A 288358-nucleotide genomic window follows, 5' to 3' on the forward strand; every position below is an offset into this window, starting at 1 on the left:
AGGTTGCAAGCAATAGAAACAAGCATGGAACTGCTGGTTCTTTGGGAACTTGTAGAGAGATCAATGAAGCCATCATTGAAAAACCAGAGCCAAGAGATGGTGACAGAATGAAGGCATGATGAAGGCATCATTGGATTTAGCAGTACCTGACCCCTTGAATTTCCAAATGTATCAACTGATAGATTCCCTTTTTGGTTGCAACTAGTTTGAGTTGCCTTTTGGTCAGTCACCAACAACTGATAGAGTTCTGACTAATTCAGTGAAAACAAAACAAGTTGGTATTTTTATTAGTGACATTAGTGCTTTTTGTTCCTTTGTGGCTTTGTCTTATGCTTTCACTTCTTCATACGTGTTTTGCATCCATGTAATTTGTCTTAGATGGTTAATCAGAAACCAAGTAAGTAAGTATCTTTTTGACTTATTTTTCCCAAGTTCAATGTCATGTAATTGGCCCCAGTTCATATTTGAGCTGAGCTCATGCCTGGGATTCTTCCAGGAATGATGATGATTTTACACAGATTTGTCCACACGCCCACAGCCTACCTGTTGGTCTCTTGAGCTAACTTGTGGGAGGGTGAATGCATTGGGATCTGAAAATGGGCCTTGGGGTCTCAAAGCTCCTGAGCCTATAGAGTCAGGGCTACAGAATTGAATCTGGATGAGCTTTGTGCCCAGATCTGGGTAGACGAGGCCTTTATTTTCTCTTTGGATAGCACTTTCTCCCTCCTTAGGGGGCTGGAGAATCAAAAGGAGTTGCAGGCTATTTGGACTGCATGGTTGGTGGACACTGGTCTCTAAGTGCTGTGGTGACTCCACCCCTGGGGCTTTTTGTCCTGTGGATGAAAGGATAGAAACATCTCTCTTTCCTAGAAGCCCTTGATGAAGCGCCAATGAAGATCCCTGTGGTGATTGTTTACCATAACCAATAAACTCATCAATTGCTTTTTATTCCTGACTCGTGGAAGGCATATTAGTAATTAAAGCAAGGAGACAGAGATTCAGTCCTAGCTTTTTGCCAAAACAAATTCTTGGAAACTAGATCATTGAGTGCATCACTGTATAATGGACAATACTTTCCATTTAAACGTGTTATATTTGGGAGTTGTGTTCCTGAACAAGGCCACAGCTTCAAATATATCAGAGATGACCTTTCATTCTCATCAAATTCAAGATACAAACTGCAAATCTTAAGATAATGAGATTAGGATCTAATTCCTATTAAATTGAAAAAATATAAAATTATAAGTTTTAAATGAAACATATGTTCCTAACCCATTGTTTAAGTGCCTCAATTATACGTGAAGTATTCAAATATCACATAAAAATCTATTTGACTATTACAGTGTAAACAGAAGGGCAATGTGCTAATTATAAAAAGCATTCTTACTTTAGAATTTAATTTTGCTTATCTTTTTAGAATCTTGAAGGGTTTTTAGGAGGATGTCGTGGATGATTTAGATTTCTAAATCACTGCCCAAATCACCTTTGAACTGGCCTTTTCTTTTATATTTCCCTGCAGTAAGCATGGATGTGCTAGTCTATTGTGTAACCAACTGTGTTAGAAAATTCTTGTTTATGATGATGGTGATCATAGTGGTAGTGGTGGTGTTACACTTCCTGAATCTGGTAAAGACATGGAGAAGTGGCACGCAAATTGTTACCTACATATAGCAAAATTTCAATTAACAAAAGGTATAAAAGTATCCATTAGGTGAAATCCATTTTTGCTGTGAACCATATTTATAATTAAGAGGCAAAATCTGCTTCCTCTCCTTGTGAGGCTGAAGTAGGCAAAGTTTAGGGCTCACTTCCATGTGGGACATAGCAAGGTCCTTTTGCTGTCTCTTCTCATCGTGAGTGTTGCTTCCTCTGCTCTTTTGTCCTATGATGTCCTAATGATAAGATTTGGGTTTAGGCTGATGGGCAGGGAGAGGACCCAGAAGTCCTGAGCTGTGACCCTATCAGAGAGCTCTACCTAAGAGCTTAGGACACAAGCACAACTGACAATAAGGTATTATTTTTTTCTTTTGTCAGAGTTTCTTATGCGTATGACTTCCCAAGAAATTATCTATGGATCTAGGTCACTAGATCTCTAGGACAAAATCATCTCCATTCCATCAATATCCTATATTGATTCCTAACAGAACCAAAAGAGAAAAAAGTTTTCTGCCTAGACCCCAGTTAACCCGAAAATTCAATTAACTGGCCTCCTTCAAACATTACAGTTCATTGAAGTTTAACTATGCATGTTCTTGGAAAGGCCAAACTAGATGAAACTGACATTTTGAGAGCTGTATTTTTCATTGAAATACAAATTGAAATAGAAATGTATTTTTGCTTGCGTGTTTTGATAGCATTTTACTGATAGGAAGTTTGGGGAGAATGGTTTGAGAGGGCAAATATCTAGCTTTTGGTTTATTGTCAGTGAACATTTTCCTCAATCTGTACCCTGTTGATTTATTTACAAATGATGCTTAACAAAATTATATTTTTGCTTTAGAATTTCATTGCTGCTTCCCGTCTTGCTTACCTAGAAGATCTTTGGATATTTAAGGGTTACAGCCGCTGAGATTAGTGTTGACTTCTGCGTTGGAGGGTTTTTCTTTAAGTTTATCCCAGAATTAATGAGCACAACTAATAGCTGTGTCGATAAACCCATTCTGCTTGGCGACACACTCTTGCCAGAGCAATTGTCAGATGGTCTGTCTTGCAGAGGATTGGAGTGGAATGGAGAAAATGCTGGTAGGGAGTGGGTCCTACTTATTTGAAGCCAGGTTCCTCCATTTTTCTCCTAGTATTTAGCATCTTGCCTCAAAATTTTTTCCCCCACTCTAATTAGGTGGGCAGCCTCTCTCTACCATTTATATATTTCCACTTGGTTCTACTTCTGTTTCAATTCCAACATTTTTATTCCGGGCCCTGAAAACTTTGCCCAAACTACTCTTGGGTGAGTGTCTGGGGATGTAATTCCATAAGAAGTCTACAGCTTGATTCAATCTCCTGATAAAATTGCAACTGGAAAACAGCAAAGTGAATAAAAGGAGACAAGAGGCGCTAACTGAGTGACAAAGACAATCTTGTCACAGTAGCATTATCCAAAGCGATGTTAGCCTGGATGCCGAGCACGTGCCTGTTCTGAGATGTGTGTAGTGCTGTTTTGTCTTTCATTTTTATTACCATGCCTTGAATGAAATTACCTGTTGCATACCTTATGTTCCTTTTGGTACATGTTGACTTATGATCTAGACCTTGGAGTGTAAGAAACCTATTTGTGAGTGTCTGGAAATCCAGGTATTGTTTTTTGTTTGTTTGTTTTAAAATGGCCTTTAAGGAAAGGGAAGGAAGCCTCTGTTTGCTTCTAAGAAAAAATAATCCCTTTCCCCAAATGCCTGTTGGAGAGCTAACAGCCCTAGAAACAGCTGTGGGCATGTCTATGTATATTCATTTATCTCAGCTCAAAATTTTGTCCTTGAGCTGCTTGGTATCTTCTGTTGCAAGTTCTTTCACGGACATTAATTATCAATCACTCTTTTTTAAGTTATGGGTGGTTTACCCACTCCTAAGACAGACTTTCTTTTATGTTTTTCCAGCTTTATTGAGGTATAATTGACAAATAAAATTATACATATTTAAAGTGTACAATGTGATGGTTTGATATGTGTATACATTATGAAATGATTACCAATCAAGTTAATTAACACATCCATCACCCCACATAGTTACCTTTTTTTGTGTGTGTGGTGAGAGCACTTAAGATCTACTCTCTTAGCAAATTTCAAGTATCCAATACAGCGTTATTAACTATAGTCACCATGCTATACATTAGATCCCCAGGACTCACTCATCTCATAACTGAAAGTTTGTACCCTTTGACCAATATCTCCCCATTTCCCCAACTGCCCCAGCCCCTGGCAACCACCATTCTACTCTCTGGTTCTATAAATTTGACTTCTTTAGATTCCCCATATAAATGAGATCATATTTGTCTTTCTGTGTCTGGCTTATTTCACTTAGCATAATATACTCCAGGTTTATCCATGTTGTCACAAATGGCAGGATTTCCTCCCTTTTTATGGTAGAATAATATTCCATTGTATGCATATCTATCTATCTATCTATCTATCTATCTATCTATCTATCTATCTATCTATCATCTATCATCTATATCACATTTTCTTAGTCCATTCACCTGTTGACAGTTGTTTCCATATCTTGGCTATTGTAAATAATACTGCGATGAACATGGGAGTGCAGATATCTCTTCAAGATATTGATTTTATTTCCTTTGGATATATATTCAGAATGGGATTGCTGGATCAAGAGAGACTTATTCTGTAGAAATTGTTTTTGATGGTCTCCAAGATGAAAAATGACTCAAATCAAAAGGTTCTGAGACAGTGAAGCCACTTTGTAACTGTTCTTGAAATTCTGACACCGTAATGAAAATGTGTACTTGCTAGTAGTGCAGCAAGCCCTAAGGGGGATTATCAGGGTTGCCTTATACCCCATGGACACTAGCATGACATGACATTGAAGGTCCCTTCTAGTTCTGATATTATCTGGGAGTGTGGGAGTTCCTTCTTCTACACCTTCCCTTCAAGGTGGACATCCAGCTTTTGCTTGAGTGTCTTCCATGAGAGGGAACTCACTACTTTAGCAAGGCATTATTTGGGGTTTCTGTAATTGTGAAGATTATCTCCCCACCCCTGTAACTCCCACAGAGCCTCTCTTCTGCAGCAAAAAGGGCCCATCGAATGCCTCTTGACATGACAGATCTTCAGTGTTGTCATATCTTCTCTAAGTTGTTCTTTCTTGGGCTAAACATTTCTAGGGTGTTAACTGCTGTCCAGATGTTTTATCATCTTGACCACTCTTAACTCCAACTAGTTAGGGTCTATATTAGAAAATAACATGAAGAACTGACAGTGTTCAGGTGAATAGAATTGTAATATCCACATTGAAGGTGGTATGGTATCCCAAATGTGGCCTAATCAGTGCAGTGCAGGCCAGGGCTAAGGTATCCCTTTCCGGAAACTTCTCATGTTCTTGTTTATAGGAGAAACATCTGCCTCTAAATACGAAAGTAATCCAGGCTCATAGACAGTGCCTAAGATTTGATATTTCTATTTGGATATCCAAAGAATCACATAAAATCAAATTTATTCAAAATCCAAACCATGATCTCTAAACTGACACCATGTCAGTTCCTCCACTTGACTTTGCTATTTGTGAGAATGAGACCCAAATTCTTCCACACATCTCTGACTCCTCCTTTTTCTCCACCATCTTCTTCCAAATGGTTATCATTCCTCCTCCATGGGGCATCCTGTTCTTCCTGGCCTCAGTTCCTTTCCCAATGCCAAGCCACCTTTCAGGCAATACTGGGAGTATGCAAAATGTAGGGCATTCCTATAATACTTTGTACAATCAGACCTTCTTCAGAGCTCACACTGAGGAAAGCGTGGCTACAAAACAACTGACTCTTTGGCAGTGCTGCTCTGCATTTTCCTAAAATATATATGCAAGAAGGAAAAAGTGCATGTGACAAGAAGATGGAGAATGAAGTTATCCATCTTCTTAAAGAGGCTAATGTTGAAAGAGCCACAAGAGGAACACATTCTCAAACTGTGTAATCATCTACAAATAGTTAAAATAAAAGTTCCTCCAGCCGTGGCTGCACCCAAAGGAGTGGGGCAGAGGTTCTGATTGAGAACTTTGATTTCCCACAGATTGTTTGAGTCTTAAATGAAATTTGGAAAGGTTCCCTGACATCAAAGGCTGTTCCTTTTGGCTAATCGATTGGGTATGTTGTGTCTGTCCTCCGCCGAGCCCCCCCACGACCGGGAACATATGTCAGATTCTCCCTTTGCCAGTAATTTGAAGGCTCAAGATAATAAAACATCCTTTTTCTAAGAAAAAGAAAGGGAGGTCCTGGAGAATGTTAAGGCAGTAGAGAATAGCAACGATTTACTCTTCCCTGAAAAAATTATACAAAGCCTGATCAATCCATATCTGAATATCATCTGCATATTTGCAAATAACACATTGAAGGGAATAGGCCCAACCTCACTATCCTGTTCACATTTACATCTGGAACTGCTGCCAGGGCCACTCGGAGTTGATTTTGTTCAATTCTGCAGGGCTGACTTGAAACCCAGGCATAAAATGAAAGCGAGCAAATTTACCTCGGGCATTCAAAGAAATGCTTTTGGTCAAAGTGAGTATTTCTGACCATGACTCATTTTCAAAAGAAGCATTGAATTCGCTTTGTCATCTTTGCCTGGATCGGGCTCAGTCGGCCCTTTTATGATTTTTAAAATATCCTATATAGCCGGGATGGCATTTATGAGGCTTCAGCTATTCAATATTGCATTTCAATATATAAAAGTCACTGTTCAATTGAATATGGAGTTTTCTAAGGAAGTAAACGTACAGAAAAGAAATTTGCAAGAATCTAAAATAAATGAGTTTGAGGAAGATCAAACTGCCCTTTTGGCTGTTTCAAAGATCAAAAGATCTCTCTTTTATAGAAATCAGGAGCAGTCTGAATAGCCTCTTTCCTCTACTGCAAAGCCCAGTTTTTTTTCACCATCATTGATAGCTTGGGACTGCACCATAATGGTATGAAAGGCCCTGGGTAGGAGGGAAGATGGTTTCATTCCCAAAAAGCACCCAGGACTTTTGCATCTGAAATAACAGGTTTTTCATTTAATTTAGTCTCAAGCCCAGTAGAGTGAGAAAATGAAAATCTGTCCTCAGCTCCTTCAGGAGGAGGGATGGACTTGAAGGGCCCGAGAGGGTCTCCTGATATTTTTAAAGCCTGCTGACTATTTTTGACTTTACCTCTCAGGGAGGCTGGATTATATGTAAGGAGGTCATCTTTGGGTTCACGCTACTCTGCATTCTGTGTCACCTTAGGAAGTTACGTCATCTCTCTAGGACTCTATTGCTTCATGTGTAAAGTAGGGAAAATAATATGTACCTCATGGGCTGAAGCTCTTTACAACTTCAGGGACTTTGCTTGTGCTGTTCCTTCAACATGGCTAACTTGTGCTCAGCCCCAGGATTCAGCTGGAATGGCTTTTCTTCTGGGAAGCATTCTACGAACTCCCAGATCAAGTTATGCCAACGCCCCCTCCCCCATTAGACAGTGTGCTATGGTTTTCCCTGAAGCACTTGCCTCCATCATAATTGAGAACGTTTTGTGTGAGCCCTGGTGTCATGTCTGGCTTGCTCTATAGGGGATTAGGAAACCTAGCTTATTCATTCATGTCTACGATTAATACAAAAACACAAACAAAATGTTTGTTGAGTGAATAAAATTAATGGAGATAAAGGCTATCACACAGTAAGTGACCAAGAAATGGCAACTCCTATTATTCCCTTGTACTGTGAGCTCCTGGAGGCCAGAGCAAGCCTCACCTCTCCTCAAGTGTCAGTGTGGAGCCTCGACAGCCTAGCTGATCCAGGAACATCTGTGGATGTGCACATGGACATCATCAATCATCTCTCCACCCAATTGCCTTCTTCACCTGCCTGTTTCTTTGTCTTCTCTCTGAGAATATGTTATCGACTTTCAGGAAGATTCTGGAACCCTTGTTCATCCCCTTATGATACCAGTTTTCTCTTTCCTGGAAGGTCCTGATTTCACAGAGAGCTACATAGGAGAGGTCTGCAGTGAAAGGTGAAAAACTGGGTTATGACCATGGTGCTTTTAGCCCTGGGTAGATGGTTGAGTGGGGGTAGGGGAGTTGGAGATGTCAGTCCAGTGAGCCTTACAAGTTAGATCAGCTCTCTCATGCTTTTAAACATCACCACCACCATTATCATCACCGTCATTATTAACAATTAACAACAACTTCTTAAAAACTTTTGTCTCGGGGTGGGCCCCATGGCGCAGGCGGTTAAGTGCGTGGGCTCCGCTGTGGCGGCCTGGGGTTCGCCGGTTCAGATCCCGGGCATGCACCGACGCACTGCTTGGCAAGCCATGCTGTGGCGGCGTCCTGTATGAAGTGGAGGAAAATGGGCACAGATGTTAGCCCAGGGCCAGTCTTCCTCAGCAAAAAAAGAGGAGGATTGGCAGATGTTAGCATAGGGCTGATCTCCTCACAAAAAACAAAACAAAACAAAACAACTTTTGTCTCTCCATCTAGGAAAAAAAAAAATTCCCATCAACATTGTAAGCCATTCATGGTTGGAAATTCATCATTAGAATCTTTTTGCTTGGGTTAAGGCAAGTACCCATAAGAAGTTACTTTATTAGTTATTAACTACTTGTTGTGAATTAGTTTGTCAACTCATTTCATCTGAGAAGACAAGGGGCCAAGCATTAATGCACTTGGTTGCTTATTTAGGAAGGAAGGGTCTCTGTCAGAGTTTAGTAGTAGATAACAAAATTCAAGTCTAGTTATTTTTAGCAGAAATGGATTTCATACAAGGAATAAGGAGCTTACAAAAATCCCTAGAAGACCTGAAGGAGAAGGCTTTTGGCAGAACTTCCAGGAATCATAGGACATCCCAGAATGATACCTCAGAACTGGCCCACCAAGGCAGCTGCTGCCTCTGCCATGATTAAGTTGGTGAAGAAAGAGGTCACCTTTGCAACTGTTGGCTCTTGCGCCTCACCACATCTATCCCAACCTGCATCAACAAAACAGATGCCCTTGACTTGCCTCTCAATAGCCACAGTGCTGGGGTCTTGGACCCTGGGGCATCTGTTAGAGTTCCCACAGGTCTCCACACTATGATGGCTAGCAGAAATAGTACAGTGCAGCCTCCATCTTGATGTTTACTTCCATTTCTGAATCACCTGGGGGAGTGTCTGCTTGGGTGAAGCTAGGTCTCACGTGGAAACTAAGTTGAGGGTGCTCTGGGGAATGAGACCATTTAGCTTGTCAGCCTCTGCAGGGCCATACAGTGGCTATGGAGAGGTTGGGGTGGACTAGGGTGAACCAGCCTGCAGATTCTACCACAGGGGAAAGAAAGGGGCTTAAGACAACCTTGATTGACCTCACAACTTTGCCTAGAGCTGGTCCTGTTTATTAAGATGAGGCATTTTAGGAATGCTGCATCAGGGAAACATTATAATTTTCTTTGGGTAGGGGGTTTTGAGGTCTGCATATAAACTTTCTTGAGTAAATAGCCTCCTTCTCCTATACCTCTGACATTTATGGGGGGGCGTGTTTTGTTGGTTCACAAACTGGCCCCCGCACATGGAGAGCAAGGAGAGACTGAAGAAAGAGGCAGATCACTCCAGATTGGTAGGTGGCAGGTTTAATAAGCAAAGGAACTTACATACAAGGCTTGTCTTGGGCAGCCACAAGATGAGTAGATCTTTGCACCCACTTGCCAGAATCTTAAAAGTTTATACAGAGGCCTTAACTGGTTTCAGTCACGTATACCGTCCAGATGGTCTCAATAACACATTGCGCTCTCAGGACTGCATCCTTGAAAATGGCGCCGACTGTTGGAATGGTGGGGAGAACGGACATTCCAAGGACAGGGGAGAGGGTGAGGAGCCTTCGATTGCTGAGGTCCAGTTTGAGGGTCAACTGGTGGTCACGTCCTCTTGATTACCTCCTCCAACATATTTTAGTTCCCTCCTCATCAGAGGAGGAATGGTGTTCAGACTCACCTATAACCGGGTGGCCTTTCTTCAGGCCAGGGCCCATTTGGCTTAGAAAATGCTCTCATGACAGTGGCTGAAAAGAGAAGCTTTAGATGCTACCCACAAACATGTGGTACTTTTACCTATCAGGTAAATCACTATTTCCCTGATGAGGAGACCCCAAATGAGGGCTCAAAGTTGCTCATTTTGGATGGATCATGAAACCCCTCTGGGTTTTGTAAGCAGACAGTCAGTGGCGCCATCCTGCCATCTTCTTTTTAACATTCAATCCAGCAAACACCTTAAGCTTTAATAAACATCTTTTCCTTTAATAGTGTTGACTCCAAGCTAATAAGGCAACCAGCAAATCAAGTGAAGGTAAATTTCTCATTAACAATTTATTTAACTTTGTTGAACGGAGCAATTCCAACTTCTGCTAATTGAGTTTGTAACAAAAAGATGGGTCCATTTTACCACCACCCTCAGGACCTTAATCAAACTCTGGGAAAGGTAAAGTAACTCTCATTAGCAGACTAAGAGGTAAAATCCAGAATGGAATGGAAGGTACCAGAACACTGTTAAATTCCAAAAACTTCAACAGGATTATAAAGCAGAGGCACAGACTGGCATTTCACAGTGTTTTGAATTTTATTTGCTGGAGGAAATAAAAGCCCTTTGGCTTGAAGCTAAAGCCATGTGTAAGACTTTGAAGATGCTGGCTTTAGGATGTGGGTGATGTGTTCAATTTCTCCCCCTTTATTTAAGATCTCTCTGTGCAATGTGGAAAAGCTTGCTGGGTAGACCTGTAAGAGGACTTACCCTTTTCAACGGATCCAAAGCCTTTCCCTCTGGCTCCAGGAGGTGGCTGTAATTTAGGAGTTTCATAATGAAGGGCTGAGCGAGACTGCCTAAAGTGAGAGCCCCGTGGGCAGAGGGACATGTGGCTTGTCTGTGATCGGCCAGTGATTGAATTTGAAGGGATTTAATAATTCTTCTTGAAATTCTCGGCTTTTTCCTCAGACTTTCCTCTGGAAGCCTGATTAAATGCGTATTATTTCTTCTTAAGTGATTTTACAGGTCGTTTATTTTGGATTTATGAGCATCAACACATTTTAAAAGGTATTAGCGAGCTGTACTGCTGGATACTTGCTCTCTAAATCATTAACTTTACTGTCTATCAGCATCAGATAGTAAGAAATCTTTTAAACATTACTTTGTTTTTTCTTCTTATATATTCATTCAGGCAACAAACATTTTTTAAACACCTTCCGTGTGTTAAGTTCTAGAAACACTCCAATGAACAAGACAGGCATGGTCTTGCTCTCACTACATTGTAGAAATTTAAAAAATTGTTTAGTAAAGTCTATATTATAGTGAAATCATGGGGAATGAATTTGAATTTGAATTAGTCTTTTTTTCCCATTCAACACTCCATCCAATGAATCAAAATCTATATGGAGAGGCACGGACAGGATATTGGTCCTCTGTGTTTCAATGTATGCTCGTGTGTGGTAACATTTAAAGTAGGAAGGTGGGGTGAGTGGGGGAAAAACTACCCCTTCTCCCAAGGTACTTGTTCCATAGAATTTGAAATTGTCCAATTGTTCTAAGTCTGCACCTCTAAAAGAGAAAATGTCCTCAGTACTGGCAGAAAACCTTACACTGTGTGTTTGGGGAGGCATACCTCAGCTCCTACACCCACATATAACACCTTCTCGTTGTCTGTGTTGCATTGGGCTGGGGTATAAGGTGCTGGGACCCAGGTGGAGTGGGTAAAGGGAGTGTGATTAAGTGAATCATTTGAATCATGATGGAGAAGAGAATCAAAAGGCCCAAATCACATAACTGGAGCTACCTATGACGTGGGAGAGGTGAGGCAAACAACAGCAAAAATGTTAGTGACGAGCTCAGACACAAGGTGGCTCAAAGTGAGGGTTCAGAATGGAGGCCATGAGAAATGATGAGCTGGAGGGTGTTGTTTCTTTGTATTTATCTGAAGCCATGTTTTTAAGTGCCATGGCTAAGGCTTTGTCAGACTAAAAGCTCTTTTTGGGGCTGCGTACATGAAGCCCACCGAAAGTGGTCAGCTGTGCAGCAGCTGGAAGTCTCCCCTCAGAACAGCCTGTTCACTTCACCCATGGCTTTAGGGAAACCTGGATGAAGAAGGATGTGGGAGAAGAGCCAACGATGCCACCATTTTCTCAGGAGAAAACAGTAGTTAACTCAAAGCAGAGGAGAATTGAGCAGTGTCCATGAGGCTTAAGACTTTACAAAGTACTTTCCCATTCATCTCATTTGTCCTTCCCAATGGCCCCAGATGCAGATGGGTAGCTAGAGGCAGGATGCTTCTCCTGATCTGACATGATGAAACCGAAACCAGTGAGAGCAAGTGAGTTTAAGATCATATAACTGTATGGGGTCAGACTTAAGGCTTGAGCCCAAATCTCATTGTAGCTGCAATTCTCTTTCCAGTAAAATTTTTATAGTATTCGGATGATATGTAAAAATAAACATTACAAACGTATTGACCCATTGAAATGCAAGTGTGAGATTGTAGCCAACTCTACAATCTTGTGATTCCTTTGGAGGCTTTGGCAACTCCCCCTGGCCATCTCCTTTTTCATCTTTTTGGTCCTGATTGGCACTGGTAGAAATGTGTCTCTGAGCATTTAGCACACCTGCTCCCCCTAACACACAGACTGCCATTCTATCCATGGCCACAGTCCTCAGGGTAGTAAAGATCATGGAGTACCAGGAAACATTTTATTCAGTATGATTCCACTCATTTGCTTATTAGGTTGCTGGGTTATCTTCCAGGAGTAAATAAGAAGGTTTTACCATTCTATTTGCTTGCTTTTGTTGGGAAATATGAGAGAAATGAGTCTAACTCACTCTTCACATCTCTAATTAAAACTTTTTACATTTCAAGCTTTTTGACAGGAAAAAAAAGACAAGAAACATTGTGTGAAAGTCAGCTTTGAGAAGACACAATCCATGTGTGATTGCTTGAGCAAGAAGGGTTAAAAAAAGCAACAACAAAAAAACCTGCCTGCTTTTGCTTGCTTGAAAAAAAAAAAAAAACTCAAACCATCTCCAAATGTAGCTTAATCCATTTTCAGACTCTATACATTATGCATCAAGATTTTGTACAAAAGGAATTTGAGAGGAGCGTTTGCATGAAACCACTTCAGTGGATTAAATTTGCAGTTCAGCATATTAGACTCAAAAAGTTGCAAGACATTTTGAGAGCCTTGCCTCCTTCCTGAATGTGCCAAGTTCCTGCTTCAGGTAAATATCTTTTTAAGAATGGGTGAATTTCAGCAGCCGTCTTTAAAAAAAATTAAGAAAGGATTTGGTCTCCCTTCCACTTAGCTTAGCCATGACAATGAAAGCTTGAATAATAGAAAGCATAGTTGAGAAGGTTGCTCTAAGCAGTCTGAGGTTCTTTCAGGCAAAGCCACCCTATCCAAGGTGGAAAAGCTAGTGTGAAATGACATTCCCAATCAAAGGAGCTCACATGGGTTAGCTCCTTAACAACTGCAAACCCCACCCAGCTTCAGTTCAAAGATGAGTTGCCAATATGGTTAAACATCTGGATAGAAAGCTCAGAATCATCCAGATGTCTTCATCTAATGGATGCCAAACATCATTGAGACCACATCTGGATGTTTGGAGGGCCAGCGGCATTTTTATTTCCTGTTGTTTAAGTAATGAATTGTTGAGGTCTTGGAAACACAGTATCTATTTCCTCTTACCCCGGAGACCATGCACCGCTGGAGGAACACACTTTATGGCAATCACGTAAGGATCTGGAGCATCCCCAAAGCAACTAATTTCCGGGCTGTTATCGATGAGAAGTCTTAAATTGACAGGGGGAGTCTGACCTTGGGCATCATTACTGGTATGAACCATGGACTTTCCAAACAATCTAAAGAGCATCTGAAAGTTTCTATAGTAACTTTTATTTTTTTAAATGTTGAAAAGTTTCTAGTGGCGTGGCTGGTTGCCTGGGCTACAGAGTTGTGTTGACAGCTCTGGTCCTTTTCCTGGCAACTGAAGATCAGGACAGTGACCAATAAGAGGGCAGCATTCTCCTCTGAACTTTCCATTAGTCTGGTGATTCATTTTGAGACCCACATTTTATGAATGCTGTGAATTCAATGCAATGTAGCTGTTGAGGTGTCTACATTCAAATTGGATTCCATTAACTTTATGGTGTGATTAAATGTCTGAATCGTAAGGACTCAGGGTTGAATTTATGTGCCTTCTGAAAGCACTTTTGAAGACTGGAAGCTGCGATGAGCGTGATTTGATGTATGGAATAGGGAGAATGAGCCTAAAGAGATATCAATTCAAATATAATAAGGACCTGAGAACCCAAATTTGAGGGTTGAGGTGAGTGTTCACTCTCAGGTGTACAGAGTGGAGGTGCTATTCAGCATGCATATTTTTTTCTTTCGAAATACTCAATTTTTGGCATTAGAAGGGACTTGGTGGTCTGCAATTACAGTGGTTTTCAGACGTCAAAATACTTAAGCATTAATGGGGGTGCTTGTTAAAAATGCCAATTTCCAGGTTCTGCCTTCTGATTCTGAAGGGCTGGAGTGGGGTGCAGCAATTTTAGACCTCCATGGGAGAAATATTGATTCAACTAGTTTACATTTGGAGAAGTGACACGCCTCATCCATGGCCTGGCTCACCGCTAGTGGTACCCAGAGCTAGCTCTCTTTATGTTTTCCTCAGGGATCTTTCATCATCTACTTAGTTCATGCTCATCCAGATCGATATTTATGACATGGAAATTGTCAGGTGTGAAAGCCACATGTGCCACATTAGAAAAGTAGAGAAGAACATATGGTGGCAGAGAGAGTGAGTGAGTGGCATATTGCAATTTAACAAAAATGAGTTTTAATATCTCATTTAAAAATTGAAAATATTCCTTAACACATCAGGGGTAAATGGGAACTGCACAATGTTTCACATATTTGAGTCACTTTTAGGCAATTCTTGACACAGTGGTGTGTGAAATACTTCCATTTCTGCATTTCCCTTTATGAGTTTCTTTGGCTTTAAATACACCAAATATATAGGATTTGGAAATTCTAGAATTGATGAAATTAAACACTTTTTCATTATTGGTGACAATTTGTACTTATTCTTTAATTCCCTAATTTGTGAATTAGTTGTTCATATTCTCTGTAATTTTTCTATTGAGTTGTTAGCATTTTTTGTATTGATTTTAAAGAGCTGTTTATATATTAAAGTTATTAACTCCATATCTGTCATACATCTTGCTGAAAGTATTTTTCTCAGTTTTTGTTTTCCTTTCTTTTTATTTATGGTGAATTTTCTTTTACGTGGAGCAATTCAATTTTTTTTCTGTAGTTAAAATTATTCTTTTTGCCTGTTCTTTGTGATGTTGTTTCATTACTTTTATTTGTTAAAGCCTTCCCCATCACAAGATCAGGAAAAGAATCACCCATCCTTTCTTCTAGCTACTTTGTAGTTTTAGTATTTATATTTAATGCTTTAATTTGTTGGTATACTCTGTAAAATGTAACATATAAAACATAAATATATAAGATATAAACATTTTTCCTCAAATAATTAATTGTCCTATCATCATTCTTATAGATTTCTTTACTTTCCCATTGCTTTGTAAAGTGTAGGATAACTATCATTTATTGTATACTTAGGTACTGTGATAAATATTTTAAATAAATTTTTAATGAATATACATTTCATTTGGTCCTTACAACAACATTCTAGCAAAGTGATTTTTATCCCCATTTTATAGATGAGTAAACTGAGGATTTAATTGCTTTCTGCAAGGGGCAGATCTAAGAGCAGATCTTAGGATTGAGTGATTCCAAATTCACAGACTCAGCCACCCAAATAAATTTCAACATAAAACAAATTCTTAGTATTAAGGCCATTTTTGGGTTCTCTATTCTGTTTCACTAACTTGGTGGCTATTTTTGCACTATTATCATGCTTTTAAGTACTTTTAACTTTGTAATGTTTTTGAATCAGAAAGCCCTCACCCTTTATCACTCTTTCAATATTCATGTTGACCTCAGACTAACATTAGCAAATACAAATCCTGAGATTTTTCAATGGAATTACACTTAAAATGACATCTTTACTATATTTAAATTTTGCATCTAGCAAAATGCCCTTTAGGACAGTTTTATATTATTCTTCAGACAGGTCTTTTACATTTCCTATTTAAGTATTTTCTGTTTGTTACTATTGTAAAAGAAATTTTCCATGATATTTTCTACTAGTAATTTACAGAAAATCTATTCTTAATATTTCTTTTTTATCTGACTCCTTATTGATTTTTTTAGAATTGTTTTTTTCATGGGTTTTCAATGTAGATAATCTTATAAGCTAAAAATAATGATGATTTTAGCTTTGTGTTAAGTTATACTTTTAATTTCTGTATGTTGTCTTATTGCAGTGGTAGGAAAAGCTTAATACTAGTGGTGAAAACAGCCAGCCAGCCAGTGTGTCTGCTTGCTTTCTGCTCTTCTTTCTAGAATATTCATGAAGTACCTGCTCTGTGCCAGGTACTGTGCTGGACCTTGGAGGCAGAGCACTGAACAGGACAGAAACAGGCCCCACCCTCCAAACACTAGAGCCTGGGCTGGGAGACAGACATTAAACAGGGATTTATATAATTACTTCATTAATTACAACCCTTATCTCACTCTTGACTTTAATGGGAATGCATCTGGTGTTTCAATTTTAAGCCAATTTGAGATATTCTTTAAGATGCTGTGTTCCTTTACGGCTAGTTTCATTCAAGGAAGGTCCCTAGAGTTTTAGGAAAAGGCTTCTCAGTGTTGCCTCCTTTTACCTATTTTCAACCCACTGATTTTATGAAAAATAAACCTGAGGCTCTGTGGGGTAATGTGACATGCCCAACATCACGCAGTTTGCTATGACAGAATCCTCTCTGGAATCCAGCTCTAGAAGTCATCTCGGTACTCTAAGGGCAGTGTGGCTATTTACCCAATGCTGTGGGCCTGCCAGTGTATCCAACTTAGATTGGAAGCTCCTTCAGAACAGGAGCCGTTTCTGGGAAGCCCCTTGAGCTTCCTTGGGTCTGAACAGGACCTGCTGTATTCTAATGGTTGCTGCTGTAAAGACTCCCTGCTTGCCCCAGAGAGGGCAGGGAAGATGCCCAAGCTTCCAGTGAGTTGGTCCAGAAGCTGGCAGCAGGACAATGACACTGAAGGCTAGGGTGTTGCATAAACCTATCACAAGCAGTGTTTATTTCTTACTAGTTAAAAAAACTTAATATAGGTCGTATGGAAAATACAGAAAAAATTTTAAAAAATCACCTGTAATCTCACTGTCAAAAGATAATCCCCATTTTGTTCAAATACTTTTTCTTTGCCTGTCATTTTTCCCCACAAAACACGTATCACATTAAATGATAGATTTTCCTTTTTTTTCATTTAATATTATATCGTGAACAATTTCCCAAGTCTGCAACTGCCTCGTCTTTTGTTTGTTTTGTTTCCTAGTTTAGCCCGGCCCATGAGTTTTGCTTTGCAGTGCTCTGGTGATTCGTCTGGTTATTCATTTAGAAATAGTTCTAAGAAATAAAGGAGCCTATGAGGACACCTTGAATAAAGACACTTAACGGAACGTGAAATGGCCACACTTGGTTGAATGAATGATGACCACGCCATCAAAATTTCAGCAGAAAGGAAATGGTAATAATAATTCAATATGAGTCCAGCACCTTAAGAGCTGAAAAGGTTTGGTTTCAAAAATTTCTACCTATTTTTCATAGATATGTTGGAATACAGTAGCTTCTTCTATGGCAAACATTTAAAAAATCACACCCACATAGAGATAATAATCAGTACCAGTATCATAATCTTTGAGAAAGAAGAAAAGACCTATCACCTATCTATCTATATCTATCATCTATCTACCTACCTATCTATCTATTATCTATCTATCTATCTATCTATCTATCTATCTATCTATCTATCTATCTATATCTATCTATCTATCTATATCTATCTATCATCTATCTTTCTTTCTATCAATCTGTCATCTATCTATCTAAATTTGGAATTGAAGAATGCTGAGAATGCTACAGAGGAAAGATCGCTGGGGGGAGTAGAAACTGGCAGCCATTCCATCTTTTTTTTCTCTCTGACAGAATCTCAGTTTTGTTCAGCTATTGGTTGACTATGTTTTCCTGGCCAACTCCCCAGCCCCAGTTGGTGAATCCTGACTCACCTGTCAACCATGATAGTTCTACTTCCCTTACCAGTATTTGGTTTAGGATTGGCCATGTGACACACTTCTGGCCAAAGGGACACAAGAGAAACTCTCCTGGCAGGCTTTGGGATAAGTTTTTTTTTTTTCTTGCTCTTAAAAAGAAATGTAAGAGAATAAAAAACTTTTCTTTGAGCTTTTGGTCTTTTGCAAGGATATAGCTGACATCTTCAGACCATGAGGGGACAGCTCCGAGGACAAAAGCCAAGATGCTGAAGAGAGCACCACAGACAGAAATAATCTGGGTTGTCAATGATGTCATTGAGGCTCCCTGCCTCTGAACTTCCTTTTGTGTTAGATAATATAGTACATTTTTGTTATTAGTTCAGCAATTTCGAGTTTAGGATTTTACTTAATTGTAGCCAAAGGCATTCTAACAGATTCAGGTGGTCACCAACAAGTGAACAACTAGTGACTGAGTGTATTTGAGGAAGGGAAAAACTAAGTTCTGTTTCTATTTCCAACTCTATCTATGATCTGACTGTGCCTTTCATTTCAACCTGCGGAACTATCTACTACCCAAATCAGAATACTTCAGAAATGCATATTAGTCTTTAGAACTGATATAGTTAATATCAACAGCAGCCAAAATATCAATATTTGCTCTAATAAGGGCCTTAGCCAGGTTCCTTGGTGTAGGTATTTAGTAAATAATTTTTAGTGAATTACAGAATATTTCAGCTGAGGAAATAACCTTGGCCTAAGGGAAAAACTATTAGCAAATTAATAATTTAGAGTCTTGTTTATACTTTTCTTATTATATTAGAGAAATCCCAAGCTAACCATAGACATTTAAAAAATTACTGGCCTCACTTAAAGTAGAAAGCATTTAAGGTGTGGCCTCTCGTGGGAAATTCATGAGTATGCAATTCATCATACTTGTGAGGCTCAGTCAATTATTTCATAGAATGTCAGGTTAGGAGGGCTGTGGGCTTATACAAACTGAGGCAATTACCTTATACAATAAAACTATAAGCAAGTCCCTAGTTAATGAATTTGCTAGTTGGTTTCCCAGTTTATAGACATCGACCCACGTGAGACATACTACATATGCATCAGCACAGAGAGACATATTCATGGAGTTAATTAGGGCAGGCTAACTTGTGGTAACAGATAGACCCAAGAATGAAGTCACTCTAAGAAATAAGTTTATTTCTCCCTCTTCAGACAGTCTGGATGTGTGATCCAGGTTGGTAAGTGACTCCTGCCGTGTGGTCATTCAGGAACCCAGGCAGACAGTTGCTCTATTAGTTTCAAATTGTCACTCTCCTCACTGCCATCTAGCCAGCAGAAAGGAAGAAGAGAGAATACGGAGCACGTTGTCTGGTTCTGAGCAATACCCTTCAAGTAGCACATTGCACTCCTGCTTACATTCCGCTGGCTGGAACTTAGTCACACGGTCACACCTAACTGCAAAGGGATCTGGGAAGTGGAGTCCACTCATTCTGGGAGAATGGATTTTGGTGGACAGCTTCTGACACATATGCGGTGTAACAGAAAGAGCACCAGGCTGGAAAAGTCTCCTACCTGGAGTGACCACATCCTCCCTGGTATCTTCTCCATTCTCCCCACTGCAATTAGAGTCACCTTCGCATAGTGCCAATGTGCTTGTCCTTCACCAACCACCTTCAAATATCTGTTTAAAACCTTTCAATAACTTTTCATTGTATTTAGGACAAAGTCAAAACTCTTTATCCTGACATACAAGGCTCTGCATAATCTAATATCCACTTACCTATTCATTTTCAATTTTGGAAAATACTCCTCACTTTCAAGGCTCCAGCCACACAGACCCCCTTTCACATCCTCTACTTTCTATCTTCTCTTTCCACAGGGATTTTGCACCTGCTGTTCCCTTTGCCTGAAAACTCTTTTCTCCCCTCTCTTGCCTAATTAGTGCCTATTCATCCTTTAAGCGTGACTCTTCCAGTGGTACCTTCCTTGATTTGGTCAAATCCTTCTAAATAAGCTCTCATTGCAGAGTATACCTTTTTTTCATAGCACCCATTACAGTTATTCTTTTATAATTTTTTGTATGATTGATTAGAATCCATCTCTCCCAATAGACTATAAGCTCCATGAGGTCAGCGCTTGTGTCTGTTTTTGCTTGTGGATGCTCACATAGCTTCTGGCCCACAGAAGATACTCAATGAACATTTGTTGAACATAGGTATGTTTAAATGAATGAATGAATGAATGAATGAAGATCTAGATTCTAGTTTGGGCCCTACCACAAACTAGCCGTGTGATCAAAGTCTTCACTTTTCTTCAGTTTCTTCATCATGAAAGGATTGAACTAGATAGTGTTTAAGATTTTCAGCACTATGGTCCCACGGTCCTACTATCTTAAAATTGAATCCTGTGGGTCATTACATTTGTTCAATCACCCAGTTATGTTTCCTAAGCAGATGTAACAACTTCTGGATCTTGCAAGGTAGAGTGAGAACACTTTTTATTCTTTCATTTTGAATTTTTGATGATTTCAAAATCAGTGTAAACTCTAACTTTATCCTAATCCATAAAGTCCAGTAACAATGGAAAAGGGTATTGAATAGGGTTAATGAAAAATAATAGCATCAATTATTATACAAAAAATGATAAGGAAGTAAAATCCACAAACGTTTTGTTGGTCATTGTAAGGGATTAACTCCTGTTTGGGGCTGGAAGATGAGGACTATGTTACTTTTATTCTGGTTGAATTTGGGCCTTGGTTTTACGAAGGCCATGTATTGACAATGCAGTAATATAAAATTTCATTGGTATAAGAACAGGGGCTATTTTTTCTTCCTTTTGACTTTGAGATTGATATTCAAGGAGAAAGAATTAATATCCAGGCTATTTTAACCCTTTTTGGGTGATAGGATGGCAGGTGATCATTACCAAGCCTGATATCAAGTTGCTGGATAGCACTTTATCTATCATCTATTTTTTTATCATCTATCAATCTATCTATCTATCTGTCTATCTATCTATCTATATCTATCTATCTATCTATCTATCTATCATCTATCAATTGTCTATCTATATCTATCTATCTATCTATCTATCTATCTATCTATCTATCTATCTATCGATCATCTATCTATAAACAGAGCTTTCCATGTTATATAAGGCAATAAATACTCATTTAGAGAAGTCTTAGTAGGATCCAGGGAAGACTTCCCTTGTTCAGAGCATCTTGAGAGACTGGGACCATTCTATACGCAGCTGATCTCTTTATTTAAGGTCCCCATATTCTATTATATTGTAGAGAATTAGGTACTGAAAGAAACAAATCTACTCTGCTTTTATGAAGTATGGATGTTTTTAGAAAGTTTCAAATTCTACCATGGAACTCTACTTTGACCAAGATTCTTTTAAATTCATAGACTATTTTTAGAACATTTAGTTTACAGAAAAATAAGTAGATAGTATGGAGCGTTCCCATTTACTACCCCTCCCCCCCCACAGTTTCCCCTATTATTACTAATTATTACTAATCTTATATTAGTATGGTACATTTGGTACAATGGATGAACGAATACTGATACATTTTTACTAACTAAAGTTCATAGTTTATTCACATTTCTTTAGATTTCCTTTTTCTGTTCCAGAATTGCATCCAGGATTCCACATTACATTAGTTGTCATGGCTCCTTAAGCTCCTTTTGGCTGTGACATTTTCTCATACTTTCCTTGTTTTTGATGACCTTGACAATTTTGAGGAGTACTGATCAGGTATATTGTAGGATGTTTCTCTATTGGAATTTCCTTATGTTTTTCTCATCATTAAACTGGGATTTTGGGTTTTAGGGAGGAAGACCACGGAGGTAAAGTACTATTTTCATCATCTCATATCAAGCGTATATGCCATCAATATGATTTATGACTATTGATGTTGATGTTGATCATACGGAGGAAGTAGTGTTTATTAACTGTAAAAGTACTCTTTCTCCCTCCTTTCTATCCTGTATTCTTTGGAAAGAAGTCACTATGCACAGCCCACATATTATGAGTAGGAGTCATAAGTCCTCTTTTGGAGTGGAGTATCTACATAATTTATTTGAAATTCTTCTGCAGGAGAGGTTTGGACCAAGATTCTTTTAAGTAGGTGGGCTTATTTGGGTTTGGAGGTTATCCTGATAAGCATTTTGTGGCTATAATTCTGCATAATTTTTTTGAGAAAAATAGGGCAATTTGACCATGCCAATGTGATGGAGTGGAAAAAACACTAGATTAGTAATGTGAGGGTCTGAGGTTGCAAACCAGCCTGGTTACTTCCCAGGAGTGAGACTCTAGGTACGCCCCTGTCCTGAGAGCTGCTTTTGGGCTGCCAAGTGTTCTACTTGGCAATGTCACTTTACTTGATATCTTCACTGCCTGGAACAGATGTTCCATGGTTGTTTCCTTCTCCTATTCTGTTCTCAGCTCAAAAGTCACCCCTTCCAAGAAGAGTTCCCAGAGCACCCCAAGTAAAGTAGCTCTCCCATATCCCAGTACCTTCTATCCCATGGCTTTGGATTAATCATTGACATCATTTATTGTTATCTAAGATCACCCTATTTATTCACTTGTTTATCATCTACCTCTAAATTATAAACTTGATCAATTCTATGAACTCCAGGAAGTCAAAGACCTTATCTGTCTTATTTCATCTCAGTACTCAGAAAGGGCCCTGAATAAATTACAGGCGAGACTAAAAAGAAGAAACAAACACCAAAATGACCATTGGAGACATCTGCACTGAACAGTCTCTGAAGCTAAAAATTAAATAAAATAACACAAAACTCTTTGGCCGTTCTGACCAGAAAACCATAAGCCAATCTGTTGGCACTTCCATGAAAAAGGGAGGAATCCTAAAAGCAAAAGAGAGTTTTAGTATTTCTTTGTTTTAAAATTTGAATTCCAAGAAGATGGTATTATTTTGATCTAGATTCCTTTTTTGCTCAGGAAACTTGAATTAATAGGTATTTTGGCCGCCACGAAGGGATTCTGACTTCTTTTATTTAACAAATCAATGTCCAGGAAAAAAAGAAGACTTTGATGTCCAGAAGAGGGATGTCTTCCTGAGACTCTCTGAAATTTGAGATGTCAGAAGTACTTCTCCTCTACGATTGTTGGGAAAAGAAGCACGTTTATTCTCCAGGGGAACTGAAGCATAATGAAATGCAATCTAAGAACATGCAAACTTATTATCTACCAGGATGGTTGAATGGTTCCAATCAAAAGGAGGATAGAAATAGGGGCTTTATATTCGGATTTTGGAAAAATGACTCCATAGCTATATTTAGGCACAATATTTGCAGTGTCTGCAAATACCTGAAATCGTGGCAGTCTGTGGCTTGCTCATAACATAATGAATATATTTTCTGTTTGAAACTTATAGGGGTGAGGAAAAAAGTGCCATGAATTATTCCTGCAAATACAAGAGAGATATCTTACTGTGGATGATAAGAGAAAGGTTGCTCCTTGTCTAAGAGATAGGTTGGTATTGTTTTTTAATTGGCTCTTCAGAGGGCTGCCTTTGTGCCAAAGACTGCTTAGAGTAGGTGGACCCTGTGACTTTAAAAAAGTCAAAAATTTTTTTTATTTCTCCTACTCTTCAAAATTGCTAAGAAGTGGAGCTATAGCATCATTAGCAGTAGGAATTCTTTTATGAAAATATTCTCTTTTCCGTGTCTCCATGGATAGAAGTCCTGGCACCAGGGAGGTGACCTTTTTAAAACTACTAATCTGATGTCAATTGCTACTTAAAACTTATCAACAAGTTCTCATTGCTTTTAGGTTAAAAATAAAATTCTGTAATGTGGTCTACGGGACCCTGTGAGAGCTCTGGCTGTGGCCAATTGTTCAGCCTCACCTTGTATCCCAGAGATTTTGCACATGCTTCTCTCTCTGCCTGAAATCCATCTTCCTTCATTTTCTTCTGTCTAGTTAAATTCAACGTATTCCTCAGATCCCAGGCCAAGTGTCAAAACCTGTGGGAAGCTTCCTTGACCTCCCAGACTAGATCAAGTTCCTTTGTTCAATGCTCTCATAATTCCCTGAAGCTTGTGTTTATCACAGTTAGTATTAAATATCTCCTCCCACTAGATTATTAGGGCTGAGAACATGTCTGTTCAGCTCACTACCAAATGCCCTGCCACATAGTAGGTACTCAAGGAATATATAATGTATAAATGAATGAACGAATGAATGGAGCTGGGTTATACATTCCTTCCTTGCATAAATTTTCTAAATACTTATTATGCTAACAACACAAACAAGTTTGTCCCCTTAATATAACTAACAACAAAAAAGAAAAGTCAGTTTTTACTTTGTTTCATATTGATTATGAGATAGCCAGATGAAGATCAAGGTTAAGTATGTGGGTTTTGTAATCACACAGGCCTAAATTCAAAGCCTGGTGCTCCCACTTACTGGCTGTGTGATCATGGAAAAACTACTTAAAATTTCTCTGAGTTCCAGTTTCCTCATCTGTAAAATAGGTCAGACTTGGGTTTGAAGCCCTGATCCATCAGTTATTAATCATGCAACTTGATTCAAGTTAATAATCTCTCTAAGCTTAAGGCTCCATAACTATAAAATATGGCTAATAATATCTGTCAGTTTATCTCTTAGGGTTATGAGGAGGATTAAGTTCATATATATACATTTGTATTTGCTTATAAACATATGAAAGGTGCTCAGTCCATGTGGAGTAACAATAAAGCCAAATTAAAACAATAGTGTGGCATTATTTTCTACCTATCAGAGTACCAAAGATAAACAACTGGCCAATGCATGCTGTTGCTAATAATATTGTTGTTGAAATATTGTAGAAAAATATTGTTCGTGAAATATCTTTGGAAGGCACTTTGATAATATCTACCAAAATTGGAAATGCACATAAAATTTGACCTAGAAGTTTCCCCTCTAGGAATTCATCCTACAGGTACAATCAAACATGTTCCCAAAGATGGCAATGCAGCATTGTGATAGCAAAGTACTAGAACCAATAAAAAGGTCATCAATAGAACTAGTTTAAAAAGTTATGGAATTGATAAAATGAAATACTAGAATTCATTAAAATGTACTGATGGATAATTATCTCCAAGATATATAATTTGATGAAAAAAGCAATGTAAGAACAATGCAAATTACGTAAAAAAAAAAAAAAGCCACTCTATACAAGCATCCAATTGTTTAAATGGGTAAAAAATACTTTTCTAAGGATTTACTAAAAGTTGCGGTTGCCTCATGGGGAGAGGAATGGGGGTACCTAGCTTAGGTGAAATTTATTTTTCATTGTCTACACTTTGTTGTTGTTTTTAACTGAGTGCATATATTCCTTTATCAATTTAAAATTAATTTAAAAGAGCAGGGACTGTGAATTAAAATTTGTAGCTACTGCTACTGTGATTGCTCTTCTCATATATATATATATATATATATATATATATATATATATATATAATAAATATTAGATGTTAAAGTTAGGCTGCTACAGAGATCCCTGGGCTGCTCCCACATGATAGATGTAGCAGAGTGGCAAAGTGGTTACCATGGCGGGGCACACTGATCCACAGGTGCCAGTAGAGAGACAGAGAAGGCTGAGAATTCTGGCAAAGAGGCTGATCAAACAACTGGGGAGAGAGTATTAGGGATGGGCAGTGGCTTTTTGGGTATCCTAAGAGGTAAACAGAAATCAAACCTTACAACAAATGTCCTTTAATATGAACTTATTAAATCCCCATAACTACCTTGAAAATAAGTATTATCCCCATTTAACAGATGAGCAAATAGAGGTTGAGTAGCCTGTTCAAAGTCACATACTAGGCAACGGTGAAGCCAGTGTCAGGCCCTGGGAGTCTTACTCCAAGAGCATGCTTTAGGCATGCTTGTAGTATATTGTCCTTGTGTAGTTTTTAGGGATCCTACTGCTATTTTTTATTCAGTTTTAGACTCCTGGTACCCTTGCTGAAAATAAGCACTTTTTATTAGAAATGCAGGTCCACTCTATGCCAGTGATTGTGCTTGCAGCTGTTTGGTGATTTCTAGAAGTTCCTTTATTCCCTGTTTGTGGTTTCTCTAGTTTCACCTTTGTTTTCCCTGGAGAAAAGACTGCTTGACGGAATCAAGACGTGTGAGCCCTCCTAGTGATCTCCTATGGCCATCAACATTTGCAGTTAGGAAGGACAGCTCACGGAAGAAACACATCTCAGCACATCTCCAGGCCCTCCAGACTTGGAACTGTATGAAGAATACACATGGTTTCTTCTTAAGTGCAACTCTTACTTTGCTGGTCAGTGTAGTTAGAAAATTACCAAGTGCTGTCAGATCTGTCTCTACCCCAGATGAATACATTTTGGGCAATCCCTTTGATATTGATGGAGAAGGTAAGGTTATAGCCCAAGGTTAGAGCACAGACAGAATATATTCAACCAAGTGCCACCCAGATGCAAGTACATCTGGTTCCAGTATAAACTGGAAACTTCTTAGAGGAACTGTACCCCTCTTAGTAATGCTCTCCATTCTAGAATACTCTGAAGTCTAAGAAATTTGGAAAGGGCCTAGGTAGTAATTAATTTAATTTGTCCAACTAGGGACAATCAGTTGGCAAATGGATATTTTTCTTTTAAAATTATATTTTAATAAAGGTATTTAAAGGTTTGAGTTGTTTTTAATCATTCTACTGCAATATAATGGTTAATTTTAAGAGCTCTGTGAGTTTGATTTGTATTTAAGATTTTTACAATCTATATATAGGTTGGTCTTTAATAACCATTTATACATTTCTTCTTTTTATATAGGTCATGTATTCTCTTGGGAGAGTAACAAGATTAGAAATAACAAATACAGTACAGAATAAATTAAAGTGCTTCAAACTGCATTATACAATTCCAGAAAATTGGTTTCACACTGAAATGTTTAAATAAGAAAACCAAATGATTTAAGGAAAAAAAAAATCTTATATGCATTTGAATTGCCGTAGTTTAGCAAGTTTTATCATCAGCAGTGTGGTAGTGGTATCTGTTCAGAGGGCTCCAGTAATGGGGCAGTTCATTTGGGTCAATATGTATAAAATTATTATTATTTTTCTTTATTTAAAAAAGTTGGCTTCATTCTCCTTGAAGATGAATAGCATTTATTAGTCAAAATGTCAAAGGAGTATCGTAAAAGTAATTGTATTTTTATATATAATTCTCCAAACTCTTGTATACAAAATGTTCTTATTACACTCAGTGCAATAAATGCAGAGGCTGTTACGGGACAGGAGATAGCAAAATTGGGGCCAATACTTTTCTAATTACTTAGGATAATAAAAAGTGGGGCTTGCTTATCCTCTCCCAACTACATGAAAGAGATACGATGCTCTAGAGTCTATTATTCCGGCTGGTTTTGTTTGTTTCTGTGAAGTTTAGCATCACCCTCCTTGTACCTAGTCCTCAGGCCTTTTTCAATTTTTCTATTCGTGCATTAAAGGCCTCTTCCTGTATTTGCAGCTTTTCGTTTATCTCGGTCTGTGAAGACAATCATAAAAAAGTGGTTATGATGGAGCTATCTTTTGCTGCACATTGTCTTTGTGGTTTTGACATACTATAGTGCCTAAAGACAGACATTATCCCTCACACACCTTCCTGTTTTGCAGACATAGCCGTGTTCCAGCCTGTAGTGATGTGATAACACTTTATCATATTTCTCTGCACAGTCCCAATGTATAGCATGTCTGCTGTGAACAGGAAGTGGTATTTGGACAGCCATTTTTCACAGAGCCTTGTGTTGGAAGATAGGCTAATTTATCTGTATTTTCAGACAGACTTTACCAATAAGCACCGAATCAGAATAACTGCTCTGGGCTCAGTTATTGCGGTGTTGTTGGTGCCCCCCTTTGCAATGGATGTTTTGTCTCCTGTGTAATACATTCTAAATGGGATCACAGAAAGTTTCTGTTGTGAAATAACAACACAAATAATCTCACAATTAGAACAATTCTCATAATTAAGAGCATTCATCATACGTTATAACTCTTGGAATTATGCCACTTTGTGGTACAGTTTTGGTAGAAAAAAGTAAGCAATTGCTGACAGGTTTTCTTGTTTGCTGCGGCTGTGATAGCATTTAGCCTCTGGCAGTGATATTCTGTGGACTAACATTGCTACCTGCACAATTCCAAAAATACTTTCACATTATCTGAACATTAGTAGCCCTGAAAATGTCTTCCCTTTTTCATGATGAATAATAAAAGTATGTATAGAGAAACCAGTGGCAGGCAATGTGGTAAAATAGGTGTTTTTGTTTAGGTGATTTAAAAAAGTCTACAAGTGCATGAGTAGTAGTTTATACAGACAAGTATAATAATTTGAATAATTAATAAATAATTCAAAGTTTAGAATGTTAATATTTGTAACATGATTTGTGGTCTTCAGGGTAACTGTATTTTGAGAAATTTCTATTATTTTAATTTATATAGATGAAATTAAAAAATCAACTACTGATTTTGGTCCACGCATAACTTTTCATTTTTATTTATTTATGAGTGTATTATAATAAATAGTTTTGAAATGTCCACTTGGTTGCCTTATTTGATGAAATTTTGTTTTACCTTCACAGTAAGAGTCGACACGCATTTCTGAAAAGATCACGTTGGTGTCAACGATTCTGGATTCTCAAGTGAGTATCAGTCTTTTTTGGCTCAAGTTTTATCAAGACCTGTCGTCTAGCTGTGGCCTCTGGTTTCTCATCTTTTCCTTTCTTGTGATTGGGGAGAGGAGGCAATGAACATGGTCCTCCAGGTTACAAAGGAACTCTGTCATTTTGTAGGAATCACTGACCCCTCAGGTGTGATTTGGTAGAGCTGAAAGAGCACTGGTTTAGGAGTGTGGGGAGCTAGGGATTAGTTTAGCTTTGTAGCCTTGGGCAAGTCACTTAACTACCTTGGGTGTTAGTTCTTATCTGTAAAATTAAATAGTTGAAAATTAAGTATGTTAACATTACACGCTAGCTTTTAAATTCATAATTCCATCCTAATTTTGTGATATATTCACCAATGTTATACTTCATTGTTATGATGTCATGAAATATTTTTAAAATATGTTACTCTTGTTTCTTTATGTCATGCAACACATTAGACCATATAGGAACTGAAGTAGTTTGCAGAAATAATCTTGTCACAATTACAAAGGATTGGGAAGCACTGCTCTAACTAAATGATCGATTCTTCCCACTTGCAATTAATTTGCTCTATGTCCACCAATAATCTCATTTCTTTTCAACTAAGGACGGATGTACTATTATCTACCAGCTTCTGTTTCACTATCTCACCGTGGTTTTCATGTTAACCTTTTTGGTATTTCACTGAAATAGAATTCATCAACATAAATGTGGGCTTTGGGGAAAAGGTCCACGAAGGTCAGGTGCACCCCTAATAGAGTGGTGTACTGAAAGAGGGGAGTTCCCTCTCAGATCTCTAGACAGTAGTGATCAGTACTTCAGTTCAGGCACAACTAGGAGAGTCTGGATGAAAAGACTCCTTGTCTGGTCAAGAACAGGTTGTCATTAGTCTACCCACATTATTCCTCAGAACACTGCTCAATAGACAATTTATCCCACAACGACTAGGATAAGGGATGGTTCTATTTTGTTTTAAGAAAGAATGGAAAACTCATGACCTGGGTTCAGTAGCCTCTCAGGGATCACTACCTTGAGGTGATCTCCCACTTAGCTTTTCTAATCTGGGAATTCAAGTTGACCCCAAAATACTTATGGTCCCAAGACGGCAAACTTCTTTCAGGATTTTCACATTATTTTACCCTATTGCTTGAACAGGGCCAACAGCCAACATTTAATGCCAAAATTTAGTGTTAGCATTCATATTTCTCTGAAATGTAATTCTTTAAATATATTAAAGTTTGCTCCATTGGGTATAATTTTTATTATGCAACTAAGGGCCAAAATAATTTCATTTCGAATGTATCTTTAAAATTAAAATACCTAAACTATATAAGTTTAAAATGTTTGCTCTGTTCAGTATAATTTTAATTAACATCTCAGGGCCAAGACAACTTCATTATTAATAAATCTCTAAAACTATAAAGTGAGTCAATAGGCAAGTAAGTGGATTAACATAAAAATTTAAGGATTTGCACTACATTTTCAGAAATTTCAGAATTATAGAAAGTGATGTGCCTGTAACCACATTGGAGAAGGAGCTCTGAAAAAATTGTACTTAAAACATCAATTCTTTACTGCCTTTTCCTCCAAAAATTATAACAACAGTATGAGTTCAAATAAAGAAGGAGAAAAAATTATTGGAAAATTTAAGACATCGTACAAATAATTCATTAAATGTTCCTACAGTGGGTCAGTGTATTCAGAAGGCTTATACACACTGACCACTGACATGTGGCTACCTTTGAACAGGAATGCGGCAGTTTTAGGGGCCAGGAACATTGGAAGGCAGGCTTTAGAAGTGGAAAATACCTTACCCCTCTAAAACCGGGGAGAAATTTGGGTAAGCAGAGAGTAATTACCCAACTTGGAATTTGTCCAAGACACAAGGGTAAACACTGAAAAAGTGCCACACCATGGGAGTATTAACATCCAAAGTAGTCTGGTCATGATGTTAGCGGTTATGTGGTTTTTGTGGATAACACTGAAATTAGAATTAGAACCCAGTTCACAGCTCCCATTCAGGGCCTTTCATCAATTTCCAACCCTGGAAACTCTGGACAAATGACTTAGTCCTTCTGTCTCTCTCATCTGTCAATTTCTTTATCAGGGAAGTGCCTGCCTAATTTGCATGGAGTTTACTAGGATTATTGAGAGAAAATATATAAAGGAGTTTGCTGTCTTGAGACATTATATAAATCCACATCACCATGCCATTTTATTGAAAAATTGGCAATAATTTGGCCCAGGCTAGTGTCCATGAATCTACTTAATATGGAAATGATCATGACACCTAAAGGATCTGCATCCCTCACCTCTGGTCTAAGCTCTTTCTATGCCTAATTACATTTAGATGAGGCAGCTAACAAACTTCTAGGCCCAGTAAGGATGGCTGCAGGCCAATGGGACAATAACACACACATATTGCAATCATATTCTTTCTGTTATAGAGTAGTGGTATAAATGCTGCAGACTCTAATATTAAAAAAAAATTCAATGAATAGTTAAAAACATATTGCTCACTACATGGAACATGGCCTTGGTAAAGATGTTTTCAATTTTTTGGGCCTGCAAACAATTCTATTACTGTCTAGTAAGTTCCTCGGCAATAATTTCAGAGCCGCAGGATTGCAAAGGAGCCCAGGGCCATGATTATACACAAACTATATTTAGATGAAATGTTATCAAATCTAAAAAGGAGATATGTTCTGAACTCAGCTTAATTCAACTGCACTCTGCCCTTCTACACAGTAACCAGTTATTACATTCATGGGGTTGTTAACAATAAAGCTTTGTGTAAAACGTGTTCTTCCACTATTTCTGGTAAACACTAAACACTCCTTATTAAACCAAGGACTCTGGCTGATTCTGTTGGCATCAAATCATTAAATGTTCACATAAATAGTGCATTAACATTTGATGATTAAACAAGTACTAAGGTATTCTTATGCCAACCTAATCTTTTGCTCTTTCTAAATTAGTTGTTAATACAGTGTGCTTTTTATATATAGTCTCATTTCAGATAACAACTAAATCTTTTCCTGAGTTGCATTAATATTGTAAACATGCAGTATATTGTCCTATTGATGCATGATCATTTCCGCAAGAAATTATAAATCCTCTCAAAATGTGTAATTCACTTATGTAATCATTTTGCGTAGGAAATGATGCAAGTCTTTGTGTTGAGGTAGAAATGAGTTTATTTTGGACAGGAAAAAAAATTAAGCCTAAAGCTAAGCTGACTGATACATCATTGGCAGTTGCTACTGAGATGGCCGTTGCCATGACCATTTTCATGCAGCCACTGATGTAAATTGCTTAGCTGTTAGTGCTTTGTGAAAAGGAACAAACTCTCTGAGAGGGAGTTCAAAGATTTGAAAGCCTCTCCTTAGAAATTTAGTGAGAAGATGTAGGTAAGAATTATGGTTTGATCTTCAGTGTTTACTGTTTAGAAATGTGCTCTAATTACTCTTGCACGAGCAATCCTTACAGTGTGACAAGGGACAAAGTCTTTATCGTGTTATTTTTTGAGTTTCAATGCCAAATGATTTTAGAAACTGATAACACACACCATACTATGTGCAGTTGGCGAATCTGTTTTGTGATCTTATTGAGTCTCAGATGACTCAACTGAGAATTATGTGGAGATGTTAAATTGAACTCCTCTATCACAAGCGTCACTCTTGCTGGCAAAGTGTGGGTAGTGTTTACAGACCTTAAGGTTGAGGTTGGCGAATTAATCAGTAATGAAGAAAGTGAGTACACTATCAAGGCTGAGTACCTGGATGCCGATTAAAATGTCATCTGTGACTTGATCCAGCACTGATTTTATATCTTCAATGGTGAAACCAACTAAAGGATCTGTGTCTGAAGTGTCGTCTTCCGGCTGGGACGCCTCAGGGCCTGGTTCTTGATCCAGCCCCTGGAATATTGAAAGTAAACAACACTCAAGTGATTTCTGGAGCGTTCAGTGATTTATATGTAACCTCAAACTTCTCTTAGGTACTTTCTTGCTAGGAGTAATGTCAATCTAGAGGGACATTTTGATTTGACATTACCCTGCATTTTCATTATTCATGAGCGTCATGTCGAATCGAGTCACGATGCTAAGTAGTGTCTACTTTTGGGACAGTGAAGGTGGAGATTGGGGAGGATGGAGCGGAAGAGATTAAAATCGCTGAGCTACCCTCAGCTAGCCCGCCTGTGAATCGATGCTAAAAGAAATATTTATATTTAGCTGAGAAAAGTCAGAGGGAAAGGAAATGGAAGAGCATTTGATTCCTTTCCTCCTGCCCTTAGAGAATGTAATGCTGAGAGAAGGGGAACCAAGAGACAAAAGGAAACACACCTTCATTTCTGTATCCAATGTCGGGGGTGGCTCTATGAATGCTGAGTAAATGTCAAATGAGATTCCTTCTTCTAGTGGATCAGGGAAAAGGCAACCCGAAGGCTTGACAATCTCTATCACTTGCTGGGAGGGAAGAAAAGAGCTGTGTTATGACAAAGGCTTCGGTGAGTAAGCACAATTTCAGCCAATTCCTACATATATAAATACAAATATATTTATATCAACTTCCAAGTCTATTTTTTTAAAGTCATTCATCTCCTCTGATTTCTTGACACCATTGGCCTCTTAGTTTTCTAGTGCTTTTTGTCCTCCATCTCTGATAATTAGCATTTTATTTTTCCCGCTGTCTTATTCTCTTTCTATACTATGTGGTTTAGGACTTCATTTTGTATTACCTTGGTTTTTGTTCCATGCGTCAACGTCCCTGTCCTCCAGCCTACAAGCTTTCTGTAGATAGAGACCACGTTTTAGATCCTCTGTATACCTCCTCCAGTTCCGGCAGAGGATTAGGTGCTTAAAACAGTCAATAACGGTCTGATGTTGATCGATATTACTCAGCAGAATGTAGCTGTCCTTGGGGGCAAAAGTGAAGTGGCCATGGAGAACTTGATGATGAGGATAATAAAGGCTCTAAGGATTAATGTATAAAGCCAGCACACAGCAAATCAGAGAGGAGATTTGCAAAATCGACCAAAAACACAGAGGGCAGGGCAAGAATTCACTGTGAGCATTTAACAATTCTGTAGCAAGAGTGTGCCAACCAGAGGGAGGGTGATGGCTGGCAACAATGGAAATGAAGCAACAGGAGTCAAAGAAGTCAACTTAAGCAATGTCCATCCCACCATGACTTGGGGGAGAGAAAGAGATGAGGGTACTGATGGCATTAAACATCTGAATCATTTTATTAGTTCCTCTTGTTCTGATTCCGTGCTTAACAAGCAACATTTTGATCAAACATTTGACTTCCCATCTCAATTGATCTATAAAGACATGCCCACTCGAGTGCTCTGATTTTCATGCCCATGACATTCCTTACTGTAAATCAATAAATTGATGTTCTAGTTTATATAGTAAGCTCTCAGGAGCTTGCTTTTGTGGTCCTGAGATGAAACCACCCACTCTGTGCTGACAAAGTCAGACTGTGACTTCAAACTACAAGTTTGAAGACAAAATTCTGGAAATGCATAAATTCACCGAATAATTATCATCCCATGAGGCCTGGAAAAACTCTGAAATCAGCATACATTCATTTCTAACTTCTTCACAATATTTCAAATGAACTCACATGTTATAATATTTCATTTAAATATTAACATTTTTTATTTAGAAGGTTTTGGAATATAATAGAGGCTAAGTTATTGCTTGATCATACCTATGTATTTTGCATTGAATTCATATTATTAATTTTAATTTGATTTTGTAGGAAGTTGATGCTCAGTATAAATATATAGAAAAACTGAAGTATCCTAACTTTATAGTCAAGGAAATTTGGAAACCAAGCTTAAGGTCAAATAATTACTTAGTGATGAGGCTGGGAATTAAACCCTGGTATGCCAACTTTTGGCCTGTGCAGTTTTCAGTAAAGTGTAATAGGTCATGTTGCCATACTTGGAAATTACTAATATTATTAATCACTTAATCTCTATTCTGTTAGGTGACATCATTCCAGATTGTTTATCTTAAACTGACTAAATGTTAATCAAAGTAGAATATCTAGAAAACGTATCGGAATGATTCGTTTCTCTCATCACATTCATAAGCCATTGTTTTTTTTTTTTTTCCCCTAAACGGGACATACAAGCATTTTCGTCTTCCCACAAAAGTAATTGTACCTTTTTTCACCATGCTTGTTACTCATCCTCCCACACCTTATATTGCTTTTTATTTTACCACTCTAGGAAAATGAAACAGCTAAACAAATTTTAGTGTCCTCTGAAACATTGTAGGTAAAACAAGTGAGGATGATGAGGTATTTATTTAGTGGTATAGACTTGAATATAGGGTGAGAAATAGAAATTTTGAGGAAGTGGTTGTGAGTGAGACATTGAAAAAAGAAGAGAGAAAGGAATTGAATGGAGTTTACTGAGTTCATTACAGGCATTAAGAAGGTTAGCATGAGATAATCTGCAAGGTAAACATTTTCTTTTAATGAATCAGAACTCTATCTTGCTGCGGTTGCCATATTTGTCTTGCTGCTATGCTTTTCCATACACAGTTAGGCCTTTCTGCTAATTTTCTCTCACCCCTTGGGGGAAGTTCTCCATAGCTTGCCTCTCGATCCTGGTCGCAGCAGAGTCTACCGTCTGCCCACCTGTGCCCTTTCTTCCATCAGATTATGCACTTAAATGCAAGCAGATATTTGTGCTCAAGTCTCTCATTTTATCCCCACATCCCCGTGGTCTGAATAGCTTCATAAGGCTAATCTGAACTACTTGCCAATTACCCAGTTTTTCTGGTCTTTGGCACTGGTGTGTGTGTGTGTGTGCACACACGCTCGCATGTGTGTGTGTACTGGGCACACACTCGGAAACTTGGAACTTCTCAGCTCCACATCATCATTGTTTTGGTGGAGTGAAGCTCCCATTTATCCCAAGAACCTGAGAGTCTGACTGAGAGTTGGGCTTTTCTTTTTCTTGATATTTATGAGTGAGGCTCATAAAGCTATTCATTTAATTTAATTCATGCACAAAAACTGGGGGTGAGAATTTCTTTTCTTCAGGGTGTTTGGCATACTATCAATGAACCAAACCATAGCTATGTTTTTCTCCTTTATGAAGAGAAAATGGCTATGTTAGTAAGATACTGTAAGAGAAAGAAATATCCCAATTTCAGATGAGGGTAAATATAAAGTCATTTCATTAATGCAAAGAAGGTACACTGTCAAATATATAGTTTGAAATAAACATAGTACCCAGAAGCATCACAGTAATTTTTTCCCCCCTTAAGTAGCTTTTTAAAAAAACAAGTTTAAGGAAAATTAGAATCAATAATTGTGGTGAGAGCACAGAGCCAGCAAATATGTTTAAATGAAACCGTCTGATGCAATACTTTCTTTAAAAAAATACAATTAGGCCTTTGTATTTTTTTTAACAAAACCTCATGTTTTACAACATCACTGGTTCTGTAATAAAATCTATTTAAAACAGAGAGACATGGTCAGCTTTATTAAGTTAGATTTTCTGAAAGAACGTTATAATTTCCTCAAGTCTATGAATAGTTGAAACAAATTAAATAAAGCTAGTTTTATAACTATTTTTATACATTCCTGTAGAATTCTAATTGTCTCGTATTTTTTTCCCTCAAAGTCTAATATGTTACCTCTTAAATCTAGAAAAATAAAAACAGAAAAAGGATCAAGTATGTTTATTAAAAAAACACTCCTATTTGGTACCCTGATTTAGCAAGCTCCCTCTCTTCTATAAGAGAATAGCACCGATAATCTTCAGATCAAGAAACAGAGGAAAAGACTTTTAAGTGACTTGCCTGAGGCCTAATGTTGAGATTAAAAATCAGGAGTTTCTGATTATTCACATACATCCATTTGGCCAAATGATTGGTTTTGCTTGACTTTCAAATACCCCCTAAATATTACTTTGAATGTAAAGCAATAAATGTGTTTTCTTGCCATTTTTGAATGCTTGCACACAAATGGATATAATAAAAACAATCATGTTGTTCCATGTGAATGCCATTTATATTTTTTCTGATAATGAGCAGACCATTTGAACCAAGGTGAGTACATTAAAAGCTCTAATAAAGAAGAGAATAGATTTCTAAACAGAATAATGGACTGTTAAGTGAACATACAATAAATAACATCTACAGATGTGGTTGCTAGAAAATTAGTTTTGCATAACTTACCAATATATATTTCCCCCAGATGTTATCTGTTACATGAAAATTAACTTAAGTTAGTTATATTGTTCATTACGTGCACATTGCATTAGTGTTATTTAAGATGGTTTACAATCTGAGCTTTAGTTGAATCATGCTATCGTATTTAAAGAACATCGAGTAAATGGCTTTTTGGCATAATTTAATACTCATAAGAACAAAATTTCATCATTGAACATTATGCAGCTTAAAAAAAATTCAAGACCTTTACTTACAAGCCAAATGAAATCATAGAAATCTTTTAAGAATTTACATACATATAGTATGAAATGGACATCTATCATAGGAATAAATGATAGGAAACTTGAACTCTCCTGGAACCAAGTATAGGGTCAGTTTAGATCTAAAAACATAGGAATTAGAATCTGCTTCCAGATCTTATTGTGTCTGAGAAGAACTATAAAGGTTTTCTCTGAAAATTTTGTTACTTCATGCTTTCCTTTTATACTTGATGTGTTAATATTGTTGATAGTATTAACTCTGGTTTATCATTTTTGTTTATTTGTTTTTGCTGTTATTGTTTTGTTGTTATTGCTTGTTTTTGTTTATTGTTATTTATTCTGTTTATTGTTTTCTTTGAAGAAAGTGTAGGTGATTTGTGGGTAGTGTTGGTACCACTGGAATCTATGATTAAGGTGGCAATTATTAAATTATTCAAGATATTAAAAATGCTATTGAGATGACAACTTTCCACTGTTTTGAATGGCAGAAAGCAAGGCAAACCTGTTAGCCCTTTTTTGAGCTACAGGTACACATACAAAATACTGGTATGCTTTAAAAAGACATTTGTTTGGAATTATCAGGTGATGGCTTTATATGTAAATCAGAACTTACTAAAAAATGTCAAAGTTTCAAAAAGAAAACTTTATTGCAAACTTTCCTCAACTCTAACTAAGAAAAAAAGGCATAAAAATTCCTATAATGTTTTAACTATTTTCTCCCCTTGAAGAAAGGCATTACTCATTTGCAAGTCTAATTAAGAAGTGCCTGTGTGGTTCTGGAAATTTTTAACGAAAAATTGTACCCCACTGCCCACAATGTACTACACATAAAGTAACAACATATGAATGGCACCTGCAAAATGCAATAAACTCTGCTAATGTCATACTGAGGCCATAAACTTAAAATCAAAAGAGAGGAAATTCAAAAGCTAAGATTATCAGAGAAACTTTAATTAATCCATTTCTAAAGGGTTTTCCTTTTGTGTTCAGACCATTACAAACTTCTTACTATATCCTGTAAATGTAGAATATCAATTCTGCTACAAGAGTCCTCCTCCCCCTTTGCGTTTTGACTTGGAAATAAATTCGCAAATGCAGCACATTAATTTTCTTTCCTATGCTTAATATGCAGTATTTACATTTTGAAAAGGTTCAAAATGTTGCCAGGCTTCTGCAGGGTATGAATAGACATCTAATAGCAACTTCTATTTTTATCCACAGCATATTGGTAGTTTGAACATTTATAACTTAATAGAGCTTTGAGACCATCAGATCCACGTGCTAATCACCTCAACAGTGAGCGGTAACATGGTACAACAAGTTAGGACAGGAAATGAAGACTACTCATTCCAGCTGAAGCTGCAAGGAGGAATTTAAGTTGGCAGGTGACAGTAAACCAATTTGCAATCTGGTTGGGACATTCCAGTTAACACCTTGTGCTCATTTTTATTTATAACTCTTGATTTGATCTTGTTTAACTTGTGCTTGAAAAAATAAAGTTAGATAATTAAAGAAACTGATTCCAGAGTATTTTAGATATCTTTAGTATTTCTAAGTGTCCTTCTGCTTAAGGCCAATACTACAATTTGAAAAGAAATCTGAGTACTCCTATCTTAATGACCTCAGACAACAAAACCCTCTCTAATGAATTTGAAAAAGAATACCTTCTTGTAGCGTAAATGCAGTTTAAATGGAAAAGATGTTTTGATCTGGCTCTGGTGCAAACATTTCCTGAAGGACAGAACGTTTCTTCAGATACACAGATATTTTCTAAAGATGGCAATAAGCTAGAATATAGACCACTGAATTATAGGCTGTAGACGTGGCTCTATTCCTAATTGTGTGATGCTAAGAAAATCCCTAGGCCTCAATTTATTTACCTGTAAAAGGAGGATAATGCTAATTGTGACCTGGTTACTTCATCGAACTGTTTCAAGTACAAATTAGATAATGTGGATGAAAATGCTGGGAGTTCTTCAAAAGGAAAGTATTATTAAACCCAAAGGTATATTATTATTATTATTTATAATTACTGTTATTATTGAAAGGATCATCTTTCTAATGCCAGCATTGGAAGACAGACTAGAGCAGCCATATTGAGGACAGTGGTCCATGCTATTTCTATATGTCATTGTTCATATTGCCCAAGCAGTCCAATTAACTCAGAAGAATTTGTTATTGAGGACATGCCATCACCCTGTTTCCATATAGTCATAGTCTTTAAAATGCTAAACCTGTATCCAATGCCATCTTATTTGAAGAATTCCTTGGACCTGAACAACTTCTCTTTTGAGATAGAGGTGGCATGACAATAATTAGGTAGTTAGGAGGGATGGTCAGGATGAGGCAAATCACCTATTTAGAAAAGGAGAGTGTTTACATCTAACTTTCAAAATTAGAAAATCTGACTCTTTCCCTCCCCCGCCCAATCTATCATTCTTTTTATCTTTTGTTTTTCAGCATCCAATGTGGCCTGTGGTTGCCCAGATTGAGTTCACTTCAAAAAGATTTCTTTTAACAAATTTTGTCAAAAGTAAAGAGGGCATACAGGGCAAACTTTCAACATGTCTTTCTTGTGAAAACTGAAATACCAGAGCTCTTGAAACTACTAAATTCAACATTGTACTTTTGATTCTTAGATTAACCTTATCTTGCAACTTCCTCAGGATGAGAGACGGAAAGTATGGTTCCATTATAAATAGTTAGAAAGTAACTAATGCTTTTCAAAAACATTTTTTAGAAACCACTCAGAGTATATTTGTGTAGCTTACTAAATTATACTCTAAAAGGCATATTCTTGAACTCAGTGTAAAGTATTTCAAACAGTTCTAAGAATGGATGAATTTTTGTTTGGTTTCATCTAGGGTGTTCTATTTGAATTTGAGGCTTTTAATATTTAAAATTGAGGCAACGCTCTAACAAACTCTGGTTTTAAGGACTGGAAATTAAATATCAGTATTTTCAATTAGTTAGAATAATTAAGATGAGTTATGCAATTATCTTTGTGGAAAGCCTGTTTTGAAGTATCAAATATAAATTAAAAAATTTGATTTTATATATGTTGCATTTTAATTATATCCTCTGAAAGCTTATATGAAGATGAAGCTATTTCATGGCCTTTATATTTGGGAATACTCTTTTTGAACAAGAACTTATAATTTGCAGAAATCATATGAGACAATAAATCACAATGGTTAGAAGAGAAGATACAGTGGAAGAACCCTAAGTTCTTGGTTCTAATCTTTCTCTTTTCACGGGCTTCCTGTTATTTTCACAGTTTAAACTACCTAAGTGAGAGGAGGCTGAAACTTTTTGGATAAAGCTCTACATGTAATTTATTTAATTGCCAAGCACACTAATTGAACTGCACTTGAGTCTTGAAGTCATCAGTTGGAAGCAAAGAAAAGCTCCAAAAAACAAAACTTCTTAAAACTATATTGAAACTAATTTCAGTTAGAAATATAAAGCTTTTTTGGGCTAAACTAAAATGTTTGTAAAGTGCTATGAAATCTTTAGAGAAGTCAACATAATATTATTATTCCTGACCTCTTAGACTCAAGATGTCTATTTTAAGCAATCTGACATTAAAAATGTGCTGACAAATATAGATTAAAAAACAACACAGGAAGTTGTAAATCAGTTGGTAAACCTTAGCATCAAGGAAATAAGAGACCATGAAAAAATAGTCATTTACTTTAGTCAACCTCATCCTTAATTTTTAACTAGAGAAAATTTGCAGAAGGCATGATGTTTACATTTTGGATATTTTATTCATAGTTTGTGTGTTTCCTTTTTCTCCAGTGAGTTCATAAATTATTACAAGGAAACATGTTGTCACAGTTATAAATATTTCCCTCTCTGCATAGCTCCTTCCACCATCCCTCCCCCTCCTTTTAAAAATCTCCACTAACTGATTCTTTAACTGTATTAGGCACTCTTCTTCAGTCAGCAGGACAAGATTTTCTTGCTTGGGCGAGGAAACTGCTGTTAATTATCTCATGTGCCTGGCATTCTAGAAACAGGGCTCTTTCAGGAAGCACTCAAGCCCTTCCTTCTGTGTAGGGCAAACCCTTATATACATGGGGGTGTCATTATTTCAATGACCTAAAAAGAGCCATGTCTTCCCTTGCCAGGAACAGCTCTAGGTACTCGAAGGTTCCGAGGCTTTCCATGGAATCTGAATTCTTGGAAATTAACCACAAAAATGATTTTGTGGACAATGGTGTATACAGCAAGAGATTTTCTCAAAAAAGACCCTTGACTTATAATCTGTAAATCAGGCTAGTTTAGTTAAAAAAAAAACAAACTGAAATAACAGCAACTCTAAAAAATTTAGGAAGTATCTTTATTCCAGCTTTGAATGTTTTAGAAATCTGGATTTTTTTTTCCTTAAATGTGCAGTCAGAGTCCTGGATTGGCTCTGCCACTCAGTAGAGAGTATGTCTAAGACATGATTTCTTTATTTGTAAAATTAGGGGGTTGGACTAGGTCATCTCTAGTCCAGTTACAGATATTATATCCTATGTTACTAAGTTTCCAGTGGCTTTTTCTATATTTATACAAGACTCAAAGTCGCCAGCTTATGCAGATCCTCAGATTCCGTATTTTTCTGTCATGATGTGGAAGAATATTTGGATTAAACATGCAGTGCTTCCTGGAATCTTAGACAGGCTGCAGCTTGTTCATTTATTTCTACTTAATTATCTTCTCCAAACCTGCTCCTCCTTCATCTTCTTTCTCTCTCAATGGCATCACCAGCTTCTCGGTTACCTGGCTCAAAACTTTCAGATTGTCTTCAGTTGTTCTCCCTTGTCCTTAACATTAAATCAACCACAAAACATGTCTGGGGGAACCTCCCTGCTGTCAGTCACATCTGCCCCCTTCTTTTTCATGACAACGCCTATCATGTAGCCTTCAGATCCAAGTTCTTGCCTTCAGAGATCTTGAGTTCCAGCCAGACTGGACTCCTCGCTTGTTCCCAATATGCACAGTGCCTGGGATGTAGTGGGTGCTTAATAAATACTTGTTATGTGGAAACAAAAAAAAAAAGCATGGAGGGAGGTGCTTTCCCAGCCCTGAGACTTGCCTGTGCTGCTCCCTCTGCTGGGAAGGCGTTTCTCCCTCATCCCTGCCAGTCAATATTCCTTTGGGCCTTCCAGGCCAGCTCATTCACCTCAGTGAAGTTTTTCTTGATCTCCCTTGTGCTTCAGGGTATTTTGCTTGTTCCTCTTGCATAGTACTTGTTACACTGTACCTTGAGTTATAGCCATGTATGAGTGATCTCCTGCCACTTTGTGGAACCAACTTGAAGGCAAAGATCTTATTCATCTTGAGGGTCCCTAGCTCAGGTCTTTATACATAGGATGCATTCATTAGGTGTTGAGTATTCCATTAGGGTAACCATTCATTTAAAAATTTTCAGGGCCGTCTGTTTGTTTGATCAGCGACGATTCAGTTTAAAAAGCTTATCATGAAAAATGATACCACTTGGAGAAGCAAACCTAACGGTTTACTGTTGCATCAGTGCCATATCTGCATTTGTCAGTTATCGATGGAATCCTAGAGTATGTGTTTGATTAGCTTAATGCCAAGCAACTGAACAGCTTCTCCCTGATTTGACTGCATTGCTTAAACTGACTAATAGTTGTTTTATAGACATAGTGTAGTTAAAAATGCTACAGAATTTCCCAGAGATACTACTCCCTCTACATAGTTCCTGATGGAAGTAACATCAGAAAATCTCTAGATTTCCTGAGTTGCCTGAGACCAGGGGCCATGATTCACATTGTTTTCCATGGGCCTCCCCACCTGCAGCCCCCATCCCCCAACAGTGTGAATGGTATCCATTGGAGTTGTGGAAGCACTGGCCACCGTCCTGGAAGATGAACATTGATGATGAAAAAAAGCAGCTCTCATTTACTGAGAACTTATTCTAAGCCTGGCATTGGGCTAGTTAGAAAGCACGTTACAAATATTGGGTCCTTCAGTTCATACTACATTGTGAGGAGAGGTTTTATTCACCTGATTTTTTGAATGAAGAATCTAAAGCTCAAAGGGGTTAAGTAACTCGGTCAAGGTCACACAACTAGAGAATGGCAAATTCCTTCAGGACTTGACCCCACATCTATTCCACTCCAAAGCCCATGCGCCTAAACCTTGGGGGCAAGTGGAACCCCACTGGTTCTTTATAAATCCCCAAAAATCTTTCTCTCCAGTTTATAGGTGAGGAAATAGAGGTTCAGAAAAGTAAAACAATATATGTACATTACGGATCCGAAAGCGTAAGTTCTCAGGTCATTTCAGAAAGAGGCTTTGCTCACTGGCTCTTCTCAGCACTACAGTGCATTGTTCCAAAATAAGTCAACAAAAGTAAGGCATGGAGGATTGAATTTTTTTTTTTGAATTTTTTTTTTTAAAGATGGCAAGATATAAAAACTATTTGGTTTATAAAGAAATCTGAGAACATGCTTAATTCATTTGTTTAAACAAGAAAGTACGGGAGCGTTAGTTTGCTTTTGGTGACTAAAACTGCATGTTCCTGCTCAAATAGCAATTTGTCCTATTTGTTGTAATTGTAATTACTGTTTTCATTGGAATCACAGTTTTTTCTAGGAACAGGCACGCAGAAAAACAACCAATAACATAGACAGTTAAAAAACACATTGAGAAATGGGTATGGTTTTGCGAACAAATCTCTTGTGATTATTCTTCCACTGTGTGCAGTAATGTGCTTTAAATCCATTTCCATATTTTTAATTAATGCTTAGTTCCAAAAAACTTTCTGGAGGCCATTTAAATCACAAATGGGGGAAAAAACAAATTTACTTTATCAGAAAATTGACTATAGACTATTTTGGTGGCTTTTATTATTTTTACATTTTAATAATTAAAATTAAATATAGCCTGATTACTCACGACCGAAGAGAGTGAAATAATGTTCATGGCTGATATAATTTTAAAGTCAAACCTGGGTGAATAAGATATTAGTTCTGCTATGGACAAGTTTCATTGTCCGTCCTCCAGCTCTAATTCCCGATCAGTTCCATCCATTTCAGAAACGGAATTAAACAGCTGCCCCAAGTTACTCTTCTAGCAGAGACTCAGTGCTGCTTTGGCTTTATCTCCACAGCTGTCCTATAGGGACTAGAGTGTTGCTTCTGTCCTATGGATTTCTCAAACCTATTTTCATAGTTGGAAGCATTCATTTCTTTGAGTGGGAAACAGAGAACGCACAAATATTATCTTAAAATTCTTTTTAAAATATAACCAAAAAAGTTACATCATCTGCTATATTGAAACACTGCCATTGTAACAAGTAAAAGGCATAACTGCAGCTCTCTGAAGATGATTATCCATCATAGACGCACAGCAAGGGCCACTGTTTCCTTATCTAGAAAATGGGGATAACGACAGTTACCCACCGATGGGTTTTTAGGAGGATTAAATGAATGTGTGTAAGGCACTCACACAGTGCCTGACAAGTAGGAAGAGCTTAAAGTGTGAAGTTTTTGTTTTTTCTGTCAGATTTTCATGCCACAAATTTATGTTTACAACAATGCTAAACAAAGCTCTCAGAAGATAAGGACTTGGTCTGTTTTGTTCCCCACTTTGCTGCCTGGCAAGTGGCTGATAAATACTGGGAAAGTAATAAATATTTATTGAATAATTAAATGCAGGAAATCATTATGGTCTCATATGGTCAATAGATCATCTATCACTATTTTCCCCCTGATATAGAGTCTATTGACATACAGGGTGCCAGATTTTAAGATTTTTTTTTCATATCCCCTCCCCCTCACTTCTTACCCCCAATCTCTACTACGACCTTAAACCCAGGCTGCTCCTCTTCTGCGTGTCTGGCCAGGCTCCTCCTACCCTGCTGTTTGTTAGATTCTTCCAAAGGGTGTCCATGCTAGACGGAGTTATGCAAAAGAGATAGATTGTGGCAGTAAGACTGGAATATTAGGATAAGTGTAGCCTGTTCCTTGATGAGGAAATTATTCAGGCCAGGAAAACCCTTGAAGGATCGTTCTGCTTTGCACACTTGTATGAACACAGCCTTGGTATGAGGGGTTGCTAATGAAGCCAGAGAGTCTGGCCCAGCATGTTAATTTACTCAATTCAGGGAACTTCCTGGTATTTATAAATGAACTCCATACATTAGGCAGCTGATATTTAGATAAGAAAATCCAAAAACAGCACATGCTGTAATATAGCGCTTCAACACATTGTAATATCAATTGATTCTAGCAAAGCTAACATCATTTAAGTAATCAAAAACAAGCAAGGACAATGAGCTACTGTTTCGACATTCTTCTGATAGAAATAAGAAACCAGGACTAAAACCATTCAAATAGTAAAAGCACATTGCAAAACTAAGCCATAGTATTAATTGGGTTAATCTAATTATACAATCTACAATCAAGCCTTAACCGATTTCGAATTGGAGTATCATTGGAAACATCAGGCATCTGATTATCATCATTGCCCTAGGAGAAGATGAAGGTTTTACTTTTGAGGGATCTGGTGTTCAAGGCATGTCTTGAAGAACAGATAGAGTATCAAAATGTTATGAAAAGACACATTCTATTTTTTTAGCTTCTGTTCGTATTTGAAATATTTTATTCTTGTTTAGCTCAGCAATGATGAGAATCCTTAGAAATGACTGGGAAGATAATGTTTTACAGTAATTCTTTATTCTAAAATATACCATTTTCTTTGCAGCTTATTTTGTTATAATTAGTTTATTTGCTTATTGGTAAATACTTTTATTTTGGTTTTAGACACAGAAATACAGCTGATTTATTCTTTTATCAGATTGATTTTTCTATGGTAGATCATAAGACATTTTATTATTTTAGCAAGAATGTTTTTAAAGCGTTTGCTGTTACATCTCTGAACTTCACCATCTCACTAGCATCTGTCGGATTTAATCACCTACAGAACTACCTTATAAAGATTACCTTATCAGAGAAAGTGTCATCTTGTGAGCTTAGGTGTGAGAATTGCAAAATAAAGCTGAGCTACACTAACAACTGCTGTGCTAATTTATTGTAAATTATGTTTTTTTGTTTGCAGAGATAAGACATGAGAAGTGTTTCTATTTAAATTCATTTCCTATTATTTCAACATAAATACCAAACAGCTTGACAAAAAAAGTGAGAACATAGAATATTCCTTAAATAGGTTCTAGTGACAGTGAAATTTATTTTCTAAGCTATCAGTACCAGTCATGTCACGCTGTTCTAGGTGCAGAATCAGACAGCACAATTAAGACAAAACATGGATGCTTAGAATGCTAGATGGAAATTGCTGATTGCCATGTGAAGACTGATGATTTATAGGATATGAACTGGAAATAATTGCATAGCAAGCTGGTCTACAACAAAGCTTTAATTCACTGGGCTGACACTGTAAACTCATAATGTGTCGACCTGGCACCAGCCATGATAGATTACGGCTGTTCAGAACACATAAGCGTGTCCCCTTCATGAGCATTCTGGGAACCGTAGTTCAAATGACCCCAGTAAAAACCACGGCACTGGTTTTAACCAAGCTGGTTCTCTAAGAAATGTAAAAATCATGATGAGTCATTATATTATTCAAGTTCAGAACTAGGTGGCAATGAATCACATGAAGCTATCATCTTTAAATCATCAGAGTATAAAATGCGTCCTAGCAAGTACCATGAGTCTCAATGCATTTTTAACAAAATGAACCTCTTATATAAACAAGATTTTATTATCATATTTATTGTTATTATTATTAAAACTAGAGTGAGATTTAGTGCTCATAAAAGTGAAGGGCTAATGTTGCTAGCTTGAGCCAGAAAGAGTATAGGCCTGTATTTGTAGACTGCTTTATGTAGCTCTGCCAATAAATTCTGACCTATTCTTGTTCTTATGACTCAATGCCAAACATGGGAATTTGTACGATTCTTAAAAAATGCATTAGTGGATGGGGCGTGTGGTAAGAGGCCCTCAAAGCTATTTTGTTTTTTAACCTAAACTGGAATTTGAACTCTAGTCTTGAGAACCAGTTGTGGGTCAACCCTGTTTTATGCCCCTCTCCCTTTTTTTTTTAAATACATTGGATCTTTTAAAGAAAACAGAGTGGAAATACCATTTAAGAAAAAAGTAAAAAACCACTTTGCTGGCTTTGCTATGACTTTCTGCTAGTAAAGTTTATGCTGTACCAGATCACCTATTTAAAAGAAGAGTTTTGCTTCTAGTGTAAGATTTAGATTTCAGTTCAATTCAGTTGATCTGGGTACATTCCATCCAGGCAGACACTTCACAGGCAGGATATCTGCCCTCACAGGGGTTACAGTCCGGGGGTGGAATTAGAAGGCAGGGGATATAAATATCTGTACAATCAATTATACCAATATGTGAAAATGCCTAGGGATAGAATAGGGGACTACTGAGTTAGCTACACTTTATGTAGTTGTCGACTGAATGAATGGGAAGGGCATGGTAGGGTATGTGTCAGCTAGCTGCTCTTCATTAATAATTACCCATAGCCAGAGGAATAAGGGGAATTTGAATATGAAAACATGTTAAAATAAACTCAGATCTTGAAAAAGTTGAGCACAATTGTTAATTGCTGATAAATATCACTTTGATTATAAAGAAGAACAGAAGAAATACTATTGTTGGTTAATGGTTATTTTTACTTAAAATGTTTATAGTTGGAGGAACACAAATAGACCTCTGGTCATAGATTATGGAAAACACATTTGATAGCTAAATATAAAAAAATCCAAATATTAATAACTACTGACATTTATGTAGTCCTTCCCTCCCAAAGCTCTTGACAAACATTGCTGATTATATACCCACAGGAATAGCACTGAAATGCTGCTACTATTTCAAAAGACTAGACATTAATCCAAGAAAAAAATAACAAATGGCTAATCTACGTAAATATAGGTCTGCAGAATATAGGTGTGTATTTAGAAACGAAAACTCACACCACAGCACCTCCCTCCCAAAGTGTTTGTCATATTTTATTCTAACTTGATTGAATTACTGGTCTTACGTAACTCCATTCTCTTACTAAGACACCTACAGTGCATTTTTTTCTTTGATGGAGACTGAGCTGGTTTATGATGGCTATGGGGCAGGGAATATGTACCATGCTGATGGCGGCTCCTTTCTGAGGACATCAGCTCTGGCTCTTTAGCGCCTCCTAGTGTGAGGAGGGCTGATATACCCTCCTCACACAGGAGACACAGGAGTGCCTCCTACTGAAGGACTACTGTTGTTTCATCATGAACCAAGAGTGTTCTTAGTTATAAGAGAAAAACCATCTGACTCAAAGAAGTTTCATTTATGAAATATTAGACCAAATGACTTGTTGCTGGGCTGCTTGGTGACACTGCTTAAAAAGACGCCATGTTTGTTGTACTCACTTGAACAAAGTGTAAATTACATAGCAATAATCATTTTTTTTTTTTTTGTGAGGAAGATCAGCCCTGAGCTAACATCTGCCAATCCTCCTCTTTTTTTACTGAGGAAGACTGGCCCTGAGCTAACATCCGTGCCCATCTTCCTCCACTTTATATGGGACGCTGCCGCAGCATGGCTTGACAAGCGGTGCGTCGTGCGCGCCTGGGGATCTGAACTGGCAAACCCGGGCCACCGCAGCGGAGTGTGCGCACTTAACCACTTGTGCCACCGGGCCGGCCCGAGCAATAATCATTTTTAAAGGCCAGAAAACATATAATGTTTAATGTACACTCTTAGGGATCTAATTGTAAAATATTAATTATTTTATTGCGTTCTCAAAATATGACTGACAAGGACAGAAATATAATTTGTTTCTTTACATTTCCTGTAATGATACTATATTTTGAAAATTTTCAATTCTGGACTTATTACAAATCACTTGCTTTAAATTTTAACATTCCTTCCTCCTCTATAAATCCTATATATCTTCAAAACTTCAGCTAAACTCCCAGCTCCTTCTTAAAGCTTTCACAATTTTTTTCCAAAAACAAGGCACTCTATGTTTTTAAAACTCTCATTTATACAATTGTTTTCAGCGTGCCTTTACTCAGCATGCACTACAAGCCAAGCACTGTCTGGGCCCTGGGGATTCAGGGACGACCAACACACATTCCCTGACTTTCAAGGAGGTCACAATCTAGAGTGTGGGTGGGGGACTTGGTAGGGATGACATACAAGGTAATTTGCAGAGTGAAATAATTATTAGAAATGTATAAGGTGTCCTAGAAATATAGAGGAAAGACAGCCACTTCATGCTGGTGGGAGGGAAAAGAGGAAGGGATTTAGGGAAGGCATAAAAGGGAGATGGCGCCTGAGTTAAATCTTGAAGGATAAACAGGGGTTAGCAGCACATCGAGTTGGATAGAGAGAGACAATCCCAGACAGAAAGACAGACTTGGGAAGTGGCATGGACAAAAGTGTAAAGACATAAGCAGAGCATTCCAGGACAAGAGATGCACATGGTGTTGGTGAAGAGCTGGGGTCAGACAGGCCTGGGTTTGGTCTCAGCTCTGGTATTTAATAACTATACAACCTTTGTTTAAGTCATTTAATTTCCTATAAGCGTTAGGTTTTCCACCTGTCAAATGGGGCAATTAACTTGCTGACTGACAATCATCCAATTGGTAGAGCCTATTTTCTTGGGGATTTTGTGGGAACACATATTAAAAATTTAAAAATCACTGGTGTTGGCCTGGTGGCCTAGTGGTTAAGTTTGGCATGCTCTGCTTGGGTGGCCCAGGGTTGGTTCCCAGGCGCAGACCTACACCATTTGCCAGGCACGCTGTGGCAGCGACCCACATACAAAATAAAGGAAGATTGGCCACAGATGTTAGCTCAGGGCGAATCTTCCTCTGCCAAAAAAAAAAAAAGAAAAAAGAATTAAAAAATCAGAACAATGGAAATAAAAATTATGGTGTTAAAGTCTAACAACAATAAAATGAGATTTTGTTAGAGGAGTGCTAAGGTTTTAAATATTTAAATGTTGCAAATGTTAAATTTAAAATGTGATTTATAGTCTTTTAGAGTAAGTCATGTCTAGAAGTAAGTGTATGTTTGTCTTTTGCTATAGCTACATTGAAACAACGGGGAAAAAAATGAAAAAGACATCAAGCGATTTATTTTCCATATGTCCAATTAATATCCAGCAATTTTAAAAACAAGTTTAGCAAAAGTTAGAACAATGTATGTTCCTCATCAGTTGCAGAGAGGAAGCCCACTTGATTAATGTAATTAAAAAGTTGCTTGTAACTCAAGACTCAATTAAAAAAATAAATTTGGCCTTATTACTTTACTTCCAACTGGTGGTTTTCCTAGTGTGATTTTTGAGCTAAAATCTGTGGCTGCTTTGTTCATGACACATGAATTGTTTTAGCACATCCTTTCCCCTGCTGTGCATATGATTAAGAAAGCAGAGGTTAAATAGTGCAGTAAAGAATTGGGTAAATTCATTCTATTTTTGCTCACAGCGCCTTTTAGTCCCCCTCCCCCTTTTCAGGACTGGAAGAGTGCAGAAACCTATTATCTTCTCCTGAAATTATTTAAAATATGTTCTTATGCCAAAAATGTAACCTCTCTCAAACAGTTTTTAGTGCACTGATTTTGTGATGTCTGTGCTACAGATATTATCTGTATTGGCATGAAAATCAAATGCAAGTCCATCCTACCATTTATTGAATGGCTCATGTATGCCAGGCACCATGATAAGCATTTTGCATACATTGTCTTATTTTTACTCTGTGATAATCCTACGAGGTAAGGATAATCATTCTCATTTTTAGATGAGGAATAAGAGGCTCTGAGAGCTTATGTTATTGTTCCAAGACCCCACAATTAGCAAGCGAACTAAGAACTAAGGTGCTCACTCTGGTCTATTTTATTCTAAGCCTGGGTTCTTAACCATTGGCGTTTTTTTGTAGGTAGAGTTTGAGTCAAAGGATTTGAATCTAGTTCTGGTAGAGCATCTTGAATAGAGTTGGTGCAACACATATTAAATTCAACAGAATGGAAATTTTATACTCGTGAGGGCAAAGGGCAGTCAGTTGCCCTCTTTGAGTTTATAGTCTAATGTTGGTGTGACTATAATATAAGGCAGGATATGATAAGCAGCATAGAAGGCAGTGTAGCATAGTAGGGAAATCATGACAAACTCAACATGGCCAAAGGAACTCTTTGTTTCTTTCCTTAAACCTGTTCCTTCCCCAGTCTTCCAGGTAATGGTGCTAATATCCACCCAGCTGTTCGAACGAGAATCCTGGGGGCATCCTTGATTCCCCCTTTTCCCTCACCCTCTACACCCAATTCTTCAGCAATTCCTGTCAGATCGCCTCTGAAATATATCTGATATCCACCTCTCTCTACCTTCCCTGCCACCATTCTTTCCAAGCCACCCAGACCACAGCCATCACCTTCTAAGTGGTTTACCTGCTTCCTCTATCCAGTCAGAACCATGTACAAAGAGCAGTCAGAGTAGGTTTTGTGTAGCCTGAAGCTAAATTATGATACAAAATTACATACAGAAGTTAATATATAGAAATTGCAAAAGTGAATATATAGAATGATAAAAGAATTAACAACAAATTACATGTGTTAAAAAGCTGACAAATTCCACAAATATCACAAAATTAAAAAAAATTAACTGCTTGATCTATATCTATAGTACGTTTTACTCTACTTTTTGGGCTTCATACTCTAATCAGCTCTTCAGAGGACAACAATTTTGTAATATTATTTTCCACAGAAAGAATAGAAAGAATATTTAGTCTTTCTTCTAGCTTGCTTAATAGAAATTGTTGTTATTATTGATATAGTTTAGGAAAATTTCAGCCTCATAACTCATCATTGGTAATATCACGTACATTTTAAGATTGATATCAAATTTCAGCAAACGTATAGCAAGTTTCTTTCATATATGAACTGCAAGATTTAAGGCTCTTTTCAGGTTCTTTTATGCAGTGAACAATTTAAAATAATCTTTATTCCTTGAAGGGATGGCACTTATTAACTAATTTGTGTTGATATCTTCATTGTAGTGGCATATTATACATTTGGTGTTATCTTCATTGTATTTTTTGTAAAAATGCAAGAAATTTAAATCTTTTTACAATGTGTTCATATGATTCACTCCTCTTCACTAATTGGACTATCAAGCACTCTAGAAGCCTATTCATTGCTTCTATTTAAAATGTATTTCTTCCTCTTATTGGATCACTACTTTTGTTATGATCTGAACTATTTGGAATTAAAATTTATTCATTGATGTCAGAATAGCTTCTATTGATTTAATTGCTCATCTGTATTGCTCGTTTCATATTCCACTATATTTTGAATTTTTCTCAGTTCTTTAATAAATCAATTTAAAGATGACAAAAGAAGGTACTCTAAATATAAGTCCAAATCAGCAGTTGTAATTTCTCACTTGTTGAACTAAAACATTCCAAAAGTCTGCCCGAATTGCAGTTAAAATGGTATATTCAAAATTTATTGAATAAAATGTTTGCATTTCATTTGCACTTAGGTTTTTATTCCAAGTCTTCAAAAATATATTTCAGAGTTCTTAAAATGTCATTTAACTCCTATTGCAAGACTTGAGTAACTTTTTACACAGCTGATGAGTATTAGAATTTTCCGTAGACTAGCTTCTAGCTTCATACATTTCAAACCTGGTTTCTCCTCCACTACTTACACATGTCCAGGGTCTGGCCCTAAAGGACACACTCACATCACAATATGACCTTGGACCTTGCACCTTTGTATCATGATGTCATAGCAGGTGGCAGAAGCCATATCTGCACAAAGATGGCTAGATATAGATTATTATACGAGAGTTCCCTCACCCAATTCAATCAATGACTTTTCTATACTTATCCAGCCCTATATTTTCAACTGTCTCTAGGAAGTTTACATTTGGCATTCCAGTATCACATTAAAAAATTTAATGTATTTAACACTAAAGTCATAATCACAACCCTTACTATCATTATGAAATTGTCTTTTCTAATTATGTCAATGGCACAATTACTTTTAGCTCCTCTTGCTCAAATATGTGCAAGTTTTGATTCATCTTAACTTCTTAGTTTTCACACCCAAATGGTCATCAACTTGTTTGTTAAATTTTCTTTGTAAAATTTCTTACATACGTCCATTCCTTTCCATTTCCATTGCTGTATCTTAGTCCTATTTTTTATATTTTCTCAATTTCCTAATTCCCTAATTTATTTTTCTGTCCCTAATCACTTTTCATTTCAAAACTTTGTATGTAACATTGTCAAGTTAGTTTTCTCAAAATACTGCTTTTCTCTTATCAGTCTCATGCTTAAAACCTGCAGTCTAGATTTGCCTTTTATAACATTTAGATGAGTTCTTAACAAAGATGGAATTAAAAAAATGAACTAAAATTTCTGAAAATTAAAGTTACTTTTATATCTACCAAATATTATTAATTTGGATGAATTAGGTGGAAAGCCAGTCTTAATTTGACAGCAGTCTGAATTATAGAATATTTTCTAAATAGAACTTTACTTTCAAGTGGTAGTAATTCTCAGCCTCTCAACCAGGATTCCCAGAGAATTTGGCCCTCATGCCCAAGGCATCCACTGTTTATTATAAATTAACTTCTCTCCTATGCATCTAGAATCTAACTAGCTATGTGTTATCCTTGAAAAAATTAAGAAAATAGTCACCTAAATAATTTTCTGCAGGACTTAGTTCTCTTGCAGAATGCCTGTTAAAGAGACTGGTATAGTAACTACTAATAAATGTTACATGTAGAGATTCTGCATCTACCTTAACGACTTAGGAAAAAACCCACTTCATTTATAATTAGCAATGTCCATTTGCATATAAACAGCGAATGCTGCCAAATTCAAACCCTGTCCTACTTAAGAGAGCAAGAGGCTGTTTATAAACAGCCTCCATGTAATATTGTCTACGTTATGTTTCTCTGTTCTTTTATAGACTGAAGTTTTACTATTAGTGCAGATCAGATTGATACGTCTGAAATTCTAAGTTTTTGGGGTTTGAATTAATGAGGTTTTTACTATTTATAATTCCCAAGAAGATTCAAACTGCTACAACATATATTGTCCAATGTAATTGTTAACACATAACATATACTACCATGATTTTTATGTTAGAATGATATGAAAAATACAAATATTTTGAGATGATAAACTGAGGTAATATTTTGATTCTGGAGGTATCACTAAAAATGTTTTCAACTTAATTTTGAAAACTAAAAGTAGATAATATTTGTTTGTTAGCAATATAAAGTAGCGAGAGTGGTGTATTTGGATACCATTTAACTGTTAAAGTGAGAGAAAACCCAAAATTCAGTAGCTTTAACAAGATAATATTTTATCTTGCCTTCTCATAAAAGTCCAGAAGTAAGTAAGAGAAGGCTGTTATTTTGGCTCTGCTTTTTACAAAGTCTTTTGGGGTCTAGGCTTCTTCTATCTTGGTGGTCCTTCTATGCTGTCCTCCATTCCCAAGATGACCTCATGGTCCAAAATCGTTGCTCCACCTGAAACCACCCCTTTCATAGTCTAGCCATAAAAATGGCAGAAAGGTGAAAAGAAGAGTATGCTCCTTCCCTTTAAGGACACTTCCCATTAAGTTCCACACTTTACTTCTGCTTACAACCCATCAGTCAAAACTGTTTTGGCTAAGTTTACTTACGTACTTACTAAAAAGGAAATTGGGAATGAAGTCTATTCCAGTCAACTATTTGCCTAACTAAAAATCTTCTATTAAGGGAAAAGGGGGAGAATGGAGGCTGGGAGACAATTTGGAGACTCCACCACAGATCACACTGTCCTAATTCTGATGTGTATCCCAACTATCTAACAATAAACCATACATACTTAATTCTTATCTCCTTGGGGGGGGGAGATGGTAGGACCTATGCCAGCAAATTACATCCAGTTGTAGCAGGCCAAGTTTAATCTGCCGGTTTTCAGCCATGCTTGTACCTCAAAATCACCACGGAGCTTTTACGAATTAGAGATGCTAAGCCCTAACCTAGACCTATTGAACTACCATGATGGTGCGGAAGGTCAAGGGTTTATTTTTAAAAGCATGACAGGCGATTCAGGTTCATGGTCAGGTTTAGATAGCAGCACAGGGATCCCTTAGTGGGACCTCTGAACAACATTATCTCAGAACTGGTAAGGGAAGGGACTATAGGTAAGATTGAGTCAGAATTGTTAGAATCTCTTCAAAAGTCCCTTTCTTCCCTCATTTATCTGACTTGATTACCCATTCTTCTCTTCCCCACCTTTCATCAAGCCTTCAGAGCAGTTTTGCCACAGCTCACATGACAGAGAAAGGAAAGAAGGAAAAAGAAATTTAGGAATAAAAAAAAAGTTTCCTGCAAGGAACTCAGGTGATAGATAATGACATTCACAGCTATAAAGTGAATTACTTGAAGGTAAGGCCTTCATCTTTTTCAAGAAGACTCCAGGGCCTGTGGCATGGTAGAAGCTCAAGGAATGTCCGTGTGGAGAATAACTAAACTGTAGTGGTACCAGGCTGATTTAACTCTGTGTCTAAGTCTGGCTGCTCTGGGGGCTTTTGGGGGCAAACTAAGACTGAAGACTTAAGGATTACCATTACCTAGTGTTAGATGATTTCACCTCTCTGATTTTATCTGGTTTTATTGACAGAAAACTGCTGTCAGGCCTGCCTGGAATCTAGAAAGAGAGATCAAATTCCTTCTGATGCTGAATAAGCCTTCTGAGGAGGTTGTGTCCTGAGCCCCACATGTTCCCTTTTGACTATGGACCATGTGATACTTACTTTGTAAATGGTTTTTGGGGTTTATCCTGGATCCCTTTGTGGGGCATTTTCTGGCTGGGCCCCAATTTTATTCCATTGATTTTACCGTTCTATAAAGATACCTTAGATTTCACCGTTGCTTGTCAATGGGACTCCTTATATTCCTGGCCTTAGAAAGTCCTATTCTTCTTCTGGATTCTCTTTAGAACATAGAAGAACAAGCGTGCTCAGTACTAAGCATGCTTCATCTAAAATTTTAAGGTTACTTTTAGGTTAGGTCGAGTTTCTCAACGATGGTTCTGATCTCACTAATTAAGCTATTTTTACTAAAGGAAGCTAACACCATCCTCCACTTTGTTCCACGTTATCTCATCCTTTTTTTGTTTTTATTTTAAGATTTTGTCCACTTCTAGTTTGGATGAGCTTACTCATAATTTCTTTGATCATGGCTACCATTTCAGAAAGAGCTCCACTTCTCTAGTTATGAACATTGCCAGTTACCTGTCTGTAATTACAGACGTTTAAACTTGGAAAAACCAATGTTTTTCCCTTCCCATTTGCAGCAGACAGATTTAAAGAGATTTATGTGAAGAGACAAAAATCCATTGTATTTGTTGTTGGCATAAAATGCTGCAGATAGCTTTCTGGTTTTTGTCTCAACACTTTTTCGTGTTTTTTTCCTCCTACTTCCTTAAGAACATCTTAATTAGGTTCTGGCGGTTCTTAACACCTGTTTAATCTCCCGTTTAAGAAGGAAGGTGGGCTTTAGCTTTTGAGTAGTTAGCAGGCATCTTTAGCATTAGCAGATGGAAAAGGTTGGTTAGTAAAGCAGTGGGCTACTGGAGGAAGACTAAATACAACAGGAAATATCAGACCCCTAAATCCACCAATCTGAGAATTTTGTACACATTGAACTTGATTATAATGTGCATCAAGAGTAAAAAGGTCTTGGGATACACATGAGTGTGCATGTGTGCACGAATGTGTGTGTGTGCCAGTGTGCATGCCACATATGGTAATTAATTTCACATTTCCACACCCCTGAAACTAAGAGTAAAAGAAGGTTAAGCGCTGAGAGGAAAAACAAATAAACCAAATGATTTGGAAATAAATACCTAATATGTAACATTAATTTATCCTCAGAAAAAAGTTTAAATTTTGAACTGAGAAAAAAGCTTGACTTTGGAAAAAAGTCACCTTTTGCATATTTTTTTCACAAATATAAATGAGTGTATATTCTGAACTAAACTTTTGTTGTTATTTTTTCTTTTGTAATTTAAAAATATTGTAAGTCTTTATGCTTCTAACAATAAAACTCTGTTTTCATTACATAAGCTAAAAATGTCTTAGCTGAAGAATTTATCTTTCTAGTTAAGGATTTGATTATGCTTTTTCCTCTTTATTATTTAATTATTTAAGAAAAAATCAAGGAAAAAAATCCATTTCAATTAAATAATGAAGAAATGTAGATAAAAAGCCGACATGCCACAATTTGTATTTTGAACTGCAAATCTTCTGAACTGTGAATGCTTTTGTATTTTAAAAGTGATTTAACATCTAGTTACCAATGAAACAAATGACCAAACTATATCAAACTTCAATAATTTGAACATAATGTCTTTTGTCACTTAGTTGGAAAATTATTCTCATGGGCAGAAAAATGAAGTTTTAGTCAAACCTCCACAGGAGGGCACTATAGTGTGACTCTGGTACAAGTTGCAACTACAGCAACTCATTCTGTCGTTATCTGGCCCTTGATTAAAAGTCTAAAATAGTGAGTCCTCCTCAATTAGAAAAATTCTACTTTCCAAAACTCAAGATCGGTAGATTTCACGTGTGGTAAGTATTTTTTCTTAGGTAAAAAAGAAGTATAGATAATTTAATCTTTTTTTGTGGCATATATTCAAGGTAAAATCTTATGTCAGAACATAGCACAATTGGTAAGATGCCTGGTCTGGATGAAGCAAAACCAAAATAGGTTAAAATTATATAATATTTTAACAAATAACAGAATATTTTAGAACTATCAGGCTAAGCAACCAATACCAAAAGACAGTACAACAGATAAATGCATTTATTACCTGTAAGTGGTATGTATTTATAAATAGTATATGTAAATGGTATATATAATGGTATTACTAACAAATGGTATATATTACTTATAATGGTATGTTTAGCTAACTAGACAGCAGCTAGGTAAATTTGTTTTAGTGAATGCAGAAATAGAATCAATACATAAATACCAAAGCATTTCCAAACTGGTGCACTTATCCCAATAAGGCTCTAAAAACATTCACTATAATGATAAAGATGGAGATTCAGTCCAAATTAAGATTTTTAAAATGCCCCTGGTTCTAACTTTCAATTTCACTAGTGTATTTTCAAGTTGTTCTTCAGGAGATAAAATATTTTAATATCTTACTAGAGTTAAATCAATATAATAGTAATTGTAATCTTGGCAGTTGTCATGTGTCTTTGCAGGCCTTGCCTTATTATTTTGAGGACAGAACAGCAGGCCATACAAGTCCAAGAAAGCTACATTAAATAGACAGTTTCATTAAATTTAAGAGAGTAACAAGAGCAGTGTATAGATATAGATGACATAGTTCTATAACTTTACATAACAAATCTGTTTACATTAAGAAAATTACTCTTTTCCTTATAGTTTTGCCAAAAAAAATCACATTTAGGCAAATCCTAATAATGGAGGGAAAGACTGGGAGAAAGTTAAAATGGTGACAATCCCCATACCAACAGGGCTTAACTTTTGGGTGGCACACATCCCTCTTTACAGTCTAAGATTGATAGATTTGATTGATACAGTCTAAGATTTAAGGTTCTGACAGTTTATAGTTGAAGCAAAATAATGTAACCACTGTATAAATCTCAGCTTTCTGAATCTGCATTCTATATTGGAAATTGATGGCATCAGATTTTCATACAAATGAAAAGCACTTACTTAAAACAGAGGAGCTCTTTAAACTTTTGATGATTCACACCTGGGTTGAATAATTAAATTTGTTGGTAATTAAAATCCTAGTTCATCACTCTCCTGGGGATTCAAGGCAGACTGTTTTAATTTAAATATCTTTTCTTTTAGCTCATACTTACAGATTCTTTAGCTAATAAAGAATTCAAAAAATAGATTTAAAAATAATAAAATATAAGAAAGTAAGACTTGGATAATCTGCTTGCACATAATAAAAATTACTTTTAAATATTATTCTTATGTAAAATTGGCAAATTATATAGTCAGATACTTAAATAACGGAATCATACACAACCAAGGTTTTCCTCTGCTTTTTAAATCTGGAATCTAGCTAACCAGAACATTCAATTTACTAGATTTTTTATTTTTTAGAACTTCTATTTTTAATTTTTTTCAGCTTTATTGAGGTATACTTTTATATACACAAAAATTGCACATATTTAATGTATAGATTTTGATGAGTTTGGACATATGCATATACTGGTGATACCATCACTACAATCAAGGTAATAAACATATCCATCACCTCCAAAAGATTTCTTGTGTCCCCTTGCTTCTGTTATTTATTTATTTTCGTGGTGAGATCTACCCTTTTAACAAGTTTTTAATATATATAACAAGCATAACACTGTATAGTTAACTATAGGCACTTTGTTGTACAGCAGATCTCTAGAACTTACTCATCTTGCAGACTTCAAACTTTACACCCATTGAACAACTCCCCATCTCCCCCTCCCTCCGTCCCTTGGCAACTACCATTCTATTCTCTGCTTCTATGAGTTTGACTATTTTTCATACCTCATATAAGTGGAATCATGCAGTATTTGTCATTCTGACACTGGCTTAATTCACTTAGCATAATGTCTTCCAGGTCCTTCCATATGTTGTTGCAAATTGTAGGACTTCCTTGTTTTTTTAAAGCTGAATAATATTCCATTATATGTATATACATATTTTCTTTATCCATTCATTTGTTGATGGACTTTTGGGTTGTTTCCATTTAATGGCTATTGTGAATAATGCTGCAATAAATGTGGGTGTGCAGATATCTCTTTGAGGTCCTGATTTCAATTCTTTTGGCTATTATACCCAGAAGTGGGATTGCTGGATCATATGGTATTTCTAGTCTTAATTTTTTTGAGGAATCTCCTTATTATTTTCCATAGTGGCTGGACCATTGTACATTCCCACCAATAGTGTACAAGAGTTCTAATTTTTCCACATCCTCACCAACATTTATCTTTTTTTTTTATAATAACCATCTTAACAGGTGTGAGGTGATATCTCATTGTGGTTTTGATTTGCACTTCAATGATTAGTGATGTTGAGCACTTTTCATATAACTGTTGTCCATTTGTATGTCTTCGGAGAAATGTCTGTTCAAGTCCTTTGCCCATTTTTAAATCAGGTTTTTTTTTGCTACTGAATTATAGGAGTTCTTTAAATATTTTGGAAATTAACCCTTTATCAGATATATGATTTGGTTTTTCACTCTGTTTTACTTTCTTTGCTGCACAGAAGATTTTTAATTTGATGTAGACTCATCTGTCTGTTTTTGCTTTTGTTGCTTGTGCTTTTGGTGTCATAGCCATGAAATAATTGCCAAGATCAATGTCAGGAAGCTTTTCCTCTATGTTTTGTTCTAGGAGTTTTATAGTTTCAGGTATTACATTTAAGTCTTTAATCCATTTTGAGTTGATTTTTGTGTATTGTAAGATAAGGGTTCAATTTCATCCTTTCTCATGCAGATATCCAGTTTTCCCAACATATTTGCTGAAGAGACTATCCTTTCCCCATTGTGTATTCTTGGCACTCTTGTTGAAGATGAGTTGCCTGTATATATATGGGATTATTTCAGTCGTAGTCAAATGACTTGATGTCAGTAACTCAAAAAAATGTAACTTCTAGGATCTATATTAGGGATGAGCCAAGTTTCCACAGAATTTTATATCACTCTGGGATACTAAAAAGTCTCCCTCCAAAAAAAAGTTTTATTAAGAAAACTACCTTCCTTCCCTTCTTCCTTCCTCCCTTCCTTCTTTCCTTCCTTCCTTCCTTCCTTCTCTCTCTCTCTTTCTCCTTCCTTCCTTCCTTTTTTATTTTTTATTTTTACCAAAGTCAGAAAGAGGTACCAATAGATTTTTCACAAAATCTAACATGTCAAAATAAAAGCAAATTTTGGTTAACCAAAATGCTCCATTTCTTAAGCACTAATCAAAATTTTGTTGCAAAAATCTATTAAATTTCCAAGTTTGACTCCACTAAAAAAAATTCTGTATTTTGAGAGGTGACTGTTTCTATCTTAAAACAAGAAAAATCAGAAGATGAAATACGACATTAGGTGAGTACTAGAGACTTCCACAATACAACAGGGAAAAGAGGAAGATAATGGGAAGTTTACAACCCAGGATTTTATATAGGCTTCATCTTTAGGGGAGTGAAATGACACACTGCCTCCTTGGGCAAGATTATGTAATAAAATCCAATAGGAACAGGAGCCAGACATGTGGAAGCAGCTTCTCCTAATGGTCCACATGAGCATTCCCAGCGTTCCCATGATTCAGACCTTAAGATTTTTAAAATATTACTAGAATTTTGGTCAAAATTGGTTTTTGTTTGTTTTACTTTTTTCTTTTGAAATAACTTCAAATTTACACGTAAGTTATAGAAATAATACATAGAATTCGTGTATAACCATGCAGACTAATGCTGCATTTTTTATCACACTTCAGTGTGCATTTAAGTACAATGACACTTTTCTATATAACCACAGAACAGCTATTAAAATTAACTTTGATCTAGTATTGCCAAATAATTCCCAGACTCCAATAGAGTTTTGCCAATTATCCTAATAATGTCATTTATAGGTCCAGGATCCAACAGAAACATGTTTTGTATTTAAATGTTTCTTTAGTCTCTTTCACTTTATAATAGTTCTTCAGTCTTTCCTCATTTTTCTTGACCTTGACATTTTTGAAGAGCCTAAAACACTTACTTTTAGAATATTCCTCTTTAGGGGTTTATCTGATGCGCCTCATGATTTATGTATTTTTTTTTTGTTTATTGCAGTAACATTGGTTTATAACATTGTTTAAATTTCAGGTGTACATCATTATACTTCTATTTCTGCATAGATTACATCCTGTTCACCACCCAAATACTAATTACAACCCATCACCACACACATGTACCGAATTATCCCTTTTGCCCTCCTCCCTACCCTCTCTTCCCCTCTGGTAACCACCAATCCAATCTCTGTCTCTCTGTGTTTGTCTGTTGTTGTTTTTATCTTCTACTTAGGAGTGAGATCATACAGTATTTGACCTTCTCCCTTTGACTTATTTCACTTTGCATCATACCCTCAATGTCCATCCATGTTGTCACAAATGCCTGGATTTCATTGTTTCTTATGGCTGAGTAGTATTCCATTGTGTGTATATACCACATCTTCTTTATCCATTCGTCCCTTGATGGGCACTTAGGTTGCTTCCAAGTCTTGGCTATTGTGAATAATGCTGCAATGAACACAGGGGTGCATGTATCTTTACGCATTGGTGTTTTCAAGTTCTTTGGATAAATACCCAGCAGTGGAATAGCTGGATCATATGGTAGTTCTATGCATTTATGTATTTTTAACAGGAGTCTCCCAGAAGTGATGTTATATTCTTCCTATTGCAGCATATCAGTAGGCAACAACATTAATTTGCATCATTTGTCATAATATTAATGTCTGTTACTTGGGTAAGATGGTATCGGCCAAGTTTCTCTGCTGTGAAATTAATTATTCAATAATGTTTTACTTATTATTTGATAAACAATAAAAATTTTTATGGGAAGGTACATTGAGACTACGTAAAATCAGTTCCTTATCAAACCTACACCTTCAGTTTTAGCATTCTTTGATCATTCACACCTAAATCAATGATTATTGTGATGGTTACCAAATGGTAATATTCTGATTTCATTATTCTTCTGGGATTTATTAGTTGTCATTCTACTGATGCATCCAATTTCCCCTCATATATCTATTTTTTTAATTCACGTATTTATAACAGTAATGCTTCATGGATACGTATTTTATTCAAATAGTTACAGTCCATTACTATCATAATTTATTTTGATGTTCAGATTGGCTAGTAGGAGACCCTTCAAGCTGGATCCTGTGTCCTTTGGACAAGATACCATCACTCTTTGTATACTTCTTTACTTTCTAGTATAATAACATATTCCAGACCCATCTGATTTTTTCCTTCCCCAAACCTAAAGTCAGCCATTTCCTTATGGAGCCCTACTTTCTCTTATTGGACAACGGTATTTAGAAACCAAGAGATGGGTGCTTAGTGTGTTCATTGTTACCAAGGTATCATTACTCTGGGCCCTCTCAGCAGACAAAATTAGAAAAAAAAATTACATTACATTACATTACACTCTATCTATCTATCTATCTATCTATCTATCTATCTATCTATCTATCTTAAATTCATTAGTTCACACTAACTCCAACACCATGTGGTTTATTGTAGTCTTCTCCCTTACTACATATATAACTCCCTTCTCCTATAGTGATAAAGCCCATTGTGTTTGATATATTTACTTATTTGCTCAGTTCCCGCCCACCATATGTAACCAAACTTCAAAGCTGTGCCAGTCAAAAGTTCAACCCTAGACACAGGCGGCCCTCCCTCTCTCCCTATTGCCCCCAGCCAGCTCCAAGGAAGGGAATGGGAAGTGAATGAAGAAAGGAGGAAGGAGGAAAGGCTTAAAAATCTTGGCTGTGGCCACATCAGTCCCCTATACTGTTGATGGTTGTGCTGACGGAAAGCTGGACCCTGGATGGATACACTTTATGTCTCCAGCCCCTTGCTGGGCATGTCGGTAGAAGCTTAGCTTAGTCAAAAGTTTTTAATATCCAAATTCTGAAGTAATCTTTTGGAGTTTAGTCAATATTAATTAAAACAATTAGGTTAGCTATATAAGCATATAAAAGAAACTAATATTGTTATATTCCTTTTCCCTTGTAATCTCAAGGTTCAATATATTTTTCACCTTTGAAGGAAGATATAAAATGCATAGAAATATTATAGATTATTCTTTCTTTTTAACTGACAAGGGGATATCTAATGGATTTACTTATGAGGCCAGCTCCCCACTGATATGTATTTGCCCAGAGATCTGCAATCACCTGGTGACATTTGGTGCTGCTTTGTAAACAGCTAACTGCAGTACTGGCAGATCTGTCTCATACCTCCATATTTCAAGAAAGATAGTTTTATTGCCAAACATCTGAGAATTGATATGCCAAGTGTTACAGGCCTTGTATGTAAACACAAGAACTAACTTTGTATATTTAAAAGAAAAACAAACAACAAAAATAGGCAGAAAAACCAACAACATAAAAGATTTACAGAACTAAAAGGATCTAAAGAAATTAGATAGAAAGATATAATATCCGTATCTTCAGGTGCACTCAAAAGCACGTTGAAACAAAGGATGGTTGAAAAAACGGTTTTAGTTCTATGACATATAGTCTAAAAATACTGAATGTGTGTGACCCACAGATTTTAAGGCTCTAGAAATAAAATTTAAAACCAATTCTGTAACAGATGCTAATGTAAATGATGCTTACAGGCATTGATAAAACACTTTGCCTTCCTTCTACTAACATATTCCATAATTATACTGTGATTTAAATAGTTTATATATAGAGAGATGAATGTGGAACAGGAGAAAAGTATTCATAAATTAGCATTCAGAGTAAGTAACTCAAATATCTAATTGTTCCAGCTCAAGGAATATTTAAAAATATTATGTTAGGTGTTCAAAATTATTTTGGTTTATCTTTTTATTGAGTCATGCTGATCATTTACAAAATTAGAAAATGTTCTTCATCATCATAGATGCACATTACAGAAAATAGAGAAAAAGAACAGAAAGACAGACAATTATCAAGAAAATATTTTTGCTTTTCTTTTATCCCAGATACATTCAAAAATCATTTTTTTAAATGGACCTTGTACTATTTGAAGAATTATGGATGAAAACAGATATTTCTAGTCATTTTTTTACTGGAGAGAAATGCTGTGTGTAAAGGGTTTGACTGTACATTCTTTGAACTCTAGAGCTCTTTTAGGCACATTTTAATTAACTTGAAACAGTTTAAATCTCTTTCTTCAATATTCTGAGAACACCAGGGAAAATTTAACTATTGTAAAAATTATTCTTAAGATTTATGCAATGGCCAATTTATAAATCTTTCCCTAACTAGAATGGTTTGAAATTTTCAGACCTTTGAAAATTCCAGTTTTATTAGTACAGGTATAAAGATTATAATATTTTTTAATGGTTGCAGAAGTTCAATTGATTCAACTCAATAAATGTTTACTGAGCACTTTCCTATGTTAAGATCTGTAGGAGAGTCAATTAAATAAGAAATAGTCCTAACATTAAGAAGTTTATAATCTAATAGAAGGTGATAACTTGAAAATCACATTTTGTCTTTTATTATTATAATTTATACAAGTGTGGAAATGATGTGGGAGTTCAAAGGAAGTCATCCAATTCTGGGCAATCACATATGATTCCATGAATAATAGTATTTTCTAACTATTATAAATGAGTAATATATCTCCTATCATAGTATTTTCCCCACCAACGAAAATGATTTTATTGATTTTTGATCATAAAAATAAGCAGAATCACTGTAAAAGAGGTCAAGCAATACAAAATAGTAAAAATATAAAAGAAAAAACTAAAAATTACCCAAATCCCATAAACTATCAACACTTAGATAAACACTTTCCCAAATAATTGTGTATATTTAATTATTTTAAGAAATCAGATGATATGATACAGGTATTTTGTAATCTTTTGTCAATCTCATGTGAAAATTTATGAGCTCATCATTTTCAATGTAGTCTTAAATTGGATGGATGTACAAATATCTGCTTAATCAATTTCTTATTGAGGAAGACTATTTTCCAAATTTTCATGGTTCTAAAAAGCAACACTAGGATGAAAATCCTCATAGACATATCTCTGCACAAATTGAATTATCTTCTTGGAATAAAGCCTTAAAATTAGAATTGTGAGGTCAAAGTGTATGCCTTTCTAAACTTTTGATACATTTTAACAAATTGCACTCTAGCAGAGTACCAGTTTAAATTTCCACAAACAACATAGGAGAGCTTCTCACACATAGACTAACACTCAGCATTGCCAATCTAATAAAAGGAGAATGGTATCACACTACCTTCTTTGTATTGTTTGATTACTAGTCAGCCTGAATATCTTTTTCATTTATTTAGTGGCCATTTTGTTTCTTCTTTTATGAAATGCTATTCACGTTGTTTATTTTACTGTTAGAGTGTTCTTCTTATTGATTTATAAGATGCTAGGAATATTAATCCTTTGTTTAACATGTGTTACAAGTACTATTTCTCTTCTAAAAATTTTTTTAAACTAATTTTTGGTGCCTTTTTCTACCAAAAATGTAATTTTGATGTTTTACAATTATCAATCTTTTCCTTTATGGTTTATGTGACATGTTCAGAAAGGCCCTTCCCATCCAAAATTATAAACAAATTAGAAATAAATTAACTCATATTTTCATCTAGTTTTAGTATGGTTTAATTTTTTAACTTTACATATTTTATCTGGCATTTTCTTTGATGTAAGGAGTGAGGTGGAAATGAGCATTTTCCCATATTTCAATCATTGATCTGAATACCTTCTTTATCATGTATTAAGATCCTATATGTACTCAGCTATTTCTAAACTCTTTATTGTGCTATATTGATCTGTTGGTCTTTTCCAAATCCTATGTCATTGTATCTAGTAGGATAAGTTTCTCTTCATTACATCATATTTTTATTCTTCCAGGTGGAAAAATAATTTTGTTATATTCTCTCTTCTCAGTCTACAAACCCCACAATGAGAGTACCCCAGCCTCAAATTTTAATAGGATTTTGAGTGGCACTGCATTGGATTTAAACATTAAGAACTTAAATTTTCACAATATTGAGTATTTCTATTAAAGAAAGTATGCTGCTTCTTTTTTCAAGCTTTCCTTTATTTTCTTCCATAAAGTTTATAGTTTATTTGGGTTTAGAATATTCTTTTGACTTTTTGATAACTATCTAATGCTTTTCTTACTTTTGTTAATGGAGTTTTTATTGCAATATGTTTTCTAATTATATTGTTTAAATGTAAAAATGCTATTGACTTTTACATTTTAATTTTTAATAGCCACCATACTGAATGCTACTTTTTTCTAGAAGTTTTCAATTGATTCTCTTGGATTTTTCAGATAGTTACACAATTTGAAAGTAATCACAGTTTTGTCTCCTCCTTTCCAATATTAATATTTCTTTGACTGAATTGTGCCCCCTCTCTCCCCCCTACTAAATTCTTATGTTGAAGGCCTAAACCCCAAGGTGACTGTGTTTGGAATAAGAAAGTAATTAAGGCTAAATAAGGTCATAAGGGTGGGGCCCTATTCCAATAAGATTAGTGTTCTTATAAGAGATGCCACAGAGCTCACTCTCTTTCTCTGTCATGTGAGGATGCAGAGAGAAGGTGGCTGTCTGTAAGCCAGGAAGAGAGCTCTCGTCAGAAACTGACCATGCTGGCACTCTGATCTCAGACTTCCAGCCTCCAGAACAGGAGAAAACAAATTTCTGTTTAAGCCATCCAGTCTGTGGTAGTTTGTTATGGCAGCCCAAGCAGACTAATATACTTCTTATTTAATTCTCTTATTACATTGGCTTTAAGTCATAAAAATGTTAAATAATAGCAGGAAGCCTTGTCACTATTTTTAAGGCGAATGCTTGTAGTATTTCATATTTTAACTTTGGTTGGGAAATTCATACTTTTAAAATGTCAAGTATCCTTTTATTCCTATTTTAATAAGAGTTCCTATCAGCAATGTGTGTGAATATTAAAATTTATCAAATGCTTTTTAATATTTGTCAAGAAGATAACGTAATTTTTTCTTCTTGTCTATTAAGGGATGATTTATGTCAATGGACCATCCCTGCATTCCTGCAACAACTCTACTTGATCACAGTGTGTTATTCTTTTAAAGTATCACTGAATTCTACTTGGTGAAATTTTATTCAGGTCATTTGCACCAATGTTCATGAGTGAATTCCTTTGTAGTTTTCTCTTGTAGATTACTTTTGACAAGACTTGAAATCATTGTTTTGGCTTCATAAAAAATATGAAGTGGGGCCGGCCTGGTGGCATAGTGGTTAAGTTCACGCGCAACGCTTTGGTGGCTGGAGGTTCGCAGGTTCCGATCCTGGGCGAGGACCGACGTACTGCTTGTCAAGCCATGCTGTGGCGGCATCCCATATAAAGTGGAGGAAGATGGGCATGGATGTTAGCCCAGGGCCAGTCTTCCTCAGCAAAAGGAGGAGGATTGGCAGATGTTAGCTCAGGGCTGATCTTCCTCACACACACACAAATATGAGCAGCCTTTCTTCTTTCTGCAGCCTTGGAAGAGTTTAAATACATGTCAACTGTCTGTCACTTCAAGGTTAAAAAAAATTCACCCCTGAAGACTTGTTTTTAGTTTTCACCCTAGAGCTATTGGTTGACTTTGGCTTTCAATATCATCTTGTGTCTATTTTGATAATATTTTTCTTCCCTTTCATCCACATTTCTCTGCAGTGATCTATGGCCATTTCTGCTTTCTAATTCATATTTACTTTTATATCAGTGCTTTTCCTTTATGTTTTTAAAATTTAGGCTAGCTATTATTTTACCTAATATATTTTCTTTTTAAAGAGGCAATTACCAAATTTATTTATTAATTCTACTGCTCTTCTTTTTAAAAATTCATTAATTTCTGCTTTCATCTTATTTAATGATTTTCTTCTGATTTCTTTGCCGTTACTGTCATTTATTTCCTAAACTCTTGAGTAGAATACCTTATTAATTTATTTTTATTTTTACTGTTTCATGTTAAAACAACTTTAAGATCCTGTGTAGAGCTTTGGTTGGGTCCCACAGGTTTGGCAATTAGTGTTCAGATTGTTATTTTTCTAGTAGTTTTGGTTTAGATTTACTCTTTGCCTAGAGTCATTGCAGAGGATTTTAATATTTGCAAGCACCTATTGAATTGTTTTTTTATATATTTGTTTTTCATTCCTAATTTTAATGAATTATTGTCAGACAGTGTATTATATACTATTTCTAGCATAGAAATTTGTTGAGGCTTTCTTTGGGGACTAAAATATTACACTTAAAATTTTTCAATGACTGCTTAGAATAATGTCTTCTTTGTAGACAACAGATGAAATATAAATATGGTTTGTGTGTATGGTATATGTAAAACATGTTAATGCCCACCAGAGGCCATCTACCATGGAAGAACTAAACAACGAAGTAGACAAAATGACCCAGCCCGTTGACATCAACTAGCTCTCACCATCAACCTTCTCAGTGCTGGCATCATGGGCACATGGGTGGCCATTTGAGCCCTAGGTGGGATGGGTAATTCTCACTCCAGAGCTCTCTGATGGGTTGGCTGGGGTTTTGTAGCTCATTGTCTGCATTGTTGTTCAATGTCTTTCTCTGTCCGATCCTGCTTCCTCCCCCGTCCTTTTACAGGTGTTTATCCCTAGTAAAGATTTTGCACCCAAACGCCATCTTAGCATCTGATAATAGGAAAACCAACTTGTGATACTTTATTCTATAGAATGCATCATTCCTTAGTCCTCTGCTTTCAGTTAGATTTGGCCAAATGGAGCCCCAAGCAGGATGTAAGAGAGAGGTCAGGAGGAAAGAAAAGTCAGGGTATTTATTGCCCCATTCCCTATTGCTTTGTTATAGTGCTGGCCTACACTGTGCTTCTTTGTGACTACAGTTCCAGCTTTGTGGCTCCTCTTCTATGATTCCATCTCATATTAGACTCTAGTGACTCCTTGCCCTGCTCTTTCCTCTTCAGGCTTAGGGGTAGTTATACTAGTGAGAAAAGGCTAGATTTGCTGTTGTAAAATATTACTGCCAAACCTCAGTGACTTAGAACTGCAAAGATTGTTGTTCATTGGTTGTGGTGCTGGCTTTCTGATGTCCAATCTGGGATCCAGGTGATGAACAAGCACAAACTGGCTTTAAAAGCTTCTTCCTGTCTGTTTCATGACATTTCAGCTCACACTTTATTGGCCTAGACAGGCCAAGTCTAACTTTAATGGAGCAAGGAAGTATAAGCACCCCCAGGAAGAAGCAAAAATGGGTGAACAGTAATACAATCTACCAAAGGTATTGATGCCTTCCCTACTGCTGCTTATACATGGGTGCTCACCAGCCTATGGAGGTTTTTGTCCCTCTGTGAATAGATCTTTCTTTAAGTTTTTTGAGGATACTGTCTGTTTCATGCCCAGAATCCTGATAGATACTGTGGTGTTCGCTGAGTCTTTTATCACCATTTCCCTTCAACATAATGTAGTTTTTCTTTCAGGAATTATACTAATTACATTGTTTTATACTTTGTTAATTAGTAATTTCACCTTAAGTTTATGTTCAATTGAATTCAGTACTCACCAACCATCTCTCATGTGACTTTGCCATTCCCATAGTTTTTATTTGGATGAATCTCTATATTGGCTGGATTGTGTTGACAAATTGATTTTTCAAAAATGTTACCTAGATATCTGGGAGATATGATTCCTCAAACTTTGTATATTTGGGATTATTTCATATTCTCTGGAGATTTGAATACCAATTTGACTGAATCTCCAGTTCTAGAGTCAAATCTCTTTTCTCCCAAAACTCCGTTGACATTGTTCCACAATTTTCTTGCATCTAAAGCTGCTAAGGAGAATTCTTAAGTCTGTGTTTTTTGTTTCTTTGTTTGTTTTTAGCCCTTCCTTTGTTGGTGATTTACTTTTATTGCTTGAATGCTTTAACCTTGATGTCCAATACCTTCACTTGGATGGATGGGTCTCAGAGTTTGTCATTCTTTACCTTTTTCTTCCAGAAGTGACTCCTTTTGTTCTTCATATCCTATCTTCAGAAATGACATTTCAATTATATCTTTGAAGGATATTTTTTTATTCTATTCATTCTGCTATTTTCTCCATATGCAGCCATCCTATGTATATTGGATCTCCATTGGATCTCTCAGAATCCTGGTCTCTAAGTTCTTTCCCTCACATTTCTTGTGGGATTTTCTAAAGCTAGTGCTCCATTTCATGGGTTGGTTTTTCTAGAGTGTCATTTCTACTCTTCACTGTTTCTAAATATTTTAAAGTTCTTCAACGTCATTACTTTTCTTTCTCCTGAATATCAGTTCTGATTTCATCTTATTCTGTTTTGTATCTTTATATCTCATAAGTGTTTCCTTAATTTCTGTTGGGGTACAAAGGATTTATAGTTTAAAATCTTTTGTGGGCCTATTTGCTTTTTTCAGCCCTTTCCCCCTCCCTCTCTTCCCTTCCTCTCCTTCCTCTTTCTCTTTCTTTTCTTTCTCCCCTTCTTCCCTTCTCCTCCTTCTCTTCCTTTTTTCTGCTTTGTTGTTGTTGTTACAAATTCGATTTTAAAAAACTGCTTACTTATTTTTGACTGAGAGAATCTCTTTCTGGTGTCCATTAACGTCCCCCCTGAAATCAGTAATTGAAAACTAAGGGAGTAAACCATAAAACAGGACAAACTCCTAACCTAGAGAAGCATCGTTCAGTTTAGGAGTTTCAAAAAATCCAGAGAAAAACACAGAAGGAAGGCTCCCATGTCCTACAGCTTAATGTTTGCCCCAAGATGGCACCACTTTGATTAAAAACACTGGTCAGAGATAACAGCGTCCTGCTTGAACAAGCCATTTCCCATCTACTTGCCAATCTTGCTCATCAGCAGAAAAGTAGACCCTATGCTGAGTATTTTCTGGCTTTTTCAAAGCTAACAACAACAAAAAAGTGGAAGTCTTTAGATTTTTCTATCATATGTGACCTGCAAGTCTGTACTGTGTTCATAAAGTGGAGAGTTCAAGCTTGGCTCTCAGTATCCTCTCTCAATGTGGTCTAAATAGTATTGTACTTAATAGTTGTTCTGTGGCATTTATAGTATAGGCCGAATCTTTATTAGTTGGAAACCAAAGAAAGGAGTTTTGTAAACATTCCCATATGTCATTACCTTTCCAAGAAGTCCATTATAACTTTCATAATTCGTTTTACTAAGACTCGGGAAAGCAATGATCACACTTAATGTTTGGCTTAAGATATAGGAAGTCGGGGCTTTATTAATACTTCCTGAAACTCTGAGGCATTCAGAAGTAAATTATATATTGGAATTTATTTTACTCCATTAGTAAAGTGTATCCAAAAGGTAATTTATTTATCCTAATGGCTTTCTGTAAAATTAACAAAGTGTTTTCAAAGCATATATATGAAATGAAAAGTAATTGAAAGCTTTTTCATTTGGCAATTTTGCTGGACTTTTTATTACGAATTGGAAATCAAAATCAAGCACCTAGAAGATATGGAAATTAACATTTTTTGTGAGAAATGTATCCCATCAGATTAATCAAATTCATTTCTACGACAGTGTGACAAGCTGTTAGATCTCATGAAATAATACATCAATTAATACTTTACATTAGATAAACTTACCATGGCTTTTCTCAATGAATCAGTAAGTATTTTGTTTTAAATTTAGTTTTTTGAACTTTTCCCAGTAAATTGTCTATTTTGTGAACTGAAATGACCTACTTGATTGGTTGGCTTGACTCAGTGTAGCAGTAATCTGCCTTTTGACCCCCACTTTGGAAATTAAAACACACGCACACACACACACACATACACATCCAAACTCTGACCTTTGCTTCATGTTTAAATAGTAATCTTTTTATGAAAAAACACGCATATTTTTATACCTTTCTCTAAACAAACTGGGGCTGCTTTTCACAAATAATTTGTAACTATTTTAATTTAAACTTAGTTGATTGAGTATTTTCCAGTGAATTGACTACTTCTTGGACTGACATGAACAGCTTGCTTAGCTGCTGTGACACTGTGTAGCCCTAACCTGCCTCCTGATCCTGACTTTGGAAATGAAAACACCTACACACATCATCGTGTTCATGGACACAAATATACACCCAAACTCTGACCTTTGCTTCATGTCAAAAATAATAATCTCTTTATGGAAAGTCATGCTGAATTTATGGCAAATAAACAGGAAGATTTCATTCCAACTGTGCTTCAGAAAGAATTTTCCTATGTTAAAACTCGGTAAAGTTCCCTTTACTTCATTAAATACTCTCACAGTCAAGTTTGAAAACGGCTTCAGGTTGTTTCCTGCATCAAGTCTGAACCACACTGACTAGCCCTCATTTAGACCTTGTCATAATCTAGCCTACTTTACCCATTAAATTATATTTTCCAGTACTCTCCAATACATAGCTCTCCTCAAAACGTGTAGTCTCTTCCACGTTATCTGGTTAAAATGTAACAATCATTCTTGCCTCCATGACCTTGCACATACTGTCACTAATTCCCACGTTCTCAAATCTGGAAAGTTCTTTGCTAATCTTTCTAAATTCCTCCCTTCTTTGTAGGCCCACCTGAATTACCAACTCCTCCGACAAAATTTTATTTTGCTATTGTATTCCACAGTGATTCCTCCCTTTCCTGGCCTTTTATCTTATTTTTAAACTAAAGCTTTCCTGTTAATTCCCTAAATATTTAATTTTATCTTTTCAAATAGATTGCTTATTCTCTGATGTCAGGTACCGTATTACACTCCTTTTATTTTTTTAACAGTCATAAAACATAGCACTGAGCACATAATACTTTTTGCTTGTTAAAAGTATCGGAAATGCGTCTCATTTTCTTTAATTATAGTAGTGGACTCAATTTTTTAAAACTAAGTTATTGTTGGGCTACGCTTTTCCTGTATGGGGGTTTAAGGTTTTAACATTATGTTACAAACTACACTAAGACAATTTGAAGACCTTGAAGTTCCGATAAGGCAGAAAATCAATGATTTTGTTTTCAAAAATAAGAATTCATGAGATAGACTGTATTCCATATAAACAAGGGAAGTGTAGATTCTAATTCAGAGGAAAGATGCCCTTTTTTTTTTTTTCCCCAAAGTCATTTCCTGAGTATGTTATTAGAGTCTAGCTTCCTTCATCACGTAGCCCAGAATTTCAGAAGTCTTGGAACTGCTCGGGGTTCTACAGGATACATTTTTTTTCTGGCTCTTTTTTTCCTTTGTTTTTCATTCCTCAGTTATTTCTTCCTTTTTTTCAAAACCTTGTAGGGCTGTTAGGAGGAGGAAGTGCTCAGTGCTGTGCCTGGCACATAGCTAAGAACTCATAAGTTTCAGCCACTGTGTTATTTTCTTTCTTTTATTATGAGATTTCACATCCCCCTTCCCAATATGAACCTGGTAGAATATAAACAAACATTATTTAGTATTGTTTTGCCTATTTGTATCTAATAAAATATGATGAAGAATAAGGAAGAAAGTAGCCAGCCAAATGCCCTCAGAAGTACCTAGTATTGGCCTATTAGAAAGTTTGGATTTTATTCCAATCTTCCCCAATAAATGTTCATTAATCATCTCATATGTGTACAGCAGGGTGGGGGAAGCCCATATTATTTAGAAATAGATCCTGATAATTTTCTACAATATGAATTTCTTATTTCAGCAACTAGAAATAATGTTATTTAAAATGGAGAGGAGATAAGACTTATATAAATAATTCAAGGTTGAAAGTTAAAAGTGCCCCAAGAAAGGTACAGATAAAATGAGAGTTCACAGGGGGAAATAGAAGAGCTCTTTTCAGTTTAGGGGGTTAATAATTCATAAAAGAGAGAGGATTTGGAATGAACTTTGATGATACAGCTAGTTTTGGCCAAGCAGAAATTTGAGGGAAGTAGGAAGATGTGATGGATTATATGGATGGCCGCAAATTCTCTATCACTCCCCGCCTCAGAGGGGGAGTTTATTTCCCCTCCCTTTGAATCCTAGTTGGTTCTGTGACTGCCTTCACCAATGCGACATGGTGGAAGTGACATGGCCAGTTCTGAGCCTAACCTCTAAGAGGACTTGGCAGCTTCCGCTTCTTCCATCTTGCAACCCTCACTTTTGGGATGCAAGTACCCTGTAAGGAGCCCAGCTAGCCACATGGAGAGACCATGTGTAGAGACCATGCAGAGAGAGGTCAGCTTCCAGTGGTTTGTATTTTCTTGATGAAGTAAAGTTGGACACGCCTTTTCATTTGGATATCTTCTTTTGTGAAGTGTATGTTCAAGTTTTTGCCCATTTTTTCCCACTGGTTTATCTGTCTCAGATCTTACTGATTTGTAGTTCTTTATTGTGGATATGTCTTTTGCCACATACATTTTATGGCAAATATTTTCTCCCAATCTCCTTGAAGTTTGGTCCTTTTAATTGTGTCTTTTGTTAAAAAGAAGTCCTTAATGTTAATGTACTGCAATTTATCAACATTTTCTTTTATGGTTAGTATTTTTTGTGATCTGTTCATGGTCATGATAATATTTTTCTATGTATTCTTCCATAAGCTTAAATGTTTTACCTTCATGTTTAGATCTACAATTCATCTGGAATTGATCTTTGTTTATATTGTGAACTACAAGTTCAGATTAATTATATTCCTATGGAACATACACTTGACCCAGAGTCACTTATTGAAAAGACTATGTTTTCCACTCTGCACTACATTGCTACTTTTGTCATAAACTAAATGACCGTGTAAGTGTGGATCTCTTCCTGCTCTCTTTTTATTCTCCTTCAGTGGTCTGTTTGTCCATCATTAAGCCAAACACATGTTGTTTTAATTACTATAGGTTTATAAATCTTGAAACATGGTAGTATAAACTCTTCATTTTGTTCTCCAAAATTGTTTTACCTCTTTTTTGCCTTTTGCAATTCTTTATACATTTAGAATCAGGTTGTCAATTATATGCACAAAACCTGCTGGTATTTTTAATGAGATTATATTGAATATGTAGATCAATTTGGAGAGAATCAACATCTTTATTTTGTTGTCCTCCAATCCATGGCCCTTGTGTATTCTGCCATTTGTTTAGATGTTCTTTAATTTCATTTATTAATGTTTTGTAGTCTTCTATGTATACATGCTTTACACATTTCCAGTTAGATATCTCATGCTATTTGAGACTGTTGTAAATATCATTTTATTATTTCCTAATTGTTTCTTGCTAGTATATAGAAAAAATTATTTTTGTATACTGATCATATGTCCATTGATTTAAAAAATTCTCTTATAATTCCTAATAATCTTCCTGTAGATTCTTCTGTATTCCACATATACAATCAGGTCAAATGTGGAAAATGAGAATTTTAAATCTTACTTTCCCATTTCTATACCCCAATTTTTTCCTGCTCTATTGCACTGCTAAGATTGCTAACGTATACCGAATAGAAGTAGTGAGAGCAGACATCCTTATTTCCGTTCTCAGGAGGAAAGGTTTTAATATTTCACCATTAATTATGATAATTATGAACATTAATTCTTCTATTCCAGGTTTGCTAACAGATTTTATAATGACCGGGTGTTGGATTTATGAAACGATTGTTCTGCTTCTAATGAGAAGATCATATGATTGTCCTCCTTTATTCTAAATGTGGTAAATTGCATTGAATGATTCTGAAATATTAAACAAACCTTGCATTCCTAAAATAAACTTAACTTGTTCATGGTGTACTATCTTTTGATACATCATTGGATTTGACTGGTTAACATCTTGTTTAGAATTTTTGCATGTATGTTCATAAGGGAGAAATGTAAAGAATTTTCCTTTCTTGTAATTTCCTTCAGGTTTTGGTTAAGGTTATGTTGATCTTTTTCTAAACTCGAAAGTTCTAAACTTCATATAAGATTAGTTTTATTTCTTTCTTGAATATGAAGATATCAGGCCTTGGAAATTTCCTTGTGAAAAATATTTTTATTTAATTTTTAAAATATTTTAGTGAAATTCAATTTCTTTGATATAGAGCTATTAGAATTTTCCAAATTTTATCATTTTTATCCAGTATGCAAATTTAGATATAATGTCTTTTATATTATCTTCTTAAGGTCTGTATGATCTTAGAGTTGCCCCAATTTATTATTGACATTTTATTTTGTGCCATCTCTCTCTTTTTTTATTAAATATTCTTGATAGGAGATAACTTTTTTAGTCTTTCTAAAGAATCACCTTATAGGTTTTTAAATTTCTCTATTGGTTATATATTTTCTATTTCATTAATTACTGCTATTAGCTTTTTTATTTGCTTCTTTCTGCTTTCTTTGAATGTAATTTGGTATTTTTAAATTTTTATTTCTCTAACTTGGTCTCTGGCTCAGGAATCTGGGGTCTTCTGCCAGCATCCATGAAACTGTGACTGCTAACTTGTCAAGTATGTAAAATTTCAGACCCTTCACAGTTCTTGATAACAATATTCCCTTATTATCCTTTCAATATTTGTAGAAATTATAGTGATGTCACCTTTCTTGTTGCTGATATTGGTAATTTTGTCTTTTCTCTTTTTTTCCTGCTCTGTCTTGATAGACACATCAATTTTATTGATCTTTTAAAAAATAGCTCTACTTTTTTTGTTTTATTGGTTTTTGTTCCTGATTACTGCTTTTCTTCTGTTTATTTTTTATTTAATCTTCTCTTCTTTGCTAGTTTCTTAAGGTGAAAGTTGAGGTCAGAGATGTAAGACCTTTTGTTTAATGCTATAAATTTCCCTATAAAGACTGCTTTAGCGTTATCCTGCACATTTTGATATTTTTTGTTTTCATTTTCATCCCATTCAAAATACTTTTAAAATTCCTTTTTGATTTCTTCTTTGATCCATGGATTATTAAGAACTGCGTTATTTAGTCTATACGTATTTTGGGTTTTCTGTTGCTGATTTCTAATTTAATTCAATTGCGATCAGAAAGCATATGTTGTACGATTGGAATCCTTTGAAATTAACTGAGATTTGTTTTATGGTCCAGAATATGGACTACCTTGTAAATATTCTTTGTGCACTTAAATCTTTTCTGTTGTTGTTCTATAAATGTCAATTATGTTGAGTTATTATATAGTATTATTCAAGTCTTCTACATCTTTACCAATTTGGTTTTCTTATTCTATTAATTATTGAAGAAGAAGTGTTGAAATCCCCCACTATAATTGCAGATTTATCTATTTTTCTTTGTAGCTCTATGGGTTTTTGCCTCATGTATTTTGAATCTCTGTTATTTACTACATAAATGTTTAAGATTCTTAGTTTGTCTTCTTGAATTGATTCCTTTATCATTATGAAATGATCTTCTTTCTCACTGGTCAATTCTTTGCTCTGACATCTACTCTGTTTGATATTTATAAAGCCATTCCTCCTTTCTTTTCATTGTTATTAACATGGTATATATATTTTCCATCTTTTTACTTTTAATATCTTTATGTTCTTATATTCAAAGTGTGTTTCTTGTAGGCATAATATAGTTGGGTCATATAGTTGGCAATTTGATAATCTTTGCCTTTTATTTGGGTTGTTACATTTAATGTGATAATTGATTAGGTTTACATTTCCATTTAATGTGGTAATTGATATGGTTGAGTTTAAATCTACCATCTTGCCATTTGTTTCTACTTGTCCCATACATCCTTTGTTCTCTTTTTCTGTTTTCTTTTGGATTGAGTATATTTTTATTTCATTTCATCTCCTCTGCTTTCTTGTTAGCTATAATTTTTTGGTGTGTTTTTGGCAGTTGATTTAGGGTTTATAGTATACACCCTTAATCCAGTCTACCCTAAGTGATATTGAACCACTTCATATATAGAAACTTATAACAATATAATTCCATTTCTCTCCTCTTGGCCTTTGTACTATTGTTGTCATACATTTTAGTTTCTTTATATGTTTTAAATCCAATAACACATTGTTTACATTTTTACTTTAAAAAGTCAATTGTTAACAAGATTTCTAAAAAAATTATTTTATATTGATCCATATGCTTACCATTTCCAGTGCTTTCATGCCTTTGTATAGGTCCAGATTTCCATCTGGTTGCATTTTCCTCTGCCTGAAGGACTCCTTTCAATATTTCTTGTAATGCAGATCTGCTGATGATGAATTTTTAAGCTTCTGTGTGTCTGGAAAAGAATTTATTTCATCTGCAGTTTTGAAAGGTATCGTCACTGGATACAGAGTTCTAGGTTGACAGTGTCTTCTGGCTTACATTGTTTCCAAGGCGAACTCTGCTGTCATTCAAGGAGAACTCTGCTCTAATTCTTATCTTTGTTCCTCTGTGTGAAACAGATAATGTGTTTTTATTCTCTGGTTGCTTTTACGATTTCTCTTTATCACTGGTTTTTAGCAATTTGATTACAATGTACCATAGTTTAGTTTTCTTTATGTGTCTTATGTTTGGGGTTTGTTGAGCTTCTTGGAACTGTGAGTTTATAGTTTTCACGGAATTTGGATAAAAACTTGCCACTATTTCTTCAAATATTTTTCCCTCCTCTCTATTTCTAGAAGTCCAATTACACATATATTTGGACAGTTGAGGTTGCTCCACAGCTCATTGACTTGTTTTATCTTCCTCCAGACAGGCATGGAATAGGAATAGATTATCTCGATCCCATCATGGAGTAGAGAACCATGGGGCTGTTTTTCAGACATTATAAGGCTAGGTGGCCCTTTAATTTGCCCCCACTCTTAGGACATAGCACTCCAGAGTTCAAACTGACCAGGACCCTTCCCTCTCTTGGCTTCTCAACTTTAGTATTTTATGCCCCCACCATATGACTGCTGAAAGCTCTGCTTTGCTATATGGATGCTCTCTGCACAGCATTTGAGTCATTTTCTTAACACAGTTTAAGAATTAGCCCATGCCTGGAGTGGATGGTTGTCACAGAGTATCACGCTCACTTCTATACACCTACCTTCTTCCTGCGATCTTTCTGTCTTAATCCTGGCAGCCTTGGCATGCCCCTGCTCTACTTTGTGTTTTCTTAGTCTTGTGAAATTGCCAAAAGTTCTGCTGGCTTCTCTGCTTTTTAGGGGCTGCCCTCTGCTTGCTTCTCAACTTCCGGCCTTTCTAAATCAAACACCCCTAGGGGAAAAGCAGCACACAAATACTGGGCTCACTTCAAAAATATTGGGCTCATTTCTCTCTAGGCTCATGGCCTCTTAAGTCCCAACTGCCTTGGAAGATCTCCAAAGCCTTCAAATGGATTTTAAAAAATTTATCCACTTTTCTACTTGTTCTTGATTAGAGCATGGTCTATTACAGATACTCCATTAGAGCTGGAAGCAGATGTGCCATAATGATTATTTTTTGGTGAAGTATTTTTCGTGTGGTAAAGATATGTAATTATTTGCAAATTTTATGTTTTATTGTTTAATGCCCCAAAAGGATATATTTCCACTGTTTTGAAAAGTGAGAATATTTTTGGTTTTACTGTATATTCAGGGAATATCAATAGCATCACAATAGCTTTTAGGATCCAAACCGTGTTTGACAGAAACTTAGGGTTTCTCTAGTTAACTCTAAGAGCTCCTTAAAGAAGCTATTACAATAAAGTCTCTATCACTGTCTCTTTCTTGATATCTATGTCTCTTCCCATACACACACACACACTCAACATCTCAAGCCTCCAGTCACAATGCTGTATTAGGCACTGAAAATCTGCCCCATAGAACAAAAGGTTTCCACTGACTATAAACACACAAAAGCTCATGGGGAAATTTATTTAAAATAGTAATTAGGTAAGTTTCTTCTTGTTTTCGGCAAATAAATGCATTACGTTCTTAAATCATTGTCTTCATTTTGAGGTAACAAAAATTTAAATTTACAAATTATGTAAAATGCTTATGTTATGAAGTCACTCATGCTTTACTTCATGCCCTTCTCGCTTTAATTCATTTTATAATTCTGAAACGGCAAGTGGAGCTTACGTTACCATAAACATTTTCCTTAATCTGAAAAATGTGTTTTTTGAAAAGCCACTTGACGCAAATAAGGTCTAGGTAAAGTTTCTTTTTCTAACTCAATTGAAATTAGTTATATTGTAGGTAGTGATGTAGTGTTGGAGCCCTAAGAAAAACAACAGAAATACCATTGACTTTTGTCATATAATTTTTTATTTAAAGGACAGAAGGGAAGTCAGGCCAATAGTGATTTAAATGACTTTTAAAAAAAGCTTTTCCTCTTTTGTTCTTTGTTTTCAGTTATTTAGTGGTTGTTGGAGTCCCTTTTAGTATGTAGAATGCATTTGTGTAAAGGCACTGATTTAGTGTAATTGTGAATTTGTGTAAAAGCGCTATGTATTGACCGTGAAAATTTAACTGAGTTTTTATGGTTGTGGCATAAAGCTAATAAAACAATCTAAATATCGTAGCCACGTTTTAATCAAAGGTGACCCATCTTAAACTGACTTAATTCCAAATGTCTGGCCTTATTTAAACTTAATGGCTCTATGTCTAAGCAATAATCTAATTTTAAGCCTTTTGTTTATTCCAACTAAAGTCAAATAATATGTGCATTTGTGAAGAATAACCTTTGGGCAACACTTGAGTCCATGTATCCTCTTAGAAATGATTCAGGGAGTCTCTTCAAGTAACTTATCTGAACTCTCTTCTTATAATTTGTAAAAATAAAAGGCATAAAATTAATTATATATCTCTTCTATTCGAAATTAATTGTTGAATGTTAAATATTTTCCACATCTATCAATTTTGGATTTATTGAAATATGTTTCAGAAGTGGGGCCTCTTCCAAATTGTTGGAACATTTTAAGCATAAAAAGCTTAAAAATATTTTGCAGTCCCATGGACAGTAATCTGATATTTAGGAGTTTTTTTTTTAAAGGAATGAATGAGTATACACTTTCTAAATTAGAACTTCATGTGTGATCCATCACAGAAAACATTATTTCAGTGCCTATAATGTGGCAGGCACTTGAGATACAAAGGGGACAAGAGAAAGGGAAACAAAATTTTATGGAATACTCTCTATTTTCCAGATATTTAAACCGTTATCTAATTTATTTCTTACAGCACTCCGATGAGGATAAGAAGTGTTATCTCAATTTTAAAGATGAGGAACCCACAGCTCGGTAGGGTTAAGTAATCTGTTCATGATTATAAAGGCAGCAGATGAAGATGGAATCTAAACACAGGTAGAGAAATGGAAAGGAAAGTAAGTCATAAACTGACCACTTCTATTTCATTATCAAAATAACACCTTTACTCATTCAATCACTCACACAGTTGTCATCTGGTATATGTCTGTCTGTATACTGAGCACTGGGGATATAAGATGAGATAAGTATACATGGATCCTAAACTCAAGGGGTTTGCAGTACAGATGTGGTAGTAGGTTGCAAGTCTATGAGAGAGGAATGCCTAAGATGCTGGAGCCCAGAAGAAGGGAAACGTAATTAGCTTGTTAGCTGAGTCGCTGTCCTCTATCTTGCTTATCCTCACAACTGTGGGAGGCAGATATTATTCCCCTCATTTTGTAGATGAAGAGATTGAGCTTCATAGAGATTAAGAGAATTGTCAATGATAACTCAACGAGTAAGTGGAAAGGGCTCACCTTTGAACATGCTCATGTATCAGTTTCTGTTTTTACCTTGTGCCAAACTTGAAATAGGACTCAGCACTTTTTGTATTAATTATACAGAGTACATTCATTAAAGTGTTAGTGACCAGTATAGATTTTACTGGAGATTTCTTTAAAAAGGGGTTCCACTGTAGCACTCGTTTTCTCACTAATATTATTAAAAATTCATTTAGTGGTAAAGAAAGTATAAACATGTGATAGGAGTGGCAAATGCAATCTACATCCCAAACATGGGTCCCAGCATCTCACTCCCCTGCTCTGAAGTCAGCCTACAGAGAACAGCCAGCACGGAGTGACCAGTGATGGTAATGAACCCTTTCCCAATGCATTTCTTAATGCCTTGATGAAGGAAATGTGTCCTCTGGACACTCCCAGGCATAATGGTTAGCAACTGGCTAAATAGGTTGTACATCATTTCATCTTCCTGAACTATCTGAATCCTTCCTCTACATTGTGGCAGGGAAGTTCTGGCACATCATCCTAATTGACGAGGCCTACCATCCTAATTAGGCCTACCATCCTAATTGGTAGGCCACCATTGAGTTCAGCCTTCAGTTAGCCAGCCTAGCAGACTAATAAAGCCACTCCTGGGTACTTGAGCCACAATTTCAAGTCCTGAGTGCTAAGTGAGTGCAGCCACATCAATACATTCACATTGCTCAATCTCTATTGTCTCAGCTTTCATTTCATCCTCTTTTGTCTGACACCCTTAAAGTCAACTCAACCATGTTCCTCAGTGTTGCATCCCCACTCCCCCTGACTCCTGCCCAAGAAGTTATCTGGACACCACATACATGTGAATAACCCGGTTCAGAATCCCATTTAGAGGGTCAGTTTCCTGAGGCCACTCCTGTTATCAATTACTATAGAGTCAGGATTCTGTGAGAAAATGGCACCCTGAAGCTTGGTAATCGAGGAGGACTTAATAAAGGGGATATTTACAAAGGTGCAGGCCAGTTTGGGGGAAAGTAACAAGGAGGGTTATGCACTCTATCTGTTCTCATCCTTGGGCATAATGGGGAAAGGGAGGGAGCAGTTTCCAGAATACAGTAAGACAGGACAGGAACTCTAACCTTCTGTAAACGACATGCAGCGACCCAACAGGGAGGGAGCTGGGTGTAAAGACACCTCAGCCCCACCTGTCTCCCATTCATGTCTCCCACTGGCCCAGCTAGAAATCAGGGGATAAAGCAGCCTATTGGTGATTTCCATAAATGTTGGCCTTCTGAGGCACAAAGTAGGGTAGAAAGTAGATCTGGAGGGCCAAACAAGACATTCAAGCAACAGGCCAAATATTTAATGTAGGATTGTTGATGGTATTTAAAATGTATTTAGGAAATATCTATGTTCAATTATATTATTTTTACCTAGATAACTAATTATTTTGAATAGGTGAATGTACTCATTTTGTGAAAATGGAACAATTAAATATTCAGAACTTCAGCCAAAGAGTTTATCTTAAGGAACATTTCAAGTTTTGAAAAATGTACATTTATATCAGAGTTATGCTCATTTGCATTTAATGATCACATTGCTTCAAAACATTCATTATTTAACAAAGAATAATGAAGTACTTTCCCTTCTCTTTTCTCAATTTTGGCTGTAATTTAACACACGGTACAGTGTCCATTTTCATAAACTCTATAAGTGGAAGCATACATATTTGGTTAGCAGTGTTTATTATATAAAAAAGAACGTCATGAGGTTCTTGGGTAGAAAGCATAAAGAACTTGAAAGGGTTGTAAAAGTGATGAATAATTTAAATAACTTTGTTATAATATTATTTATGTCATTCTCTTTTTTACAGTTCATGTTTGAAAGATAATAAAGTTAAACTATGTTCTATTTTGTTTGTGTTTTAATTGTTTAAACTTCTGTAGGTAATCAATATTATGACATGCTGCTTAACTTAAAAGTGGTCTAGACAGTGTCTTTCATTCAAGGCTTTCTTTGGTGCCCCTAGGGATTAAATCAAAGCCTTTGCAGAGGAAGTTTGGGACAGTCATTAAGCATGTGGACATAAGTCCTCAGGTTTCATATCTTTAAAATGTGGTTAAAGTGGTGCCTATCTCCTATGGTTGTTGTGAAGATTACATGTGTTGATACTTAAAGTTCTTAGACAGTTCTGGCATACAGTAAATGTTCAACTAACTTAACTTCTCTTCCCCTACATTTTTGCCTAGTTTTTTCCTACTACCCCTAGTTCTCCACCCAAAGATACCTAGCTCAGAGGAGCCTTCTGTGATCCACTAAAGCCTAGATTAGAGAAAGCTCTCTAATACACTTCTTTACAGTAATATGTGTTTTTCCTTTACAGTACTTGGCCTGTAATTATATGCCTGTGGATTTATTAAATCAATGGCCATTTCTCTTGCTTGACTGTTTAGCATTGTGAGTAACTGGGTTGGTTTGGCTAACCAATGTTACATACTGGTAGTAAAAGTAATATTCATAAACAAACCAACTAACTGTTAAGTTCCCAGAGTACTTAGTATGGGTAGGCATACCACACTTGTTTAATAAATATCTTGATTGCTAAAGGTGGCAGTAGACACTAACCTAAAGATTATAGGCAACATCTACAACTGGAAATGCATTTAGAAGACAGTGACCTTGAACCTGTAATTGTTCCTCAGGGCAAAGTACTTGTTGAGCTTTAACTGCATAGCAGCTTTGCCCATGTGGATCTGAAATGCATACCTATTTCTGTTCCTGAAGCCAAAGAGTGCATTGAGTCCATCTGGCTCAGGTACCAGAGGAAGTTGTATGGTTATCAGTAGTAAGCCTTGCTTATAAAAGACTTAGCTTCAAACACTTAAACACTTCTATAACTCTAGTCTCAGTTGGTAAACAAATATTGTTTTTCAAATGAATGATTTTTGTTTGCACAAGTCAAAAGAAATTGAAATTTGGTTATACTATGAACAGATATTTAGTAAGCACCTATTATGAACAATCTAGTTTGGGAGATGAGCCATCCATGTAAAGAATTTGATTTTTTACTAGAATTATAGGGCCTTCTTTGAGAGTGAGGAGCAGTCAGAGCAGGCCAGAGTAGGTTGTAGAGGAGCAGCCTGACATAGGGGAGGAGAAGATGAAAGAAGACAAATGAGCATTTGGAATATGACTGAAATATGGAGCAAAAGAGAGATTTCAGCTACCGTTGTATACAGGAAACCTATCAGTTATCTGTTGCTACGTAACAAATTACCCCAAATTTGGCAGCTTAAAACAACCACCATTTATAATCACACCATTCTGTGGGTCAGGAACCTGGGTGTGGCTCAGCTGGGTGGTTCTGGTTCAGGGTCTCTCACCAGGTTGCAGTCAAGCTGTCAGCAAGGGCTGCAGTCATGTCAAGGCTCACTCTGGGGGAGGATCCTCTTCCTAGTTCACTCATGTGCTATTGGTAGGCCCCAGGTCCTTGCCCAGTGGGCCTCTCCGGAAGCTTCCTGACTGTCCTCACAACATATCAGCTGCCTTGTCCCAGTGCAAATGATTCAAGAGAGAGATAGGAAGAGAGTGCAAGCAAGCCTCATGGTCACCACAAGACAGAAGCCACAGTTTTTTAATAGCCTAATACTAGAAGTGACATCCCATCACTTCTGCCATATTCTACTCTCTAGAAGCGAGTCACTAAGTTCTGCCCACATTCAAGAGGAGGGGAATTAAGTTCCGCCTCTTAAGAGAAGTACAGTCATCCCTGATATTCTCGGTGCCCTTTCAAAGAAAGCTAAAGGTATAATGAGTTATCAATTCCCTCCAGCTCCTAGGAATCAAATGTATTTGTGTGTATGTACGTGTGTGTGAGGGTGAGCATGTCAAAAGGCAGGGGCAGGCCGCAAGGCAACCTAGCTATAGTCAGATGACATACAAACTAACACTGCAAGGCACAATGCCTCAGTGTCAAATCTCAACAGTGGTTTACGGGAGGGAGAATTCAGCATGGTGGCCGGAAGTCAGGAATGGCTTCATAGAAGAAACACGAGTTGCTCTAGATTGTAAATACTAATATTTGATATTTAATATATTTCACTTTTTGTTGAGGAAAAGATAATTCAAGTCAGATTTTCACTGTCTAAACGGAGCAAAAATATCAGCATTCATTTGTTAGCCGCATGTGTCATTTTTCCCACCTACAATACTTGATCTCTTCAGTTGAAAGCCCCTACTTCTTAAGTTACTGCATATTGAATAAGGGCAGAAAAACATTCTCTGAATAATGGATAGTCTACTCTTTTGGTTCTTCCAGTTTTTAAAGAGTGTGTGTGTGTGTATGTACTTTCCCACAAGCATTGGCACATTTATATAATCCTGTGTATACTGGGCATGCAAATCTTGAAATAAGGGAAAGTAGGTTGCTACTGCTATCTAAATTCTTATGAGTCCAAAAGCCATGCTCTGTAATGTATGAAACTCCCTAGTCATCAGTTAAACTTGCCACGTTTGCTATGGTCATTAGTACTTCAAGCAAGCAGAAGAAATAAGCAACTTAAAAAAAATAAAACAAAACACTCTACCTCATCTACCTTTATATTATTTCCTTGATCAAGCACAGAGCTAGTTTGCCATAGAAAACTTTGGGATTTTTTCCTCTTCACTTCTATAGTGTCAATGGTGCTGATGCAGCTGCATAATTTGCATAGAAAGTTGCTCTATTCTGTAGTTAGAATACCAATAAGGTGGCCTCTTTCTAAGCGTGTTTATTCTCTCCTGATTGACTCTTCACTTGCATGCTTTTCTGCACAATGCATACTTACTTGAATATTTTCAGCCATCTCTCAAACACTCACCAAGCCTTAAGGCTGCCCTATAATCAAACTTGAATGCTATGGAAACATTGGTATATGGCCCAATACTATACAACTGTGACCAAAATCTTTTTAAAGAAAGTAATCAATAAAAATATATCACCTTACACTCTTGGTTGATTTACATTTGATTACAGAAATTTATTAACATTAAGTCTGCGTTCACCAAGATGGAGCTAGCTATATATTTATAGTAAATAGCTTCCTCATTATAAACAACTGTAGTGCTCTATTCACACCAACTGTAGCAGTCTAACATGATTTCCAGCCTGTAGAAAGGAATCTATTTTGTCATTCTATTAGTTATGCTACTCAGAATAAGACAGGCTCATCATAAACTTTGGACTTTACTACCAGGAAGAACATTTGAAAGTATACTTACGGGAAGAATAGAACAAAATAGTTTAAATTGGAATTGTACCAGAAAAATTTGGGATAGATGGTCATGTAGTTATAGATGATCTGGCTCAATCTCCCATCCAATGCTTTAAACAACTTCATAAAATATCTTTCAACAAAAATCATACAGTTAAATTTGGAATATATTCAACGAAGATATAACTTACTATCTCTCAATTCATTCAACAAAATGTATTAAGTACCTTCTGTTTGCCAGGACCTGTGCTAAGAGTTGGTAGTATAAAAGTGAGGAAGGCATGGGACCCTGCCCTCCCACATCTTATCCCTTCCATTTCTGGATACGTCCATTATTTAGATGGTGATCGCATGTACGTAGTCAAAATCTGCCTCCAGAACAGCCAGCCACTGGTCTTTGGTCTGCCATCTGGGAGTTACGCAGACAAGACAAATCTCTTTTTTATCTTGCCAGACCTTAGATTTGAAGACAGCTATTATATCTTCTCTGAATTTTTTCTTCTTCAGAGGGTTCTGGTCCTGGAAAATTCAGATTATTTTCCTCGAACACATTTTGATTTGAATATGTTCCTTTTCAAATGTGCATTGCTGAACCTTATATGAGTCTATATTAGACATGTCTGGACATCCTAGAGAAGAATGAAAAGGTCACTTTTTCCTTAAACAGAGGCTTGGATTATTAATGGATCCTACTGAGTATGTAATCACAGAATAGAGACATATTGATTTTTTCTGAAACTTCATTCATTCCCCCACTTCTTGCCATCTATTGGCCAGATAGTATCTTAAATAATAGAGTAAATCCCTGTAGCTAGAATCCTTGTTTTCTAGGTCTTATTGTGATCACCCTGGACATTTTGGTGATTTATATAACTCATGAATAATAAGATGCTCATCCTTGAGTAACAATTAAATCTTCATTTGCAATAGAACCTTTTGCTTTAGGGAAAAAGAACACTGCCTAATCACATAAACATGAAATGCATCTCTTCAAAATAAAACAGACATTTTCATAATGTTATACAATCTTTTAAAGTTAAATAAGCAAGAAAAAAAGAAATAATGCTGAATAAGGAAAATAAAAGGAAATGGAGTAAAACTTTGACAGTTTAAGTCTTTACTCTTAACAAACAGCTACATGTTACAGTACAGGCTGATTGCAAAAAATAATTTCAGGACATATAGGCAAGCATAAAGGGAAAGCAAAGATTATCTGGCATGATGTCAACATCAAATGACTACTGCTAAAAATTTGATGTATGTCCTTCAGGATCTATTCTCTCTGTATATACACAGATATGAATATAAAATTATAAGCTACAATCACAATAGACACATGCAGTAGTCTGATTTTTCGCTTAATTAGTGTGAATAACTTTTCATCATAAGTACAACACGATATGAGTACTCTTCATGATTACAGAATTATATAGAGGCACCACAAATTTTTAAAGCTTCCTTCCAATGACAGACATTTAGGTACTTCACAGTTTTGCGTTGTATTTCTTTTCTATTATAAACAAATAAATGCATCCATAGTTGTGTCTGTTGTCTGATTATCTCCCTGGAATAAACTCAAAGAAGTACAATTATTGGCTCAAATGATAAACATGTTTCAGTATTTGATATGTCTTGCCAAACTGCTCTCTGGAAAGTTTACCAGTTTACACTCCTACCATCAGTATATGAGAGCGCCAGTTCACCACACTCCCACAAGACAATGTGTTATCATTTCAATTTTGAGAACCTGATAATTTTAGTTTAATTTGCATCTTTTTTGTTGTTGTTGCTGAGGACGAGTCACCCTAAGCTAACATCTGTTGCCTATCTTCCCCTATTTTGTGTGTGAGCCACCGTCACAGCATGGTCACTGATAGATGAGGGGTGTAGGTCCTCGCCCAGGAACTGAACCTGGGCCGCCAAAGCAGAGTGGGCAGAACTTAACCACTAGGCCACCAGGGCTGGCCTTAATTAGCATTTGAGTGCTACAAAGGGTGAAAATATTTGCATAAGTTTACTGGCTACTAATGTATCTTTTCTTCTAAATATGCTTTGTTAATTTTTCCATTAGCATGGTCACTTTTTTCTCGCTGATTTATAAAACATCATTATATAGAATATTAAGACTATTATGACTTTCTGTCATTTACACTGTAAATTTTATTTTTAGAGTTTGATTTTTGTTTATGGTGTTCCCATCCTCCAAAATAGAAGTTTTAAATTTTGATGTGATCAAAAATATGAGCTTCCGGTGTCTTGGAGTCTCGACTTACAATGGGCATTTCCATTACACATTAAAATTACCAAGATGGTCCATATAAAGCAGGTCCTCCATAAATAAAAATGACTAATGACTAATGTAATCATATTTTCTTCTAATATCACCTTTTAATTTTCTGGTAATAGGTTTAGTGATTGATACTTAAAAAGGTTGATTTAGATTTTTCAGTCTACACACCAAAATATTCTCCAAATATAATGTTTTGGAATTAGTCAATGAAATAAAATTTCCCTTCTTTTACATTAATTGATTTAGTAACAATTATTGAATACTAGGTGAATGTATACAGTTTCTATACTGAGAAAAACAAGAGAAAAAATAATGTCAGTTACCCCAGTCTCACAAAGCTATGTAATTACAGATGTAGCTCTACAATTAGAAAGTATTTATACTGAGGAAATAAAAAGTCAAAAGTAATGTTAGAGAAACTGCTTTTCCCTTCCTTCCTTCCTTTCTTTTCTTCTTTCTTTCTTTGATTCTTTAAGAGAAGTGTCCCTCAAACTGAGCTGTGACAGAATAACAGGTTTGGGGCGGCAGAAAAATGTTGGAGAGCATGTCAGGCAGTGGGAAGAGCTTACTTCAAGGCTAAAGTAAGTAGGAAACCTGTAATTATGAAAAGACCAATCAGAAAAGTGGTCACAGAGGAGCTGATTGATGCTGGTGAGCGAATGGATGGAAAGACTTGAGTGACAGGTTCAAGAGTTTAGGTGCCATGTGATCTGTGATGGAAACCATCTTTAGATTATGCTCCTGCCATTTATCAATTATTTTACTGGAGACAGATTCCCTGAATTTCTCTTAAAAGATTTATATTTAGCGAGGGATGATTATTTTTATGTGCTTTGGAGAAAAAGGACTAGAGTGAAGTTTGATAAATTGTATACACAAGCGTCAACCATTTTCTTTAAATGATAGATTCTCAAGTCAGTTAGTCACACATGCCAGGTAGAGCAGATAGAGTTATTTTAACACAACAATTTCTGATTGATTTTCTTTAGCAACACCCAATGTGAGTAGGTCAAACTACAAATTATTATGTCCTGTCTGATTTTCTCTTCCAGCAGTTTGCTAATAGGATCATCCAACAAGAAAAAAAAAGCCTTTTTCAAGATTAAAAACATCATCTGGATAAGTTTAGATTATTTTCATAGGTACATCTCAAGGGTAAACTGAAGAAAAAAAAAGGTATTTTTATAGCTACGCTTCAGTTGCCTTTCTCCTTTCCAAAATATGATCAGACATGCAATGTTGTTTTTGTTGCTTTTTTTTTCCCCTAAAAGGGTGAATGTTTACACAAGTCTTACATTTTGTTTATTCAGGACACCATAACTTTATAGTTTAAAGAAAGAAAATAAAATTTATGTTTCTATCTGGTTATTTTCCCCCCCAAAAGCTAACAACTTTTAAGTACAATGTCATTAACACCTATAATCTGTGTGGGTTTTGAAATAAGGAAGAAAAAAATGTTTTCTTTATTTTGTTTTTGCTTTAGGAATAAGTGCTCAGAACATGAAATTGTATACAATTGACATACACTGATTTTAGAGAGGTCTGAATTTCCTATAGTTGCTGACTTTAAGTGTGTTATTTTGGGTTATGAAAGCCTGCCAAAATATGACTCTAGGCAAGGTAACCATTTAGGTATATTTATCATTCTCCTTAAATATCTTTCTGACTATATCATATTTATAATAATAAGATTCTGCTACAGTACCACTTGTGAAAACAGGGCCTCCACCAACGGCTGCATAGGCTGTGCAATGCACAACTCCATTAATCACAAAGACTATGATGTGAGTGGTGCTCTCTGGAATTGTGCAAGAGAGCTTTGTGTGAAAATGTCCATGTTATAAAGTAAAATTCTGAAACATATTAAGTATGCTGGCTTCAACAGAAATAAAACTACATCTATCTATTACATTTTGTAAATTAGGGAAACTATTAAAACAGACTTAATCTTACGAGGTTTTTTTATATTCAAACACAAATATGTGTATGTGTGTGTGTGTGTGTTTAAATACGTATATATAATATAACCTTTGAAAGTACAAATGATCCAAGATTTGATGTGTTGTCACTTTGGTGAAATTAAACTGAATAAATATTTTTAAAATGTGCTATGTATACATAATTCATGATATCAGTTTTATTTTCCTAGGAAAAATTTGGGATGTTACAGCACAACACCAGATTTTTACTCTATAAATGACTTTTCAGCTAAATCTAGTTTATACTTAAAATTAAAATATGGCAGCCACACAGTTGTAAAGTATTTAATTTTATGGATCAAGAGTTCACCTATGTTTTTCTATTCTGTCTCTCATTTTGTAAACACCCAGATGATATCTCTCTGTCTGTCTGTAAATCTATTAGTGTGGAAGCACGTTTATATGCCCGCACTTAATTTACAAAATGTGCCTCAAAACTTCTCAGGAGTGAACTACGAAACAATTTTATTATTGTATAAGTAATATATGAAGACATTCACATTATAAAAGATTAACATAACTCTGAAATATACAGGATAAAATGTCCGTCTTCACATCCTATCCAACACCTACTTCCTCTCCATTGCCCAAATGTATGCCATGTTAATGGTTAGTATAAATCCTTCTAGTCTCTTTACTATCACTTAAATACATATACATTCTATATATTTTCATGTTTATTTGCATTAAAAAATACATAGAAGCACTATTCACATTTTTCTACTTCTATACATTTTTCACTAAGAATATGTTTGAGATCTTAACCATACATCGTGATCTACTGCATTCCTTCTGAAGAATAGATAGTTTTCTATACTGTGATTATACTTCATTTTATTTAACTATTTTCATTCTGATCAATCTTCTGCAATTATTAGCTGTTATAAACAATGTTTTGATGCATATCTACATATAAACACCTTTACATAATATGAGTACGTCCACGGGCAAAATTCTTATGTAGTCACGTGCTATATAGTGACCTTTTGGTCAAGGATGGACCTCATATACGATGGTGGTCCCGTAAGATGTACCATATAGCCTAGGTGTACAGTAAGCTACACTATCTTGTGGAAGTACACTCTGGGATGTTTGCACAACGATGAAATTGCCTTTAATGACACATTTCTCAGAACTTGTCCCTGTTGTTAAGTGATGCATGACTGTAATTAGAATTTGGGGGACAAAGCGTATTCACATTTGATTTTGCTAATCTGCTCTCCAAAGTGGGTTTACAAATCTAACTTCTCACCACCCTCTTACCATAGAGCTGTTTTCATGCATCCTCATTAATATTGACTTTTATTCAATCTTTTTGCTATTAGCCAATATTATAGTTGAAAAATACTTTTTTTTATTTGCAGTTCCTTGATAATTAGAAAGGTAGAGTATCTTTATATCCAATTAACAGTAATGTAGATTGTCTGTTCATATTCTCTGCCCATGTTTCTGTTGTCTTGTTTGTCTTTTACTTATTTTATCTCTAGGAACTATTTGTGGATAAAATATTTTTGACCTTTATATATTAGTTTGCAAAAGTTTTCTCCAAGTTACCTTTTAAAAAAAATTTTGTTTGGGGCCAGCTTGGTGGCGTAGTGGTTAAGATCGCGTGCTCCACTTTGGCAGCCCGGGGTTCGTGGGTTTGGATCCCAGGCGCGGACCTATAGACCATTCCTCAAATCATGCTGTGGCAGCATCCCACATACAAAAAAAAAATAGACGAGGATGGGCCTAGATGTTAGCTCAGGGCCAATCTTCCTCACCAAAAAAAAAATTTTTTTTGTTCCTAGTATTGTCATTAAACCTTTAAAAAAATGTTAGGTGGCCAATTCTACAACTAAATTTAATCTCAAAATTAAAAATATTTTTCTTCTTCTTTTTCTCATGTTTTTACATGAGAAATTTTAAATTTAGCACTTTAAACCTAGTGAGTTTATTATTCTATTTTCCTCCAATACTGGCTTAGCATTTATTATTTATGCAGTGCATACCCTAGAGATTGCAATATGCATCCTCAACTTATTAAATGACTTTAAACGTCAGTACTTTTACTTTTCTCAGACGATGTCAGAAACTTAGAATACACTAACTCATTTACCTTCTCTAAATTTATTTCTTTTAATTCTCTATTTTAAACCACACAAAACATTGATGTGTTATACATTGAATATTTATTTAAAATCTATCTATCCAACTATCTCTCTCTCTCTCTATCTAAATCATTTTACTTGTTTTCCTTCTTTTCTATTTCTCTCACTTTCCACTTGGAATCATTTTCTTTATGCCTGGCAAACACCTTTTAGTATTTCCTTTGGTGTGCTTCTGTTTGTAATGAATTCTCTTACTTTTTGCTTGTATAAAATTACCTCCTTTAAAAATTTTCATTCTAGGGCTGGCCCAGCAGTGTAGCGGTTGAGTTCGTGTGTTCTGCTTCGACGGCCTGGGGTTTGCCGGTTCGGATCCTGGGTGCAGACGTACGCATCGTTCATCAAGTCACGCTAAGGTGGCATCTCACATAGAGCAACTAGAAGGCTGCGCAACTATGATATACAACTATCTACTAGGGTTTTGGGAAGAAAAAAGGAGGAAGATTGGCAAGAGATGTTAGCTCAGAGTCAATCTTCCTCAAAAAAAAAATTTCATTCTTGAAGGAAATTTTACTTGGTATAGAAATCTAGATTGACTATTATTCTCTCAGAACAGTTTGAAATTTCCTCATTGTCTTCTGGCTCTCACTGTTTCTGTTGTGAAGTCAGCTGTCAATCTTACCATGCTTCTTTGAAGGAAATATACCTTTTCCCCCTCTATGGCTGGTTTTTAAGATCATCTTCACTTTTTAAAAAAATCTTAATTTAAAAAATGTTTTATTAAGGTTTTATTTTTTTAGAGCAGTTTAAGTTTCACAGCAAAATTGAGGAAGGTACAGAGATTTCCCATATACAGTAGTCCCCCCTTATCTGTGGTTTCACTTTCCACAGTTTCAATTACCTGCATTCAACCATGGTCTGAAAATATTAAATGGAAAATTCCAGAAATGAATAATTCCTAAGTTTTAAATTTCACACTGTTCCATGTAGCATAATGAAATCTTGCGCTGTCCACTCCATCCCACCTGGGTGTGTCATGCCTTTGTCCAGTGTATCCACATTGTATACGCTACCCACCTGTTAGTCACTTAGTAGCCATTTCTGTTATTAGATCGACTGTTGCAATATGGCAGTACTTGTGTTCAGGCAAGCTTTACTTAATAATGGCCCCAAAGTACAAGAGTAGTGATGCTGGCCATTCAGATATGCTAAAGAGAAGTTATTGTTGTTAATCTCTTACTGCATCTAATTTATAAATTAAACTTTATCATAAGTATGTATGTATAGAAAAAAATATAGTATATATAGGGTGTGATACTATCTGTGTGGTTTCAGACATCCACTGGGGCTCTTGGAATGTATCCCCCATGGATAAGTGGGGATTACTGTATCCCTTGCCCCCACACATGCATAGCATCCTCCATTATCAACATCACTCACCAGAATGGTACATTTGTCACAACTGATAAACCTATATTGACACATCATAATCACCCGAAGGCCATAGTTTACATTTGCTCTAGGTGTTGTACATCCTATGAGTTTGGACAAATGTGAGGAAATAAGTTTTCAACACCTTTGAGTAAATACCAAGAAGCAGGACTACTAGATTATATGGTAAGAGTATGTTTAGTTTTGTAAGAAAGGGCCAAACTGTCTTCCAAAGCGGCTGTTCCATTTTGCATTGCCACCAGCTATGAATGAGAGTTCTGTCACTCCATGTCCTTGCCAGCATTTGGTGTTGTCAGTGTTCCATATTTTGGCCATTCTAATAGGTGTGCAGTGGTATCTCATTATTGTTTAAATTTGCATTTTCCTGATGACATATGATGTGGAGAATCTTTTCATATGTTTATTTGCCATCTGTATATCTTCTTTGGTGAGGTGTCTGTTAACGTCTTTGGCCTATTTTATACTCATATTGTCCTCTTATTATTGAGTTTTAAGAGTTCTTTATACATTCTGGATAACAAATCAGATGTGTCTTTCAAAAACATTTACTCCCAGTCTGTGGCTTTTCTTCATATTCTCACGATATTGACTTTCCCAGAACAGAAGTTTTTAATTTTAATGAAGTCTAGTTTATCAATTATTTCTGTAGTGGATTGTGCCTTTAGTGTTGTATCTTAAAAGTCATTGCCATACCCAAGGTCATCTAGGTTTTCTCTGATGTCATCTTCTAGTTTTATTATTTTGTGTTTTACATTTAGGTCTGTGATCATTTTGAGCTAATTTTTGTGAAAGGTATAAGGTCTGTGTCTAGATTCATTTTTTTAAACATTAATTTCCAGTTGTTTGAGCACTAAGTGTTGAAAAGACTATCTGTGCTCCATTGTATTGCCTTCACTCCTTTGTCAAAAATCAATTGAGCATATTTATGGGGGTCTATTTATGGGTTTTCTATTCTGTTCTATTGATCTACTTGTCTATTCTTTAACCAATATCACACTGTCTTGATTACTGTAGCTTTATGGTAAGTCTTGAAGTTGAGTAATATCAGTCCTCCAACTTTGTTCTTCACCTCAACACTGTGTTGGCTGTTCTGGGCCTTTTGCCTCTTCATATAAACTTAAAAATGAGTTTTCCGATGTTCACAAGATAACTTGCTGGGATTTTTATTATGATTATATTGAATCCATACTTTAAGCTGGGAAGAACCAACATCTTTGCAATATTGAGTCTTCCTATCCATGAACACAGACTATCTCTCCATTTATTTAGTTTTTTCATTTTGTTCATCAGTTTTTTTTTCCCCCAAAGCCCCAGTAGATAGTTGTATGTCATAGATGCACATCCTTCTAGTTGCTGTACATGGGACGCGACCTCAGCATGGCCAGAGAAGCGGTACGTCAGTGCGCGCCCGGGATCCGAACCCGGGCCGCCAGCAGCAGAGCGCGCGCACTCAACCACCAAGCCACGGGGCTGGCCCTGTTCATCGGTTGTGTAGTTTCTTGCCATATAGATCTTATACATATTTTCTTAGATTTATATCTAAGTATTTAATTTTTTTTGGGTGCTAATGTAAATGGTAAAGTGTTTTTAATTTCAAATTCCACTTGTTCATTGCTGTATACAGGAAAGCAACTGACTTTTGCATATTAATCCTTGTATCCCGAAACCATCCTATAATCACTTATTAGTCCCAGAAGGGTTTTTTTGGTAAATTCTTTCAGAATTTCTACATAGACAATCATGTCATCTGCAAACAAAGACAGTTTTATTTCTTTCTTCCCAATCTGTATAAATTTTATTTCCTTTTCTTGTCTTATTGCAGTAGCTAGAACTTCCAGGACAATGTTGAAAAGGAGTGGTGAGAGGAGATATCTCTGCCTTGTACTCGATCTTAGTGGGAAAGCTTCAAGTTTCTTATCATTAAATATGAGGTTAATGGTAGGTTTTTTGTCAATATTCTTTATCAATTGAGGAAGTTCCCCTCTATTCCTAGTATGCTGAGAGTTTTTATCATGAATGGGTGTTGGGTTTTTGCAAATGCTTTTCCTGCATCTATTGATATGATCATGTGATTTTTATTTTTTAGCCTATTGTGATGGATTACATTAATTGACTTTTGAATGTTGAACAAGCCTTGCATACCTGGGATAAATTCGACTTGGTCATGGTGAATACACCGTAGGATGTGATGTGCTAATATTTTGTTGAGCATCTCTGCTTCTATGTTAATGAGAGATACTGGCCTGTAGTTTTCTTTTCTTGAAATGTCTTTGTATGATTTTAGTATTAGGGTAATGCTGGCCTCATATAATGAATTAAAAAATAGTCCCTCTTCTTCTATCTTCTGAAAGAGATTGTAGAGCACTGGTATAATTTCTTCCTTATATGTGTGTTAGAATTCACTAGTAAATCCATCTGGGCCTCATGCTTTCTCTTTTGGAAGGTTATTAATTATTTATTCAACTTCTTTAATAGATATAGGCCTATTCAGATCATCTAATTCCTCTTGTGTGAGTTTTGGCAAATTATGTCTTTCAAGGAATTGGTCCATTTCATCTAAGTTATCAAATTTGTAGGCATACAGTTGTTTACAGTATTCCTTTATTATCTTTTTTAATGTCCATAGGATCTGTAGTGATGTCCCCTCTTTTAATATTGACATTAGTTATTTGTGTCCTCTCTCTTTTTTTCTTAGTTAGCCTTGCTAGAGGCTTATCGATTTTATTGATCTGTTCAAAGAACCAGCTTTAGTTTCACTGATTTTCTCCACTGATTTCCTAGTTTCAATTTCATTGATTTCTGTTCTAATTCTTATTATTTTCTTCTGCTTACTTTGGATTTAATTTGCTCTTCTTTTCTAGGTTCCTAAGGTAGAAATGTAGATTATTGATTTTAGATCTTTCTTGTTTTCTAATATATACATTCAATGCTATAAACTTCCCTCTAAACATTGCTTTTGTTGCATCTCAGAAATTTTGATAAATTGTTTTCATTTTCATTTAGTTCAAAATATTTTAAAATTTGCCTTGAGATGTCTTATTTGACCCAGTGTTATTAGAAGTGTGTTGTTTAATCTCTGTGTACTGTGGGATTCTCCAGTTATCTTCTATTTATTTCTAATTTAATTCCATTGTGGTCTGAGAGCAGACACTGTATGATTTCTATTCTTTTAAATTTGTTAAGGTGTGTTTTATGGGCCACAGTGTAGTCTATCTTGGTGAATGTTCTGTGTGAGCTTGAGAAGAGTATTTATTCTGCTGTTATTGGGTGAAGTAGTCTATAGATGTTAATTTTATTCACTTGATTGATGGTGTTGTTGAATTTAACTATGACTTTACTGATTTTCTGTAGCTAGAACTCTGTACTTCTGATAGAAGGGCATTGAAGTTTCCAACTATGACAGAGGATTCATCTATTTCTCTTTGTAGTTCTATTAGTTTTTGCCTCATATAGTTTGATGCTCTGTTGTTATTCACATACATGTTAAGGATTGTTTTGTCTTCTTGAAAAATTAACCCCTTTATCATAATGTAATGTCCTTCTTTAGACCCGATAACCTTGCTTACTTGAAGTCTGCTCTGTCTGAAATTAATATAGCTACTTCTGCTTTCTTTTGATTAATATTAGTGTGGTATAATTTCCTCCATCCACTTACTTTTAATCTGCATCTGTCTCTTTATTTAAAGTGTATTTCTTGTAGAAACATATAGTTGGGGCTTGTTTTTTGATGTACTCTGACAATCTCTTTTTTTTGATGCATTTAGATTATTGACATTGAAAGCGATTATTCTTATAGTTAGATTAATATTTACCTCATTCATCTCTGTTTCCTATTTGTTGCCCTTGTTCTTTCTTCCTTTATTTGTCTTCTACTCTTTTTCTGACTTTTGTGGTTTTATTTCAGCATTTTATATGATTACATTTTCTTTCCTTTCTTAGCATATCAGTTATACTTCCTTTTTTACTTTTTTTAGTGGTTTCCCTAGAGTTTGCAATATCCACTTATACCTAGTCCAAGTTCAATTTCAAATAACACTATACTGCTTTATGGGTAGTGTGAGGACCTTATAATAACAAAATAGTCCTATTTCCTCCCTCTCCCTCTTCATATCATTGCTGTCATTCATTTCACTTATATTTAAGCATATATATATACATAAACATACACAATCAAATACCTTATTGATATTATTATTTTGAACACACTGCTACCTCTTAGATAAATTAGGAATAAGAAAAATAAAAGTTTTTATTTTACCTTCACTTATTTCTTCTTTGATGCTCTTCCTTACTTATGAAGATCCAAGTTTTCCTCTCTAAATAACTTCTTTTAACATTGCTTGCAATGCAGGTCCACTGGCAACAAATTCCCTGAAGTTTTGTTTGTCTGAGAAAGTCTTTATATCTCTTTCACTTTTGAAGGATAATTTTGCAGGGTACGGAATTTTAGGTTGGTGTTTTTTTTCTCTCAACGCTAAATATTTCACTCCACTCACTTCTTGCTTGCAGGGTTTTGAAGAGAAGTTAGATGTAATTCTTATATTAGTTTCTCTATAGGTTAAGTTGTTTCTCTCCTCCTGCTTCTTTCAGGATTTCCTCTTTATCTTTGATTTTCTCTACTTAGAAAATGATATGCCTACATGTAATTTTTGGCATTTATCATCCTTGGGGTTCTCTGAGCTTCCTGTACCTGTGGTTTGGTGTCTGACATTAATTTGGGGAAATTTTCAGTTATTTTTGTTTCAAGTATGTCTTCTATTCCTTTCTCTCCTTCTACTTCTGATATTCCCATTATGTGTATGTTACACCTGTTGTAGTTGTCTCACAGTCCTTGGATAGTCTGTTTTATTCTCTTCAGTGTTTATTCTCTTTGTTTTTTGGTTTGAGGATTCTATTGATAATATCCTCTAGTTCAGAGATTCTTTCCTCAGCTGTGTCCAGTCTACTAATAAGCTCAACAAACGCATTCTTTGTTTCTTTTACAGCACTTTTTATCTCCAGTATTTCTTTTCAGTTCTTTCTGAGGATTTCCATCTCTCTGCTTACATTTCCCATCTATTCTTCTATGTTGTCTACTTTCTCCATTAGAGCCCTTAATCTATTAATCGTAATTGTTTAAAATTCCTGCCCTGATAATTCTAACATCCTTGTCATATCTGGTTTGGATTCTTCATTTGTCTCTTTAAATTGTGTCTTTTGTGTTTTTGTATGTCCTATAATTTTTCCTTAATAGTTGGACATGATGTACCAGGTAAAAGGAACTGGCATAAATAGACCTTTAGTAATGTGGTGGTGAGGTGTGAGAAAAGGGGACATGTTCTATAGCTCTATGATTGGGTCTCAGTCTTTTAGGGACCCTGTGCCTCTGGACTGCAAACTTCACAAGAGTTTCTCAGTTTTTTTCTCCCTTCTTAGATGGAACAGAATGGCTAGAGTGGGATGGAGTTGGATATTTCCCTTTGCCCAGGTTGGTTAGGCTCTGATAACACCTCGGCAGGTTAGGCTCTGGTTAACTACTTTCCCCTAAGTGCAGGTCTTGTTAAGAATAACAAAGCGCTCTGGCCTATTTCAAAATGGTTCCTTTTCCCCTCCCCCTGCTAGAAGCATGAGGGCATTTTTCTCAATATTTACTGTAAGAATCTGGTTAAACTCATGGAGGTAAATCTCACAATATTCTGGGGGCCCCACGTGACTTGGGTTAACTCCTTGGAGTTTTAACTTTCAAAGTTGTTGGCACTGAAAATCTAGCAATTCATCAATTACAGTTCAGGTTTTCCTACCCTGGCACTGGTCCCCACAGCAGTTTCCACTCATGATGAGTGGAAACTCATTCACTTGTCTGTCTCTCCAATCTCAGGACAGTAGTTTGTCGTGTGTCCTTCCCTCTCTTATGGATACAAGAATAGTTGCTGATTCTTCAATATGTTCAGCTTTTTACATGTTGTTAGGATGGAGTGGTGACTTCAAGCTCCTTGCATGTAGATCTGGAAACCAGAACTCCCACCTATGGTTTTTAGAAATTTTACTATGATATGTTTAAATGTGGATATTTGTATTTGGAGTTCAAAGTAAATCTTAAAGCTGTGGCCTAAAGTTGGTTATTTCTGGAAAAGCAACTCGTCAAATGTTGCATCTACTTTCTCATTCTGGAACTGACTTCAATTATCTCTATGTCATACTTTTTCACTCTATCCATATTCTGTATACTTTTTTCTGTGTTTATCACGTTTTTGTCTACCCATGCTTCATTTTAGATATTTTCTTTTGAACTATCTTCCTTCCAATTTACCAATTTTCTCTTCAGTCATGACTAACCTATTGTTAAATATACCTATTTGGCTCTTAATTTTAATTATTTTCTTAAATTTAATTATTTAAATACTTTCTCATTCCAGAATTTCCATTTAGTATTTTTAATAGTTTTTAGTTCTCTGCTGAAATTCAATGTCTTGTATTTTATTTTCCAAAATATTTCTTATTTCTTAAGCATAATTATTTTACAGTACATGACTAATTACTTCATCATCTGAAACACTTACAAGTCTGTTTCTATTTTCTGTGTGCCTGGTGATTTTTATTGAGTGACAGACATTGGTTATGAAAAACTGTTGATACAAGCTGAAGCATGGCAAAGGTTTGTTTTACTTTAGAAAGGAGGTTAACAGTACTATACGTGGATAATCTTAAATCCATCAAAGATTGAGAAAATTTGAAGTGGAAGTTCAGTCCATATGAGGGCTGATCTCTTAAAGTATGGTCCTTTGGAGTCCCAACATGCAGCTTGTGGGATTTACTATATTTCCCTCTCCCTCCAATTTTTGTTCTCTTAGCTTTTTGTGTCTACCAAAGCTCTACTTAGCTTCTCAGACTTTCAGCCACTTTTACAAACTGGTAGATGCCTATAGGTAGAAACTATTTCAAATGCCATGTTCATTTCTTGGCCCCATAATTTTTTTGAGCTTTGCTGGCTTCAATACTTTTAAACAGTTAAATATTTAAAAAACATCTCGTTCAGCTTTTCTGGTCATTCTCAATGGGGCCAAATTATAGTTCGCCCTTATGGGATATGTCTGCCATTATAGGAAATGGATCTCTTAATAAATTAGACTCACTTTCAAGTTTGGTGTGAGGTAGAAATCTAATTTTTTTCAACAAACTTGTAGCTAATTATCCCAGCTGATTTTAAATGCCACTTTTCTAAATACTGGTATATGTTATATACTAGAAACACACATATACAAGAGTTTAATTCTAAATTTCATATTGAAGAAAAAATGAACTATTATATATAAACTATATGGTCAACCAAATATTGAAGAAGAACAATATCAAGGCATTGCCATATCAGAAACTAAGACATTCTATAAAGCTATGGTAATTAAAACAGTATGATATTCAGACAAGGATTGGTAAATAGACCATTGGGGTCACTGGACAAACATAAGACAACTTGAGCATTAATAAGAATAGTAATTAAAATGGATCAAAATGCAACAAATGTGTAGCATTAGTAAAAATCAATATTAGCTTCCTATTTCTGCTGTAACAGACTACCACAAACTTATTGGCTTAAAACAACACAACTTTATTATTTTACAGTTCTGGAAATCAGAAGTCCTCAAGTTAACATGTTGACAGGGCTGCATTCACTCCAGAGGCGCTAGAGGAGAATCTGTTTCCTTGTCTTATCTGTCTCCTAGAGGCCACCTGAATTCCCCAGCTTCTGGCCTCTTCCTCCAGCTTTGAGGCCAGCAGGGTAGCATCTTCAAGTGTCTTTCCTTGTCTCTGACTCTGACCCTCCTTCCTCCCTTTTTCTCTTATAAGGAGACTTCTGATTACATTGAGCCTATATGGATAATCCAGAATAATCTCCCTGTCTTAAATCCTTTAAGTTAATCACATCTTAATCACAAAATCACAAAAAGTCCCTTTTGTCAGGTAAGGTTACCTATTTATAGCTTCCAGGAATTAGTATGCAGGCATCTTCAGGTGGGGGGGATTATTCAGTCTATCACAGCTACTTCTAGAGGATACTAAAAATCCAACTTATTATTTTGAAAACTATTAAACAAAGGAGAAGAATCAAGAACTTATCCTGTCTTCTCTATATGAACAATATCTTAGTTTAATCAAATAATTGAAGAGTGGAACTTTCTATTTATAGAAGTATCCAGCTCATAAATGAAAAGAGAATAATGAAATAGACTGTCACCATTTTTTAAATCTTAATGAAATAATAGACCTAGGCTATGATGATCAATGGCTGCTAACATCATGAAAAAGAGAGAAAAATAGACATTATTTGCCGCCTAATAAAATTGTACAAAATCATCTATAAATTGTTCTGACTAAACATTTGAAGTGAAATCTGGTCAGTCTTCTAGCATTAACTACCCATTTACTGAAAATGTGAAAGATAGAGGAACACGTTAAGGATATCACAGGAATGCAATTAGCGAACCAGGCTGTAGGAAATTCTATGGGATAGAAGATGTGGATTCTTCAACAAATAAATTGCAAGGAAATTAAAAAAATACAAATAGTGAACCTATAAATTAAAAATGACTTGAGAACCTAATTGCAATGTAGGTATCTTATTTGGATGCTACTTCAAACAAACAGATAGACAAATAAATGAAAACACAAACACAAATGAGTTATAAGATAATCAGGGGATTTTGAACATTGGCTGTATATTTGATGATATTAAAGACTTACTTTAAATTTGTTATATTTTAGAGTCACATATTAAAATACTTAATAATTATGGTCATAATTTCATAATTTTTGAGGTGAGGTAATGGATATATGAGGGTTAATACTATTCCTTCTATTTTGTATATAATTGAAATGTTCCATAACAAAAAAATTTTTTTTTACAGAATTACTTGGTAAAGTGCCACGAAAATCATGGTGTTTTGATGGTGATTACACCCAGTTTACAGGTTAATTTAGTTGACATGATATCTTCATAAAATTGAGTCTTCTCAACTGGAAACATGTTTGTCTCTCCATTTACTCAGAATTAAAAAAAAAATTATCTTTACTAAAACTATTTAATTTTCTTTGTATTATTTTTGCACATTTCCGTTAGCTTAATTCCTAAATACTTTATGGTTTTAATTATTATCAATGTGATTCTTTTCTAATGAAAAGAAATATTAGGAAATATAGGAAATATTATTTTATTTTTTATTTATTTATTTTTCTGTGAGGAAGATCAGCCCTGAGCTAACATCTGTCGCCAATCCTCCTCTTTTTGCTGAGGAAGACTGGCCCTGGGCTAACATCCATGCCCATCTTCCTCCCCTTTATATGGGACGCCGCCACAGCATGGCCTGACAAGCAGTGGGTCGGCTGGGATCCGAACCCCTAGTTGCTGCAGCAGAGCACGCGCACTTAACCGCTACGCCACTGGGCCAGCCCCTCTCCTCTCTTTTTTTAATTGATCAAATTATTTTGAGTGGAATTTTTTTCATTTGTCCCCCCAAAATTATAACACACTGTCTGGCTAATTGATTCACAAACTTTAGGTTTCCTCTTAGATTTTACTTGGTCCTGGAGGCCTCCATGAGCCTTAAAACTACGGGTTAGATGTTTTTCTTTGTCTTCTATTTGATCCCATAGGATCAGACCATTTTTGGCCCTATATTGTAATTACTTATTTATTCATCTCTCTCCTCTCATTAGACAATAAACTCCTTGAGGACAAGAATTGTTGCTTTCCATTGTGTATTCCTGGGACTTAGTTTAAGGCCTAGAGCATAATAAGAACTGGATAACATATGATGAATAAATGAATAAATAATTTTTTAGCTGCATCATCTTATTTTAGTACATGTCTGGCAGTAGATACCTGGCTAGAACCACGACTTGGGGTATCTGCTATGAGTTTTTGATCATTACCATTGCTAATATCCAATAGTGTTCTTTGTGTGCAGTTATTAAATGTTTCTTGTAGTTTTTAGGTAACAAAAGCAAAAGACATAGAAGTTTCCAGGTTTCTGGCTGGGGGCTTAGGCCAAGGAAAATATATATTCTCTAAGGAGATTCTGGTTCCGTTACTTCTTACGTGAGAGGGTCTATGGTCTAATTGCATTGTCAAAATAACTGACTTGGAGTGCTCCTGGCTTGGGTGACTAAAAGGAAGTCCTCATTTCTTTAAATAAAGTGAGTGACATTCATATACTTCATCCAGTCAGATGGCTACAACTACAGGCACTTGCTGTCTTCATTTTCCGCTCCGTTCTGTCATTATCCTAGCTCAATCCAGTGGTTTGCTGCCTTTTCAATATATATGATCTGTGAACCACTGAATGAACCACAAAACATGTTGCTTATAAAAACATATCTATTAGAAAGATTTCTAGATTACGGAAAATCTCAGGTCAAGAATAATGATTTACTGGAAATGTACCTCTATGACCTAAGAATAACTTGAACTTTCTTCAAAAAGGTGAGTAGAAAGCTAGGAACAAATGTTACGTTCAAAAACAAAAAATCAATTTTCTTTAAACAGAAATCCAAGAAAAGTATGAGTATGATTTATATATGTTCTTTATTAATAATTAAAATTAATATTTAGCAATTATTCTTAGAGGGGATTTATGTTTTGTTCTAATCTATCCATGATTAAGAAAGAAGCTAAATATTGTCAGTGTTGTTTAACTTGAATGCTGGCTTGAGAGTTACATTTGGAACATTTATGTGTTTGTCGTGTGGCCCTCATTTGGTCTTGGAGCACTGAGGTCAGCATGAATAATTATGTTAGCGGGGCAGTCTCCTGCCTCCTCCATGAAAGGTTGTTAATTGAAAAAGAGATATTTGTACCAAGGGTTATCAGACACCTCTAAAATGCCATAAAATATTGTAGTATAATATCTACTTTGGTTAATCCTTTAAAATTCCATGAGTGGTCTAATTCTTGAAGACCCAATATCCTTTCCTTAAGGATTTTTTCATAGCTCTGGTCAGCTTGGGAAAAATACAAAAGACAATGGAAAAGAAAGGAGCCAACCCCTGTCTACTTCCCCCATTTTATCTTTCCATAAGCATAAATGTCACCTAAATATATCCTTACAACAGAGAATAAAGGCACAATTGTGTAATTAACAAAGGGAAAAGGGAGTTCTTTATGAAATTTTTTCTTGATGATTCTAAATATCTGCTTAGGCTGCTGTTGAAGCCACTATCATTTTCCCAAAGTTTTGCTGAATAGATGAGATAGGATTGTATTCCAAACTGATAACTCTTGCAGTGCTGTCACACTATATGATGTAATTCTGAAATGAAAACGTTTTCAGTGAAACTTTGTCAAGTGACACTTAATTTAAGCTACAGTATGAGGAGATTGCGAAGAAGAAATTTCAAGGAAAGTCAAAAGCAAAAAGAGTTGCTTGTTTTCCTTAAGCTCACTTTTAAAAGGCTGGCATTAGAACAAGTACCCAAATGGAGGGTAAGAAATGGTGACTGAGGTGTTTTATAAAGTAAGCAATTTATAAACTCCAGAATAACAATCCTCTGGAAGAAGGAGTAGTTGGCACATTCCATCTGATTCTTAACATCAGGAAAATTATAAAGATAACGTAAATATCCCCTTATTCACTGCTGATTTCTGAACATGGCCACTCCTATCCCTTATACATCTAGGCAATGTAGCTTCCTAAAGGAGCTGAGAACCTAAGAAGCAAATTTTATGGCATCTTTAACTTCCTTAAGATGTTCTGTTATCCAGGATTCATTTCTAGTAATTACAAATATGTGATTATATGTAAGGCTGTTCAAAAGTGTCTCCGGGTAGACCATTTATTGTAGAACTGCTATTCTATGCACTGTCACTGAATCATTTATGTCGTATTCAGTGGGGGCTACTATGTCCTGCATTACACTGTATGCTGTGGTAGAAAAACAGCACATGATCTTTGCCTTCAAGGAAATTACAGCTGGGTTGTGTTGACTATATCAATCCACAGGAAATAATTAGAAAACCATAAACACAGTGCATATTTATGTGCTTATTGGTGTGGTAAGAGTAGCCAATATTCAGCAGAAAGAGATCAATTGGAATAAAATGATAGAAAGTCATTAAAGAGTTTGTTTAAACCCTTCCTTTGAGATACAATGCAATTAAGGAAGGTTTGCTTCATTGAGGAAATGGGATTTGAATTAGGCCTTAAACAATGAGTAGACTGAAAACAAATGTGAAATTAGAAGAGACTTAGCTGAATTAATCTATCTCACTTTGCCTAATTTTATTTGTATAAAGACATACATACCCTATCCAATTGAGCTTTGTCAAATAATCCATAAACACATAAAGTATACGTGATTAACAATGCTTTTAATGACAAGAGACAGCTTATTTTCTTAATCCACAGCTCACTTTATGTAATTATTCTTTTTTGCAAACTACTAGTTGGTTATATTAACACTTGAGTAATCTCGACAAGAAGTTGCTTTAAGCAGTTAGAGATCCAGATGCTGATCAGCATGCATTAAGTGATTCAGCTTAATTGGTTCCATCTAGATAAATTACTTACCTCAGTTCCTATCACAATTTCTTCCCTGGTAGAGTAGAACAGAAACTCATATAGCTTGTAATGTTGAAATAAGCTGAAATACAAAAATAAGTGTGCAAGTCTGATAAATTTATTTCAGGAAAAAAAGCAAATATGTAAGAGTATTTATTAAAGGAAAGCTGTTCATATTGACCAAGCTAAAGATATCAAACACTACTATGGAGTTAGCCATCTCATTTACTCCAACATAAATTGTTCAGAAATGCTAAGAAAGTAAAGGTTTACTCTTTGAGATGTTGGCAACATAACACAGTACCTAAAATAATATCAAGTAAATTAATCTGTGATGAGTGGATAAGTTTGAGACAGGAAAGCAATTATATTGTATCTTGACTTTTCCTGGCTTACAACCAAATAAGGCACCACCTCTAAATAACACCAAACTTCACATTATTTTCATATTTTGCTCCAAACTGGAATCAGTTTCCTCTGGCATGAATGGCACTGAATTCTATAACGTACTTCCATATCAATTACTTCTCACATTTTCAAACTCTTTCGAGATTCAATTAATCCTTGATAACACCTGAAAAATGATGCAAGATGAACTTAAATCCATTTAGAAGATGTCTGATTTTCTTGTAGAATATTTGATCACACATCAAAGGGAGGAATTAATTTAAGAAAGATAATTTCTTCAGTTCTTACTCTAAAGATTAGGTGGTCAGTGTATAAAAACTATAAAGAGCCAAAGGATAGAAGTTCCTTAAAACAAATATTTCCAGTAAGTTTACAGATCTCAGCAATGTATTATTGAAAGTTAAAAATTTACTGAAGGGCTGACTTCTAATACCCTGTTTGTGATAATATTTGAATTTTTCTAATTCTCTTCCTGCTGGTTGGGAAAATTAATAAACTCATAATACAGCAAAATGCCCAAGAACAAAAAATTGTCTTAGTGGTTTTTCTTTCACTCTGGTGCCTTTTGCTATTTAAGAAAATTGATTTTAATATAACTGAGAAATTAACATTTGCAAAATGTAGCTACAGAGCATGTACAATAATGGCTTCTCCTGAATGCTGTAATGGATCAAAGTTTCAATTCATTTGAAATCAGTGAAGAAATCCTCAGGTAGCTGGGTCTCCCTGAGTTATATTAGCAGTTGATCTCACTACGAACACAATCCATTAAAAAATGATGGGTGTGCAGACTCAGTCGTTGTAATTTTTTTTTGGAAAAGGAAAAAACCTTGTACATTCAAATTAGTCATCAACATTCAGAAAACTAACTTAGCTTTTGATATTACTTTGATTTGTTGGCTAGGAAATACATCAAGATTAGTTAAGCCTGATGATTCAATGAAGCAAAATAATTTCAAATTCTCTCGCCCTTACATTGCTTACCTAGAGAAAGCTTTAAGGTTAAAAATATTACACTGGCAATTACCAATTTTGAGTAGAAAAATTAAAGACTGTAGTGCATTTTGGAAATAGCTTGGCTTCCTCTCAGTGAACTAGTGTAAAATTTTCCTTTCTCCATCTTGAAGTTAATTCATAAACCTTCCTTCCAGCAATTTCATAATCTTTCAGCCTTATTCTCCTCATTGCATATGGGAATTAGACTGTCCCATGCCAAAAGGGAAATTCACTACTTACAATGAAAATAAAATGCATTTCTTGGATGCAGTGGTCAAAGATGCAAGGTTGGGGCAAGGCCAGGACTAGGGTGAGACAGACGAGGGGAGGGAGGAACGTAAGGAGGCACTTACTCAGGGGCAGGTCAAGTTGCCTCCATTGCCTCATTCTGTTCTCCAGCTTGGTGGGCGTTCTCTAACTTTACCAAGGAGCTATTAGGTGGCCTTCCATGGGAACAAAAGTGAACACTTCTGCTATGTATGTACATTTCCTCCCCCTTTCTTTAGACTTCCGGCTGACTCAAGTCCCCAGACTATTTTGTCAAACATGTTGTCTTAGTCCTAAATCAAAGGGAAAATACTCAGAATGAAAACGGGTCAAGACATCTGGCTCCATGACAGGAAGTACAATACCCTGTTGTGCATGGAGGGGCAGTGTTGATTTTCTTATATTGAGTATCTGTCTGTGCACACAACCTTCACCTAATTCCCAGGGAATAGGTAGAATACACAAGGACAGAAGTGTACTGGGACCAGATATATCTAAATTATGTCTTGTATTAAAAAGCTACAATAGTATTTATATTTATATTTGTATATGTTATACAATATAAACAAATGTATATATTGCACAAGTAGATTAGTCAGTACTTACAGTAATGTTGGGGAGGAATTTTGGTATTAGTTTTTTCAAATCACAGACACATGACAGAATATACAATTATTAGATTCTGTTAACAGTATCAAATGAGATTTCAATTTGTGTGTGTGTGTGTGTGAGGAAGATTGGCCCCTGAGCTAACATCTGTTGCCAATCCTCCTCTTTTTGCTTGAGAAAGATCATCCCTGAGCTAACATCTGTGCCAATCTTCCTCTATTTTGTATGTGGGACACCGCCACCGCATGACTTGATGAGCAGTGTAGGTTCATGCCCAGGATCCGAACCCGCAAACCCGGGGCCGCCTAAGTGCAGCATGCACACCTAACCACTATGCCACTGGGCTGGCCCAAGATTTCAATTTTATTGCCAGTTACGTTTCATGTGCTATGGTTCATGTTCTAAAAAATGCTCTTCCTAAATTGACAAGGGCTTACACTGGTTGAGTAAATTTAGTATCAGGTTAGATTGAAACATGTTTATACTTTTTTTGATAATTGAGTTAGCTTCATATTTATAAAATTTCTTGGTAATCATTAAAATGGAAAGTATTATATGATTTAACTGCCATTAAACTTACATTTGTGGACCTATGAGGCATTCTGAACAGGTGTTGTAGAAAAGCACATTTCTCATTACACAATTTCAGTATCAATTCCAGATATCCTACTAACTGATATTTTATTTTCTGTAACAAGTACATTCAAAATGTATAATTTCTTTAAAATTACAATATAAAGATTTAACAGCATCAAAAATAGTTCAGATTTACTTTATGTGACTAAGCTCTCAAATATTACTTTTTTTTTTTTGAGAAGTAAAACTAAGGATTTTTGGTATGTGAAGTTACCCTGGTTACGATCTACTGGTGACTAACACTGACATCCCCTTCTAACCTAACCATTTTCTGAAATAAAATATCAAGAAATACTTTGATGAATATATGTTCAGAAAGATGAGATGAAAGAGAAAAGAGCTGCCATCTTTCACCATCTAGAAGGGGTCATGGCAGCGCCTGCACGGGTTTTGTGGTTATAGTTAACTATCAGAACCGGTGCCCATTATAAACCTCCTGGACTTAGAGCTCAGCTGTAAAAATGTGTTTTGCAAGAGAGACTTGGCAGGTTCAAATACATAGCGAGAGAAGGGAAAGAAGGATGCTATACAAATCTGCAGAGAATTTCCCTCACCCAGGGACTCCCAAACCCCGATGGGCAGAAAGACCTTGGGGAACAGGTTCTCCTCCAGTTCTGGATTTCCACTCTCTCCTCCGCCCCTGACCCTCCCACACGGATCTTGCTTTACTCTAATCGATTATGAAGACTACTGTGGCTTTTAGTGAGAGACACATTAGGAGGTATGTTTTTATATTAAGAAATCATATTATATCAAATGCTATATATAAAAACATTATATCATGTACCATTATTAATTCATGCCAGAAACCAGCATATAAACCTTATCATATTAAACACATTAATATTTAAAAAGCTTCCAGACTATAACCAGGATCCTTGCCAAACAAATCATGAGCGTGTCTAGGACATCATGCAGCACCTTTTATTTTGGAATTTTAGAATTTAAAGTTGGAAAATACTGCAGTATATAGTATTAGAGGAACAAAGATATTCTGCAGAAGCTTTTAGTTAGGCAAAAGAAAGATTTTTTTTACCAACTCTTGTTTAAATATTTGCAAACTCTAAAAATGTCCCTTGGGAGAGATGCATGACTCTAATGCAGACCTTGTGACAGATTATATAAAAAGACAGATTTCTTAGTTCACCAATGAAGAATCACTGTAATAAAAATACTTTCCCTCCATCCACCATCATTTTCTAAGCAGAAAGAAAAACTTAATGAGTTTAATTGGTCAATATTACAAAATATTTCAGTCACATAATAAATTTGAGGAAATATATACATAAATCTCTTTAATTTCTAACACAAAGCATTTAAAATAAATGTTTAAACAGAAATGAATGTTGCTCTTTAAAGTGTAAAATTTTGATGTCAATACCAACTACCAAAAATGTAGTCTATTGTAATCAAGTCTGATTAATCTAAAATAATCATTTTATTAATAAAATGGTATTAATTAGAGATTCAGAAAAAAATCAAGTTCTAAGATAATTTATTATAATTCTAGATGAAATTATACTTATCAAACACAAACCTTCTTTTTTTTTTTTTATTTATTTATTTATTTATTTTTGTGAGGAGATCAGCCCTGAGCTAACATCCGCCAATCCTCCTCTTTTTTTTTTTTTGCTGAGGAAGACGGCCCTGGGCTAACATCTGTGCCTATCTTCCTCCACTTTATATGGGACGCCGCCACAGCATGGCTTACCAAGCAGTGCATCGGTGTGCGCCCGGGATCCGAACCAGCGAACCCCGGGCCGCCGCAGCGGAGCGTGCACACTTAACCGCTTGCGCCACCGGGCCGGCCCCAACAAACCTTCTTTTAAGAATGCAAGGTTAGCCAAAACATTTAATGTCCTGACTTTTATTTATTGGATGGAAGATTTAAATATTATTTAATTATTGGTTGGGTTTATTACCTCATAAATTCTGTAAATGTCTAACTTTGCAAAAAATTGAATTAGTTTCTATTTAATAGATGTTTTATAGAAGATATGAAATGAAACATAAATGTCACTGAAAAAAAATCCATACCTGACTTTTAAGTAATCAATGATAGCATTGGCTTGTTTTACATCAAAGATATTCCATTCTTCATTTTTTTGTGAATGGGATGGTCTTATTTCAGCCATAACTTCTCCGAGCCATTTTATGCTATCTTCTAAGGACATATGCAGTGCTGAAATAAAATCCAGAGAAGTTGTAAGCATTATTTCGATAGATGTTTTGGAAACAAAATAATCCAAAATAGTCCTTAATGTGTAAAAATTTACTTTTTCAGTATTTTATCAGGACAAATGGTATAACTATTGTTGTTTCTTTATGATAAATTAGTAATTACACTTTGTGTAAAAGGATAGCAGCCGACACACCCAAGAACTGTAAATTAGTATAATGCTACACAACTTTCTAAAGAGTTTGTTTCCATTTTAAGATGCAAAAAAAAAAAAAAAAATTCAAAATTCATCTAAAGATCACTTTAAAATGGAAAAGAAAAAAAAATTATTTTATGGTCTTACAATAAGAGCATATATGGAAATGACAGAAAAGTTGGTTGGATTAGCTGGTGAGGAAGGCCTACAGGGTAGAATCAGTCACTGTAGACAGCAGAGCTGAACTCAGAGCTAAAAACGCAAATGAATAAAGTCGACCAACACTTGGCTTTAGCTGATTGTTACCATGTGGGAATTTGGGCCTGAAGATTTACAGTAAATGCCAGAAATATGGATTTTTATGTAAAACATCAAGATGTTTTTTTCTTTTCCAAGCTACAGACTTATAGCTTATGTCAGCTGTTTCTCCAATGTATGCCTGGTGGTGGTGGTGAGAGCCAGATGACACTGCAAAAAGAGTGACACTGAAACCACTTTGCCACCATTACCAAAAATGAACAAGTCCAATGACTGTGCTCTATTCTCTTGCAACTAAAAACAATCAACCACCAAAGGCACATCATCTTCTATGGAATATTTCCCATTGGAAAAAAAGTAGATAAATGTCAGAAGCCTTAGATTTAACTTTTATAGTGTCTATAAGACAAATATTAACTTCCATCTTTTTTTCATGTTTTGTTGTATTATGCTCATTTTTACTTGTGGCAGGCAAATATTATTTATAATCCACACACACACCCCGCTCCCAGTGCCCTGAGGATGAATCCAGGGAGCCAGAGTGTCCTTTTCTTGCTGACCAGTGATGTGTGCATAAACACAAAGCTGAAGAGCCTGGAGGTGGAGAGTTGAAAGGCTCCAGCAAAAATAAGGTCCGACTGGCTGCCTGGGGCAGGTGAATGTCAGCTTAGTGTAACCTCCACCCTCCCAACCCCAACCAAACTTCTCTCTCTCTTAGGAAACCATCAGTAAACTTTCCACTGCGTGCTAATGGAGTGGATTTTTCAGGGAGGTAGGAGGAAAGAATGCAGAGGAGTTATGAGAACATAGGCTGATTGTTGGACTCAGCCAGTTCTGGGGTACACAGCTATTCTTTCTTTCTGGGCTGTAAGTGCTATGCCCCAAAATTACTAAGAAAATGACAGTAAAGTAAAATTTTAGGATGACATTATAAACACTAACTTGTCATTTGTTTAGTCTAGATTCTTTTCTACTTGTAGGAATTAGAAAAAAGTAAAAAACCATATAACAATTAAAATCTGTGGGTTGGCTTGATGAGTGGTGTGTAGGTCCATGCCTGGGATCCAAACCTTCGAACCCTGGGCCGTGAAAGTGGAGCACGTGAACTCAACCACTACGCCACCAGGCTGGCCCGAAAAATCCACTTTAATGAATGACAATTGGCCCATTTCTTATAGCCTCCCTCCAGATCATCTTTTATGTATGCCAGATACATGAATTATTGCTGGATAACTAGGCTTTCTGACATCATTTGAAATGGAGCTCAATTATTATTGTATATTTCTTTTTCCATGGTAAATTTCTTTTGGAAATTGTGGGAGTAACTTCAAAAATGAAAAATCTGTTGGATAAAAGCAATTTAGAAATGAATGGATTAAAAACCTGAATCATTTTATTAATAAAATCGTATTAATTAGAAGTGCAGAGAAAAAAGAAAATCTTAGATAATTGATTATAATTCTAGATGTAATTATACTTATCAAGCACAAAAATACATTTATATGACTATTTCCTTATGTTGAAATATAACTAACTTTTTAAAACTGTTTTTCTATGTCTAATGTCTTTCTATAGATAATGGCTTTAAAAATTAGGAAAATTATCATTTCACTTATCTAACTGAAATATTTGCTCTTTCAAAAATCACTTTTAGTGATGTGATTAAAATACGAAAGATTAAACCATTTAAATAGTAAGGGCTGTTAGAAATAAAATTTATCTTTGAAAATTTAGAGTAGTAAAAGAACACACTTTAATAAGTTGGAAGACTTCAGATGGTACCTCACAACTGCCTCATAACATTAGATAGGAAATGTGAGTTTCATTTTCCTTATCTGTAAATGAGAATAATATCAATTTCCAAATTACAGTGTTGTTGTAAGGATCAAATCAGAAATGCATGTGAAACTCCTGGTAAACTGAAAAGATACACATATTGGTATATTACATATATATAGTGCTTTCTAGAATTCAGCCCAAAGCCAGGCACATTTGATGCAGTAGTCAGGAGGATGGGCTCTCACTCACTGGGGTTGACCTTTGTAACCTTAAGGAATTATTTAACCTCTCTGAATCTCATTTATTTTTCTCATTTTTAAAATGGGGAGAAAAATAGACCTATCTCACAAGGTTGTGTGTAAATTAAACGAGACAGCATTTGGAAAGCAAATGGCACTGTGACTGGCACAAGTTCATCCTACATAAATGTTACATATTATTATCATTCCTATTTGGGGGAAAACAACTTCATAGAACTAAAAAGTATACTGTGGTTATTTACTAATCTTCATGTTATACACAGGGGAGTCAATCTAGGACCATGGACCTGGATGGAGGCCAAATATCCAGTCTGTCTAACACTCTAAAACTGGTCCTTGGTCAGGCCCTGGGAAAACTAGACCCCAAAATGTATATTGTTGAGATAAACATACAAGTCCTATGTTCCATAATCTTTTAGTTGATCCAATTTGATTCCAGGTGGGTTGTCTGCAGAATGCCTTGTAGACAATGCAGCATAAGTTTGAGACAAGAAACAGATCAAAAATCGAGTCAGTATAAAATGTAGATCCCACATTACATTAGCATTGACCACGCTACAGCTAACAGCCCCGACTGTGCTCTTCCGTGCTTTTTCTATTAAGATGTTGTTGGATGGGAGTGCTCAGGACTCTACTATCTCTTGGTTTAAGTATAAACACAACTTTACCTCCTTCCCTGGCACACTTGGCTAAGGTTACATTCTATCCTGATGATAACTATAACCTTGATAGGTTTAAAGGTTTGGGGGGATTTTTTTTTTTTCCCTCCTAGAAGGAAAAACTGGATCCCTTGCTTTTTTTCTGGTTAGGTTTTACATATGTACTTTCAGTATCTCATGGTTTATGAGGAGTTGGATGCATCCTGCTCAAGCGTTAAAAATTCATTTCTGAGCTGATATCAACAATATGCAGTTTCACATAAATGAAATATTCTTGAGTCAGTTATAAGTTATGCAGAAAGTTTAAAATGGAAATATCTTGTCCAATTTGGAATGTGTGATTCACGAAAATGTTTTACTTTCCTTTATTCTGTTTCTAGTTTGTGAAGACACAGCTCCGAGGTTGTGAAGCTTAAGACTGTTCATGTCATATACTCTTTTTTTACAATTTAATTTTTGCGTAGGTGATGTATTCACATAGTTCCAAAAACAGATGTGAAGATATACTGTGAAAAGACTTCCTCCAATTCCTGTTCCCCACATGCCCAATTCCCACACCCTTCCCTATAGAAAATTTTGATGATTGGTTTTTTTCTCTATTTTCCTAGCTTTTCTTTGTATATAATGAATAAAAACATATATAAATTGTCATTTTTGTCTTTTATAAACAAAAGCACACAATTCTGTACCTTGCTTTACTTTATAACAATATATAGTTTTCCATACAATACCTAGAAAGCTTCCTCATTATTTCCTTTTTACAGCTGTGTAGTATTCCATTTTAGGAATAGGCTAATCCCTACCGATAAACTTTTAATTTCAGAGTAGTTTTAGATTTACAGAAAGGGTGCAATAATATCACAGCGAGTTCCCATATACCGCCTACCCAGTTTCCTCTCTGAACTTTGCTATGGTTCATTTGGCACAATTAACGAACAAATTTTGCTACTTTATTATTAAGTTCACACTTACTTTAGATTTCTTTAGTTTTTATTAAAGTCTTTTTCTGTCCCAGGATCCCATGCAGGATACCACACTACATTTAGTCGTCATGTCTTCTTAGACTGTGACAGTTTCTCAGACTCTCCTTGTTTTTGATGGGCTTGACAGTTTTAAGAGGTACTAGTCAGATATCTTGTAGTGTGTCCTCCAATTTGAGTTTGTCTGCTATTTTTGTCATGATTAGACGGGGGTAAGGGTTTTGGGGAGGAAGACCACGCTGTCACTCTCATCACGTTAGGTCGAGGGTATATGCTCTTTAACCTGGCTCCTCACGAATGATGGCCTTGATCACCGGCTGAGGTAGGCTCTGTCAGGCTTCTCCACTGTAAAGTTACCATTTTCCCCCTTTCCACACTGTCCCCTTTGGAAGAAAGTCATGATGTGCAGCCCATACTTTAGTGGTGGGGAGTTTTGCTTGAACTTCTTAAGGGTGAAGTGTCTATATAAATTATTAGAAATTCTGTATGGGAGATTTGCCTATATTACCCCAGCTAATTATTTATTCAGTCATTAACTTATATCAGCATGGATTCATGGATGTTAATTTTATACTATGAATTATAATTCAACACTGTTTTTTTGTTCAAATTGTTCCAACTTTGGACACTGGGAGCTTTTTCAGCTGGCTGCTCTATTCCTTTGACATACCCCCATCGTTTTGATCTTTGAGCATTTACTTTTGGTCACTACAAGATGCCCTGGGCTCATCTTTCACGTCCCCTGCTCCGTGTCTACAATCAGCCATTTCTCTAAGGAGCACTGGCTTTTTTTAACTAGAGAATGAAATTATAAGCCAAGACCTGGGTCCTGGGTATGCTCATTGCTACTGGGATGTCATTACTTCAGGCCCTCGCAGTGGACAGAGCTAGAAGTATATGTGTGTACACTTAACTATACAACTATACATCTGTATCTACATTAAGTTAAACATGAGTTCACACTGGTGTCTCCAGTAGATGTTTCTAATCTTTTGCTTTTACTGCAACTAATAACTTTACATATGTCAGGTTACATGTGTGCAAGCGAATATGTATGATAAGTTCCCAAAAGTGGAATGGCTGGGTCAAAGGGACAATACATGTGTAAATTTGATAGACAGCTGATAACCTACACTCCACAGGGGGTTTTTAAATGTATACTTCCATTAACAATATGCAAAAGTACCTGTTTTCTTACAGCTTTGATAGCTGAGAATGCTGCCAAAATTTTACAGTTCTGTCAATCTATGTGACAAATGGCATTTCTGTGTAGTTTTAATTAGCATTTTCTTATTATCTTTAAGGCTGAACTTTTCATTTGTTTAAGAATCATTTGTGTTCACTTAGTCATATCCTTGGCATACTCTTCTATAGCATTATTGGTCTTTTTCTTCTTGCTTCTGCATGCTCTTTTTATATTACAGAACTTAATTGTTTGCTGGTGTCAGAGATGCAATAATTTTCACAGTTTCTTATTCTTCTTTTGATTTTTCCTTTGGTATCTTTTTCTTTGTAGATTTTTGACTTTTATATATCAAATTTAACTATCTTTTTCTTTACGGCTTCAAAATTTTGAGGCATAATTATAAAGGTCTTCCCCACTCAAGGTTGTAAAGAAATTAACACACATTTTCCTCTAACATTTTTATAGTCCCATTTATTTTACATTCAAGTATGTGATCCATTTGGGATGTAGTCTGGTTTATGGACAGGGAGAGGTTTGGATCCAATTTTATTTTATTTTTTTTTTGGATGGATACCCAGGTGTCTCAACATTATTTACTGAATATTACATCTTTTCACCACAGATTTGAGATGTCATTTTAACAAATACTGAATTCCAATGCTTGAATCTATTTCTAAACTTTCTGTTCTGTTCCTTTGGTCTGACTATTTAGTCATTCATCACTGTGCTCAAATATTTGAGATTTTATAACACTACTAATACTACAACAAAATATGCTATAGCTTATTACACTTTTTCACGACAGTTTTTCTGGCTATTTGTATTTGTTTATCTTCCATATTTTCATTAGAATCACCTTGCTAACTAACCGCCCCCCCTCCGCAAAAACATCAACAAAAAAACTGTTGGTATTTTCATTGGAATATTGATATTATAAATTAACGTGATGAGATTTAGCATGTTTATGATGCTGAGTCTTTCAAAGGATGTTATGAGCCTTTTCCAAATGTTGCAAACTTCCGTTGTGACCCTTAAAAGTGCTCTGAGGTTTTCTTCGCATGGGACTTGCACATTTCTTTTTTAAGTTAATTCCTAGGTAGTTTCTCTTTCTTGTTAGAGCATATATATTTTTTCTTTCATTAAATCTTTTATCTTTGCTTTTATATGTAAATATTTTAAAAAATTATCATACAATGGAATTGACTTTTCTTTTGGGGTACAAGTTCCATGAACTTAAACACTTGTATAGATCATGTAACCACCAGCACCACAATTAGGACACAGAACAGTTACATCACTTCAGAAAACTCCCCCATGCTATCCTTTCACGTCCTCTCCCCACCCCAACCTCTGGCAACCACTGATTTGTTCTCCATCACTATGGCTGTATCTTTTAGAGAATGTCGTATAAATATAATCATACAGTATACAATCTTTTGAGATTGACTTCTTTAAGTCAGTATGATGCTATTGAGAGTCATCCAAATTGTTGTGTGTATCATGGTTCTTTCATTTTTATTACTAAACAGTGTTCCATTTATGTTCATTGCATGGACATACCATAGTTTATCTGTTCACCTATTTTTTGTGTGTGTATGAGGAAGATCAGCCCTGAGCTAACATCTGCCAATCCTCCTCTTTTTGCTGAGGAAGATTGGCCCTGGGCTAACATCCATGCCCATTTTCCTCCACTTTATATAGGACGCCGCCACAGCATCGCTTGACAAGCAGTGCATCGGTGCGCGCCCGGGATCTGAACTGGCGAAACCTGGGCCGCCACAGCGAGTGCACGCACTTAACTGCTTGCGCCACCGGGCCGGCCCCTGTTCACCTATTGACAGACATTTGGATTGTTTTCAGCACTTATGAATAGAGCTGCTACAAAACATTCATGTACAGGTTTTTGTGTGAACCTATGTTTTCCTTTCTTTAGAGTAATGCCTAAAAGTGGGATTGATGTCATGTAATTTTATAAGAAACTGGCAACCATTTTCCAGAGTGGCTGTGCCATTTTGCATTTCCATAAGGAAAATATAAGAGTTCTAGCTGCTCTGTATCCTTATTAGCACTGGTGTTCTCAGTATTTTTTATTTTAGCCATTCTAATAGGTGTGTAGTGGTATCATAGTAGTTTTAGTTTACTTTTCCCTAATGGCTAATGATGCTGAACATTTTTTCATGTGTCTGTTTGCCATCTTTATATCTTCTTTGGTAAAATGTCTGTTCAAATTCTTTGCCCATTTTTTAAAAAAAGATAAACTTTATTTTAGAATAGATTTATATTTATAGAAAAATTACAAAAATAATATTGAGAACTCCTGCATACCTCATACACAGTTTCTCTTACTTTTAATATCTTACATTATCATGCATACATATTACAACCAATAAATGAATATTTATATATTATAACCAACTAAAGTCCATATTTTATTAGATTTCCTTAATTTTTACTGAATGTCTTTCTTGTGTTCCAGGATCTCATCCAGGATACCACATTCATATTTAGTAGTCATGTAACCACAGGACGGGAACAGAATTTGCCACCTCAAAATAGTCCTTATGCCAAAGAGGATTGATTGCTGATGATTATTAAGAAACAGCAGACACAGAAAAAATTCTGAAAACCTAATAGAAGTTACTCTTTTGTAAGAGAAGTTTACTCTTAAAAGAAAAACCTCCATTTGTAAGGGTATCTCCCTCTCTGTGCCAGGAAGAGGAGGATGACTCTAAATCTATAGAAACTCTTATCAATAGAGAAGGCAATGACTTAAATCTACACAAAACTTTACCATTGTTTACTGTGCTTTTCCTGGTAACCTCCCATAACCGACCCCATCTTAGTGACAGAAAGTTAAACTGTTTTTCAGGGGCAGCGAGCCAGCCAGGAGCATGCACAGAAGAGACAATTTTGACCTTCCAATAGAAACTCATCCTGCCAGTGCTTCTGCATACCAGCTAGCCCTCCCTAATCTCTTAAACTTTACCCTAAACCTTGGATGAGCAGACAGATTTGAGAGCCTTGCCTCCTGTCTCTTTGTCGGTCAACCTGGCAATAAAGGTTTTTCTTTTCTCAAAAGCTGGTGCCATAATATATTGGCTTTTTATGCACATTGAACATCGGGCCCCCTTGTTTGGTTATAGTCATGTCTCCTGAGGTTCTCCTAGCCTGATAGTTTCTCAGACTTCTTGTTTTTGGTAACCTTGTCAGTTTGAGGAGTACCTGTCAGATACAGGTTGTACAATGTTCCTCAGTTTGGGTTTGTCTGTTTTCCTCATGTTTAGACAGGAGTTACAGGTTTTGATGGCTTTGCCCATTTTTAATAGGATTGTTTGTTTTCTTCTTGTTAACTTTTGAGAGTTCTCTATATATTATGTCAGATATGTGATTTGCAAATATTTTTTCCCTGTCTGTTGCTTGTCTTTTCATTCTTTTAACAGTGACTTTCATAAAACAAAAGTTTTAAAATTTAATAAAGTCCAAATTATCAATTTTTTCTGTTATAGATCATGTTTTGGGGGTCATATATAAGAATTTCTCATATAACCCCAGGTCATGAAGATTTTCTCCTATGTTTTCTTCTAAAAGATTTATAGTTTTACATTTTAAATTTATATCCATGATCCAATTAGAGTTAATTGTATCAAGTGTAAGGCTTAGGTTGAGTTGTGTTTTTTTCAATATAGATGAGCAGTTGTTCCAACATTTGTTGAAAAGACTACTCTGTTCCAGTGAATTGCTTCTGCCTATTTATTTAAAAAAATCAGATGCCCATTTTTGTGTGAGTCTATTTCTGAATTCTGTCTTCTATTCCGTTGATTTACATGTTTATCCCTTCACTAATTCCACACTGACTTTATTACTGTAACTTTATAGTAAGTCTTAAAAATTGGGTGGTGTGATTTATGCAGCTTTATTCTTATTTTTCAAAATTGTTTTAGCTATTCTAAGTCCTTAGCCTTTCCATATTAATTTTAAAATCAGCTTGGGTATGAATAGGAAAAAACTCTGCTGGGATTTGGATTGACATTGCATTAAATCTACAGATCAATTTGGGAAGAACTGACATCTTTACCATGTGGAGACTTCTAATTCAAGAACACAGTATGTTTTTCCATTTATTTAGGTTTTCTTTTTATCTATTTTATCATCATTTTATAGTTTTCAGCATACAGATTTTGTACATTTTTTTGTTATATTTATGCTTAAGTACTCCTTTCTTTTATTTTTTGAGCTATTATAAATGATATTATTTGTTAAAATTTTGGTATCCAATGCATATTGCTAGTATATTGAAATACAACTGACTTCTGTGTTTTGACTTTATTCCTGAAACCTTGCTAAACTCATTAATTCTAAGATTTTTTTTTGATTCTGTGTAATTTTTCATATAAACAATCATTTCATCTGAGAAGAGAGACTGTTTTATTTCCTCCTTTCCAATCTGCATATGTTTTATTTCTTTTTCTTACCATATTGCACTTATTGCTACAGCTTCTAGTCCCTTGTTGAATAGGAGTGGTGAGAGCAGACATTCTTGCCTTGACCCTGATCTTATGGTGAAAGCATTTGGTTTTCCACCACTAAGTACGATGGCAGCTTTAGGTTTTTTATAGATATCTTTTATGAGGTTGAGGAATATCACTTCTTTTCTTAGTTTTCTGACAGTTTATTCTTTACAAAAGATAATGAATGGATGTCGTATTTAGTCAAATGCTTTCTCTGCATCTATTTATATGATCATGTTGTTTAGACTATTTACATTGATGATATTTCCAAATACTGAACCAGTATTGAATTTCTGGGATAAACCCCAACTGGTCATGTGTATTATTCTTTTTATATATTGCTTGATTCATTTTGATATTTTGTTGAGAATTTTTAAATTTATGTTCCTGAGGGACATTGGTGTGTAGTCCTCCTCCTCTATGTCCTCCCCACCTCCTCCATTGTCTTTGTCAGGTTTTGGTATGAAGATAATTCTAACCTCAAAAATGAGTTAAGAAGAGTTCTTTCCTCTACTATTTCTGGAAGAGATATGTATAATTGGTTGTATTTATTCATGAAATGTTAGATAGAATTTTCCAGTGAAAACATCTGGGCATGCAGATTTTTTTCCCAGAATTTTTTAGCAACAAATTCAACTTCTTAAACAGTTATAGGATTATCAGGTTATCTGTTTAAACATGGGTAAGTTTTGTTAGTTTTTAGTTTTTGAGGAATTGGCCCATTTCTGCAGGGCCTGTAGTGATATCTCCTTTTTTATACACGAAAATGATAATCTTTGCCTTCTATCTTTTTTCCTTCATCAGTTTTGCTTCACATTTATCAAGGATCCAGATTTTGGTTTCACTGATTTTCTGTATTGGTTTTCTGTTTTCAATTTTATTGATTTCTCTTCTTTATTATTTCTTTTCTGCTTGATTGACGCTTTTTTCCTCTACTGGCTTACTAAGGTTTAAACTTAGATTATTAATTTCAGATATTTTTTTCTAACATTAAGTTTTTAACGATAAAAACTTCCCTCCAGGGGCTGGCCTGGTGGCATAGTGATTAAGTTCGCATGCTCCACTTCAGCAGCCTGGCAGTCGCAGGTTTGGATCCCAGGTGTGGACCTACACACTGCTCATCAAGTCATGCTGTGGCGGTGTCCCACATACAAAATAGAGGAAGACTGGCACAGATGTTAGCTCAGGGCTAATCTTCCTCAAGCAAACAAAAAAGAGGAAGATTGGCGACAGATATTAGCTCAGGGACAATCTTCCTCACAAAAAATAAATAAACAAATAAAAATAAATAAATAAAAACAAAAACAAAAACTTCCCTCTTATCATTGGCTCCGCTGCACCACACAAATTTTCATGTGTTTCATCTTCATTTTTGTTTACTAAAAATCTTTTCTAATAACTGTTGAGACTTTCTTTGACCCATGGACTATTAGGATTGTGTTGTGTAATATCCATGTGTTTGGAGATTTTCCTGACATATTTGTATTTCTAATTGCTTGTTTAATACCATTATGGTCAGAGAACATATTTGTATGATTTCAATTAATTTAAATTTAAGGTTGCTGTATGACCCAGGATAGGTCCACCTTGGTGAATTCCCATGTGCACTTGAAAAGAATGACTATTCTGCTGCTTTGGGGTGGACTGTTCTATAAATGTCAATTAGATCCAGTTGGTTGATAGTGTTTTACTTTTGGTTCACCCTGTTTGTGGTCCAGTCAGCTTCTTGAAGTTACAGGTTTATATCTTGCCAAATTTGGGAAGTTTTCAGCCATTCTTTCTTCAAATGTTTGTTCAGCACTGTATCCTTCTCCTGTCCTTTAGGAACTCTGATGATATGTATATTAGAACTTTGGTCACCCCATAGGTCCTGGACATTTTGTTCATTTGTTTGCTCGTCTTTTTTTCTCTGTATTGTTCAGATTGGATAATTCGTATTGCTCTATCTTCAAGTTCACTGATTTTTCCATTGTCTCCTCTCCATTCTGCTATTAATTCCATCCAGTGAGATTTTAATTTTGGTTATTGTATAATTTAGTTCCAAAATTTCCATTTGTTTCTTCTTTATACCTTCCATTTCTTTCATGATTCTTTATATTTTAATATTTGTTTCAAGAATGTTTGCAATTGTTCACTTAAGCACTTTTATAATAGCTGTTTTGAAGTCTTGGACATATAATCTCAACATCCATTTCATCTTATTATTGGCATCTATTTATTATTATTTTCCACGCAAGTTGAGATTTACATGTTTGCTGAATAATTTTGGCAATAGTGTTGAAAGCATATATTTAGAGCCATGTAGTACTCAAAGATTCTATAAATATTTGTGTCATGAGGAGAAAAAAGAAACAGCCAAAGTCTGTCTTTTTGATGATTTACTAAGAATTCTTTTTGGAAGGTTGTAGTTTAGTGATTGAAACTGAAACAATATTATATTACTTATTAGGTATTTGATAATAAAGTATGCATCTTTAATTCTAGTATTGGAAAAGACTAAAGTCTCAAGACTAGCCCCTGAGACTTCAGTCTTTGTTTTAGCTTTATGCCATGTTTCCCCTGTGCAGGATAATTTGAAATCAGTCAGTTAATATCATACAATTTTTTTCATTATCAAGTATAATTATTTTTTTCTTCTATTGGTACAGTTATTTATCTTTAACATGGCACTACATACCTAAGTAAAAGATGAAATTCTTCCACTTGTAGAGAAGGAAAATAATGATTCCTTCTCTTCATACACAAGAACCACCAATTCTTCCCTTGTAAAGGGTGACAAGGAGCAGGAAGGGTGCCTAGAGCATGAGTGGTTTCTCTATTAGTTTTGCTAACTCATTTAAAATTTCCCCTGCGTCTGTGTAGTTAGAAATTGATACTCAGAACTCAGAATAGGTTTTTTGTGACCACAAGGCATCCACAAATTTTGCTAGGATGGTGGTGACAATTCTTTAGGAGGAGCAAGGTCTTCTACCCGCCCAATTAAAAGAAAGAAAAAAAAAAAAGAAACTAAAAACAAGCAAACCAAAAAGAAAAGAAATGAAAGAAGTTGCCTCCAACTGACACAAACATGTCTGCCCATTGAGATGCAAACACCTTTACCGTTTAGTGTGCTCTCGGCCTCTTGGTTCTACGGTCTCAGATTCAAGTTCTAGTTCTGCCAGTTCCCAGCTACGCAACCTTGTTCTCTGGACTGCTTGCTAAACTCTGTGATAGCGGTCCTAAGACCCCCCTGCAGGAGTTTCTCTGAGGTTCAATAACGTATGTTAAAGATTAGAACCAAACATAGTGCCTAGCACACAGAGTTGGCAATAAATAAATAAATAGATATCCTTCTTTTTCTCCTTCCAAGAAGCAATTCTATTTATTCTCAAACAAAAGTTAGCACATTTAAAATTGCTCCAAGGAATAATTTCCAAGTTTCCTGTAATAACTCATTTCAATTTTATCTAAGGAAAAAAAATCACAAAATCTAACTATATATGAGTAATGCCTATTTAATGTGGTTTTCATATTGACCAAAGTACCTCTTCTTATCAGGGAGAAGTAAGATATTTTGAGATATCCCAGTAATACTTATGGGTAAGATGAGATGAAACAGCTCCAACAATAAAAAAAAACCTAAATAAATGTGAACTACTTGACATTTTGGGGATGGATGGCACTGATAAGATTTTTAAATGAAATTAACATATCTTTGGCAAATTAATTATTAAGGGAACTTTAGCCTTGTTAAGTACTATTTGAAGTTTTACAACTTAGCAAATATATAAACTATATCTTTGCTATACCCAGGATAAAACCGTAATTTTCATTGAAGGAATTACAATAAAATTAGGAAATTTTGCTTAAGAACATTCATGTAGATGGTGGACTAAATTTTCTTTTCTTAGAGCGAAAAATAATGTACTTACTTTTAAGATTATGAAGTAACATATCTAGTAAAGTCATAAATTTTGAATATTGAATAACAGAAAAGTCCATTTCTCTAGCCCACAAAAATCCAGACACATAATAATCTAGTAGAATGGCTTCCTTTAAACAGGTTTGAAGATTTTTGAAATTTAAAAACTTTTCCAGTTTTCTGTAACAAAAAGAAAAATCCAGATATTAAAATCAGCTTAAATATTGAACAGTTCTTTTTCTAAGTTTTGAAAACACAGATTTTTTTGAATGAAAATTCTGTAATGCTCATAATCTAAAAATAGCCATAGTTGTATTAAAATCCTAAATCCAAAATAACATTCAAAAGAGAAACGGAGAGAGAGAGAGAGAAAACTCTTTTTGTTTTTTCCCTCCACTTCTTTATTCTTCCTCTATTTCTCCTCCTTCTCTCCCTCATCTGCTTCTTCCTTCTTCCATCTCTGAAGTATAGCAACTTTACTGGTATTTTTTTCTATGAAATGCAATGCCTTTTTCCATTTATACAGTTGAGTTTCTTTTATTTCTGACAATGTTCTGGAAATAGATTGTTAAATATTTGCTCTGTTTTCTTTCTTAAAGAATTCCAATTGTACACATTTTATTCCATTTTTCTATGGCTATAATTTTCTCTTTAACCTTCAAAATTTTTTTTCAAATTGATTTCCTTTCCATTTTATATGCTTTTCTCATTACAGTCTTCTGTGTCCCTTAGTGTTTTCAGCAGTGTTAATTCTCCCTTGGGCTGCTTATAAATTTCACCTCTGCAAGATTTTTCCTTTTTTATTTTTTATTTTTGTGTGTGTGTGTGAGGAAGACTAACCCTGAGCTAACATCCGTTGCCAATCCTCCTCTTTTTGCTGAGGAAGACTGGCCCTGGGCTGACATCTGTGCCATCTTCCTCTACTTTTTGCCACAGCATGGCTCGATGAGTAGTGAGTCAGTCCGTGCCCGGGATCCGAACCTGCGAACCCCAGGCGGCTGAAGTGGAGCACACAAACTTAACCGCTACGCCACCAGGCTTGTCCCTCTACACTTTTTTTTTTTTTACATGTTTTATCACCCTTTATTTCTTAGTATCTCTTCCTTGAGTTTTTATATCTTGGTTTTATGCTCTTGTTGTGATTGCTTTATAAGTTTTTTTAATTCATGATAAATATTTGACCATAGTTTTTGGTCTGCTCATAGCTATATTTTTCTGGTGTATTTTCTTTGCCTGTCAGTCCTTTTTCCTATTCTTCAAATATTTTCTTTTTCTTGCAATGTCTTTGTATGCATATTCTTTGTTCAGTACTGAAACTTGGCCATGTTACAAGCTATTTTCTGTATGAAATAAGTTTGCGTCAATTATTCTAGTTTATACTCTTTTTTCAATGAGTGGGGAAAAAGAAAAAAAGTAAGAGAGTTTCTCTTTCCTATTATATAACCAATCTATTTCTTGTAAATATGGGAAGTATCTGGTCCAAGCCTGTACATCCTGGTCCTGCTGTTGTAAACAAAGGTTCTTGGAATAGCACTTCAGGATTTCCTCCTCACCTGGGAGAATAAGTATATTTTTTAGCTCATTCTAAGATCTTCAACTATGTGTATCTTACTTGTCCTTTTTCCTGCCCTTCTGCTTGATCTATAATGCTTCTGGCAGTCATCCTCGCATTTTGTGGTTTGGGTTTTGAGCATTCTCCTTGTTCGGACAAAGATGGAATTGGTACTTCCTTGTTGCTTATATATTATTTCTGAGGAAGTGTGTGTGTGACAACTTTATACTGCCATTTAACAAAAAACAGAAGTCCTTATTATTCATGATTTTGAAATCAACTATATGATCCGAATAATAAATACAGCAGGATTAAACAAGTTTGGGAACAGGTAAAACTGAAGTTATGTTTAACTAACTCTCTAACATCCATTCAGTATAGTGGTATCAGGACAGACCTCAACCTCAAAGTGAGCTCTGATTCTTCTAAGCCAGTCATGGTGATCTCATCTCCCTTCCTGTAATGCCATTTAGTAAATAGCATTCTCTATAATAATTATTGGTCTATGGTGGGCACTCTTCTAAATTGTTCTAATTAATTAATAACTAATGGTGAGGTTCATTTTCTTCTGTGGAACAAAAATACAAGAGTAAATAAGTAGCTCTGATTGCTACTGGCAGCCATCTTATAACCATAAGAAAAATCAGCCCTAAGATTAAGCCTCATTTTTTGATACTATTGAGGCCTTGAGTCAGCCAATACTGGGATCAATCTATCTCTCAACATCTTGTTATGTGATATTTTACATATACATATGTATGTGTGTGTATACTATTTTTAAGTCAATATGATCAGTTTTCTGTGTTATATGCAACTAAAAGCATCCTGATACATTTTTTCAAGCCCACAACTCAACTGGTGAATGTAGATATGAATAGACAGGCACACTAGGGGAGGGGAGATTACCTTACTATCCAGGCATCTTTAATTTGCAGTGGATATCAGTCAGCAAGACTTATTTTTCAATGTTTAATGTATGATATAATTTGTTCTTAAATGGAAGTCAGTAAGAAAACTTATAGAGTAATAAAAACTTGTGGTATTTTAATGGGCTCAACAAATAGGCCAATGGAATAGGTAGAAAGCCCAGAAACAGATCCAATATATTGGGAAGTTGGTATATGACAGAGGTAGTATTTCAAATCAGTGAGGGAAGTATGAACTCTTCAAAAACGGTGCTGGCAGAATTGGTTATCCATATAGAAAATAAAATACTACCTCACCCAATACATTAAAATAAAATCAGGTGGATTAACTAAAACAACAACCCAAATTAGTATTTTATTCTGTAATTACATTCTTTTGACTTCCTAAATTTTCCTGATGTTGCTAAGGAAAAGTCTGAGGCCTGTCTGATTATTTTCCTCTCTAGGTGACTTACTTTATCCCAGAGATAAGGTAATACATGAAGTTTTATTCCATTAAAATATTAAAATCAAAGCTTTTATTTTATGAAGCTTAAGTTATTTTTTCTGATTCACTATGTTGAATGTATATTCTAACATCTTCTAATTGCTTTAATCTGCATTTTGTATAAGTTTTCTTAAATTTATTTCCCACATTACTGACCTGATTTTCAGCAAGATAAATTCTACATTGGTTTTATTCTTTACCCTTAGTTTCTTGCCTTAGTTCTAAAAGCTTCTTATTTACATATTTTATCATCTCTTTAATCTCTCGTTTTGCAGAATCAACGCCCTCTTTAATCATCAGCTTTTGCCTCACATTTTCTTCTGTTTACAGCAGTTATCTTCCTTCTAAGTGTACTCTTCATCTGTGATACTATGTTGGTTTTTTTTTAATTAAATATTTGACCTGAATAGTTGCATGTGTTCTTAGCTTTTCATTTTTATTTTTTCATTGTTTAATTGTATATGAATGAAGACAACTATTTGCCTAAGAATATTTTGGTGAAATCTCTTTGAGATCCCTCCACCTTTGCTCTCCCTGCACCCCCTCCCTGGCCCCTCCATCAACTTCCTTAGTACCATTTGAATCTTAATCTTCAACTTGAACCGTATGGCTAAATATTTACCATTTCTATTCTTTGTTCAGTCATTTCATTCCAAAGGAGATTATACAGGGAGGCATTTGGAGCAGATGCTGCTCAGGTTTGAATGTAAAGTTTCCATGCATTTTACCGGCAAATTCGTAGGCTTTTCCTCAGTGGATAAGGGGAGACGGAACAGGGGAGAGGAGAGAGGTGGCCACAGCTGTAGTGTGAGAGAATGCAGGGAAAGGGAAAGATGCTTAACAGTGGTTTAGGAAGTTTTGCTACAGTGATAGATGATGTAACCATCTACTTTGTCTCACCAAGATTTTCTGTAAAAATATTACACTGTTCTTGCACCCTCTTGAAATTGGAGTGCATTTTATTTTTTAAATATGATGACATGTGGAAATAAGCCTTAAGGCAAGAGCTGAACAGTTCATGGAAGCCCAGTTATAGAAAGGTTATTAAAAGATCTCTCAGTGTTAGTTTTATGCTTAAATAGTTATTTTCAATTTCGTCCATATCCTTTTTTCAAAAAGGATTTTGGGGGCTGGCCCAGTGGCGCAGGCGGTTAAGTGTGCACGCTCCGCTGCAGCAGCCCGGGGTTCGCCAGTTCAGATCCCGGGCGCGCACCTCTTGGCAAGCCATGCTGTGGTGGCGTCCCATATAAAGTGGAGGAAGATGGGCGTGGATGTTAGCTCAGGGGCAGTCTTCCTCAGCAAAAAGAGGAGGATTGGCAGATGTTAGCTCAGGGCCGATCTTCCTCACAAAAAAAAAAAAAAGGATTTTGGTGAATCTGTGAATAAAATCAGGGTTATATTAAAACATGAATGATTGATAGTAGTTAGGAGATCATGAGAAATGGACCCAGACATTTAACTTTGCTTGAAGTGTACTCCAGACATACGTTTTAATGATACTCTAATGTTTCATTCGGTTGGCTGCTTTCATGGAGCATAATTTTTAATTTTAAAAGGTAGAAAATGTGCTGATTTCCTATAATTTATTTAAATAGGTTTATAGCTTTGCAGACTATATGATTTGGGCATACTTCTGTCACTTGGTGACAGGATACCTAAATTATATTTCTGCCATTTTGAAAGGGATATAATCCTCGTTTACAATAATGCTATTTTAAATGGAAGGTGAACGACTGATTGCAAATGTTTCAGGATTACTGTTACAAAAATCATATAAAGAACCTCAAGAAAATTGTTTTGCAAAGAAATGGCTCCTGACATAACACTGGTGTCATCCATCCAAAACTGATGTCCTAAAATTTGAGATTATTTCAAGTGAATTCTATTAATGAGATGGTCTGAAAGGTCAACCTGCCGTTGAACCTAGTTATTTCTATACTGCTAACTTCCGTACCACCCTCTGTATCATTTACGTTGTCCTAGACTTCATTTCCTTTTTTTTTTTTTGTGAGGAAGATCAGCCCTGAGCTAACATCCATGTCAATCCTCCTCTTTTTGCCGAGGAAGACCAGCTCTGAGCTAACATCTATTGCCAATCCTCCTCCTTTTTTTTCCCCAAATCCCCAGTAGATAGTTTTATGTCATACTTGCACATCCTTCTAGTTGCTGTATGTGGGACGGCGCCTCAGCATGGCCTGATAAGCGGTGCGTCAGTGAGCGCCCAGGAACCGAACCCAGGCTGCCAGTAGTGGAGCGCACGCACTTAACCGCTAAGCCACAGGGCCGGCCCCAAGACTTCACCTCTTAAAGATTAAAAATACTTTTAGAATTTAGATATTTAACACCAAAGGAAGTCAATAAATGAAAAAGAAAAGATTGTCACACAAGGTACAATACACAGTACAACTTAAGATGTAAGAAATAAACAAAAGGCATTTGTTTGCCATAACTTTTATTTAATATTAATTGCACTTAATATAACATCTTTTAATATTTAACACAAATAAATTATAAGCTATATTAAATATCTGTCACTTGCATTGTATTATTTTGCCTAGGATTAAATACCTATTTTTTGCATTTCAATGTTCAACAATATTTGGGGCTACCTAGAAATGGAAAATAATATTTTACTTAAAGCATAAATAATCAGTGATATTAATATAATGAATGCATCTTACTAATCAATTCTGACACTAAGAATCAGAATTCCCAATGAGCATTCACTTCTATAAAAATGGTAAGATCACCATGAAATATTGTCTAAAATCTGTGAAATTTTTAATTGACTGACTAATACTTATAAAGATGCAGTTAGTAAGCAGTACGGCCAAATCACGGATCATCGGGATTTTTAGCAGGATTTGCAGGCACTGGAGGTGAAGAGTATCTTGGGAAGGGGCCTGTCCGTGTCATTCGCCTGCTGTTAACATGGCTTCCCTCCTCAGTTTTCTCTTCCGGCCAGTACATCTGTCATATTTACTTCTCAGTAGTAAATCGCCTCTATTCCATAACATTTGTAAGATTTGCAAACGATAACCGCTGACAGAGTCATTTTCTATTTGTCCATTATGGTCCATAATGCCCTGCTTACATCCAAGGACTGGCCTGCAGAGACCTTACACTGGGACATTACGGTCCAGAACATCACATCACCCCCACTCTCCACACATTATGGCCAATTCGGCTTCCATTATTAGAGTGAGATAATTTCTAAAATGAGTGATTACTAAAAACTCCTTTTAGGAATCTGTCTTGTTGGATATATCTGACTAGAGTTCTAAGTAAAAGATGTACTGTAGAAATAAATGGCTTTAAGAGTGAGATGTACATATATTAGAATTGTTGCCTATAAATTCAGTTATAGTCACATTTTTAAGCAAAATGTATGAAATCAGAGTACTCCGTATAGTTTCATATCCAATAAAAATGACAGATAGATGGCTAATATTTAAGATTTCCAAAATAATTAAATGTATTGACTAGTAATGTTATAGAAAACATAACATTCTTGTTATGATGAGACAGAAGGCCCTTTAGGTTCTTGTGCAAATTGACAGTCAGTTTTATGAACGAAAGAGAAAAGTAGAAGATGGCACAGGCTGAAGACTGATTTTAATAATAAATCCCTATTCTTGGTTAATATTAACAAGTTGGTTTGAAATGCATTTTTCCTATAAAGAAGACGGCTGAGTAGTGCAAAAAGTCAGTTGTTTGAGAATGTTTGTGTTCCAAAGTCTGAATATATATAACTCTGCACAATATAGCAACAAATATTGTGAAAAAAAGTTTAAAATATGTAATAAAATATCATGGTCATTTATAGATGCAGAACTAGAACTGTTCTCTATTTGCTTGTAATATTAAAATGCTTACCGTTGAACTCCATCTACGTCCTCTGCTAGCATTTCAGTGATTTGGGCAACTGAAAGAAAATCTGGAGATAGAATCTTCTCATGCTCCTGGAAGTCAACATCTCTCTACCAAAAAAAAAAAAAAAAAAAAAGTGGAATGAGTTATTTCTATCACATGTTTTACATATTAATCCTAATAATATCAAAATTTGTCCTTTTGTCCTTACTATGATTTAGTCGCTATCAGGAAAAAAAATTCAAAATCACAGTCTTCTAGATAATCATTTTTCTTTTCTGTTTTTAGCTAATGGTACCTCTCTTCTGAAAAGTCAAATAACTACTCAATCTGTCTTCTGTGCGTATTTACAACTGGGTGATGGTTTTCAATTAGAAAATTTTTTTAAATATCTACATATTTCTCATTGAACTTGGGGCTCAAGAGAAGGCAAAGACAAGGAAGTAAGACTTGCTAGCCCCAAGAAGCTTAACATCTACTGGGACGAACAAACCAAGGTGACTTTAAAACAAGAAAATAAGATACTAAGTGAGTCATAATAAATGTGGCATTTAATCTAAAATAAAGAACAAGGACAGGGATAGGACAAAGAAAATCTACAGGGAGGAGTTCCAGAGTGGATTTTGTGAGATCTGACCTGGATAATGCCCCAGGTGAATTATCAGCAACACCAAAGTTATGAAGACAGAACAGTTGGATACTGGTTCTGTAAATATGAAGTAGCTCACAATGGTGCTTAGGGTACATGTGGGGCATTAGTTGGACCTAGGTGGGATGTGGGCATCAGGAATATATTGTGGAAGGTTTTAAATTTAATAATTCAATAAATATTTACTGAGTGCTTACAAGATGTAAGATATTGTTCCAGGGACCATAAATATTTTAGACCCTGGCTGGTTGAAGAATGACAGGCTGAGGAGTTGGTTCTTGATAATACAGACAACAGGAAACTCATGAAGTTTTTGAGCAGTGAAATGACAAGATAAAACTGTGCTTTAAGAAAGAGTAATGTGTTGCAGGGTGAGGGAAACACAAGAGCAGAGAAAGGATGCAGAGGAAGAGTTAAATGAAAAGGTCATTCAAACAGTTCAGGAATGAGGCATTGGGCTGAACTGGGCCCCTAGCACTGTGCATGAAAAGAAAGGGGTGAATGCAACATATTATATAGAGGGGACTAAAAGAGGGAAGAATGAGTGGAGATTCTGAGCTTCTGAAATAGGTGACTGGAAGAAAAAGATGATGATGCTCAGGGTCTCCAACAGCACATATGCCACTTTTGTGTGAACCAGACAAAGGCATTCTCTGGGTGGAGGAAACGCTAACAGGGCTTTTCCCGAGGCTGACACAGCGCTGTGCCCAAGTGCATGGCTTGTGAATATAGTTTCAGCTCCTGTTCAACCCTCAGACAAATCCTTTTGTTCAGAGTACCAACTCTCGTTACACCAATAGAAATAAGAGTTTTGGAAGATGATGCTAGTTTTAAGAAGGCAAGATGAGTTTGGTTTCAGTGGTTGAGTTTAAGGTGAAGTATGCATACCAAGGAAGAAATGTTTAGAGGTTAATTAGACATGCTAGAGTCAGAAAGGTCAACTTTAAAGATGTTGGTTTAGGAGTCAGCTGCAAGTATGAGAATGGATGAAACTACCCAAAGCCAGAGCATGAGGAGAAGAGCTGTGACTGGGGAATGGAAGGGGAGACTCAGAAACAGAGTAAGACAGCAGCAGCTCCACAAAAAATCTAGGATTGTGAGATTTGGGGGACAAAGGGGGCAAATGTTTTCAATTCAACAAATAGTTATTGATCCTTCCATGTGAATGGGCCCTAATAAATAAGAACAGCAAGGAAATGCTTTGCTAGAGTTAACCAGATCGCATCCCAAATTTTCCTTATTCCTTTTCAAGAGTAGAAAAACCTCAAAGCTAAAACTTGTTGGTAATGGTAATCAGCTTAATGTTTTTAATGTAATATTAGGTTATTATATTTTTATTTTTGAAAATCTAGTTTGAAATAAAATATGCTACTTTATTAGCTACCTTTTGTAATCTAGGGTTAGCAAATTAACCAGATTATAAACTCAATATGAAAAAACTATTTTAGTACCTTAAATAATAACTTACACCTAGTAGGCACTCATATATTTGTAAAATGAATTAAAGGCACTCAGTTTTTAGATAGGATAGTATTTTAGTCCATAATATATGACTATATATTTGTTTAAATGTTTGTCGCTTATATAAATTTTTTTATTATTAGTAATAAACTATAGTTATTTCTGCACTGTCAATCCCATTAGATTGTAAATTCCTCAGGGACACTTATGCAATCTTCTACTTGTTTTTAGAATTCTGCAGATCCTAGTTATATACATAGGTTGTTAATAGACTGTCTGAATTCATCTCCATCTCATGATGACATTGTTAGATGATGGAGCCTGATGAAAAGCAGGACTTAGACTTGGAGATCTCATGATGGTTTGACTACTGATTAATTTTGTGACTTACAGAAAGTCATTTGAACCTAAATTTGGAATCAAGTTAAAAAATGATTTTGAGATGTTTTAATACACACAAGATTGCTATCATTATTAATAACGAATAAAGATAAACATGAAAGGTAAATTATACAGACATTCAGATCAATTTTATTTGATTTGAAAAATCTCTAGATAGGAGAAAATAGGTCACAAAAGAACAGTATGAAAGAGAATACAATAATCTTAAGCTTTTGTACAATAATAATTCTAGCTAAGATGCCTAATATTAGTGCCTCATTTTTTACTAAAACTTGATGGCTTAAGATAATCATCTTGTATGTAGGAAGGTTTGCCTCTGGGTTTTTTTGTTTTAAGTTGAATTCCTGGATCTATTTTAAACTAGAGCTCTTTTCTGTTTGTTTACACACTGCCTTGCACTAGAAAGGATATAAGATGGTTAAAAATCTTTAATCTCTCAACACATACATTCTGATTTGTAAAAATTAAAGATACAATAAAAAATTAGTGAATAGGCTAATAAAAAATGTGGATATGTAATTGTGGCTTTCTCTGTAAAATTATATCTCCGACTAGGAAAATATGTAAGCTGAACTGCGCTGTAACTCATTTTACTCCACCACCTGGTGGCTTTTATTCTACCAGCAATAAAATTGTACGCCCAATATTATTTGCCAGATAATCTGTTATCTGAATTTTTTCTCTAATGTCACCTAAACTGTCCACATTTGAATACATGTCTTTCTTTTAGAATTTAAGCTTTTGGGGGCATCTTTGTATCTATTGCTGGTAGTGTCTTAAAAGATTCTTAATAAATGTTCATTAAAAGAAATAACACATTTCACCCAGGATTACTAAAGAAGGGTTTCAAAGTCATAGAGAACATAAACTGGTCTACAATTTCCACACTTTGAAAGGCTATCTTCAAGCCTGAAAATAAATGAATTTTAGAGCAGCAGTGCTATGTTGAGCCATACTGGAGACTGAGTCAAAAGGAAAAATCAGTAATACGGATCCTATCTTTATTTAAAATTTTGATCTGTTGTGGATTTTTTGCATTAATTTTTATTTTTTAAAGTATTGCATTGAAATATAGTGTATCTTGACTAATGAATTTTTTGGCACCTTTTAAATTTTGTGCCCAAGGAGTGCCTCGCTCACCTGACTAAAATCCTGGCCACTCTGAGGAGCCAATTTAAGAAACAGAAAAATACAAAAATAAAAAAAAATAGATGAGAGAAGGATAAGTAAAAGCTAGAGCTAGTTCTTTCAAATACTGAATACAACAGGCAAATCTTTGGCAAATGTGATTAAAGAATAAATAAAAAAATAAATATATGCCACACTAAATGGAAATACATTTGAAAATTATAAGAAAATGGGTGATTTCCTAGGAAAATATAAGTTAACAAAATTGATATGGGGTAAAGGAGAAAATGAATCTCACTAAACATGAAATAGACTGGAAGTCTACTTTTTAAAAAGTCACCATGCCCAGATGGTTTTATACTTGACGTTCTACCCAACAATCAAGAACACATAAATTCTGCTAGCCTAATAATTCAAACTGTAGATAATTCATTTTTAAGAAGCCAGCATAGTCTATATACAAAAACCTGAATTAGCACAAAAAGAAAATTATAAACCAAAACCATTAATGAATTCAGATGCAAAAATTCTAATTAAAATATATTTTAGAAAACTGAATCCAGCAGTGTACTAAAAGAATAATAAGCTATCATTATGACCAAATAAGGTTAATTTCAGAAATGCAAGGATGGGTCATCATTAACAATTCTAACATACTTTTTATGTCAAATTAAATGATAAAAATGATATGATTATATAAATAAATACTAAATAGCCATTTGCTAGAATTCAGCAGCAAAACTCTCAGTAAAATACGCATAGAAAAAGAATAGCGAGGGGCCGGCCTGGTGGCATAGTGGTTAAATTCGCACGCTCCACTTAGGTGGCCGGTGGTTCACGGGTTCGGATCCCAGGCACCGACCTATACACTGCCTGTTAAGCCATGCTGTGGTGGCACCCCACATATAAATAATAGAGGAAAACTGGCACAGATGTTAGCTCAGGGATAATCTTCCTCAAGCAAAAAGAGGAATATTGGCAATGGATGTTAGCTCAGGGCCAATCATCCTCACCAAAAAAGGAATAGCTATACATGAAAAAGATTATTTGCCAAAACATCGTATTGAATGGTGAAATACTGAAGTCATTCTTATGAAAACCAGGAACTAAAAAGGGATTCTGGCTAGTAACATTATTGTAATTCAACACACTATAGAGGTTCTAACTAATACAATAAGAAAACTAAATATGTGGCTTAAATATTAGAGATGAGGAAATTAAAAAAAATCTTTATTTGAAGAATGCATGGTTGCATACCTAAGAAATTGGACATTGTACTAACATGCTTTGAGCCAATAAGAAATTTGATAAGACAGTTACATATAAATATATAAAGGCCAATTGCTTTTCTCTATATTAGAAGCTAATTAGAAATGGAAATGGAAAACTTGATTAAACTATACTTGGTTATAATTATAATAAAAAAGGTATAGGACCTAAAGAAATTGTCAACTTTATCACAAGTTTAATAACAAGTTTGATAGAAGAGATTTATTGGAAACTTTCAAATTAAAAAAATTAAATCCTTCCACATTATAAATGTAATGCAATGACAATCTCAAATCTCAGTTGTATCATGGAACTTTACAAAATAATTTTTTAAAGTTCTTATGGAAGAATACATACATTTTGAAAAAGAAAAAGAATGAGAGAGATATTCCTAATTAGATATTCAAGTTAAATATAAAATGGTATGGCATTGACACAAGAATGAACAAACTGCTCAGTGGAAAAGAATAGAGAATTCAAACATTTACACACATATAAAACATATATATATATAAATTTTTGGAAATTAAAAACTACATATACATGTATACATACATATACATTTATAAATACATATATATACACATATATATACATACGCACACACACACTCATATATATATATATGAATGATTGGATTCTCTTTTCTGTTCCACTATTTTGTCCATTCACGTGCCCATTCATGTATATATATAATGTGATAGTGGCAGTCAGTCCATTCTCAATGGGAAGAAAGAGGATGGTTTATTAAGCAAACAAAGCTGACATAATTGATGGTTCATGTCTACAAGAAAACAAAATTAGATCCTCGTTTCAAATATACAAAATATATCTATCCAAAATTAATTTTAGCTGTGTTAAAGACCTAACTTTATTAAAACTTTAAATATTAGAAAAAGATTGAAGATTGTGCAACCTGAAAGGGAGGCTAGAGGGGAGAGAAGAAGTAGGACTTTCAAAATAAGACAGGAAACCCAAAGACCAATAGTAAGAAGAAAGACAAACCCAAATGTGTGTCCATATCTCCACACGCAAAGCCAGTATTCCCAGCGGTTCTAAGTGTCTGATAAATAATACTACTGTACATTAAAATTCTGAGTACTTGCTAGTACTCAAAAATTAGTACTTTTTTCTCAACAGTATTTTAAGCAATTTTTTGGCATCCTCCTCATAACCCTGCACAGGTTGAGCTACACTATGTGCTGTGAAGGGCTTCAATAAATACATCTTGAGTGATATTGAAACTGCAGGAATCGGATCATCTTCCTGCTCAAGTCGAGCCCTAAGTGTTTCTGTCTAACCTGCCAATGATGAGGTACGGGCTGTTTTTAAGGACAGTAGGGACCACCTCATGTAGAGAGAATTGTCTATGGCCTCCTTCTGGACATGTTGAGGATCTCTGAGACAAGCGACATCATCTTTCCTCTCAAGATTATGTTAAGTGTCTTCCTGTTCTGATAATGTCCTGAAGGCATTGAGTAAATGTCATCTATTGGATGTGGCAACACTAAAAGACATTATTCAGAAGAAGCAATTGGGAAATAATTATTTACACTTTCTTTTAGGTCTCTGATGTGAGTTGAAGTCTATAGTCCTTTTAAGTTTACTACTTAAATGATTCTATTTCCCAAATAGTATTTTTGAAGATATTAAGAGAGTCAGTTTATGAACAAACTACTAATAAAAGACTGATGATTGAATTCTAAGTATTTATTTATAAATTAATTTGTAAACATTTATAACCTCTTTTCACTTACAGATCTGTACATAGCAAATATTTATTTTCAGATTTTTGTCACTTTTCTCTGGTCTTGTGCATTTATACAGATATCTGCCAAAAGTTTAGACTTATCTTTTAGAGGGAGGCATTTACTTTCATGTTACTAAAGAAACCGGAATGCTGAATTTAGAAAGTTGGCAAGAAGAGTTTATGCAACGTCACAGAAAAAATATTTTCATGGACCTGCATCTCATGTCTGCTTGTTCACAGTATCTCATAGAGTAGATTTGGGTCCACGATAACTACCTTTCCTGGCATACATCAGACCACCTATGATTTTAATTAGCTGGTCTCATATTTTATTGAGTGCCTACTATGTGACTGGGATAACTGGTTGTTTTTATTCTATGTATTGGCCACCATCAACAAATGGGAAACCTCAGACTGTTGGAAGCTTAAGCTTGATTTCCGATAGACTTGGCAAGAAAAGAAATATTTCACTACTGCTTGGCTCAGGTGACTAGATGGTCTACTGGCTAAGTCAATTTGGATACAGAATTTATTAGAAATAACACCATAAGGGACTAGGTCTTGGGGGACCAACTCTGGAAAGAATCTGATCTCAGAAGAACCTTTCAGTATCTAACTGAAAAGCTGTAGCCTTGGAAACAGAGACTCTGAGACAGATATTTTTGCCATCTTTTTCATCTAACCCCTGAAACCCACTGTCGGCACAAATGGGTGGCAGGCAGGACTTGTCATTCTAATGAACGACACAGCTCTACCGATCAACCGTCTTCTCCGTGAACTACAGGAACTCTGCTTTCATTAGAATGGAAAATGGAGTTTCCACCATGCAGTGTGTTAACCTGTTAATCTTAGCAAATGAGCACAGCTGAATACAAATTCCAACTTGATTTCTTCAGTTTGCTACTAACTAAAAGACTGAGCATATCCTGAATTGCTTGTCATGGGAAATACCTGTTCCTCCAAGAAGTTAACAAATGTGTCTGCTGACAGTGCTAAAATGGCAGATAATCATCTAAGGTCTGTAACTAGCTCATTCATCTCGCTCATTCATTATAAAATGTGTTTTTTCCCCCTGGAGCATGGCACATCTTTGCATCTTTAAAAAAATTATAGGTTATGTTTTCTTTTTGATGTGCACATTAATTAACCCCAAATTATCAGTCTTAGGACATTATCTACATAGTTAAGTATATGTAAGTGTACACTGACAATTGTATATTCTCATAAGTAAGCTTTTGTATATATTTAAATAACACGATCTAATTGGGAAATTTCCTATGCCACTTTTGGAATTGAATTACTTACATTAGAGACCACAAGGGAGTAACTGGCTTAGTAACCAGTTTATCACATTAAAATGTATTTTTAATGTATACTAATTTCAAAAAGCTCATAGGAGAGTCAGCATGCTTTTATTGTCTGCATAGAGTTTTGGGAAGAACCTGGATTGGGAACGACTTGTATATCTCTGAGCAAAGCACTGAATTATTGGCTCTGTGTTTCTTCCTTTATAAAATGAAGCATTTATAAAATTGCAGCTAATTCTTCTGCACAAAGAATGTTTTTTAACTAATAAGAAGTTGAGCATGGCAAAGTTAATTATATTATTATTCACCTTCAGGGTCTTAAAAAACTGAAGAAAAAACATCATAGAACAACATGATGGACTCAGTGTGTGAATATTCAAACATTTTTTAGTAATATCTGGCACAACATATATGTTTTTAATTAAAATTTCGGGATACTAAGCTTATGAGTAGTAATTACCTGGAACCTATTTATTATTGAGAGCTGATGTTGGGAGGGGCCTAAAGGTAACAAATCTTTATTTTACACAGGAAACCACTGGGGCCCAAGGAGGTTAAATAACTTTCCTAAAGACAAGTTGATGATGAGCAGCTAAGCCACAACCAGAAGGTCGATTTTCCAGACTCTCCTCCTTTGTCTTGTCTCCTATCATGTATTTATTTTTTGAAACGTCAAAATAATGAGGGAAACACCAAGCCCCAGCCTTCACATATTAATCAATCCACTACCAATAAAGAGTTATTATTCCATGACACCTTTTAGGCAATTGGAAGTGTGATCATTGCAAAAGAATCAGTAGCAATTTCCAAAAGCGACTGGTTCCTTTTACATTGCGAGAGCCCTTTTTAAGAGCAGAGAATCCGGGGAGAAGCGCGTAGCTGTGAGGTCTTTTGGGCGTGGAACCGCCCAAAGGAGGAATTTTTACAGTTTATACGTAGCTGGCACCACGGGTGGCACGCCGGGCGATGCCTCCGGGACCCCCGCGCCGCCCTGGGGACCCCTGGCCCGTCCCGTGCTTGCTCCTAACCTCGCCGGCTCCCCCCGCCGCGCAGCCGCCGGGCCGGGTCCTGGGCGCACCGCGGGGACAGGCTTCGGCCACGGGGCAGGCGCTCGGGGGCTGCGGGCACCGGGAAGGGGCGGCGTACCTCCGACTCGGGCGTGGTTGCCGCCGGAGTCATCGCCGCGGGGGTCGTCAGCCCGGGAGTCGTCCCCGCAGACGCCGCCATGATGTCGCCCGACTGTAGCGGCCCCTCGTCGCCTAGGCAACCAGGGCGGAGCCGGGGTCGCTGGGCTGGGGAACTGGTCCCAAGAGGAAGCTGCTCCCGGGCCCCGAGCCTGGGCCCCATCGGGGAGAGGGCGGGAGCCGGCCGGGGGAGCAGGAGACCCGGGCAAGGCCGCTGCGGGGGGCGCTCTGCTGGGAAGGGCCCTAGCGGGGCTTTGACTCATCGGGTAGAGACAGACTCGTTCCTTTTAGTAAGAGTGAAAACAGGAGAGGCGGGAGGAAGCAGTATAAATAACAGCAATTTAAATGAACTATTATATTTGGAAGTGTATAACGCTAACACATGGCAGGATCTCAATTGATCTCAAATATTGAAGTGAGATATGCTATTGGAACTTGACCATTGATTGATATTTGATATTAAGGAATTGTAATTTTAAGGTGTTTCGATGTTGTTTTCATGTTTAGAAGGAAAAGAGTGTTCTTATCTTTTAGAGATACATACTGAAAGATTGTGATGATAAAATGATATAATGTCTGCGATTTACTCTAAAATAATGGGGAGGGGCACAGGTGATGAGTGGAGGTATAGTAGACGAATCGAGATGGGGGTGGTCATTATACTATTCTTTTTATTTTTATATGTTTGAAATTTTCCATAATAAAAACATTTAAAAACGATATATTTAGTGGCAGTAGGAGTAGTCTTTTCAGGATGATAATATCTGCTTTGAAAATGAAATGTACAGTACTTTGCTTGTATTTACCTGCATGGGAGTTGCTATGCAGGAAGCTTACAGTAAAAATTAGACGTTAAGTACTTCAGTTTCCCATCTGTAAAATGAGATAATAACAGCGTCTGCCTCGTAACATTACTGTGAGGATTTAACATGTTAATATATGAGAATGTTTAGAACAGTGTCTGGCACCTATAAGTGTTAGGAATTATTAGGATTAGGATTAGTTTGCATTATGTTTCTCCTGATTGTAGTCCATCCTGTACACAGCTGCCAGGATAATTTCTCATCATGGACCTCTTCTTATATTTACCCATTGCCTTTCAGATCAGTTTGAATACTTTAGTCTTACATAACCTCGTGATAAATGTGCCTTTCCTTCAAAGTGTCTCATAGTTCAAATTATGCACACAATTTGTGGTCACCTTGTGTCTCTAGTTTTGTATATGTTTGGTCAATCTTTCAAGTGGATTATAGTCTTTTCTGTGATATTTTCACTCCTGAAGAAACTGGTTTAGTTCTTAATACAGAGTACTCATTCAACAATGTGTTTATGACTTCCAACCCCATTTAAAAAGGACTACTTTAGAACTTCCTCAATTAGTGAAAATAAAATCAATTTTTAGTGATTGCCAGAGTTAATACAAGAGCTACCACCTTACAAACTCATTACAATGCTTAATTATTTGATTGGTTCCTTCTGATCGCTACTTCAAAGAAATTGAAGATAGCAAGTCACCTTCTGCTGGGTACGAACTCTACTCATTCTTTAAATTCAGCGTGTGGTAAAGTGCTAAAGCATTTATTTCTCTAAACTGCAGTTCTGGTTTCCTCAAAGATTTGATTTATTTTTCTAGTTTTTAATTGTTCTGCCATTTCTTTGACAAGCTTTAGGTTTTCTGTGCCCCTTTCTTGGACCCCATGACTAGATGGAGAACTCCATTAAAGATGGAATCAATTTTAACAGTGACGGAAGGGTTACCTCAGGGAGGGGGGAAATTGTTTTGTAGGAATTCCAATTTTACTGTATTTAATGTTATAATTTATTGGAGAAGTCAATTTTGAGGAGGTAATTTAATTTTATGGGGCACAAATTTTTTTACCCAGTAAGGAGTGCTGTTGAAAACACATTAGTTTGAAGGTTACTTTTAATTTGCACAAGTTGAAGCTGATTTTAGCCTCCCACTTCTTTTGTAGGGGGGTGCCAACAAGGAAGACAAACCTCGGTAGGTGATATGCTTTCTTACTTAGAAAGGTCAGTTAAGTCTTCCTTATAAGGTCTCTTTTGAAGATAAAGGCTTCTAACTGAAGGCTGCAAGATTCCATTTGTTATCTTAGTTTATTGTTTTAGGGCTGGAAGAGAAAGGGAAACAGATGGGTCTTGTAGTTTACAATTATTTTTCAAAAAGACCTCTGACTTTTATCACATCACAGTGAAATATGGGGTAGCTTGATACTATTACAGTATTTGATCAACTGGATTGGCCTCTGTTCTAATGAAAGTACCCCAACCTACACATCTATAAACCTGTGAGTAACACATTTTACAAATGGAATCAGATTTTTCTTGAAGGGGGCATTTTCATAATTTTACCTATTCAAGTATGGGATGTTTAAAATAAACCATACTTTTAAATACCAGAGAAACATAAGGGCTAGATAATTCTATGACAGATATTGATGGTCTAGTGTGGCAGTATATGGTAATGAACCCTGACGGTGTGATTTCAGCTGTCTTCTTAGGGTGGGGAAACATTTCTACTCCACTTTTCATGGTTCCTGTATTACTTGCTCATTTTAAGTATGAATGAATTTCTTTAATAATAAAAGAAATAATGTCATTAATGCGATTACTGACATATTAGTAGTTCAAACACTGTGATTCCTGAGGTCTTCAATCTATTAAGTAACACCCGTGATAGTCTTAAGTGGATCAAGCTGGAAAAGTTCCAATTTGTCCTTAAAATGGTACTGAGAGACCACCAAGTTCTGAGATGGCATTTAGATAACACATTAGCCTTGAAATGCATTAAAATTGTTAGATGTAGAAATAAAAAATATAAAAAGCATTTTAGTTTGTGAGTAATTGCCTTCACTCTTTGTTATACATTTAATTTTTAGCAAATAAAGTATTCCAATTTCTAACCAATTTTGAAATATATTTAGTTTTCTTAACCTTTACCTAATCCTCAAATCTGGTCTTCTCATTTCAATCAAGTGCCTTAATCTGCTCAAGTCATATGTGAGAACATTTTAAAGTCTTACCATAATAAAACACATTTACGAGATGACATAGCAAGTCTACTGTAGTAGAATGCATTCTAAGACTGACTAATTATTATTGGGGGCGGGATGATTTCCAATACACAGTTGGTACAATTTTGACATTGTTTATGTCATACTGCAACTCGTCTTCAAAACTCTTTACTCTCCCATTGTGGGTATATCTGTTTTTCTCTCTTTCTCCAGATATTCCCTTTACAGTGGACCCTTATGCTCTTCAGATGAAAATTCTCTTTTTCTCAAGTCAGAAAATACTCTCTTTTCCTAATCCAGAGACCTCTTTAAGATAGTTTTGTAACTTGTTCCTTTTCTTCCTGATCAACTTATTGAAAAACTGGCCTCTTACTCATCATCTCTCCTTACTCATTCCATGCCCTGCAGTGTCTCTTACTTCCTTGCTCTCCTAAAGCTATCCTCTCAAGGGCTCCCACTGGGACGTGTCTTCCTTGGTGTGTGGACATTCTCTGTTTGCCCCTCATATCCACTCTACTGTCTCTGCTTGGCCTTGTGCCCTGGAAGGCTGACCCTTATGGACTCCATCATGTGGATTTGCCACATTCCTTGGCCTCTAACCTGCGATTGGGTTTGGCCAATGGGAACACCAGTAGGAGGTTGGAGGGTGGAAGAGTGAGGTCAGGGTCATTTATTCTCCCTGCTCCCTCCCTGCAGGATTGTAGCTTGGGAGTAGCAGGTTTCTACACCAAAGGTCTTGAAGGCCACAGCCCGTCCCTCAGCTTCTCCGCAGGTACAGGTCTCTTTAGGTTTTAGTAACCATCTCCTCTTGCTCCTTCAGACCTAGGAGTGCTGATGGTTGCCTCCAGCTGCTAGCCCCAGAAACCTTGTTGGTTTCTCTTATGTCTGCCCACGTGTTTATAAATAGCTCCTTTATTGAACTTTCCTCGGTTCCCACATTTGTACCATCTGTTTCCTGCTGGTACCTTGACTGATATCAGCAAAAACGAACTCCAAAACATTTAACACAGAAACTAAGTCTGGCTTGTTCAACACCATTGTAGTCCACCATTTAGTTGTGCGATGAGCAGTATTGTCTGTAAGTGACCTTGAACAATTATCTAGGCAATACTGCACTCCAACCCCAACCGTTCTCCACCTGGAGGGGCTGCACCCAATTTCAACTACTCTCAGAACTGATAGCAGGCGAGGGGGATTGTTACTATCCATGGGGCCTGTGCTATCTATGTCCTGCACAGCTGACTGTCCCAGACTACTTGTGTAAATTGCTGGCTCCCCAAATCCTAGCTTTCTGCTGCCAAGTAGCCTGTGTAGTGTCCCTGTTGATAAGATCTCTTTAAAACTTGCCCTATAAGAAGGCAAAATAACAGATCATCTGGGCCCTGGCATGCCTCTCCGGAGATGATGGGGATTGTCGGGGTGGGGAAGAGTGCCTTCCTCTTCTCTTCTTGCTGGTCCTGGCCTTGAAGTTTCGATCTTTCCTAGTAAAACCTTATCCCATGCCATGTGATGTGGTGGAATTCATCTGGAAGCCGGGAGGGACACACCAGGCAGGGGAGGTTGCTTGTGAGGATGCATGTTGTTTACAGATTCACTTGTCCCAGCACATTTAGATTTATAATCTGTATTTGCACACAAATTAATTATTTTCATTTCTAAATTGTTCTTTAGTGTAGTATTTGCACTAGTATTTTCATCATTCCTTTTATGCTTCAGTGAACTACTTTTGAGTCATTGATCCCTATTTGTGGACTGGTAATTTAATGCAAAAAACAAGTTAACAGACCTAAGCAATGACGTACATATTAAGTGAAAATGCTTCAGCTAACAAAAAACTGCACCCTCTTTCCAGAATGTTAGCCAAGGCCGACTGACCCAAATTCCTCAAATGTAAGCAGAATCTTTAAACACATGATTTGAGTTAGCCTTAAAGAATTTTTGTAAAAATCAAAATTCCTCCTACATTTTACATTTGTGAAATATGTATGATCAAAATAGTTTCAGTGATTTTTTTTCCTTCTAAAACTGCCTAAAAGTGACTGGGTGCTAATTAATGGCAGGGGACTCCACTGCTCTTTGAATATATTTTCGAGAAAACATCCTGGGGGAGTCAGGGCAGTGCCTTGGCTGAGCAAGCATAGCCCCCTTCTCTGCTCTACCTCCCACCCTACTCCACTTTTAAATCAAGCAAGTCTAATTTTACCTGTTTTACATAATAGCTTTCTTGTAAATTTTGTTAGAAGGAAGGATTTTGAGCTTTAAAAAGTTTGAAAGCAACTAGATAATCTCTAAGGAAACTTTATCTCTGAAAATTCTATTACAGTATAATTTCCCAAAGCATTCATTGTCTGAAACACTCACTTGGACAAGTGCACGGTATTACTGTTATTAAACATTTCTAATGTATATGCATGTTTATGATTCTAGGGAAGTAACATAACAACATTAACTCACTTAATCATCAGAATCCACTCTCATGGTATTCCATACAGCCTTGCTTTTGATCAAGGAAATTATTTCACAGCAAAAGAAGTGTAACAGTGGGCTCATTGCTCATGGAATTCACTGGTCTTATCATGTTCCCCCCATCCTGAAGTAGATGGCTTGATGGAATAGTGGGATGGCCTTTGTTTGTTTGTTTGTTTTGTTTTTTTGCTGAGGAAGATTTGCCCTGAGCTAACATCCACTGCCAATCATTCTCTTTATTTTTTGCTTGAGGAAGATTAGCCCTGAGTTAATGTCTGTGCCAGTCTTCCTCTGTTTTGTATGTGGGACACCACCACAGCATGGCTGGTGAGTGGAGTAGGTCGGTGCCCGGGATCTGAACCTGAAAACCTGTGTCACCGAAGTGGAGCACATGGAACTTTAACCACAAGGCCACAGGAATGGCCTTTTAAAGACTCAGTTACGGGCCGGCCCTGTGGCTTAGCAGTTAAGTGCGCGCACTCCGCTACTGGTGGCCCAGGTACGGATCCCAGGTGCGTACCGATGCACCGCTTCTCCGGCCATGCTGAGGCCGCGTCCCACGTACAGCAACTAGAAGGATGTGCATCTATGACATACAACTATCTACTGGGGCTTTGGGGAAAAAAGAGGAGGAGGATTGGCAATAGATGTTAGCTCAGAGCTGGTCTTTCTCAGCAAAAAGAGGAGGATTAGCATGGACATTAGCTCAGGGCTGATCTTCCTCACAAAAAAAAACAAAAACAAACAAAAAAAAACAGTTATAGCGTCAGCTAGGTGGTACTACCTGGCAGGGCTGGGACAAGGTTCTCCAGCAGGCTGTGTATTCTCTGAATCAGCATCCAATATATGGTGCTGTTTCTTCTATAGCCAAGATTCAAGGGTCCAGGAATTAGGAGTGGAAATAGGGTTGGCACCACTCACTGTTACTACCCTAATGACCCACTAGCAAAATTTTTGCTTCCTGTTCCCATGACCTTATGCTCTGCTGGCCCAGAGGTCTTTGTCCCAGAGGGAGGAATGCTTCTACCAGGAAACACAACAATGATCCCATTGAACTGGAAGTTCAGACTGCCACAGACCACTTTGGGTTTCTCATGCCCCTGAATCAACAGGCAAAGAAGGGAGTTATGGCATTGGCTGGGGTGATTGATCCTGACTACCAAGGGGAAATTGGGCTACTATTCCATAATGGAGGTCAAGAGGAGTATGTCTGGTATATAGGAGACCCCTTAGGACCTCTCTTAGTACTACCATGCCATGTGATTAAGGTCAATGGAAAACTACAACAACCCAATCCAGGCAGGACTACTAATGGCCCAGACCCTTCAGGAATGAAGGTTTAGGTTAACCCACCAGGTAAAGAACCACAACCAGCTGAGGTGCATGCTGAAGGCAAAGGGAATATATGATGGGTAGTGGAAGAAGGTAGTTATAAATACTATGACCACTGACCAGTTACAGAAACAAAAACTGTAATTGTCATGAGTATTTTCTCCTTCTTTTGTTATGAATACGTTTGTGTGTGTATGTGTGTGTGTGTTTTCCTCTCTTATTCTCCTATGTAACATAAAATGTACTGACTTTATATCATAGTATTTGGGTATAGAAGATCAAGGAGAAGACTAAACATCACTAAATCTTTACCTTCTCTTCTGGGGCAGGGGTTATTGAATTTTCAATTGGATGCAGGATGGTTGTATCATGTTAGGTGGAATTACGACTGTGTCATTTTCTTTATTTGGAGATTAAGTGTGGTTTAAGGAGATGCACACGGGTGCCAAGTTGACAAGGGGTGGACTTGTGATGGTTAATTTTATGCAACAACTTGACTAGGCTACAAGATGCCCAGATAAACTTAGAATGTTTGCATAGAAAAAGAAAAATTTAAGATTGGAGAAAAAGAAGGGAGGGGAAAGTGGATGGTAGAACAGAAGTATTCTTCAGAGTTTAGAGAGAAAAAATGGAGTCAAATAAAAAAGCTGAGTCAAAACTGCCATGACATTGAATCACACCCCTGTCATTAGGAGTGCGCTCACATGAGATTAGGCCAGTGTATTCTAGTGGGTTCTGCTTTGCTTTGGAATTACCCTGGTAATTGGTAGGAGGGTTGCTGAGATAATCCCCTCTTTGAGACCTAGATCTTCTAAACAAATGATACACTGAAAGGAAACTATTATTTTCTTTTAATCAATTGACTCTCTCTGAATTTAGTTGATGCCATGGCCATAGAGACAAAGCAGATTGATAAAAGTTGATTAAAATTCAGCAGCTGATTTAGGTATTAGAGATACGTTTGAAATTGAAAGATTTTGAAAAAACCAGTGGGCTACTCTTGCTGGGCAGTCCACTCCTGAATGCCTGGCCTTGATGTAGCAGCCTTCTCATTGAATCTTGGCTATGCTTAAGAAGAGTCAGATTACTCACTGGACTTCATAAGTGTTAGAGCCCAATGGTTATATGTCCAGGGTCCAAGGATAACCTAAGATGACAGGGCAGGACATGATTCTAGTTTCTTGTTGTTGTTGTGTCCTCTGGTATCCATTGAGAGAATTACTGTTTCTCCCTTGACTGGACAAGGAAGGGCCCATTTTTCTTGTGAACACATAGGGTATTGGAAAAATTCTACCCACACATCTCTGGCAGCAGCAGGTGCTATGCTCTGCCTGGAGCGATGAGACCCTGTAAACTTGAACCTCCCTCTTTGCCTAGGGAGACTTCCCTTTCTTCTCTACTGGAATGTAGATCATGGGGATGCCCATGAAACTGGCTTGGGCTGTATCCATACACGTAGAGACAAACTCCATCTTAGAGTCCTGCTTCTAACCCACCTCCAGTGACTAGTGCTTAGTCATATGATCATACGGAGTATTAGGAACAGAAAATGGAGTAAAAGAAATTTTCTCCACAATTTAGGACAATCTAAAATTGCTGATAATGTCCTGAGGAATTTTCTTCTTATTATTTATTAGTTTAACACATTTTTGTTGACTACTAACAGGGTGTCGAGCACTGTTCTAGGCATTTGGTGAAAAAAAGAGACAAAAACTCTGTCTCCTCAGAAATTCCATTCTAGTGAGTTAATAAACCTGGATTCTATTTCAAGATATAAGAACCCACTAATTAGTATTTTGGAAGGCTTTTTGCCTATGCAAGTCTGAGAAGGTAAGATTTGCAAATAGCATGATATTATATGTGACGTCTCTTTAACTGGAAATCATATCCTACTGGTTGATGTTCAATAGTTTGTTAGAAAAGTGATAAGTGCCATGGAAAAAAATTGAGCAGATTGAAGGGGTGTCAGAAGTGAGGGGTTGGAAGAACCTGGGAATGTTGCATTTTTAAGTAGGATGGTCAGGATAGGCCTTAAAGAAAAGATGACAACTGAGCAAAGCTTATCATCACCATCATCATAACTAGGGTTCTGGCTAACTGCTGTCTGTGCATTATTTTACTTAAATCTCACAACAGATGTGGTCACTGAAGCTTAAAGAAGTTAATTATTTAACGTCTTACACAGCTATTTAGTAGAGGTGACAGAATTTAAACTCAGGACTATCTGATTAAGGGCCCAGGTTACACTGTACTATATTGTGTCTGAAAGCAGTGGTTTACAAACTGTGTTTGGAGGTTGTACCGAAATTTGGTTTGACATTAGTTTTTTAAAGCATCTATTATTAGCCATATTTAAAAGCTACATTTAAAAACATCTCAAATATACTATAATCCACATGTTAACATGTTGGAGGGCCTCAATCTGTTAAACTATGGGTTAGGTACTTTTTGCATATGTGTAAACTTTTTCTACCTCTGCGCATATATTTGAACATTATATAAGTGTTTCATTGCCTAGGAATGTTTAAATTTTGTATGATTTAAAAAAAACGCAGGGCTTAGCATGTCTGTTCAACATAAAATTGTAAAATACCTCATGTGCGGCACAGGGCAGGATCAGGAATGTCTGCTGTTTACATGTTCTCATCACAGTGGAATCATCAACTCATTAACAAGGGAACCCATAACATGTTTACATAATGTCATATGTAATTCTAGTACTGTTTGTTAGGTTTAGATGCTTTTTGCCTGACTTGTATTTGAGAAAAGCTAAGATATAATTAATGACTAAACCTTGATTTTATTTTAATTTGAATTACTTGGTTGAAAAGTACCTGAGGCTACAGGGAAGTTTTGTGTTTGTTCATTTGTTTTTAAACCTACCATTTGCAACTACTTATGTAGATCAAGGTTTTTATTTTTTTAGTACTATGAAACCAAGTCAGGATATTGGAATAAATTCAATATTGAGACTGACCTGGCTGGAATAGTCTCATTATGCTAGTTTTTATAGTTATAAACAAATATATGTTATAATAAGTAAATATGTTTATAGTTATAAGAAATGTGTTAAAATAGACTATAGATAATACATTTATATAAATAACATAACACTTTCATCTATTTACATATTGAAGCTTGAGTTTTAAAAAATTAGCAGGGGAGGAGTATAGGTTGAAATCCATTGCTATAAACATGGAAGTAGATTCTAAAATGGCAACTACCTAAGGAATCAGGAAATAACATAGATTGCGTCCATAGTTGCCCTAAATGGAACTAGGAAATAGAGTTCCTTTTGTGAATATAAACAGTCCAATGAACAAAATAATTTGTGTTTTTTTCACCTATTTTAATCTACATAATTGTACCATTAAGGAAGTAGGATAGTATAAAAATTTTCACAATTTCATTACTCAGTCATTGACTTTAGGTGACTGAACTTGGAGGGAGGTTATTGCTGGGGAGCTGGGGGCAAAGAGATAATTCTTTGAATTTAAGATTGCCACTATTATGTCCACAGGCCTCGATAATTTTACCCCTCACCCCTCAACTCACTTGCAGACTTACACCTGAAGTTCACCTTGTTATCTAGGCGAAATGTAAGTTATTTATTGCCAGTGATATGAGAAGTGGGCATTTATATCATTTCTGTAATTACTTTGGCCACTAGGGTGAATTGTCTTCAGTGGTTGATTAATATGTTGAAAATGGTTTCATTTATGTGGAAACCATATCTTAATGTGGAAAAACTAAGACATAAAATATTAACCAAAAACTTATTTTGTGTTGAATTAGTGGAATTATTGAAATAGATGTGAGGTAATAAGTAAAAGAAAAATGTCCCCCTCTTCAGCAGAAAAATAGACAAAGGTGTATATGGGCACATCTCAAAAGAAGAAATATTAATGAAAAACAAAAACACATGAAAGAGTTTGAACCTCACTAATGATGAAAGAAATGCAAGTTGAAACAATCATAGCATCTCCTGTTTATCAAGATTCACCAACGTGTGAGGCAGTGGATGCTCTCAGGTACTTCTTGTGGGCATGTGAAGTAATAGCATTTCTGGAAGTTCATATGACAACATGCATAAAAATGTAAAGGTTTGCGTACTCCTTGCCTTGGAAATTTTGTTGTTAGTGCCAATGACCAGTCAACTGACTCCTAGTGTCCCTGTGTACAGCAGAGCTGAACCCTGCCCACTATATCAGACAATGCTCCCCTATTCTTCATACGGTTTTCATGGCCAATTTTTTTGGAAGTGGGTGCCCAGGTCCTTCTTCCTAGTCTGTTATCTCCATTGAAACCTGTCCACCATGAGTGATCCTGGGCATAGCTTTCAGCATTACAACATCACACATCCACCACAGTATGAAAACCAACAAACCAGTGGTGTGGTTCCCTGACCAGGAAAGGAACCCAGGCTGTGGTGGTGAGAGCACCAGATCGTAACCACTAGAACACCAGGGCTGGCTGACTTGGAAACTACATTTCTAGAAATGTATCCTAAGGACATAATCAAAAATGTCTGCAAATCTCAACTATAATTTTTGGTGTAACATTGTTTACAATCTTGGGGGGGGAAGAGAGATAAATAAAGTCTAATAACAGGGGAAAGATAAAATAAATCAAGTTAGATCTATAAAATAAGATTTTATATGGTTATGAAGTATCATGTTTGAGAAATTATTCATGATAAATTAAAAGAGCACAGTACAAAGTAAGATATATACAACATGATATTTATGAATCTATCTGTATACATAGAGTAATGTATATATATTGTGTATATATTTAGTAAAAGAACTGGAGGAACGTTCACTAAAATATTAAGTGTCTTTGGGTAATTTCTTCTTTTTGCTTATTTGTACTTTGCGAATTTTCTATAATAAACAGGCAATATTATTTTCAATGGAAAATTTCAAACTTACACAAAAATAGAATAGTATAATGAACCTCCATGTATGTATCACTCCATTTCAACAACTAGCGACCAAAATTCTTTAAAAAAAAATTTTTTTTAAGTTCAATGACCTACAAATCATTGTTCTCAAATTTCCTGGAGCTACTTATTAATTGTGATTCTTCATAAAGAATTTCTCATATCTTCCCTTGAAAAATATTTCATTTCCACTGCTCAAATCCTATTTCCAAAACATTGGCTTAGTCACAAAAACTTTTTGTAAGAGAAAGCTACAAGCGTTTCAGTGTTGTTAATGAAAATAACAAATCAATAATGTGATTTCATATTTTTTTAATCAAAGTAAAAAACACTCCTCTGTTTTCTGGAAGTTTATCGTTTCTTTGAATATATAAACAAGAAGCTATGAGCAGTGAGATCCAAAAGGCAATGTGGTCAGCTGTGTGTGGTCCTTGCCATCTCTTTCTTCATCTAGTTTAGGGATTAGGCAGAATTTAGTAAGTCACATTTAAATAAAAGGGTCTATATTCTCTGCAATCAGGTCTGGGAGAACTTTCATTCTTGAATTCAGAATCTGAAATACAGAACGTGCTGTGCCAGCAGACGTTTATAAGGAGCTTCTGGGAGAAGTTAAGAGCCATGTTTGCTCCAAGGATTATGTGCTTACATGCAAAAAAAAAAAGACTCGACGAGTTCAAATTTTTTTCCCACTGAGGAAAAAAAGACACAAAAAGGTGCCAGAACCACCATCTAGCACGTTTATAACTAAAAACCCCTCCTCCAGACTCCTGTTTTTGTACCAAGCTTCAAAGGCACCTTTTCACACTGTGGGTTAGTGGGAGTGTGTGCATTTTGACGAACTAATCCTCTGGAGAACTTTCATGTGTGCTGTTTTTTAAAAATCTTGAATAACTTACTTTTGGAAAGTGGAAAATTGTTTATTTCTTTTATTTCCGTAAGGCCCAATACTATGGTTCCAATGCACTCAGTACAACTGGACCATAAAAATGATAAATGTGTGACAACCTGAGCATAAACATAATAAATGTTGTGCTTTCACATGGCAAATTGTCAATATCTATTGACATTTGTTCTTATGGCATCTATTAAGGCCATGCCATATTTATTAACTCTGGTTTGATTATACCACCCCATTAATTTGATAATTTCATTATAGTTTAAGAGGGATTTTAGCTGCCGGATTTGGTTTAGATTTTATGCACAAGCCCAGAAGTCCTTGGGCAGTGAACACATTTCATATATATAAAACAAATAATTAATGAATAAAAGCTATTTTGGAGAAGCAGACAACAGCAGAATCAGGAGCAGATAACTTTTTAATAACACAGACTAAGAAATTGCTCGTTGAGATTATAGTCATAAACTGTGTCAGGTGTATTTGTATGCTTGTTAGTAAAATACTTTGGAGTAGAAAAACCCATGTCAGAGGGAAACATTACTTCTGTCAGAAAATAGATATAAAGCCCACACAGACAGCATGAACAATAAAGAGAGATGCTTGTATGCGGCAAGAGGCTGAGTAAATATGTTTGTTTCTGAGCTAATGTTAAACATGATATCACAGAAATTTGATGAGAAAAATGTTCCCCTTATAAATCCCACAAGAGTTGCCAAATGGACGAGTTAAGAGAATATATTAGCTAAGGGCTTCTTTAGCCTGTAGTCAATCTCACCTGTAAAATACATAGACTATTAGTCTGTTACTTGAGCTACTATCTCCTGACAAGTCATGGGTTGCACCTGGGTTTGACCTTTCAGTTCTCAGACTACTAATTTGTTTAATTTATTGTCCTCTCTGAAGGCACTTAGAACATAAGAAAAATATGTTTTTAAAGCCTTGAAAACAAATGCGTAAACACATGTTCTGCTTATCATTTTGTCAGACAGAACAAAGCTCTTTGGATGTGCTCAACAGATCTTGGATGAAGACAAACACGATCAGTTAAATAAAGGAACAATTTCATTGGGGTCAGAAAGTTTCAGCGGAAGCTATTAATTTTTGTTGAGGATGAGCTGACAAAAATCTATGTGTTTGATATAACCTATGTGTCTGTAAAACACTCCCTCCATGTTAACGTCAGGAATAGAGAATCAGGCAATTCAGATGAAAATTGTAGCATATGGCAGAGTCTTTACAATGGTGGGAAGATAGGCCAAAAATTATGTTTGTAAATTTCTGAAATGATTTCCAGAAAAGCATTAGAGGCTAAGTGCTTTATACAGTATGTATTGTCAGCAGGTGTTGTGAGGACTTTATTTCTTACACACAATGCTGCCATTTTACTCTTTATACTCTTTAAGGGAACAAGCAACATAATTGGAATTCCTTTGAGAATAATTTGTTAGTTATTTTGGACCCTTATAGGGAGTAAATGGTAAATAAGAGCTGAGTTTTTGGACATTAGTATTTATTGGTTGAGCAGATTATACTGTAAATTTTAAAAAGGAAGGGCCATTTAGGCAATGATACTAACAGCTGCACGGTTATTGTGTAATAGTGGCCCACCTGGGCTGAATTGTGAGTTGCAAAACAAAGCTGAATCCTTTCAATTCCGTAATGTATTATGCTACAAGGGAAGCTCTCAGCTAAGCAAAATGTAGAGCTACTGTCAGCCCATCCCTCTGCCAAATTGCTACTGCCCTGAAAAATGACTACAGTGACATCACTTGGTGAGATCATCACAGTTTATTTCTCTTAATGCTTCCATCATTTCTGATCCCAATTTTACATCTCACTAATTTATTTTTGGTAATAAAGTGTCTTCTCCTCCTTTGCTTTGATAGATATTAATTTTTTAAAAAAAACTTATTCAGCTCTTTGAAAATGAGAACACATCAGGTTTTCTCCAACCTTCATCATGAACAGTGTAATAGCTGAACAATATCTAGGCAGTGAATTGCATGCTATGATTTATATATGCAATGTGCAGTTTAAACATAGAGGAATGTTCTCATAAGTGGGTTAAACTCAGCGAAAGTAAGCCCTCTTGCACTTAAGACTTTACTACCAAATGAAGTGATTGATTAGCTTTCTACAACTTAAAGAAGAAGAAAAAAATATTTCCTACATCTTCATTAGGACCCTGACTCTGCATTCCTCTATACTTTCTAGTGTGGAGGAGAATAATAGAGGTTTCTAGAAACAGGAGTTCTTAGAAAAAGAAGTTGAGACATAGGGAAACCATGTGGTCTTGCTGTGAATCATCACAAATAGGAGCCAAAGAAAAGTTAGGCATTCTATCAAACATTGTTTTCTTTCCAGGTTTTGCTAAATCTGGCTAAGTTTTACAAACACTTCAGGGAAATTTCAGAGTTCTGCATCTTATTCCTAGATCTTTCATACGACTCTGAGAAGTCACTTAAACTTACAGATGTGTTTGAGATGGATTTTAAACCACCTTTCAAAATATATCAGTAAAAAAATGTGTTGAATTGGATGCTTTCTCTTCACACTCGGACAAAAGCATCGAAACTGTTATTATATTTTGATGCAAAGAATAATTCAAATTTTTAATAAAGCCAAATGGCTGCCTGGATAAATCTGTTAATCAGTTTTTCTCTTTGCTTATTTTCTTTCAGTAATGTGGTTTCCATTAGACATTTCAATTTTGTTTCGTTGCTGGTAAGCATCTGTTTTAAAATACAGTTAAAAATTGGTACTCTTGGTCCAATTCCAAGGGGCAAAATCAGCAGGAATAAGTAATCCCACAGCCTTAAGAAGAACCTTCTAAACCATGAAAAAAAGTAGTAAGTACTAAACTTTGAATAAAAGAGCCATAAATGAGTCTGGAAGCCTCATTTACATTGTAATGTGGATACCAGCATGATGTCATTATCAATTAGTGCGAGTATTTTCTAACAGCAATCTATTCCAAGTGTATAGTCATTTAGTTTACGGTTATGATTGCGGTGTGTGTGTGTTGGTATCAGAGAGTAAACACTAAAGCAGCAATGTCCATGGAAAGTAGTAATACAGAAAAAATTTATGCCAGTCATGAATCAGTCCTACTTCATTTAATGTTATTTATTGATACAAAGTAGATCTAGTACCTCAATAATCTATGCGTGGTGAATAGAATAATAAAATCTTGCTGTAATATAATCTTTCTACCGTATGAGTTAAAGCAACAAATAAATATATATATTCTTTTTTTGTCAGTCCTCTCACAATGTAATTTTTTTCGTTTGGATTTTGGAATGCTATAGGTATTGTTGAGACTTGTATTTCGTTCTCTGTGTTTTAACGTCTCAGTCTCTCTGTTTTGATTGTCTCAAGAATCTCTGTGCACTGATTAGTGATGTGGTGTCTGAGGTGTGAGGTGAGACTGTTCTCTTGAGTTTGGGGTTTGTTCTTCATAATTCCAGGCTCTGGGGGAAGATAGGGCAGTTTGCATGGACATTGATGTTGTTAGTAAAGTGATCTTGATGGGACGCTGTGCTTCTTAGGCCTGCTTTCTTGGTTTTAGGCTGTTGTTTTTTTTAAAATTTAATTTGTTGCTACTTCTTTTTATATGATCTGAAATATTCCATACCTTCCATAGCTTTATTATTATTGTTATTATTCTTATTATTAACATTTTCTTCTTTTAGGCTCACAATTTAGATGGTGAGCTGCATTTCCACATATTAACTCATTCCAATGATTACAAAATCTTTTGAAATTTATGATTTCAGAACATAAATTCTTATGATGACTGAGACTCATCAGTGGAAGATGTCCAGGTAGTTCATATTTTTGTGGCAAGTATTTCCCAATAATATTGTTGAAAAATATAAAAGCATCACCTGAGCAATGTAAATCTTGTTTAAAAAAAATTTTAAATGATGCTTGGTTTACCTGTGTGAGAAAGGAAAAATAGTAAATAAACAAAACAAAACAGCAACAACAAGAAACCCTGTTTCTGGCCTCTGCTCTGAGTAAGCATTTTCCCCGGTAAGGCCGGGTTTCCTCTGGACAGCGGTATACATCCAGTCCTTGGGGCTCTCAGACTGAGGCTGTGGTGCTTCCCTCAGAGCACGCTGCCGTTCGACGATCTGTGTAACGTTCTGTGTCTTTGTTGATCACACAATGGAAGGATTCAACTTACTGAATCATTTGCTTTATTACAACTCCAGAACAGCACTGTAACTGCCTCGTGGGAACTTTCTAGAGAGAGTTGTTCTGGAGGCAGTCACTTTGTAAATATATCCCTCCCGTTCCTGTAAATGGCACCAAGACATTCTGCTACAACTCAGTTAAAAAACAAACTGACCCTGTTGATAAGCTTTCCTAGTGGAACTTTTTAATGCTGCGTTTAATAACTTCATGGTGTTAGTGTGCTACGTTGCTAGGGTGGTCATTGAATGAGATAATGTATGTAAGAGGGCTTTGAGATGGTGCCTGGTAGATGCTGAGCACTCAACACATGCTAAATATCCAGCAATGAAGCCGGCCATCGACCATGTTCACATCACACCTTAAGTTTCAAATGGGCATCCACCTAAACTGCTTTGTTTAAAAATTTGCACGTGTCCCCACTTTTTTTTTCCAGCACTCAAATGTGTATTTTTTAAAATAATTTTATTTATTTATTTTTCCCCCCAAAGCCCCAGTAGATAGTTGCATGTCATAGCTGCACATCCTTCTAGTTGCTGTGTGGGACGCGGCCTCAGCGTGGCCGGAGAAGCGGTGTGTCGGTGCGCGCCAGGGATCCGAACCTGGGCCGCCAGCAGCGGAGCACGCGCGCTTAACCGCTAAGCCACGGGGCCAGCCCTCAAATGTGTATTTTTTAACAAGCATATGAAACTCTTCCACCTGATTCCCATTCTCTTTCACTTTTCCTCGATTTCGCTGTGTCAGACATCGCTTTGGTCTCTCTTGTTCCACCATCCTCTCTTCTGCAACCTATAAATGCTCTCAAGTCTCCCTCCAAACCGTGTCCATAAAACACAATACTTTTCCCTGATCCAACCTTCTCTTGAAGTGATTAACTTAGGTTTATTCTTTCCTTCCTAGTCAAACTTCTCAAAAGAGCTATCTACTTGATGTCAACTCCCAACTCCGTATATAATTTGAAAAGCAAGGAGTGGCGTGGCAGAACAGACATAAAGATGTAGTGGTGTGTCTAGCATATCTGCCATCAATTGCAAGTTGAGTGTTAATCACAAAAAGAAGATGCTGCCTCTCTAAGTCAGCCTCCCACCATCTAAATTGTGAGCCTAGATTGTAAGAAATTGTCTTATATACTGTGGGGGATGCAAAGAGAGGCAAGGCATGGTTTCTGTCTCCAAGCTGCTTATGAACTAGTTGTGAAGAGGACCACATACATAGAAAGATAACAGAATGAAAGGGAGGGCCTTTGGTTAGGAGTGGAGTGGTGGCAAGATGGGAGCTGGGTCTGAAGGCTGGGTTGAATGTGGCAAGGTTGAGGAGATACAGTTCCAGGTGAGGGAATACTGTGTAAATATGGTTCGAGATGGAAAAAGGTAAATTGCGTTTGGTAGACAGAGAAAAACAATCTGTCTAGGAAAGAAAATTCTTACGGGAGAGTGGTGTAAGTCAACGCAAAAATATTTCTCAATGTGCACTTTATTCAATAAATATGTTCCTGGGAAGTGGGAGGAAATAAGGACTGATGTATCAAGTTCTTTTAGAAATAATGACAACTGGCTCTCTCATCAATGAATGAATGCTAAAGAACCAGGTTCTCATAGTTTCCAGTCTTACCTTTGTGTAATGAGGCAACTGCATTAACTCTTCAAGGCCTTTAGGTGATCTATCATTTGCTATGTAAATAATTAACTGGCACCTGCCATTTAATACACTAATAGTGAGTATGCAATGCTACATTCAACACAGAGTGTTGTGGGCCTCTTGGAGGTTATTTCAATAAATATTTGAATCTATTCATGTCAGCCCAATTTTGACTATTAACTATCTCAATAAATCTCTCTGTTATGTGATACTCTGGAGGGCAAATTTAGGGAGGAATTATACCAAATTTATAAATTACTAGAGATCTCAGAGGTCCTAGGTCATTTTCAAATTCTGCAAAGTTCATTAAATTGATAAAAATAGGGCTATAAAGGGGTTCAATTAGCCTAACTTTCCCAGGATATAACTTACTCTTTGAAGCCACATATCAGATTTTACATGGCTGGAGGTCCATTTAATAAATGACTTCTGTGCACTAGATAGGACCCAAGAGACATGAAATTGTTCATGTGGCTTCCAGTCATCCACAAATGACTTCCTGTGCTTATTTATTGCTCTATGGCAATATTTTATTGATATACTATATGTCAATTTGTCAGATTGGGTCATTCTGTGTAATGTTGCAAAATATTCCTGATTTTTTTTTCCCTTCTGAAAGACTATGTTCCTCTAAAGAACTTCTGTGTAATACCCATCCATTATTAATTTTGAAAGGTGATGGGGTTGGGGGCTAGAGCTCTCGGGGATGGAAGTTGTGGAGAGAATGTATTCGCTGGTTTATAGGCAAACTGATAGATGTCTAAGAAAGATGGAGTATTATTATTGAAAACGTTAAATCAGGTCTTAATTCAGTGACTTGATATTAACCTTTCATCTAAAACATCGTTGTCAAAGGAACACTATGCCACATTTGCCCGACTCCGATCCTTTGAAAGCAATCTATCAGGGTAGAGTTTCCCTTTAACATCTGAATTTGACCTGCTGCTGAGCCAATTTAGAAAACAGTGCGTTAATACAAAAATAATAAGACTCAACAATGAATATTCATCTTCCCTCTAATTTTCCTATTAGAAAATCAAAATCAGGATGTTATTGGCAGGAAAATTTCCAGTGTTAGATGTAACATATTTTAAAGATCTGCGTAATGTAAAATAACAGAATCAGCCAGCAACTGATCAGAAAAATCAGAGCTAGACAAAACAGTGTTATACATACATGGAAGAACATCAGGCCCATTTATTTGAACAGAATCTTATTTTTCCTGGTTGTATTATTCTATGGTCTAATTTATCTGAGGATTGGAATTGTCTAACCATGGTTCAGAATCCTTTTAATGAAGTTATAAAAGGAATATCTACTTAATTATCACTCGAAATAGATGACTTTAGTTCCGTATGTAAAGACTAAAAATGTAACTTCACATTACCAGACTCTACGAACTGGAAGGGAATTTAAGAATTATTCAGTTCACCAGACCATTTGCCAGATGAGGAGCCTGAGATCCAGAGAGTAACTGAATTCCTCAACTTTCTGCAGTGTGGCCACCTCTCTTCCCGGTACCACTCTGTCGCTTGCTTGAGGGTACAGGATTCTGAACATTTTTGATATTCTACGGGTCCATCATTTTGTTGTGCTTTGGTATCATTTGATTCTTTGATTTTCTTTCTTTTTTTTTTTTTTTGGTGAGTGAAGCACCTGTTTCCATAGGGATGCAAACTACTTTTAAGCAATAATTATTTTTAGTTTACTGAAGTTTGGATGTAAGGTGGATTCAGAGCATGAGCTTTGCTGTCTGACAAGCTTGGATTCAAGCCCTGACTCTGCTGCACGCTTGGTGACATTTGACAAGTTACTTAACCTAAGCCTCAGTTTCCTCATAAAGAAAATAGCTTTTGTTTATTATTGTGAACAGAGTGAGTAGTCAATAAATATTGCTCTCATTATTATTAATCAATACATACTTATTGGTCACTTGAATCTAAGAAAAATTTCTGGGGCTTCATTACTACCTTTAAAAATATTTCTCATTCCAAATTATTAAAAAAGCAACAGGAATAGCACTTAGAGACAAAATTTTTGAACATGTTCAGCTATGTTCCTTGTTGGTAGTATTTCTAGATTTACAGACTTCATGACCTCATCTGTATGATACAGGAGAAACAACCCAAAGATAATTTATTGACTTGCTGGTGAGTCAAAGGTAGGTCAGAGTCAAGCAAGGTTTGATTCAGAAATTAAACCATATTATCAAAGATCCTATTTTCTTTCTGACTGTCTCCTCTGCCTGCCAAAGTGTTTGCTTCATCCAAGAAAGGCTTGGCTTTGTGGAACTGAAAAGTTCCTAATTCACATTAGGCAGTAAAAGAGAGAAGATCTCTTATGGTAGCTCTTAAAGAAGAGGGTGGAAACTTATTTCTTTAGAAACTCTCAGCAAAGATTTTCTTGTGTTTCATTGACCCTCACTGGGCTCTGGTCATTATGTCAGAGAGGCAACTTGCTGACAGGTTGTAGCCAGTCAAGATCTGTCTCTGGTGTTTGGGATGAGTCAGTTTCCCATCAGCAAATGTGCTGTGTTGGGGAGAGAAGGATAGTCAAAAGGAAATTACAGCATGCTTACTAAGAGAAAAGACAGATAATGGGTTGGCCAAATGTCCACTACATCTCCCCAAACCCCAGTGTGTCCGAGGTTTGGGGGTAAAGGTTAGATGTAACCACAGTTCTTTATTTTTATATATTATCAAATTATTTGCTTTTGCACAGATTAATAATCGTTATGGACATAAGCACGTCAGCATGGAGATATTTAAAGAATTACATCAATTTCTATTCGAATTTTCTCAATCTCCTCACAAAGCAGTGGCCTATGGAAGAGTTTACTATCATTGGACAACAGGTCTAGATTAATTATATTAAATATAGCACACTGCAGACTCTCTGGAGAGTGGTGTTTGAAGCTTTGAACCCAAAGACAAATTATTTGCATTATTTTGTATTAAAATGTAACTGAATTTTCTTCTATAAAAAAATTCTTATTAAGCAAGATAGAAATGAGATTGGAATGAATTCATTTGAATTATTTTGGCTGCAAACATAATTTCCAATTTTAGCAAATCATAGTGTTATCAACATGTAATCCTTTTTATTTTCATACATATTATTTAACAAAATATTAGTTAAGTTGGAAATTCTTTTCTGTTTCTATCAAGGAAATTTATGCTCTCAATTCTGACATCCTCTATACACTATAGATGATACTACACAAATGTCTGAGGATATAATACGTATCCAAGCTGCAGTAGACTAAAAATAGTTGTGGCTCAAAAGTAATTTGCATCCCCATGGAGAATATACATCTCACTCACAGGAAAAATAATCACAGAACTAAATGATGCCAAGTACAACAAAATGACGCAATCATAGAATCTCAGAAAACTTTCAGAATAAGGAATTTGACTTATTTTGGACTTCACGGTTTTTGAGTGCACCAGAGTCTCATGGTAGTGATTAAATAGCCTAGAAGAAAACAGTATTTTGGATGGTCTGTTGGTGCTTAGAGTCATGGATTCTTTGAGAATCAGATGACAGCTACAAATGCTCACACCAGAAAAATGCCCCTCCAACTCAAAATTTCACATAATTTTGGGGGTTCATGGACTCCCTAAAGCTCATTTTTAGACCCAAGCATATATAAACCATTTTTATCAGAATGCAAAAACTGAGCCCTCCTTCCTTGAATTTAATATCTGGCTTCTTACAGGCATAGGTTTAGGGATTTGAAAACACTGAGTTCATTGTTTATTAAAACATATTTCTAGGGCCCGGCCCCGTGGCTGAGTGGTTCAAGTTCTGTGCACTCCACTTTGGCTGCCTGGGTTTGTGGGTTTGGATCCTGGGCGGGGACCTACCCCACTCACCAGCCATGTTGTGGTGGTGTCCTGCATTTAAAATAGAGGAAGATTGGCACAGATGTTAGCTCAGGGCTAATCCTCCTCAAGCAAAAAAAAAAGGAGGATTGGCAACAAATGTTAGCTTAGGGCGAATCTTCCTCAGCAAAAAATATGTACATATATTTCTAGTAGTTTAGTCTGGGAAGACTAAGAACGCGTGAAGGAGTAAGAAATGTGGAGCATTAATGGATTCTTCCAATGCCTTGCACATAGTAGGTACAATGAATCCTGTATAAAGTAATGAAAAATCAGTCTTAGAATTATGCTGAGGTAGCAGCTCAATTCCAATGTCATAAAAGTAATAGTAGGTGCATACTTATTAAAATAATTCTCCCTTATTTTACCATAAACAAACTACTTCACTACTATATAATTTTTAGGCTTTGAAATAGGATTTTCTTAATATGTGAATTCATTAGTATACACAAAATAGTTAAAGTGCCTGTCTACTTTCCTTCAATTTCTTGCCTCTATAACTTCAGTGAAATGTTTTTCAAAATAAATAATATATTATGTTTATGGATGTATTCAAATAGTTCCATGAAGAATGTTCCTTACATTTTGCTTTTTAAGGGCTATTTTAATTCTGTCTTTTGATTTTTATAATCTCTAATAAGCTGTTTTCTAAAATCAGTGTTCTCACTGGAGATGATCCAACACGTCCACTCAAATGACTAAAAACACACTATTGGTCCCAACACTGAGCGAAACTATGTGGAAAATCTGTAATGATTTGTAAACATTTTCACACTTATTATGATTCAGATGTGGACTGTGGCCCAGAAGAGATTTGGATTTATTTTGCTAGTCCCTATAATTAGCTCAGTGATGTTTTTTTAAGTTATGATTTCATGCTGACTATTAGACATTGCACATTGTTCAGATGCACATGCGAAGAAGGTATGGTATTATATAGTAACAAGTAAAAACACTAAAAAAAATATTAAACTGAATTTCAAACCAAGAAAACATAAAGTAAATGTGACATGAATAGAATCGGGAAGGAAAATATCTAGTCTTAAGTTGTAGATACAATTCCAAGCACAGAGCCCAATTTAGTTTTGAACAAGCAGAGCAAAACTCGAGTGCTGATGAGGCAACAGAAAATGTGAATTTTACTCCTGTATCATTGGCATCAGTACGGAGATCAAAAAAACATGTTCTGGCCTAAATGTTGTACTGCTAATGTCTTTTCTCCTAGGATGCATGACAGGCATGATTGGCTACATAATTGTAGGGCCCAGTACAAAATGAAAATGCAAGACTCCTTGATCGACATTCATTTAACAAACAATCAAGATGGCAACAGCAGTGTATTAAGCCAAGCACAGCGTCCTGTGCCACTGCCAGTCCCAGTGACAGGGGAAGGGAGTTGTAGAGATGCTTCTGAATCCTCTCTATCCCAGACCCGGCTCCTCCTGGGCTCTAAGGAGATGCTCATACCAGGCCCACGGGAATGGCCAGCGGTCTGTTTGGTGTGAGTTTTGACAGCGATTGAGATGACAAGGGCTGCTCCTTCCCGAAACCTATCCTCTAGATAGGTTGCGAGGATTAATGAGTTAATATCAGACATTGCTAGAGGGCAAATCTTCACTTGCCTAAAAGAGCATAAAATTTTTATTTTGCTTTTTATGCTTTCTGACAATCCCTTCAGTCTGCCACTAGGCTTTTAGTGGAGCGTGTGGAGAATTTAGGACAAGATGATGAATCTCACTCAAGGGCATCTCGATAGCTTTGCAAACTTAATGCAATAATGTAGGTCTTGGGCCCTGTGTCACGGAGTAAACGAAGACAGCCAAAACTTCAGATAAAAGAGGCTATAGTTCATCTATTGTTATTATTTAGGACACAAATTATGGCAATGAATTTTTTTATCTTAAAATCTCTTTTATCATTGCATGTCTAACTAGTTTTATTTTGAGCAACTACTAAGCTATAAACATACTTGATTGAGTGTTTAAGACCGTATTTTCTTTTAAACAGTACATAAAGAATATACTTTGGTCCCTTAAAAAAAAAAAGAAGGAGCCAGGTTGTGCAGGTTTGTACGACTGGAAACTGGGTAAAGCCCCAAATTGTTCAGATTTGTCCCCAAAGCTGGGACAGAAACAAAGTTGCAACAACCTTTGCTTTTGCACATACTGGAGAGCCCAGCAGGCCATTCTTGCCCCATTGTCACAGTCCCAGCTGCACCTGCAGTTCTAAGAGCCATTTGAGGGCATCTACTCTTCCAAGTCTCTAGAAAAAAGGTGTGAATGAGGCATTTAACACCGTACTCCAACAACTGAGCTAAAAAAGATAGGCTGACTACAAGCAGAAAAAATAGCCAGAGGCAGCCAAGGGGAGAAAGGGGAGGGAGAGGAAGCCGAGTTCAAGATAGTAACCACCTTCAACATGGACACTTGGATGGTTCTCTTTCCTCACATTCCCTTTGCTGTATATTTCACAGAGAGTGAGTAGAAGTTAGGTGTCTTTGGTTCAGGGAGCCCTTGGGGATAGAGCGATTCAGTTCCTGCCTTCAAGGAGCTTTCAAACTGGCAGTAGAGATAGGTATATCAAAAAATGACTAAGAACATTGTAAGGAAATTGAAGAGGAGGAAAGAAAGAGGGAGATTAGGAAAGGTTTACTGAGGGAGGCTTTTGGGGGCCAAGCTTTGAGAGTTGTGATGGGGAAAATGGGCAGAAATGGGAAGGGAACAGACTGCTTTAAGAACTCTTACAGAATACCTACCACGTGCCAGAATGGAGCTGAGAACTTTCCATAAATCCATCTCCTGAAATCTTCATGATGCTTCTGTGAGCCAAGTGCTATTAGCTTCAACTAAAGACAAAAAAAAAAAAAACAAAAACAAACAAACAACAAAAAAACAACCCCACCATGCCAAAAAATGAAACATGATTAAGATCCTTAGAATAGCTAAACATCAAACAGGTTATGGTGCCCCTCCCTATATATAATTCAAAATTAAATAATATGTTACCCAATCCACTCACACATATGCTAGAGGTAAAATATTTTCAGATTTTTTCATGGCTAAATCTTGAGTAAGTTAACTAAAGGTTGACTTATATCAAGTTTGAGGGGCCCTTGTTCTGCTGCGCCTTAATTACATGCTCTTAGCTGGCTGATTGGATAAAACAGGACTGCACCCAAGGGTGACAGAACCAGTTTGTGGCAGAGAGAGGGTTCAAATTTAGGCCTGTCTGCTACCAAAGCCCAGGCTTTTAATGACGTGGCTTTCCCAGTGAGCCAGGCCTGAGGTACCTCTAGCTCCGGGATGTGCGCTCGCCTCATGGGGACCTGCTTATCACTAGGAGCAGCCACAGAGGTGGAGACAGAACCTCAGTGAAGAGGCAAAAGTCTTCTCAGGACTCTGTGAAATTTTGTCACAGGTTTTTAAGTGGCGTAAACCTCCCTGATATCTGTGGTTTATTGTTAAGTGAGAAAAGCACCTTGCAGAGAGATGTAAATAGCATGATCCCACTTTTTTCTAAGAAAATGCTCCTGTATCTATGTTTACAGATGTTGTTATATGTTTGTATAGTTTCCTCGGGTACTGGAGGGAGATAAGCAAAAAAGGAGGGCAAAACGGTAAGTAGGTTCTTAGTGTAATGTAAAGGGAACATATGTAATAACACAGTTGAATCTACAACATTACTGCAAATAGGTCATCACTGAATGTGCCTAAGAACAAGGTCTCCAGGTAACACTCAAAGACAAACTGATTTGTTTAGGTGATGGTGTTGTGGGAAGTTTTGGTCTTAGATTCTTTCCTTTTATTATTTTAATTTAGTTTTTGCTTTAAGGTAAAATAACAAAGCAAGCAAACAAAAAAGATTTCCCCAAATCTGTGTGGACTTAGTTGTGCCTATAGCTGTACAGCCAACAATGACCTTCTGGGCCCAGAGGCCTCTCCCCCCAGCGTCTCAACCCCCCTATGTGCTTCTGAATGGGGAACTACCCATTCTGTTCCCATGGGGCAGATGCTGGCAGTGATGAAAGTCCCTAACCACATGCCCCACCCCACAGTAAAGAGTACAAAAGGTGGAGGGCGCCCTCTAGGAGCTTAAAAAACTGCAATGTGTCCCCTCCTCCCATTTAAGGGGGGCAGCCACTGCTCCACTCCCAGAGATTGTTGTGTCGTTGCAGGATATGGTAGGCCCAGTATTTTAGATCTTCAAGTTCTTCTAGAAAAGTGCAAAATTCATATTTGCATGTGAACACTCTTCATTTTTAGTGATTGACACTAAATCAAATCTGAAAAGATGGTATGCAAGCCACGATAGACATATTTGCAATCACGTGTTGTTGTGCTTTGAAGGGGAAAGGGTCTAGTTCAATATTTTGACAAGACCTCAGGAAAGTTCTGGCATATGGCTCTTGAGTGGGTGGTGTGGTGGGGTGAGGTGGTTAGGATGGGGAGAACTGAGCATAAATGGAATCACAGAGTCACATATTGGGGGAGAAGGGTAGCTGTGGCCCTGTAAAAAGACATTGGTGATAACTTTTGCTGATTTCTCCATTTTGTTGAGTGTCTGTCTTTTCCCCGCTATTTTTTCTCTCTTAGATGAGTTGTTAATATTGAACTGTGAAGCTCAAACACTGAAAAGGTCACTTCAATAAGGAGTGAAGACATTGTCTCCCCAACGCTAACCACATACACACATACATCCCACATGTCCCAAGCCTGTAGAAACATGGAGTGTTGTTTTGCTCCTTTTATTACTTAAAAGTTAGAGATAGGAATGATCTGAAGTAAAATATTATAGTGCATTATTGCATGGTCTGAATTCCAGCATAATTCAAATACCTCCCACTAAGATTTGCCATTCTGCCTCTAGGCAGGACTGTTGTTAAAGTGTTCTTGACATATGAGCACCTGTGCTATTCATTAAGCCCTCCTGGGAATAAGAGCTCCTTAAAAATACTCTGAAAGTAACTCTCTTAAAGAATGAAGTTCTATATCTCCATCAAAAAGATGAAGGTATAGCCTTCACTCTGCTATATCTTAAAGGGCAAGAAAAGTAGGTTAGCATGTAGGGAGTAGAATTAAGTCTGTGCCAGCAAGTCTTCAAGAGGTATGCCTTATATAGCTCATGATTTAATATCAGGGAAACACTCCTCCCTACTCTGTGTCTTCAGAAAAGGGGCACAAGAATTCAGGAACATCATACTCTATTAATTTTTAAACACTGCTGGAAACTACTACCTTTTAAACATTAAAATATTAAGAATTGTTCTGTACCCCAAACAGATATTCTTATTTTAGAAAGTGCTTCTTCACCGACTATCACAACATTCTTTTGCAAGGAGCTAGCTAAAAGGGAGTCAAGTTTTTTCTGCCTTGCAAATCTGTCTTCTCTGTTCTGGTTCAAGCCAATAACTCATTTTATGCAGCCACAGATCAAGAATTTTGAAATTTCAGAGTCATCATTGGAATAGTGTATGCTCCATGATCCTGAAGACACATTTCTTGATAACACATTGATGGCTATATCCCTAAGTGGATGTTTCTGGCAAATTGTCTGTCTAGCAGCCATAGATTCCCATCTATTTGTCTGGTAAGTTCTGGCTCCAGAAGAACATATGGGCCATATTCACAACTTCTACCATTTTCAGTGTTTATCTTTATTCTGTCAAATTTCTTAAGAGTTCTTTCCATTTCCCTTCTGTCTCTTGATTCTCTTCATTTTTCTTAAATGTGCTGATTAGTAAATCGTTTTCGAAAAGCTCCCGTTTTAAATTTTGCGGGACAGGCAAGATCAGTGGTAAGAAAATGGTCAATCCACAGGCTGGCGTGTTAGCCCTCGCTCTGTTATTATTTCACATCGACGATTCGTACAGGTCATTTGACACACTCACGCCTTAGATTCTCCACTTATATGCCATGAAGGCAGTTTCCCCCCACCAGCTGAGCAGAAATACAGTGGCGATGAAGAATGTGCGTGAATTACTTAGAGTGTCTTTGGGAAAATCTGAGTTCTTGACCTCACTCTGCCAACAGCTCTGTTTGCAGCCTATGCAAGTCACTTTGACTCTTTGCTTTGGTTTTGACATCTGAACAATCTGAGGAATAATTTCTTTTTCTACCTATTTCACAGAGATGCCTGTGTCTCGATAGGCAATTGTGATGCTTTGAAAAGATAAACACTACTAAGAATTTAAGACAGTGTGGCCCAGCTTCTGGAATAGAAATAGCAGTAAGTGCTATGGTTATCAATGCCTTATTAGGGGCAGGCACTGTGTTTTGTGTCAATTACGTGATCTCGTAAACTTTTTACTGTCTCCATCAGTGATTTTATTTTTAAAATACAGGTGTTATCATCTGCTTGCTTTCTGATTGAGTCTGTCTCAGTCTCAGTGATACTAATTGTATCCACCTCCAAAATGGTGGGGAGTATTAAATAAGATAATCCGTATAAAGAGCTTACCATCGTACTTGTCCAGAGTAAGCCCTCAACGTAGGCTTATGCAACAAAAATATGTGTCAGAGAGTGTTCTAGGTGTGGAAGAACCAGTGGTAAATAAGACAGTTTCTGCCTTCACAGAGCTTATATTCTAGACTGAGGGAGACAGACAACAAGCATTAGTAGACAAAGGAATGACCAAGATACTGTCAAATAGCAGTAAGAGCTGTGAAGCCAGTACAACAGTGATGTGATAATGACTGTGAGAAGGGTGGCCATTTCCTTGAGTGGTCAGTGAGGAAGCGTCATTCCGAATGGCATCTAGATAATATCAAGGAGAAAGTCACAGGAAATTTTGGAGGCAAGTGTTCTAGGCAGAGAGAGCAGAATGTGGGAAGGACCCAAAGTAGGAGCAAGGTTCTGTTGAAGGGACCAAAGGCTGGGGGAGACGAGGACGATGTGAATTTGGAACGCTCAGCAGCAAAGCAACTCATCCACCCTATGGTAGAGGTGGATCTTCCTAAAGGAAGACCCTGGGGGAAATTAAGCAGATGATGATATGTTCTGATTTACATTTAAAACAATTTCTTCGACTCTCAAGGGCTAAGAGAAACAACAGGGAAACCAGGAGAGAAATAGTGGTGTTTGGACTGAGATGGTAGGAATTAGAGATGGTGAACTGTGGCCAGATTTGGGATCTATTTTGGATCAGAGAAGACAGGATTGCCAACAATTTGGATGTGACAAAGGACAGAGAAATCGTTTTTTGGCTTGAACAACTAGGTGCTATTTACTGACTTGACATTTACTGATATTTAGTTATAATTATAATGATTTTTTCTGAGAAACCATTTGGTGAGCTGTTAGGTATTATATCATAAAGCGTTTCTGGGCTAACTACTAATATTAAAGTGCTTGAGTGCTAAGTGCTAGCTTGGGGTCAAACTCTTATCTTTAAGTCTTAAGCTGTCTATTAGGTAATTAGATCGTTGTGCTGGAACCATATCTGAAATCAGAAAGACATTTGTGCTTATGTGTGTGTGTGCATGTGCAAGTGTGAATGTGTGTGTGTGTGTAATGCGTTCTTGAGGCTGTGAAGCTCTGCTTGCAGGAGTGACATTCAGGGGCAGAATCTAGAATTCCTTATCAGTAGGGGTCTTGATGTTGCCCCTTGCTTACGTCACTTGTACTATCCTACACCTTGCATAATATTTATGGAGCAAAGACTTCGCCCAGCTATGGCTCTTTCATTACTGTTTTAAGTTTCTAAAGTACCTAGAATTCTCCAGTATCTCTGGAATGGCAAGTGGGAAAATGTCCAGGAGACTCCTATAGTTTCCTCCCACAGTTTAGAATTCAAGGACTGAAGCTTAATTTTCTCCCTTTGGTGGAGAGGCTCACAGCCAACATTACAGTAGTTAATTAGTAGAGCTTTTTCTCCCACCTCCACGTCTTTCCTTCCTGGCTATTCTTCCTGCCTCCCTCTGCTTGTGTTCCCTCCTCTAGGAACCACTGAAAGTTTCACTCAGTGTGAAGGACTACTCTGGGGTAAATCAATGAGCCACATTCCAGCGGTCAACTGATAGAATCTTTAATTCAATAATAATAAAATAAAGAGTTCTTGCCCTCCATTGAGCACAGACCACCTGCCAGTGCTTTATAGGAATTCTCTCTCTTAATCCTTTCAGCAAACTCAAAAGCACTCTTGTACAAACTTGTAAAGTTCTTTTATTTTCCACTTCTAATGGTTGAGTACATAGGCTCAGAGAGTAAAGTAATTTGCCCAAGGCCACACAGCCAGTGAGTGACAGAATTGGGACTTCAACTAGGTCTGCCTGGCTCTAAATTCCAAATTTATAACTACTAAGCAACAGAGCCTCAATCCATCTAAACCTTTGAGTATGGGATGTTACAGCAAGATTCCCCAGAATCTGGGCTGGTTACTAAATCAACTACTGTGATACTGACCATGAAGCTTAGAGAGCAGTACCACAAACATGGCAGCTGCTGTCTTCATTAATGCCAAATTTTCTGTGTTACTTATATGGAAGGATCTGTTTGTTATGTTTTTGGCCTTTCATCAAGGCATAGAAAATAGCATCACTTTCGTCTTCAGACTCAAAGTTCTCTGATTTTCTGCTGACTGGTATATTTATTAAAAGCGTACATTTAACCCATTGGTATTAATTCACTAAAAAGCTGTCCATACATTATTAACCTTGGAATTTTACATGCCCAAAATCTCTGTCAGACTGAATACTTGTAATACGCCTAGTCCTTATATGAGAGAATTCAGACATGTGATGTTCAGCAAGTAGGTCCAAATGGAGGCTTTGAGGATTGACAAAAGCACAGAAGACTAGTTTTCAGATTCATGTTGCTTTAAGTTCTGGCCAGAATTTGTGAAAGGAAACAACACACACACATTCAGAAGAGAGAGAGAGAGAGAGAGAGAGAGAGGAGAGAGAGCGAGAGAGGGAGAGAATGTATTCACATAGTATTTCTGGCCTGTTTGAAAGCAGGAAGTACTAAAAATACTGTTTAAAAGCATGATCTCATGAGATTTCTACCCCACTTTAGCAGGATGAAATATTTGGTTTATATAGATAATCAAACATTGGAAGCTGGCACTAGAATCAGTCCAAACAAAACCTGCAATTCTTCCATTGCTACTTGCAAACTTTATTTGCTGGAATGGGGGGCCAGAAATTATTCACCCTCCTGTGACAATTTGCTATTCAGAGACTATGTCTCCATGTGACTCAGATGTACTTCTTTCGAGTGATGGAGAAATCCAAGTCTGAATCACAGATTGCTAACAAAGCGATGCAGATGAATCTATTAAAGTATATCTCCTTGCTGTTTTGTTTTTGACTTTCAATTGGCACTTTTTCTTGCCTCTCAGCTTTGAAACTCGAGCATAAAACGCCTCTGGAAACAAAGCAAAGCAAGCTGAAGTGTGTGTGTTAGACAGAGTACTGAGAGCGATCTTTGTGCCATGCACAGCTACAGCTGTCACCGAGTTTTCATCTACAGTAAGGTCAGCCAGACACAAAGACCCAAGACAACACATTCAGTAGCATCTTTGTTCTCATCTCAGTCTAAAAGTGGTAACTTGTAGTGACTTCCAATTGCGGTCATAGGGATTTTTCAGCACGCCATTTGTTTGGATGTTAATTGTCGGTCAGATGTGGGAGTTCTTTCAAGCTCCTCAGATAAAATAAATGTAGCTTTCATTAAAGATGTTAACCCAAAAGCTCCAGAGAGAAATGACTTAACTCTCCACTGAAAGCTGATAGGTTTACCTCAAAACTGTTTTGTGGGGATAAAGATTAGTTATGAATTCAAGACGATTTTTAATCATAAAGAGTCTACTCTCTTATTCAGAGTTTGATCATATAAATTGTTATTGAGATCCTTGGCTCTACCTTGCTTGTCTTCTTTATGGCTTTCCCCATCCCTTTCCACATCAAATGGCTGGATGGGAATCAATCTTCTACTCATTAGGTGCTTAAGGAACTGTTAATAAACTGAGATTTAGGGATTGTTCAACCATCAATGCTCTCCATCTCCTTCTAATTATTTGTGGCTATTAAAATGTAAAGTTGTTGCACATTTTTTCTTTCTATTAATATTAACCTTAACACAAGCTAAATTAAAAATTAGGAAGCTTTTAATCTTGGTCTTCAAATTTTGTGATTTCAAAGACATGATCTGGAGAGAATCTTCCTCTTTCTTGAAGCATTTTACATGATAAGAATGTTTATTTTTGGTGATTAAACAAAATGGACAATGCCAATTTAATTTTTTCCAGTAGACGATTATCTTTTTTTTTAATGTTGAACTTCAGCTTGAATAGAACTCAATGTGTCCTCCATTTTCTTCCTAAAATATTGTTTTATATTCTACTTCCAGAGTAGATTGTATTAAAAGTTCTAAGGGAAGAAATTGCACACTGTTGTACAGGGACCAATGCAAAACAGTATTTTCCTGTGTTCCTATTTGCCTATCTCTCTCTATTATGTACTGAATGGAGAGAGGTAGCACAAGCCTTCACAGACCTCAAAATCTATAATTAAGAACTGCATCTGACAAGAGGTTTTTTTCTTTTCCCACTGACAAGTAAATGTCACTCTTAAAAGGAATATTACAGGAAGAGTGATAAAAAATAGGCAAAAGGGCAAAAATTGTTCCCTCTCTTCTTCGTGGCAGAATACAGAGGTTTCTTCTTTTTTTTTTTTTTCCATAAGGACTTACAATGACTACACTGTTGACTTGGCATGCAGATCAAAAGACTGACAGATTTAATTCATGTTTCTGTGCTATACAAACAATGGCATGTACCAGCCAATCTGTGCTGCTTTCAGCAAGTAATTGAAGGTAGTGCAAACACAGACTTTAAAAGATCAGTGGTGCCCAACTGAACTGTTTGACAAAAAGAGATCCGACGGCGCATATTCTTTTTACTGTTTCGTTGGGATTCCACTTTGCCTGCCCTCTGCCCTGCCCTTTCTCTCCTGGAATTAATAATGACTGATAGCCTGCGCATTGTGTCAACAGAAATGGACACACACGTACTGTATATTAACTCACTTGTCTGCTGCTGGGTGAAGAGATAAGCTCCAAGAGTGCACAAGAATAATCTGAAGACGTTTGGAAGTTAACCACAAGAAATCAATGTTTGCATAGGCTTCCATTACACAGGCAGCTTTTGCTCTGTAATGCAGATGGTCTCTGTAATAAGGTAATACATTCATCCACAAATGCGTAAAGGATGATCCTGCAGGATTTTGACATGACATTTTCTGTGGATCTAACTTGGTTGGAAACTACAGGCGGCATTTTTCTTCAGTAATTTGTGTACTTGATGTTTTTTTTTTTTTCAAATTGCATGGTGCCAGCAATTTAGTTTTTAAATACAATAGTCTTTTGAAAAGTACTGAAGAAAATGAATAGAAAATCACCAGCATCATAGCAAATTATTCTAGGTCAACACATAATGCCTTCATTTTCCAGATGTCTCAGTTCAGGCAGCTACTTTGGGCATTTTTGTTGAAGGATGCTTATAAGTATTCCAAGTTTAATAATACATTTTCTGTTGTGTGTTACCCTAGGCTAACATCGTTGCATGTGTATCTTCCACATTAGGGTTCCAAAAGAAATGGATTTAAAACAATATACCCGGAGGCAGTGGTTCTGCTTGAATGTTTCCAATAAATTCTTTGTTCAAAATCTTCGCCTTTACTTTAGGGTCATGGATAATTTCTCATGATTCTGCCTCAATTATAAAACTATAATTGTTTTATACTAAAAGGTTTTAAAATATAATTTCCAAGTTTTTTAATGCCCAGAGTTTAAACATTTGGCAGTTATCTATGCCATAATAATTAATTAACAAATTGTTTTAATAATATTAGGTCTTTCTTATGACTGTCTTAAAAAGAATTATATAAACAATGCTGGCTAATTGTAGAAAAAATTAGAAGTTTCAAATAAGCAAGAGCAACAAAAAGTATCTATAATACTTTCATCCCTGAATAATTATTATCATTTGGATTCTATCCTTTCAAACTTTAAAACATAACATTATGTCCACTCTTTTAGGAAGTTAATAGGAACTTTGATCCATTAGTGATTGTGGAGATATATATATATATATATATATATACAAAATTTAATTTTTTCTTCTCCCATAGAGTTGTGTAGAGTGCTTTGTTTGATACGTCTTTTTCTCTACATTGGGTTTCTTCTGTGGATTTCTTAGAATCTAGAGTTTCTGAGTAGGAAGGTACAGCCGATGCATGTCTGTTATAATACAAGTTAGGATATGGCTAAATAATATTACCAAGATCACATGGTTTGGTTAGTGGCAGGGAGAGAAACTGACAAAGGAAATGATTATTAAAATCTTGAACAGAAAGGTGAAATATTTGAAAACTATGGATGCAAGGGATAGCGAAAGAAATTGGGCATATTTAGGCAGAGAAATAGCTTAAGAGAAATTTGATAACTATCTTTTTATTTGAGTGGTTGTGGTGTGGAATTCTTCATGAGTACTGTCTTGGTCAGTTCAGGCTGCTATAACAAAAATACCATAGACTGTGTGGCTTAAACAACAAATATTTATTTCTCACAATTCTGGAAGCAGGAATTCAGAGATCAGAGGGCCAGCATGGTGGGGTTCTTGGTGAAGTCCCTCTTCTTGGTTTACAAAAGGCTGTCTCATATCCTCATTTTGTAGAGACAGAGAAAGGAAGCAAGTTCTCTTGTTTCCCATCATGATGGCTCCACCCTCATGACATAATTACCTCCCAAAGACCCCATCTCCAAATGCCGTCACACTGGGCATTAGAGTTCCAACATATGAATTTGAGGGGACACAAACATCCAGTCCATAGCAAGTGCTGTAGAAAAAGAAAAAGAAAATTAGGCTGTGGGGTGGAGATTACCACACAGGAGGCTTGGGATACCACTGAAAAAGAAGGAATCAGCCACTAGAAATATTCAACAGTGATATCAGCTGTGTTTATAGTCTTGAACCCCTCATTGTTGAAGGTGACCAAAGGGGTGCTGAATGGCTATCGGTCAGGGATGCTGGGTAAAGGTTAGCTGCATGGGGGAAACATTAAACTATGTGAGAAATCTTCCCTTCTCCAGGACCATATTTCCTTCATGCCTGGTAATCCAAAGAGCCCAACTCCATAAGGATAAGATTGTATGTATACATCATGTTGAAACCTAAATGACATCTGGAAAAAAACTAAGAGCAAAAACAAAATCAGTTATGGTTTGTACAGCTTTTTGGATAAAACTTCCAATTATCAAAATATCAGCAGCTCTTGTGCTATGCCAGATGAAAGTGGTACTTTTGATTCTAGAAACATAGGGTCTGTAAATGTCAAAGACATCAATAGGAATTGTCAAGGTTTTGACTTTGATGGTGTGAATCCCATACTCCACCTCAGAAAAGGAAGCCATGAGGAAGCCCGAGGAAACAGGGAATTATGTGTAACACACTTGATTAAGTGAACTGTGTTCCTTTCTTTCTGTGCAGAGTCTAATCAGTTAGTCTGTATATGAAAGCATCGCAATAATACAGTGTAGAAGCAAGCAAACATAAATCACCACTTTGGCAACAAACCAAACCGATAGGGAACGAAGCATAGAGATAATTCTTACGTAGTAGAATAATAGCATAACCCAAGATGACTTTATGTTATTCCAGAGGCAGAATGCGGTTGAGCATTATTCCTAAATACTGCAATATCTGCAAAGGTGAGATGATCATTATAAATCAAGATGTTACAATGAGAAGAAAAGAGCTGTAGCTAGAGACAGATGCTCCAATTAGCAAGATATCCATTTCCAAATTATTATGTTTTCAAATAAATTCTGACATGCAATCTCAGAACATTGGAAAATAATACTAAACCAGCCCAAGTAGAAACAGGAAGTAAATCTTGGCAGAGCTGTAGGTCCTCAGCATATTACTAATAATTCATTCCGTTGCTGAGAAGGGGGGTGGTGGTGAACAGAATGATTTTAAACACCAGCCTTTAACTTGAGATGGTTTTCCCAAACTTAAAGTTACAAATCGGAACTGGCAAAGTCAGAAAAAAAAATCCTATAATTACTAAAGCAGATAGTTCAATCAGATAGTTTAAATTGATCTATAAGGACCCTCGTGTTCCAAAGTATCAAATACAGCTGAAATGTCTTATGAGCTTAATTTCACCCTCTGGTGCGTGGCACACATTATTACACATCTCAGAAAATCTATAGTGTTCATATATGCAGACATAAAATTCTGTTTTCTTTTTACTTAGTCCATTCATGCTATCCAGTTGGGACCAATGTAGGGCCATAAAAATATTAACCCCACTCCTACCCTCTCCAACCGCCAAAACATATAAGCCAGTTTTTCAGAGAGAAAGGGGACATGGCAATGCATATATTGACTTCAAAAAGCTGTTCTCTTGATGAAGTAGGAGAAAGAGGAGGAGTAGGGCAGTGTTTCTCAAAGTCCGATTCTATGTAAGAATCAGCTGTATTGCTTCCTGCTAAAACAGATATCTAGAACCATCCCAGCCCTAGAAAATAAGATACTGTGGGGGTTGGACCTGCATTTTAAATGCTCTCACTGAGGATTTTAGTACACCATCTTCTGAATATCACTGGCCTAAGTGGAAGGGTGAGGGTTCTGCTCTCCAGCATCCTCCATAACTTCTAGAATTTGTGAGTGTTGTAAAATCAGTATTAAGAAATGAATGCTGGTGTAAAAAAAAAAAAAAAACCCAAGGGAGATGAGACGAGGAAGAAAAACATGAAGAATGACAAGTTTGAAGATCAAATAATTTGAAGTCTGAATGTCTGAGTACAGACTAATGTATGACATATGTAGACATAAGCTATTGAAATCAAAAGCAATGGTTTGGGGATAGAGTAAGGGAAGGATATAAAATCGCTGTGTTCTTCAGCTGTCATTTATGTCAGCCTATTGCTTGTCACTGGAAATAAACTGAAAATCCCCTTTGTATAACACGGCGATGAATCTTGGAAATTCTTACGCATGTTTAAGTGCCATTTGAAACTCAACCGAAGCTTTCCTGTTGGAGTTCAGTTTATACAGCTGTTGCCAATGTGATCCTAATGATGATGTTTTATGCCAGGCAATATTTGAAACCATTTAGATGTATTATTTCAATTAATCTTTTCCACACTTCTCTGAGGTAGATGCTATTAATCTTTCTGTTTTACAGATGAGGACACTGAGGCCCAGAGAAGTTGAATACTTTGCACAAGGTTTTGGTTACTCGACAGCAGAACCGGGCTTTAAACAGAGTACTGACTTCAGAGCCTGTGCTTCAAACCAGGATGTTATTCTGCCTCAAACTTTGGGACCACATTGTGTAGCAGAGGTCAGCAAATGTTTTCTATGAAAGGCCAGATAATAAATATTTTAGGCTTTGTGAGCTGTATAGTCTCTGCCATGATAGCATGAACGTCATAGACAAACTATAAATCAATGGGCATGGCTATGTTCCAATAAAACTTTATTTATAAAAACAGATGGCAGGCTGTGGTTTGCTGTTTTATAGTACTTAAAAAATCCACCCCTCACCTCCCCCCTTCATGGGTGTTGTAAAAGAACTGTAAGTTTATTTTTAACGGAAGGCTTCCGTGAATAAAGATTTTACATTCTCTTCTGGTGTATTTGAAAATTTTGGTCCCTTTTTATTGCCAAGAGGCAAAAGGGTATGTGCTTAGAGGAGGCTTCGGAAGTGGTGATGAGTTTGCTGTGAAGTGTTCACACTGTCTCACCTACTTGCTCCTGTGATCAGAAACATGGGTTTTTGAAACAGCCAGCTGGGCTCAAGGAGTGGGACTTTCTAGGAGGGAAACAGATTTTGCACTTGGAGAATGTATCTCACCTGGGAAATTATCACACCTGTAATCTAGGCTTCTTTATCTCCATACTTTAATCCAGTGGGGTGTCTAAACCAGACAAAATCAATGGTTCTGAGGACTAAACTGGTGTGTGTGCTGTAAGCTTTTATGCTTTGCCAGCCCATATCCCATCTGAACATTGCTCGAAATCATTTGCTTCCTATTTCATCAAAATGAGGAGACCTTTCCAATCCAAACTCTTTCAGATGGCCTGTTAATGAGCAACTTGCAAATAATGAATATTATTGATAGCGGCTTTCGGAAATTCTCTAAAATTTCTAGAATTTGGTTTCTCTCCATGTGTGAATTGGGACTATGACAGCTGCCATACTCCACAGAACTGAGAAGATTCAATAAGGAAATAGACATCAAAAAGCCTTGATAAGTTCAGAGAGGTAAATAACTCTGGTTGGTAAGAGTATTGTTTAAATCTTTTACGGTCAGGTAATTACACCCAATCACTATGTGTGTACGTGGGCTTGGTAAGTGGATGGCAGTAAGTGGGATTCTCACTATAAAATAGCACTAGACAATAGTTTCAACAGTTCATATAAAACTTCATTTGTTAAAGTCATTGTAGAACACTCTGGAACTGTTTGAGGCTGAATCCATATGCACTGAAAAAGGGGAATGAAGGCCCTCAGGCACACTGTGATGAAATATGGCAAGAGTGGATGTTGACTTTGAATCCAAATGCCTCACAGTGATAATTGCCACTTTTTTTTTTAATGCAAATGGTTATTCATATTTTTTAAGAAAAACTGTAAAAAAAAAAAGGGTAAGTTAGTTGTCATTCTAACAAAACTGGAAGAAGCTGAGCTGTCCTCTCATAAAAGGAATTGGCAGAGAGAATGATCCCTTTCCCTCGATTTTTACAGGCTTTTGGAAACTTCAGCGTTTATGTGGACAATGGCATGGATTGTTTTAGTGACCAGCAACTACTCGGTGATCCTGGGGTGATTAACATCCACATAAAGGAAACAAACCAGATGAGATGTACATAGTTCCTTGAGGTGTCCACAAATTAAGTTCATAGCTAAGCAACTTGAGGAATGTTTACTTATATGAGCTTCGAGCTCTTTTCTTTTTATTTTTTTGGAGGAGTTTGGATTGATGAAGGTGAAATAAATATAATCGGGAATAACAGAAAGGGGATATGACCACAAAGGGGATATGATGAGTTGTTCAATAATAAACGCACTAAAATGTTCTGAATAATCCAAAATTTCTAATTCTTATTACAAATACTCTTTATTTATTGAGCACTTACTCTGTGTCAGTGACTGTGATAATGGCATTACATAAATTATTTCATTTATCTCACTCCATCTCTGTGAAGTAGGTGATTTTATTTTCCACATTTTTACGGATGAAGAAAATGGCCAGAGGCACACAGCTCGTAAGTGGGATTTTAACCCAGATCTGTCTGATGCCAAAAACCATAGCACTAATCTTAGTTAGAAAAAAATACCAGGATAACTGAGAACTGAGCTTGGTGTATACAGAATTATACCCAAGGGAACAAAGCTCATGAGTAACTTTGATGATATAATTAAAGGGAGAGGGGAAGACAACACTTTTCTTTGGCGAGGGAACACAAGAGGTCACAGAGGAAGACATCTTCCCAGTTGAGGTCCCCAAACCAGTGTAAATGTCCCCTCCTCAGACCTTCCTTTGCCGCTCAATCAAAAGGAGCACGTGCACGTTATTTTTTCTCTCAGCATTCTGTTTGTGTCTATCACATGACCTATCAGAATTTGACAGTTTTCATTTACATATATGTTTGTTTCATGTTTAGTTTGCTCATTGCACTGAGCTCTGTGAGTACTGGTTCCCAGTAGGCTTTGTTCCCCATTGTATCCCCAGCACCTCATAGTCCCAGGCACATAGGAAGCACACAAAACCTAATAGTAATAGTAACCTGTATTGAGCACTTACTGTGTGCTAGGTGCTCTTCCAAACACTTCACGTGTGTTTCCTCATTAACCTTCACCGTGACTCTGCCCACGTCAGACTCAGAGGGAGGAGGTGGCTGTGCTCTGCGTGGGTTCTTTTACTCGTCACGGGTTCTTTTCATTCCCTGCCCTGCAGCTCTACTACCTGCCCTTTAAATGTGTTTTCTTCACTAAGTCCACCACAAAACTGTTATATATTTGTTTATTTATTCTTGACTGCTTGCTTATTATGTATGTATATTTTTACAAAATTCATAATGTATTAGATATAATATACCCATACACACACACACACAGATTAATCATTTCTCTCGTGAAGCTGGGCTATTCCTGTTGGACAAATCTCAGATAATACCAGCCATGAAGGTGAATTAAAGTCACTTTCATGCATCAGCTAAAAGAGGGAGAAAATGAACTCAGCTTCTGAAAAAGAATAACATTTAGAAGAGGAATGAATAAAATCTATTTAATATATATCTATTGAGTTTCTGGTTTATTTATATCCCTGTGCTTGTTAAGAATAGAAGTGAAATTCAAGACCTGGTCTCACTATTAAGTTTATAATCTTTAAAGTTGTGGAGGTCTGGGCATTCTTGAGAAAAATCTTTTAGGCAGATGAGTCACATGTCCTTTGTGGCTTGCACAAGGCTCTTGACTTACACGTGAAGTCAGCTTGCTGGTAAAAGGGATGTGCAAGGAATCATAGAGTATATCTTGGTAAATAGATGCCCTAACAACTACCCAATGTTACACGTGGATGGGAAAAAGAGCTTTGATGGTTAACAGTAAATGTTTAATATAATCTTAAATTATCTTATAATTAAATGGGAAAATAGGAGCTGAGCAAGATTCTAGGATAGAAGATCCAGGAATGGATAAGAAGAGAGGAAAAATTAACTCAACATTAGATAAAGCTGAACTAATTCAAGTAAAGGTGAAATTATTAATAGAGTCTTGTACGTAGTAAATACTCGATAAACATTTGTTTTGACTGATTTGATTTCAAGAGCGCTTGTGAGAAGAAATGGCCTCCCTCTCCACCCACATGTCAGTACAAGTCTTTCACTCAAGCAAAAGGAAAGATTAGCTGTTTATTTTTAATCAGCCTTGAGAACAAGGCTCATGCAAGAGATTGCTTTATTCTCTTATCTTCCTGCACCATCCCACACTTTGACTGTCATAAATCATTCTCTCTCCCTTCCTCTGTTCTCTGCCCAAGGGACCTGTGACTTCCATTCTTAGGCACATCTATGCCATATGAGTAAAAGAACAAAGTGAGGAGTCATTTCCTTTATCTGTTTTTGTAAACAGCCCAGGAAAATGAGACAAGATTTAGGAAGTTTATATAGGAAAATGAATGATGTATTTGAGTGAGGGGCTAAAGCACAGAGCGGAGCGTGACTAAAGGAGATTATAAGTATCACCTTAAAGGATAGCTTAAAGGGAGAGTCTTTTTTTTTTTTTGTGAGGAGATCAGCCCTGAGCTAACATCCGCCAATCCTCCTCTTTTTTTTTTTTTTTTGCTGAGGAAGACGGCCCTGGGCTAACATTGGTGCCTATCTTCCTCCACTTTATATGGGACGCCGCCACAGCATGGCTTACCAAGCAGTGCGTCGGTGCGCGCCCGGGATCCGAACCAGCGAACCCCGGGCCGCCGCAGCGGAGCGCGCGCACTTAACCGCTTGCGCCACCGGGCCGGCCCCAAGGGAGAGTCTTGTTATTAACAGATAATAATTGGAATTTTTTTAAGATTTAAATTAGTCTGCTTTGCTTTTCACTTATTTAAGGAGAACCAATTAAAGGCATAATCAAGAGCCTGTAAAAGGCATGAATCCAAGCATTAAAATGCCCCCCACTGAAAATGTTTAGTGGTTATTGGTAGATACTATGCCAAAAAGATATTCCATATCATAATTTCTGATGTGCTGAGAAGGGGGAACCCCTGACATGGGCTTGCCACACAAGAGCTGATCTCTCTGTCTTCCCAGGATGGAAACCTGGAATGGCAGTTTTTGGAGGAATATGATTTATTGGAATGTGCATTGGACAAGAGGCACTATCTTTGATCACTGGTTTCCAAATTACCTGAGCAGGTCTGTAGAGATTTAATTGCTCAAATTGGCTGTAGAACAAATAGAAAAGTAGGCAGATGGTCATAGCCTTCCTACGACCACAAATCTTGAACGTCTGCCCCAAGGCATACGCCACCACTCTGCACTATCAGATGGATGGAGGAAAGGCAGTGGAGTAACTCCAAGGAGAAGATCTTTCAGAAGGAATCATTTGCCTGCTTTACTTCCTTGGTAGCTGTGATCTCAGGCTATTCTAGGTTATTTAGAATAATGTGTTCTCTTGGTCTCTCTGTCTCTGCCTCTCCCTCTTTCTGTTATTCTCTCCCTACGCACTCCAGAAGAGTTATGAAGGCTCCACAATTCTATAATATGCATCTATGTATTTCTCTTCCTTCCTCCCTATTGCCTCTCTCTCCCTGTTTTTGGGCTAGCAACTTTTAAGATTTGTGCATATTTGGCATGTTTAAGCCTCTAGTGAAATATTTGACTCTTTTTGGAAATTGAACAGGGCCTAAAAGATGTATAGATATACAACAAATACTTTGGAAAGGGTCAGAAAAGTATGAGGCTAAGGAGATTCGTAAATTAGGCACCTGACAATATTGCAATTTCATTTTCGTGGACAACTGTTGGAACAAGAATGTTTTCTTGAATAGTTGGATCCTTTCGCAGCCTGGGAAGGGAAATAGTATTTTGGGGGGTTGGGACAGTATTTTGCAATTACTTTAGAATCACTCTGTTCCTAATCAGGGAGAAAGGGTTGAGCTTGCTTTTATCAAGAAAAAACCACACACAGTAAAATATAATTATTCCAATGGAAACCCAAGTTCTTTCCTGTGCTGGTAGACAGCAGGAAGGATTGAGAAATTCTTCCCTTGACTCTGAAATATTTCCTAGAGCATTTGGCAGGGACCTCAGTAATTTCAGAATGTTAGAATTAGAGGGAACCTGAGAGACCCAGGGAGAAGGCAGAGGCTCTGACAGCCTGGATACACTGCTGATGGCACACTACCAGGGAGGTCATGCTCTGAATGGCAAGAGGACCCGATCTAAAGTGTGGCCTGGGAGGGAGTTCAGCCTTCACTGGTGCTGGGCTCTTACATGAGATATTTACTCTCTCTGAGACTCTGTTTCTTCCTGGGCTAAACCAGAGTTTCCAGCAAGGCTCTGGTGAGGATGAGAAAACAGCCATGTAAATTTTAAAGTACTGTGCACATAAGAAGTATGCAGATGGGAACACATATGAAGTAATTGAATGGGAACATCTAATCTAGTTCTCTTTTTAAAATTTTTTTTCCCAAATTAAAAAAATTTTTTTATTCAGTGAAGATCTGCTAGATTCACTGCTGGAATTATTCATCCTTTTGGGGTATGGACTTCTATGAGAACCTGATTCAAGCAATGGACTGTCACCACAGAGAAATGGGCTCATGCGTACACGAGCACACACACACACACACACACACACACACACACACACACACACACACACACATTTTACATGCCTATGTAACTTTATGTCCTGCCTGCCTCTGTCAATTCCAATGTGGCGCAGTGGAGTGAGCATGCACTCTAAAAACTGGTAGACCTGGGTTCAAATTCTAGCCCTGCTACTTGGCAGGTGCATGACTTTAAAAGTGTTACTTAACATCTTTGAACTTCAATTTAGTTTCTTCACCTGATACAGATATAATATCCACCTAATACATCTTAGTATATGGCGGGCTTATGTATCGGGTACTCAAAAAATGGTAGAAGTGGTAGCTATTATCACTGTTTTTATTATGACTGTGTTTTCACATAGCCCTGACTTGGTTTTGACTTGGTATATGCCTTAAAAGATTCTGCTGTTGTGGGACTTTGAGTGAAAAATGGCCCCAGGGAGATTTTCAATATTGTCAAATTAGAGAAAAGAAAATTTCAGCAAATATTTAAACCCCACCAGTAAAAATGTTCCCATCTAATTTGGGAACATTTAGTAGCCATAACCACTAAAAATATTTTTACTGGAAAGGGTAGATAAAAATGTTTAACAGACTGACAAATGCAGCTGTAAATCTAATTTAACATTTTTTAAGACAGAACTCTAGTGTGGGTAATGGCTGTCATTTAGGCTTTCATGGAGATATAAACTTGTATTAAATTTAGGATAAAACACTATGAAGTCAATTAGTCCAACATATATTGATTGAGTATTTCACCTTCCTGGTTTTGCCAGTTTCCTTGACTTCAGTATCTTTTCATTTTCCCTATTTTGAACATACCCTGGTTTATAGTAACCACTCTTTTCTTATGGGCCATTTCTGTCTTGTTTGTTCTTTTAAATTATTTCTTTTCCCAAGGCTCTGATGTTAGTCAGTGTAACATCTAACATCATTTGGATTCCCCTTTTGCATTTTGTTTTTAACAATCACATCCAGATGTTGTTTGCATTATAGCCTGATTTCCATTCAATAAAGTTGGGGTATTTCAGAATATTTTACTATCAAAACCTTCTTTCACATTCCTTTCAGTTCACAGTGATTTAGATTTTCCCATAATCTATTTGGTTCCAACATAGGGTCGTAGCCCTGAAGGGGACTTCAGAGGTCATGTAGTCTGATCCCCTGTGTTAGAGATAAGGAAACTAAACCCTTGAGAGACTATGTGACCAGTGCTAGTAATACAGCTAGTATTTGCCAAATCTAGGAAGAAACCATGGATCTCATTTCCCCCAGGCCACTCCAAGCTCAGATACAATGTGGTTGACCACGAAAATATTTTTGAGCTGCTTAAACAATCATTTCTCTCATTTATTATTCTAAATTCAACCCAGAAAGATGTTTAGAAATCCGTAAAAATGCCTGCGAATTAAAGATGTTGTATTGTGACTTTTCTTAAAATATGTAACTTTTAAAGCAAATCATTACTTTTATGCTTCTGAATTTGAAACAAAGGTGTACTTCTTCAACTTCTGTATTCTTTGAATGTTTTAAACAAAGAGGTCAGTTTTTAAGCAATAAATGTTCTCTATTTAAGTAGTTTCTGAATGTAAAGTCTGAAAATCAGGAGAAGTGAAGTCATAAGCAGATCATATGTCATTTAGGGGCATGTGTAGAACTTTAATATTTTTTTCACTAGAAAAAGAAAGGTTTAAAATTTAATTCATGTGGAAAGGAAAAACCAAGAAGAATTAAACCTTCTGTTAAATGAGACCAAAAAGAATATAATTTAGAAAATGTATACTGTAAATGCTGGTGCATAAAAATGTCTCCATTTTAATCACAATCCACTTTTGATTTAACTGGATTTGAAATGAGGAATGCCAAGACAAGTTTAACATCTTTTTTTGTTTTTTTTTAATGGGATACCTGCCAACTACTAGCAATTGAGTAATTGTTTTCCCCACAGGACACTCTGGGCTCATTGGAATGTGGCTTAAGATAATAATCAGATTCAAAGAAACTTTTATGCCAATGTAACATGGAATTTGTAACATACTCTTTTCAGTAACATACTAAGAGAAACATGTTTCACTTCTTTTTCACAGGATGCACTATGTGTCCTCAGTGGGATGAGGAGGGGCTTCCTTTCTACCACCAGCTCAAAAACTCCTACAAGACTTTCGTTTATAGGTTCAGAAGACTGATTTAATCGTTCATCCATTATCTTCAGTAACAAACTTTTGAGCACCCACCATATAAGGGGAATTGTGCTCAACACTGAGGACAGAAGTTGATTCTGTTTAAATCAATGTTCTCCCCAACTGTACTTCGTAGACACCATCTTTTTTTGAGAAAATGGAAATCTATGTAAAAACCAGGAATGACAGCTAACATTTAGACATACTCTGTGCAAACACTGTATTAAACACTTTATATATAGTATCCATATTATTTTGTTTAGTCCTCATGACAGCCCTAAAAGTAGGCACTATTATGTTCCCTTTTCCAAGAGGGTCACTGAAGATTAGAAAGCTTAGCTAAGGTGTTCCAGATCCTGTAGCTAGTATACAGTGAAGCTGACCTTTTTCGCACTCTGATTTTAGACCTGATACTTTCAACCCTGTGACACAACAGGGTGTCTAGAGGACCTCAACAATTATTTCCCATCATGGGTCAGTTTAGTGGATCCTAAGTTTTAATGTGAAAATTGAATCGTTTATATCCATTCTTGGAATCACCTTGAAGCAAATTTTAATGTACCTAAGATTTAGTGTCTTTTAGGTGTATTTTATCACATCTGAGCTAACTGCAGCATCCAGAATTGTGACAACTAATTTGCAATTCAAGTTCTGTGATTCTTTTGCAAAAAGACTTGAATGCTAAGGGGGTCACCAAAAGATCCAGGAAGCTGAGGGCAGAAGTGTGGTTCATAGTATAGCACTTCAAGGTCTTCATCTCATGATGCAGGATAGTTTCTAACATAAGGTGATGATGAAATTTCTAGGGGGTTATGTACATAGAACTTCTTCCATGAGTCTGTGCCATGGACATGCATTATACTCTGAAGGACTGGAAAGACCTGGAGCACTGGCGTTATGAAGCATGGATCTCTGGTTTAGTCAACCAAAACCATGTACTCCTCCAATATCACAAAACTTCAACTCATTGAACACATGTAATGAGGCAAAACTCTAGGAACTGGTGGGGTTAAAGTTCTGCACTATCCAATATATGATTCAGCCCTGGCACCACTGGTCTGAACCATAGCTTGTTTGGGCCATACACGTTTTCAAACTAATAGGAGTTTGAGAAATTTGAAAAAATTGAACTGGAGTATTATTAGTTTCTTGTCTCTAAATTGAAGAATTGGCACCAGTACGAGATTGGGCTGCTTGCAGAAAGACAGGTCACAGTTATCAAAAATGATGGGCTGTATGATCTTGCCTTCTTACTGTTTTTATTATCTAATAAACAGCATATATATGGAAAAGAACGTTTGGGATAACATAGTATATCTTCAGTCTTGGAGATTCACCTTTTATCTTCACATAGTAAAGACACTGAAAAGTCTTACAGTATTTTTTAACAGTGTTTCTCAAGCTTATTCAACCAAATAATATGATTTTTTGGTAATCATTATTAACATGGAACTAGTATTCTGTGGAAGACGGAAGTGTTCACATGCGAACAACCATCGTGGTACAAAATGTCTCCTTTCCCCATATCTTGTTGATTTCTTTTTTTTTCTAATTTTTTATTCTGCAAAATTTCAGACATATATAGGAAGAAAAGTATAATGAATCCCATATATCTATCCCTTTGCTATGACAATGATTTAGAGTTTGCCATATTGCTTCACCTATTTTTTGAGGTGATTTAAAGCAAGTCCCAGACATCGTAATTTTATCTTTAAATACTTCAGTATGCTACTATAGAAAAGAAATTTCCTTACGTATCCACCATGCCGTTATCCTCTTTAACAATATTAACACTACTTCTTTAATGATGTCTAACACACAGTTGATATTCAAATTTTCTAAATTGTTCCCCATATGTCTTCTAAGTATAGAATTCAATGGCTTTTAGTATATCCATGGGGTTGTGCATCCATCACCGCAATCAATTTTATAACATTTTCATTTACCCCCAGAAGAAACACTACTCCCCTTAGCTATCACCCCCAAATCCCCGCATCCTCCTCAGCCTTAGGCAACCACTAGTCTACTTTCTGTTTCTGGAGATTTACCTATTCTGGACATTTCATACAAACGGAATCATACAGTGTGTGGTCCTTTGTGTCTGGCTTCTTTCTCTTAGCATAACGTTTTCAAGGTTCATCCATGTTGTAGCATGTATTGATACTCCATTCTTTTTTATAGCCAAATAATAGTCCACTGTATCGATGTACCACATATTATTTATTCATTTGCCAGTTGAGGGACATTCAAATTGTTTCCAATTTTTTGTGATCTCTTTTTTACAAAAAACTTTTTTTATTATGAAAAATTTCAAATGTATGCAAAAAGAGAGAGAATAATACAATAAACTCCCAAGTATCATCTCACAGTTTCTACATTATCAACTTCTCACCCATCTGGTTTCATCTATAGTTTGGCACTCCCTTGCTCTCTAGATTATTTGAAGCAAATTCCAGACATTATATCATTTCATCCATAAATACGTCAGTATGTATTTATAAATGGTAAGAACATCTTTAAAAAAAATTATATCACTGTTATCACACTTAAAAAAGTTAACAATTCCTTAATACTATCAAATATATGGTTCACTGATATCTTAATGTTCACCAAGATGCTTGTCTTTATATGTTAGATTTAATTTACCTCATGGGTATTGAAATTGTGAAAGCCCATTCATTTATACGTAGGTTCATTTAATGTGCTAGAGGTAAATGCTTCTTCTTTCTTTGTAATTGCAAGGCATGAAGATTTTCCATGGCGAGAGCTATCACGTGCAGAATTTGCCTCCGCCTGTCACTCCTGTGTCTCAAATGTCCTTCCCCAGGTTTAGAGGTTCACGAGGCTGAAACTTAGAGAGAGATCAGAATACTGAGATCTGGCAGAGACAAGTTGGACCAAGATTCCGTGTATTGGAACATTGTGATATTGATCTGCTGCAGAAACAATGATCCGCCAGCCAGGAATCCTTTCTATACAGTACAGTCTGGGCTGAGGCCACAGCCATGATAGTGAAAGCAGTACTACTAGCTGAGATGGGGAATATTAATGAAAACAAAGGTTCCAGGTAGGATATAATCTACTCTTTCAGGCAAAATATCTGGGACGCACTGATTTTATCAATGTATACCTATGTTGATGTTTTTGTCTATCTTCCCTTCTTGGAGAAAAATTGTACTATTTGTCATTGAACTTAGTCTTTAAAATAGTTTTTAAAGGCCTTTAAAATTCTTTAGGCACACACAAATTTGTGTTTATCTAACCCAGGCAAATAAAGGAACTGCTTTTCTCCTCCTCTTTCTACTGAATTGTTATAGTTGTTGAGAATATGCATTTTGTCCTACAATAGACCAACGAACTTAACTGGTCGCAAATTTAGCAAATGTTGTGTGTGTATGTTATCCAACTTAGTGTTTTCATCTCACAATTTTGTAACACTGATGTGTACAGTGTTAAAGTGAATGTTGAGGATGAGAAAAGTATGACACTGACTGGGGGTGGATTATCAGCAGCTAATTCATTAGGAGGATTTGGATCTAGAGCAGTGGTTCTTAAGCATGTGTCCTTAGGTAAATTTTAAGAACACTTGAAAACTTTAGAAGTAGCATTTAAACATTTGTGAGTTTGTCTGGACTTGGGGTTTTTTTTTTTTTTTGGAAGGTCCATAGCTTTCGACAATTTCTCTAAGTAGTCTGTGACCATTCTCCTCCAAAAAGTTACAAATCAGTGATTTGAGGATTTGACAAGAAGAGGCAATGAAGTCCTTTGAAAATGTTATTTTTCCAGTCTTCTTATCTGATCAGAAACTTAAAAAAGCCAGGCATAGATTGATATTTGTTGAATGAATGAATGAATATGTGAAGAAAGAGGTGCTTCTCTCATTTTACCCAAGTCTTTGAGATTTTGGCCAAATCAAATAGTAATTATTGATTGATTGCTCCATTGAAGACCCCAGTAACAGCCGAAGTGTTCAATAGGGGGCCTGGGGGTAAGTAGCAAACTGTATGTTCCATATGAGACTCAGAACTTCCCAGGGTCCCATGTCCTTGTGGACCATTACTAATGTGGAAGTGCTTCATAGTAGATTTAAGTGATAGATTTTAAAGTCACTTTTTTTTTTTTCATGAGGAAGATCAGCCCTGAGCTAACATCTGTCACCAATCCTCCTCCTTTTGCTGAGGAAGACTGTCTTTGGGCTAACATCCGTGCCCATCTTCCTCTACTTTATATGGGCCGCCGCCACAGCATGGCTTGCCAAGTGGTGCGTCGGTGCGCGCCCGGGATCCAAACCCCAGGCCAGTACAGCAGAGCTCACGCACTTAACGGCTATGCCACCGGGCCTGCCCCTAGAGTCACTTTTAAGGATGCAGTTGTGTGGCTCTGTATCTGTATCTGAGGAAAACACTGGAGATAATTTAAATTCATATAAAAAACATGTGTTTGGTATGCTGACTACAGCTTGGACCCATCCATCCTCTTTCCATGAAGCTTCTTAGAGAGATGAACCATTGCAAATGAAAAGTGTTTTGTGATCTAATGAGCTGTTATTTGGAGAGACCCAGAATAGAGTCAAATTCTGGAGGTAGCAGTTCCTTTGAGAGCGTTGCTATTTGTGTAATTCTGTGTTTTGTTAACTTTGGTCTCTTAACTCATTAGGAGGAAAGGAATTTCTATCCCCCAAGAACAAAATGCGATACCATTAAAGACAGTAGAATATAGATAATATCCAGAGATTAACACTGGCCATCTTGGGGGATCAAATAGACTTTTCGCGTTGACGCTGAAAATGTATCTGAACCTTAATCCCTTCACCTCTTACCAACAACAGTTGTGCCCAGGGTGTCCAGCTTCTGGATGAAGCTGTTTACCCAGTTGCAGAGGTTCTATGGTACACAACACTATCCAGAGAGACCATGTAACTGCAAATTAGGGCAGGAAGTGAAGACTGGCCTGCCTAATTCAAACCATAGGGTAGTTTTCCTTTGCTAGAGTATCAGCATTAAGTCAGAATACTTATAAGACAAGTGACCTGTAGTTCTTAAAGCTTGTGGGTGGCAAGACAGATCTGCATCTTATTTGAAAAAGGCAGTGTAAAAACAAGGGAATAATCTTTCTTGAGTGCCCGCCTCAATTAGCATTTTGGAACCAAGAGAAGGAAAATTCATTTAAAATAGATTATCTGATGACAAGGAGTCAGACTTTTGAAAAGAATATTTAAGTTTTATACCAATGAAAGGAAGAATAAAACACATTTCTTACTGGAGCATAATCTTTGTGAAATTAAACACGTATAATGATTATACTCCAAACATGTCAAGAAGTCCTGTAATAACAATGAAGTCATAAATGGAAAAGACAGGAAAAATATGATCTCATCAAAGAGGATATATACACACATATATATACATATAATATTATATACAATAACACATATATATGCATTCGTATACTTTGGAAATTTTTGCGTCTGACTAAATTAATGAATTTGTTATATTATCGTATAGACAAGTAATATTAATACCAAGGAAATGTTACTTCTGTATTACTGCTGAATGAAATCAAGGTAAAGTATTTAGTTTATGCTATGAACTTCACAGATATCCAATATATATCTTGATGAAAATGATGATAAAATATTCGCTTGTATTAATTAATTTCAGGGAAATTCAGATTTGGCATTTTCTTTTGCAACTAAATTCAGCTCCCTAAAATTCTGTTTTCTGCTTATATTTAGATGTGTCTTCATAAATGCAGCTGCCCAGAGAAGGTATAATAGACACAGATATCAAGTCAAGTATAGTGTGTTGGAAAAACAGTTGACTGGGAGTTCGCCATCCTTGATATTTATTCTTCCTCTACAGCTAAACTATCGGTGTGACCTTGGGCAGGCAGCTTAACCCCTGTGAATCTGAACTGACTGAAATATACAATGAATTGGTTGGATTAGATTTTTAAAGTATGCTTTTGGTTCTAATAAAAATAAAATTCCAAATTGCTCTGTGAATTAAACCAACATTGCCGATCTGGCTGATTCTGAGCCTCCAGCCCCTTTAGAGGAAGAATAGTTATTGTGAATTATACAAAAAATTGATTCATCATTTCTACTTTCCCCTTTGCCTTTGAACACACAGTCTCAGATTTTTCGACTGTATGGTGGCATTGTGGGCCTATTTATTTTTCCAAAGACCTTTTACTCTGATTATTTGATAAGAAACAATATTTTTTTCCAAAGGTATTGAGTTATTCCCTTGGTTTGTATTAGGGTAGATAAGTCCTTTGAGTTTTTAAATGAGTTTACATTTTCATTCCATCTCTTTGATTCAAGTTTGAAGGGATTCTATTTTGGCTATTTTATCTCTCTGCCCCTAGGAAAGCCAGACTTTAAGTTATCCCCAAGGTATCACTGGCAGCATTCCACACCATCTGTAATGTATAAATACATTCAGTTATTCAGTATATTCCAACTTAGCTGGCTCTAGTAATTTTATATTATTGGAGTCTTTGAGGAGAAAGGCATTCATTCTCTACTGATTTATTCCTTACTGTTAGTCCTGAACTTTTGATTCAGCTGACAAGTAATCTAATACAGAAACAAAACCCTAAAATTTTTCACAATGAGTTAAATAACAGAAGGTTCTGGAGCCCATTCATTGTCTTTATTGCAGTTGACTGCCTGAATACATTTGAGCACCCTTGGCAGATTCCAGATTTGAATTTAGGAGACTTAGGCAGGTCAAATCATTCTCAATAAAGGGGGCTTGTCTTGGATCTCCTCACTTGATAAAGCTTTTTGTTCACCTTCCCGACATAGGATCACATTAATTTCTTTGACTATTTCTTCTCTGTGTAAAAATTTATCTTTTCCTTCCTTTTGTTTTTAATCACTGTAATGAAAGAAAACACACATTCCTGCAACCAGTGTATGGTTCCAAAAATTTGCTTTTTAAATTTAAATATTGAATGTGATTTTTTTGGACTTTGATACATGCACAGACAGCTCCACCTACATGACAGCTTGTAAATACAGAAATGCTTGGTTACTATAGATGACCGCTTGTAAGTATGAGCTCTTAGTCAGGGGAGAAATACAATGGAGAACGAGGTTGTAAAAAACATCAATGAGGGTAAGACAGATAAGAGTTTAATACCAGCTCTCCCATTACTAGTTATACGACCTTGAGAATGTCTTAACCTTTTTCAGCATCAGTTTTTGTCATCTGTAAAATGGGACATTTGTTGTAAAGACTAAATTATATTAATCTGTAAAATTTACTGTGCAAAGTAGGCTTTCAATAATTAGAAGTTATAATTTTTAAGAACTTCTTGTGTATTTAACACAAGAAGGATAGGATACAGAAAACTCATAGGGTATGACTGTCCTCAGGAGTTTATAATTTAGTTGAAGTTTAAAGTTTGCTTAGATATATTGCAGCAGACTTTATATACCATTCAGTCATTGTTTCACTCATTTATTAACTTGTTCATTCAACAAATGCTTTTTATATGCCAAATATTATCCTTAGGGTCTGGGCAGAAGCACATAGCTAGAATCTATGAAAATTTATCATTATAACTGACTTTTTCTTCCATCTCAATATAGCACAATTGGTATATTAGAATGGTGATGAAGACATTCTGGTTTCACACTGCCTTCATTTAAATCTCAACTCTATTGTGAACTATCTGGGTAATTCTGGGCAAGTTATTTTTAACTGATTTGAGCCTCAATGTCTTTGTCTATGAAATGAGATAATCATATATACATTGATATGAAGAGTAATTGAGTGAGTATACATAAAGTACATAGAAAATTCCTGGCATATAGTAAGACACAAATGAGCAATAAAATGTTGGCTTTATTATTATTGTTGTTATTATTATGCACTATTTTCCAGGTATCAGATTCTTAATTTTCCTTTAGGGAACAACATCCTCTCCATTCTCAGTCCAGGTTTTGGCTGTTATGTGCACTTGTGACTTAAACTTAAGATAATTAGGCATAGTTCATTTTCCTTAGTCATGGTGATTGGTTGAGTTAGGACAAAAGCAAGTCAATCAAGTTCAAAGTCCTTTCTAGGGATTTTGAGTCGCATGTTCTCTTTTCTAACAGAATTGAACCCAAGTTGATACAGTCCTAGAGTTCCTGGCAGCCTTCTTGTCACTATTCAGAGCCAGATAATGAAACCATCATGGAAGAGAGCAGAAAAAGAAGTTGGAGAGAAACTAGACACTAATGATAGCATATAAGCTTCTGGTTCAAACAATGCCAAAGACATTACTCCTGAACTTTTGAGGTTTTTTTTTTTGTGTGTGAGGAAGATCAGCCCTGAGCTAACATCTGTGCTAATCCTCCTCTTTTTGCTGAGGAAGACTGGCTCTGAGCTAACATCTGTTGCCAATCTTCCTCCTTTTTTTCCCCCAAAGCCCCAGTAGATAGCTGTATGTCATAGTTGCACATCCTTCTAGTTGCTGTATGTGGGACGCGGCCTCAGCATGGCTGGAGAAGCGGTGCATCGGTGCGCGCCCGGGATCCGAACCCCGGGCTGCCAGTAGCGGAGCGTGCGCACTTAACTGCTAAGCCACGGGGCCGGCCCTGAACTTTTGACTTTTATGTGCCAACAAACTACAATTTCCCTATCCTATTTTCTTTTTACTGTTAGACTAAGTAGGCCACAGTTGGTTTCTGTTGCTTGCAATAAAGAAACCTAACTGGTAAACAACTTGGTTGCTTAGAGATTGATGCATATTTCTGATTATGAAATCTCTATCCTTCCTTTCTTTTCCCTCCATCAAATATAGTTGTCTCATGCCCTTTTATCAGCATTTGCACAAGTTTCCCTTTTGGATAGAAGCCTGTGATTATCGTTTTTAGGACTAGAGCATTTCTGGAATCTGCTCGAGGTGACCAGAGTGTAGTCAAGAGAAATGACAGGTAAAGAAAGCTGTAGATTTACTCAATTGTAAGTAAATGGTGTGTTTTTATGCATGGCAAAGAGGAGAACTGAATAGTAAAGTTTGTTACTGAGTATGTGGCAATATAAGAGATCTGGCATAGTTATTCTATAAAACCACAACCAGATTAAAGAAGGACAATCAGACTATGAAATTAAATCTATGGTTACAAATTTCAGTAAGTGCTATCACGGGAAATATAGGGTGCCAATATTAGAGCAAATAATCAGAAGATTGTCTCTTATTCTTTTGTGCTCAGAATATGAAAAAGGTCAGCAACTTTTAAAAAGTGGAATGTGACATGCCTAGTCTACACCTCACTTCTTTGTTGTTATCATCATTACTACAACCACCCAAAATCAAAACAAAGAACACCATCACTAACAGAGCTGCAATTGAGCACCTGGCATTCTGAGTAAGTACTTGTCCCATAAAATTCACCTGACTTCTTATTCCCCACATGGGAGTGAAACTCAAGGACCCTTCTTAATTTCTCCAAAAATTCTTGGGTTGGGGGCTTAGGTTTCTCTGACTCTGATTGTTTTCTTCCACTGAATTAGTTAGTTTTTTTTTTTTTTTTGGTGAGGAAGATTTGCCCTGAGCTAACATCTGTGCCCATCTTCCTCTATTTTGTATGTGGAATGACGCCACAGCATGGCTTGATGAGTGGTGCATAGGTCCATGTCCGGGATCCGAACCCTCGAACCCCAGGCCACCGAAGCAGAGTGTGTGAACTTAACTGCTACGTCACTGGGCTGCCCCCTCCCCATTTTGTTAAATATCTGTCTCTGAGCTTATTGTTGCTGATTTGTCACCTCCACACTAGATTCCACTTTGGTCTTTTATCTATCAAAAGACCAATGACACAAAATGCAGTGTGTAAGAGATTTGTACAAAAGTTGTGTGTGGGTGCAGAATTGAGCCAGTACATATAGCAGGGAGGGTTTTACATTTGCATTTTTGCAGGATAAATATTTTAATATGAACATGTAGTATCCATGGTCCAATGAAAGTCTCTTGGCCATTCTTATTGGTTGTTGTCCCTCTTGCTGCCATGGCCTCCAAACCTCCATCTTGTTAAGCTTCTTCTCTCCCCTCTGCCCTGGGCAACTTCCTCTCCTGAGCTATCTGCTAAAAATTCATTATTTTATTTAATGCTTGTAACCACTTAATGAACTATTCTATTATTAATGTTCAGTGAATAAATTTGCCCCATTCAAATAATTTGGGGTTAGAAATTACCAGTGCAAGTCAAGGCTAAGGCTAGGGAAATTCCTTGGTATAATATGTCAACATTTGACAGAAGAGGCAAGAAGACCCGTACCTTCATGACTCCCAAGTGAGCTGGTAGAAACCCAGTGTGTGTGTATGAGGAAGAAGGGTTAGTGGAATGAGGAGAAGTAGAGGTTCACAAAAACATAAAAAACATTTTAAAAAAACCTTTGGAGGTTTTATAAAATCTTATTAGTGGGTTTATAAGTAGAAAGGACTAATTAGCTGGGAAAATAATTGAAAACCTAGGGACAAATGCCAAGAGATAGAAAGAAAATTCTTTATCCTCTTTCTCCTTCATTTTTCCTTCACAGCAGAGCCATAGGTTGCAAATTCCTTTTTTGTGACTACACAATCAAGGTGCATCACTTTCTTATAAGACAATTAGTTCTTATTTGGGTGACTGTTTTATTATTTATAACGAAAGAGCTGAAGAATTTCTCCTGCCAAATTTCTTCTATCTAATGTTAAATTGTAACGTTTACATTGAAGTGGAATATTCTGCTCATTCAAATTTATTTCCCAAATGGTGATCACAGCTGAGAGTTTATCTGTAATAATTATGATGATGATGGTAACCATGGGAAATACTTATTGAGCTTTTATTGTATGGTAGGCACCTGGGTTTATGTATGCATTATCTCAGTTAAGTCTCCCAGCAACTCTGCAATAGAGACTGTTATTATCTCCATTTTATATATGAAGAAAAGGAAACAGACGTAGAACAGTTAAATGACATGGCCAAGGTCACGTTAATCAAATATGTAGTCAAACTGTTATTTGTGTTGTAAAGGTTAGCATCTTCATGATTTTTTATCCTTGGATGCTTCATGCTTGCTTGGATGGCTTGGAAGCATCATTCTGGATGCTTCCATGCTTGATTCTCTTGCAATGTGGTATTTATATCATCAACTGGTGAGCTGATCATTACTAAACCTTTCTTGTCTATTTTATGAATTACGATTCCATTTTGAAGAAATTAGATGAATAAAGAGCAAGGAAAAAAAACTATTACCAAAAAGATATAACCATAGAAATTTTAGAAAAAGTTTCCTTAAGGATGACTAATAAAACATGAAGAAATTCGAGGCACCGAAATGTCAACTGACTTGCTCAAGGTCAAACAAATGGTTATATAATCTCATTTTCCTTTGTCAAAGAAGTTAAGTGTTTTAAGTAACTAATTTATTTTAATGTTGAGAGATCGCTATAAATCTTCCTGCATTACTTAGATAAATAATTTGCCACTAAAATTGTTTTTCAGTAATTTTGTTTGGCTATTTTAGTATGTGTTTTTCATAATCTCTAACACTGAATTTCTCATCAATTCAGCCGTCCAGATTTTATTAGGTTTTGTGTGCTCAGGAAATAACACCATCAAAGCAGAGTTATCTTCACACACGCAGCACAATTATATTGATATATCATGTGCTGTATTTTAATTTCAAAATTATTGCCTCATTGTTTTCTCCTGGAGCCTAGTTTTATTTCTTTCTTCTTATTGTTAAAGGTATAGAGACAAGTAATTCATGCTTAAAAAAGAAGAGAAAAGAAAGGTTTGCTTAAAAAAATGTAGCTAGAAAAATCTCCCACAGAGTGAATTCCCACAGTGTTATGGAGGGTGTAAATTTAGCCCAGTGTGATTGAAACAATCAAGTTAGGAATTTTAATTTAATGGTTTCTTTCTTTGAATTGTTAGATGCTCACCTCATTGTGCAAGTTGTGTTTGAATTGAAGAAAATTAAACTACAATGTGTTGAATTTGCCCCAATCAGGTTATTCTGGGAGGTCTGATTCACAGGCTGAGTGATGGACTAGAAAAAATGAATCAACAAAAGACTGAAGAGGAGGCTTAAATTATTTCACTTTATTAATAATGACTCTATTATCTCTCAATATTTTAGAATTTAAATATTTGGGTTTTGCTATTGGTATATCATCTTAGCAATTTTAATAGGCTTGGGGAATTATCTTATTTTCATTTCAACATAACCCAGAATCCCATGTTTTCGGTATGTTGGTCAGAAACTTCAGTGCCTCACAGATTAGAGGGTTTGTGAATCAGTTCCTGCCGGACTAGCTTGGTTGTGACAAATAAAATGCTGGAAAAGAAAAAGATGTTGGATGAAACAACAGACAAGAATAAGAACCAAGTATTTTTTATATCTTAGGGAATAGTCCAATCGGCCAGATAAGTCTAGATAATCATGGCTCATGTTTGGAATTACAGTTGTAAGATTTGGTAAAATACAGCACTTTTCTTGGAAAGTAAGAAAACATAGAAAAAAGCCTGTCAAGAGGAAAGTGACTTGGTTATAAGCCTTTTTACATGTTTACCCATAAAGAAAGATACGTTAATAAAGTAAGCCCTTTCACAGGAAAATGGATTTCTTCCCATCTAGAGGCTTTAAAAGTTAGACCTGGTAGTGACCTTGTAGCCACATGTATTGTTCAACTTCATTTCAAAGACATTGAGACTAAAGCTTAGAGATAGAGTGCCAAGGGTCACACTACTGGCTGAGTTAGAAAAGGTCTTTCCTTTCTTTTTATGCCATCATGTCTCCTTGCTTTCTCTTGGGAGCGCTTATGTCTCAAATAGTTGTCATTGCCCCTGTGTCCCTTTTCTTTGAATTTAATTTGGTGTTAGTTTACAGCACATGCCTCTGTCCTTTTGAATGACCATAGCCATGTCACACCTAAGGTGGTATTATTATTCCAATCACAAGTGCTGATACTATAGTGGCTCAAGATCTTTTTACCACCTTGGTGGTTCTGAAAGCCTCAAGCCCCTGTCCAGGCAGATCCAGCTCTTGTGTTATGGTAACTGAGCCCAAAAGTGTGATTTCTTATACCTTGGGGGATGGCACCGACAAAGGTTAGGAAAGACAGATGGTTCTACCTACCTCATTTCAGCACTTATAAAAGGCATTTCTCATGTGTTGATGAACCATGATAATGTAAAACAATTAGGCCAGGCGAAACAAAATGACACTCTGAGAAAGCAAACGTAAATAGAGGTGGAATATTTAGTCCACTGTACTGATTTTACCAAGAGCCCTAGAAACCAGGAAATTTGTTCTACCAAAGAGCTAAATGGCTCTGCGACTTCTCCAGGTGTCAGTTTCTTTATTTGTAAACAAAGGGTTTGGATTAGGTTACTGCTAAAATCCTTTTGTGTTCTAACAAGCTCCTTTAAAGCATAATGGTCTCTGTTATCATCTTTGACGTGTGGGAAGAATTAACAAAATGCTATACACTGATAATTTTTTTTTATCCTGATTGCAAAATCACTGTCAGCTAAGATTAACCTCATCTATATGGTTTCCCATTGGGCCTTAGTCCCTTACAAAAATCTAGACGCTTTTCAGTTTAATGTGTGTTAACAACATAGTTGTTCAGTGCTTAGAACAGTAACTTTAGGAAATACTTTCCTCTCCAGAATCTTCAACAAGCAATCTTTAAGCACTGACTGAGTTCAGGGCCCTCTTGGCATTGAGAGTTCAAAGAACCATGGAGTTTGGTTGGGGTCCTCAGGAGGGCTCATAGTGCTGTTGAAGAGAACAGAATTATGATTGAGGGCACATTTAATTAAGTGACAAATGAGTGATCTAGAGAATAATTGCAATTTGTAGCCTGTTTTTAGTTAACCACTTAATTTTCCTATATTGAAGATTTCTGATCTTTAAACTCTCTTTATCACAGTTTAAATAAATCTATTGAGTTGAAACTCTATCACCATTTAAATAAATATTAAGAGTTGACTCATCTAGCAGTGAATAACTGTCTTCTTGTTTTCTTTGAGATGATTCACAGATTTTTAAAACATTTTCTTGCCATTTGAATCTAATGACTGAAGGCTGTGTGAAAGAAACAATCTCAATGATTATGTCTAAAGAAATACGCGTTATATATAGCTATGCTAACACTGTCCTCAAACCACATACTAAGAAAAACAGAGCATGTAGAGATGACTGTCCAGGAATGATATGTAATGACTGAATAATACTCAAGACATTGCAACACTGCTGGTCACCTATTTGCCCAATTTTTACTAACTGAGTGATCTCAAATTTCACTTGGTGTGGCAACATACATGGCTTAAAAAAATTACATTTACCAACTTCTCTTGTAGCAAGGGTAGCCATGTGACATAATCTTATCCAATGAGATATACAGATGAGGCACAGGATTGGGCTCATAACACTCAGGTTAAGGGAGAGGCTGATCCAAATGGCAAATGTTCTTTGCCTTCATCCTTCTCCTTCTCTGGGATGTGGATGCAATGCTGGATTTAGAACAGTGAAGCTGAGTTTACAGGTTAGCTCTGTGAATAAAACATCCTAAGTATGGCAGAGCAGAGCTGGATGGAGCCTGGGTTCCAAATGACATTGTGAGATGTCATACCATGGACTCCTTGCCTCTAGGCTTCTCATTCAGTGAAGAAGTTGTAACTCCTAACTATAACTATAACTCCTGTTTAAGCCATTTTGGGGAGATTGCTTCTGTTAGTTGTGGTTGAACACGTCTTAACAGATATGAGTACGTACTATGTGCAAAGTTCTAAATCTTGCTAAATATCTGTATTGCAATATATATATATACACACACACATATACATATATATTATATATATACACATATATTATATATAATATATATACAGTATTTTAATGCTAGTGATGGATGTGATTCTAAAGAACTCCATGAATATGGAAGAAGATATTAATCTGACTGATGATATCTGAGAAGGCTTCTTGGGAGAGAGTTTGTTAGGCCTTTTTCTTTTCTTCATAAGGGTGAGTATGACATTGCAGACAAATGGGGCTGGAAAGACCCCTGGGGCAGAGGAATAACTTGGGTGATGCTGCAGAGATTCTCTGGTTTGGTCTCACCAGCTAATCAAAGATATCTAAAGCAGTATAGGATGTTTTTAAACTGTCTTAGTTTGTTATGGTGCAGATCACAAAGTTGGTTTGAACCAGAAGATGCAATTGAAGTTGCATTTTTCATGTGATTCCCATATCAGCTTGTTTCTTGATTTACCTCACAAGTGGGTATAGGATCAACCTTGCCTTGTTATTGTTTAGCTCATATGTTGCAGTCTGCAGGGAAAGCCACAGTGGAGCAATATTGGGAGAAGAGAACCAAACACCTATTTCTGTTCTTGGTAATGTGCTACACCCTAACTGTTAACCCCATAAGAAGTCACCTATGAGCTTGACAGTTAAAAGAAATTAAAAAAAAAATTGTGATAACCTGTGTCCCCTTTTGGGGTTTCCCAGTCTTTCACCTCTTATGTGCCCAAAATGATGATCATCAAGAATTTCTAAGAGAGAGGAGGATGAAAGTTGATATTAAGTTAATTGACATGGTTTGTGGATTTGCATATTTATGGATGTTATTCAACTAGGTATAATCATTTAGATATTAGCCATGTTCATTTAGATGTTATACACACAAACATATATTCAGATGTTACCTTCTGGAATCTGCCTAAAAGAATGGTTAAATTCCATATATGAGCTTCTGTTGCCAGGATCTTTATTTTTACCTGAAATCCTTCTTTAGGGAACTTCTGCTTTACATGGCCAATTTTGCTTTCTTTCTTGTATTTATCTGACTTTACAAGATCTGTGCTGGTACATGCAAATTATCCCATGGGTCTGGAACAAGAATGCTAAGTACATGGCAGTTATTGGACCTCCTTACTCCCTTTCCATGCATGTACCCAGTCACGTTCCCACTGAAGGTAGACTGCCTCAAGATCTTCAACATATAGTGCTCTAAGGGGTGGCAACACAAATATTTGAATTGAGACTCAAGATGCAAGTCACTTGCCAACTACTGAATAGGTGGGAAGTCTAGTACACTATTCTGGTACACGCTATTGGACACAAGGCTGGGCTAAAGCCTCACATATCCAGAGGGACACCGTTGAGTTTTTCTTTCAAGGACATGAGGAATGTTATTCCAGGGGATGGCTTCACAAAATAACTTGTGTCTAGTCTTAAAGCTGCCTGCTCATCCACAATCCGTGTAGCCTCCTTAATAATAGTAGTGAGCTAGTAATCTCATTTGACTTTCTTGTCTTATAAACAGGAAGCTGTTTCCTTTAAAATTGAAGAAATACCCCCAGAAAAATGCTACTTCGTATGTACCTACTGTATTAGTTTCCTATTGCTGTTGTAACAAAGGGCCACAAACATAGTGGGTTAAAACAACAAATATGTATTTTCTTACAGTCCTGGAGGGAAGAAGTCCTAAAACCAAAGTGTTGGCAGGGCTGCATTTCTTCTGGAGGCTCCAGGGGAGAATCCATTTCCTTGCCTTTTCTAGCTACCACAGGTCATCTGTATTCCTTGGCTCCTTCTTCCATCTTCAAAGCCAGCAGTGGTACATCTTCAAACTTCCCTCTGACTCTGACACTCCTGCCTCCCTCTTATAAGGATCCTTGTGATTACATTGAACCCATCAAGATAATCCAAGATAATCTTTCCTTCGCAGGGTTCTTAACTTAATCACATCTGTAAAGTCCCTTTTGCCATATAAGGTGACACATTCACAGCTTCCTGAGATTAGGATGTGGTCATCTTTGGACAGCCATTATTCTACCTACTACCCATAGCCAATCACTTTTGGTCATTTGATCTTCACACACAGATCACCATTGTGCACAATATCGTCCTCACACATAACTAGGAAAGCTAGATGCATACCTTTTGTCTGGAAGAAAATGGAGATTCAGAAAGATTAAATTAACTATCCATGAATTAAAAAGGTGGGAGCTGGGAGCTGTGTATCTGACTTGAAGTCTTTAAGTGGTGTGCTGTAAAACCCTCAGCTTTCATTCACAATAAGGCAGTGATTTTTCAAACTTATGTTAGCAGCAAAACCTTATGTTAAATGAAATCTTACACGTATAACTGATATATCCCACTTCACCGTCTAGGAGTTCAAAACAAGGTCATCTCTTTCAAATTAAATGACTCCAAGTCCCATCTTGCTGTCATAGAAATGCCTTTCTTTCCTCTTTTTACCCTCCTTCCCATAACATGCCCAAGAACACTAGAAGTGTATATTTAGTCCACGGCGTGGAAAAAAATTCCAAAATAGTCTAAGGCATGTACCAGGAGCCAAGATCTCCACCGCTGTTTTTGCTGTTGCTGCTGCGTGGTGTCGGCTGGAGATGGAGCAGTGTCTGCCCATTAGAAGAAGTAGAGCAGAGACCTACATACACAAACAATGACATCTTTGGCTGGTGATAGACTCTGGATGCGGGGGTAAAAGGAAACCGCTCTTGTACAGTGATAGGCAAAGCTATAGTCACCCATGCTCCAGCTCTTACAGCTCTACCATGAAATTGCTTTTTCACAACATAATCTACCACCATTTTCCCAAGGCAGTCCCTCCCTCAGTGTCTGGGGAGCTGGGGCATGAGGGTTTTCCTGCCTTAGAAACAGCTCACATCTGGAACCAGATTCTCTTATAACATCAGCACTCTAGCCCTTAACATTAGAGAAAGGCCTCTCTTGGTCTCAAGGTGTATCTCATTTGATGCATCCAAATGAGTGGTATATCTTTAGAAGTGTTAGAATTAGATTAGGCTGCAAGGAACAAAAAAATAAAGACACCAAATAGTAGTGGCAAGAACGAGACACAAGTTTGTTTTTTCCTCATGTTCTATCTTGTTGCTCTACCATGTGTTCTTTATTTCCCCAAGATCAACTCATGGACCAAGGTATTCGTTAAGACTGGAAGCTGCAGTCTTCACGTCCATATTCCAGCCAAGAGGAAGAAGGAAGGGGAAAGAAAGGGAACGACCCTTCCTTTAAGGGTACTTTATTTACATCCCACTGTCTAGAACTCAGATAACCAGATGGCCACACCTGTGTGCAAGACAGCATGGAAAATATGACTAGTATTCTGGTGGCCATATGTCCTGCTAAAATTGAAGGATGCTATTCCTAAGAAAAATGGTAACAACCAGCAGTCTTCAGTCTAAGGGAAACACCCTAACTTATTACACAGTCACCCCATCTTATAAAACAGGGCAGATTGATCTGGTGGAAGCAGAGGTGGTTTCCTAGAGCCCTGCACACTCAGCTTTCAACACCTTTGCTGTAGTTCTTGAGGTCATGCTGATAAATATACGACTGCAGAGTTCAACTTGAAAACCATTGAACAAAGATGATAACACAACTCAAAGCATTACCTTCTTCCTGATTTGACAAACGTTTACTTAATTTTTCTGATAAATTTAAAACTTACAGAGAAATTAAAAGAATAATACAGCAATAATAGTATACCTATCACCCAGATTTACCCCCATCACATATGGTCCCAATATTATTTTAAAGAAATAAAGCATTTTGGATTCAACTAGAATTCCTTTAAAACACCACAGAGCCTCTTTCCCCTCTTTCGCCATTTCTATGTCCAACCATGCCTTCCCCAACGTGTATCATAATATTGGTATGTATCCTTATGGTTCATTTGAAAAAAATGACTGAAGTCCATACTTGATTTTGATTTCCTTTGTTTTTACCTGATGTCCTTTTCCTGTTCAAGGACCCCATCCAGGGTACCATGTTACATTTAGTAGTCACATCTCCTTACACTCCTCTTGGCTGTGACATTTTCATACCTTCCTTGCTTTTGATGGCCTTGACAGTTCTGGGGAGTATTGGTCAGGTATTTTGTAGGATACTTTTCTATTGGAATTTGTCTGATATTTTCTCATGAGTAGACTAGGGTTATTGGGAAGAAGGAGTAGATTAGGTTTTTGGGAGGAAGATGATAGAGGTAAAGTGCCATTTTCATTATACCATATTAAGGGTACATACTATCTACATGATTTATTACTATTGATGTTGACCTTAATCACCTGGCTGAGGTAGTGTTTGTTAGGTTTCTGTACTGGAAAGATACTCTTTTTCTCCTCTTCTACTGTTTAGAAGAAAGTCACTAACGCATAGCTCACACTCAGGGAGTGGGGAATTATGTTCCCCCTCCTGGAGGTGGAGTATCTACATCAATTATTTGGAATTCTTCTGAAGAAGAAGATTTGGGAGGTTTGTTTCTTCTCCCCCATTTATTTATTTATTCAATCATTTATTTATGTCAGTATGGATTCATGGATATTTATTTTATACTTTGGGTTATAGTCCAACACAATTTTGTTTATTTTTTGCTCAAATTGTTTCAGCTTTGGTCATTAGGAACTCTTTTAGTTGGCTGCTATGTCTCTTTGACACACTCCCAACCTCCTGTTTTCATTTTTATGTTTATTTATTTATTTAATTTTAGCACTTCCTTATTTTCTGGTACTACGAGGTGCTCCAGGCTGGTTCTTCATGCCCCAGTCCGAGAATCAGCTATTTTTTCAAGAAACTCTGGTTCCTTTTATTGGAGAATGGTATTAAGAACCAAAATCTGGGCAGTAGGCATGCTTGTGAGATATATATATATATATATGAGTGTATATATCTATATATTTATATAAGATTTTTATTTTAATAGGATTCAGTACATAGTATGTAGTAAGCTAACAGGAATAAAGTTCTAATTGTGGGATTTTTAGCATTAAGGGAATAGGCAGAATTTTTAGGGCTACGTGCCCTCCCCCATCACATTGTGAAAGAATTTGCTTATTTATATTAGAACTTAACCTTAATCTTTCTTTGAGTCACACACTCCTTTTGAGATGCTGTGGAAAAGCCAACAGACCTTTTGCCCAGGAAAGAAATATATAAATAAACACATACAGAATTTAGTCCAGGACTCCTGAGGTTCATGGGCTCCTTGAAGTTCTGACCTAGGGCATCAGTGACCCCTGGTTAGGGGACCATGGTGCTAGAGGAGGGGCCAGGAAGTCCACATGCCCTGTTGCTGCTTTTCTCAAGCCCCACTTCCACAGTGGCCTCTTTCCCGGCCAAAAAAATGGTGTCATTTAACAAACAAATCAGAAAAGTCTGATTCAATAATACAGTTTCTTCATCAGTTAATTACAAACATTTTATTTTAAGCTGCTCCCTTTTATGTAAAACCATGATGGAGTTGTTTGGGGTTCTTTTTTGGTTACTAGGATTTAAAGAAAAAATCAGAGTTAATTTGCACAAGTTCTTTAATTCATATCTCCTTCAATTTTGTTTGAGTCACTTCCCCTTCGTATTAATGGTTCCTATTTAAAACTGGTACAGTGGGAAGAAGGGTATATTTAGCATAATGTTGTGTCTATGAAAACTGACTTAGGTGTAGGACTGAAAGAGTTAATAGAGTTAAATCTCAGTACATTTTTCTGAAGCTGTGTTTAACACTGATTATTTCAAGGTGGTTTTTATAATCATTTCCAAATGTTTTAATGAGGCTGTTTTTCATTTTTCTCAAGACTTCTTTTTAAAAATTTTTCCTTTCCATATTGATTTTCCAGCTACTTTCCTTAATGTCACCATTGGCAGGCCCAGTTATGCACTTTTACTGTTTGTTCCGGAAGCTTCCCTCCACCTCCCAGCCTCATCTCTCTTCTTGTCTCCTGGGTGCTCTTCATCTGAGGAGAAAGCTCTTCCGATCTGATTCCTCTGTTTCTCTTGTAGCTCGCATCCCAGGCCATGTGCAGTTTTTATTTCAATCTGTCATTCTTAATCGTAGCTACCTCCTGTTGTCATCTTATTTCTTTGAGGTCCTTCCGGAATAGAATCTACAAGATTTTTTATGTTATTGAAATCATTGATTATAAGCATTGGAAATCTGTTTAATTTGTGTTTACATTCATTTGGTTTCAGACCTCGCCTTAGAAGCACCTCCCTTTCCCCTTCTGGGTCTCTCCAGGCTGGAGGGGCCCCTTCCCTACTGTATCAGGTAGTGATGGGCAATTAGGCTGCCTAAGGAAGGCAGGGCCGTGACACTCGTCACCAGCCATAGCTTTTGGACAGCTCTGTGTAAACAGACGTTACCAGCCAGCCCAGGCTGATGTCAGAGATTAGAGTCAGAATGTGCCTGCCGTTCCTTCAGACAGAGGTCCTGTTAGGTCATGATAAACAGCCGCAAGATTTATGGCTTCCCCAAGAGGAAAACCAATTCCCTAGACTATTGTTGGGACTGCTATCGGTATGCCAGACGCTCTCCTTGCAAACATCATGACACAGAAACAAGGTCACTCATCAAAAGTGCTCTTATGTCTTGGTGCAAAGGGTGTGGGGTATTTTCTAAAAGGTAATGATAATAAATGGGCCTGTTTCCCCTATTTTCTTTGCATTATTTGTCTGTTTGAGCCCAGAAGCCTATTCTCAACTTACTCCCGTTTTTATAAATGTAGCTTTTCCTCCTGAACCATATTACTCACACAAGCTTACTGAGTGATTCTGCATTTCTTTTTCGAAGTTGAAGTGGTCAGGGTACATCTGTTTTTAATGGAGAGAGAAGGTGTGTCCCTGGTTGATGTCAACATCTCTGCCAAGGTTAACGGAATTGAAAGCATTAATATAATGTCCCCTATGTATATGCTTGGGTATTGAAGCTTGCTCATTGGCTATTCCCCCAGGCTGAGGAACTATTTCTGCATGAATGATATTCAAGTAGCTCTAGCATTCAGTGGAGAGAAGGCAAATTAGGTACTTTTGTTGAGAAAAGCTTTTTAAAATTTGGATTGTGGTACAATGTTAACATTAATTTTCAAGACTAGACTGCCATTTTTCAATGTAGTAATATTAAAATAATAAATTATAGACAAATAATAAGAATCCATATTTTCCTAGGACAATTCAAATGGAACATTCTCAAGTGAAGATTGTCAAGTAATTTGGATAAACACTGTCCCAAAAACCCAGATGTTTTCTCTACATGTATCTAAACACCCAAGTATTTGAAAATGTCAACTTGGGACTGATATTTTCTCCTCTCAGCCAGTGTTTGGCATCCTTGAGCAAGGCAGTGTATCTGGCTGTGAGTATTAAGCAAATTCATCAGCAGTGGAAATTGAAGGACAAAGGCCCATGTGAAAAAATCTTTGGAAACTCACGGTATCAGGGTCTTTGTAACATGGACTGGGTTCCCAGGCGACACCCTGTCCTGATATCTTCCTTAACGTCCATGGAAGTGATTGACTGGACTCTAGTCTTAGTCTGCTTGAGCTATTCCAAACCCAAGAAAAAAATGTTACTTGATTCTGGGGTCTTTTATTAATAAGATTAATTGGCATAAAATTTAATAATTGAGAAAGAATACCAAAAAGGAAGATAAAGCAGGGGTTCTAATGAGAAACAGATATCCAACCTCAAGGAAATAAATGTGAGCACAGACGTAACATTAATATAAAGAAAAGGAAAAAATGTACAGCTGCCACATACAGTGGCAAGCTCCCTCCTAAGGCTATAGACTGGCTTCCAATTCTGTTCCCCCATTATCTCCAATTCAGAAAACTTCTGCTATTGGAGCTGAAATTCTCCACGCTCTGTTCTACCCTAAGGGAATGCCTTCAGTTTTTCTGGAAGTTTTTGTTTTGTGGAAGCTAAATCTCTTTTGCTTTTATCTAGGCAATGATGTATTTTAACAAACACAGGACTGGCAGTCGCAGCAACAATTAGTCTAGTCTCTGTGTTGTCCCATGAGGGGAAGGGAAACACCAGCTCACTCTCACTGGCATTCGTATCCTTGTTTATGTTTTGTCTTTTCTGGCATGCCTTTCCTTCTTTTTGTTTTTCAGACTGTGACCAATTGTAGGGTCATCCTGAGTTCCATTTGTTCCATGAAGTCTTTCTGAAGGAGTCTCATCCCCTTGATCTCCCTTTCTTTCAGTGCCGATTGACACTGACTCATGATTTAGCCCTTGGTTATAGACTACCTTCTGTTTCTCCCTCTCATCTGACATATGTTGGCCTCAGTCTCATCAGCTTGACTATAGTCTGCTTGAGAGAGCAGATACGACATTTCCCATGAGGATGTCTTCATAACAGCAAGCATGGTGCTGGACATGGGATATTGTACTATGTGCTACATCTCCACTCGTGGGTTTGATGGGCTTGAGTAACAAGGAGTTCCTCCTTCTTGAGAGCAAGGAGCCTCCAGAAGAATGTATTTGAAAATATTGTCTAATTATATTGTTAATGAATTATAAGAGATAACTGAAGTTTCTTTTATAATAAGTTTATAAGAAAGTTGTCATAAGTTAATGATTGTCCACTTATTGTAGATAAATTTCAAAAATGATTAAGGCCAATTATTTCAGACAAAATATTCTTATCATTGTTGCCGCAAAGTATCTGACAAATACTGTTTTTCATAATCTCTTGGGACACTCAAACTGACTCAGATTAGCACTTCACAGATTGTTTTTCCATGTGTTAAAATCACTTATACCTGCATTTAAAAAATGTGACTTAAAATTATTCATAATGCCATTTTCCAAATTGGAACAGATCCCATATTGCATTAAACCAGTGTTTTTCTAGAAATGGTTCTCACATTTCTGGGGTAAGGTGTATGAAATGTATGTCAATGGACATTTTAGATTTTAATAAGAATAGATTATAGTATGTAGTAGAAAATATATAGCAGGTATATCAAACCTTGATTCACTGGTATTATTGCTTAGGATAAAGTATGTAAATATTGTAAGCCAGGGTAAAGAAAACTATCAAGTATTTAAGTATTTACTTATTCTTTGTATGTTGTTGTGTAGACATGGCAAAAATTGTGAGTCTGGTAGAGAGATCGAGTTAAATGAAACAGCTTCAAACTAAGACTAGACCTCTACTAAGAGGGAAGAGAAGAGAAGAGTTTATTAGCACTCATCCAGTGACAGAGACACATGTTCCTAACATGGAGCTGGCTCCCATTGCCCTCCATGCATTTCTAAGGAGGGCACTCTGCATGAATGCACCCATAGTGCTTACTACAAGTTGGACACAGCCTGAATCTGCTGATGAGCGAGCTGTCCACCTGGCAGTATGATTTAAAGAAAGAATGAACACATTTCCAAGTTCTGTCTTGGTATTACCATGCTCTGGTATGTCCTATGAAGGATAACACAAAGAATCTGCTCATGGGAAGCATTTATTGTACCAAAGTGGACAAGATTTTCTTTTAGCGATAAAGTAAGCAGATCTTATGGCATGTCTCTAAATGTTATTACTTTCACTTGCATCCAATAGTTTTTCTAAAGTGGGAGAGAAAAATTAGGGAGATACTGAAGAGAGCTGGAATTGCCTCTCTCGCAGGGTCCAATCTTGGGTTGGTGTGAAACGTGGAGCCATTGTCCATCCTATGCGGCCATCATTCTGAAGCATCCTATCATAAACCTTACCTCTTCCTCAGCTATGCCTATAAACATGACATATTTCTATGTTTCAAACCAAAATTTATTTTAAAAACTTGACAGCAGCTAATCCCCATCTTTGGCTTTTTTCCGATGGTCATAAAATTTGGAAAGTTAAAGGAATATCCCCTGCTCTTTCTAAGTATCACTTTGAATGGCTAAGAATACAAGATGTTGATAAAAAGCAAGTCACATCTGGCAAGTGACTTGGCCAGCATTACACAAGGCAGCCATCCTTTCCAAGGCACAGAATTCAGTGGTCATTTTGCTGGAGACTAGAGACTCATTATAGATTTAGTTGTTTGCTTTCAGAATATCCTTTCAGAATAGCTGTATGAAGAATTAAGAGCTGCTATTCTCTTGTTCTAAAGAGAGCACTGGTACAAATAGGAATCAGTCCTTAGTGGGGATTCTAAAGTCTCAGCTTCTCCAGGGAAGTGCCATATCTTATTTATGGAGGAAACTTTTGTACTTAACACAGTCTAGCTTTTGGAAATACATTGTTGTTGTTATTCATAACTTTTATATTTTTTCATTCGTGCATTTATGAACTTATTATAGTCAATGTTACCAGAGACTAATTTTATATTGATAGGTGGTCATGCCACTAATTTAAAAAGAGGGGAAACATGAGAAGGAAGAATTTGAGGGGCAGAGAAAATTACGAAAATCTAATTTATTAGTTACCTATTATATGATTCAAGTATACTTTTTATTATTTAAAAAATAATCTCTAAGCAAAAGTTAAAAACGTTGTTATATAATTGTTTAAAGTTGGTTTCTTTTTGCTGGCTTTAGTAGATCGTAATTATGTTCCACAACTCTGATACTAAAGGGGAACATTTACTTAATATTTTAGTAACATTTTAAGCCAAGAAAAACATTGATTTAGGCTGAAACAAGAATTCTTATCATTCCCATTCACTATGAACTCCCCATTAAGCACAATTAGATAATAATGTAGTGTGATCACTGCTGATCTCTATCTCCCTTTGCCTCCGCATCAAGACAGTAGTTCTCATGATGACAAACATGTTCATTTGGAATCAGGAATGCTACAGAATCACTAAAACTAACAGTTTTAAAGTTTACAGATCATTCACGTGACTTAAATTGATTTAGTGACTCAACTATTGCAATTGTCCTCTGCTAAAACCCTCAGTGGGGGATTTGAAAATATTGTAAACCAAGTGCTGATTTAGCACTGGAATCCAATCCGGGTGGTCCCCTTCTTTCTCCTCCCTCCTTCCCTCTCTTCCTCTTTGTCTCCTTTCCTTCGTTTCCTCCTTCCTTCCTTCCCCTCTTCCTTCTTTCCTTTCTTTCTTTTTTCTTTCTGTCTTTGAGCTAAACTAGACTCAGCATTTCTCTCACCCATATTCTGCTCTGGCTTCAACATTTGAGGAAATGAAAACAATATTTCTGGCTACTGTTCTTCCTAATACAGAGGCGGGTGTATAATGACAAACATTTCTTCTAATGACAAACATTCTGCATTAAATGTTTATTAAATTACCTATAAGCTTTAAATCTTAATTTATATGTACAAAGTTGAAACAATACAAAGGAAAAGCGAAGGAATTTGATTATGAAGATACATTTCAATTTATGAAAACTCCCAGAAACTAGCCAATGATGTTTGTGTTAAAGGTTATTTTATTTACTACTGTATTACCTGAGTGAATTTAATGTATCAGTAATTCAGATACCTGGATGGCTCTAAGACTGTGATTTGGGGAGTTCTCATTACATGTAAAAGCACCCTGCAGAGTTCTTTGCTTAGGGAGTCCAACCTGCATCTATAAACCTTTGCAAGGTTTTCTTGGTTCGCTGCAAGGGGCTGAAACAAGTAAGCAGACAGAGATGTTTTAAAATGAAAAGGAAGAAAAAAACCATTCTGTCATAATGACAATTCTATATACTTTTGGGGAACATGTTAATGATCAAAATGGCTGTAGACATGATGATTTGGGGTGTGTGTGTGTGTGTGTGAGCGTGTGTGTGTGTGCGTATGTGTGCGTGATTGCTTTCTGTCTGCAAAGGCATTTAATAACTGTGCAGTAGTGACATGAAAAAACAGAAATATTGAGACCAGGTTGTAAAGTAGTGCTTCTCCCAGAACCTTGCTGATTCTGGGACAGCCTGGTAATGCAGACCTTCTGACATAGAATGAGGCATTGGCAGGGCTCACACCTACAGAGATTCTCTAGGGATGGTCGGGAAGTTCCTACCGACAGCCCTCTACCTCACTGGTTTTTCTTTGTGTTTGTTCTTTTTAAAATTTAAAATAATAGAATGCCTTCCGTTTCTTAAATCTTATTCAAAACTCCAACATGAAAGCAGGAAAAAGCAGATCAGCTGCTTTTGAAATGGTGGCAAGAGCACTGAAGGTCTGGCCACTGAAGCTCTCTCCTGTTCAAGGCTACCTCTAAAATGAGTTCCTCTATGAACTCTTACAGAGCATGGGGAACATTCTATGAGTCCATTCACTTGGGTTAAGACTCTGAAGGCCTTAGCTACAATGTAACCATCTGGGAAGGCTTTCACACTCTGCCATTACTTATCAGCCATTCCTACCTTCACTCTCTTTTGTTAGCTAGCAGAGCCCAGAGTGGCTTGGACAGAGGAGAAGTGAGCTCTAACTTGGGGAGAGATTGAGAAAAGTAAAACATATTGGGCCGTGTCAGAGAGAACATTAAAAGGCTAATGCAGTAAGAAGAACTGAGCATTTGGGAAGCAGTCTTAGAACACATGTTGTCTGGTAGAAGGACATAAGTAGGCCAAACAGAGGGAAGTATTGTGGAAAGGGAGAAAGTAGTTTATGAAATAAGACCAGTACCTGCCTTTACTTTTAGGCATTGCCTAAACTTGCCAATTTGGTGAGAGGTTCATTAAAATTGAAGATCCTTTAAGAGCTTATTTTGCCTGGGCGATGGCCTGGGATACCAATAGAGTATTTCAGAAAGGAAGAAAAATTGGCCCAAACTTCCCAACGTAGATCCCAGATGTAGATCTTGGCTTTCAGGGCACCTTTGGGTTGGAGGTCTAGTAGGGAATATTCTGGAGCTCAAGCTGGTACCTGAATCCCTTCTTGGCTTAGCTCTCCATCCCTGAGGATGCCTCAGAGACAAAGAGGGGCAGGAATGCCTTCTGTCTTAAATTTGCTCAAATATCTCCTGAATCTTCAAATTCTTTCCTTAGCTCATCACATGAGTTGGATGAAAATTTTGAAATGTTATTCCCATTTGCCAAAGGTGATGGTGAAGAAGAGTGGTATATGTGTAAAGGAATTCAGCTAAGGAACTTTTATGTTCCTTAACGAGTCATTGATTGATTTTGCTTAGAATTTATGTATAAATTAAAAGGAATAGCAAATAAAGAGACTGAGAATCATGATGAGCCAATTTCCCCCACACCATCTACTAAATAATCTGCATTTCACCTAATTTACTTGTCTTATTTATTTGACACATTTGTGAGTGACTCAGTAATCTCTAGGTGCATCCATTATCCTTAATGTATTTACCTTGAGTAATATGTAATATAAATATAATATATATAATATAAATATAATATCTTCACTGCAGTGTTTGTATGCAATTGTCGCATATGGTTTGTGTTTCAGGGGTTTAGTTTAAGACACAAAAATGTTTTCCAACACTATGTATCAACTTTTTCTTTAAATATTTTTTCTGTTCCCTTCTCTCTCTCCTCTCCTTCTAAAATTCCAAATACACATGTATCAGACCATTTGATTTTGTCCTACTGGTCCTTAATTTCTTTTCCCTAATTTTTTTCTCTCATCATCAGATTGAATAATTTCTATTTACCAGTCTTCTCTTTTTCTGTCATTTCCATTTTGTTTTTAAGCCAGCCAGTGAAATTTTTATTTCAGGTATTATATTTTCAGTTCTAAAATTTCCATTAATTTCTTTCTATAGTTTCCATTTCTGTGCTGAGAATTTCTCTTTTCATTCATTGTGGGTATATTTTCCTTTACATCATTGAGAATAGTTATAATAGATATTTTTAAATCCTTCTCCAATAATTCCAACATCTGAGTCATCTCAGGTTTGGTATCCATTGATTATCTTTTCTATTGAGAATGAGTAGCATTATTTTGTTTCTTTTTTTGGTAATTTTGAACTGTGTCCTGGACATTGGGAATGATATGTTGTAGAGACTCTGGGTTCTATTATATTCATCCAAAGAAGAGAGATATTCCATGTTCAAGGACAGGGAGACTCAATATTGTCAAGATGTCAGTTCTTCCCAAATTAATGTATAGATTCAATGCAATCACAATAAAAATCTCAGAAAGTTATTTTATGGATATTGAAATACTCATTCTAAGGTTTATATGGAGAGGCAAAATACCCAGAACAACCAATGTGATGTTGAAAGAGAAGAACAAAATTGGATGACTGACACTACCTGACTTCAAGACTTACTATAAAGCTACAAGACAGTGTGGTATTGGAGAAAGAATAGACAAATAGATCATTGGAAGAGAATAGAGAACCCAGAAATAGACCCACATAAATATAGTCAACTTATCTTTGACGAAGGACCAAAGGCAACACAATGGAGCAAAGATAATCTTTTCAACAAATGGTGTTCAAACAACAGGACATCCACACACAAAAAAATGAATCTACACCTTACACTTTTCACAAAAATTAACACAAAATGAATCACTGACCTAAATATAAAATCTAAAACTCCTAGAAGATAACATAGGTGAAAACCAAGATGACCTTGTGTATGGCGAAGACTCTTTAGATACAACACCAAGGTACACCCCATGAAAGAAAAATTGATAAGCTAGACTTCATTAAAACTAAAAACTTCTGTTATGCAAAAAACACTTTCTAGAGAATGAACAGACAAGCCACAGACCAGGAGAAAATATTTGCAAAAGCACATCTGAAAAAGGACTTTTAGCCAAAATATACAAAAAACTTTTAAAGCTCAACAAGAAGAAAATAAATAACTTGATTAAAAAATGGGCCAAAGACCTTCACAGACACCTCACCAAACAAAATGTGCAGAGAGCAAAGAAGCATACGAAGAGATGTTCCACATCATATGTCATTAGGGAAAGGTAAATTAAAACAACAATGGGATACTGCTACATACCTATTAGCATGGCCAAAATCCATCTTTTTGAAATCACCAAATGCTGGCAAGGATGTGGAATAACAGGAATTCTCATTCATTGCTGGTTGAAATGCAACATAGTACAGCCACTTTGGAAAATAGCTTGGCAGTTTCTTACAAAACTAAACATACTCTTACCATGTGATCCAGCAATCATGTTCCTTGTTATTTACCCAAATGAGTGAAAATATGTCTGCACTAAAATCCACAAGTTCCACTTGTTCATTGCTGGTATACAGGAAAGTAATTGACTTTTGTATTCTTTTTTTAATTAAGTTTGTTCCCTGCAACCTTACTATAATCACTTTTTAGTTCCAGGAGGTTTTTTTGTCAATTCTTTTGGATTTTCTACATAGACAAACATGTCATCTGGGAACAAAGACGGTTTTATTTCTTACTTCCAAGTCTGTATAGCTTTTATTTCCTTTTCTTATTCCATTAACTAGAACTTCCAGTACAATGCTGAAAAGAAGTGGTGAAAGGAAACATCCTTGCCTTGTACCTGATCTTAGTGAAAACTTTGTGTTTCTCACCATTAAGTATGATGTTAACTGTAGGCTTTTTATAGATATTCTTTATCAAGTTGAGGATGTTTCCCTCTATTCTTAGTTTACTGAGAGGTTATTATGAATGGGTGTTGGATTTTGTCAAATGCTTTTCCTGCATCTATTTACATGAACATGTGATTTTTCTTCTTTAGCCTGTTGATGTGATGGATTACATTAATTGATTTTTGAATGTTGAACAAGCCTTGCATACCCAGGATAAATCCGACTTGGATGTGGTGTGTAATTCTTTTATGCACTGTTGGATTCGATTTGCTAATATTTTGTTGGAGATTTTTGCATCTATATTCATGAGAGATATTAGTGTGTAGTTTTCTTTTCTTGGAATGTCTTTGTATAATTTTGGTATTAAGATAATGCTAGCCTCATAGAATGAGTTAGAAAGTATTCCCTCTGCTTTTATCTTCTGAAAGAGATTGTTGAGAACTGGTATCATTTCTTCCTTAAATGTTTGGTAGAATTTACCAGTGAACCCATCTGGGCCTGGTTCTTTCTGTTTTAGACTGTTATTAATTATTTATTCAATTTTTTAAGTAGATACAGGTCTATTCCACTTGTCTATTTCTTCTTTGTGAGTTTTGGCAAATTGTGTCTTTCAAGGCATTGGTCCATTTCATCTAGGTTATCAAGTTTGTGGGCAAGAGTTGTTCACAGTATTCCTTTATTATCCTTTTAATGTCCATAGGATCTGTAGTGATGGCCCCCCTTTCATTTCTGATGTTAGTAATTTGTGTCCTCTCTTTTTTTCTTAGTTAACCTTAGCTAGAGGTTTATCAGTTTTATTAATATTTTCAAAGAACTAGCTTTTGGTGTTATTGATTTTCTACTTTTAATTTCATTGATTTCTGCTCTAATTCTTATTATTTATTTTCTTCTGCTTACTTAGGATTTAATTTGTTCTTCTTTTTCTAAGTTCCTAAGATAGAAACTTAGATTATTGATTTCAGATCTTTCTTCTTTTGTAATATATACATTCATTGCTATAAATTTCCCTCTAAGCACTGCTTTCACTGCATCTCTCGAATTTTGATAAATTGTTTTCATTTTCATTTAGTTCAAAATATTTTTTAAATTTCTCTTGAGATTTCTTCTTTGATACATATGATATTGAGAAATGTGTTATTTAATCTCCACATATTTTGGGATTTTTCCAGGTATCTTTCTATTATTAATTTCTAGTTTAATTCCACTGTGGTCTGAAAGCAGACATTGTATGATTTCCATATTTTTTAATTTGTTAAGGTGTGTTTTATGGGCCAGAGTGTGGTCTATCTTGACGGATGTTACATGTGAGCCTGAGAAGAACGTGTATTCTGCCGTTGTTAGATGAAGTAGTCAGTAGATGTCAATTATATACAGTTGATTGATGGTGTGTTGTTGAGTTCAACTATGTCCTTATTGATTTTCTGCCAGTTGAATCTGTACTTTTCTGAGAGAGGGGTGTTGAAGTCTTCAACTATGATAGTGGATTCATCTATTTCTCTTTTCAATTCTATTAGTTTTTGCCTCACACAGCTCGATGCTCTGTTGTTAGGTGCATACACATTAAGGATTGTTGTTTTCTTGGACAATTGACCCCTTTATCATTATGTAATACCCTTCTTGATAAGGGTAAATTTCCTTGCTTTGAAGTTTGCTCTGTCTGGAATTAATATAGCTACTCCTGCTTCTTTTGATTAGTGATAGCATGTTTTACTTTCCTCCATCCACTTATTTTTAATTTGTATGTGTCTTTACATTTCAAGTGGATTTCTTGTAGAGAATATATAGTTGTCTTGTTTTTTTTAAATTCACTGTGACAATATCTGTCTTTTAATTGGTATATTTAAACCATTGACTTTCAAAATGACTTTTTTATATAGTTGGATTAATATCTACCGTATTTGTTACTGTTTTCTATTTGCTGTCTTTGTTCTTTTTTCCTATTTTTGTGTTCCACTCTTTTTTAGCCTTTATGGTTTTAACTGAGAATTTTATATGATTCTGTTTTCTCTCCTTTCTTAGTATACTGACTATACTACTTTTTTATTTTTAACTTTTTTTAATTGCTTGCCTTAGAGTTTGTAATATACATTTACAGCTAATGTAAATCTACTTTCAAATAACACTATATAGCTTCACGGGTAGTGTGAGTATCTTATAATATAACAAAATAGTCCTAATTCCTCCTTCCCATCTCTTGTATTATTGCTTTCATTCCTTTCAATTATATATAAGCATACTAAAGCATATATATATTTGAATACATTATTGGAAATATTTTTTTGAACAAACTGCTATCTTTTAGATCAATTAAGAATAACAAATAGTGACAGTTTTTACTTTTCCTTCATTTATTCCTTCTTTGATGCTCTTCCTTACTTTATGTAGATCCAATTTCTGACATTTAATATTTTCCTTTTCTCTAAAGAATGTCTGTCTCTTCAAATTGCAGTTTTTTGCCTTTCCATATGCCTTGTTGTTTTTTCTTGAGAGCTGGACATCACGTACCAGGTAAAAGAAACTGCTGTAAATAGGCCTATAGTAATGTGATGGTGAGGTATGGGAGGAGGGGAGGTACTCTATAGTCCTCCGATTAGGTCTCAGACTTCAGTGAGCCTGTACCTCTGGACTTTGAACTCCACAAGAGTTTCTCAGGCTTTTTTTCCCCCTTAGGTGGGACAGGATGGCTAGAGTGGACTGGAGTTGAGTATTTCCCTTCACTCAGGTCAGTTAAGCTCTGAAAATATACTAGGAAGTTAGGCTCTGGTTAACTAGTTTTCCCTAAGAACAGGCCTTGTTAAGAAGAACGGAGTGGCTGCACCAGTTTGCACTCTCACCAGCAGTGTATGAGAGTTCCCGTCTCTGCACATCCTCTCCAACATATGTTGTTTCCTGTCTTGTTAATTATAGCCATTCTGACAGGTGTGAGGTGATACCTCATTGTAGTTTTGATTTGCATTTCCCTGATAGTTAATGATGTTGAACATCTTTTCATGTGCCTGTTGGCCATCTGTATATCATTGGAGAAATGTCTATTCAGGTCTTTTGCCCATTTTTTAATTTAGTTGTTAGTTTTTTTGTTGTTAACTTCTATGAGTTCTTTACATATTTTGGAGATTAACCCCTTATCGGATATATGGTTTGTAAATATCTTCTCTCAATTGTTAGGTTGTCTTTTCATTTTGTTGATGGTTTCCTTTGCTGTGCAGAAGTTTTTTAGTTTGATGTAGTCCTATTTGTTTATTTTTTCTATTGTTTCTGTTGCCCGGTCAGACACGGTACTTGAAAATATGTTGCTAAGACTGATGTCGAAGAGCATACTTCCTGTGTTTTCTTCTAGAAGTTTCATGGTTTCAGGTCTTACATTCAAGTCTTTAATCCATTTTGAGTTAATTTTTGTGTATGGTGTAAGATAATGGTCTACTTTCATTTTATTTGCATGTGGCTGTCCAGTTTTCCCAACACTGTTTGTTGAAGAGAGTTTCCTTTCTCCATTGTATGTTCTTGGCTCCTTTGTCGAAAATTACCTGTGCGTAGATGTATGGGTTTATTTCTGGGCTCTTGATTCTGTTCCATTGATTTGTGTGTCTGTTTTTGTGCCAGTACCATGCTGTTTTGGTTACTATAGCTTCGTAGTATATTTTGAAATCAGGGAGTGTGATACTTCCAGCTTTGTTCTTTTTTCTCAGGATTCCTTTGGCTATCCGAGGTCTTTTGTTGTTCCATATAAATTTCAGGATTCTTTGTTCTATTTCTGTGAAAAATATTGTTGGAACTTTGATAGGGATTGCACTGAATCTATAGATTGCTTTAGGAAGTATGGACATCTTAACTACGTTAATTCTTCCAATCCAAGAGCATAGCATATCTTTCCATTTCTTTGTGTCTTCTTCAATTTATTTTAGCAATGTTTTATAATTTTCAGTGTACAGATCTTTGACCTCTTTGGTTCAGTTTATTCCTAGGTATTTTATTCTTTTTGTTGCAATTGTAAATGGGATTGTGTACTTAATTTCTCTTTCTACTGCTTCATTAACAGTATGGAGATTCCTCAAAAAATTAAAGATAGAACTACCATACGATCTAGCTATTCCACTGCTGGGTATTTATCCAAAGAACATGAAAACACAAATGTATAAAGATACATGCACCCCTGTGTTCATTGCAGCATTATTCACAATAGCCAAGAATTGGAAGCAACCTAAGTGCCCATCAAGGGACAAATGGATTAAGAAGATGTGGTATATATACATAACGGAATACTACTCAGTCGTAAGCAATGATGAAATCCAGCAATTTGTGACATGGATGGATTTTGAGGATATTATGCTAAGCGAAATAAGTCAAAGGGAGAAGGTCAAATACCATATGATATCACTCATAAGTAAAAGATAAAAACAACAACAAACAAACACATAGATACAGAGATTGGATTAATGGTTACCAGAGGGATAGGGGGGAGGGAAGAGGGCAAAAGGGATGATTAGGCACATGTGTGTAGTGATGGATTGTAATTAGTCTTTGGATGGTGAACATGTTGTAATCTATGCAGAAATGGAAGTATAATGATGTACACCTGAAATTTATGCAATGTTATAAACCAATGTTACCACAATAAACAAACAAATAAATAAATAAATAAAATAGAAGAAGAACAGAGTGCTTTGGCATATTTCAAAATGGTTCCTTTTCCCCTCCTCATACTAGAAGCATGAGGGGACTTTTCTCCCATATTTACCATGGGCACCCAGGCAAGCTCCTGAAGGTAAATCTCATGATATTGTGTGTCCCCACATGACTGGGTCCCCCTGGAGCCTTTAACTCTTAAGAGTTGTGCACAGAGAGCCTGCAGGGATTCATCAATTACAGTTCAGGTTTTCCTACCCCGGCACTGGTTCCTAAGGTGGCTTCCATTTGTAAGTCTCTGCTCTGGTAAGCCGTTACTCCCTGTATTTGCTTGTCTCTCCAATCTTGGGGGCAGCTATTTGCCCTGTGTCCTCCCCTGTCTTACAGATCCAAGAAGAGTTGCTGATTTTTCGGTCTGTTTAACTTTTTACTTGTTAGGACAGAGGGATGACTTCCAAGCTCCTTATATGAGGAATACCTTCCTTTGCTTTCCATGTTTTAGGTTTTATTTGGCTATTTGTTTACATTTGTTTTTCCATATGAGTTATAAAGTAAATTTATTATCCTCTTTTAAAAATTCAGGGAACATGGATTTCTTCATATTAGTATATTATTACTAGAGAATGTCTCACTATATATGCAAATCAATATTTATGTCCTTTTACAATTTAAAAATTTTACCCTTAAAAGTCCTGTGTATTCTCTAACTCCTAGATTTTTATAGTATTTTTTTGCACCATTATGAATACTCTTTGTCATTCATTCTATTTTCTATTACATTATTGCTTATGTAGAGAAATGTTACTGATTATTGTTTACTTTTTAACGGAGGCCTAATTTACATGTAGTAAATTGTATAAAGCTTAAGAGTACAGCTTGATGAATTTTTATTTTTGTATATAGCCATGTTACTGAGATCAACATAAGGAATCTTTCCAGGATTCTGAAGGCTCCTTCATGTCTTCTACCATTTGTCTGGGTTTCATACAAGTGAAACCATATATTCTGTACTCCTTTATGTCTGCATTCTTTTGTTCAACATTATGTGCTGAGATTTATCTATGACGGTTTATTCTATTTTATTCTTAAGTATTATTTCAGTGCATAAATATGCCACAATTTGTTCCCCCATCTTCCTATTGATGAACATTTGGATTGGTTGATTTGGGGCCATTGAGAATAAAGTTGCTATGAACATTCTTAGATGTGTTTTTGATGGACATAAATATCCATGAAAAAATGCTTTAGATTTTCATAAATTGATCTTTTATCTAGTTAAACTTACTAAATTTTCTTAATAGTTTTAAAATTTGTTAAATCTCCTTATGTTTTAGATGATCATATAATCTGAAAATAAAGACAGTTTTAACTCTTTCCTTCCAATCCTTATGCTTCCCCTTTATTTTTCTTTCCTTAAAACATTCATCAGGTCCTCTAGTACTTGGTTAAATAACAGTGGTAAAAGTGGATATCTACGTGGTTTTCCCAATCTGAAAAGTTTTCCAATACAGTTAATTTATTTCTCTAATAAGTATAAAAATGCCATAGACTTTTGGCATATAATTCCCGTCAAATAAAGATAGTTTTTGACTGTTCTTTGTAGCCAACAGTATTTTTATTAACATTATAAAATTTTCTTTTCTTCTTTTTTGTCTTCCTTTTGCTTCTCTTTTCTCTTCTCTTTTCCTTTTCCTGTTTTAGAAAGGTTATACTAGCCTCCTAAAGTGAGCCAGGCAGATTTATCTTGTGTTTAATTTTCTGGAACTACTTGTAAGAATTAGCTGATTGCTGAAAGCTTGGTAGAATTTACCTCTACAACTGTGTGGGCCCAGGGCATTTTGGGAAAAATCTTTTATTACAGCTTGAATTTCTTTAATGCTTATTTGTCTATTCATGTCTGATTTTTCTTGCACTAATTTTTTTTTAGGATAACCGGAAATTTATCAATTTTATATAGATTTTCTAATTTATTCATGTACTGTTTTTTCATAATACTTTAAAATTTTTCTCTTTTTTCACTTTGGAGTTTTTTGTAACAGCTTTCTCACTCTCTCTTTTACCTTATCTCTCTTTTTTTCCTTTGGGGTATGTGTTCTGTCCTTATCATTATTATTTTATTTCTGTGGGTTAGCTCTGTTGCCTTTTCCTCCAACTTCTTGAAATAAACGCTTAGCTCATTTGTTCTCAACCTTTCTTGCCTTCTGATATATATATTTAAAGCTATATTTTTCCTCTAAATATTGTACTAGCTTTGTCCCACAAATGCTGACATGTACTGTTTAATTTTTACTTTATAATACCCCGTCTCATTTCTAATTATCCTGAGGACCATAAATTAATATATTATTTTCTAATATTTGATTTTTAGCAATGTTTTTCTTAATATTTTCTAATTTTATTGCATTATGATCAGAAAACATAGCCAGGAAGATACTAATTCTTTACAGTTTTTTAGGCTTACTTTGTGTAAGAAGCATACATGTAAATGTTGTGTATACCCTCATGGAAGATAGTATTCTCTCTCTCAGGTGTAGATTTTTCTGTATCGCTATTAACTGAAGCATATAAATTGTATTCTTCAATCAAATAGATCGAAAGACTATCACAAGACCTGTACACTCACTTCTTTTTTATCTGCTTTATCTATCAATTTCTGAAAAACGTGTTAAAAATCTCCAACTTCTAGCAATTGTCACTTTATATAACTTAAGGCTGTATATATATATATATATATATTTCTTTTTTTTGTGTGAGGAAGATCAGCCCTGAGCTAACATCCATGCCAATCCTCCTCTTTTTGCTGAGGAAGACTGGCACTGAGCTCACATCTATTGCCAATCCTACTCGTTTCTTTCCCCCTTTTTCTCCCCAAAGCCCCAGTAGATAGTTGTATGTCATAGTTGCACATCCTTCTAGTTGCTGTATGTGGGATGCCGCCTCAGCATGGCCGGACAAGCAGTGCTTCGGTGCGGCCCGGGATCCGAACCCAGGCCGCCAGTAGTGGACCGCGTGCACTTAACTGCTAAGCCATGAGGCCGGCCTCTAAGGCTATATTTTAGGAGTATATTCTCTACTGTTTTTTCTTTTTATGAATATCAAAAGATATCCTAGTGCATTATGATAATTTTTGCCTTGACTGTATTTTGACAGAATTTAAGGTTGCTGTCATAATTTCTGGTCCGTACTATTTTCTGTGTAACTTTTCAATTATTTAAATTTTGACTCTTTTTGATTCCTTTTGCTTAAATATGTCTCCTATAGAAAATATGTTATTGATTTTTTTTTAAATCTGAGAATCTGACTTTAATTTGTGAGTTTGATCCATTTATTTGTGCTATATTAGGATTTCTTTCTGCTATATTATTTAATGATTTTTATTTGTTTTACTTTAATTTTTTTCTTTCCTATTTCCGATAGGATAGATCAGATTTTCTTTTGCTGATTTAAAATTTAAGCTAAAAAATTGTTTTTGCTGTTTTCCTTTTGCTGGCTAAAATTTAAGCCAAAAAATTGTTTTTGTTTATTACCATGTTTGTTTCTATAGTGCTTGCTTTAACCTAAGAATCATGCTTATGTTTATTTATCCCTAATGATATTTGTAAAACACTTTTTATTGTGTAAAATTTCCATCAAGTTAAAAACAGAGATAATAATATAATCAAACCTATGCACCACCATCCTACTTCAACTATTGGCAACACATTGCCAATATTGTTTCATCTGTAACTTCCTCATGCCCATCACCCACAACTCCCAAGATTATTTTGAAGCAAATTTAGGATTTCATTTAATTTTACCCAAAAATATTTCAGAATGTATCTCTGAAAGACTCAAAAAACATAAATGTAATACAATTATCAAAAGCTAAAAACTCATAATTATTTTATACAACCAAATGTTCAGTATTCACATTTTCCTAGTTGTCTTCAAATTTTTTCTTGACAATATGTTTGAATCAGAATCAAAATTATGCACTCACATTTCACTATTATTAGTCTCAATCTTTTTAGCCATACTCCTTCGTGTTGCAGCAGGTTCAGCATTATCTGGAAATTAGTAGAAATGCAGAATCTTAGGCTCCACATGACATCTACCAAATCTGATTCTAGGAGCTCGGGTTGTGACAAATACATATTAAAGTATGAGAAGCACTGTACTGTCAGTCCATCTTACCTCTCTCTCCCTCAATATTTTTTGAGTTGAAGTAACTGGATCATCTGCCCCATAGATGTTTTTTAGTCTAGATTTTGATGATTGCTCCCTGTAGTATCCTTAATATGTTTTTCTGAACCTCTCATTTTATGTAAATTGACAGTTAGATCTGGAGTTTGGATTACATTCAGGTACATTTTTTTTTTAAATAATTTTATTTATTTATTTTTTCCCCCAAAGCCCCAGTAGATAGTTGTATGTCATAGCTGCACATCCTTCTAGTTGCTGTATGTGGGACTCGGCCTCAGCATGGCCAGAGAAGCAGTACGTAGGTGCGTGCCTGGGATCCAAACCCTGGCCGCCAGCAGCGGAGCGCGTGCACTTAACCGCTAAGCCACGGGGCCAGCCCAGGCACATATTTTTTTCAAAGACTTTCATAAATGATGGTATGTACTTCCATTAGGAGATACACAATGTCTGATTGTCTTTGTTTTTGTGATGCTTGTCAACTCTTTGTTATCTTGAGATCCCATTGGAAAAATTAGAATAAATTGTTGATTCTTTCACTATATTTACTAGCTTTCAAAATAATGAAATTGATCCATAACATCCTCCAAAAAGGGCCAATGAAATTTTTGTTTTGTATTGTTTTCTTTGCTCTTATTTAATTCATTCGTTTATTTATTAGTACATTTTGGCATCATTATAAACTCTTGGATTTAAGACATTTGATGTATTTCAACCAATTTCCATCACTATGCTTATTAATGCTCAAATTTTCCCACCTTAGAATAGGTTGGCTTCTCAACCCTTTTGGCTTAAATTTATTAAGCTTTTGTAACTTCTCTGCTTTTTGGTATGATAAGCTTTCTGGTCTGTTAACCTTGTATCCTCCCCATCCCAAACCACTAGCTATTTCTACAATGAATCTGTTTCCTTTTGGTGTGACATGGTTTCAAGACCACAGTCTGAGTATTAGAGAGACTTACTGCTACTATCATTGTTGTCTAATGTAGTGAATCCCTGTGAAATACAGGAAAGACCCACGAGGTTTTTGAGGATATACAGCAGAGACATTGCCTGCTTGGACTGAAAGGGACAAAAAGAGGACAAAATGAGAGAAAACTGTTGGACTCTTAAAATTTTACAGGCAGGAAACAGACCAATAAAATTACTTAGCTGCAAACATGTACTACCCTTCATGAGAATGGAAGGATGACTATGAGAGCAGAGCTGTGAGCTTGGAGGTTGGAGCTATGGGTCACAGAGGATAATTCCCAGGACTTAAAAACTAAAGAAGTTTGCCAAGTTGGATTTCAAAATTGCTTGGAACCAATAACTCCCTTTTTGCCTTTCATTTTCTCCCTTTTTAAATGGGAATATCTATAACTGTTATCCAATGCCTGCACCACTATTGTATTTTGGGAGAGGATAAGCTGTTTCTTGAGTGTCACAGGTTCACAGAGGGAGATGAATTTTGCTACAAGATAGATCATCCAGAGTCTTACCCATATCTAATTTAGAGAATGATATGTTTGACTTTTGAACTGATGTGACTTAGATTCTAGATTTGTGTTGATGCTGTAATAGGTTCAGACTTTTGGTGACCTTGGGATGGGGGTATATATACTTTGTACAGAGGAGAGTTGTGAATCTTTGGGAGCTAGAAGGCAGACTATAATAGGCTGAATAATGGCCCCTTGAATATATTCACACCCTAATCCCTGCAAATATATTATCTTATATAGTAAAAGGACCTTTGCAGATGTGATTAGGTTCAAGATCTTGAGATGATGAAATAATCCTGGATTATGCGGCTGGGCCCATTGTAATCACAAGGATCTTTATAAAAGGGAAGGAAGATGATCAGAATCAGTAGTAGGAGATGTGATAATGAAAGCAAGAGGTTGGAATGATACAAAGAAGGAGCCACAGATCTAGTTACTCTGGTAGCCTCTAGAAGTGGGAAAAGGCGAGAATATGATTCCCTTTCTAGAGCCTCCAGAAGGAACCAGGCCTGCTGACACTTTCAGTTTAGCTCAGTCAAACTGATTTTGGACTTCTGACCTCCAGAACTATAAGAGAATAAATTTGTGCTATTTTAAGTCACTACATTTGTGGTAATTTGTTACAGCAGCAATTAGAATCTAATACATTGTTGATATTGGTCATTGTTTCTAGGACTTTCCATGGCTAGCGCAGGGAAATATATACATTTTTAGAAGATAAAACACAATATATATTTGTGTTGTTACTTCCAAGTCAAATTCAGAACTACTGAGTATTTATTTCTTCTCGTTAAATTTACATCAGAATCTATTTTCACTTTTGCTCAAAATATCAGTTCTTGGTGACATAAAATAATTACTCATTTACTCTATCCCAGATTATATACACCAGTTTTAGAATGACAATACTGCTACTACCACCAAAAATATTATTACCAAAGTAAAAGTGTGTAAAATGAAATCACGGTGTCTTAAAGTCGTTCGGAATAGATCTTCTCTGCATGATTATGCCACCAACTGGAGGCTGAGTTAGATTCATTTGTTTCATTTTTGGATTTTTAATTATTTCTTTTTGATTAAAGTTTATAATCATGTAAAATATTTTTATGGCTCCAACATTAAACCTACAAATCAAGGAATTTTTGCTTCTATCCCCATCTTTTCCACTATTCTCTTCCTCTTTCATAAGTACATATTTATTTTAAATCACTGGACAAATAGTGATTTATTTTTAAAAATAGCTCAGAGAACACTTGTTCTTTAGGATGCATTGGTAATATAAATAAAACGTGTGCTCGTGGAAATTTTAAAACATATTAAAAGCACACAGAAAAAAATTTATGAAGTTCCCCTGACTCAGCACCAACCTTACAATTATTTGCTAATGGCTCTTATTTTGGCATCTATATACCGCCAATCATTTTTCATCTTTTTGCATTATTTTGAAGCAAAATCCAAAATACTGAATCATTTTACCCATGAATCTCAATAAGTACCTCTAAAAAATAAGGAATCTTAAAAAATAAACACAATTATTATATCATCAAATATAGAGAGTTTAAACTTGCAAGTCACCATTTATTTTTATAGATCTCTTATTTGAACTAGAATCCAAATAAGGTCTATCCATTGCAATTTTTTCCTTAAAAATCTTTTAAATTTATATGTTCTCTTTTAATATATATATATTTTTGCTATTGTTGATAAAGCTATGTTGGTTGTCATGTAGATTTTTTCATAGTTGGCATTTTACAGATTGTATCCTTATGATGCCATTTAATGTTGTCTGGTCAATATATCCCATAAATTGATATTTGGATATAGTGCCTTGATAAGAATTTTTCAAAGGCAGTATTTTGTTCTTCAAACAAGAGGCACATATTACATGGTTCTTCTCCCTCTCTGGTGATCAATTCCTAGATCCATTAAGTCATTAGGGGTTGCAAAGTGATGATACTCTAATTCTGTCATCATTTTATTCATGTTTAGCTGGAATTCTTTCATAAAGTGAAATAAACTTCTCATCTACTATTTGGTTACACAATGATACCACTCATATAGAAAGGCAGGATAAATGTTTGATTCTTTCTTTTTATTTACAAGTTTTCAAAAATAGTGTGGTTGTTCTCTGGTGTCATGGTTCTCCAGAGAAACAGAACAAATGGAGTGTGTATGTGTGTGTATAAGAGATTTATTTTAAGGAATTGGCTCCATGATTATGGAGGCTAAGTCCCAAGATCTGCATACAGCAAGATGGAGACCCAGGGAAGTCAGTTGTATAGTCCCAGTCCAAGTCAAAAGGCCTGAGAACTGGGAGAGTGGATGGTGTAAGTTCCAGTCCAACGGCAGGAGAAGACTGATGCCCCAGGTCAGCAATCAGACAGGTGAAGTTCCCTCTTACTCCCGGGAGGGTCAGCCTTTTTGCTCCATTCAGGCCTTCAACTGATTGGATGAGGGCCACCCACATTAGGGAGGGCAATCTGCTTTAGTCAGTCTACCAATTCAAAAGTTAATCTCATCCAAAAACACCCTCACAGTCACACCCAGAATAACGTTTGACCAAATATCAGGGCACTCCATGGCCCATTCAAGTTGACACACAAAAGTTACCATAGCATCTGGCATCCTCCAACAGCAATGGTTTCTTTTCTTTTTCGTTCTTTTTTCAAAAATGTCATCATGAACACATAGATTTAAATATATTTGATGTGTTTCTAGCCATTGAAATTATTTTTATTATTGATACTCAAATTGTTCCATCCTTGGACTGTTCAATTTGGCTACTAAATAATTTTGACACAATTGTAGTAGTTTTTGATAGCTTCTTTCCTTTTGGTGTGATAGTCACACTTATGTACATTTCTTGCCCTAAATTTGAATCAGTCATTTCTCTGAGGAGCACTGCTTCTTTTTAGAGTAAAATGCTATTTCAAGGCCATAATCTGGGTGCTGGGGTGCACATTACTTACTACTGGGTTGATTATTATCTTAAAATCTTTCCTATAGATGAAGCTGGGAATATGTAATTAGTTCTTATTATTCTAATCCAGACCCACAGAATTTTTTGTTTGTTTTTTACTAAACCTTTTTTATATTACATTATATGTTCTCTCTCCCACTAAGAGAATCCCAGTTACAAATAACACTGGGCCTGATAGAATTAATATATTAAATAATGACTAGTTACTGGATCCCACATTACACATACAACAGTATCATAAGAACAATATCTACTCTACCACCAGCAATATGATTATTAAAACAGCTTCAGATGTTTTTGCAGTTCTTTTATCCTTATGATTTATTCACTAGGAATATGTAGTCAAATTACTATGTTTTAAAGTCGCTTGGAGCAGTGTCTCTATGTGTGATGATGCCACCAGCTGGTTACATATATATGTTTGTTTCATATTATTTTATTTTTTAAAATAATTAATAGAAGTACAACATGGTGAACTACCACATGATGCAGCAAATCCACTTCTGAGTATATATCCAAAGGAAAAGAAATCCATCTCCTGAAGAGATACTGCACCCCCATATTCACTGCAGTGTTATTTACAATAGCCAAGGCGTGGAAACAATCTGTCTCCATTGACTGATGAATGGACTAATTCTATCTGGCCCAGTGTTATTTGTAACTGGGATTCTCATAATGGGAGATATACATATATAACATATATGATATAACATAAAAACAGGTTTAGTGGGCCAGCCCCGTGGAGTAGTGGTTAAGTTCGCGCGCTCTGCTTTAGCAGCCCGGGGTTCGTGGGTTTGGATCCCGGGTGCAGACCTACACACCGCTCATCAAGCCACACTGTGGCAGTGTCACATATACAAAATAGAGGAAGACTGGCACAGATGTTAGCTCAGGGCCAATCTTCCTCAGCCAAAAAAAAAAAAAATTAGTAAAAAAACAAAAATAGAATATTATTCAGCCATAAAAAAGAAGGAAATCCTGCCTTTTGCAACAACTTGGATGAAATTTGAGCATTATGCTAAGTGAAATAAGTCAGAGAAAAACAAATACTGTACGATCTCACTTATATGTGGAATTTGAAAAAACCAAACTCATAGAAAGAGAGAAGATGGTGGTGGTTGCCAGAGGCAGGGGATAAGGGGTCGACGAAGTGAGGGAAGGTAGTCAAAAGGTACAAACTTTCAGTTGTAAGAAAAATAAATTCTAGGGATGTAATGTACAGCATGGTGACTATAGTTAACAACACTGCGTTGTAGATTTGAAAATCACTAAGAAAGTAGATCTTAAATGTTCTTATCACAAGAAAAAAAATTGTAAGTATGTGAGGTGATGGATGTTAACTAAACTTGTGGTAATCATATCATAATATATAAATATATCAAATCATTACGTTGTATGCCACAGCTTATACAATGTTATATGTCAATTATGTCTCAAAAAACTGGGAAAAATTATTAGATTTTTTAGTACGTTCTTAGATTTACAGAATAATATAGCATATAATACAGATTCCATATACCCACTCACCCCTATCCTCCCCCAGCTTCCTCTATTATTAAGATCTTGCATTAGTATGGTATATTACAATTAATGAACCAATATTGAAACATTATTATTAACTCTAGTCAATAATTTACATTAAGATTCACTCTTTGTGTACAGTTCTATGGGTTTTGACAAATGTATGATAACATGTATTCACCATTAAAGTTTCATATAGAATAGTTTCACCACCTTAAAATCCCATACTCTACCTTTCATCTCCTCTCTCTCCTCCAAACCCTGGCTACCACTGATCTTTTACTGTGTCTGTAGTTTTGTATTTGCCAAAATGTCATATTGTTGGAATCATACAATATGTGGTCTTTTCAGACTGGATTCTCTGATTTAGCAATACGCATTTCAGGTTCCTCCATTTCTTTTCACAACTTGATAGCTCATTTCTTTTTATCACTGAATAATATTCCATTGTATCTATTACCACAGTTTGTTTATCCATTCACTTACTGAAGGACACCTTGGTTGCTTTCAGTTTTTGACAATTATGAATAAAGCTACTATAAACATTTGTATGCCAATTTTTGTGTGGACATAAATGTTCAACTCATTTGGATAAATACATAGGAATGCAATTGCTGGATTGTATGGTAAAACTAACGTCAGTTAATTTATGTGAAAGGTGTAAGGATTGTGTTCAGATTCATCTTTTCGCATATGGATGTCCAATTATTCCGGCACCATTTGTTGAAAAGAGTATCTTTCCTCCATTGAATTGCATTGGCTCCTTTGTCAAAGATCACTTGGCTATATTTGTGTGGGTCTAGCTTTTATCTCTATCCCTGCATCCTGTTCCCTCAATTCTCTTGTAGTTAACTACTTTAAAAAATTATGCATCCACCTACTTTCTTAAATATAAGGTAGTATACTATACATACTGTCTTGGTCAGTTTAGGCTGTTATAACAGGATACAATAGACTGGGTGGCTTAAACAACAGAAATCTATTTCTCACAGTTCAGGAGGCTGGAAAGTCCAAGATCAAGGTCCCAGCCGATTTGGTTCCTGGTGACGGCTCTCTTCCAGGTTAGGTCCTCACATAGTGGAGAGAGAGAGGGGAAGCAAGCTCTTTCCTGTCTCTTCTTATAAAAGAACTAATCCCACCATGAGGTGCTAATCCTAAAGGCACTTCACCCTCATGACTTAATTACCTCCCAAAGTCCTCATCTTCAAATATCACACTGGGGATTAGAGTTTCAAGATATGAATGTGAGGGGGACACAAACATTCAGTTTATAGGACATACTTTATTCTTGCCTAATTGCATTGGTCAGTAACTCCAAGATAATGTTTAATAGCAGGGGAACTAGTGGCTAGGCTTTTCTGTTCTTGAATTTTGTAGGACAGCTTTTAATGTTTCCCTATTAAGTAAGATATCAACTTCTGGATGGATAGATACATAAGTAGGTAAGTAGATACATAAAATCATGTTATGATTTTCCTACTTTATTGAGTGTTTTTAGAATGAATTGATATTGAATTTTGTCAAGTACCTTTCCTGTGTCTATGAAGATGATAATATGATTTTTCTCTTTTACTTGATTATAATGATGAATTATATTAATGGTTTCCTAATGTTGAAACACATATGTATGTGTGTAACCCTACTTAGTCATAATAATTATGCTTTAATGTGTTGTTGGATTCTGTTTGCTAATATATCATTTATATAAAAATTCTCCAGCATTATTTATAAGTGAGATTAGTCTGTAAATTTTATGCAGCAATTTTTGTCAGGTTTTTGGATCATGTTATAATTGTTTCATAAAAGTAGAGCTAGTAGAATTCTCCTGTGAAATCTTCTGGGCCTAGTGCTTTTGCGTGGGGGAATCTCTTTAACTACTATTTTTATTTCTTCTATGGAAAATAGTCTGTTTAGACTCTCCATCTCCACTGGGATTATTTTTGGTAAATTGTAGTTTTCTAAAAAACTATTCATTTTATATGGATTTCTTGAACATCTGTATCTTCCTTCCAAAAGATAAATATTCTCTCATGCATTGTTTCTTCTCTTGTTGATTTTTCTCGAATTTTAGTTCCAGTTTGTTTTAGACGTATTTTTATTTATGTTATCCTTACTTTTTTAAGACAACAATGCATTTTAAAAAGTGATTTGACTACACTAACTTCCCAATATCTTCAATTATCCTCCTGGGTTTAGATCTATTCTTGTTTGAGTACTTTCTCTAAAGAGGGTTTTGAAGGTCAGACTTTGTCTGGAAAATATTGTGAGGTCTTATTAAGTTCAAGGATATTTTTTTCCATCAGATTTAAATGCCATATTGGCAAATATAAAATTTTACAACCACAGACTTTTTCCTTCTACAGCTTAGAAATAATACTATATATGTATTAATGCTTCTTTCTTTTCAGTGTAATTCTTGTTTCTTTTTAATGTATCTGCTCTTTGATTCTGGAAGATTTTAGAATTTTCTTTTTTTGATCTTATTACTTTCTACTACAATATGACCAGGTGTAGGGTTTTATCTATTATATTGTGCTCTATAAAGACCTCTTTTCAATCTTTTCATCTTTCTTCAAATTGGGCAAATATATTTTCCTTATTTTATCAAATATTTCTTTATCCATATTTTTAAAAATATCCATCCAGTATTTCTATTACCCATATGTTTTTGCTTATAGTTCTAATTTCCACAAGTCCTATTAGGGATTAGAGGAATAAATTCTAGAGCCCTAGGCACCACAGAATCCCTCAGATTAATCTAATTTGCTCCACTCCATCTGGCAATAGCTCTGTTTTGGCATTCACTTCTAAACTCTAAGACAGAAGCAGTACTATGAGGTGGCTATCCCTTTGGGTTATAAATTTCCAGCCCTGGAGGTCTGATGGAGAGGAGGTGGGATCAATGAATATCTAAGGATGACTGATCAGCTTACACCTACATCAGCTCCTCACCCTCAAAAGGCTGCTCTAAGAATATCCACACTCAAGGGCCTTGGTAGTTACTGCTAATTTCTGATGCAAAGGAGCAGGCAGTGATTATCACAAGGCAACAAGTGGTAAGACAAGAGCAGAACTTGAAAAATCTGTCCCAAATTCTACTTCATTGCTGCTGACAGGCTGGCTTTGTCCTAAGGGGATTCCTAACTCCTCCCAGATCAACTCACAACAGCCTTTAGTCTCCCTGAGATTTCTCATCGTTTCTATGTTATTTCCTCAGATCAATTTTTCTTTTGCTTCCACAGTTTCTCCATACCGGATTATCTTTGGGAAAACCCAGCAGGCCTGTGTTAGGTCTTTTCGGGAATCGTCAAAATATACAGGCTCAAAAATCATACTTTTTTCATGGTGAAGACTTCACTGATCAATCTGAGATGAGTCTGTCTCAGAATAGGGATCAGGATGATTGAAAAAAGATAAAGAGTTTTATTTTTTTAGAGACTGCCTTTGCATCTATTTCCTCCTGTGTTACCCGTGTAGCATTCATTCTTACAAGTTCCAGTTTAGGCTTCAGTGGTGCATTTTGGCAGTGTCTGCACAACCAAAGCCAAACAGAGGACTTCAGTCACTAATGCACTGGGAATGCAGTCAATCAGAAGAGCTCAGGGAAAACAGTCTTTGCATTTGTCTGAATCATGTGGCTCATTAAAGATAATTCAGGTCACTGCTTTTTCCTCGGGTACATTATGGCCCATATATGGGGATGAGTATACACTGGGGTTACCCAACAAGCAAATGGGGGTGGGCTTCTAACTCTACAGTATGATGTGAAGAGCTCCAAAAATCACCTCTCCCTCCAAAAATACCTCCATACCTGCTCTGACCTTTTCTTCAGGTTGGTCTTAAATTCTCCATCCTGGTTTGAAATTTCCGTTATTCATAATTCCTTTGAGTTAGACAACAAAGAGCACAGAATTGTGATAAAAGCTCTTTCAGTGTTACCACACACCATAGTATCAGTGTTGATTGGTGATCGCCTCTCCATTCCTGTTAAACAGGTAACCTCTCCTACATCTGACTTCATCAAGCTTCTCCACAAGATGCTTTCCCTCCCATATTCCCCAGATCTGTATCCTCACTACATACACGCAGTTGCCCATAGTGTTCCTCAGCTCTTTCCTTGCTCTCCTCCACAGCTAATTCCTGTTAGTTTTAACTTCTACATTTCTCTAGAATCCACAGATTTCTCTTCATCCCTCCTGCCACCATCCTAGACATCTCTCACTAGATATTTCCTAAGACTTTCTGACTTGTCTCCTTATCTTCAATCTTGTCTTCCTCTAATCCTTTCTCAACATGGCGGCTGTAATGCTTTGAACATGTCAGTACTTTGCTGAAACTCTTCAATGTTGCCCAATTGCCCATAGGGTGGTTTGCAAATGTTTTTCCCACTAAAACATACCCAAGAAATACAATGCAGTTAGATTAGTATCAGCAACTAAAGCAGTTGAGTTCATGATCTAGTCACATGCCAAAGTGGGTAGGGGAAGATATGGGGGAACATGGCTGAATCTCCGGAATAAGAATCATATTCCTATGACATTGTAGGTATTCAATACACATTTCTTGAGTGAGTAGATGATGAATGAAACACAAGAAAGGTAAATTTGGCAGCAAGAAGCAGTTGAAGATAAGTTCAGAGCATAAAATTGTGTGAGTGGAGTTACAGGAGAAAATACTGAGAATCTATGATTACTTGGTTTTGTGAGTGTGTATGTGTTTATGCACTCACACACACATGCACACATATGAGATAACTAAAATGTTCTCTTCATATAATACGCCCTCTATCAATAGTTGTTGAATAGGAAGAAGGTTTTAAGGATAAAATCGTAATACAGTTTTGCCTGTGTCAACCTAGCTTCTTGCCTGGATTTTGGGATCACTGTTAATAAATGAATAACTCAACTCAATCCGAATTCAAAGCATAATTTAATACAATGTTTTCCAATATATTATTTGTGGAATGCTTTAAAAAAAAAGAATTCTATGGTGTATTAATTTTCTATAGCTGATGTAACAAATTACCACAAATTCATTGGCTTAAAACACAAATTTATTACTTAAACTTTCTGTAGGTCAGAAATCTAACGTGATATCACTGGGCTACAATCAAAGTGTGGGCAGGGTTGTGTTCCCTCTGGAGGCGTGAGAGGAAAATCCCTTTTCTTTCCTTTTCTAGCTTTTAGAAGCTACCCACATTCCTTGGCTTATGGTCCCTTTCCATCTTCAAAGCCAGCAATGGCCAGTTGAGTCTTTTTCATGCTGTGTCACTCTAACGCTGACTGTCCTACCTCCCTCCTCCACTTATAAGGACCCTTGGAATTACATGGGCACGCCTGGATAATTCAGGATAATCTCTCCAATTTAAAGTCAGCTGGTTAGCAGGCCAGCCCCAGTGGCCTAGTGGTTAAGTTTGGTGTGCTCCACTTCAGTGGCCCAGGCCCGGTTCCCGGACACACACCTACACCACTCATCTGTCAGTGGCCATGCTGTGGCAGCAGCTCACATACAAAAAGAGGAAGATTGTCAGCAGATGTTAGCTAAGGGGAAATCTTCCTCAGCAAAAAAATAAATAAATAAAAAAATAAAGTCAGCTGATTAGCAACCTAAATTACAACTGCAGTATTCCCCCTTTGCCATGTAACATAACATATTCACAGATTCAGGGGATTAGGATGTGGATATCTTGCAGGGGAGGCATTATTCTGCCTACCATATATGGTCATACTCCCTCTTAGAGATTCTTAGAAATTGCAATGCACATTGGCATAGCAAACCCTAAAATACCACTGCCACTTGTGATTGTTCTAATTGTGCCCTACATAAGGATGCCCAGCAGGGGAGGTGCAAGTAAGGACACCAGGTCCTGGCTCAGCTCCACGTGGTGACCTCTACCAGATATTAAAATTACAGTAATTAAAACAGTGTGGTACCAGCATAGAGTAGGTGGCATAATGGGATATAACAGAAAGTCTGAAAATAGATCCATGTATTTTCAAGAATTTAACAGTCAGTTTTCAACTTTCATGCAACACATTTTTCTGTCTGTGCACTGACTTCCCTAAGGTACTCTGCGTCAGACAAATTTGGGTTTTTATATATATGCTAATCACCAGCTATTTTGATCTAGAGCATACTTCTAGCTCATAGTATGGGTTGGGGAACATTGCGATCATGTTTGTGGAATTTTTGGTGTTTGAATATTTTTTAAAAATTTGTCCTGAAGTTATTATAATGAGGTCAAAATAGAAAAACAGAAGTGCTGGTATTAGTGATCATGTTTAATATACGATTGGTAATTATCAGATAAGCCAAAAGTGTTGCATCTTTATTTTCTATGGCATGTTTATTGGGCTTAAGCTTATCAATTGTCTGTTTATTTGTTGAGTTAATACAATAAAATTAAAGGTAATATACTGAGGTATGGAATTATATTATAGAACATGCGATTTTTTTCTTCCCTAAGAAAAGGTATAATGGAGAAATGGAGAAAATAAAGGGATCTTTAAAATTATAAATTGGGTATGAAAAAATGTTTTCACTTCATCTTTTTTCATATGACCTATTATCCCAATGAAAAATATCTTTCTATATTATTATTGAGTGATCTCCAGGATAAATTGCTGAAGACAAAAACAAGATGGTAAAAGCATGCTAATATTTAAAAAAGAGGGGATATGGAGGTTTATTAACAAAACTATGAAAGAATAACCATAAAATCAAAATCAAATAAATAAAGGTCACCTATTGTGGGAAGGAGGGAATGGGGTGGAAGAGACAGAGCTCTTCAAATAGACCTTGTTTTGAAGATTTGACTTTGGAACCTTAAAAATTTTTACATTATTATAAAAGAAAATTAAATGAAAAAGCAATCTCTTAAAATCTGAAACAAAATGGGATAAATGAACCCAACTCTATATCCAATTGACCTAATCTCATAGAGAGAATTTTCCAAGTGACTTTAAAACTCAGTAATTTGACTGTATGTTACAGTTGGCTGTACTGTAAGGAGAGAAAGAACTGCAAAAAATGTTTAAAAACTATTTTCAATAATCCCAGTGCTGGTGGCAGTGGTGCTATATTTATTCTGAGACTGTTTTATGTGTGGTGTGAGATAGAGCAAATAAGCAGTTGTATTGACATCATTGAAAACCAAACTGTTCATTGTGGAGGGGAGAAGATACAGATGTGAACCTACAGTCCTGAATTTGAAATGGAAGCACCAGTATGACCAATCAACGTATCTTTTAATCAAATAGATAGTTCCTAGATGGTCCTCTGAAAAAGCCAAGAACAATGGTCAACCCAGTTGAACCCCATCAGTAGTCAGATTGAGTCTTGAAATACCATTTTCAACCTAAAGAAACCAGGGTTTTTAGGGAAATGGCTGAATTCCGAATCTGGTTTAGGAAATGTACAAGGGAAATTGGCACATCCCATGCCTGATAGAAAGGAAGCTACCAAATAGGTTCTGTTAAAAAGGACCCAACAGTTAATCTGAATTAGCTCCCACTGGACAAAGATGGGGCAATCAACTGGAATGGAAACATTTAAAATAACAAATATTCAAAAATCAGAATTCATTGTGATTTCTAGACGCTAGGGAATATTTTATCTATCTATTATCTCTATCTATTAATAGAGAATATTCTCTATTCTCTATTAAAACAATATTCTCTATATTGTTTTAAAAACTAGTAAACAAAGAGAAAGATCCAAATATTTACCTTGACTTTCCATTATGATCTGTACGTTACAGTACCCAAGTGACTGATGAAGCCAAGTTTCTCTTTATTCACGTATTCCAGCTAATAAATGAAGAAGAAATGGTAGAATTAGAAAATTACCAGTATTGAATTGGTAATTATCATCAATGGCTAGTAACATTAAATAATGAGAGAGAACAGATATCATGCGTCTCCTGATGGAAATAAACAAAATCAGCTGTAAAATAGTCATGCCACACACACAAAATTAAATCTAAATCTTATCATTTTTCTATATCTCATCATGGAGATGCAATCAACAAAATTCAGACTGTGGAGGAATTTTATATGGCAAAAGAGCCAGTTTCTTTAGCAACAATGGAAAAAATACGAAGATAAAAATCCAGGATACCAAAGGAGAATCTATAAAGAAACAAGATACATATCAATGAATTGTGATGTATGCACCTTATTTGAATTGCAAATCATGTAGGCAAATTTTAAAAAGGGAAAAGAGGATAATTGAGGACCTGTGAATAATGATAAGTATTTAAAGATTTAAAGAAAATGTTTTACATTATTTTAAGGTGATGATGGTTTTGTGTTTAAGATAAACACAAGAGCCCTAACCAGGAGTTTAAAAATTGTTGAAGGGCCAGCCCTGGTGGCCTAGTGGTTAAGTTGGGCACTCTCCATTTCAACCACCAGGGTTCAGTTCCCAGGCATGGACCTACACACTCGTCTGTCAGTGGCCACACTGTGGCGGTGCCTCACATACAAAAAAAAAAAAAGGAAGATTGGCAGCAGATGTTAGCTCAGGGTGAATCTTCCCCAGCAACAAAACAAAAAACAAAAAACCTTGAGGCTAGGTGGTGTGTATATTAGGTTTATCATATTATTCTCTCTACTTCTGTTTATGTTTTTAATTTCCATAATAAAAAGTTAAAAATGTTTCCATTAATTCAAATTTGTGTAGTTACTAAGAGCAACAATGAGAACTGCTTTATCAAGACAAGAAATTTGATGTTTGACTTTTCTTGATTAATATTTCAGGGAACTTAATAAGACACTATTAAAGTTAGAAACTCAATTACCTGTTCAAGCTTAACACTAGCAAATTTTCTTCCCAATCAATTTTCTCTGCTTCATAAAAGTTGTTTCAAGAAAACCGAGGGAATTAGAGATTATAACTGAAAGATAAGAAATAACTTTGAAAATTTATTTTATGGTTTAATTTCATATTTAATCTAGGCTTTTAGCGATTGCATGTACATTGCCTAACACTCAAAGTTTTAGAAAAACTAGACCTGAGTATATTTAGAGATCTTTCTAGTATTTTTCGCCCTCTGTTAAAGCATTCTCCCCTTTAATTCAATCCTGTATTACTTCACTGAGTAGAATGTTTTTTATATAATAAAGTCGGAAAATCACGTCAGTGAACAGAGTTGATGCTTTATTCTGATTGATATTTTGTTCTAATTGGCTAGCTATTTGGGAAAATAATCAGAATGTATCCTCACCTTACTCCAAACTTAAGTCTATATGGATTAAGTATTTAAATATTAAAAAAGAAACATAAAAGTAATATAATAGAAAATATTGATGAATGTTTATATAACCTGTGTTGAGAAATGACTTGCTCATGTGATATCAAGACAGAAGCTACATAAAAAGATAGATAGACTTAAAGATATAAAAAGTTAAACCAAAACATCATAAAAGACTCCCTTTCCCCCAGTTAATGACCAACAGGTAAATATTTAAAACATATGTTATTAGGAGTTAATAGTCTTAATATATTAGAACACTTATAGAAGAGACAAGGATGATCTTTCTAAGAGAAAAATGGACTAAGGACTTGAATAAATGATGCACAAATAAAGAAATACAAATCACCAATAGAAAGTTCATCCGGACTCCCTAGTAATAAAATAAATGCAAATTAGTACAAAGATGAGATGACACTTTCTCATCTATCAAATTGGCAAAGACAAGGAGTTGGATTGGACAGGTGTGTGAATTTTGGCATGCTAGTACTATATACCAAGGGCAGAAGTGGAAATCGGCACAACATCTCTCAGAGCAGTTTGGCTGTATCAAGATTGACATTTGCATAACCTTTAACATAGAAATTTTTTTTGTCTAGAAATTTATGCTTTAAAAAGTAACAAAGCAAGTGCAGAAACACTAGCATGAATGTTTATTGCAGCATTGTTTATAATAGCAAAAAAGCTGTGAGCAATCTGAAATCCAGGGTTGGGGAATTTACTCCATCCCTTGGTAAATACTTAACAGACGACAAAGAGTACTTTATTAACATAGAAAGATGGTGATAGCTATTGTGAAGTGGGGAAAGAAGAGTTCAGAGAAATTTCTATTGTGTCTTCCCATTTTATTTATTGATATATATTTAATCTATCTACATTTTTATAAGAAACCTATAATTTCTGTAATAAATTCTTTTTTTTTTTTTTTGTGAGGAAGATTAGCGCTGAGCTAACATCTGTTGCCAACCCTCCTCTTTTTGCTGAGGAAGACTGGCCATGGGCTAACATCCCTGCCCATCTTCCTCCACTTTATATGGGACGCCACCACAGTATGGCTTGACAAGCGGTGCGTCGGTTTGCCTGGGATCCGAACCCTGGGCCACCACAGTGAGCGCCCGCACTTAACCGCTACGCCACCGGGCAGGCCCCTGTAATAAACAAGTTTTAAAGAGATGTTTTGTTTCCTATCTGTATTTGAAAGTTTCTGGTAAGAAATTATGCTGTAAAATGTAACAATAGGAAAGATCATTCAAGACACTGTAAAGCTTGTTCTTGTGGAGGTACAGTGACTGACGGGTGGACCGTGTCTCCAGAGGCAGAGCCCAGAGTGGTCAGAAAATCTGCAAGATGTAAGCTGACATATGATTTTAACATGTCGCAAAGGAAAGAAATATAATACGTTTTGTATTTGGTGGGTGGAACATGGATAGATTTTTTAGTCCAGAATACACACACACAAATACACACACACAAATTTACATTTATAAACAGAGCTCAAAACTTCATGCCAAGAAAACTTGGGGCAGATGATGAGGAAAGACCAATGCCTTCATTCTGATAAATACTAGCACCCAATAACTAAGGGACTTTTAACTCAATGATACAAGTATCAAGTGATACATAATGATTGCAGGTTGAAATGATCTATTGGGTTAAGTAAACCATAGTATTAAAATTAATTTTACCCATTTCTTTTTACCTTTTTAAACAATGAGGATACTAGAAAATTTAATATTAGGCATGTAGTATGCATTATCTTTCCATTGGACAGTGCTGCTGTATACTGTAATAAAAATCTAATTATGTTATAGCCTTGCTCACAATCTTTCAGTGTCTTCCTGTTACTCTTACGTAGGATAAAGACAAAAATCCTTAACGTGGCCTATACATCCCCGAGGAGTCTTACCCCTGCCTCCCTCATCTTTCTACCTCTTCCCAATCCCCCCCTTGATTTCTGAGTGCTAGCTTGTCATCTGCTTCAAGTTCTTCAGCAGAGCAATTTTTCTAACTGCAGATTGAGACCTAATAGTGTTTCATGAAATAAATTTAGTGAATCGAGACCAGCATTAAGAAGTAGAATAGAATAGAAAGTGGAGTACATCACAAACAAAAGGGAAAATATTTATTTTATGTAGGTGCTTTTTATTTTGTGTGTTTGTTTACTAGATTATACTGTAAAATTTATTTCTTACTGAAGTAAAAAATGTTTGAGAAGCAATACTGTAACCTAGGGTTCCTCAACTTTGGCACAACTGACATTTTGGTTGCATAATTCCTTATAGTGGAGAGCCGTCCTGTCCTGTATAGGATGTTTAGCAGCATGTCTGGCCTCTACCCACCAGATGCCAGTAGCACATCCCTCCTCTCTTGTGACAACTCAGACTACCTCCAGAGCTTGCCAAATGTCCCCAGATGAGAACAATTGCTCTAACCCATCATGTCAGATCCCGCAACAAAGTTTTTTCTCAAGCTGTTCTGCCTTGCTAGAGGTGCTTCTTACCTCTCCTCTCCTGGTAACTCTTACTCATCCTTCAGATCTCAGCTCAACTGCACTGTCTCAGAAAGTGTTTCCTGAGTCCTCTAGATAGGTCTCATCCTTCTATTATATGCTCTCATAAAATCGTGTGCTGTGTTTTAAACACCTATCAATTCATAATTTTCCATTTACTTCTGTGACTATTTGATTAATATCTGCCTCTCTCACTAGGCTGTTAGTTCCATGACATCAGGAATCATGTCTAATTTTGCCTGCAATACAACAGTAAACAAATCCTTATTCAGTGTCTACTGTGTATTGGCTTCGTAATAGACACTAGGTGTACACTGGGTAGCCGAACGAGCAAAGGCTCTGCCCTTGAGTGGCTGACAGTCTTGTTGGGGAGACCTAAAATACAGGAACAGACCAATATATTAAGTACAAATTAAAAATAGAAATGGTGCTAAAATAATGATGTGTTTTGAGTTGGGAAGACTGATTTAGACAGAGTTGTCAGGAGAAGGATGCACTGAGGATGTGAACATGAAGTAAAATTTGAAGTACTAGAAAGATACAACCATATAAAAGCAAGGAAAGAACATTCTAAGCACAATCATTGTTTTACTTAAAGGCCTTATAACATGTTTCTAGCAGGTTTTTAAAAGATCATTCTGCTGTGAAGAGAATGCATCAGAGGAAATTAAAAGAAAAGAAGGGAAAGCCACCTAGGAAGTCATTCAGTCCAGGTAGGAGATCATTGGTGTCTTGGACTAGGCGTCATCACAGTGGAAATGGAAAGAAGTGTATGAAATACAAGTATGTACTAGGTACCTAGTATGTCAATTTTCAGATTTGACACACTAGGTACTTAGTAAATATTTGCCAATTTAATATCTATTGAGTGAATTTATTCAACATTTACTAATGTAATTAGATCAAAGCTTTAAGAAATTAAGATAACTTGGGAGTAAGTTTTGAGTGATTGCCTTTTATTTTTGCCACATATCTGCCTGTTAAAGTCCAGTTCAAATTCTATACTGTCTAAGAAAAATTTCCCTCTACTCTCAGACAAATTAGTCTCTGTTTCCACAGCTATATTCTCATGGCAAATTGTTCTAGCTCCATTGTGGCATTTATCACTGTCTACTTTAGATAAGATATTTGTGATATCAAGATATTGTGACTACTGTGTTCATCTGCCCCGCTATGTAATGGATGCAATGCAGGCTGATAATTTTCTTTTTCATCACTTGAACTCTAATACAATAGACCATACATAGGAGATGTTAAATAACGTTGGTTGAATAGAAGGACCTCGTGAAAAATTACCTGGGAAAAATTCAGTCTTTTAAAACTTTGCTTTGATGACTTTTTCAGTAGGAAATAATATCCAAATGGACAGGAAATTATTTACACTTCTTATTTCAAGTAAAGTTTATTTTGAAAACGCAGTGTTTTAAAGCATGCTTCAATCCCAGATATACTAAGGGCAGGTTTTGCTAATACAAACAGTTTTTTTTTTTTAAATTGATGTTTTAATAGTTTATAACATTGTGAAATTTTGGGTTGTACATTTTTGTTTGTCCATCACCATATATATGTCTCCCTTCACCTCTTGTGCCCACCCCCCACCCCCATTGCCCCTGGTAACCACAATACAGTTTTCTCTGTCCATGTGTTGGTTTATATTCCACATATGAGTGAGATCATACAGTGTTTGTCTTTCTCTTTCTGGCTTATTTCACTTAACATAATACCCTCCAGGCCCATCCATGTTGTTGCAAATGGGACGATTTTGTCTTTTTTTATGGCTGAGTAGTATTCCATTGTATATATATACCACATCTTCTTGATAAATCATGTTATGGTTATAGGAAATGGAAAGAAATCTATAGACAGCTTTTGAGGGTTCTAACTTTTGCTTAAAATCTACATCTTGGTTCTCCAATTGAAGATTTGGTTATTTTTTTCAAAAAGCCTAGGTGTGAGCCAATGCAATACTAAAGGGAGTTGGAAAAGAAAGACAAGATGAGACACCTGAAACAGCCGTTCGACCACAGTTTTCAACAAAGTAGGTTGAGAGCTGGTAATTGGAGATGAGGAATTTTGATTTCTCCCTTTGTATCTGGGTGACTACCAAATGTGGGGATCAAATAGTTTCAGTCTCTCAGGAATTTTATATACGCAATAAATAAATGGCTCCCTAACATAAAAAATGTTTATAGAACACTCACATTTCCATTACAACATCTAAGGTTAGTGTTCAATATGATTTTCCTAGAATTTGATGAATACCCGTCACCATGAGTTTTGGTAAGACCCACCCTCACACTTTTCACTTCTGTTCATATATTATTGGCCAAAAAAGTCATGTCTGTGGATAACTTCAAGTGGATAGAGAAGTGCAACCCTCCTGTGAGCAGTAGCAATATCTACCACAAACTTAAAAAATCTATTTTGAGTAGAATCCAAAAGCAAAGTATTCATCACGTGGGTTCTTTATTCTCTTTACTTATGGGCCATAAAAGAACTTCGAACTTCAGAATATAGGCTGAAAACTAGTTGATATAAATTCATTAAACACTTGATATTTTGCTAACTGTGTGTCAGTGTTTCTAAGTGCTTTATACATATTTACTCATTTATTCCTCAAGATAATCTTAAGAGGTTGATATTATTATCCCTACTTACAGAAGAGGAAGTTAAGGTACAGAGAGGTTAAGATCTTTGCCCAATGTCACGCAACCGGGATTCACACCCAGACAGCCTGACTCCAGAATCCATACACTTAACCAGTAGATACAGCCTCTCAGAGCAGCCTGTAATAACTATTTTTTGTTAACAATTATGTGCCAAGCGTTGAGCTGGATGTGTCCCACGAGTACTCTCAATTCTCATAAAATATTTGTGTCAGAATGCAGCCATCAGGCAGGAAGACCACTGCTGGACTTGAGAAAATTCTTCATAACGCACCAAAATGTTTCAATACTACACACATTAAGAAAGATTATCCTATTCATTTCATATCTTTTTGCCATGTTTCTACATAGAGCCCTAACATGTAAGTAACTTCTGTTGCTCAGTGTTTGATCTTTGACCAATGAGGTTTGACCCCAAAACTCAAGAATGTATTATTTTCCTCTTTTGAGAAGAGGAAAATGTTAACTTTATATGGTTGAGTGGGACAAAAAGAATGAAAATATACAAAATCAGTTATATGTGTTTAGTTGACTCCTTTGTCCTGCACAATATAGCCTTCTATTTTTTGATCTTTTGCATCTTCAGACTAACAGAAAATAAGAATTAATTTATAAAAAAGACAAAATGGTAAATCATAAGTAATTTCTTATCTTCTAAAAATAATTTAACTGTCTCAATTTTGCTTTTTCAGGAACCAATTCTGTAATCAGGTGCCACCTGCTAATTGAATGATTTGATCATCTCTGACGGGGTTGGAAAACTATAGCTTGCAAGCCAATTCTAAGCTGATACCTATTTTTATAAATAAAGTTTTATGGAAGCACAGCCACACACCTTCATTTATGTATTATCTATGGCTGCTTTTGCACTACAATGGCAGAGTTAAGTTGTTGTGACAGAGATTCTGGCCCACAAATCCTTATTTACTATATGGGCCTTTCCAGGAAAAAAAAATTGTGAACCACTGGTCTATGAAGATGATGTCAGTTGCTGAATCATTGACATAAGTCAGGTATTTTGAATGCTCTTTATCCTCTGACCAGTATTTTGCTTCACCTTGCAAATTACTACTCATACGTGCTCAGAGAAGGGCCAACTGAAAATATAGTGAACAGGGTTCCTAGTTCCATTAGATCATCAAAGCCCACATCCATGATATAATTGACCCCAATCTGAAATGATGACCATCAGTGTAAGACTTACTATTAAGCATCTGTGTTTTATGGCGCTCTGCTAAGCACTAGTCCTATTTCTAGTTACTCCTGCTGTTTACTAGCTCCAATCTAAGACACATATTACTGAGATAGTTCCAGGTTACACTCTAAATGAGATTAATATTTAAACTTCCAATAACTAAAAAAGAAATCAGAATTCCTTTTCAGCTAGGTATTTTGATATCTATTTGCTTTGAAAATTTTGATGGAAATTACAAATAGCAAAACTTTAAGAAAGAGAATTATCATGAGACTTGCTTACCAGGAAGTTGTGTCAAAGAGCTTGCTTTAAAAGACATCCTGTTTAATTTGGGGGAGGAGGGGTGAATAATTTCAGACATTCTTTTCTTAATAGTCACAAGCCGAGCTCAATTAAGAAGACAAAATATTGGTTTGCAAAGGCAAACAGAGTTGATGCCTGATGTTATCTTTTTTCCTTTTTTGCTCTCAGTTCAACATACCAGCTGGCTTGAACTGTGGGTGACACACACAATTAAGACTGAATAAAAAACGAGAATCTTACTTATCTGGCTTCCTATTCCTTTTTATGTTGCCCGAATCACAACCCTGCCATCATCTCTGCATAATAAATCAAGCAGAAATTCCTGTTGATATAATGAATATTTTATTTTTTCAGATATGACCATTGCTGTATTGTCTGCTAGTAAAAGGGTAAATTAATGAAGCAAGTCACTAAAAAAAGTATGTCTTATTAACTGATTAGATGATCATCAAAAGAAGAAAATTCAATATCTAAAGTTGACATCCTATCATTTTAGCTATTTTGACTGAACTGATCAATTTCCAATCAAGGATATACTGTCAAACAACTGGATTGTTTTTCTTCTAATTTTTTTATTAAGAAAAATTTCGGACATGCAGAAAAACTGAACAAAAACGAATATTCATCATCAAGATTCTGCAATAGATAATAGCCATATTTGCATTTGCTTGCTTTATCGCTAGTATTTTTAAATCTTGAATAGGCTAGCTGTTGTGTATTTAATTACATTGACTTTTTAAAAAGACCAAGTCAGTTTTCTCATAGATTGCCGCACATTTTGAATGTATCTGATTGTTTCCTTTTGGTGTTTTTACTTTTTTTCTCCATCCCCTATTTCTGAAAAACTGGAAGTTTGGTCTAATGGCTACATTCACCGTAAACATTTTGGAAAACAATATTTCATAGGTGATGCCGTGTGCTCTGTTTTGCCTGGTATCAAGAGGCACACAATGTCGGGTTATCCCAATGTTAGCGATGCTAAGTTTGATCATTCGGTTGCTGTGATGACCAGTAGACCTCTCCATTGTAAGGGATGTATTCCTTTGGCAACATGTGTATATCTTATATTCCAGCAACATTTTACCTAATGGTTTTAACCTTTATAAAGGATCTTTGCCTGAATTACTGATTTTATAGGGGGGTCAGAAAAGTATGATTTTGTAATGCTATTATCCTTTCCATGTTTATTAACTGATGCTCTTTTATGAAAAAAGTGCTTTTCCTCCTAAAAATTGCTCACCTCCTTCCCTTTAATTACCAGCTGTCAGAGTAAGGAATTGGTGTAATACTAAGATGACTATTCAATTTGTCCAGGACAGTCCTGGTTACGTCTCTTTCCCCGGCATAAATAGTATTGTGCTCCCATTCACTCTCAAAAACTGAACAAATTGGACAATAAATTATAAGATCATTCCATGTATTAGTCACCTCAAATTTCTTTCTTTCTCTCTATCTCTTTCATTTTGAAAATCCTGTGTTTATTTATTCAATTTTTCACAAACAATTTATTATGCATTTTGATATCCAAATCTTTTATATGCAAACAATTACAATAATTATCCAATTTGATACTCAAATCTCAATATTCAAGTGCTCAAGTCTCAAAATTGGCTAATGTATAAGTCCCTTAAAAATGCCTCTGCGTCCTTTTGATATAACTCCAATGGTCTTTGAATAAATTTTGCTTTAAGGCATAATAAGATATTACAGCTTCACCTTGTATTTTCTGTCCTCCAGGTCTGAATTCAACCATTTCCTCAAGGACTCCTGGTTTCTTTTAGTGGGAATTGGTAGTTAGAAACCAAGATCTGTGTGTCAAGAGTATTCATTTTTACTGAGGTGTTATTGCTCCCAGAATATTTCAGTGGATAAAACTAGGATATATATAAATATAAATGTACTTAAATATTGAGTTTATATTGTTATTTCCAATTCAAATTAAACATTACAATGCTTTTTTAATTTCTTTGATTTTGTATTTATATTGTTTGTTCTATATCAAAATTCTTGTTTTCTAGTTAGCATCTTTACTTTATTCTACAATATGCATAAAATGGTTACAAAATAAAAAATTCCCATATGCTTACGAACAATAAAACTCTGAGTATGGTTTAAAGATTTGTTTCAGTTCCTTTTTCCGTTTAGGATGTGGTCCAAGGATGTACAATCAGAATTCTGGGTCAAAAGTAATTTAAAAACCTGTCTGGCAAACAACACTGCAAGCAGAGACAAAAGATTAACAGAAAAAAAAAATGCTTTCAGTTTTCATCATGGGCAAATGGTTAATATCCCAAACAAAAAGAGATACTAGAAAGAGAAAATATAAAAAAGAACAAAACCATAGTAGAGATATAAACAGTTCACTTCAAAAAGAAATGCAAATGACTTTTAACATATGAAAATAACATCTGACTCTTGATCACAATAAGTTAAATATAAGTTAAAATTCTGTTGAGGTACAAATTCTGACTTAATGTACACTGACAAAGATACAAAAATTTGACAACATACTCTGTTGGCAAGGCTGCAGGGACAGACACAATCACATATATTATTGGTGACAATACAAAATAGTATAATTCTTTATGGAGAAGAGTAGGCAATATCTAGTAAAATTCTACATGTATTTATACTTTCATACAAATAATCCAGAATCTCCCCATCTCAAGATCCTTAATTTAATCACCTCTGCAAAATCTCTTCTGCTATGTAAGGTTCTGGGGATTCACAAGTGCTGGAGATTCTGATATGGACATCTTGGGGGCCATTTTCTGTCCACCACACAGGGTCATAAAAAAAGTAAATAAATTTAATAATAAATTTGAGGGGATTCAAGTCAAACAGAACATCTTCTCTGGTCAAAAAAAATTCAGCCAAAAATCAATGAGTGAAAGATAGCTGGAAAATACTCAAATATTTAGAAAATAATAAGCACACTTCTAAATTGTCCTTAGGTCAAAGAAGAAATCACAAGGGAAATTAGAAAATTTGGGGGACTAAATGTAAAGAAAACAACTACATTTCAAAATTTGTGGGATAGGGGCCCACCTGGTTGCGCAGCGGTTAAGTGGGTGCGCTCTGCTGCGGCAGCCTGGGGTTCAGATCCCGGGCACGCACTGAGGCACCACTTGTCAAGCCATGTGTGGCGGAGTCCCATATAAAATGGAGGAAGATGGGCACGGATGTTAGCCCAGGGCCAGTCTTCCTCAGCAAAAGAGGACGATTGGTGACAGATGTTAGCTCAGGGATGATCTTCCTCATACACACACACAAAAATTTGTGAGATAGTTAAAGCACGGTTTAGAGAGAAATTTGTATCTTTTAAGGCTTATATTAATGAAGTGGAAGAGTATGCAATCAATGATCTAAGCGTCCATCATAAGAAGCTAAAAAAAGAGCAAATTAAAACCTACGTAAGTTAAAGCAAGTAAATAATGAAGAAAAGAACAGACATAAATAAAAGAGAAAACAAGCAAAAAATAGAGATCCATAAAATTCAAAGCTGATTCTTTGTGAAGGTTAACAAAACTGATAAACTTCTAGGCGATGGATCAAGAAAAAGAAAAGAAAGACACAAATTATCATTACCGGACATGAAATTTAAAAAGTCTCTACTGATCTGACAGTCACTAAAAGGACAATAAGAAAATATGCTGAACAGCTTTATTCCAAAAAATTTGAGAACTTAAATGAATTGGACAAATTCCTTGAAAAGCATAAATTACAAAACTGACTCACAGAGAAACAGACACCTCAATAGTTCTATATTTATTAAAGAAATCAAGTTCTTAAAAGCTCTCCCAAAAGAAAAGTCCAGGCCCAGATGGTTTCACAGGAAAATTCTATTGAATACTTAAGGAAGACATTATACCAATCCTACACAAATTCTTTTAGAAAATAGAGGAGGATAAAACATTTTCCAAAGCACTTTCTGAGTCCAGCATTAGCCCGATATCATATCCAGTCAAAGACATTACAGGAGAACAAAGCTAGAGACCAATATCCCTCATAAAACTGGATGCAAAATTCTTAACAAATATTAGATGGGCAAATGTTAACCAAATATTATATTAATATTAGTTATACGAACAACCAAAAATTGACTAAAATAAAGTCTACCATTTTGAGGGCAGAAAAAAATTTTTGAGTGCTTATTTTAACCTCCCACTTTAAAAATGTCATTTGTACACCCACTGAACTTATACCCTAGGTAATAATGTTTCATATTCTTCTTTATGATTGGGTCTGAATGCCAAATTCAAGTCCTCTTATGTAGATACTTGATATATATTTTAAGACAGCAAAAAAGTACAGAAGAAAAGATTTGTTTTCTGTTTGTTACCTGTTTCATTTCCCTCTATTTCTCTCTCTCTCTCTCTCTCTCTTTTTTACTTTCTGTGGGTTATTAGAATACTTTTTAAGGATTCCCTCTTACTTTTATTTATAGTATGTTTAGTTTCAGTAGTGGTTGCCCTGGGTATAACAATATGCATATGTCTGATGTTAACATTTTACCACTGAGTGAAATTTAGAAAGTTTTCTTTCGTTTAAGTCCTTTTACCTTCCTCACCTTTTAAATATAATTGTCTTAAGTATTTACACCACATACTTTGAGTGCCACATTACATGGTGCTATAATTTTGCTTTAATCATCAAAAATGATGCAAGAACCTCATGAGAAATAGAATTGTCTATTGTATTTACCCCTATTTTTACCCATTCTGATGTTATTTCCTTCTGAAATTCAGTCTTCTTCTATTATCATTTCCTCTGTTTAAAGAACTTCTTTTAGTCATTCTTTAATAGTACATTTGCTAACAATAAATTGTCTTAGTTTTCCTTCTTCTGAGAATGTTTTTGTTTCCCCTTCATTTGTGTTTTTTTTTTTTTTTTGTGAGGAAGACTAACCCTGAGCTAACATCTGTTGCCAATCCTCCTCTTTTTGCTGAGGAACACTGGCCCTGGGCTAACATCCATGCCCATCTTCCTCTACTTTATATGGGACGCCGCCACAGCATGGCCTGACAAGCGGTGAGTGGATGCGCGCCCGGGATCTGAACCTGCGAACCCCGGGCCACCAAAGCAAGACGTGCGCACGTAACCGCGCCTCCCCTTCATTCTTGAAAGACATTTTCCCCAGATTAGAATTTGCATTTGAATTCTTTTCTTCCAGTACTTGAAAAGTGTTGTGTCGCTTTCTTCTGGCCTCCATGGTTTTAGATGAGAAACAGGCTTTCATTCCACTTGGTGTTTTCCTGTAAGTAATGTGTCATTTCTCTCTGGCTGCCTTGAGGATTTCTTCTTTGTCTTCAATTCTCAAAAGTTAAATTATGATGTGTCTTGGCATGGATTTCTTTGGGTTTATTCTGTTTGAGGTTTGCTCAGCTTCTCGAGTTTGTATGTTTGTGTGGGTTATTGTCCCACAGATCCCTGAGACTCTGTTTATTTTATTTTCAATCTATTTCCTCACTGATCAGATTGGGTAAATTCCATTGATCTATCTTCAAGTTGACTGATTCTATTCTTTATGATCCTCATTCTACTACTGAGAACATTTAGTGAATTTTTTAATTTCACTTATCGTATTCTATAATTTCCATTTGGTTCATTTTTTTAAATAACTTCTGTTTGTTTCCTGAGATTTTAAATTTTTTCATTTGTTTCAAGAGAATTCATAACTTCTCATTGAAACATTTTTATGGAGGTTGCTTTACAATCCTTGTCCAATTGTTCCAACATCTGATTCATCTTGATGCTGGCATCTGTTGCTTTTCTAATTCATGTCATGATTTTCTGGTGCATAATTTTCTATTGTACCCTAGACGTTTTGGGCATTATATTATGAGACTGTGGTTCCTATTTAATCGCTCTTTTTTGTGCAGGCCATGCCCCTATTAAGGTGCACCTCGAGGTCTAGGTGGTTGTATATGTTCAACTTCTTGCAGGGCCTGTTCTACCGCATGTGGCAAAAGTGGGCACCGACTCACACTCCTTTGTTACTGCAGGGTGGGGCTGGAAGCTTGGGTCTACACCGGGCCCTTCTGACACCAGGTGAGGAGGAGTGGCGTTCCAATTATCCCTGCTTCCCACTACCTCTTCTGCCTCTTTGATGCCAGGTGGGGGTGGAGGCTCAGCTCCACACTGGCCCCTCTGACACCAGGGGAAGGGCACATGGAGTAGGTGGACCGTCCACTGCCCTGCCTCATCTCTCTTCATTCCACCTCCCAGATGCTAGGTGGGGGTGGAGGCTCAGCTCCCCACTGCCTTGCTGACCCAGGGCTCGGGTGAAAGCAGAGCGCTTATTAGCTCCAAAGGGCACCTCATTGTTCTGTCTCCTTGATATTCGTGGGGAGTGGATGCTCAGCTCCCCAGTGGCCACCACTACCCTGGTGGGGAAGTTGGAGCACTGCCCACTTCATCAGACGGAGGATGGAAGGTCAGCTCCCTGCTCAGTTTCTCAGACATCAATGAGAGGAAAGCTGCCTGGTTTTGCCTGGGCAGGGTGTTGGGATAGAAGGTCAACTTCTCACTCTATGGCTGAAACTACAGGGGTGTGAGGCATGATTTTTTTCCCTTAGAGTTTAGATAGAGTAGGGCGGGTACTGCCCAGAAGGTTTTCTAATATTAGGCCATTTGTTTTCTGGTCCCTTGGCTTGGGGTGAGCAGGCTTTTCTTGGAGTTTTTGGTCTGTGCCTGTTGGAGGCTGTGCAGTGCTCTGTGTGTGGTATGTGGCTGGTAACAAGGAGACGCAGCGAACTCACCACCAGGTTATTCCTCAAGTCTTGAGGTCCCTTTGCAGCCAACCTTCTTTTCACCTTTCAGAGAATTCCTATGCTTGCTTGTTGTGTCATGTTCAGAGTTTTAATTGTGAAGTGGATGGCCTGGCAGGAATGGGGCTACTCCATCTTGGTAGACCCAGAACTCCGTATCCTAGAAAAATTTAAACTTTGTACAAACCACAATCAGACTTTATTATTTTTTTACTTCATGTGTTGCACACTGACCTGGTCAGGGATTCATTTGGCTGCCCAACCCTCCTTGTCAAATCAGACTCTAGAAGATCAAGGGCAGGCCAGGTTTAAGTCATCATTAATCTGTTAAAAGAAAGTGAGGGGAGAAACCTTTTCCCTGAGTAACTAAGGCAGAATTTTTTAATATGTCTTTAGATGATAAATGATAAGTGAGAATATTTGATCTAGGGACAAGTGTAATATTTCCTCTGGATTTATATCTACCATTTAGCACCACCAAGTTCAGTTCATGAACACATATAATGATAAACACCCCTTTTAGGTTAATTTTTCTATATCTAAAATAGTGGCCCAGTGGGATGCAATGACCAATCCATTCCCTGGTGGCTTCAGGTAGGGAAATTACTGAGTTCGTCATCAATCTCACCCTTCAGTTCTCCAGGGAAGATTATCTTCGTAGAACATTGCAAAGCTAAATAAATTTAAAAGATCATCAAAGAGAGATTATAAATCTAAGCAGAAGTTCTCAATTCTCAGCACCCATTAGAATCACTTGGGGAATTAGAAAAAGGAATACTAATGAGTTTGCTTTGCCCCAGATCAATTAAATAAGAATATCTTTAGTAAGGCCTGGGCATCAGTATTTTTTAAATCTGTCCAGGTGATTCTAATGTGCAGCCAAGATTGAAAATAACTCATATAGGCAGGTGTTGTTTTCCTGGACAAGAGAATTTATCTGTTATAACAAATTGCATCTACCATACCCGATGAAAACTCACACTGAATAGATGTTATATGAGATAGGCAGCTGAAAAGCAGTGCCTTTAAGATTGCTCCTCCCAACTTTGCAAGTGGCTTATTTTGCTACCAGAAAGTCCTTCAAACCATGAAAAAGAATGGGTAATGCTCTAAAAATATTTTTCCCCAACAGACAAAGAATCAAGCACTATGATTCTGGAGAGATGGATGCTTTAAAGTTTAGATGTCTTGTACAGAAATTGTGCTAATAACCATCAAGTTTGGTTCAATAGATTCCTTAACTTTGGGGCCCACAACATTCTGACTTACATAACAGAAACTTGACCTTTTAAGAAGTACCCGAAAGACAGCCTACCAGGCGTAAAGCATTGAAACTACTGGATTTACTGTGTAGTGAGCATTCCCTGAATCCACTGCTCCTGGTGGAGAGCTCATCTTGGACCTGGCAAACCAATCTCATTTAGTCCATGGAGAACATTTCTAAGCAAGATTTTTCATTTTTGAAACTTCAGGGCTTCTGAATGGGATGGTTACCTATATTGGTGTGTTAGTTACACCTGGAAAATGATGAAGGAATTTTACCTAGGGGAGTGGTGTTGGGCTGAGAGGGAGGACAGCAATTCCTCAATCTGGAAAGGGATAAGGGAGGGTGCCAGTTCCTGAATCTGGGCACAGGCCCACAGGTTATATAACACTGTATTAGGGCTTTCATAGGAAAGAGCGAGCCTCTGTGTTGGTGGAATCTTGCAAGGAGATGTAATAGAAGTTTCTGGATGAGATGATTATTGTTAGTAGGGTGGAGGCATCAAAGCCTGTTTAAATCATCCTTCAGGTACTGCAGCTTACGTGAGTCATTAACTGATTTTCCCTTAGGGATATAGACAAAGGGTTGGAGAACACCAGTCATAGTTATTTCCTTTTCCTAAGGGAGGAAAACCTGTTGACTGTGATAAAATGGATCTCTCCTCCATAAATTTTGATAGTCGGTGTTTCTTTGAGTGGCCTGTCGTGGGCTCTGACAAATTAAGAGGGGCTCCACAACTGATTTCATTTACAAAATTATACGAAGATCTCACTCTGTCCAGGTTAACCATAATTCTTGTTAATACTGCTGAGGCCCCTGCAGCAATTGGCCCTGGTGTCCAGGTGTTTTTGAGAATACCATGTTTATCTTAATTTGGGGTTTAAGAGTTGGAATTTTCTATTTAAATAGGTCATTTTTGTAGGCTTTAAGAAAACAGTGGGAAGGCTCAAGGGTGGCACAGGATTAGCCAACCTAACTTCTAGAAACTTTACAGGTAAATTTAGCAACCAGTTAGCAACCACATAAATAATCCATACAGTTAAACCTAGTTGTGCATGTAGATGCAAGTAGAAGATTCTTTGGAAGATGTGTCATCCTTAGATTTCAGAGAAGGACTAATAGCTGACTTCATATTCTAGAGGCAGAGTTGGTTCGGCTAACAAAACTTTATTAAATGCCTACTGCATGCTAACATATATAAAAATAGATAAAATACAGTCTCTGTCCTTTAGAAGTTTATAGCTGATCACAATCTATTTTCAGCCAAACTTGACCATGAGACATGCCTCCAGTTTCAGAAAGTGTGAGAAGAAAATTAAACTTCTACTTCAATATTTCACCGATGATTACATAACTCACTAAGTTCCTTCATTCTAGCCTTGAATATAATTACTGCCTGTTGGCTTACTCAGCTCACATTTTACGTATTTATTATTAAAGCTTTTCCATATAAAGAACCCCACAAACACTCGAATTATATGAAGATGGCTCACCAGACCAAGTGCATAATTATAGTTGCTGCTCTTTAAAGTCTTAGCAGGCAGCCACCCACATTTTCAATATTTATCAGCCACCTCTTACATGTTTGTGTCCAAAAGGAGTAAGAGACTCATTGTCTAAACCTATGAAGAGCTACTTCACACAAGCAGCGTATAAAGCTTGTTGCATGATTAATTAGGTCTCCAAAAATATCGAGGAAAAGTAAAATGAAAATAAAAGTTCTTGATGGGTACATATAATTGAAAATATTTGATTCATTTTCACTTAATGATATGCAAAATTTTTCTAAAATGAAGACACTTACCTCGATGTATATTAGATGTTAAAGCAGAAATTGAGGAGAAAGAAATTCCATTTGGACTTCATAAGCAAATGACTGGTGAAGGGACATCAGCTGCCTTACATCACTACTTCTCATATTGGCTAACTAAATTATGTGCTCGTTAGTTTATTGAGTTAATAAATGATAGGCTAAAAAATGTACATGCTCTTACAAGTGAAATATTTTCACAAAGCCAAAGGAAGCCTGACTAATTTGAGTTAGATGTAAATCCTCTGTCTTCTGTAATGATTAATACCACGAGACAATGAAAGAGTAATCAGCTTCTAATTCTGACTTGGCCCGTGACTCACCAAGAGAACGTGAGAAATTCTCTTAACCCCATGGCTCTGCATCTCCTCATCTGTAAAAGGATAAGATGAAACCGATTCTTGGGGCTCTGCCTGGTTTCGTGATTCTGTACCATCGGATGAAGATTCTAAGGGGTTTCATATTTATAACGTAACCTTATATATAATAAAATTGGTCTGGTGTTATTAAAGCATATTCTTATAGGATCAAGGTCATTTAAGGATTGAAGTATATCCTAGGCTGAGAAACACTCCAGGGCCAAGACCCATGATATAGCTGCAGTAATTAAATTGCTGAGCTCTCAAAGGAGAATGGGGCTGATGATATATTATGGTGAGATATGATAATGTAAATGAAAATGCTTTGCAAACTATTTGGGGCTGTATAAATGTCAAGTATTAGGCATTATTATTATCTTCTCCATTTATTGAGGAACAAACTTACATAACTGACTTCAACAAGGCCATGTAATAAGTCAGGGACGGTTTGGAAGAAAATACATTTTTTATTCTGACATTCCTTCAATTCTTTCATCCCACCAATATTTATGCAGCCGCTTCTGCTTCTAAAGTACCAGTGGGGGAATTAAAGAGTTGTCTAAGACGCTATTACTATCCTCAAGAAGTTTGCAATCTAGTAAATATGTATGAAACTGCATCATCTATTTTTCTTTAATGATTTAATGTGTAGAAGATTATATTTCCTGACTACGTTTTAAGTTCTTTGAGGCCCCAAACTAGACTTTTATTTCTTTTGACCTCCTTCACTGTGTTCAATGGACTATTGGGCATATTGATCCTAAAAAAAATTCTTTGAGGGGCTGGTCCCGTGGCTTAGCAGTTAAGTGCATGCGCTCTGCTACGGGCAGCCCGGGTTCGGATCCAGGCGCGCACCGATGCACCGCTTGTCCAGCCATGCTGAGGTGGTGTCCCACATACAGCAACTAGCAGGATGTGCAACTACGACATACAACTATCTACTGGGGCTTTGGGGAGAAAAAAGGGGAAAAAAAAAAGGAGGAGGATTGGCAATAGATGTTAGCTCAGGGCCGGTGTTCCTCAGCAAAAAGAGGAGGACTGGCATGGATGTTAGCTCAGGGCTGATCTTCCTCACACACACACACAAAAATTCTTTGGTGGAAAAATAAAAAATAACATCTGTGATAGGGTTTAGACCCTCTAAAGGGCTAAATAAATGTAAGTTATTACCATTATTTATGTTTGAAACTTTCTCTAATGCAACTCAAGATGATATCTAGACACTTAGGATTCCATAGCTTTAGAAATGATACTGGACCAATAACAACCAAAAATAATAATGCAAAAATAACAACCAACTTTTATTGAGGATTATTTACGTGCCAGACACTGTTATATGTATTTATATTTATTGTCTTATTTACTCCCCACAGTAATTATTTTAAGTTGGAACTTATTATTATCCTCATTTTATAGATGAACAGACTAAGGTTTAGAGATGATAACCAAAGTCACATGGATAGTGAGTGTCAGAACTGAAAGCTGGAACCAGGCAGTCTAGTTGCCAACACTTGAAAGGGGACATCATTACTGGGAGCTGATTTACCACATTAAAAAATATCTAGAATTTTAGATGAGTCTAGACCAGTGGTTCTCAATGAAGGACAATTTTGTCACCCAGGAAATATTTGACAGGGTCTGGAGACATCTGTGGATGTCATGACTGTAGAGATGTTATAGAGGCCAGGGATGCTGCTTAACATCCTCCACTAGAGAGTCCCCCACAACAAAGAAGGATCCAGTCCAAAATGGCAATAGAGCATCCCTGATCTAGACCCAGCTTTCCATGCCAGGACAGTTCTGTTGTAAATCAGTGACTTTTTTCTAATGGCTCAGGCAGTCACGAACAAATACGACTTGAAAGGCCAGCACAAGAGCTCAGGGAAGCATAAGGATGCAGTTCGTGATCCCAGAGCTCCTATGGAAGGCAATATAATGAGGGGTATTTTTTTCCCAGAAAGTAAGAAGAACATTCTCCTTTGATACGTATTACTTTTTGGTTGAACTTGGAATTTGTAAAGGTTTTGTTTATAGTTCATCTTGCCCCACCAACTATCCCGCACGCTTCTTGTTAATTTAGAACAATGTCTTATGGTTTTTTAAAATAAAAAATATAGCTGAAATCTTTCCTATATTTGAGACTCTTTCGATCTAACATTTATATGGCTTTATCTATGAGTAGCTGGGATAAATAGCTATAGCAATTTCATGGTACTTAAAGTCACATTTCTTGATAATCTCTGGATTTTCAGGGACCATTAGAGAGCCCTGTGTGAATCTTGGAATAATGAAAAGTACATTCTAGCAAATACTTTAGGTACTCTGCTACGGCTGCATTGATTTAGAAACACATTTCTAAATCAATTTTTTTTTTTCAATTTTAACTTGCAATAAAATGAGTCTTAACAAAAATGCCCTTTGCCATCTAAATGCTTAGGCTGAGAACAGCAGGCCAAATTGAGAATTAATTAACATTTCAAAGCCATAGTGCTATATTGCTTAATCCTAAATTGTACTTCAAGTGGGGATTGATTTCTACACCATAGGAAAACAGCTCTTCCCTCTTCCCATACATTTTTTAGTAAGAAATATGGATGGTGTATATTTAGGGAATAAGATTAAGCAGTGCAATCACTAAACATTTTTGATGAAGCCATAATAATATCCTATTACAGAATCCATGTTCTCCGAGTCTTCTTTAAAACTTTGAGAAAACAATTATTACTGAATAAGGAAGACAGAAAACCAACCAAGACGGAACACATTAGTATAATTTATGTATTCATAAAACTGATAATAGACATTTATTTCTAAAAATCCTTAAAGCACAGGTAATAATGGAGCCAGTCAGCAATTTGCCACTTGCAATTAATCACTCTCTTCATATTCACAACATTCAATTTTTCTTGCTGTCTGAGAGAGTAATGATTAATTGATAAAAGTTTAACAAGTGCACTAATAACAGGTGCTCCTAATTGCAGTCTTCAGAATGATTCTCCCCAAACCTACTTTATGCTAATTTGTACAACATTAGTCATAACACTTTATGATTTTACTTTTAAAATGACTTTCCTTTTAGTCACCCTAATTTAATTAAGAATTTTAACTAGTTACATGTCTCAAGAACACCAATGAATTTTAAATTTGTGACTTTGATTACCATAAGAGATTAACAAGAAGACTCATAAAAATGCACGGCTGCCAATTAGAAGCATCAACACTGTGTAAATTAGAATTTGTTAATTGGTTTAGCAAATGTAAATTCAATTTTTTGAAATTTTATGAACTGAAAAATTGATTATATTTTTTCGAGCCTCCAGAAATCTCTTATTAGTGATGAAATTTGTTTCAGTAGTTCCTGAGATGATACTTGTATTTTAACCACAAATATTTCTATTTCCTTTATTTCAAAAATATCTGATCATAGCTTTCATTTTTCATCCACACGTTTGCCCCTTACCATCCACACTATTAAGTGAATACTTAAGTACACATTTTTCTTTCATCTTTCTTTCTTCTCAGCAAGACAGATAAAACATGCATTCTAGGTAAGGTTTGTTATTTTGTATTTTCAATATTAAAGAGCATGTAATTAATTTAGTTTCCTTTAACACTCTGTGTTTACGACAAAATGTACAGATGCTTTTACAAAAGTGAATACTGAAGCAGCATTTCAGGTAGCCAGATTAATACTGTTTGCCTTTAGGAAATAGACCCAGCCATCTTGCATTTTATAATTGTTAAGAGGACAGAGGCTGTATTTCAGTACATATTGTGGAATAGGGAGGTCTCTTAGCAATGTAAGATCAAAATCTAGTCTCAGTAAAGTACTTACACAGTCTGAGCACTAACCCCCCACCAGTTACTCTCATGCTGAGTTGCAGTCAAGACACTAAGGGCAGAATTTCAGACAGGCCTAACATATTCTTATGGCTTAGTCTACGTGCTGTAAGTGAGGAGCTGGGGAAACAGGGTATTGGACTGGATTGTTCTGTGAACTTAGCACTTTTTTTTCCAGATAATGTGACTCATTTGATAGTAGCCACGAACACCCTCACTCTGCCACCTAACTTCTCTGCCTCTCCCAGAACTGTTTTTGAAAATGCTTGATAATCTCTTCTAAAGGCTCCAAATTCAGCAGATAATTATTTGGCCATTCAAAACCTCTTGCATTAATGCATTATTCTGAACTAGTGTCATTAGGTTACTCTGTCCATGATTAGCTCCCAAAAGGATAAGACACAGGTTAAGACCACAGGGTAAAGGAATCTCGAACTTAGTGGTTTCCCCTTTGATCAGCGGGGGTAGGAAGGGACTTGACATTTATAGAGAACATGCTTCATGCATAAAGCTCCATACCTTGTCATCTTTAAGCAGGAACAGGGGCCCAGACAACTAGATGTGGGAACCAAGTAGCAACAGGGCAGTGTCTGATCTGTGAGGGCTGCTGCAGGAACTCAGGGTTAAAAGAGATGTAGTCGCTAGCAATCAGCTGGGTCACAGGAAGCAGAGTATCCTCTGACTACCAAGAAACAGTGGCTTCGTTTCTTCACCCTGATCCCTTCCTTCTCGTTACACACTCCCCTTCCCAATATGATCTTCATGGTATACTAGTTTAAAATAAAAAACATGAAAACAACCTCAATTTCCAAAAAAATAGGATTGTTTAGCTAATGTAGATATCAGTGGAATATTATGCAGCTATGAAAATAATAATGAAGGTGTATATAAGCATCAACATAGAAACATGTACACAATTTATTACTTCACTGATTCACCGAATGTTCTTGCATGGCTATTATGTGTTAGGCTCTGATCTAAGTGCTTCAGCATTAGAAAAACAGACCTGTCCTCAGGAAGCTTGCGTTCTAGTAAGAAAGTCAGAAAATTAAAAACTAACTAAACAAATATATAATGTAATTTCAAGAGTGATCATTGCTATGAAGAAATATAAAGCAGGGTAAGGGATGGGGTAGGAAGGACATTTGAGTAGATACAGGAGTGAGAAGAAATTCCCAACAGAGCGGAAAGTCAGTGTGAAAGTTCTGAATTGGGAGTAAGAAGACCAGACACAGGGGTGGAAAGAAAGACCAAGGCTGAAAAGGAAGGAAAAAAGAGATGGCACAAAGAATGGTGAGAAAAGATTACAATGATGGTAGCAAATTGGAGATGCTCTAGCACCCTCCCTCAGCTATCCTTTCCGGGGATGGTTCCAAGGAAAGGAGCATCATCTGCCCTGAGCTGCTGCTGATTCTAGGTGTAAGAAGGCAAATGGTGTGCTCTACACATGCTAATAACCAGGGGAGTCAAATGCACTGTCTCGTATCCAATGGAGAGAGTGCAAGTGTGCCTGCACCATAAATATATTTAACTAAAAAAAAAACACTATGGGGCCAGTTATATCTGTGGGCTGTATGTGGCCTCTGGGATAGAGGTTTTTGCCCGCATTTTAAACCCAGTTAGTGAACATTCCAGAATTGACTGTGCTGGAGGAATTGGGAAAACTTGCATTGCGGTCACAGGAAACTCCCTGAGCAGAAGACATTCCCTGGGGACACACCGACTTTCTGATTCATCACCCCTTTTCCTCTTTTCTAGACGTAGCCTAGGACATTTTCTCTAGTAAAGGAAGCCCTTTGTAAGTTTCACCACTTTGAACCTCCTTTCATGATGTGGTGCTGGCAGACTTTATGGTCTCCTCCTAATCAATACAGGGACTCTAATTCTCTACACTCCAGTTGGAATATTTTGGGGGAATTCTGGGCAAAACCATTCCACTTGAAGCCACAAATTCTTAGGCTACTAATGAGGAGAATAATATTTATCTTTCCTAAAGTGTGGTGTGACGGTTGATTAATAAATGCTTAAAGGATGTTTTGAAGATTACAAGTGTCAGCCATTATTGTGATTTTTTTTTTTGTGAAGATCAGCCCTGAGCTAACATCCGTGCTAATCCTCCTCTTTTTTTTTTTTTTTGCTGAGGAAGACTGGCTCTGAGCTAACATCTATTGCCAATCCTCCTCCATTTTTTTGCCCAAAACCCCAGTAGATAGTTATATGTCATAGCTGCACATCCTTCTAGTTGCTTTACGTGGGATGTGGCCTCAGCATGGCCAGAGAAGTTGTGCGTTGGTGCGCGCCCGGGATCCGAACCCAGGCTGCCAGTAGCGGAGCGTGGGCACTTAACTGCTAAGCCATGGGGCTGACCCTATTGTGATTATTATTAGTTGATCCTACAATCCAGAATTAGAAGGAGCACCAAGTTACTGCTGACTCTTTCATCTTCTGTACTTACGATCTACCCACTGGAGGAATTAAGTTTAAGCCTGGCGTAATTAACTAATGTTTATGAAGCATGTTGTGAGTCTCAACTATTCTAAGTGCCAAGTGCAGTTCTGAGAAAAACCATAGCTTCGGTTGAAGCTTGTAGTAATCTTACATTCTGATTGGCTTCATTTAGATTAAGATCAAGTACTCAGGATCTCATTTCTATATTCTGTGCAGTGCCCAGTAGCCTGCTGGCATACCATAAGTATCCAATAAAAGCAGTAATACAGTCATAATCTCCTTTCATTTTCCCTTGATTTGCCTCCATATTTTTCTTAAAAAAGTAGACTAGACAGGAAGAAAGATGCTCGCTTTTTTTTGGCAAAAGATGATTCAAAATCTTTGCTAATGGGAAGATGAAATCTTCTTTCTCCTGCTTACCAATCAGGAAGATAAAAACTATTTGCTCTGGGAAGTCTGGTTGCATTACTCTTAAATCATTTATAGTCCACTAAGTGCTTTGAATAATGGAGAAGTTCGGAGGGCCCCTGATTTAATTTTGTCTCCTGTGTTTCTTTAGTATCTTTGTGCTTTCTTGCATTTAGGGGAATAGCACGGATGAGAGAGTTAAGGGTGATTTTTTTAAAGAAAGCTATTAAAAGCTTTTATAAGGGACTTGAGCTTTAGTAAAAGCTCTCTGTATGCAGGAAGACCAAATCTCCAGGGATTTGGAAAGAGGTAACCTAAAAGTTAAACATTTGAAGAGCAAACTAAATTCATGACTTGAACATCACTTCCTTTCTTTCACTCGTATCCTCTTTATAACAGGTAAAACTTTGGTTCAGCATGTTCTTTAACCCCAAATCTCCAAAATAGCACAGTATCAAATTATAAGAGCACATATTTACCTGACATTTTAACTTACAAAATGCTATACTACATATGTATTAGTTTTCTATTGCTGCCACAATAAATGACCATAAATTTAGTGACTTAAAACAAGAGTTATTATTATTTCCCAGTTTTCTAGGCCAAGTATAGGACAGGTTGGATTAGCTTGTTCTCTGCTTCCGGTTTTACAAGACCAAAATCAAGATGTCTGCAGGGCTGTAGTTCTTCCTTATGGCTCTGGGGGTGTATTCACTTCCAAGCTCATTCCCATTGTTGACAGAAGGCACTTCCATGTGGTTGTAGGACTATAGCCCCCATTTCTTTGTAGCTGTTGGCCTGGGGTTATTGCCAACTTTTACAGGCTGCCCACATTCCTTCATTATGGCTTCTTTTCTCCATCTGCAAAGCCGTGAATGGTGGATCAAGTCCTTTACAAGCTTTGAACCTTTCTGATTTCCCCTTCTGCCTTCTCCTCTGCTTCCTACCTCAGAAAATTCTCCTCTTTTAAGGGCTCATGTGGTTAGATTGGGCCCAGCTGGATAATCCAGATTCTCACCGTATCAAGATCTGTAACTTTCATAATATCTGAGAGGTTTCTTTTACCATGTAACGTAATATACTCACAGATTCCAGGGATTAAGGCATGGACATCTTTGGGGAGAGGTCATTTTTCTCTTATTCTATGGAATTATCATAGTAGGCAAAGAGGACACTATTACCCCAGTTTTATAGATGAGGAAATGCAGAATCTCAGTGGCATAACCAGATTTAACCCAGGTCACAGAGCAAATAAGTGGCAGAGTCCAAGAGTAATGACTAAAGTTCTTTTGTTACTTTCAGTTATTCTTTGCTTTTAATAAACATTTAAAGGGTGCTTAGTAAGTGTCAGGTTCTGTACGAAGCCTGGGAACACAGGGATGAAATTTCTGCATTCAAGAGGTTCACAGTCTTACAGGCTAAACTGACAAAATATGCAAGCAATTTTAATATGGTTTGTGCAGGTTTGATAAAGAACACACAAGGAATACAATCTCAAGGAGGGTAATGAGTAGGTATTAGGAAAGACTTCTCAAAAGAGGTGATCTTTGAAAAGGCTTTTCAAGAACAAGTAGGAGATCATCAGTTAGATATCCAGGGTTTAGTGGGAACAGCATGTACAAAGGTTTGGTGGCGAGAAAGGCTAGGGCTCCTTCAAGAACCAGCAAATGGGATAAATGGCACTGGTGGAGAAGAATTGACAGATGAAGCTATAAAGGTGGGTAGAGCTATATTGTGAAAAGCTTTTTAAACATACTCTCCTCTCTGCCATGGTATGGAACAGTTGAAGCATTGAGCCAAGTTTGACATAATCCAATGTACATTTTAAAAACATACGAAATGAGGAGATTCAATTAAATGAGGGCTGAAATGGTGAACAGCAGTGGCTATCATATTCAAGGCACTTGCTAGATATTTTGAGGCTTACAAAAACATAAATTATACTTTTTGTCCTTACAAATTTTTTCATCTTATGTCAGAACTCTTGGTTGAAAGGAGTAGTAAGCCCATTCAAACTAACTTTGGCCAAAGAAGCAGAATCTATTGATTCATATTACTGAAAATCATGAGAATATATGGCTTCAGGTCAAGCTGGATCCAAGAACTCAAATGATGTCATCAAGTGTCTATCTCTCTCCATCTCTGACTTCTGACTTCCTCTATTTTGAATCATGTCAGAGAGTTTTCCTTCGTGTTGCACCAAAGATAGCTGGCAGCAATTATAGGTTTACATTGACTTCATAGCTAATAATCCCAGAGAAAAGAGTATTCCCTTTCTCCCAGCATCCACATGATCCTGACAAAGGACTCTGATTGGTCTGGCTTACACATGCCGACCCATGGACCAATCAGTCTGTTCACGGGGATGGAGTACTCTAAATAGCTTATCTGAGTTATACATCCACCTCTGTAGTAGGAAAAGTGGAGTCAATCTCATATGTTGGAGTTGGTGTGGTTTTTGAAATACAGAAATGATAGACTTTCTGAACTAGAGAATGATAGTTAGGCAAATATGCCAGGTCTCCATGATGCCAGTGCATACAAATCACCTGAGGATCTTGTTAAAATACAGATTGTGATTCCGTAATGCTGGAATGAGATCTGAAATTCTGCCTTTTTAACAAGCTCCCAGGTAATGCTGATGCTGCTGGTCCATGGACCATGTTTTGAGTAGCAAGACACTACACTATCTATTGAGGAAGCCAAGCAGAGCATGTGGAAAGATAACCATAAAAACAAATAATGGAAATGGTAATTCAAGATGATGACAAAAGAGATGTGAAAAGAGGGAACATCAAACAAATTGTAAAGGCAGTAGGTACCATAGGAATTCAAAGAAAGAATTTCTTTAAGCTAGGTCAGCAGTTCTAAAACTGTGGTCTGCAGTTTAACCTGGGAGATTTTCAAGGGGTCCATGAGGTCAAAACTGTTTTAATAATAATACTAAGATGTTACTTGACTTTTTTCCCCTGTGTCTAGATGTAGTAATAGTGCAAAAGCAATGATGAATCAAATAGCTGGTACCTTGGCATGAATCAAGGCAGGGGCATCAAATTGTACAGTAGTCATAGTATTCATCATGACCAAGCCCTCACAGGAAAAAGAAAGAAAAAAGAAAAGAAAGTACCAGTTTTACTTAAGAATGACCTTAATGAAGCAGTAAAAATTATTAATTTTATTAAATCCCAACCCTAGATTTTGTTAAATCTTTTCAATACTCAGTGTAGTGAAATGGGAATTATACATACAACATTTCTGCTGCATCCCAAAGTCTAATGGTTGTCAGGAGGAAAAGCACTCGTGTGATTGTTTGAGTTACCAGCTGAAGTAGCCACTTTTTCATGGAACACATTTCTTTCTTGAAAGAATGACTGATGGACAAACTAGTTATTCTGACTTGGGTATTTGAATGTTTTCTTAAAAATGAACAAATGAGCCTCCTGCTTCAAGGAAAACAAATGACAGCATTCATTCTTAACGATAAAATTTGAGCTCTCAAACAAAAATTGGAACTTCAGAAAATGAGCTACACAGCATCTCAATTTTTAAAGGCTTTTCTGATAAGATTGCTACATTCATTCTTAACGATAAAATTTGAGCTCTCAAACAAAAATTGGAACTTCAGAAAATGAGCTACACAGCATCTCAATTTTTAAAGGCTTTTCTGATAAGATTGCTAGTATATTAATAAATGTGATTTTTGACATTGCTGTGTCATCATTTGGATGGTTTACATAATTCAGTGAGTTAAATTTTCCAGATGACCAATGCATGATATTACACAATTATGCATGGGTAAAAAATCCATTGAAAGGGCAAGACAAACCTATAGATATAACATGTGCAAAAAGCTTGTCAATAGGGTTTCAGGTTCCATATTGCAACCAACATTTAAGAAACTACCACTTGTCAGGATTGGGTGTCGTATCAAAGAAGAATATCCAAGATTGTCTAAAAAGGCTATTGAAATACTCTTCCCATCCCAAAATACATATTTGTGGGGGCCAGATTGTCTTCATATGCTTCAACCAAAACACATATTGCAACAGACTGAATGTAAGTGGTGATATGAGAACTCAGCTATATTCTCTGAAATCAGACAGAGGGATTTGTAAAAATGTGAAACAGTGCCACTCTTGTCACTAATGGTTTTATTTATTTATTTTTGGCTTTGGAAAATTTAGTTATTTTTTTCATAAATGTATCTCACTTATTTTAGCATGCGTTTGATTTAATGTTCTTTTCATTGGCATTAAAATAGAAATATATAAAATTTTTCCATCTAAAATGTTCAAATTATGCAAATATTTATTTATATAATCCACATAAACAAAAATTCTTTGGGTTCTTGATAGTTTTTGAGTGTAAAGTGGTTCTGAGACCAAAATTTGAGAATTACTAGGCAAGGCTTATCAGAAAAACCTGAGATTGTCAGCTTTTTACTGTCATTTAATTATGAAATACACTACAATAGAGCAAAAACATGGGTCCTTAGTCTTAGAAGAAGCTTCTGTTATCTAGTTGGGTACAGTTAATCTTTGGGATATGGTATTAGGAATAGAATCTATGCTTTTAGAATCTTTCAGACCAAAAATAAATAAGTAAATAAGCCCCCAACAATACCCCAAGTAAATATAGTTGATCTTATTTAAATGTCATTGAGTATAAAAGGGCGTCAAATGTTTGCCCCTTTATTTCAAACATGATTCTTCAAAATAAAATTTAGAGATCAAGTCTCTCGCATTTCTGAAATAAATGCTATTTGGCAGGGCTTCCATTTGTCCTAGTTTTTCTATTTCTTTTTGGGGTGTCAGAACACACTTAAATAGCTGTTTGGAGTTAGAAGTTCTCATTTTTTGGCAGTTTGCCTTCCTTCTAATGCTATGAAAGTTTGTATCACTAGAGATTTGACCAATAGATATATTCCACCCAAGGTTATCACCTCAGGATGAAGATATGAAGCTCCTTATATGAATAGCCATATTTCTTCTACCTGAAAATAAAACTTTAGAAAAATAAAACTTCGTGCTCCCCACAAGGTTTGTACTACTTCCTATATTCCAAGTATTTTTCTAGATGCCTTACAAATGTTGACACATTTAAATCTCGTAACAATCCTGTGATGGACCAATGAAATTGAAGACCTTACAGGTCATGTTACTCATTCAAGGTCGCATGTCTATTGTGTGGTAGAGACCCCAAGCAATCTGACTCTTGAGATGTGTCACTAACCAAGACAATATGCTGAAACGGTGCTTTAATGGGAGATAATTTTTAAAATAACATTTCCAAGAAAGGGTTGTTTAATTTTGGTGGGAATAATCTTAATTAGGATTTAATTGTGCTTTGGACACGTGCCCTTATGCTTATAAGACTTCCGAGAAGAGATTCAGAGGAGACTGAGGACACACGGGTAGAAGTTGCGATGTTTTGGAGTTGGCGGAAATCTAGTAATAATGCTCCTGGAACTCTGCCAACAATATCCCCACCAATGGCAGGAGTATGAGATCCTTGGTTCTCTGTCACTCGTGACAAATGTCTGAAATTTCGTGCTTTACCTTGTAAATGTTCTTGAATTCTGCATGATATAATACTATATTTTAATATAAAAATCATGTTTTAAATTACTCTTCATTGAATAAAAATGATCCTCCAGGAAGATACAGTTACTAGAGTCCTTTGTGGCTTGAAGTGGCTCCTACCACACTGTGCCAATCTTCGAGAGGCCCGGCTCCCTAGAAGACTTTTGGAAGACCATGGAGGATTATCTCCATTTTGTATCTCCTCTTCATGCACTATTGCCCACGGACTCCATACTAGTACAAACTTGGTTGCGTAGCTCTAAATAAAATGACAGCAAGAGGGTGCCGGGGGCTACTCTGTAAGCTAGCTAGGTTTGGCAAAGTCACTGAATGGTCCTCTTTCATTGCTCCTTTTAATTGACGCCTGTAGTTGTAAAGTCAAACATCTAGAGAGACTCCGCAGACAGCAAGAATGAGTGACAGAGACCAGGTGTGACTACCGTAGGAAATATTGGTGACTCAGACACACCAGAGGGCACATATGCTATTTAATATGGGCTGCACTACACATCTCCAGCCCAGGATGAATGGGGCCAGATTTACCAGGTATTTTGATTTTTAAAAAATTAGAGAAATAAGAGATTTCTATTATTATCTAAAATAAAAATATTTTAATTTTGGTAAATAATTCAATTTTATAAAATATAATTGAGTTTCAGATCTCTGGCCTATGCTGTACATTCTTCCGGGAAAGAGGACAAGATTTATGCTGCACAATTGTTTACGTCTGTGGTTGGCAGATGGATACTCTCTGGCTGTGTATCAGGGAAGGCGTGAAAAGAGAAATTTCTGTCCTCTGACCATCTTAAAGTTTTTGTTTCTATGTACCTTTGGTTTCAAGTTCCAAGAGGGAGAATTAAGATGACTCTTCTCAAATACAATAAAGAATGACCTCTTTGTCAATTTTATGGTATTATCCTCTGAGGAACACACATGTCTTTTTTTCTCTCTTTTGTGTAAAAAGGGAACAACTATTTCCCATCCTCTGAAAAATTCTTTTTGTATTTTGAAATAGTCATTAAGGCTCTCCTTGCTCACATCTTTGCTTTCTTCAGACAAAATAACTCCAAATCCTTAAATATTTCCTCAAGGATTTCTTTCCTTCTTACATTTTATTTATTTTCATTATAGACCTCTGGATCCTCTCCAAGTTTCCCATATCTTGCTCATAACGTGGTCACGCTGGAACACCTTGTTCTCATAAAAGCTCAGCCCAAACTAAATACAGAGAAGATTATTTGCAGTTATTACATGTTATGTCTTTGCGTTTTTTTCAGACAGCATTCATTTCTGATTGATACGTTAACTGGCAATCTGCTACAAGACCCATATCATTTCCACCATGTTTATGTGTAGCCAGTCCTTTCTGATTCTTGTGCCATAATTTGTGACTTTCACTGCCTCATAGTTCACCCTATATAATTTCCTTTCTGTTTGCTCTTTTCTCTATATCCAGAATGTTGTAACTTGGCTAATGCCAATATCTACCTAGTGCTCAATACACAAAAGGTGCTTAAGATTTGTTTACAAAGTGAAATAACTCAAATATGATTTAGGCAATATGTCCCACATAAAAGTTTCATTGAATCTAGTAGGAGCTTCTAGTACCTTTTTAGAAACTTGACTAAAGATTTGGATTCTAACTAGAGAAAGATTTGTGTCTAAGTCTTGGCTCTTGCTGCTTATTAGCTATTTGATTTGGATAAGTTATTTAAATTCTCTAAGCCTTTGCTTCTAATCTATAAAATGTACATAATAATATCTATCTTTAAAGTCATTGTGATATTTATATGAGATATTCCATGAAAAATGCTTGGAAGCATTCTTGGTATATCATATATTCCCCCAAATATGATAGATTAATAAAAAACACAATACCCCAAACACAAAACACTGTATCTGAATAAAGAGAGGGATATTCTTTCATCTGTGTTTTCCCTTCTAAAAGGTCGTATGCTGGCAATTATTTCTAGACTCTTAGAATTCTTTTTCATGGTATTCTCTCTTGTTCATGGTATTTATCACATTTCTCCTCAAATTAAACACACAGCATAAATGTTTAGTCCCAGCAAAATACTCACTACACAATGTTAACATTTCAAAATCATCAATAGCATCAGTTTCATCTTTTCCAATATCTTCATGAGATAAGAATCTAAATGGAAAATCTGATGCAAAAAAGAAATGTATAACTGCTATTGAAATGCTTTAAAGAAGAATAAAATATTTGAGCATTCAAAGAAGAGATATGGTCCTTTGCAAGGAAAGGAGCAGTTCTTACCCAGACTGTGCTCCAGAGGAGATGCTGGGTAACTGTCTCTTGATTGATGGCGGCGGTGGTGGTGGTGGTGGTGGTGGTGGTGATGGCAGCATGGAGGTGTTCCCATGTCACAGAAAAGAGGTCCTGGCCACTGGAGAAACAACAGAGTATTAAATATTCCAGTGAGTATCAGACTATGGCAAAACTTTAGGAATGACAGGAAAAGTAAGAGGAAATGGCAGTTCAGAAGTGATTCACAGCAACGTGAAAATAACAAACTGGCAGACTTCATGGATGCTAAAATTCACAATTCTAAAATGGTCACCAATTTAACTCCTGAAGTGTGTGTCTCAGCAGAAATTGTAGTTTAAAGTGAAGATTTATAGTTTCTTTAGCAGGAGGTGAGTTGCTCAGGAACAAAACTTTTATAAGGCTTATTAATTGTCATCAAATGATAGTATTTAGGAATGGCATCTGTTAGCACAAGTTACTATTAGGTGATAACTCACGTAAAGTTTATATTAAGCTTAGGATACATTAGAATAATTTCTGAAATCCAGAAGACCTTGCAAGCATTTTCATTTTCAGCCACTATAATAGATCATTTCCTAATCAGAACTACTTCAAAATTATAATGTGTCTCAGGGACACACTGAACTTTATTTATTTATTTATTTATTTGTGAGGAAGATCAGCCCTGAGCTAACATCTGCCAATCCTCCTCTTTTTGCTGAGGAAGACTGGGCCTGGGCTAACATCCGTGCCCATCTTCCTCCACTTTATATGGGATGCCGCCACAGCATGGCTTGCTAAGCCGTGTGTGTGTGTGCTCCTGGGATCCGAACCGGCAAACCCCCGGCCGCCACAGCAAAGCGTGTGCACTTAACCACTTGCGCCACCGGGCTGGCCCCTGAACTTTATTTTTATACCTGTCCAGTTTTACCCTCTCTGGGAAAAAGGTCGTTGACAATGAGATAAATAAAACCAGAAGATCCTATAGTCATCACTATTACTATTAGGCTTATTGATTGGAATAAACCAATTAAATAATTTAAAATTATTAGATTACTGTTTTTCGTACTGAGAAATACAACACCTTTAAAATTGTAATATACTACTAGCCCAACTATTTGTGCCCATTTGTTGTGTGTATTGACTTGGGATGATTAAATATGAAAGCGTCTAGAAAAATAGTGAAACTAACGCACGTCTAGGAATCAAATGACAGAATTTTGTATTAGTTCTACCATTTGTTAGCTGTACACCATTTATTAGGCAAAAACCTTGAGCCTCATTTTTCCCTCTAGTTAAATGGGAATGATTTCATGATGTCTTCACAGTGCTGTTTAATAGGACAAATGATAATTAAGGTCATTTAAAACCCACAAGAGCTGAAGGAACATATGTAAGGCTCCACCACTACAGTGGCTGCTGGCACTGCTTCTCTGCCTCCTACTGCTCTCATAGCTGCTACCACCACCACGACAGCGTCACTCTTTTCTTGGCTTTGCTTCAAGCAGCTATTTCTCATCCTGGGTTTGAATATGATTACTATATAGATAAACTACATATATACATTCCTCCCACACCTATATAATTAAAAACAATGAAAGATTAGGTAAAACATAGTAATATGTTTTATGCATTTATTTTTAATAAAATTAATGCACATCAATCATAAAAATGTCAAAAAATAATACAAAATTATAACGTAAGATGTGAGGTATTTGAGTAAATGAAAGAATGACTGTCTTCTATTATCCTCTCCCGATCCCATTCCCCAGAGATTACTCAGTCTATGCTTTTTCTAAAATAATAGAAATTATTCTACTGCTCTCAAAGCTAGCTGTTTTGGGAATAGAATAAATATATTTGAATCTAAACTGTTCAATACTATGCAAGTTTCTACACAAGTAAGTCAGCAGGTGAGGGCTCCGGCCTTCAAATACTTTGCCTTCTAGTGGGAAAACCAAACTAACTTAAATCATTGGCACTAACAGATAGATTTTGAGGGCCTGTTTGTTAAACACAGGGCAGAGTACTGGATACAGTACTAACCTTCGTGCAAGCTGTTCTCTTCTATCTACCCTGACTGCTATAGCATCCCTCTTTTTATTTTTAACAGATTTTCAGATTATCTCACAGTTCCAACTTTAGAATTTATTTCTTCTGGAATGTGTTCTTCATTAGATATATAGTCAAATTGATTACAGCAGTCAAATACACCTGAATCCTATCGCAGGTTTCCTGAAGGCAGAGAATGCCATCCATCTTAAATGGAGTAGCTGGAGATCTGAGAGACAAGGTAGACAGGGATGTAAATGGGTCTGTTGAAGATCACCCAAGGTTGAAACAGAGTGGCTACATTGAGGTGAATTCTGGTTGCTGATATTGGCAGAACTAAGGCTGTGCATGGTCTGCACAGACAGGGGTCATGGAAAGGTAATGCATTAAGCAGACATAAAAACATGCTTTCACTTAAAATTGTAGCTTAAGCATGTTTCCATGTAAATTTAAATGACTATATGATAGTCATGGATATATCATTTACCATTGTTGTGCATTATATTATTTCCAATGTTGTGTTAAGAATAATGGCTGCATGGAATGCATAAAGAGCTCTTCGTATTTCTGCTTATTTCATTAGAATGAGTCCCTGAGGTAAAAGTTCAAGTCAAATAGTATGAAAATTGTAATGACATATATACAATATTGCCTAACTGCCAGACTCACAACAATTTAACTTACAACATTGATGCTTGAGATGGCCCATCTCACTGCTTCCTCCACCTCCCCTCTGACCCCTCACCCCCAGTTTGGTTAATATCCAAAATATATAAAGAATTCATACAAATCAATAGCAAAAAAGCAAACAATGTTATTAAAAACTGGGCAGAAAAACTTAATAGACATTTTTCCAAAGAAGACATATAAATGTCAGATACATGAAAAGGTGCTTAACATCACTAATCATCAGGGAAATGCAAATCAAAACCACAATGAGATATCACCTCACACCTGTTAGAATGGCTGTTATCAAAAAGACAAGAGATAAGTGTTGGCAAAGAAGTGGAGAAAAGGGAACCGTTTTGCATCATTGGTGGGAACGTAAATTGGTACAGCCACTATGGAAAACAGTATGGAGGATCCTCAAAAATTAAAAAAAAAAGGAACTACCATATGATTCAGGAATCCATATTCTGGGTATACATCCAAAGGAAATGAAAATAGGATCCCAAAGAGATATCTGCATTCCCATGTTCATTGCAGCATTATTCACACTAAGCCAAGACATGGAAACAACCTGTGTCCATCAACAGATGCATGGATAAAGAAATCGTGGTATGTATATATACAATGGAATATTAGCCACGAGAAAGAAGGAAATCCTGCCATTTGCCACAGCATGAATGGACCTTGAGGGTATTATGCTAAGTGAAATAAGTCAGATAGAGAAAGACAAATACTGTATATCACTTATGTGCATTTGTAAAAAAGCCAAACTCAGAGAAACGGAGACTAGAATGGTGGTTACCAGCGGCTGGGGAATAGGGGAAAGGGGAGATGTTGGTCAAAGGGTACAAACTTCCGGTTATAAGATGAATAAGCTCTGAGGATCTAAAGTTCAGCGTAGTGACTATAGTTAATAATACTGTATTATATACTTGAAAGTTGCTAAGAGAGTAGGTCTTAAATGTTCTTGCCACAAAAAAGAAATAGTAATTATGTGATATGATGCAGGTGTTAACTAATCCTGCAGTGGTAATCATTTTGCAATATATGTGTATCAAATCAACACGTTGTATACCTTAAACTTCCACAGTGTTATATGTCAATTATATTTGAATAAAGTTAGGAAAAAAATTCTAGTTCTTTTTTTGTGAATTGCTGATTAGTATGGAACACCTCATGCAAACCTCAATAATTTGACCTTTTTATATAGAAACTATCTCAACCCACTGTCATACTTGTAATATTGCTTGCAGTTTTATTTTTTGCCTTTTAATTTGGGTTATGTTATCTTTCATTTATAGAATAAAAATTATTTTCTGAACTCAAATTAAGGACCATTTTCTTTATTATTTCTTTTATTTCTATTAATTAATATTAATGCAATCTATTCATGCAATTAATCGCAGATAAAAGTTCAAAGTCATTTAAATAACTCTAAGCTACTACTGCTACCATCGCCATCACAGCCACTACCATTTTAGCTTGGAGTATACAGAATAAAAAGTGAAAATCTGTCTCCATCCTCGCCATCATCCAAACACAAAGCAGAGATAACAGCCAGCAGTTTGATGTCTACCCTTCAAAGCTTTCCATTTACTTGAATTCACTATCTTGTTTGCCTTCACCCTTCTCAGCCTATCAGTCATTGAGCTCAGTAGACGCAACTTTCAAAATACATTTTGAATTCTCCATTTCTTTTTGTTTCCAAGCCACATTTTTGGTCCAAGTCATCATCTCTTGCAATAGCCTAACAAGCGGTATCCCAGCTTCCGCTCTAGCTTCCCAAGAATCCAGTATCTTCACAGTGGCCCACAATGATCATTTAAAAATGTACTTTCCTTTAAAACCATTGAGTGATATTCGATTATGATTAACTTAAAATGTACATCCTTAACCAGCTTATAATGCCCTGCAGGGATTGGCTTCTGCCTGATTCTCTAGCCCCCTGCATTGCCTCTTTGCTGCTCACCAACACTATTTTTATTTTTCAGGTCCTTGAAGCTCTTCCCCAACTCAAGCCACATACCCTTCCCTCTCCTTGAGACACTCTTCCCTCCTACTCTCTTCGCCTGGCTAACTCCTACTCATTCTTCACGTTAAATGTGACTTCTGATTTGTCTTCCCTCAGTTTCCCCAATCTAAACAGTATTTCTCTTTTCATACTTTTAATTTTCCATTGTAATATTGATATCAGTTGTTAATAAATAATCATTTGTGTTATTGTTTACTTGATATTTGTCTCCGCCAGTAGACCTTAAGCTCCATGAAAGGATGTGGTCTCTTATTCACTTACTGGGAAGGGAATATTATTGATAAATAAATGAAAAGCAATAGGATATTAGAATATATGAGGAAGCCAAATTAAAACTAATTTGGCTTGACCTTGTTTTTTCAAAAGGGCCTGATGTGGCCTGTTGAGCATACATTGTTGAGCATACATCTGCTTTAAATATTTTCTATGTCCCGCAGATAAGAATGACGCCCTTAAAGATAGGGATGTAGCTTCCCCCTATACCAGCATTTCTTTAAGGGTAAGTATCTGTCCCTGAACTAAGGGTTAATTACTGACCTGCTTGTGACCTTGTGACCACTCACCTTGTGACCACTGACCTACTGTGTTCACTGATCTGCTGTGCCAGAAAAGCAATCTCGTGACTATTGTAAAAGAGACATTCCTATCATATGTGATGTATGCTCTTTGTTCCAAGATGGTATATAACCACTCTGTACATCCCGCTTCTTTAGTGCCCTTCCTTCCTTGGAGAAGAAAGGCCCCGGACTAGTCCTTACATCTGGCGCGTAATAAACTCACCCCAATTTTGATTTACAGATTGATTATGGATTATTTGCGTCAACAATATCTGGGATAGAACACCAGGGAAACCTCTAAAGTGCTGAATATATTTCGTATATTGATTTGGGTGGTTATGTGATCGTGTAGATTTATCTTCACATGTGCGCAAGCGTATACATTTGTAAAAACTCAGGATTTGTGAAGTTTATCATATATTATTCTTAATATTTTATATTATCCTTCAATTAAAAAGTTTAATAAGTTAATTCAAAGATAGACCTTTTTAACAGTTTTTCATAGTAAACGTAAGATTGTCCTCCAAAAGCTGTAACAATTTACATTTCCACCAACAGTATATGAGGGTATACTCTTATCCCCATGCCCTCATCAATATACTTTCTGCCAATATGACAAGCAAAAATAGTATCTCATTGATGTTTAAATTTGCTTCTTGATTATTAGTGAAATTGAACTAACATTTCTAATCCATCTGAGATTTATTTCAATACATGATATAAGAATTACATTTATTTTTACCATCCTGTTGTCCCAGCACCATTTATTGAATAATCTTTCCCTTCCTCTTTGATATGTTACACCATTAATCTTTATCATATTTTTGTGATGTCAATGGCCTTAATAATATAACAAATTCTTATATATAGTAGGATCCATTTCTGAGATCTATTCTCATCTATTCATTATCTTTTTTTTTATAATTTTATTTATTTTTATTTTTTCCCCCAAACCCCCAGCAGATAGTTGTATGTCATAGCTGCACATCCTTCTAGTTGCTGTATGTGGGACGTGGCCTCAGCATGGCCAGAGAAGCGGTGCGTCAGTGCACGCCCCGGATCTGAACCTGGGCCGCCAGCAGCGGAGCGCGCGCACTTAACCGCTAAGCCACAGGCCGACCCCATTATCTCTTTATTGTTGCACCAGAACCATGCTGATTAAATTAACATAACTTAAAAAAAGTCAACTTCATTAATCTTCTTTTTCAAATGTAAAAAGAATCTTGATACTTTAAATGATGTCTAAAATGGTTTTGTTAAGTCAAAAAATACCAACTGAGATTTTGATTTGCAATTCATCTTAGGTTGGGTTCCTTGGGGAGACAGACATTGAGATGAAGACTTGCATGCAGGTAGTTTATTTGCGAGTGCTTGTGGGAATAACACCTGTGAGAGTGAGGGCTGCAAAGGAGAAGTTGAAATGCAATGAAGTTGGAAGAGAGGCTTCAGCTGATCCCATAGGGAGCTATAGAGCTGGGATGATTCTCTGGAATTGACGAGAATTGAAACAAAGGGGCTTCATCAACCAGTGAATGGATACAGGCTGCATTCAAGGAGGAGGTGTAATGGGCAAGGCCAAAGACAGTTTCTGGAAAAGGACTCAGCTATGAGCTGTCAGTAGCCAACACTCTCAATCTCTGGAAATGAGAGCTTTGATCCTGAATGTGATAAGCAGCGCACCACAGCATTCGCTGCACAATTTTTACAATACTGCTGCCTTTTCCAAGAAAATAAATAGCTTTTCCTTTTATTCAATTATTTTATATCTTAAATAACTTCCCCAGGCTGAAAATACAAAAGAAGATGATTGGAAAAACTGAGTAACTTTTCTGTACAATGACTAGTAGTCAAAAAATAAACTCAGTACACTGGAACAATGAGCCCAAATCAACAAATGAACTTAACAGGAATAAATGACCATCTGTTACTCAATATTAGCTAAAAGCATAATGTAGTTAAAAAACAAACAAAAACTAATCCCTTCCTTTGCCTCACTTTGGTTTTTCCAAACTCTTCATCCTCCTTGAGCTGCGCGAGTAAACTTCAAGAACCTCCTCTCATTCTTCTTTCTGCTCAAACTCTGCTTCTTTTGACATAGCTGACGAGCAACACCTGGCATTTGCGTGTCCAAATCTCTGCTGAGCATCTCTTTTATGTCAGTATATCTTCCTCCCTCAAACTCGATCCTCTCTTGTTCTCTTGGGACCAACTCCAACTCGTCTCTCTCATAGCTTACTCTCAGCTTGTGGTCAGGACCTACCACATCTACCTGTGAGTTGTGTTTGAACCTGCCTCTTGGTTTTATTCTCAATGTTAGGAAGAAAGTTCACATCAATGTCATTTGTTATGTGGACTAATGTTGTAAATTTCTAACTGACTTTTATGTCTCCAATTATTCCTACTATAACCAATTATGTCGCTGACAATACCATCATCACCATCCAAGCTCTAACACTTTGATGACTCTCTATCACTCATAGAATAATAAAATCTGTGTTAATATGGAATTCAAAGCTGTGTGTATTTCCGACCTCACCTAGGATTTTGTTCTATAGCCCAGCTTTATTATACTGCTTGCATTCTCATTCTCCTTGTTTGTACTGCTTCCTTATGTCTCTTTATCCAACTATAAATGTAATTCTCCCTTTGTCACTCCCTAAAGACACTGTATTCATCTTCAAGACTCAGCTCAAATGCTACCTCAGTGAAGTATTCTTGGATTTCCACAGCAGAAATTAATTGTGCATCTTTTTATTTCCCATAGTGGTTGTTTGTACTACTCTTGCAGAATGTATCCTGCTTTTATATATTTATGTGAATGTGTCTTTCTCTGACTAGATTGAGTTTTGGGAGGCAGAAGCTATTTATTTTATTCATCTTTGTGTTCTTCACAAAGCCTTGCCTAGTACAATTCCTTATTGTGAAAAATATGTGGTTGTAAAATATAATTCTGATGTTTAAAAAAACAAGGAAGCAATATTTCCATTCACTCAGTCCTCATTGGAATCATCTAGAACTGCACTGTCCAATATGGCAGCCACTAGCAAAATGTGGCTATTTAAATTAAAATTAATTAAAATTAAATTAAATTTAAAAATTTAATTCCTCAGTCACATTAGCCTCCTTTCACATACTCTATAGCCTCATGTAACTAATGGCTACCATATTGGACTGCACAGATATAGACCATCTCTACCATCACAGAAAGTTCTGTGGACAGTACTGATCTAGCCCATTTGCATCAGAATGCTTTCAGCTGCAGGTAACAGAATACCCAACTTGTCTTAATTTGGGTTCCTCAAAAACAGACCCTGAGACAAGGTCTTAGGCACATGAAATTTATTTAGAAGGTGATCCTAAGGTCAAGGAAAGCAAATTTGAGGGGGAAAAAAGTGAGACAAGGAAGGGACGCAAGCCAGCAAAGGGTGTGTTAATAAGTGGGTTTCTGTCACAGGCAACTGGGACTCGGTTGGAGTCCTCTGAAAAACTGTGTGGAAAGCATTTCAGAATGTTCCACTGGGGTGTGGGGAGGCCTAACCCCCCAGCTCCACTAAACCCCATTCCTTACTTATTGAGCCTTAGTGGAAAGGGGCTTAAACTCCTCCTCCCCCACCTCAGCACTGTATCTTCAGGAAAGGAAAAGGGGCAGGCACTTGAGGTGGAAAACTATCAGGGTGCTGGCAACTGGCTATTACAGCAGCAGATTATCTCAGGTGGACCAAAACGATGGGTTGGGGCATCAACAGACTCTGCTACGCATCTAAATGGGGTTTACGCAGTAACCAAAATTGATTTCCCTGCATGAAAAAATGTCTTATAAAGGGAAAAGTTAATATTTGTTAATTCAGTGGCTTCATGATGAAGGAGACCTGGGTTGGCGGTTCTGTAATAATCTTGGCGTTCCTGCTAGCATCATCTCAAGTTGTCTGTAGCACGTCCAAACATCACAACTTCAGAAGTAAGCATCCTACAGGCAGGAAAGGGTGAATCTTGGTCTTGGGTCTTTTCTAAAGAGTGAGAACTTTTCTAAAAGGCTCTGAAGACTTCCTTTTGTATCTCAGTGGCCAAGACTACATCACATGCCTGTGAAGGTGGCAGGATAATAAGATTGCCATGATTGGCTTAAACTAATCAATATTCACCTCTTGGGTCCAGAGGGGGCCTGCCTTTCTTGAGCACACTATCTTCCAATATCTGGACAAAATAGGCCTCTGCTGACAAAGAGAATGATCAACTGGAGTAAGGATATGTACGGGCCAGGCAAGCAAGTGTCTGTCACGGGTATAGGCACCAACTTTTGAGAAGGATATTAGCAAACTCAAGGGAACCCAGAAGCAAATGACCAGGGTTTCTAGGGCCTGGAAATGGTATCATACTTCGAATAGATAACGGAACCAGGTACAATCCACAACTCTGATGTCATTAAACAACTAAATTAACCAACCCTTGAATTTTCCTCTCTAATATACGGAATAAAAAACTTAGGTATCATGATAGCTATCATTAAATATTTGAAGAAATACCATTGGATATTAAATTAAATTTAATTCTGATGCACCAGGGGATATAGCTAGGACCAGTGTGGGAGTTAGACTTTTTATTTTCATATGTTGGGCAGACATTTCCTTTTAACAATTAGTGCTAGTCATAAATAATGTGGTAAGGTTGTAATATCCTCACTAATGGAAAATCAAGCAAAAGCTGAATGATATTAACAATTTACATTCCAATAGTGCTTTATGTTTCGAAGTATAATTTCATTTGACTATTCTTAAAGCCCTATAAAGTGGTAAAGTGTAGATACTATTATTTCTACTTTCCTTATGGAAAGAAGGAGGCTCAGCAAGCTTAACGATTGCTCAAGATCTTGGAGCTAATAAATGGTATAGATGTGACTCACACTCAAATTTTCTGACTCAAAAATATTGGCAAGTCCTAAAACTTTATAACTATTAATCCATGTAAAATGTTTTATGAAATTGAAAATAATTTTGTAATAGAGTTGGATTTGACTCTGATTCTACTGCTTTATTTCTTATTGCTGGTCATCTTGTTCCCAGGAATATCCATCACTGGCCACTCTATTCCTCTCTTCCCTTGATAACTTAAAACTACATTTCTTGTAGCTCCTGCTGCTGTATTTCTATGTTTTGCAGGTTCTGCCTGTATTCTCCTTTAGCTGAAGATGCCTTTTTTGGTATTAGTCATTATGTAGATTTTCACCCTTTCCCAGTATTCTATGGGGTCCAGTTTGTGAATAAATGAAGACATAGCTAGGGAAAGTCCATCTTGTTTCTCTCCTTGATCCATCTGAATTTTCTTTCTTTCTTTCATTGAGTGTTCTGGTTTATTTCATGATCCATTGGAAGATAAACTCTCTCCTTTCCTTTGTATTAGATACTAAGGACTAGAATTGTTGCAGTTACTTTCTCTTCTGTTCCTAACTTCCTTACTGGGTGGAGGTCAGTGCCTTCTATACAGCCAGCACTCAGTGGATTCTCTTTAAATCAACTAGAGAATTCTAATCTGAGTTGTGGGATCTTTTGCTCTAGTTCTGGATGTTGCTTTATGGTTCTGTTTTTTACATTTGTGCAAACATGCTATTTCTCTAGTTCTTGAGTTGGAATTTTTACCACCGGAGCTTCAAGCTTTGAAGGATTTGAAGCAGCTCACTATCTTCAGGTACAAAAAAAAAAAAAAAGACTTCACATCTCAAATAGGCTTGATGCAGGGTTTTCCTTCCACTCCTCATGTGGGTTACTTTTGAGCTAGGAAGAGTGGCTGTTGATACCGTACTGGTGACTTCATTGTGTGTTATTCGGGGGCTACTCCAAAGACTATTCAAGAATTTTTAACTCTGGAAATGTAGCAAAAAACATGTCAAAAGACATAGATTAGATAAATGACTCTATAATTCTTGCAGTGATGCTTGTTGGTTTCTTAATGTTCACTTTGATCTGCTATTTCCTACTAATTGGCTCTTTATTTTACAATAACAATAACAAGGAGCAATAACAAAATAGTAGTAAACAACAATATCTAACAGTTATTGAGAATTTACTATGTCTGAGGAATGATTCTAAACATTTTACATGTATTAACACGTGTGTCAACAGAGTACTATTGTTATCCTCATTTTACATATTTAAAAACTGAGACACAGAGAGGTTAAGTAAGTTGTTAAAAGTCACACAGCTATAAAGTGGTGAAGCCAAGATTGCCAGCCAGCCAATCTAGCTCCAGTACCCGCACACTTAATCACTATGCTTTATTACTATTAGTAGTAGTATTATTATTACTAAATGTGTTCACCAAGTTGGAATTTTTAGAGGAATTTTTTAGTTGGAATTTTTGTGCAGGAAAGCACAAAAGAAATTCATTTCTTAGAATGTATTAATGCATTTCTTTATTCCCTTCAAACAAATTCCTGGTGTCTCAACTTGCATGTTTAAGTGCAGGCCAACTTTAAATTTCTACTCTTTGCTACCTACCTAAAGAATATATACATATAAAATAAGTTGTTAAAGTAGGTATTCCTAAGTCATCTGTCCACATCTCTGAAAGTCTTGGAGGTTAGAGATTGTGCCACGTGCAGTTTCTGAAGGGCTAACTTGACATATCTTTGAAGGAAGCCCAAACTAGGAAGTAAAAGCAGCAAGTGAGGGAAACAAAACTAACCAGAATAGTGATGGGAAAGATTCTCAGTAGTTGTAAGAACAATAAAAGACATGCGGATAAAAGAGATAAAAGGTTTAAATCACAAGTAATAAAAGAGAAAAGTAGTTTAAGTAGTATAAATATTCTTATATAGGGAGAAAAAATTAGGAATATTTGGAAATAAAAGCTAGTCTACAGGATCAGAAATTTAGGATTAATTTTTTAAATCATAGAAAAAGAAAAATTAAATTTCTACAAAGAGCTATAGATATATACAGAAAAGAAACTGGAATCATTACTACAGAGCCTTAGAAAAATGAAGGAAAAAAAGAAAGAAAAAGTGAAGGAGAGGGCCAGCCTCGTGGCTTAGCAGTTAGGTGCTCGTGCTCCGCTACTGGTGGCCCAGGTTTGGATCCCCGGCGCGCACTGACACACCGCTTCTCCGGCCATGATGAGGCCGCATCCCACATACAGCAACTGGAAGGATGTGCAACTATGACATGCAACCATCTACTGGTGTTTTGGGGAAAAAAAGAGGAGGATTGGCAATAGATGTTAGCTCAGAGCTAGTCTTCCTCAGCAAAAAGAGGAGGATTGGCATGGATGTTAGCTCAGGGCTGATCTTCCTCACAAAAAAAAAAAGAAAAAAGTCAAGGAGATAGATAGGGAAAAATTGTGGCAGAGCAGCAACAGAAAAACAGGAAATAAAAATATTGAGGGGGCAATATTTACAGGGAAATTCCCATGATTTTTAATGACTAACAGCCACAGATACATAAAATGTGAGAGGAAGACAGAGTTGAGTCATTCCCACAGCTGGCTGCTGAAGTAAAGGCTGCAATGTGTCTTTATTATGACAATTTACTGGCCAGATAAATTATGATTCAGTAAGTTACAGGTGTGGGAAATGGAGTGGAAACATACAAGGGACTCAGCAAACTGTAAAACTGCATTGACTTTATCAGTGGACTCATGCTGAGTCCATCTAGTTGATGAACATCCTTATCAGCCAGCAAATATAAATGACTTATGGGAATAATATTTCAAGGCATAATGACACAGCTATATCTAGTATTCTTCTAAGATCTAGGTTATTAAATATTAAATATCAAAGCTGTAAATTATAGTAGCAGCTTTATATAACTAAATTAAATTCAAACAAAACCTAATTTCCTTAATCATTGGCTGTAATCCTCCAGGAACATATGCTATTAACTCAACTACAAATGGCACAGAAATTGTATGACTTCAGTTAAGTTATTTGATATCAAATTCTAATCCAGGGCAGACTTCTCTGTAAATCTCCTACAGGGATTTTAATACTTCTACAATCATATTGGCTTTTCACAGAGTAACTAATCTTTTCACACTCTTCTCACTCCTTTATCCAATTTCTTTTTATTTTTTTCTCTTTTTTCTTTCAGAGCATATTCTAGGTCAATTTTTTAAAATAAACTTCCTGTGGAATTAAAAAAATATATATCTGAAATTATAACCACAGATATCATAACCTGAGATTCTGCAAAGAGAACTAATTAAACTTAACTGGGAGTATTTATAGATCCAATTAACTGTCTATGGCCATATATGTCAGTGCAAACCCAAAATAGTAAAAACAATGATCAGTATAATTTGGCCCATTGTCCCCATGGCCAAATGTTTATCATGGAGTTTGTTCAATGATGAAGTGCATTATGTCTATTGTAATTATGAACAAATGGCTTAAGTGAATTTATTTTGTGCTATTGTTGGATGAATGTTAGCCATTTTTTGAATAGTCCATTATTCACACAGACTAGATAATATATGATTAAGACCCTAAAATCGTTTAAAGTAAAAGAGTTTGGAAGGGAGGGAAGAATTAGTTCATATTATGGGGATATTTACAGCAGTAAGGAGATGATGCGTGTCCTGGTGAAAATGGATGCCTGGGAAGTTTGGGTTTCTGCTCGTCACCAAGGTAAACAGTCATGTGAGGCATGGGGAAATTGGTCTTGATGGACATTTAGAAGAAAGAGCGTAATTAAGTTCATACTTTAATCCTAGATGTCAGGCTTCCTGAATGTGAGA

At 36.3% G+C, this 288358-nt stretch overlaps 1 protein-coding gene across 1 annotated transcript; it reads right to left on the minus strand.

Annotated features, from left to right (window-relative positions):
* Window positions 1–27287: 27287 nt before the first annotated feature.
* On the minus strand, window positions 27288–142741 carry CABCOCO1 (ciliary associated calcium binding coiled-coil 1). The gene is made up of 8 exons (XM_058542672.1): window positions 142661–142741; window positions 133555–133658; window positions 126724–126893; window positions 112845–112989; window positions 107901–107973; window positions 32889–33011; window positions 32322–32462; window positions 27288–27393 (listed from the first exon to the last, which is right to left on the minus strand). The coding sequence occupies exons 1-8, from the start codon at window positions 142739–142741 to the stop codon at window positions 27319–27321; spliced, it is 912 nt and encodes a 303-aa protein (XP_058398655.1). The 3' UTR covers window positions 27288–27318.
* Between the last annotated feature and the right edge of the window lie 145617 nt (window positions 142742–288358).

The sequence above is a fragment of the Diceros bicornis genome, chromosome 6, assembly GCF_020826845.1.
Source record: "Diceros bicornis minor isolate mBicDic1 chromosome 6, mDicBic1.mat.cur, whole genome shotgun sequence".
Lineage (NCBI taxonomy): Eukaryota > Metazoa > Chordata > Mammalia > Perissodactyla > Rhinocerotidae > Diceros > Diceros bicornis.

What these genes read in the sequence shown, in the direction of transcription:
- CABCOCO1 (XM_058542672.1), bottom strand. Translation starts at nt 142,741, where the DNA reads ATGGCGGCGTCTGCGGGGACGACTCCCGGGCTGACGACCCCCGCGGCG. An exon ending in CAACCACGCCCGAGTCGGAG is followed by an intron (nt 133,659 to 142,660) that starts GTACGCCGCCCC and finishes TTTTTTTGGTAG; the next exon opens with AGAGATGTTGACTTCCAGGA. An exon ending in GACGTAGATGGAGTTCAACG is followed by an intron (nt 126,894 to 133,554) that starts GTAAGCATTTTA and finishes TTTTTGTTACAG; the next exon opens with AAAACTGGAAAAGTTTTTAA.